Genomic DNA, 264,018 nt, shown 5'->3' on the forward strand with positions numbered 1-264,018 from the left:
AGTAAAAGCAGGAGTAGCAGCCGTTTGGCCATTTACTAAAGAAATACGCTGCTAGTGCAGTGTATTTCCCTAGTTACTAATGTGCTCCGTGCGCCCAGGAGAGGGTGCATTGTGCACCAGTACAGACCTGGCGCACGGCACATTGAAGTGTAAATTGCGGGGGTTTGGGCGGGAGTTTATTAGGGGGGGAGGTGGGGGGATGCAGGGGAAGTGAAGTGACATGTGTTTTAAAGTGTTTGGCGGGCCGAATTGAAAGGGAAAGTGTTTTTTGAAAACAGATCCCCGTACGCTTGCACAGTGCGCCTGAACCTCGGGAGGTTCATTTGCATACTGGGCATGCGCAGAGAGAAAAGTCAGGGATTCCCGTGCGCCTTGTCAGTACGCCGTGAAAATCTTGGTAAATACCAAGCGGCGTACCCGTGATTGCGCTGCGTGACGCGGCGCACGGGAATCTCCGAGCTGTTTTCAGCCCTGAAGGGGAACTCGGCGCCAAATTTCAAACTTGAAATCGGCGCGGGTCCCCCTTCAGGGCTACATTAGGCTCTTAGGCTTGGTCCGGAACGTGAGGGGTTAAACCCGCGCCGATTCGGCGCGGGGGTCCCCCCCAGATCCAAACCAAGCCCTCATCCCAAGCATGCAGTCTGGCCCGGACAGGAATGGGGGAGGGGACGAGCGAGCGCCCCCCCCCCTCCTGAGCCGTACCAGACCGCATGCCCTCAACATGGGGGAGTGTGTGCTGTGGGGGAGGGGGGCACTGCCCCCCCACCCCACAGCACTCTTGCCCCCATGTCGATAGGGACAAGAGCCTCTTCCCGACAACCCTTGCCATTGGTTGTCGGGGTATGCGGGCGGGGCTAATCGGAATCTGCGAGCTCCCTTTAATAAGGGGGCCCCCAGATGCCGGCCCCCCACCCTATGTGAATGAGTATGGGGTACATCGTACCTCTACCCATTCACATGGGGGAAATGTAAAGTAAAATAAACACACCACACAGAATAAAATATTTTATTAATCAGCTCCGGAGCCCCCCCTTTCTTCTTTAGCTCTCTTAGAAGGGGGGGTTTCTTCTCTCCCGATCTTCCGCCGGGACCCTGGGCTTCGGTGATTTCTGCCGGGGGAGGGCGCCATCCCTCGGTCCTCTCCGGAGCCTTCCGCCGGATGCCCCCACCCCATTTAAGCTCTTTTTCATTAGGGAGGGGCATCCGGACTTCGGGGTCTTCTGCCGGGGGATGGCGCCTATCCCCCGGTCTTTCCGGTGCCTTCCGCCAGGGTTCCGGTCTTCCTGGTCTTCTGCCGGGGGTGCGCCAACTCCCCGGTCTTTTCTCTTCTGTCTTCTCTGCTCCCTCTTCTGCCTGGCTCCCCCGCGGAGCCAGGGCTTTCTTCCGTCTTCTTTCTTCTCTCTTCCTTCTTCTGCCTGTCTCCTCCGGGAGCCCAGGGCTTGTCTCCGCTGTCTTCTTCCTTCTCTTCCATTCGATGTTGACACGACGAGGTTCCGCGCTGACATGCCGTGTCAGCGGCGGGCATGGACTTATATAGGGTAATGCCACCATGTGACCTCAACCCATGTGACATCACATTCCCTGGGCATGATGGGAATGTGATGTCACATGGGTTGAGGTCACATGGTGGCATTGCCCTATATAAGTCCATGCCCACTGCTCAGACGGCATTCCAGCGCCGGACCTCGTCGTGTCAACATCCAATGGAAGAGAAGGAAGAAGACAGCGGAGACAAGCCCTGTGCTCCCGGAGGAGACAGGCAGAAGAAGGAAGAGAGAAGAAAGAAGACGGAAGAAAGCCCTGGCTCCGCGGGGGAGCCAGGCAGAAGAGGGAGCAGAGAAGACAGAAGAGAAAAGACCGGGGAGTTGGCGCACCCCCGGCAGAAGACCAGGAAGACCGGAACCCTGGCGGAAGGCACCGGAAAGACCGGGGGATAGGCGCCATCCCCCGGCAGAAGACCCCGAAGTCCGGATGCCCCTCCCTAATGAAAAAGAGCTTAAATGGGGTGGGGGCATCCGGCGGAAGGCTCCGGAGAGGACCGAGGGATGGCGCCCTCCCCCGGCAGAAATCACCGAAGCCCAGGGTCCCGGCGGAAGATCGGGAGAGAAGAAACCCCCCCTTCTAAGAGAGCTAAAGAAGAAAGGGGGGGCTCCGGAGCAGATTAATAAAATATTTTATTCTGTGTGGTGTGTTTTTTTTACTTTACATTTCCCCCATGTGAATGGGTAGAGGTACGATGTACCCCATACTCATTCACATAGGGTGGGGGGCCGGAATCTGGGGACCCCTTTATTAAAGGGGTCTCTCAGATTCTGATAAGCTCTCCGCCCACATACCCCGACAACCAACGGCCAGGGTTGTCGGGAAGAGGCTCTTGTCCCTATCGACATGGGGGCAAGAGTGCTTTGGGGTGGGGGGGCAGTGCCCCCCTCCCCCACAGCACACACTCCCCCATGTTGAGGGCATGTGGTCTGGTATGGCTCAGGAGGGAGGGGGGCGCTCGCTCATCCCCACCCCCATTCCTGTCTGACCAGACTGCGTGCCTGGGATAAGGGCTTGGTTTGGATCTTGGGGGGGACCCCACGCTATTTTTTTGGGCCCCGGTTTAACCCCTTATGTTCCAGACCAAGCCTAAGAGCCTGGTATGCACCTGGAGGGAACCCACCTTATTTTTTTTTGGGGGGGTCTGGAGTTCCCCTTCATGAACAGCGATCTGTCATTTACACATGTCAGTCCCACCCCCCCCCTACAGTTAGAACACACCCAGGGAACATATTTAACCCCTCCCTCGCACCTAGTGTTAACCCCTTCCCTGCCAGTGGCATTTTTTGAGTAAGCAATGCATTTTTTACAGCACTGATCGCTAGAAAAATGCCAATGGTTCCAAAAAAGTGTTCGATGTGTCCACCATAATGTCGCAGTACCGATAAAAATCGCTGATCGCCCCAATAACTAGTTAAAACAACAAAAAAAAAAAATTTGTAGACGCTATAACTTTTGCAAAAACCAAACACTAAACGCTATTTGCGATTTTTTGGAACCAAAAAGATGTAGAATACGTATCGGCCTAAACTGAGGTTTTTTTTAGTTTTTTGAATATATATTTTTGGGGATATTTATTATAGCAAAAAGTAAAAATAATTTTTACATATGTGGGCGGGACTTACGCAAGTCCCGCCCACATATATAAACATCGTTCAAACCACACATGTGAGGTATTGACGCGTGCATTAGAGCGAGAGCAATACTTTTACCACTAGACCTTCTTTGTAACTATAAACTGGTAACCTGGAAAAAAAAGAAAAAGGTCGCCTATGGGGATATTCACGGAATTCATTTTGGCCCCATTGCAGGAGTGTTTCCAATAGTAAAGCGTGACATGTAAGGTATCTATTTACTCAGTGTAACATCATCTTTCACATTATCCCCAAAAATTGGGCTCACTTTTGTGTTTTGTTAATTTTTAACCACTTGAGCCCGGACCATATTTCTGGTCAATGACCGGGCAAGTTTTTGTGATTCGGCGCGGCGTCGCTTTAACTGACAATTGCGCAGTCGTGCGACGTGGCTCCCAAACAAAATTGGCAACCTTTTTTTTCCCACAAATAGATTATTAAATGTGCGTGTTTACTTCTGTCTTTAACACCTCCCCTTCAGGCTGGAAAGCATCAGATCAGGGGAAACCAAAAAAAAAAAGCTCTCATTCCATTGCAGCTTGGTTCCTACATGTGTGATGAACTGAGCATGCTCAAACACTTAGAAAAAAAATATCCTTTCTTTTTAAAAGGTGAAAAACACTCATTGGATGCTCATAGAGCGTGGTTTGGATTAATTGCAGGTGTGCCCAATTACAAGCTCACCCAAACTAGAGACTGCAATTTGTTCATGTGATTTTAATTGCTTCATTACTAGCACTGTTATAAAAAGCTTGGATCGATCAGTCCTCAGCTGCCCTCAGAAGGGGCAGGCTGGCAGAAATGCTGTTGCTAAACACAAATGTGGTTTGTTGCATGGGTTTTGTTTTATTTTGCCAATGGTTTTGGTTTATTTTTAAATGATGTTCACTTTGATGTATTTGTCTATGTGGCCTTATTTTATGAAAAATGTGTAAAGCTATGGTTAATTAGAATTTTGAAATGTATTTTTGTTTGTTTGTCTTTTTTTGCTTTCCTTGTTTTGTTGACCAATAAAAATTACTTTAAAATTGTTAAGTTTGTCTTTTGTTACTTTTTCATGCTACATATGTTGACAGCTGCAGCTGAACTAGGTTTGGGCCTAACAAATTATGTGTGATTTTTGTCTAAGCTTCTTTCCTGGTGTGTAATCATGAAATGTTTGCCATGTTTATTCTCCCTGACTTTAAAGACAAAAACTGGTAAGTATTTTATTTATTCTGCAGTGGTCCTCAGCCCTCAAGTACCCCGACAGGACATGTTTTGGGGATTTCTCTTATCAAGAATTGCTGTCCAGACTATTTTAAAGCACATGTGCAAGATGAAGGAAAACCTGCAAACATGGCCTGTGGGGGGGGGGTTTGCTATTGGTGGACAGGCTTGACGTGCTGATTTACAGCACTGTGCTTAAATCTAGCGCAAGGCAATCCTATTCAAATTGTGGGTGTTTGAGGGAAGCCAAGTGAGTGTTAGAACCCCTGCTTTGTGTTTTTTTATTTTTGTGTTGAGCTTTGTGTCCCTTTTCTTAAAATTGGCTTCACTTCCTGTCACACAGCTGAACAGGAAGTGAGGTTAAAACCCTACCAGTGTCATTTCTTGGGGACACCGGTCAATCTAACTAGTGTCCCCATTAAGCAAATTGCACTCCAGCACTGCTGTGTACACCCCAAATCATGGGTCTTCAAACTACGGCCCTCCAGTTGTTCAGGAACTACAATTCCCGTCATGTCTGTGAATGTCAGTGCATTACAAGGCCTCATGGGATGTGTAGTTCTACAACAGCTGGAGGGCCGTAGTTTGAGGATCCCTGCCCCAAATGATTTAGTTTGGGGTTTAGTAAAGGCAAAGCCACTCTGCAGTACAAGCATAGTTGCTGAAAATCAGAGAGGAAGCACTGATGGTTTTAACATCCAATCCTGTAGAAGCAAAGTTGTTTTGTTTTCTTCCTTGCTTTGCACTTGTAGGAGTGGATTTGCCTTTAGTAAATGGACCCCAAAGTCCAAGATCCCTAATAATTTGGGGTGTACACAGCAAAATGCTAGAGTGCAATTTACATAATGGGAAACTATTTAGATTGATCTCTGTGTCCACAAGAAAATATATTAGTAAGGTTTTACCCTCACTTCCTGTTTGGCTATGTGACAGGAAGTGAATGAATTAGAAAGGGTGAAGACACCTCACAAATGTTGTCACTATCAGGGGTGCAGACATCCCCAAAAAAATGAGCAGATAATACTTATTTGCAAATTAATAATTTTTTAGTTAACATTGGGTGGGGTGCTCTAACACACACGTTCCTACATATTAGCAACGCTCTATCCTGGCCTATTGGCATGGTTATATTTTCTTAGGGCTCTCAATAAAACTCTATGAAATTTGTGCTTAAACTAGAACCAGGGGCGGACTGACAACTCATGGGGCCCCTGGGCAATAGAAGATTATGGGGCCCCTCTGGCTTACAGATGACCACCACGCCAGGAGGTAGTGCAGAGGCGGGCAGCTAAAATCTTGGGATATTCACATTAAAAGCATGTCATTTTCGGACATATCAGGGACAGATCTAAAAAAAACACAGATTTTTACATACTGTCCCTGGTTTTACTGAGCCTGGCAACCCGGATGGGGCCCCCTAGTGGCATGGGGCCCTCGGGCAGTGCCCGAGTGACTCAATGGTCAGTCCGCCCCTGACAAGAACTATAATCAACAAGTTTTATTTTCTTTCATTTTGGATAGAGTGAGGGAGGGTTATAGGCCCTGTCAGTTTATTTTGTATTATCTGTGTCCAATTGGGGAGATTTGCCTTCACTTCCTGCCCCATAGCCAAACAGGAAGTGAGAGAAAAACTATGCAAATTAACCACTTCCCGCCCAGCCTATGGCCGATTTACGTCCGGGAAGTGTCTACACAATCCTGACAGGACGTCCTGCAGGATTTCATGCCGCACGCGCCTGTGGGGGCACGCAGCGCGGCGATCGGTGATGCGGGGTGTCAGTCTGACACCCTGCATCTCCGATCTCGGTAAAGAGTCTCTCACGGAGACGGAGACTCTTTACCACGTGATCAGCCGTGTCCAATCACGGCTGATCACGATGTAAACAGGAAGAGCCATCGATGGCTCTTCCTCACTCGCGTCTTACAGACGCGAGTATAGGAGAGCCGATCGGCGGCTCTCCTGACAGGGGGCGTTCGCGCTGATTGTTTATCAGCGCAGCCCCCCCTCGGATCACCACACTGGACCACCAGGGATGCCCACCCTGGACCACCAGGGTGTGCAAAAACAAAAAAAATATAGAACAAAAAAACAAAAAGCATTAAAAAATAAGAAAAAAGATGCCAATCAGTGCCCACAAATGGGCACTGACTGGGAAAATCAGTGCCACCCCACAGTGCCCATCCATGCACAGTGCCCACCTATCAGTGCCCACCTGTGCCACCCATAAGTATCCATCAGTGCCACCCATAAGTGCCGCCCATAAGTATCCATCAGTGCCACCCATAAGTGCCGCCCATCTGTGCCGCCCATGAGTGCCCATCAGTGCCGCCTATGAGTGCCCATCAGTGCCGCATAGCAGCGCCGCCAATCAATGCCACCTCATCTGTGCCGTCAGTACTACCTCATCGATGTCCATCAGTGCCATCTCATCGGTGCCCATCAGTGCCGCCATATCAGTGCCCGTAATTGAAAGAGAAAAACTTATTTACAAAAAAATTAACCTAAAAAAAGAAAAAGGTTTTTTTGTTTCAAAATTTGCAGTCTTTTTTTAGTTGTTGCGCAAAAAAAAAAACGCAGAGGTGATCAAATAACAACAAAAGAAAGCTCTATTTGTGGGGAAAAAAGGACGCCAATTTTGTTTGGGTACAGTGTTGTATGACCGCGCAATTGCCATTCAAAGTGCGACAGTGTTGAAAGCTGAAAATTGGCTTGGCGGGAAGGTGCGTAAGTGCCTGGTATGGAAGTGGTTAAGGGAATCCAGTGCCCCCCCAGAACTAGTGTGTGGGTCCCCTGAAAATTACTGGGCGGGGTTATACAAAAACAGGGTGTGACCTTGACAGGAAGGGGTGGGTCATTTTTCTATTAGGAGGTGCAGATATGTAGTCAGGCCTAGGGCAGAACCAAACCTTAATATACTACTGCATATTAGGGCTTATTTAGACCGGAACCGATTTACAGCGTGTTTTTATATTGTGGGAGGAAACCCACGCAGGCACAGGGAGAACATGCAAACTCCATGCAGATGCTGTCACGGGCGGGATTCGAACCAACGACTCTTTTGCTGCTAGGTCAAAGTGCTATACACTACACCACTGTGGTGAACGAACATGATTGCAGCTGAAAGCATGAGATCTTTTTTTTTTTTTTTCAATACCATGCTTTCCAGCCTTATTGACCCCGCCTCTCTCCATAAAGAGGACCTGTCACACACTAGTCCTATTACAAGGGATGTTTACATTCCTTGTAATAGGAAGAAAACTGATCATTTTTTTTTTATTTTTTTATTTCAGTGTAAAACATTATAAAACTAAATAAAAATAAATAAGAAAACCCCAAAAAAAATTTTTAAAGCGCCCCGTCGCGACGAGCTCGCGCACAGAAGCAAACGCATACGCGAGTAGCGCCCGCATATGAAAACAGTATTCAAACCACACAAGTGAGGTATCGCCGCGATCGTTAGAGTGAGAGCAATAATTCTAGCCCTAGACCTACTCTGCAACTCAAAAAATGCAACCTGTAGAATTTTTTAAACGTCGCCTATCGAGTTTTTTAAAGGGTAAAAGTTTGACGCCATGCCACGAGCGGGCGCAATTTTTAAGCGTGACATGTTGGGTATCATTTTACTCGGCGTAACATTATCTTTCACAATATAGAAAAAAATTGGGCAAAATGTATTGTTGTCTTATTTTTTAATTAAAAAAAGTGATTTTTATCCAAAAAAAGTGCGCTTGTAAGACCGCTGCGCAAATACGGTGTGACAAAAAGTATTGCAATGACTGCCATTTTATTCCCTAGGATGTCTGCTAAAAAAAAATATATAATGTTTGGGGGTTCTGATTAATTTTCTAGCCAAAAAATTGTGATTTTCACATGAAGGAGAGAAGTGCCAGAATTAACCCGGTGGGCAAGTGGTTAAAGTACTCATGGCTATAAAGAATAGAGTCATTGCTCATTAAAAAAAAAAAAAAAAAAAAGGGGGTCCCTCCAAATTAAATTACCAGGCCCTTCAGGTCTGGAATGGATATTAAGGGGAACCCCGCCGTAAAAACCCAAAAAAAAAAGACGTGCGGTTCCCGGCAAATATCCATTCCAGACCCTTCAGGTCTGGTGTGGATTTTAAGGGGAACTCCACCCCAAATTGAAAAAAAAAATGGCGTGGAGTCCCCCTAAAAATCCACACCAGACCCTTATCCGAGCACGTTGACCTGGCCGGCCGCAGAAAAGAGGGGGGGACAGAGTGCGGCCCCCCCCTCTCCTGAACCGCACCAGGCCACATGCCCTCAACATGGGGAGGATGTCCCCATGTTGATGGGGACAAGGGTCTCATCCCCACAACCCTTGCCCGGTGGTTGTGGGGGTATGCGGGCGGGAGGTTTATCAGAATCTGGAAGACCCCTTTAACAAAGGGGACCCCCAGATCCTGACCCCCCCCTGTGTGAAATGGTAATGGGGTACATTGTACCTCTACCATTTCACCCCAAAAAAAATGTCAAAGTGATAAAAATGACAGTAGCCGGTTTTTGACAAATCTTTTAATAAAATCTTCTTTTCTTCTTTCCTTCGGGTTTCTTCCGCTGCTTCTTTCTTCTCGTCCACATCTTGCCCGACGTCTTCTTCTATCTTCTCCGTCCGTCCTTCCGCCTTCTGGTCCCGCATCTTGCCCGTTGTCTTCTCCGTCCGCCTCCTCGTCCGCATCTTGGGTCTTCTGCGGTCTTCTTCTCGGTCCGCCGCCTTCTCGTCCCCTGCGTTTGAATTTGATTTGGCCGCCGTTTTCCCGCTCCTGGGACCCGCCCCCCTCTGACGCCACAAGTAAACTCCTTAGAAGGTCATGTGCGTCAGAGGGGGGCGGGGTCGCAGAGCGTCACACAGCGGGGGAATTCAATTTCAATCGCGCCGCCCGGAGAAGAAGTTCCCGCCGTGTCACACTCATGTGACCCCGCCCCCCTCTGACGCCACAAGTAAACTCCTTAGAAGGTCATGTGCGTCAGAGGGGGGCGGGGTCACATGAGTGTGACACGGCGGGAACTTCTTCTCCGGGCGGCGCGATTGAAATTGAATTCCCCCGCTGTGTGACGCTCTGCGACCCCGCCCCCCTCTGACGCACATGACCTTCTAAGGAGTTTACTTGTGGCGTCAGAGGGGGGCGGGTCCCAGGAGCGGGAAAACGGCGGCCAAATCAAATTCAAACGCAGGGGACGAGAAGGCGGCGGACCGAGAAGAAGACCGCAGAAGACCCAAGATGCGGACGAGGAGGCGGACGGAGAAGACAATGGGCAAGATGCGGGACCAGAAGGCGGAAGGACGGACGGAGAAGATAGAAGAAGACGTCGGGCAAGATGTGGACTAGAAGAAAGAAGCAGCGGAAGAAACCCGAAGGAAAGAAGAAAAGAAGATTTTATTAAAAGATTTGTCAAAAACCGGCTACTGTCATTTTTATCACTTTGACATTTTTTTTGGGGTGAAATGGTAGAGGTACAGTGTACCCCATTACCATTTCACACAGGGGGGGGGGGTCAGGATCTGGGGGTCCCCTTTGTTAAAGGGGTCTTCCAGATTCTGATAAACCTCCCGCCCGCATACCCCCACAACCACCGGGCAAGGGTTGTGGGGATGAGACCCTTGTCCCCATCAACATGGGGACATCCTCCCCATGTTGAGGGCATGTGGCCTGGTGCGGTTCAGGAGAGGGGGGGGGCCGCACTCTGTCCCCCCCTCTTTTCTGCGGCCGGCCAGGTCAACGTGCTCGGATAAGGGTCTGGTGTGGATTTTTAGGGGGACTCCACGCCATTTTTTTTTTCAATTTGGGGTGGAGTTCCCCTTAAAATCCACACCAGACCTGAAGGGTCTGGAATGGATATTTGCCGGGAACCGCATGTCTTTTTTTTTTTTGGTTTTTACGGCGGGGTTCCCCTTAATATCCATTCCAGACCTGAAGGGCCTGGTAATTTAATTTGGGGGAACCCCTACACATTTTTTTGTTTGTTTTATGAATGAATCCCTTTAGAATTGTCAGAGCCGACAATTCATTATAGCCGCGTGTGAATTTTTAAATGACTTTTTTCCTTCAGAATGTCACTTTGTGCAGGGGGAGTTCTAAGTGCGGGAAAAATGCGCTATTTCACATGCTGACATTACACCCCCCCTAGGTACGAAATTTAAAGGAATATTTCACTTTTATTGTTTCACTTTAAGAATTATTAATTTCACTGCTCCCGAAAAAAACGGCCGTTTTAAAAAATAAAAAAAGCATTGATACATGTTCCCTGGGGCAGGACTGAGGTCCCCAAACACTTTTTAGGACAAAACTTGCAGATTAGCCTTTAAAATGAACACTTTTGATTTCTCCCATAGACTTCTATAGGGAGTTCGGCGCGGCTTTACATATTAGTTTCAATGCGCCGGCTGCTACGCTGGTTCATGCGCCCAATTAAGCCTCCACCCGGAGTACTAATTAACGCATGAACCAGCGCAGCGCACAGAGCATAGTAAATCAGGCCCAGAGAGTTCATCAAAATAATGGACAAAGAATTCTTCAAGGATGAGTCTAATAGCTGGGTTGCACCATTGCCTCTTCGTGCTGCAAGGGTCAAACTGCGAAACAATCGTGAACAGGCTTTATCCAAATTCAACTCACTTCAACGAACACTAAAGAACAGGCCTGAAATGAAGGACCATTTCATTACCTTTATGAAGAGGATCTTTGACAATGAGCACGCTGAGCCAGCCCCACCTCTTCAAATACACGATGAGTGCTGGTACCTACCTTTCTTCGGAGTGTACCATCCACGTCCTGAATTCTTGCTGACTGATCCAGAAGAAACCACGGCTCACGTCTTCAGTCTTCTAGAACCCGACAAAGATCCAGAGGTTCGTCCTGAAGTTAAAACCCTTGTCACCAGAACTGAACATAGACGTGCCTTGGGCTGTCAACGCTTTGAACGTTTCTCCAAGTGGACAAGGCTGGTACGCACCACCGCAAGGTTAGTTCATATTGCACACTGCTTTCACACAAAGCTCACAGATGCTCACTGTCAAGGTTGGCACATGTGCCAAAAGCTTCTTTCTGCAAAAGACATTGCTGAAGCTGAACTGATCATAATACGCAGTGTACAACAGGATGTCTTTGGCTCAGAAATCAGACGTATCCGTGACAAGGGGGACATTCCAAAAAACAGTCCAATTGCTAACCTGAACCCATTCATTGACAATGATGGCGCGTTAAGGGTTGGTGGACGCCTAAACAAGGCTAAGTTCAGTGAGCAAGAACAGAATCCTCTCATTATACCTGCTCGCCATCACATCACCACTTTGCTCATACGGCACTACCATGAAAGGGTGAAACACCAAGGTAGACACAATATGGTTCAAAAGGGGGGAGGGAGAAGGACCAAGAGGAAGAATAGGAAGGAAAAAAGAAGAAAAAGAAAAGGAGAAAAGAGAGGGGGGGGGGAAAGAAAAGGGGGAAGTTTAAAGTGGAAACACGAGGATAGCACTCACATGGGCCACATCTGTAATTATATTAGGGAAGAAACAATATCAAGCAAGTGGACATTGATGGTCAGACTTTCAGGCCAAGGAAGTATGGTTTTGTAAAAAAATATATAATTTAATGGCATATAGATAAATTAAACAAGATATACAGAAGATAAAAATAAATACAAAAAAATAATCATAAATTGATTAACAGCAAGTGACCACTGTACATTCCTCGGAAGTCGCCAACGCACGTTTCGCCGTGGGGCTTCTTCAGGGCGAAGATGAGGAATATAAATTTAGCAGAGAGATAGAGACTTATATGACTGATGGTCCTCTGGCGGATGCATCCATGGGGCATATAAGACACAGGTGGAGACAAACAGGTCGAGAAATAAGCTTCAGTAAAGGCTTTCACATATCGAGAATCTTGGGTAGATCGAAAGGGTCAAAAATAGAAATCCAGGGATTGGAAATTATACACCACAGGGAGAGTTGTAACTCTAACGTAGACTATTTCTATGAGGTCCTGGACAAACTGGGACAGCAGATGGCAGCAAAGCAGCAATGTAGGGGAGCTTTCACAAGGGAACCCTTACTTAACAGCATTTGCAGCAATGCGTCTGTGTCCCAGGGTGTACACACGGTAACACCGTTACACCGTGTTACCGTGTGTACACCCTGGGACACAGACGCATTGCTGCAATCAGTTGTATGGCCTTTACTAATGCCCTCTGCAAATGCTGTTAAGTAGGGGTTCCCTTGTGAAAGCTCCCCTACATTGCTGCTTTGCTGCCATCTGCTGTCCCAGTTTGTCCAGGACCTCATAGAAATAGTCTACGTTAGAGTTACAACTCTCCCTGTGGTGTATAATTTCCAATCCCTGGATTTCTATTTTTGACCCTTTCGATCTACCCAAGATTCTCGATATGTGAAAGCCTTTACTGAAGCTTATTTCTCGACCTGTTTGTCTCCACCTGTGTCTTATATGCCCCATGGATGCATCCGCCAGAGGACCATCAGTCATATAAGTCTCTATCTCTCTGCTAAATTTATATTCCTCATCTTCGCCCTGAAGAAGCCCCACGGCGAAACGTGCGTTGGCGACTTCCGAGGAATGTACAGTGGTCACTTGCTGTTAATCAATTTATGATTATTTTTTTGTATTTATTTTTATCTTCTGTATATCTTGTTTAATTTATCTATATGCCATTAAATTATATATTTTTTTACAAAACCATACTTCCTTGGCCTGAAAGTCTGACCATCAATGTCCACTTGCTTGATATTGTTTCTTCCCTAATACCAAGGTAGACACTTCACAGAGGGAGCCATAAGAGTCGCAGGCCTTTGGATTATAGGGACTGTAAAGACTTTCATCAGACCTATCACAAAACTAATTTTGCTCTTGCCGTTTGGAGGCTGAACTTACTTGGGTATGCTGTTGGATCCTACCTGCAACTTCGAGAAGGAAGTATCTGGAACTTTAGTTGTCACAACTTGAAGCCTTATATTATAGATGTTGTTGCATTATATGCATGTTCTCCATTATGTCTTTCAGGTTTTCAAGACATCAAGCAAATTGCGCTGTTGTTTATTTGCATAACTACCGTTGTATTATGTAAATAGTGGCATTATCATGCCAGACGGGGAGTGTGCTGCCCCAATAGGGGCATAGAATATGAGATGCATAGCCTCAGTTAATATTAGCATTGTTATATAGATTAGAGTTTATATAGTGTGGTTTGCCTACTATTTTCTTATAGCTAAATCTATGTGTTATCCTATGCTGCCATCTAGTGGCCTTTGTTGCAATGCACATGTTTTTATGTGATTCTTTGAGTTACCACATATTTTCACTGTATGTATGCCCCTCCCTGCTTCCTGTGTGGAGTACTTCCTGTGTCATCTCTTCAGCCAGCAAGCCACATGTAGAAGGACACTCATGTACTCTGCTCAGTACGTAGGAAAGGCATCATCTTTTGACCGCACAATACTATCACCATTCATCTGCTGTTCCTGTTATCTGCTGTAACCCCTGAAGTTTAAAGAATAAACACCTCTTTTGAATGAATCGGTATTGACGAGTTCAGCTGTCTGACAAGGATTGTCCGCAGTGAGTATATCTGCTTATACAGGCCAGGCATAGAGGTCTCAGCAAGGGATATATCGCTATCACAACAATCGGAGTCAGAACAGGTTCCACCCTTGGTGTTGTCTCCCCTGAGTCCATAGCTGAGTAATCAGAGAAAGTAAAGGCCGAGGCAACATCAACACTGTTTGCCCATAACAGTTCTTGCGACATAGTCCCAAAATTTATTTTTGGGGTTCTAAGGGACACTTTTATCACGACTGTAGGAATCCTGAGGGGTAATCGGCATGATAACTCCAGATGGCGGTTAAGCCCTTAAGGGGCTGGAGTGATCATACTGATAGATAAAGGAGGATCCTTTAACCACTTGCTTACTGGGCACTTAAACCCCCCTCCTGCCCAGACTTTTAGCACTGACGCACTTTGAATGACAATTGCGTGGTCATACAACACTGTACCCGAATAAAGTTTTTATAATTTTTTCACACAAATAGAGCTTTCTTTTGGTGTATTTAATCACCCCTGGGGTTTTTATTTTTTGCTAAACAGACAAAAAAACTTGGAAAATTTGAAAAAAAAAATCATGTTTCATAGTTTGTTATAAAATTTCATTGATATGCGCTGATGAGGCGACAATGGTTGGCACTGATAGGCTGCACTGGTGGGCACTGAAAGGCACAGATAGGGTGGCACTGATAGGCACAGATAAGGCGGCACTGATGGGGACAGATAAGGTGGCACTGATGGGCCCGGTAAAGGCAGCACTGATGGGGGGCACTGATGGGGACAGATAAGGTGGCACTGATAGGCACAGATAAGGCGGCACTGATGGGCACAGATAAGGCGGCACTGATGGCACAGATAAGGCAGCACTGATGGGGTCACTGATGGGGGTCACTGATGGGCACTGACAGGTGGCACTGATGGGCACTGGTAGGTGACACTGATGAGCACTGGTAGTGGACACTGATGGGCGGCACTGGTAGGTGACACTGATAGGTGGCACTGTGGGCACTGATGGGTGGCACTGTTGGCAGAACTGTGGGCACTAATGGGTGGCACTGTGGGCACTGATGGGTGGCACTGTGGGCAATGATAGGTGGCGCTGGTGGTCACTGGTAGGCAGCACTGTTGTGCACTGGCAGGTGGCACAGATGAGAATTGGTCCCGGTCTCCTTTACCGGGGACCAATGTCCCTCTGACAGCCGCCGCTGATCGGACATTTTTTCTCCTCGCGCTATCAGGGGCCGCGCAGGCCGCTTGAGCATGGGAGGACGTCCAGGGACGCCCTCCCGGCAATTCAGGTCCGTGTTGTAGTCGTCTTTCGGCTATAGCGTGGATCTGAAGTGGTTAAGCCACTAAAAATACATTGGCTTGATAAAAGAGTTTTCATAAAACCAAATCTGGACTTTATATGTTCTGCTTTTGCAACTTTTCCTCCCTGCATACCCAGTTCCAACAGTTACACATAGCATAGCTCTATCTCTTCTCTTATAGACACTAGATATAATTCACTGTTCTTTGCAGGTAAATGTCTGCATACCTTGGGTAAGTTTAGTGATAAATGCACTAAATCTATTGATAGGGGTTAGAATAGAAGGCAGTTTGCAGATAAATAAGCACACAGTACGCTAGACAGAGTGATAACTATACCGAAATAATCAGATTCTTTACTACTAACTGAAATCAATATTGGTAAAACAGCAATAAACAATGTAAATAAATGTTAGATGCAATATGAGTAATACTACAACTACACTGGTTTGGAGTGCACTTTAAGGGATAGGCTGGGTATGGTGCAATAGCTCCTACCTAATTAAAGGGGGCAAAAGGTCTCTGTGTTGCAACTATTAGGGGGCAGTTTTTAGTCTAGAGTCTTCAACCAGCTAAATGTTGGGGCCCAGTAATTGTTGATGCGCTTAAAGACAGTCAACAAGGCCTGCAGGCAATTCCACAGCTATAAGGTAGCTGGCTAGGTAGTTCCTAATGGCTCAGTCTCTACAGATGGTAGCGGGTAATGGAAGCAAAGCCCTCTCACCAGACCCAGTGATACAGCAGCAGTGGTCCCTTTGGTTATAATAGGTGGTTGAGAAAGGATATGTTCAATTTATGCTTGTAGAACGCCTGAAAGTGCTACTTCAATGTTGGGCCTCTGTATGTGGCCACGCTGTGTAAACACAACACCAAATACCTAATTAATCTTTTATTATTCATATATATTACCTATAATGAACCCCTCACTAGAAACAGCAGGAGGGAGGCCTTGAAACTGCCCCTGTCACAATCCCATAAGAAAACAGGCTTTTCCCTCCTTTTCCTTGTATTACCAAAGCAAAAACAGTATGTACATTTATCCTTCCACCCCCCTTTGGCCTTGATGTTAAATAAGGGGTCCTCTACTATTCAGCCAGTCTATGACCTCTGTTGGAGTGGATCAAAACAAACGTTTCCCATCTTGTGTGATTTTGAGTTTGGCAGGGTAGAGCATGGCTTATGCTCTCCTTATCTTTTATTTTTATTTTTTTAACCATGTCAGACTCAACCACAGCAAGAGACTTGCTTTATTTATAAATCTTGTCTCCACTTCAGTTTTGCATCATTTGTGGTTATCTATATTATAAATTTATCTTTTTACTTCATTTTCTTGTTCTCTCTTTTTTTTCCCCGTAAGTGAAATTAAAGGTGAGTTATAGATCCATTTATTCTGTTTGTGTATTAAATCCCATACTTTGAAGACATTCTTTGTGAGTCCGTGCGTGTCTACGTCCAACACTCTATACTTTCGTGGTATCCATACATTTTTGTGAAGTGCTGTTTTACTTATAATATTTTCCATTCAAATCCATTTTTTTTCATTCTCTTTATGTTTATTTCCCCATTCTACCATTCGTGCAATGATCGTAGCCTTGTAATATCTCTTTATATGCGGTGCTGCTAATCCTCCGTGTTTTTTTTCTCTTGTTAATGTTGCAAAGTTTACTCTTGATTTTTTGTTTTTCCATATATATTTTATCAACATTGTTTTAATAGTCTTAAAGAAACTCTGTGGGATATCTATGGGTAACATCTGGATTTTTTATGTTATTTTTGGGAGGGTAGCCATCTTAAAAGCATCTATCCTTCCTAACCATGAAAGTGCTCTTATTGCATTCTTTTTTAAATCTGTTTTTATCTCGTTTAACAGAGGGATAAAGTTAGCAAGATACAGACCCTCTACTGTAGATGTCAATTTAACCCCCAGATAAGTTACAGTAGCTCTCCTCTCACCCACGTGTATGAATATTGTTTTTGCAACGCAAGTTCTTCTTTTTTCTCCACTCCTATATTCAGAATTTCTGTTTTTATGGGATTTATTTTGAAGTTTGAAAGTTTTTTTTTATTTCCTTAGCTATATTTGGTAAGGTCACCCTTGGGTTGGTTATATACATTAAAATATCATCGGCATATGCCGCTATCTTATGTTCTTCTTCGCCTACCCTCGCTCCCTCGGGCACCCTTGTCTTGTCCCGTTATACATTTCAAAGGGAGATGACAGTTTACCATTAACCTTGACCATTGTCGTTGGTCTATTGTACAGATTTTGTATCCAGTGTCTAATTTTAGGTCCCATCCCCAGATGTTGGAGCGTGTCCATCATAAATCCCCAGTTTACCCTGTCAAATGCTTTCTCGGCATCTATTGACAGGAGTAGGACTGGGGATTTTACTCTCTTGTTTTCCCTTGTAATAATATAGTTTTTAGACTGTTATCTCTGCCTTCTCTTCCGGGTATAAACCCGGTCTGGTCTCGGTCAACCCAATCTAGCATTAGGTCCTTTAGTCGAGTGGCTAGAATTTTTGCGAATAGTTTTGTATCAACATTTAGTAATGCTATTGGCCTATAACTATAACATAATGTCGTATCTTTCCCAGGTTTTGGTATTATGGTGATGTGGGCCAATAAAGATTTGTGTCGCATTTCTTCTTCTTCCCCTATTTGGTTAAAATAATCACATAGTCTCGGGGTCAATTGGCGCTGAAATTTTTTATAATATTTGATGGTAAACCCGTCTGGTCCAGGACTTTTTTCAGTGGGTGTTTCTTTTAATGCTCTTATAATTTCTTCCTGTGTAATCCCTGCTTTCAAAGCTGCCAGGCATTCTTTGTGTATTTTTGGCAATTTCACATTTTTTAAGTATTCTTGTGTTTTTTCTTTCCTCTTCTTCTTCCCCTTATATGTATCTTCCTTTCTTTTTTTTTTTTTCTCAAAAAAGGATGTTTATTGAATAGTATAAAAATGCATGGTTACAAATATTACATCAGTTTCTTTTCTCAGTCTCTTTAGTACATCCATGCATAAGCGTAAAATAATAAAATAACAAGAAAAACAAGCCACACATAAACTTCCGGAATGCTACATTCTCCGCCCACTAAACCAGCTCATTTTACATCTAAAGCAGTGTATGAGTATCAGCAAGCTCCCACACTCCTGGACCCACTCCATTGTACATGGGGGTGCTATGCTCTGCCCTCTCCCCCCTCTGTAGAGTGCCTCAGATCCAGTCTTAAGTCCTCGCCCCTGACCCCTTACATTAGTAACCTGTCCAGCACCAGCTCAAGTGGAGCTAAACCCGGGGAATTTAGCCAGGGGGCCCACAACTTTTCAAACCTGCCCCACCTTTTCCTGTGTTGATATATGTATTTCTCTGCCTGGAGAGTGGATCCCATCTGGGCTATCCACTCTCCCAACCTTGGGGGCTCCGCGTCCTTCCAGTGCCTTAGGATTAGTTTGCGGGCCTGGAAAAGGGCCCTGCCAACCGCCTTTTTATGGTTATCCTCCAGTGGGATGTCTTCTATGATACCCAGTATACATACTTTAGGGGTTTGTGGTATTTGAATCATATATACCCCGTTTAGTGTTGTGAGAACCCCCGTCCAGTATAGATGCAGCTTGGGACACCGCCACATCAAATGGATGAGGTCACCATGGTCCCTAGCACATCTAGGACAGTTGTCATCCTCAGTCAGCCCCATCCTATGCAATCTGGCCGGGGTAAAATGTGCCCGCAGAACAATGTACAGTTGTGACAAACGGTGTGCTACGTTGAGCGAGGCCCCCTGTATGGCTAGTAATGCTTCTTCCCACTGTTCCTCCTCAAAAACACCCACATCCCTTTCCCAGGAGTCCACCACCCTAGAGGGAAGGGCCGGCAGTACAGCTGTCAGTAGCATGGCATATGAGCTTGAAATGAAGCCCCTAAAGCTAGCTATCCCAGTCATGAAGTGGAAGATCGGGGCGGGGGACAATATCCAAGGGTTGTTTCCAGCCTGGGCCCTGATGGCATGCCTCAACTGCAAGTAGGAAAAATACATTGTCTGAGGAAGATCAAACTTCTCTCGGAGCTCCGCGAAAGAAAGCAGACGGCCCCCAGAGAAGATATGCAGTGTGTAACCCCATACCTCCTCCACTGCTCACCACAGGTCAGAGACAGAAGTTCCTCGTAGTATCAGTTGTTCCAAATTGGGCTGTGCCCTGTAAACCCCTCTATGTTCTGTAATTGGCGGGTTTTATTCCAGACTTTCTGCATTAATGCATATGTAGGGAAAAGTTTATTGGACTTAGCGCATTGCAACGACTCGAGACCAGTTACCATATTATCCATGTCCGTCATGTGATTTACTATGTCGACCACCGGGTCTCCCCGTCCCTTACTCATAGCCCGGGCTATATGTTGTAGTTGTGATGCCAGGTAGTACACCCAGGGGTTTGGGAGAGCAAGCCCCCCCACCTCCTTTGGTTTTTGTAGTTGTTCTAGCTTAATCCTGGGGGGTTTATTAAGCCAGAGAAACACCCTGAACAGGGAGTTAATAATTCTAAAAATCCTGAGGGGGACAACCATGGGGGTGTTGTGCAAAATATACAACAACTGAGGCATAAATACCATCTTCGTGAGGTTCACTCTACCTGTGCTGCCCCAATAGGGGCATAGAATATGAGATGCATAGCCTCAGTTAATATTAGCATTGTTATATAGATTAGAGTCTATATAGTGTGGTTTGCCTACTATTTTCTCATAGCTAAATCTATGTGTTATCCTATGCTGCCATCTAGTGGCCTTTGTTGCAATGCACATGTTTATGTGATTCTTTGAGTTACCACATATTTTCACTGTATGTATGCCCCTCCCTGCTTCCTGTGTGGAGTACTTCCTGTGTCATCTCTTCAGCCAGCAAGCCACATGTAGAAGGACACTCATGTACTCTGCCCAAGGTAGGAAAGGCATCATCTTTTGACCGCACAATACTATCACCATTCATCTGCTGTTCCTGTTATCTGCTGTAACCTCTGAAGTTAAGGAATAAACACCTCTTTTGAATGAATCGGTATTGACGAGTTCAGCTGTCTGACAAGGATTGTCCGCAGTGAGTATATCTGCTTATACAGGCCAGGCATAGAGGTCTCAGCAAGGGATATATCGCTATCACAACAATCGGAGTCAGAACAGTCAAAAGATGCATAGAATTCTTACAGCCTGCTGGGTATATGTGTGTGCCTAATCTGCAATCAAGCTCAGTGCCAGCCGCCATCTTGTGTAAGCACATGGTCGCACAAGCTTACTGCGCTTCATGCGAATGTTGAAAGCTGTTTTTCTAATTGAACTGTGTTACCCCACCTGTCTAAGCTGCTGTTCGTCTTCTTAAAGAGACAGTACCATTTTTTACAAAACCGTGAGAAATGTCTAGACAAGGCTCTGAACACTCTTTTACGGCTGAACCAACGCAGATTCATCATGCCTCTGAACCCGCAGACGTACAGGGAGCAGACTCTGCAGATATTGCTGAACAGAGTGTAAGACCCAAGCGTACAATAAAACCAATACAGAAACTCAGAGAAAACTACGAATACACTAGAGATAAGTTCTCCAGCAAGCTATCGGACTTCTGGGACAGAACTTCACACTGCATGTCAGTTTTGCCACACTTTAATGATCAACCAGCTGAACTAGGAGATTCTATAGTTCGCCTATCTGCTGCGTATGAACATTACCAACGGCTGTCTGCAAAATACACTGCTTTCTTGCAAGACTGTAATATAGAGGACTCTTCAGCAGAACTGACCAAGACTGATGCATTGAACCAACAAAGGGATCTCTTAGTGCAAAATGCTCAGTGTAAGGCAGAACTCCGCATTGCTCAACTGCAAGAGACCAGATCTCACAGATCAACATCAACCAAGCACACTGCACGTTCTTCTAGATCCTCTCGCTCCAGAAGTTCAACATTAAGCCACAAGCTAATAGAGGCCCGCGCTGATGCTGAATCCAAAAAAGCGCAAAGCTCCCTTGCTAAGAAAGAAGCAGAGATGAAGGCCCAAAGCAAAGCTCTTGAAGCAGAGATGGAAGCCCAAAGCAAAGCTCTTGAAGCAGAGATGGAAGCCCAAAGCAAAGCTCGCCAAGCAGAGATGGAAGCCCAGAGCAAAACTCGCCAAGCAGAAATGGAATCCCAAATAAAGATTCTGCAAATAGAGAAAGAGGAAGCAGGTGCGCTAGCAAGGCTGAAAGTCCTTGAACAAGCAATGGGTCAAAGTACTAATTCAGACTGTCTTATCCCAGCAGAACTGGAAGATCCAATTGATCGCACCAGTGATTATGTGCTAAAGCATAATGTTTACAAAGATACAGAGTCATCTCCTGTACCTCCTACTAACAACACTGTTCTGACTCTCAACTCAGGGACCTCCCAGCTCAAAATGCCTGAGTCTCCTCAAGTCCACAACGCCAGAGCATCTACGCAGCAAACCACATCAACTCCTGCCATCAACAAGGTGACTTCCAGCGACAAGCCGCAGCTCCAGCCACAGCCAGCAAAAGCCTTAAAGACTACACCAAAGTTAAGCGCTCATGCAACATCATTTCATCCTGGTAAACCTCACCCTTCTTCACCAGAGAACTTTCACACCCAAGGGGTTCCACAGATTACTTTGGCACCAAAGAGTGAGAGATCAGACTTGAATGACTTAGCCAGCTATATGGCGCGTCGTGAGCTCATTATCACCAGCCTCTCAAGGTTTGATGACTGTCCAGAGAGCTACAGGGCCTGGAGATCAACCTTCAAGGCTGCTATTGCTAATTTCAACCTTAATAGCAAGGACGAACTTGATTTGCTCATAAGGTGGCTGGGGCCAGAATCTGCAAATCGTGTTAAAAGACTGAGGACAGTACATGTTGACCACCCAGATGCAGGTCTTGTTGCCACATGGGCAAGACTTGAGCAAGCCTATGGTAGCTCAGAAGCCATAGAAAGCGCTCTATTCAAGAGACTGCAAAACTTCCCAAAAATAGGGAACAAAGACTATCGCAAGCTCCAAGATCTAAGTGACCTCCTCATGGAGTTAGAGTTGGCAAAGACAGACCCACGTCTACCTGGTCTAAGCTTCCTGGACACTGCTCATGGTGTCAATCCAGTGGTGTCTAAACTGCCATACGGCCTGCAGGAGAGATGGGCGCAGCAGGGCTCAAGGTACAAAAGAGACTATAACGTATCCTTTCCTCCATTCTCATATTTTTGCAGGTTCATCAGTGAACAAGCCTGGATGAAAAATGATCCCAGCTTCAGCTTCAGTGAACCCAACTTGCCTGCTTCATCACCATCTCCAAGGTATGACAACACAGCAGCTAAACACAGAGACTTTCATAGAGCAATATCTGTTAAAAGGACAGACATCTCACCACCCGTATCCTCTCATGCATACCAGAGTGATTCGGGTGATAAAGATCCTAATCGTCAGTGCCCTATTCACAAGAAGCCTCACCCTCTTAAGAAATGCCGAGAGCTGAGAGCAAAGACTTTACAAGAGCGCAGGGAGATTCTCCAGAAACTTGGAGTATGTTACAGGTGCTGTGCTTCTTATAGTCATTTTGCCAAGGACTGTAAAGTTGTCATCAAGTGCACAGAATGCAGCAGCGAAAGACATGTGACAGCTATGCATCCTACTCCACTTACAGACAGCCCACAGCAGCTACCTACCTCCACCCCTCTCTCAAATCATGGCGGGGAGCAACGAAGCCACGCTCTAGCCCAGGAGAATGTTTCTTCTTCATGCACAGAAGTCTGTGGAGAAGGTTTAGATCACAAGTGCTGTGCCAAGATATGCCTTGTTAAGGTATACCCAGAGGGTCAACCTGAAAAAGCTGCCAGGATGTATGCCATAATAGATGAACAGAGCAACAGATCCCTGGTCAAGCCTAAATTCTTTGAGATCTTTGGCATTGAGGGTCATGCCACACCATATACTCTCAGAACCTGTTCTGGTCGCGTAGAGACTTTCGGCAGAAGGGTCGATGGGTTCATGGTGTCTCATATCGAAGGGAAAGAGGGCATACTCCTACCAACATTAGTCGAGTGTGACCAGATACCAGACGAAAGAGAAGAGATTCCTACTCCAGAGGTTGCATATCACCATCCTCACTTAAGGCACCTTGCTGATGAGATTCCCGCAATGGACATGAATGCTGAAATCTTAGTCTTGCTAGGAAGAGACATTCTTAGAGTACATAAGGTACGTGAGCAGTGTGATGGACCTGAGGATGCCCCTTATGCACAAAGACTTGATCTAGGCTGGGTAATAGTGGGCGATGTATGCTTGGATAGAATGTGTACATCATCTGAGATCCACTCCTTCAAAACTTACATGTTAGGAAATGGACGCGCATCCCACTTCAAAGAGTGCCCTCACCATTATGAAATAAAGGAGAAGCCTCTTGACATCATCCAAGTACCTGATGCCACTCCTATCCTGTGTGATGACAACCTAGGTACCACAGTGTTTTGTACCACAAGTGACGACAACAAAATAGCCTTGTCAGTTGAAGACAGAGAGTTCATCAAAATAATGGACAAAGAATTCTTCAAGGATGAGTCTAACAGCTGGGTTGCACCATTGCCTCTTCGTGCTGCAAAGGTCAAACTGCCAAACAATCGGGAACAGGCTTTATCCAGATTCAACTCACTTCAACGAACATTAAAGAACAGGCCTGAAATGAAGGACCATTTCATTACCTTTATGAAGAGGATCTTTGACAATGAGCATGCTGAGCCAGCTCCACCTCTTCAAATACACGATGAGTGCTGGTACCTACCCTTCTTCGGAGTGTACCATCCACGTAAGCCAAAACAAATTAGGGTAGTGTTCGACTCCAGTGCCAAACATCAGGGCGTATCCCTGAACGATATTCTTCTCACTGGTCCTAACCTTACCAACAACCTTGTAGGTGTACTCATGAGGTTCAGAAGAGAGCCAGTTGCCATAACTGCGGACATTGAACAAATGTTTCATTGCTTTATTGTACGAGAAGACCATAGGAACTTCCTAAGGTTTCTGTGGCACCGTGACAACAACATGAACAATGAGATGATTGAATACCGCATGAAGGTTCATGTTTTCGGAAATAGCCCCTCACCTGCCGTCGCAACATACGGTTTACGAAGGACTGCTCTTGACGGAGAACAGGAGTATGGTGCAGATGCTCGACATTTCGTCGAGAGAGATTTCTATGTGGACGATGGACTTAAATCTTTACCTACAGCGGAAGAAGCCATAGACCTGCTCCAAAGGACACAAGTTATGCATTCTGAGGCTAACCTCAGACTACACAAGATTGCCTCAAACAGTGTTGCTGTTATGAAAGCCTTTCAACCTGGCGATCATGCCACAGGGTTTAAAGACTTAAATCTGGGGATGGACATGCCACCTGTGCAGAGAAGTCTGGGCCTACGGTGGGACTTATTAAAGGACAGCTTCGGCTTTCAAGTCAGCTCTGCAGACAAACCATTTACCAGGCGTGGAGTTCTGTCAGTGGTGAACAGCCTATACGATCCAATGGGATTTGTGGCTCCCATCACCATACAAGGTAAATCCATACTTAGACAGCTCTCAGAGACTATCAAAGATTGGGATGCCCCACTACCAATAGACAAACTTTCAAGGTGGGAGTCCTGGAAACAGTCGTTACATGCCTTAGATGGAATCCGTATACCACGCTGCTACACTCCGACTTCCCTTGCCACCAGTCGGAGGAAAGAGCTGCACATCTTCTCAGATGCATCTACTGAGGCCATAGCGGCTGTTGCCTACCTCAAGGTAAGGGATTCAGCTAATCTAACCCATGTAGGGTTTCTGTTTGGGAAGGCTAAGTTAGCACCCAAGCCTGAACACACAATTCCTAGGCTTGAACTTTGTGGGACTGTGCTAGCTGTAGAGATTGCAGATTTCATACTGCGTGAGCTAGACATTCAGATAGATGACATCAAATTCTACACAGACAGCAAGGTTGTTCTGGGCTACATATACAACCAGACTAAACGTTTCTATGTCTATGTCAGCAACCGTGTAGAAAGAATAAGAAAATCATCTAAACCTGAACAATGGCATTATGTTCCATCTGAAATTAATCCTGCAGATCATGGCACCAGGCCAGTGTCTGCGAGTGCCTTCGTAAATTCTTCTTGGTTAACAGGTCCTGAATTCTTGTTGGCTGATCCAGAAGAAACCACGGCTGACGTCTTCAGTCTTCTAGAACCCGACAAAGATCCAGAGGTTCGTCCTGAAGTTAAAACCCTTGTCACCAGAACTGAACAAAGATGTGCCTTGGGCTGTCAACGCTTTGAACGTTTCTCCAAGTGGACAAGGCTGGTACGCACCACCGCAAGGTTAGTTCATATTGCACACTGCTTTCACACGAAGCTCACAGATGCTCACTGTCAAGGTTGGCACATGTGCCAAAAGCTTCTTTCTGCAAAAGACATTGCTGAAGCTGAACTGATCATAATACGCAGTGTACAACAGGATGTCTTTGGCTCAGAAATCAGACGTATCTGTGACAAGGGGGACATTCCAAAAAACAGTCCAATTGCTAACCTGAACCCATTCATTGACAATGATGGCACGTTAAGGGTTGGTGGACGCCTAAACAAGGCTAAGTTCAGTGAGCAAGAACAGAATCCTCTCATTATACCTGCGCGCCATCACATCACCACTTTGCTCATACGGCACTACCATGAAATGGTGAAACACCAAGGTAGACACTTCACAGAGGGAGCCATAAGAGTCGCAGGCCTTTGGATTATAGGGACTGTAAAGACTTTCATCAGACCTATCACGGAACTCATTTTGCTCTTGCCGTTTGGAGACTGAACTTACTTGGGTATGCTGTTGGATCCTACCTGCAACTTCGAGAAGGAAGTATCTGGAACTTTAGTTGTCACAACTTGAAGCCTTATATTATAGATGTTGTTGCATTATATGCATGTTCTCCATTATGTCTTTCAGGTTTTCAAGACATCAAGCAAATTGCGCTGTTGTTTATTTGCATAACTACCGTTGTATTATGTAAATAGTGGCATTATCATGCCAGACGGGGAGTGTGCTGCCCCAATAGGGGCATAGAATATGAGATGCATAGCCTCAGTTAATATTAGCATTGTTATATAGATTAGAGTCTATATAGTGTGGTTTGCCTACTATTTTCTCATAGCTAAATCTATGTGTTATCCTATGCTGCCATCTAGTGGCCTTTGTTGCAATGCACATGTTTATGTGATTCTTTGAGTTACCACATATTTTCACTGTATGTATGCCCCTCCCTGCTTCCTGTGTGGAGTACTTCCTGTGTCATCTCTTCAGCCAGCAAGCCACATGTAGAAGGACACTCATGTACTCTGCCCAAGGTAGGAAAGGCATCATCTTTTGACCGCACAATACTATCACCATTCATCTGCTGTTCCTGTTATCTGCTGTAACCTCTGAAGTTAAGGAATAAACACCTCTTTTGAATGAATCGGTATTGACGAGTTCAGCTGTCTGACAAGGATTGTCCGCAGTGAGTATATCTGCTTATACAGGCCAGGCATAGAGGTCTCAGCAAGGGATATATCGCTATCACAACAATCGGAGTCAGAACACTACCAACTAGGGACATTTTCAATTTTGACCATATCTTAATTTTGTCTCTAATCCTGCCTATCAAGGGAGTGAGATTTAGGGTGACATAATCGAGCGGTTGAGGGGTGACCCAAACGCCCAGGTATTTGAATTTAGTCGCCACTGGGATGTCAAGCAACGTGCGATCCTGCGGACTCGACGCGTCCAAAAGCATAATTGCGGACTTAGTCCAATTTATCAATAGGCCCGAAAAGGACCCCAAAGTCTGAATTACCGACATTGCCTCCCGGAGAGAGCCCGACGTATCGCCCAGTAGTAGCATGGTATCGTCCGCGTAGAGCATAATTTTTTCATGTATCAATCCGTACTGAAATCCCTTAATTAGGGGGTCAGAGCGCACCAGTGCCGCCAACGGTTCTATGGCAACCGCGAACAGCAAGGGTGACAGAGGGCACCCCTGCCGAGTCCCCCTGTATAGTGGGAAGGGAGAAGACACTCTGCCCTCCTCCCTAATAACCGCCAGAGGGGAGTCATACAGGAGCCGCACCCAGGATTGGAACACAGGCCCGAACCCGAATCTAGATAATGTCGCCCACAGGTACTGCCATTCAATGCTGTCGAATGCCTTGTGGGCATCTAGAGACAGCAATGCTCTATCCCCCCCGCTATCCGCCGTCGATTGCATGTTAACAAATAATCTCCTCAGATTAATAGCTGTAGATCGCTCCGGTATGAACCCTGATTGATCTGTGTGTATTATCGCCGAGATCACCTTATTCAGCCTTGTTGCCAAGACCTTTGCTAGTATTTTTATATCACTTTGTAAAAGTGAAATTGGCCTATAGGAACCAGGGTCCAATGGATCCTTTCCCGGTTTAAGCAGGAGCACTATGCTTGCTTGTCTCATGGAATCTGGAAGTCGTCATGCCTCTCTGGCCGCATTCAAAGTTTGAAGCAGCCTCGGGAGCACAACGCCCGTTTGCTCCCCCTCCTCATAGAACGCCATTTTTGAAAAAAAAAAACGTTTTTTTATCAGCTCTGGAAGCGTCTAGTCTAGCCAATGCGTCCTGAGCCGCTATCCACGCCTCCCCGGGAGCCCTCCCCCGAATTAGCTATGTACTCCGCCTCTAAGCATTTTACCATCAGTGCTACCTGGTCCCTTTGTTTGGTCGTGTTGTGTTTTATGGCGTTCACCTCAGCAATAAAAATTCCTCTCAAGAAGGCCTTAAAAGCATCCCAGGCAGTGTCTGTTCCAGGATGATCTGCATGTCTCTGCCAGTAAGCCACTATGTCCTTTTAAATTTTCTCATGAGAAGGGAAGAGGTTGAGCCAAAAGGCATTAAGCTTCCACGGTGCTCTGGGAAGAGTAGAAGGAGGCCTGACCCTCAGAGAAAGTAAAACGGGGGAATGATCCGAGACGCACCGGGGAAGGTAATGTATATCCTCAACATATTGTGTGGCAGAGGCTGAGCACAAGCACAGGTCTATCCTAGACAAGGACATATGTGTCTTGGAGAAGCAAGAGAATTGCCTCTCGAGGGGATTTTTTAGTCTCCAGGGGTCCACCCAGCCTACCTCCTCCATAAACTTAGCCATGGCTGTCCTAGTCGTCCCGGGGGTCCCCCCGGGGGGGGTGTCTATCCAAGTATGGATTCATAATCCCGTTAAAATCCCCCACTACCTCTAGTGGGGTTCCAGGATTTGATAGCTGAAAAGCAAGGAGGGACCTCAGTATCTGCGGACTAAATGGGGGAGGAACATATACTGCAGCCAGAATAAATGACAGTTGGTATACCCTGCACAGCAGAAACACATATCTTCCCTCCTGATCAATCTTAGAGTCTATACAGTGAAAATCTAGGGATTTATGTATCAATACACTCACACCCCTTGAATATGAGGTGTGAGTGGAATGATAAGTCCAACCTGCCCAAGCAAATCCCAGCCATGACCTAGTGTCCGGAGTTAAATGTGTCTCCTGCAAAACGCAAATAGCTGGAAAGTGCTTCCTAAGGGAGGTGGAAACCATAGTCCGTTTAAGTGGTTCTCCCAAGCCCCTCACATTCCATGAGATTACAGCAATTCCAGGCATCATTCCTTCATTAAAGCATCAATATATGACATATCCATCCTCCACCCGCCATTAAGATCACTGTGTCTCCCCCTCTCGCCTAACGGCGTCACTTCACACAGTGTTTTCCAGGAAGAGCAGGTAAGCTCCCGGGAGCTCAAAATTAAAAAGGCAAAACTTGGAAAAGGTAAAAAAAAGAAAAATGTTACTTGGGTCGGCATCTTCAAACAGTCAGAGGTGGGCCATTGCAGAGTAGTCCATGCCCCTTCGCCCAGCACAGTTCTGTAGTAGGTAGCGCGAGACCGGAGCGGAAGCTCCACTGGGCGTAGGTAGTAGAGAGCGGCTTCCAAAAAAAAGGGGAGCAGAGTCAGTAGCACCAGAAAGAAAAACAAACTCATCAACTTTACGGTCAGGAGCCGCTGGGCATAACCTTTGCCCTCAATATGCCACAGACGCAACAGGCAGTCCGTGGCCCCAACATTGCGCCTCAAGGGGCACTCCTCGCGTGATCCAAATCGCATGTGGAACAGGCAAGATCAGGAAATAAAATACGAAATAACCAGTTCGCTCCGTTCCTGAGCAGAAAATAATTCTGCATATATTGTTCTCCCGGTCCTTAGACCATGCGGGTAATGACAGAGATAAACCCACAGTCTAATGGTAAGTAAATGAAAAAATGAACTGGCTTACCATCAAACTCTGCAGTCCATGAACTTGAAGCACATCAGTCCGCATCCGCACCTGGGTCCTCCGCTTGTCGAATCTGGTGCTCATTCCGGTCCAGCCATGATGAGGCCTCCGCAGCTGATTCAAAGAATTGGGCCCTGCCTCCTGCAATGATCCGGAGCTTAGCAGGGTAGAGCATCGCGTAGTTAGCTCGCAGGCGTTGCAACCTTCTCTTCACCTCTCCAAATTTGGCCCTGCGCCTCTGTACTTCCGCAGAGAAGTCGGGATAGAATGACACCCTCACTCCATTAAATTGGACATTACGGCGTTCTCTGGCCAGCCTCAGAATGATTTCCTTGTCCTTAAAGTTAAGCAGTTTGGCTAGCATGGTGCGTGGCGGGTTACCAGGAGGGAGAGGCCTACTCTGTGCGCCCTCCTCAACTGAGTAAAAGGGCGTGAAGGCGTCCTTGCCAAACACCTCTTGCAGCCAGGCCTCTACAAATGCAGTGGGATCACGGCCTTCCGTCTTCTCTGGCAGGCCCACTATGCAGATATTGCTCCTCCTCAAGCGGTTCTCAATATCTTCATTACGGCTCTCATTAGCTGTCGCGATTCTAGCCGTGACCTGCAGTTCCCTAACGAGAGGAGCCATCCTGTCTTCCATCTCGCTTACACGACTCTCCACCGCAGTAGTGCTGTGATGCATTTGCCTATATGTCTCAGTTGAAATCTCCCTGCTAGCCATGTGTGTATGTTAGAGGTAGAAAGGGATTTCATGTGTGAGTCATCCCTCTCCTAACAGGTTATTGATATGTTAATGACCCTTCCTCAGCCAGCTCCCTATTTCAAAGAGTTAATTGACTCTCTTGTGTGTATTGTTCTAAATGTTAATTGATAAAGGAATGTGTCTGATCAGGTTAAACATAGCGGAGCCGAACCGGCTAGATACTGATTAGTTCAAAGAGATATCCTTATTTCAAAGGATCTGTATTGAAGACCCCCCACTGTGTGAGGGGGGGGGCGGAGATTTCATTGTTCCTAACAGGTTGAAACCACATAAAAGCTGAGTTTTGTGTCATTAAAGTGTCTTGTTCTACCAGTAAGCCTGGACTCACGTGTGGCTTATTGGGGCGATTCCATGGACTCCTACTTGTGGAATATTGGGTGATTTTCGTTATGGGAAGAAGGGACTGTTTGACGGGGATATCATACCAATACCGTCACAAATGGTTGGAAGCAGCGGGATTTTCCCTTCTACTCTCCTTTACACCCGGATTCCAAGCAGACACTGGAAGAACTACTGGAAGTTCGTGGAAGGATTGCTAGCAACAAAACCAAGCGGGTCATCATAGCAGAATTAATGGAGATAGACCAGGAGGACAGGATTGCAGCAACGCCAGCAGTACAAGAGATGGAGACACCAGTGATTCAGGAGGAGGAATCGCCAGCCAACAAAGTAATGAGAGAGAAGCTAGCATGGTTCGGTCCGAACCCAACGGCGGATGTGGTGCTGAAAGTGATGGACCTGTTAGTAAACGCAGAGCTACAGAAGGATAAACAAATAAGAGATGCAGAACTACAGTTAAAACTGGCAGCAGTCCAACAAGCAGCCGCACATTCTTCAAACAGTGAGTACAGCACAGCAGACACAAGGAAGATTCCGTTTAGCGCTTTTAAAGCTTTTGATGAAAAGGACTGTGAAATTGATAACTACCTGGCAGATTTTGAGCGACAATGTAACCTGCACCGAATAGCTAGAGGAGAGTGGGTTGCAATATTGTCAGGCAAACTGTCAGGCAAAGCTTCTGATGCTTTCCGGACCGTACCAGATCAGGATATCCATAGCTACGCCAGGGTTAAAGAAGCGCTCCTGGCTCGTTATGCACTAACCCCAGAGTCCCACCGACAGAAGTTCAGGGACTCACGCAAAACCACGGAAGACTCTTACGCGGAATGGGCATGCCAGTTATCCCTGTCGGCCTCTAACTGGGTTAACAGCAGCCAGGCCACCACCGCAGAGGACATTTTGCAACTAATGCTCCTGGAGCAATTTTACAATCATATCCAGATGGATGTCAAAGATTGGGTGAGAGATCGCAGGCCCATGACTCTACCAGAGGCCGCGAAGTTGGCGGATGAATATGCGGATACTCGCAAGACAAACCAGGTCACACCACGGGTACAACCTCCACGACCAACGGCGCCCTCACACCCACCAGCCGCTAGATACCAACCTCCTAACAGACCGATGACATCTAGCCCTCACTATCCACGCCAGGAGGACAATGAACAACGCTGCTTCCGGTGCAAACAGCTGGGTCACTTCAAGCAGAATTGCCCCATGAAGGACAACACCAGGTCAAATTGGTTTCAACCTGGGTACCGCCCACCAGCAGCAGCCCATTGTGTAGACTCGGCTTGGGATCTCCAGGAGCTGGGTCAGGAAGAACCATTGGACACCCTTTACGAAGTCCTCACGGTACAATCTGTTATTACGGACAACAGGGAACACCATTGTCAGCTGGTCATGGGCGACAGCCATGAGCCGGAGGGGCCCTGGAGGGAGCTGGGCAGAAAGAGGCACCGCCGGCCACCCTCCAAGAAGAAGAGGTCCTGGAAGCCGTATAACAAGCTGACCTGGGAGGAGAAGAAGCGACTGGAGGAGAGGGAGTCGCAGCGGGCGTCCCAGATGCGGGCCGAGATGTTCGCCAGGGGCCCACCGGTGGCCCCTTACACCACCACCCAGTTCCTGATGATGAAGGACCACGTGGAGAGCCTGCAGGACATGAGCAAGCAGGAGCTGATCCGTGAGTACATAGAGCTGGAGGAGTGCATAAGCTGCATGGAGGAGGAGAACAACCACCTGAGGTCACAGCAGGCTGACCCCCCCAGGCTTCATGAACTGGAGATGGAGCTGGAGAAGCTCAAAGAGGAGAACCGGCGGCTTTGGAGGGAACAGAGGGTGGCTGACCCTATGGGGCACTGATCCCCCCCCTGGACTCTGAGCACCAGAGCTACAGCATTTCAACAAATATAACTTTTTCTTTTTATGAATCTCCTGTGATTGTCACTTCAGAGCCATAACCTGCCCCTCCCATAGCGAGACACCTAGATGGCGGCGCACAGACCCATTTGCCGTCTTCACACTGACTTCTGGTGACTCTGCAGATCGCACAAAGACTTGGGGACTGACCGGCGTGTGATCTGACGACCCGGTGGCATACCTGAGTCGGAAGCAGTTGCCAAGGGAGGTCAGTCACGCCAAACGGAGTTAACCTCGGACTAAAAGCTCTGAACCCGTCAACCCTACTGGACCAGGGAAGGTCCAACCGGGTTTGCCGGAGCAGGGAGAAAAAGGGGGGCCATTGTGATGCATTTGCCTATATGTCTCAGTTGAAATCTCCCTGCTAGCCATGTGTGTATGTTAGAGGTAGAAAGGGATTTCATGTGTGAGTCAACCCTCTCCTAACAGGTTATTGATATGTTAATGACCCTTCCTCAGCCAGCTCCCTATTTCAAAGAGTTAATTGACTCTCTTGTGTGTATTGTTCTAAATGTTAATTGATAAAGGAATGTGTCTGATCAGGTTAAACATAGCGGAGCCGAACCGGCTAGATACTGATTAGTTCAAAGAGATATCCTTATTTCAAAGGATCTGTATTGAAGACCCCCCACTGGTTGTAACCACATAAAAGCTGAGTTTTGTGTCATTAAAGTGTCTTGTTCTACCAGTAAGCCTGGACTCACGTGTGGCTTATTGGGGCGATTCCATGGACTCCTACTTGTGGAATATTGGGTGATTTTCGTTATGGGAAGAAGGGACTGTTTGACGGGGATATCATACCAATACCGTCACAAGTGCGCTCTCTGATTTTCTGAAAGTCTTGTCGGATCAGTCCCACCTCCTCCTTCAGCCCCCCAAAGTGTTGCTGCAGTGTCTGCACCGTGGCTGTGCACTTATTTACTGCCTGCAGTATCTGGGCCAGTGTGGGTTGTTCAGCGCCCTCGTCCTCCTCCTCCTCTCCTGCAATCTCTGCAAGCGTTACTTGTGCTGAGGCCTGTGAGGTCCGGGCAGAGCAAGGCCCCGGCACCATTGTATTAAAAATGTCAGGTGTGGCGTCCAGCTCCTCGTCCGAGGGGCGATCAGCTAGGCCGTTCAATTTTTGTGCATAGTACACCATGTCCTTAGGGGCCTCTTTTCCCATAGCTTTAGGTGTCTTGGGGGGGATCTTACCGGGGTCCCGCTTGTCTCCGCGTGTCTTCCAGGCCGCCGCGGCACCATTTTGTAAATCAGGGAGCTCATCTCCTTTGAGCTGTTTACGGGTCATCATACCGGTAATCGGGCAGGAGAGCAGGTCGCTGCGTGCACCGAGTGCTGATGTACTGCTGGGTGGTGTCCGTTGCCGAATACGATCGATATTTCGGCCAGGTGAAGGATCGCTGCACTGTGCTGTTTGGGAGCTCTGTGAGACACGTCCGCTCACATGCCGCTCTTGGCCACGCCCCCCCATGTATCTTCCTTTCTAATTGCGTATAATGCACTATAATATGTTTGGAATGCTGTTGCAATATCATCTGTTTTATTCACCATTTCTCCTCTTCCTTTCTGCATCTTCTCTATATAATTTAGTGACTTATTGCACCTTAACATTTTTGCAAGGTATTTTCCAGGCTTGTTTCCTCCTTTGTATCTGTCCTTTCTAATTCTGTTGAACTCCTTTCTTGTTTCCTGCTCCATTAGATCTTTCAGTGAACCCCTTTTTAGTATTAAGGCCCGGTGGGTTTCCTTTTCAATATTTCTCTTATGTTTTTGTTCCAAGTCATGTATTTCTTTTAAGATTTTTTGCATATTAGTTTCTCTTTCTTTCTTTTTTTCTGGCTCCGATAGCTATCAATTGGCCCCTTATAACGGCCTTGTGCGCTTCCCAAATTATTGCTTTACTCACTTCTGGTGTATCATTGGTCAGGAAATACTGGTCAATTTCTGTTTCTATTATCTTCTCTACTTCTTGATCTTCAATTATATCTTCGTTTATTCTCCAGGCTCCTCTCCCCATCGCTTCCCTTTTTAGTTTTAACTTCATTGTCACTGGGGCGTGATCTGAAATTGTAGCTATTTCTATAGATGTTTCCATTACTACCTCCAATGCTCTATGTTCGATCAGTATGTAGTCCAGTCTGGAGTACATTCCATGTATCGTTGAGTGGTATGTAAAGTCTTTTGTACTGGGATGTTGGATCCTCCAGACGTCTACTAATTGATGTTCAAATAGTTTTCCTTTTATTATTTTTTTTCTTTCTCCTTATCTTAGACATTTTCATCTTCTAGCAAAAAGGTGCTGTGATGTGGTATTTGGAAAGAGAAGTCTGTAAAACTGCAATTTTTTTTAAATAGAAGTAAAAAAAACCCCATAAAAATAACAATAAAACAAGTAATAATACCAGTAAAAAAACTGTAAAAAAGTAACAAAAACCAGTAAAAAAATACCAAAACCAGTTAAAAAAAATAAAACCAGTTAAAAAACAGGATTTTATTAAACAGCAAATTAATAATAAAACCAGTAAAAAAATGAATTTTTTTAAAACAGTAAAATAATAAATCCAGTAGTTTTTTTATTTATTTCTGTTTCAATATTTTATTGAATTTTCAAAAATTGTAACAAGCCATCATTTGCCCACCCAGGGGCAAGATTGAACAGATAAATAAGGAAGTAGCGCATGAACGCGTAATGAATACCAAAAAAGGAAAATTTATTATCAGATACTTACCGTCATTTTTCTTTCCTGATGGACTCCATGGCAGCCTATATGTGGGTTAATCCCGCCTCCTCTCCAATGCTATAGGACCCCATACCCATAAAAGTCAGCTCACCTTCCAGTACTGGTGTTCCATAACTAGCCGACTACTTACTTTCAGGGTGGGAACTCCGCCTGCCATGGAGTCCATCAGGAAAGGAAAATTACGGTAAGTATCTGATAATAAATGTTCCTTTTTCCTGACAGACTCCATAGCAGCCTACGTGTGGAAAATAACCAGCCAGACCACACGGGTGGGTATGTTGAACAAATGTTTTAATTTGTCCCGTCAACCGACAGGATTCTCAAACCAAAATTCACAGAGGAAAGAGATACAGGCTCAATACAATAATGAGACATAAACGTATTTATGGAGGACCAAGAGGCCGCTTTACAGATGACATCCGGGGGCCACATGACGAGCCACCGCCCACGAAGCTGCCATCCCTCTGGTGAAGTGTGCCGTCACCGCCTGCAAGGGAGCCAAGCCCTATAAGCCTGCTGGATGGTCTGGACGATCCAAGATGCGATTGTCCTGGTAGAGGCCTTTTTCCCCTTTATTACTACCTGAGTGCAGGATAAACAGATGGATAAACAGATGATCGGAGCGTCTAAAGGGAGACGTAACTTGGAGATATTCGGTAAGCATCTTGCCTATGTCCAGTGAGTGAGTTTCGCTGGAGACTTAAAGGTAGGAAGAACAATTTCTTGATTCTCGTGGAATACTGACGAGACTTTTGGAATTGAACCCAGCATGGTTATCAAGACTACCCGATCCGGGAAGAACATCAGGAACGGTTCTTTGTGACTGAGAGACCCGATCTCTGAAACCCTCTTGGCCGAGGTGATTGCGACCAAAAATGCCACTTGCAACCAAGGGAAGATCCCACTTGGGGAATCTAGGCTTCCTTTGAGGCTTCATCTTGATGCTCCTCTTAAAAATTGCCTAACTAGTGGGTGCACTGCCCACGAGATTCCAGAGAAGGCTGAGAGGGCCGAGACTTGAACCCTTAGGGAGCTAACGGACAGGGGAAGGTCTAACCCCGTCTGGAGGAAGCTGAGGATGTCTTGTATTTCTGGATTTCTTTAGGACCTGCCCGAAGCGGAGGAGAACTCTACAAACTTGGCCCAGATTCTTCCATAAACTTTGTTAGTACTCGCTCTTCTCGAGCTCATCAGTGTGGTGATCACTCTAGAGGCGCAACCAAGGGATTCCAGCCTCTCCCTCTCAAGAACCAAACCGTCAGTCTCAACAGAGCCGGACAAGGGTGTAGGAGTGACCCCTGAGAGAGAAGGTCCGGTCTGACTGGTAGAGGTACTGGGTCTCGAAAGCTCAGCTGGACCTGGAGAGGGAACCACGGCCTGTTCGGCCAGTAGGGAGCCACCAGCGTCACTTCGACTACCTCTGCTTGAAGTCTCTGCAAGAATTTGAGGATTATTGGAATCGGGGGAAAGGCATAGATCCTAGTTACAACGGAGGAGGACAAAAAAGAAACACCAGTACTGGGAGGTGAGGTGACTTTTATGGGTATGGGGTCCTATAGCATTAGAGAGGAGGCGGGATTAACCCACACGTAGGCTGCCATGGAGTCTGTCAGGAAACAAACTATAACCCAGGCCATAGAATTTTTTATTTTATTTTTAAACAAAAAAAAGTAAAATAATAAAAAACAGTAAAAAAATAAGAACCAGAAAAAAGTAATAAAAGCCAGTAAAAAAATGTTTTTTTGTTTTTTTTAAATACCAGCTAAAAAATACATAACCATTATTTGTTTTACTTTTAAAAAACATAAAATAAACAGTAAAATAATAATAAAAACAGAAAAAAAGTAATAAAAACAGTAATTTTTTAAAACATAGAAAACCTGTAAAATGATAATAAAACGTAAAGTAATAACAAACAGTAAAAAAGTTATAAAAACCAGGGGGCAGATCCACAGAGATCTGCACCCGCGCAGCGTATCAGAGATACGCTACGCCGCCGTACCTTACCTGGCTTTAGTTCGAATCCTTAAAGATTTTGCGCCATAAGTTACGGTGGCGTAGTCTATCTCTGGCAGCGTAAGAACGCGGAATTCAAATCGGCGATTAGGGGGCGTGTTTCATTTAAATGAAGCGCGTCCCCGCGTCGAAATAACTGCGCATGCGCCGTCCCTAAATTTCCTGCCGTGCATTGCGCTAAATAACGTCACAAGGACGTAATTTTTTTAACATAGACGTGAATTACGTCCATCACGATTCACGGACGACTTACGCAAACCAAAAAAAAATTCAAATTAAACGCGGGAACGACGGCCATACTTACTGTAACATAGCAGGTTTAACTATACGCGTATCAGTACCAGCTTTAACTATACGCCGGAAAAAGCCGGCTAGAGACGCCGTAAAAAAATGCGACGGCCGCTCGTACGTTCGTGGATCGTCGGAAATAGCTAATTTGCATACCCGACGTGGAAAACGACGTGAACGCCACCCAGCGGACGCCCAAGAATTGCATCTTAGATCCGAAGGCGTACGAAGAAGTACACCTGTCAGCTCTAACCCAGATGCCGTTGTATCTTGTTTTGAGGATTTAAAACAACGATACGACGCGGGTAATTTGAAAGTACGCCGGCGTATCAGTAGATACGCCGGCGTACTCGCTCTGTGGATCTGCCCCCAGTAAATAAAAAAAAAAAAAAAACGTATAAAAAATGGAAAATAATAAAACCAGTAATAAAATAAAACCATTAAAAAAATACAGTATTTTATTATTTTTTTATAAAAAAATCATAAAAACTGTAAAATAAAAATAAAACCAGTAGAAAACAAATAGCACTAGTAAAATAATAAAGACCAGTAAAAAAAATAAAACCAGTAAAAAAAACATTAAATAAACAGTAAAAAAATAAAACCAGTAAATAAATAATACAACCAGTAAAAAAAACATAAAATATAGTAAAAAAATTTAATAAAATCAGTAAAAAAACTGTATTTTTTTAAACAGTAAAAAATAAAACCAGTAAAAAATTATAAAACCAGTCAAAAAAAAATGTTTTAATTTAAAAAAAGAATAAAACCAGTAAATAAATAAAACCTAGTAAAACAAATATAAAACCAGTAAGGCTTCTTTCACACTATGGATTGTATGTCCGTTTTATAATATCCGTTACTACTGTTATTACACCTATTAACGGACGTTTATTAACGGATACATACGGATAAATATTTTACCATTCTTCCTTTATTGAAAACGGATAATGTTTATCCGTATATATCCGTATACATCCGTTATATCATTCCTTTCTAACGTCCGTTAATAAAAAACATTTCACCCTTTCTTGAAGTCCAGCTCCAGAAGTCTTTACTGAGCATGCTCAGTAAAATTAACGTCCGTTAACATAACGGACATTTACGGAGACATTTACTAACGTCCGTGCGCCATAGACTTCAATGTTAAAATATAACGGACGTTAATATATCCGTTACTTGCAACGGAAAAAAAATTAGTGCAAGACCCGTCACATATTCCGTAATAACTAACGTCCGTACGTTATAACGGACTATTACGGATCTTTACGGAACATAAAACCGATCACAAACAGTTAAATTGGGTTATTTCACGTCGGAAAAGCGCACGGTGTCATGTGGAGTCCCCCAAGGATCCCCCCTGTCACCGGTGCTTTTCAACATCTATCTTCGCCCTCTCTTTGATATTATCAGTAGCCAAGAACTACTCTATCACTCTTATGCAGACGATACGCAACTGTATTTTCGCATCTGCAACAAAAAGGATCATCATCCCAGTTTAGAGAAATGTCTCTCTTTGATAGAAAACTGGATGACAAAGAGTTATCTTAAACTCAACAGTTCAAAAACAGACCTCCTTATGTTTCACGCCAGCCGAAAGAGTCAACTGGCAACAACCTGAACACCCCCGCCCATTCTGGGCCAAATCATCACCCCTAGCTCCAAAGTCAAAAGTCTCGGGGTCATCTTCGACACCTTCATGACAATGGACGCACAAATAGGGTCAGTAGTCAGCGGAGCGCACCATCTGTTGCGCCTACTACGCAGACTTATTCCATTTATCCCCAAAGAAGACGTAGCAGTCGTGGTGGGAACAATCGTGAATTCCACACTGGACTATGCTAACGCCCTGTACCTCGGACTCCCAAAGTACCAAATCTCCCGTCTGCAAGTCGTTCAGAATACGGCCGCCAGACTGGTGACTGGGAAAAAAAAATGGGAATCAATCTCACCTTCGTTGAGAACCCTTCACTGGCTGCCAGTAAAAGACAGAATTGCATTTAAAGCACTCTGCCTGACACATAAGTGCATCCATGGGAAGGCTCCGCAATATCTTTGCGACAAGATAGAACCTCACAATTCGAATCGCGTTCTGGTCAGGGTACCAAAAACAAAATACAAGTCCAAAGGAGAAAGAAGGTTTGCTTTTCAGGGTCCTAGACTATGGAACGCTTTACCAACCAGCATTCGCTTGGAGGAAAACCACCTGACTTTCAGAAGACAGATCAAAACTCTGCTCTTTTGATGTCATGAGACACGAACAACTAGCGCCCAGAAGCGATTCAGTTCGCATGCGCCGCTCTTTATAAGTTTTTCATTCATTCATTCATTCATTCATAAAAAATCCCATAGACTTTAATGATATGTTATAAAGGACGTATAATTTCCGTTTTTTAACATTATCTGACGGATTTTAATACGGATTATTAAAACGGATTTATTTTGTAGTGTGAAAAGGGCCTAAGTATTTTTTTAATTTCTTTAAAAAAAAAACAGTAAAAAATAATAAAAGTATATAAAAGTGTTTTATATGGTTTGTTTTTTACTGTTTTTGTATTAAAAAAGATACATGGAATGTTGTGCAACTATAGAAAGAGAGGGAATTGGGCTTTGGGTAGGGATCTCTGAAGATCCCCCTACAAGAAATAAAGATCCATGAACTCAGAGCGTTAGCACAGCTATCTATGAGCAAGAGTCAGACAAACCATAATCGCTTGGGTGTTATCTAAGGGATAATCTTGAGGAGCAATCCAGTGCAAAGCATGGAAGATATATGTGAGGTAGACCAGAAAATCAACCTCTCCAAGTATGGGATCGTAGACAGTATGACATGGACATAATAAATAAACACAACACCAAATACCTAATTAATCTTTTATTATTCATATATATTACAATTTCTGACCATCCTCAAGTCTCTTAGAGCTTTGTCCTCATCTCTTGATCCCTGCATTGTGCAGTTGGTGAAGGACTCCGCTGTTGCCTTGGCTGTTGCTGTTGCCCTGGCACCATTTATAGCAGACATTATCAATACCGTATTTATCGGCGTATAACACGCATGGGCGTATAACACGCACCCTAACTTTAAGAGGGAAGTTTCAGGGAAAAAACTTTCCAAAGCCCCCTGCGTATAACACGCAGGCACAGTTTACCCTCTATTTTCAGGGTAAAAAAAGTGAGCGTTATACGCCAATAAATACAGTATGTCCTTTGCTATTGGAACAGTGCCAAGTATTCTGAAGCAGGCGGTTATAATCCCCCTCCTGAAGAAGTCCACATTGCCACGGTCCGATTTGAGCAATAATCGAAAATTTCGATCTTATGTTTTTTAGCTAAGATAATGGAGAGGGCCGTTGTGTGACAACTTCAGCCACATTTGGAGTCTAATAACATTTTTGATGAGTACCAGTCTGGATTTTGTCCCGGTGGAGGTACAGAGACTGCCCTGATTAAAGTTCAGGACGATTGCCTCAATGGGCCTTGGACAGCAATGAGGCTTCTGCGTTAGTACTGCTGGATCTGTCGGCTGCATTTGATACCATCGATCATGCCAGACTGTTGGAGAGGCTGGTGTCTGTGGCTGGGCTAGAGGATATGGCATTGACATGGATGGCCTCATTCCTGCGCAACGGGGCTCAGAGGGTAAGACAGGGACGTATTACTCATCTGACAGTTACCTGACTTGCGGGGTTCCCCAGGGTTCGGCTTTATCGCCGATCCTGTTTAATATCTATATACGGCCACTGCTGTATATCATCCGGCGCCATAACCTCCGCTTCCACGTCTATGCAGACGACATGCAGATTTACTTTAAGCTGCCCAAGAATGAGGAAGTCCAGGTGGATCTGGCATTCTGCTTAGAGGAAATACAGTCCTGGATGGGAGACAATTATTTAAAATTAAACGGCTCCAAAACGGAATGTATCATCATCAGCAATCAGAGCAAAACCAGCTTGACTGATTTTCCCTCTTGGCCGGTCTTGTTTATTCCATCTCCGTCTCCGGCCACCCAGGTTCGGGACTTGGGAATCATTTTAGATTCCAAATTGACACTGGGAGTGCAGGTAAATCAGGTGGTAAGTTCGTGTTACTACCAACTGAAACTTCTGCGTTCCACATTCCATTTCATCGATCAAGCGGATAAAGTCCCCATGGTCAATGCTTTTATCGGCAGTCGGCTGGACTATTGTAATGCTTTGTATATGGGGCTTCCAACAACCATCTTGCACAAACTCCAGCTGATTCAAAACGCCGCAGCTAGGTTATTAACGGGCGTGGGTCGCAGGGACCACATTACATTATCTTTGAAAGCCCTGCACTTGCGTTTTTTTTTTTAAAGTGGGTTGTACTGTGCACAAAGCCATCCATTGGAAAGGTCCAGGGTACCTGCAGGAAAAATTCACCTACTACGCTCCTAGCAGATCATTGAGATCTGCTAATCAGGTTAATTTGATCATCCCTAAAGTAAAAAAAACAAAATGCAGAGGGAGGACGTTGGATGTACAAGGATCAACATTTTAGAATTCCTTACCTCTATATATTAGACTTGAGAATGATCTATTAAAGTTTAGGAAGTTTTTAAAAACTTTTTTATGTTTTCAAGCATATGGCCCTATTTAGGGTCAGACATTAGTATTGTTTTTAATTATTTTTAAATTTTGTTATGTGGTTTTATGATTGTTACTGTCTACTAGAATGATAGATCTTTTTCTGTATATGAATATATTGGTTCTATGAGCCCATTGAGGCCTTTGGGTAAAGATTGCGCTCTCAATAAGCATTTTAGTAAATAAATAAATAAATAAATATACCTGAGAAGCTGCCAAATATGTCTTTAACTTCCAAGGCCACCGTCAATGAGATGACAGCATGCCTTAAAGTGGTTGTACCAGGAGAATGTTCAACCTTGGGTGGAGAAGTACCGACGAATGTCAAAGGTGCAGAGCGACAGGCAGTCTCATCCACATGATGTGGAAATGCCCTAAGCTATTTAGATACTGGGAGGAGGTAATAGACACAATAAATAAAACTTTCAAAACGAATCTGGAAGCTGAATCTAAGACATGCTTACTAGGTAGTATCGAGGAGAACAGAGTGCCCGCTGGTGCCCTTGAGGTGGTACTGAGATGCCTCTTCCAGGCCAGGAAGTTAATTGCATGGAGGTGGCAGGCCCAGACTCCACCTACTGTTAAATCTTGGGTTGAAACCATTAACACAATGATCTGGAGCGAGAGAGTGACACTCACTAGACAGGGCAACTATGGAAAATATGTGAGGATGTGGAAACCCTGGCTAGACAGAATGGGATGCCCTATATAATTGATATATACTTTAACTAGCTATCTGACACCCCTATATGGGGAGGATTTATTTAACGAAACAAACTAACTTCAAGAAACTAGTCCACGGTGTGATGGGAGGGTGGAGGGGTGGGAGAGGGGTGGTGGGGGGGAGGGTGGACACAAGGGAAGAGAACTTTGGAGTTTAAATGGGGCTTTTCCCACTCAATCATAATGACACGGAGATGCAGGGGGGGGGAGAAATGTATGCTTGCGTATGTAGTGTGCTAATTCCATGCAAATTGATGTATCACTTTTTGTATTTGTGTATGCAAACAACAATAAAAAATGTTAAGAATTAAAAGTGGTTGTAAAGCCTGTTAGTAAATTACATGCAATCCCCTCTGTTAAAAAGAGTCCTATGCTGCAGGGTATGCGTTTTGTAAAAAAGATTCTACCGAGCGCTGCTCGGCGTTCACGTAACTCCTCGCGGCTCCCTCTTCCTAGAGGGAGGGGCAAGAATCCCCTGCTGACGTCAGTAGGGAGGACGCAAGGAGAGGAGAGGAATAGAGGAGAGAGCCGAGACATCAGCCAGGGAGGACAGGAGCAGTGAGGTGTCACGTGAGCGCCGAGCGGTGCTGTTTATTCAGGTAGAAATGGGCATGTTTTACAAAGCACAGACACTATAGTATAGTACTTTTTCTAACAGATTCAATACTTTGTACTAGGGTTGTCCCGATACCAGTATCGGTATCGGGATCGATACCGAGTATTTGCGGGAGTACTCGTACTCCCGCAAATACCCCCGATACCTAAATAGAATACTTGCAGCCGTCGCCGCCGCCGTATCTCGCAAATCCGCCGCTGCCGCGTTAATCACCGTGCGGCGAACATTACAGGCACCTTTAGTTTGAATAGCTGTTTTGCCCACCGCGCTGTGTATAGACACTCCCCCTTGGACGGATCTGTCCAATCCCGAGCAAGGGGGAGTGTCCTTTACACGTCGTGAAAGCTGCCTGTAATGTTCGCCGCACCATTGCGCCTGTGAAAGCTGAGGGGGAGAGAAGATGAGGGGGGAGAGCCGGGACGAGGAAAGAGCCGGGACGAGGAGCAGCCAGCCGGAAGTGCCACATGATCGGTGCCGGTGGAGGCGGATGATGAGATGGAACAAGCCCTGCATGTACTTTAACTACGACGGGCTTGCCGCTCCCCCCTCCTCCTGGGCGCTCGGGGATCTGGTGTAAAAGGTCAGGCAGGCCAGCGCCACTCTCCTGGAGTAAAGTAATCACCCGCCGCTGACACAGGTACAATGAAAGCACAGGCAGCCTGCACCCAGTCACAATAGATAAAACATTGACTGGCTTTTAATAGTGCATTGCACTGTGTACAGAGGGGGAACTGAAATGTGTGTGTGTGGGGGGGGGGGGACGGACAGAGATACAGGGGGGGTACTAATATGTGTGTGTGTGTGGGGGGGAGACGTGCAGGGGGTACTGATGTGTATATGTGTAGGGGGGACAGACAGACGTGCAGGGGGTACTGATGTGGGGGGGCAGACAGATGTGCAGGGGAGTGCTGGTATGTGTGCGGGGGGGGGCAGATGTGCAGGGGGTGACAGATGTGCAGGGGGTGACAGATGTGTGTGTGTGGGGGGGCAGATGTGCAGGGGGTGACAGATATGTATGTGGGGGGCAGATGTGCAGGGGGGTGACATATATGTGTGTGGGGGGGGCAGATGTGCAGGGGGTGACAGATGTGTGTGTGTGGGGGGGCAGATGTGCAGGGGGTGACAGATATGTGTGTGGGGGGGCAGATGTGCAGGGGGTGACAGATATGTGTGTGGGGGGGCAGACGTGCAGGGGGTACTGATATGTGTTTGTGGGGGGGTTCGGACAGACGTGCAAGGGGGTACTGATATGTGTGTGTGTGGGGCAGCTGTGCATGGGGTACTGATATGTGTGGGGGGGGGGGGGACAGACAGATGTGCGAGGGAGGCGGTGGCATCATCATTAGGTATGGGGGACATGGCTGCATATGTTTGGGGACATGGCTGGATATATGTAGGGGGACATGGCTGCAATATGTGGGGGGACATGGCTGCAATATGTGGGGGGACATTGCTGCATATGTGGAGGGAAATGGCTGCATTTGTGGGGGGGACATGGCTGCATTTGTGGACACATTTAAAAATAGGTATCGGTATTCGTATTGGCGAGTACATAAAAAAAGTATCGGTACTTGTACTCGGTCCTAAAAAAGTGGTATCGGGACAACCCTACTTTGTACTAACGCCTTTCGCTGTAATTACAGCTGCAAGTCTTTTTGGGGATGTCTCTTCCAGCTTTGCACATTTAAAGAGTGATACTTTTGCCCATTCTCTGTCAGATCGCTCAAGCTCTGTCAGATTGGATGGAGAGCATCTGTGAACAGCAATTTTAAAGTCTTGCCACAGATTCTCAATTGGATTTAGGTCTGGACTTTGACTGGGCTATTCTAACACATAAATATGCTTTGATCGAAACTATTCCATTGTAGCTCTGGCTGTATGTTTAGGGTTGTTGTCCTGCAGGATGGTGAACCTCCGCCACAGTCTCAAGTCTTTTGCAGATTCTCAAGCCTCGTACACACGGCCAGTTTTCCCAACGGCTTTTGGCCGGAAATCCCGGACGTGTGTATGCTCCTCGCAGTTTTTCAGACGGGAAAACTGCATAAAAAACACTGGACAAAAAAAGAGAACCAGCTCTCTTTTTTCCCAAGGGAAAACAGACGGACTTTTGCCCGGTGGTTTTTGGCAGTTTTCCTATGGGAAAAACTGCGATGGAGCATACACACGGCCGGGATTCCTGACCAAAGCTCCATCAGCAGTTTTCCTATCGGGAAAGGACTGACCGAGCAGGTTCTCGGCTTTCCCCTCGGGAAAAATAAAGATAAAAGTGAAAAGAAAAAAACATAAAAATAAATGCAGACACATATGCATCTTTTTTTATGATTTACATTTTTTCGATGGATGCATTTGTGTCTGCATTTATTTTTATGTTTTTTTGGCCTAAAAGCCAAACGCTATGTGTGGCAGAAAAATAACACTGCACATCACCCTGAACACACCATCCCCACCGTGAGACATGTTGGTGGCAGCATCATGTTGTAGGGATGCTTTTCTCAGAGTTGATGGGAAGATGGATGGAGCCAAATTCTTAGAAGAAAACCTGTTATGCCTTGTATACACGTGCAGGATTTCCGATATTCACCCAGGTTGCAGCCGGTGACATCACCGACACATGTGCTCTGAAGCACCTTCAGAGAAACGTGCTGTAACCGAGGGCTCCCACACTCATGTGCAGGAGTGACGTCATCGTGGCCCAGGCCTCTCACACAGCCAGAATCCACGAACCCGGAAGGAAGACTGGGAGAAGATGGTAACAGCGCGCCACTGGAGGGCTTCGTTTTTAAGGTAAGTATTTCATAATGCTATTATTTTGCAGGGGAGTGTTTTTTTTATTTTATTGCAGCGGTTTACTACCGCGTTAAGCTTTGTTCAGTAATGATATATTATGTTACTTGTATTAGGATTTCTTGAAAAAAATAAAAACACCTCTACACCCCCCTAAATACACTAAGCTAACCAATCCCCTATCACAGGTGGAGATTTAACGTCTGCAATGGTGACTACCTCTTATGTTGTCTAAAGTCTGACTGATAAAACTCCAGTGCCCATGCTGACACACTACCTGCACTGCAGGAGGACATCCTATTCAAGTTTATGGGATACTAGTATGGAGGCAAAGGTAGCTGGTAATTCGATTTGTATTAGCCAGTAGGGTTGCAACCTTTTCTTGAAGTCAAACCCAAACACTTTAGAAGGGCATAGCAATTGTATTTTTATAGTATAAACTATACATATATTTTGCTATTAAATAACGTTTCTAATCATATGAAGTTAATCACAAGAGACCCCCCTTACATCAGAGTCCCTCTTTTACACCTGAACTTGCAAAGGGGGGGACTATGCAGACTCTGATGTAAGGGGTGCTCTGAGAACACTGATTTACCTGCACTCAGAAAGGAAAGAGAAGAGGGGGGAGGAGACTTCAGTCACAGACAGGGATGGATGGTGTGCTCACTCACCCTTGGCAGTCAGCACCTCTCATCCAGATCTGTAGCTGCTGGGCTTCAAATTTCCTGCCCCCACTTTCCTTTTCTGAGGCACAGCGCTGGGTCGGGAGACACAGAGGAGAAGGGGTGGGAGGAAGAGGAGCAGATCAAGTCCTCTCTCCTCTCCTGTCTGTGTGTGTTTGGGGGGGGGGTTAATGCTGGCTTTGGGCAAGGTGAAAGTGTAACAGACAGTCTCAGCTTAGACAACTGCAGCCAGCAACCCTGCTGGGAAGCCATAGCCTGGTCTAAATAATGTGTCCAGGTTTCATGCAGTGTGAAACCCGGATGCATGATTCAAAACCCAGACTGTCCGGGTAAACCCCCGGACAGGTGGCAACCCTATTGGCCAGGCTGTAGACAATGAGGACGTCCATCTTCATCGGAGGAGGTTAATAAGCACTTGCAGGGAATGGCTCATCTCAGGTTATTATGGGGCACAGAAGGGTGGGGTCTGGGTTTCTTTGACTTTCTGTCCAGTAGAAATCTTTATAAATTCTAATAACTTCTATGTTAGGCAGTTGTCCTTAAAGTGGAGATTCACCCTAAAAACAAGTATTTACCATTCAATCCAGCATACTGCCGACATGTACAGTATGCTGTTTTTTTTTTCCGCTGTACATACCGTAGTATAGGTATTTCTTCCCCCGGCTTCCGGGTAGTGAATCCCGCGGGACTGGGCGTTCCTATTTGAGACTAAGTGATTGATGTGATGACAAAAGCTTTCCCATGGCATATAATGTGCGTCACGAGTTGCTGAAAGAAGCTCTATACGGCGCTATACAGCGCCGGCGCACCGACGTTCGGCTTCTTTCGGCAACTCGTGATACGGCCGTATGCGCCGAGGGGAAGCTTTTGTCATGCGTCAATCACTTAGCCTGTACATAGGAACGCCCACTCCCACGAGATTCACTACCCGGGGAAAATAACGAAAAAAACGGTATGTACGGCAAAGAAAAAAAAAAGATCTGCATACTGTCAAAGTCGATAGTGAGCTCAATGTAATGTTAGAATTTGTTTTTAGGGTGAACCCCCGCTTTAATGAAACCCTTTCCCTCTATTACTGATCAGGTGACAACTCAAACTTTTGTATTTCCCATCTTTTTCTGTACTAGAGACAATGGTTCCCTGGAGAAAAGGAAAAGGTCAAACCGCCCAGCAAGGGGCACAGACATCAATAAAAACCAGCCTATGTTTGATAAATATTTCAGTTTAATATTCTGTTGCAAGTATTACAACACATGACATGAAACATAGTGGAAGTACGGTAGTATTTATAACATAGAAGCAACAATAAATCTTTCTAAACTTTTACAGACATTACACACAAATCATGCAGGGAAAATGTTTCACAGTATGCTGGACATAAGTGCACAAAGTACCATTATTTTACACTTGGCCAGACAAGTTCCACACTAAACGTGTTCTCATAAAATAACTATGTGGTGCCCGCATTCTCCACCAAAAGAAAAAAAACTATATGGGAAAAATAAATACCTTTAAAGCTGAAGGGACAGTACCTACTGTACAGGAATGGTGTTCCACATGCTGGTGGCTGCTGTGTTTCTTGTTCTCTGCTCCCCGGATCCCCCAGCAGCACCTGCAGATCTCATACAGTATGAGCAGCTTCCCCCAGCACAGGCATTCATGAAAAGTGCCAACCATGCACCCCCTTTTTGTCCCCCTCCTCTATTCATTCAAGCAGTACTATCTGTTTCTGCAATTAAAAGATCTTTATGAATGGAGGAAGGGTGGATAAATGAAAGGTTCACCTCCCCATTCATATTTTTATTGTGGTAACCAATATGGCACCTATGAATGGAGGCCGGGAAGAAAGGGCAGGCATGGTCAACACTTTTAACAAATACCTGTGACAGGTACAGCCAGTGGCGGCCTCCCCATACGGGGCGCTGCCCCCCTAATCCGGATCAATGGATTTTTTTTAAGCACATGATTAGAGCCTGAAGCTCTAATTGGCTTCAAAAAAGGGCTGGCTTGGGGCGCAGAGCACTGTGCCCCGAGTCCACCCAGTTGTGTGACAATAGCAAATTAATATTCTCTATTGTCTTCCTGCTTCTCCTCCTGGCCAACCAGCAAGCAGGAGGAGCGCAATTGGCCTAGAGGAGAAGTGATCATATTGACCGGGCAGGGGGAGGATGAACAGAAAGATCCGGGACTCAGGAGATGGCCACCCAGAGCGATCTCTCAGTGCTCTCTATCTAAAGCCTTACTGCGTGAGTACCACGGGGGGAGGGCGTGGATTGTTTGCCACCCCCCGGCTGGATCACCAGCTTCCACTGGGTGCAGCCGTTTATATTATCCCCACAGCACCAGAAGATCACAGCTGAGGCATCCATGAGATGAAGAACTGAAAATTTCAAGGAACATAGCAGCCACCAGCACACAGGAAACACTTTACTCGTGATAAGTACTGTTCAGGGTGCCAAATAAAAAAAATCCCTAAACATTAGCATTAAAACTTGGGTTAAACAGTAAGGGGATCTATTTATAGAGGAACTGCAACTTGCATCAAGCTTGGACAGTTAAGTTAAGGACAAGCTTAGTTTTGAACCTAATTTACATTATGTATTATTATTATTAATATACATGATTTATATCGTGCCGCAGAGCTTTACAATATTAAGGGAGACAATACAGCAACAATACAATTCAATGCAAGAGGGTTAGGAGGGCCTTATATCTTACAATATCATAGCATTGATTTTTAGAGCGGCAAACTAGAAATAGGTACATTTTTAAGAACTAGCAAACAAAATCAGTAAATCAGGATTGTTTTTTTTTTTAAAGTAGTAATACCGACGTACTCTATAATACATATTTATATATGCCAATGTTATTATTAGTATGGTATATTAATGCTAAAATATATTTATGTAAATTGACAATTTGTCGAATTTTAAAAATTGAAACTCAAAATTCCCCCAAAAAAAGCAAACTCATGTCCTGTACACACGACCGTTTTCCCCGTTGGAAAAAGTCAGATGAGAGCTTTTTGTCGGGAATCCCGACCGTGTGTATGCTCCATCAGACTTTTTCCAAACGGAAAAACTGCTGGAAAAAGATAAAGAGCAGGTTCTCTATTTTCCCATCGGGGAAAAAAATCAGATCGGAATTTCCTATCGTGTGTACAAATTCCGACACGCAAAATTCCGCAGAAACAAATCGACGTATGTTCAGAAGCATAGAACTTAAATTTCTCGGCTCGTCGTAGTCTTTTATGTCACTGCGTTCTTGGCAGTCAAAAGTTTACCGAACTTTTGTGTGACCGTGTGTATGCAAGGCAGGCTTGAGTGGAATTCTGTCGAAAAAAACATCCAACTTTTTTCAGACGTGATAACCGATCGTGCATAAGTCTTCAACTGAGCTTCAAAGCAGAACTCCATTTTTTTCGGCCATCACTGAACTCAGAAAACTGATGACATCTGGTGACAGAAAGGAATTACTGCAGGGCCTGTTACAGATTAAATGTAATTACTGTAGCAAAAGTTGTTTTTTACATTTAAAATAGCTGGGAACATGGGCCCAGATTCTCGTACATGGGCGTAAAACTCCGCGGGCGTAACGTATCTCATTTACGTTACGCCGCCGCAAGTTTTACAGGCAAGTGCTTGATTCACAAAGAACTTACCTGTAAAGTTGCGGCAGCGTAGCGTAAATCACCCGGCGCAAGCCCGCCTAATTCAAATTAGCCGGGTAGGGGGCGTGGAGCATTTAAATTAAGCGCGTTCCCGTGCCGATCGTACTGCGCATGCGCCGTCCGGAAAATATCCCAGGGTGCATTGCTCCAAATGACGTCGCAAGGACGTCATTGGTTTCGACGTCAACGTAAAATGGCGTCCAGCCCCATTCACGGACGACTTACGCAAACGACGTAATTTTTTACATTTCGACGCGGGAATGACGGCCATACTTAACATTGGTTGCCCCTCATATAGCAGGGGCAACCTTACGGAAACGTCGTAACTTCACTGCGTCGACCGCGCGTACGTTCGGGAATTCGTGTATCTAGCTAATTTGCATACTCGACGGGGAAAACGACGGAGGCGACACCTAGCGGCGAGAAAAAAAATTGCATTTTAGATCCGACAGCGTAAGAGCCTTACGCCTGTCGGATCTAATGGATATCTATGCGTAACTGATTCTAAGAATCAGTCGCATAGATACGACGGCCCAGATCAGGACTTACAACGGCGTACATGGCGTTGCGCCGTCGTAAGGCCTTTGTGAATCTGGGCCATGGAGTTCTTTGATATTTTATCTGTACGAAAAAATGTATAATGTGCAAACATCTAAAACCCTGCTTTTATGCCTGAATCCTGACCTGTTCTGACAAGAAGTCCTCCAACACTGCTGAATCTTAGCCCTCGTTCACAGCTGTGTGACGTCCCACAAGATTTTTACAGTTTAAAATTGCATTACAAGTCGCACATTGTTTGTATACACCTTATACTTTTTTGGATGTTGAAGATGAATTTACAATTTTTTTTACATTTGTTTAAGTTCATGAATTGGGACTTATTATTTGCTTATAGGATTTTTTTTTTTTTAAAAAGCTAATTTTATTATGTTATTATGTTGGTGATTTTTTATGAAATGTAAATTTTGCATTTATTACACATTTGTGCACTTGAGATTTTTTTCATTAATTTATATTAGAGTTTTATGCACATTAATTATGGTATGTAGTGCATTGAAATTTTCCACATTTTGTCATGTTACAACCAAAAACTTAAATATATTTTATTAGGCGCCATGCAGTCAGCCTCCAGAATGGCTTACTAGTTTCACAGATCTGTTACCTTCTCATGTGATACTATTTACTTGCTTTTATTGTATTGCAAATAATGTTAATTCTTTCTGCTCGTCTTGCTAAACCTCAATAAAAATATTGAACAAGAAATGTTTTTTTTTTTGCAATTTTATGTGATAGAACAACACAAAGTGGAAGTGGAAGGAAAATGATATATATATATATATATATATATATATATATATATATATATATATATATATATATATATATATATATATATAAATAAATATCTGAAAAGTGCGGGATGCATTTGTACTCAGCCCCCTTTATTCCGATACCCCTAACTAAAATCTAGTGCCAATTGCCTTCAGAAGTCACCTAATTAGTAAATAGAGTCCACCTGTGTTTAATCTAATCTCCGTATAAATACAGCTTTTCTGTGAAGCCCCCAGAGGTGTGTTAGAGAACCTTATTGAACAAACAGCATCATGAAGGCCAAGAACACACCAGACAGGTCAGCGATAAAGTTGTGGAGAAGTTTAAAGCAGGGTTAGGTTATAAAAAAATATCCCAAGCTTTGAGCATCTCACAAAGCACTGTTCAACCCATCAGCCGAAAATGGAAAGAGTATGGCACAAATGCAAACCTACCAAGACATGGCCGTCCACCTAAACTGACAGGCCAGGCAAGGAGAGTGATAATTAGAGAAGCAGCCAAGAGGTATCCATGGTAACTCTGGAGGAGCTGCATAGATCCACAGCTCAGGTGGGAGAATCTGTCCACAGGACAACCATTAGTAATGCACTACACATATCTGGACTTTATGGAAGAGTGGCAAGAAGAAGGGGTTAGGGATAGGGCTAGGGTTTAGGGTTAAGATTTTCCCTTGAAGATCAAGGTCAGGACTTAGGGATAGGGTTAGGGACCTCCCCAAAGGTCGGGAGGCATGCCCTCAGAGATCAAAGGTCAGGAGGTGTGGCTTACCTTCATCCAAGATTGTCTACCAAGTGTTCTAAAACAGATAAGTTAGGGTATGAACCATGTCGGGTAATGAACCAATTTGAGGAAATCATTAGCGCATGCTTTTGCGCTTTGCGCAAAATACTTTTATTAGGCTCACGAGCCATTGTTGAAAGAAAGCTATAAGAAGTCCCGTTTGCAGTTTGTGAGAAATCATGTGGGGGACACAGCAAGCATGTGGAAGAAGGTGCTCTGGTCAGATGAGATCAAAATTTAACTTTTTGGCCAAAAAGCAAAATGCTATGTGTGGCAGAAAACTAACATTGCACATTACCCTGAACACACCATCCCCACCGTGAAACATAGTGGTGGCAGCATCATGTTGTGGGGATGCTTTCCTTCAGCAGGGACAGGGACGCTGGTCAGAGTTGATGGGAAGATGGATGGAGCCAAATGCAAGGCAATCTTAGAAGAAAACCTGTTAAAAGACTTGAGACTGGGGCAGAGGTTCACCTTCCAGCAGGACAACAACCCTAAACATACAGCCAGAGATACAATGGAATGGTTTAGATCAAACCATATTCATGTGTTAGAATGGCCCAGTCAAAGTCCAGACCTAAATCCAATTGAGAATCTGTGGCAAGACTTGAAAATTGCTGTTCACAGACGCTCTCCATCCAATCTGACAGAGATTGAGCTATTTTACAAAGAAGAATGGGCAAAAATTTCACTCTCTAGATGTGCAAATCTGGTAGAGACATCCCCAAAAAGACTTGTAGCTGTAATTGCAGTGAAAGGAGGTTCTACAAAGTATTGACTCAGGGGGGCTGAATACAAATGTACCCCACACTTTTCACATATTTATCTATCACATAAAATCCCAATAAAATACATTTACATTTTTGGTTGTGACATGACAAAATGTGGAAAATTTTAAGGGATATAAATACTTTTTCAAATCACTGTATTTTCTATCATGTTGTATTAATTTAGCGCCACTCTATTTGATTTATTTTTGCACCCTATTTGTGCCCATGGAACTGTGCCCATAAAACTGTTCATATCAGTTCGACTCCAACTTGCACCGATTTGAAAAAGTATCCTGCACTATTTTTGGCAATTTCATATGTGACGTGCATAGACATCTGTACATGAAGTCGCACAGATGTGGGCAAGCCGCACATGAAATCACACTGACGGCAGCTTTGAAATTGTGTTGAAGTAGCGCAATTCCAAAGCCGCATTCAGTGTAAAAAGGGGCTTAGTGATGGGCCAATAGAAATGTGTGGGAAAGTGGGAGGTAGTGGAAAACTAGAAACGTCAGAACATTTAGTACATTTTTCAAACGGCAAATAGAATAAAAGCTGCAATTTTAATCAGTTCAAACCTTTTAAACAGGACCCTATGTTTATGTATTTCATTTTTGCTTGCAGTTCTAGAAGTTTAAATGGTTAGTTCACCTTTACTGACTTTTTCCAAAAACATCAAGCATCACAGTGTTCTCAATATATTACCATGCAGTGTCCATTTCTTAAAACAATGCTTTTTTTTTTAAGCTTTTCATTTCATTGCCATCCACTGTCTGTCCTGTAGATGGCAGTACATAATGAGAAATTAATTTGCAGCCCAGGAAACCCACAATGACCACTTGGTTACATATTTTCTACCCATGCATGTGTAGTCCACACTCTCTCTCACAGCCCATTTCTGCATGTTCTCATTATTAAAGTGTAAATGTATAAATAAAATATTTTTAGTTTTGTATAAAGTAGGGAAGAGATTAGAAGCCCTCTCAGGTTTTTATTGCTGTCTGTACCCCTACTAGGTAGATTTGTCCTCTCATGTCCTGGTGTCCTTTAAATTAGAAGTGATAGGTAATCCAACAAAATGTCAAAAAAACTAAAGTTAAGGGGGAATATTTCAAGAGAAGAATTCCCTTCACTTTGTAGAGATTTTCTTTGACTTACCAGAGCATCACTGGCCCTGCCCCTCCCTGCTGGCTGTGAAATAATGGGTATCGTTCTGCACAGCATGGCGCACCGCTGCCAGCCTTCCTCCCCTGTATATCCCTCACTCTCAGTGCCATTATCCAATTTCGGGGCAGCGTGGGTTCAAGGACCAGGTGCTTTGGGGAAAGTGCAGGGGCCCCCATGCAACTGGGGTCCCTGGGCAGTGCCCAGGTGTGCCCTCTCGTTAAGACAGCCCTGAGTGGCCCAGCCAGAGCCCAGACTTAAACCCAACTAAACATCTCTGGAGAGATCTGAAAATGACTATTCACTGACTCTCCCCATCCAACTTGATGGTCTTGCAAAGAAGAATGGAAGAAACTACCCAAAAATAGGTGTGCCAAGCTTGTAGCATCACACTCAAAAAGACTTGAGGCTGTAATTGGTGCCAAAGGAGCTTCACCAAAGTATTGAGTAAAGGCTGTGACAACTTAGGGATTTTTTTCATTTAGAATTTTTAATAAATTAGCAAAAATGTCAAACATACTTCTTTCATGTTGTCATTATGGGGTATTTTTTGTAGAATTTTGAGGAAAATAATTAATTTTAATCCATTTTGGAATAAGGCTGTAACATAACAAAATGTGGAAAAGGTGAAGCGCTGTGACTACTTTCCAGATGCACTGTATATTTTACAGTATATATAAAGTGGTAATTTTGTCAATAGCCCTCAAATAAACTCATTGTTTCACACGAGGCGTAGCATTTTGTGGTGTTACCTCACCCAAAGACACGAGTAGCAGACTATCTTTGTTGTTTTAAACAATCAGGAAAAAATGTGTTCAGTCATCACAAAGCTGAAAACCTCCTTCATTTTATCAAAACCAGTCTTAGAACACAACGTCAGAGGTAGAGATAATCATGCACAGTTTATTCAGTTTTCTTATTTTCCAGGTATGTGAGGTCATGAAAATGTAAAATAGCACAGGAATGGAGTCATCGCAGGCAGATGTTTCCTTTTCCGTAATGATGGACGACGAACATAAGGTTCATTAGGAAAATGATATAAATATATACCAGTGGTATCACGATAGAACATATACTTCAAAAAGGCTGGCGACAGCATGCATTCTGTAGAAGATCCCAAAAGGAAGGCCAATGTTGACAATAGAGGTCCACATTGTGTTCCCATAGAAGTTCAGCTCCCGGTCATTGTCAAACTTAGGACGGGCGCCAAAGGCAGGGATGATCCAGAACTAAGTGAAAAGGAAACATTCATTAGAGACAACTTCTGGTATAGTCCAGAACTTCGAGATAAGGAAACGTAAAAATTCATATTAAATACAAGTTATTGTATGATTCAGAACTAAGCATGCGGTCCAGATCCCGAACTTCAAAGTGCAGTAAAATCCAATCGAATTTATTGACAGGTTAATGCACTTACAAGTATCAGAAAGATTACAGATCCAAGCCCTGCTGCAGGAACCAGCTGCAGGCATACACAATGACATCCAAAGATCTGTTTCGGAGCCGATCTTGTGACGTCATCACGTACGTCAGCATCTGGTTGATCTGTAATACTACTGTTGATCTGTAATACTACTGCATTAACCTATGGGGACCGGATGCGTGCGGCCGGCGGGCGTGATCGCCGCCGGCCCCACGCAACACACAAATCCCTGTGCTGTCAGAGGAGACAGATTGTGTGTTTCTACAAAGTAGAAACAGCCATATGTCATCTCTCCTAGTTAGTCCCTTCCCCACACAGTTAGAACGCAGTGAGGGAACATAGTTAACTCCTCGATCGCCCCCTAGTGTTAACCCCTTCCCTGTCAGTGACATTTATACAGTAATCAGTGCATTTTTATAGCACTGATCGCTCTATAAATGTCAATGGTCCCAAAAAATTGTCAAAAGTGTCCAATCTGTCCGCCGCAATGTCACAGTCACGATAAAAATCACAGAACGCCTCCATTAGTAAAAAGAAAATTAAAAAATCATAATAAAAATGCCATAAATCTATCCCCTATTTTGTAGTTTCTATAACTTTTGCACAAACCAATCAATAAATGCTTATTGCGATTTTTTAACCAAAAATATGTAAGAGAATACATATTGGCCTAAACTGAGGAAGGAATTTTATATTTTTTATATATTTTATGGAGATATTTATTATTGCTTTTTTTGACAAATTTGTCGCTATTTTTTTGTTTATAGCGTAAAAAATAAAACCCTCAGGCCTCGTACACACGACAGAGATTCTCGGCAGAATTCGCCGAGAAACTCGGTCAAAACCCGGATTCTGCCGAGAATCTCTGTCGTCTGTACAGTTTTGGCTCGATGGAGCCGCCGAGGAACTCGACGAGAAAATAGAGAACATGTTCTCTATTTTCTCGTTGTCCTCGTTCTTCTATGGGAGAAGCCGGCCCGCCGAGCTCCTCGGCGGCTTCATCCCAAAACTCGACGAGGAACTCGACGTGCCAAGCACGTCGAGTTCCTCTGTCGTGTGTACGGGGCCTCAGAGGTGATCAAATACCACCAAATGAAAGCTCTGTTTGTGGGAAAAAAGGTACGTCAATTTTGTTTGGGTACAGCATCGCACGCACCGCACCGCGCAATTGTCAGTTAAAGCGACGCAGTGCCGAATCGCAAAAATGGGCTTGGTCAGGAAGGGCTAAATCCTTCCGGGGCTGAAGTGGTTAAGCTTTAACAATGACTTTCCATAGGATGTCTCTTGAGAGGAAGGGAACCATTCCAGGTGGAGTTAAAATACAAGTTCACGAGAAAGAGAGGCCTCTAATGCCTCGTACACACGATCAGGCTTTTGCCCGACCAAACTCACCTCGGAATTTTGTTTTGTTTTCCTTTAACAAAAAGATTTAACTTACAATGATGTTGGAAAACAGCAAGAACAACGAGAGCTCCTTTACAATCCTCCTATTCCAATTCTTGCGGGTCCTCCTTGAACTAGAGTGTGGGTTTGCGTCAACTTCATGCCCATGTTCAGCTCCTAAATGATTGTCCTGAGAATCTGTGGCCACTGTATTGACGTAAATTTCAGGTCTGCCATTATGTTCCACTGCGTTGTCATGATCCTCGTGTTCATCGTGAGCTGCCTGTCTGTGAATTCCCTCAATAATAAAGATGTTTTGAACCGTGAGTTGGACTATCATAAGTATTGAGTACACCAGGTTGAGAACGTCTCTGAGTTCTTTGGCAGCTGTGGCAATAACCGCTATAACTGAGAAATATTGTATTATAAATTTTCCCAGAGCCGCTATTATGAGCAGGCCAACATCAAGGCTACGTGTAGGGTTCTTGTGGCTGTCTGCATCCCTTTCTTCAAACCTAAAGATTATGGAGCCAGCAACACAGGCAAGAGACATGAGAGCGAAAGCCACAATGTGGAAAATGTAAAACATTTTCAGAACTTGCTCCTTGGTCTCAGATGAGATTTCAATTTCATAAATGATAAATATAACCAGACCGGCTATAAAGACCCCAACTCCGAGGATAACGCCTACAAAGAGTCTCGGCAGACGTACAGAATGATGTGAGGAGTGGGAGTCGTTATCCAATGTGCGACCCACATTCTTCCACATCACGTAGGACAGGGCTGAAGCAAACAGGCTGTACTCGATATTGAAGGGGTACAGATACCAATATCCAGTCTCAAAAGATTTACAAACAGCGCTGTCACAGGAACATCCAGAAGGTGCAGCTGTAAGAAATTGGGAAGATTGTGTTAGGTACATGTAGGCATATGGAAAGAGAGAATCATCATTATCCTAAATTGGATAGCTGACAGAATAAAGAGACACAGATATAAATGCAAACTGACACGTTTTAAATCAATGCTAAGTCCCTGGTCACATCTAGGCAGGGATACTGGTAAGGGGTACCACCGGTCCTCCACATCAGTTCAGCAGGGAGGCCCAGGCAACAGGAGGAATCGGATCATGGACAGGAGAGAGTGACCAGTGCGGCATGGGGGGAACTAATCCCCTGTATGTCTCCCCCTGCAGCAGCTGAAGGCTGACTTCATCTCCTCCCCTTCCCACCAGATTTCCGCTGCTGCAGGGGAACTACAAAGGATCCGTTCTAGTAAATGCTCCCTGCCACACTGATCTTCTCTCCTGTAAATAATCTTCCTTCCCTTGGTACCATAAAAGTACACTTGTAATATTAATGTGATACCTTTGTAATCATGTGTATAAAAACTTTCAATTGCGTAAAAATAAAGGAGAATAGTTATTTGGAAAGATGCGGAGTGTATTTTTTTTGTGTCTCTTGCCTACTGCAGTAGCTATTATTAATTTGGAACCACTAATCAATATGAGGATAGGAGTTGCCTATATAAAAAAATCCAGAATAGTAGTTGATACTGTTTTTGGAATCTATAAATCCCCCTTCGCTTCGCACATTCTCCCCTTTAAGGGATATGTGAGGACCCCTTTTCAATATACAGTAAAACCTTGGTTTGAGAGTAACTAGATTTGAGAGCATTTTGCAAGACAAGTTACTTTTTTTAATAATTTTTGACTTGATATACAAGCGATGTCTTGATATAAGAGTAGCGTCATGTCACAACTGAGTATAAAAGAGAAGAGAGGTGCCTCTAAGGCCCCGTACACACGACCAAACATGTATGCTGAAACTGGTCCGCAGGCCAGATTCAGCATACATGTTCGGTCGTGTATAGGCGCGAGCGGGCCGAATTCCAGCAAACATTTGCCCCGCCGGGCCTTTTCCCAGCGGGCAAATATTCCTGGACGTGTTTTAAAACCGTCCGCTGGAATCCTGCCCGCTCGGACATGTACGGTCGTCAGTACAGACCTACCGTACATGTCCGAGCGCCCGCCGACCCTCGCATGCGTCGAATGACTTTGACGCATGCGTGGAAGACTTTAAATGGCAGGCCCGCCCACGTCGCCGCGTCATCGTCGCGGCGACGACGCGGACACGCCCCGCGTAGTGTTTACGCGCGGACTTCTGTACGATGGTTAGTACAACCATCGTACAGAAGCCCTCTGGCAGGCATGTACGGTGAAAACGGTCCGACGGACCGGTTTCACCGTACATGTTTGCTCGTGAGTACCCGGCCTTAGTGTAGCAATATAGTTATATTAAATGAAGGTACAACATTTAGCAACATATTGCTACACTTCGAGGTGCCTCTCTCATCTTTTATACTCTGTAGCTCCTGCTGGACTTTGCTTCCAATCCCCTTGTGGAGACTTCCATTTGTGGATGGACATTTTATGGTTACACAACCTATCACATTACTATAATCTTTTTACATGAACTATAAACTGAAGAACTTATGATTAAATGGTTGTGGACCGAATCATTTGAGTTTCAATTATTTTGTATGGGGAAATTCGCTTTGATATACAAGTGCTTTGGATTACAAGCATGTTTCTGGAACAAATTCTGCCCGCAATCCAAGATTTTACTGTACTCTACCTGTTGTAGGGGATTGTGCCAGTATTCGATGATAGCCTCTCCTCCCACATAATCTTATTGGTTCATTATAATTCACCTGGTGCACTGTCATGCCACGTACACAAGACCGTTTTTCTTGACAAAAAAAATGCCATTTTTTTAATTGGTTGTTAAAAACGGTAGTGTGTAGGCTCCAGAGCATTTTTCTCAACGTGGCCATTAAAAATTTAGAACCTGCTCTATTTTCTCGTTGTTTTTCACGTTGTCGTTTTTCTCGTCATGAAAAACGGTTGTGTGTACGCTTTAACGACGGGGGGGAAAAAAAGCGCATGCTCAGAAGCAAGTTATGAGAAGGAACATTTGCATACTCAGCCTAAAGGGTGGCACCATTTGAATGGAACTTCCCCTTTATAGTGCCATTGTACATCACCGTGCTTTGCTGGAGCATTTTTTTTCACAATCGTGTGTATGCAAGGCATGCTTGACAAGAATCACGTTGATAAAAACGTTGTTTTTTTCCATGACATGAAAAATGGTCGTGTGTATGCAGCTTCAGTGTTCTAATAAGAACAGTTGCAGGGCCTGCATTCATTATTAACCCTTGGGGAGTATCTAAATTCTATATTCTAAACTGAAATTCCTATCACATGGGGTGCCTAAAACTTCACTTGTATCTTACTGCAGACTTTGGAGAAAATCAAGGAGCCAATCACACAAACATGACACCTACAGTTTGCCATATTGTGTTGATTTTTAAAGAAAATTTACAGGGGTTGCTGAATTAAAAGGGAAGATCGTTTTTTAATAACATCAAATAATAATGAGTAGGGCCCTCTGATCTTTCCTGTATTGATCTGTATTGTAACTGTACTGTCTGTCCCGTGTTGTAAAGCACTGCGCAAACTGTTGGCGCTATATAAATCCTGTATAATGATAATAATAATAATATTGTTTTTCTGAAATATCTCAATGAGGAAGCCATACTGAATTTTGGCCACTAGATGGAGCTGATGATACATGGGTCAATCTCTTAGATTTTGTTTAGCTTGCACTGACATTGGTGAAAGAATTATTTTATAAAAAGATGCTTTTTTGTCATGATCCAAACAAACGTGAGGGACCAGAGTCATATTGTTTTATAATCATTTGTAGCATCAAAAGTCATGCGAGACAGGAAAACATTAATTCATATTATGCAAAGCATGTTAACAATGCAGTGCTTGGACTTAGTTTGGAACATGCATAGCTTTCTAACAATGCAGTGTGAAAGGAAGGCCCAATGTTTAATTTGCGTGCCTTCACAGCGACTGTTTTTAAAAATGCCAGCCTATATGTCTGAATCTCAATTAGCACAGATACAATCTAGACAAAGGCCCGAATTCACGTAGAATGACGTATCTTTGTGCGGGCGTAACGTAGCAAATTTACAGGCAAGTGCCGTATTCTCAAACGAAAGTTGCGGCGGAGTAGCGTAAATAGGCTGGCGCGAGCCCGCCTAATTCAAATGTGGTAGATGTGGCGTGTGTTATGTTAATTTTATGTGACCCCACGTAAATGACGCTTTTAACGAACGGCGCATTCGCCGTCCGTGAAAGTATCCCAGTGCGCATGCTCCAAATTAACCAGCAAGAAGCCAATGCTTTCGACGTGAACCTAAATGACGCCCAGCCCTATTCGTGAATGACATACTCAAACAACGTAAAATTTTACTTAACATTGGTACGCCGCATCTACGCCTCATATAGCAGGGGTAACTTTACGCCGGGAAAAGCCTAACGTAAACGGCGTATCTGTACTGCGTCGGCCGGGCGTACGTTCGTGAATTCGCGTATCTAGCTGATTTACATATTTCTAGGCGTAAATCAGCGTACACGCCCCTAGCGGCCAGCGTAAATATGCAGTTAAGATCTGACGGCGTAAGAGACTTACGCCGGTCGGATCTTATACAAATCTATGCGTAACTGATTCTAAGAATCAGGCGCATAGATACGACGGCTCAGACTCAGAGATACTACGGCGTATCTGGAGATACGCCATCATATCTCCTTTGAGAATCTGGGCCCAAGTGTCTACATGCCAAATAGCACAGTTATGCCGCGTACACACGATCGGAATTTCCAACAAGAAAACCGTGGATTTTTTTCCAGTGGAATGTTGGCTCAAACTTGAGTTGCATACACATGGTCACACAAATGTTGTCAGAAATTCTGACCGTCAAGAACACGGTGATGTACAACACTACGACGAGCCGAGAAAAATCAAGTTCAATGATTCCGAGCATGCATAGGATTTTTGCGCATCAGAATTGCATACAGACGATCAGAATTTCCGACAAGAACTTTTGCCGTCGGAAAATTTGAGAACCAGCTCTCGAATTCTGACAGAAAATGTCCAATGGAGCCTACACACGGTCGGAATTTCCAACCAAAAGCTCACATCAAACTTTTCTTGTCAGAAATTCCGATCGTGTGTATGCGGGAAAAAAAAGTAATGTCACCTAGAGATGGGAGCGCTCGTTCTGGTAAAACTAGCGTATGTAATGGAGATAGCACATTCGTCACACTGTAACGGACTGAAAAGCACAAAGAGTGAAAAGCGCAAATCGTCTTGATGTGCCCTTTCAAGACGGTGCATGCGCCGTTGAAGTCGTTGCTCGGGGAATTTGCAAATATCTCGTGTAGGTCTCGGAGATATTGCAAGCACCTACAGGTAAGCCTGTAGGTGTAACTTGTCCCAGAGGGTTTACATCTACTTTAAATTCAGGCTGCGTAGGCACTCTTCTGGCTCTGGAGGGGTGAGTGTGGACCTGGGGGGAATTTGTTTGCCGCCCACCCCCAAAAAAGTTTAGCAACAGCCGCAACTGTCGGGATTAGTGAAAAGGCCCCAAAAACAATGGAATGATGGAACAGGGGTCAGGAGGCCCTTCATGGTTTCTTGCAACAGGGCACTAAAGGTTCTAGTTACTACTCTGGATATTAGCATGCTGGCATAAGGAATGATGAATAGTAACACCTAACGCATCATTCCCCTGTACCTGACGTCCATGACAAACTTGGTGCCAAGTGAATATATTTTTATGATCTACAGCACTCATTACAGCCATAGACCATGAACTCCTGGGTGCTGCAGTGAAGTGATAGATGATGCCTTCAAAACACAAAGTTTTAATAATTAGATATTGTAACAGACCTATGAACTATTCTGCCTACAGAGGACTGCATGACTTGTATTCTGAGCTCAAAGGGTTAATTATACAAGGGACTTTTTCACTGCTGAATGCTAATATTCCCTTTGCATAGCTAATGGACTCTCCTTTGTGTAGTTAATCCCCTCAACATGCGGAGGCTGTTATGTGGGAGTGTATAATTGTTTTAAAGGTTAATTGAATTCTATTGTCTGATCAAGTCATGATAAATATAAGGTTGGAGCCGAACGTCTAGAGACTGATTGGCTCAAGGGAATGTCATTATTTCAAAGTATGTGTGTGAAGGGGGGGGGGGGGGGGGCGGAGAGTGTCATTGTTCATGTAAGTTTGTAACCATATAAAAAGCGAGGTGAAATGTGCAATAAAAGACAGTCTTGTTTGACCCTTCAACGTAGCCTTGTCTCGTTCGGGAAGGGGAATTCTCTCTCTCTTTCTGGATCTATTGGACGGGGATACCGGCGGTACTTGCATATCGTAGCTTGCCAGGGAAAAGGACTTCTCCAACGGCTGAGACCCTCTCCCTAGCTGGGTAGCCGTTACATTGGTTGGCAGCACTGGGATGGTCCTTTTATCCAAAGAGCAAGTGCTGAATGGAGTCGCAGTACGCCAGGCTGAAAAGATCCACACTAAAAGATCTATTGGAGAGTCGTGGTAGGAGCGCCAGCAACAGACCACGGAGGGAGCTGATAGCAGACCTGCTGGAGCTGGACGAAATGGATGGATCCATGGAAGGAACTGAGCCCCTTGTACCGGTCAGCGAGGAAGATGTAATTACTGGGATTGTACAGCGAAGATTATCCTTGTATCCAGAAACGTCTGTGGAACTAATCAACCAGCTGTTCCGGGAAGCAAGGGAGGAGATACAAACGAAGAGGGGACAAGAACTGGAACTGGTAAGAGCGAGACAGCCCATTACACCTGAAGTTCCTACCCCCCCACCCGTGGCTACAGGAAAGAAAATACCGTTCACTGCATTTAAAGCTTTTGTAGAAAGTGAGGAGGAAATCGATGGATATTTGGCGGATTTTGAGAGGCAGTGCTCACTACACCAGGTACCACCAGACCAATGGGTCACTATTTTGTCGGGGAAATTGTCGGGCAAAGCCAATGAAGCCTTTCGGGCTCTCGCTCCAGAGGATATTTTACAATACCAGCAAGTTAAGAAGGCGCTGCTAACCCGATATGCCGTAACGCCAGAAGCCTACCGCCGGCGCTTCCGGGAGTCCAAGAAGAAGGCTGTGGACTCCCACATGGAATGGGCCAACCAGTTACAAAGGGTGGCATTCCTTTGGGTCCAAGGGTGCAAGGCCAACACCGGGGAGGAAGTATTGCAGCTGTTCCTAATGGAACATTTCTTCCAAGACCTGGCCGCAGACATACAAGACTGGGTACGAGATCGCCGTCCCGCTAACTTAAACGAGGCGGCTCGGCTAGCAGATGAGTACGCGGAGACAAGGAAAGTAAGCCAGGGTACTACGCGGCTGGCTCAGAAGGTAGAACCGCGTACTCCAACCGTCACCCCACGCCCAGAGTTTCGGGCTCCAGTCCCACCACGTCCTCAGGGGCCTAGCAACTACCCCCGGGATTCGCCTAGGGTGACGTGCCATCACTGCATCGACACGGGACATATTGCTCGTTATTGCCCTTTGAGAGCTACAGATAACAACTGGAGACGCACAACACCCAACACAGAGGTCACTCCATCACGTCCCTCTGCGGCCCACTGCCTGGAGACCGAGGGGGGCCCTGAGGAATGCCTGGGAATTTGGTATGAGGCAGACCCAATACAGCTACCTCTCCGGATAACCGTCAGCATCACCGTCAGGAGGTACGGGTGAATGGACAAGTAGCACAAGGCCTAAGAGATTCCGGGACTACTATCACTCTGATTCAAAAACATCTGGTAAAGCCAGAGAATGTGTCCACTCGCACAGTTGCCGTCCGGGTCGCAGGGGGTGCTGTATTTCGCGTACCCACCGCCCGGGTGCACTTAGACTGGGGAGCCGGGTCAGGAAAGACCACAGTTGGTATCATGGACAACCTACCTGCTGAGGTGGTGCTGGGCAACGACATTGGCCCTCTGACTTCGGCTTATTTACCTACACCTGCTGCTGCTTGTCCCGTGACCACCCGCGTTGCTGGAATCAACTCGCTTGCTGCTGAGACCCGGGTAAGACTACCTTCCCCGACATGTACTGTAGATCCGGCACAATATCACAGTCTAAAATGGGAATGTGACAAGTTGGCCAGTGAGAAATCAGAGATGCAACGACACTACGTCATGTATTATGAGATGTCCCGTGGCTTGAACATTGAAATGCTCAAACAGGCGGAAATTGTCAAAAGATTAAATGGGATTTGCATCCAGGTGGTGCCGTATCTGTCCCAAGAGCATCAGCAACAGGTTTTGGGAGCCATTGAGAGAGCAAAGCAAGTGACTGTTCCAGAATTGAATTCCATTATTCACCTTCACCATCAGCTACCGACCTGGTAAGCCAATGGGACGGCCGACGGACTGTCCAGGCAAACGGAACTTTTACCTTAACAGCAGACCGAACATCCCCAAGTTGACCCGAAAAGGATCAATCCGGGTCTGCCGGAGTGTTCCGCAAAAGGGGAGTAGTGTAACAGACTTATGAACTATTCTGCCTACAGAGGACTGCATGACTTGTATTCTGAGCTCAACGGGTTAATTATACAAGGGACTTTTTCACTGCTGAATGCTAATATTCCCTTTGCATAGCTAATGGACTCTCCTTTGTGTAGTTAATCCCCTCAACATACATAGGCTGTTATGTGGGAGTGTATAATTGTTTTAAAGGTTAATTGAATTCTATTGTCTGATCAAGTCATGTTAAATATAAGGTTGGAGCCGAACGTCTAGAGACTGATTGGCTCAAGGGAATGTCATTATTTCAAAATATGTGTGTGAAGGGGGGGGGGGGGCGGAGAGTGTCATTGTTCATGTAAGTTTGTAACCATATATAAAAGCGAGGTGAAATGTGCAATAAAAGACAGTCTTGTTTGACCCTTCAACGTAGCCTTGTCTCGTTCGGGAAGGGGAATTCTCTCTCTCTCTCTGGATCTATTGGACGGGGATACCGGCGGTACTTGCATATCGTAGCTTGCCAGGGAAAAGGACTTCTCCAACGGCTGAGACCATCTCCCTAGCTGGGTAGCCGTTACAGATATCACTGGCATACATTAGCATAGGACATCAGCAACCATTTATTGGCTACCAATGCAATGTTTTGGGGTCGCTGAGAAGCCCTCCCTGAGGCAGACAACTTATCTGAATAAGGGGTCCTCAGCATCCCTAAAATTTTGCTTTGCCATGTAGTAGTGAATAACAGGTTTGCTTAAAACCTAAGCTAATGTTGTGCCAATCAAATCTCTATGTGTAGGCTGGGTTCGGAGAACATGTGTTGTCCAGCCTCCCCCGTCACTGTAACTCTTGAAATGGCATGTTGGCACGTTGGCATTTGATTAATTTACAAAAAAATCGAACTTTTAATAAACCTTACTGAATTGTTTGACAGAAATGTTGGTCATACTCTAGACTGCAATGGAGCCTCCCTTTAGGAAAGTTTACCAATTGGCTGGGATGGGCCCTCAAAAACACTCAAGTACTGAATGGGCTTCTTCATCCAATGCTTGTGTATTTGAGTCAGTACCTTAGCTCAAGATATTTCTACTTTCTATTTATCTGAGTAATATTTGCTCATTTTACACAATCTTACCTTTCACCAATCTATGGCCACCTTCACTTGGAGTCTGATGAAGTAATTCATCAGTCACAGCTGCAATCCATATTGAGAGGTTGGTGATTAGAGTCAGCATAAGGCCAAACCTAAAAAACAAGCATTCATTAAAAAAAAACCACTAAGATCCAAAAAAATGCTTTTTGAAAAAATGCTTAAAACCTGACAAATGCCTTGATGATTATTCTTAGTTTCATATAGAGCAGAGATCTCCAAACTTTTCAAACAAAGGGCCAGTTTATGGTCCTTCAGACTTTAGGAGGGCTGGATTGTGGCCTGCAGGGGCAGAAAATGTCGGCATCAGTGAGAATAAATATGGCCTCAGGATTGGTGGACAATAGGAGGAGTAGTGCCCCTATTAGTAGGAGGAATAGTATCCCATAGATGGTATCAGTGGAAGAAAGAGTGCCCCATTGTTGGTGTTAGTGGGAGGAAAAGTGCCCCACATCAGTGGAAGGAATAATGCCCCAAGAGCCGGATAGAAGCAAAGGTCCACATTTGGCCCTCAGGCTGCAGTTTGGAGACCCCTGATATAGAGGATTTGATACTTCTGTCAGGGTTTTTTATTGCTGTCTGTCACCCAGTTGGGAACATTTCACCTGAGACACCAGGACAAACAATGAAGGATAGACGGTGCCACTGGGTTAGTAAGGCACACAAAGCAGTAATAACCTGAATTAAATTCTAGATCTTTCCCATCTTGAAAAAAATAAAAAAAAGATTGTTGTAGTTTGTGTGGTTTGCCACCACGTTCTGATGCAAGAAGAAGTAAGATCATGGAAAATTGTATCAACTACTTAACGTAATTTTCCTTTCCTGACGCCAATACATGGCAGCATACATATAATATAGCTCCACCCCTATATCTACCCACAGGACCTGTTTAGCTCTATAAAAGTCTGACTGAGAGCTACCTCCCCCATTCTCTGTATAAAGCACAAAGATCAGAGGGAGGGTTTGTATGCTGCCATGTATTGGCATTAGGAAAATTTAAATTACGGTAAGAATTTGATAACATTTTCCATTTTCCTGATGCTAACATGGCAGCATACATATGATAAATAATGAGCTTTTGAGAGGGAGGGTTTAATGCTGCAAACGTAGTCTTTATTTGACAATAGACATAGAAGCTTAGATAGTTTTCCTCCCAAACTCTACTCTAGTAAGAGCTGCTGAATCCACCCTGTAGTGTTTTAAGAACGTGTGATGGGATGACCAGCTAGGCACTTTGCATACTGTCTCTAGAGACACTCCTGTCCGTGCCGCCCAAGAATAAGACATTGTCCTGGTTGAGTGAGCTCTAACCACTCCCCACGGATCCTTCCTGGCCGCTCTATATGCCCGGTGAATAGTTTTGACTATCATGGCCGAGATGGTTCTGGTCGAGGCCTCTTGCCTTAAAATTTTCCAGTAAGTATGCCACGTGAAAAGCACAGTAGAAGCGCATTGCATTTGGGGTGCCCTAAAAGGATAACGGCACCTTAATGGGCGTTGTGCAGAGATTTCATATGTATGCTGCCATGTATTGGCGTCAGGAAAAAATCTTATCAATTAGCATTTTTTCAGTACATGAAAAAAAAAAAGCTGTAAGGAGCATTTTAGTAGCATTTAGAAGCAGCTATGAGCTTTTAGGAGCGTTTAGGAGCATTCAGCTTTTTTTTTCTGCTCCCCAAAAACTATTTTTTTTCTGCTCCTAGATGCTGAAGCTCAAAAAATGCTAATAGCCTAAAGTAGTGCATATGGACACATAGGATTACACTATTTAGCTTCTAAGAGCAGAAAGAAAAATGCTTATAAAAGCTTCTAGTGTGCACTGATGTATTAGATAAATAAGATCATATGCCATACATGGAAATGACGATAGGCCCTGTTGGATGCATTCATAAATACACAAAATATAACTGAATACCAACATAGGTAATAACACCAGGGATTGTTGATCCTGGGAATATCTGATTGGCTCCTTGGGGATCTAGAAATAATTTTTCCGATACTGGAGCATGCTTCATAGCGTTTTTTTTTCTTCCTATGAATAAACTGTAGGTATGGGATTGTGCGCATGGAGGATTTCAATTTATTTATTTTCCTGTTGGTTGAACTAGATGGACCTTTTGTCTTTTTTCAACCTGACTACAAATAAATGGCAGACCTGATCTTCTTTGGACATACAAGCTAGGAATGTTCTATACCTGGTATTGTGTTTCTGTATATTTATTGATTGAAACTTTTATAAACACTATTGAAATAAAAAAAGCACAAAATATTCTTGTCCTTATTCTTGTCTCATTTTTGATTTTTTTTTTGGTGTTGTTGTATAGTCGTTATGTTAGGATTTAGGGAAATATGAGTGCAGGAATGTATCTATATGGGTGTGATAAATTACAAGGGGAGTTTTAGCAAATAATTTGTGGTTATGTAATTCGATAAGACCAGATTTATACATGTATAAAATGATAAATGGGTGGGTATGGGTTATGTAAGATATTGTAATATTTGTATTGTTTTGTGTAAAATTAAAACTTATAAATAAAGATTATAAAACGTATCCTTGTCTTACCTGGTGAAATTCATCTGGACCTGAACACAGTCTTTACTGTATACCCAGAGAAAGTATGTCTGTGAGTGGAGATAAAAAGTATACATATTAGCAACAGCTAAGGGTCCATAAGATCATAAAATCTGCAGAGATGTATATTCCTGTTAGCCAAAGCCCGAGGAATCACTGGGCCCGAGAAAATGATTCAAAGCACAGTTACTGAGCCGTCAAAGACAGCTCTCTATCTCTAGTAATGATTGAGAGCAGGACTGGTTGCCAATCATGTGACCACTGTGACAGCAAATCAGAGAAACCCAACGTTTTTTTTTTGCTGTCTCTTCTGGGTAGGTTCTCTCTCTTCTTGTCCTGTGACCACTGTAATAAGAAAATAAATTAGTGAGAAATCCAATATTTCAGAGTTGTCACCAGAACAAGAGGTTAAATCTATGAATAAGGACACGTGTTCTGGTGACAACTGTCAAAATCGGTCAAACTCCTGTTACACATTCAGGACAGGAAGAAAAGAGAAATCTCCAGAAAGGGACTTCAACAGCAAAAAATAAAGAAATTCAATTTAACCACTTAAAGACCGAGCCTCTTTCTGAGATTTGGTGTTTACAAGTTAAAATCTTTTTTTTTTGCTAGAAAATTACTTAGAACCCCCAAACATTATACATTTTTTTCTAACACCCTAGAGAATAAAACGGCGGTCATTGCAGTACTTTGCGCAGCAGTCTTACAAGCACACTTTTTTTTGGAAAAAATACACTTCTTTGAATTAAAAAATAAGACAACCTTAAAGTTAGCCCAATTTTTTTATATTGTGAAAGATAGTGTTATGCAGAGTGAATTGATGCCCAACATGTCATGCTTCAAATTTGCTCCCGCTCGTGGAATGGCGACAATGCTTTTACCCTTAAAAATCTTCATAGGCGATGTTTAAAAAATTCTACAGGTTGCATGTTTTGAGTTACAGAGTAGATCTAGGGCTAGAATTACTTCTCTCGCTATATTCATATGCAGGTGCTACTCATGTATGCCTTCGCTTCTGCACGCGAGCTTGGTGGGACTGGGCGCGTTTACATTTGTTTATTTATTTTACCTTTTATTACATTTTTTTTTACACTGTTCTTTTAGAAAAAAAATTATGTAACTTTTATTCCTATTACAAGGAATGTAAACATCCTTGTAATTGAAAAAAAAACATGACAGGTCCTCTTAAAATATGAGATCTGGGGTCAAAAAGACATCAGATCTCATATTTACATGAAAATGCAATAAAAGAAAAAAAAAATGTCATTTGAAAAAAGAAAAAAAATGTCCCTTTAAGAGCATTGGGTAGAAGTAAAGTTTTGACGTTGCATCCGCCCTGCAATGATATGAAGATGGATAGAAAAGTACGGTATATCATATTTGCCTAACAACTTATGAACCGGCCACCGTCGTTATACATCAGTTTTTTAAATCATTTTGACGTAGAATACCAGGGTAATGGCGGCAGATAGCCTCTTTCTGATAAAAGTGGTTTTTGCCGCAAGATCACTTTTATCAGGGGTGAGAGAGTGCCCCCTCCAGCCGGGCTCCGGTCATCCCAGCCGCCTACTGAAGCTGTCGGTAGTGGCGGACCCAATCACATGAAGGAGTGGCGAGTGAAGGAAAGATGGCCTCCGCTCGGCTCCATACCATTGGATGGTGGAAGTGACGTCAAAGTCACTTCCGCCCAATGGTCTTAAAGGGGATTTTTTTTTTAAAAGACATTTATTTATTTATTGCTTTTAATTGTAAATGTGAGATCTGAGGTCTTTTTGACCCCAGATCTCACATTACAGACGCCCTGTCATGCTTTTTTCTATTACACAGGATGTTTACATTCCTTGTAATAGAAATACAAGTGACCCAAAAAATGTTTTTAACAGGACAGTGTAAAAATAAAAAGTAAAATAAATAAGAAAAAAATAAAATAATTTAAAGCGCCCCGTCCCGCCGAGCTTGCGCACAGAATCAAACGCATATGTCAGTCACACTTGCATATAAAAAACGTTTTTAAACTACACATTTGAGGTATCGATGCGATCGTTAGAGTGAGAGCAATAATTCTAGCCCTCAGTTACTCAAAACTGGCAACCTGCTGAAATTTTTAAATGTCGCCTATTGAGATTTTTAAGGGTCAAAATTTGTCGCCATTCCACGTGCAGGTGTAATTTTGAAGCATGACATGTTGGGTGTCAATTTACTCGGTGTAACAATATCTGTGTTCCTGCTTAGCACAAACACAAGATCTCCATCTTCCCCTCTGACAGAACGGCGATCTGCCTTGTTTACATAGACAGACTGCCGTTCTGTCTACCTTGGGAATGATCGGTGGGTCCCGACTGACATTGGGTCCCTGTGCACAATGACAGCGGGAGAGGGGTTACTGGTGACGTGCATGCACACCCCCGATCAAAAAAAAAAGTACGGGTATGTGATTTTGCCCTGAGGGGCGGCCCTGCCTCATATGTGCGTGAGGCACTCCAGAAGCGGTTACACTGTATGGCACCCTCTGTAAAAAAATTAAGATAACGGAAACTCTATCCCCATGACCACACCCTCCTCACAAAATTAAGATCACTGAAATGCAATCCGAATGTTGTACATGTTAGCGAAAATCACATCGGTTACATAACATAATATCAAATTATATATCAGTTATTAGAAAAGGTTGCAGGATTTAGGGCCTATATCTGACCTGTATGACAAGAAACACTCCCTGGAAGACTGGGTGAACAATTTTGATTGGAGATTCACAGGATATCAAATTGACAGATTTACAAATCTTTAACACAACCATAACGAAAGAGCACGCTCCAAAGGAAGCCAGACCCACTAATGAAAAAAAAAAGATAGTTATTGGACATTTTAGACTTTTTTCTTTTTCGGACAAAATTTGCAACATCTACATTTATTGTGTAGTATTGTGTTTAAAGAGAAAATTTGTGTTTTAAATTTATTTTATGTATTGGACTCTTATTTTTTAAAGCAAAACTTTCATTTTATTCTTACTTATTATATTTATATTTTCTATAATAATTTAAAATGTACCTACTTCAGGGCAACAGATAGAACCCTTGACTTCCTTTCACCAGGCTAATTGTAACTGCATTGCTGAAAAAAACTTTTTGTTAACACAGCCCAATAGTTTAGCCTCAAATGACACATGCACACACAGCTGAATGAGTTAAGAGTGAGGCCTCGTACACACGACCGTTTTCCTTGACAGAATCCATCAAGAAACTTGGTGGCAGAGCTTTTTTGCAGAGGAAAACGGTCGTGTGTATGTTTTTCGTCGATAAAACTGTCGTTGAACTAGATGAGAAAAAAAAGAGAACAAGTTCTCCTTTTCCTCGTCGGGAGTCTCAATTTCCTCGTCGGGATGGTTTACGATGAGAAACACGTTCATGTGTATGCTTAGAAACCCGCTCAGAATAAAGTATGAGATGGGAGCGTGTCTTCGGTAAAAGTAGGGTTTGTAATGGAGATAGCACATTCGTCACGCTGAAAAGCATGAATCGTCTCTCACCAAACTTTTACTTAACACACAGTAACATGAGATTAGCAAAAGCAGCCCCAAGGGTGGCGCCAGTGGAATCAAACTTCCCCTTTATAGTGCCGTTGTACGTGTTGTACGTCACCGCGTTTGAGAACGACGAGATTTTTTCTGTGTGTACGCAAAGAAAGATTCTCGACACACGATCATTTTTCGGCATGAAAGAAAACGTTGTTTTTAAAAACGTCATTTAAAATGATCGTGTGTGGGCTGCACATCGTTTTTCAGTTTCTGAAAAACGTAAAAAAAAAAATCGAATATGCTGCATTTTTTAACGTCGTTTAAAAAAATGTCGTTTTTCGAGTTGTAAAAAATGATCGTGTGTGGGCTAAAATGACGTGCATGCTCAGAAGCAAGTTATGAGATGGGAGCACTCATTCTGGTAAAACTACCGTTCATAATGGAGTAAGCACATTCATCACGATGTAACAGACAAAAAAGCGTGAATCGTCTTTTACTAACAAGGAATCAGCTAAAGCAGCCCAAAGGCGAATAGAACTTCCCCTTTAGAGTGCCGTTGTACGTCACCGCGCTTTGTTCATCATTTTTTAAAAACGATGGTGTGTGGGCAACGTCGTTTTTAATGATGAAGGTGGAAAAACATAGGGCCAGATTCACATACAAATGCGTTACGCTGCGGCGGCGTAACGTATCCCATTTACGTTACACCGCCGCAAGTTTACAGCGTAAGTGCCTGATTCACAAAGCACTTACCTGTAAACTTGCGGCGGCGTAGCATAAATCCGCTCGGCACAAGCCTGCCTAATTCAAATGGGGAGGGGACCATTTAAATTAGGCACGTTCCCGCGCCAAACGTACTGCGCATGCTCCGTCCCTAAAATTTCCCGACGTGCATTGCGCTAAATGACGTCGCAAGGACGTCATTGGTTTTGACGTTAACGTAAATGGCGTCCAGCGCCATTTACGGATGACTTACGCAAACGACGTGAAATTTAAAATTTCGACGCGGGAACGATGGCCATACTTAACATTGGCTAGGCCACCTAGAGGGCACCCTTAGTTTTACGCCGCGTATCTCTACGGAAACAATGTAAATTTAGAGCGACGGGAAAAGCGGACGTTCCTGAATCGGCGTAACTAGTCATTTGCATATTCTACGCCGACCGCAATGGAATCGCCAACTTGCGGCCGGCCTAGAATTGCAGCCTAAGATCTGACGGTGTAAGTCAATCACACCTGTCGGATCTTAGGGCTATCTATGCGTAACTGATTCTATGAATCAGGCGCATAGATACGACAATCGTATCTCAGAGATACGACTGCGTATCAGGAGATATGCCGTCGTATCTTTTTTGTGAATCTGGCCCTTAGTTTTCTTTCATGTCGAAAAATGATCGTGTGTACGCGGCATAAGAGCCGGTTCACACTGGGGCGGCACGACTTCGGGGCGACTCCGCAAGGCTTCCTGAAGACGACTTCAGAGGCGACTTGCAAAATGACTTTTGTATAGAAGTCAATGCAAGTTGCCCCGAGTCGCCCCCAAAGTCGTACAAGAACCTTTTTCTAAGTCGGAGCGACTTGCGGCGCTCCTATTAGAACGGTTCTATTGACTACAATGGGACGCGACTTGTCAGGCGGCTGAGTCGCCCCAGTGTGAACCGTCTCTAACATGGAACTCGTCGAGGAAAACGATGTTTCATTTACGACAAGTTCCTCGGTCATGTGTACGAGGCCTGACTCGTATTGGTGGAATTTGATTTTCAAAAGGCTGGTCTGTTAGTATCTCCTTCTTCACAGTTGCATTTGCGTATACTATAGACAGTTAACTACTACTATGGACATTCAGGGCACAGTGACAATGTAATTTAAACCCCCCCAATCCCTAGGTACTCACCTTGTCCGTTCTTTCCTGCTGCTCCCTTCTCTATTTCAACCAGTGCAAACTAGCCAGTGCTTCCAAATATGGGGGAGTATGTGACCGCTAGACCCATGCGACTATGCATGGGTCTAGCGGCCAAGCACCAAGTCACATGACAAAGCAGGGGAAATCGCTGCACCCTCTTTACTAGATCAATGCACTTCCTTCTCTCTTCTTTTTTGTCTTTAAGCTGTGTCATATCCTGGGAGCGACTGGGGAAGCTGTACAGGATTTGGATGGTTGGCAATACCACTAAGGGCAAGAGGTTTCCAAGGACCTTAAGCTGGATGTATCTATTGGATCTTTTAGCTCAGATTTACAAAGTTTTCTCTTTTACTATATTTAGATAGATCCCTTAGTAATGACCATTGATAACACTATAATGATTGCACATTGCCTAGTACAAGAAAGTTAAATTATGGGATGGTGCATTCCACCACACCATTAACCACTTCCATTCTGGGCCTATTCTGGCACTTCTCTCCTTCATGTAAAAATCATATTTTTTTTGCTAGAAAATTACTCAGAACCCCCAAACATGATAAATATTTTTTTAGCAGACACCCTAGGGAATAAAGTGTCTGTCATTGCAATTTTTTATCTCGCATGGTATTTGGGCAATAATTTTTCAAACGCCTTTTTGTTTTTGAAAAAAACTGTTTCATGAATTAAAAAATAACAAAACAGTGAAGTTAGCCCATTTTTTTTGTATAATGTGAAAGACGATGTTACGCCGAGTAAATAGATACCTAACTTGTCACGCTTTAAAATTGCGCACACTCATGGAATGGCGCCAAACTTCAGTACTTAAAAATCTCCATAGTCGATGCTAGAACGCACGTGGCGATACCTCACCTGTGTGGTTTGAACAACGTTTACATATGTGGGCAGGACTTACGTGCACGTTCGCTTCTGAGTGAGAGCTACAGGGGGCAGGGGCGTTTTACATTTTTTAATTTTAATTTTATTTTTTATTTGACTTAATTTTTTTTATTTTTACACTTAAAAAAAAAAAAAAAAAGTGTAAACATCCCTTGTTATAGGAATAGTGTGTGACAGGTCCTCTTTATGGAGAGATGCGGGGTCAATAAGACCCCACATCTCTCCTCCAGGCTGGAAAGCATAAGATCGGGAAAAAAATCCCGATCTCATGCTTTCACTCGCGATTACGGCTTTGTTCACTTCCGGGTTACCCGGGCGTGACGTCATAACGTCATAACGTCGCGCCAGGGCCTCCGACGGTCATAGAGATGGTCATAGAGACCGTTGACCATCTGGTCACCAGAAATCTCTATCCTCCTCATCTGGCGGTGGCCGATTCGTTCTCCGGGCCTCTGATGGCCCGGGAGAGCCCAGAGAAGCACCGGATGGTGGCGGGAGGGAGATGTCCCCTCCCGCCGCCTATAAGGAACCGCCGCTATGATAATTCTTATGGTGCACAGAATCGCTGCCTGAAAAGAAGGATATCTGAATGATGCCTGTAGCTGCACCCATCATTCAGATATCCCCCTCTAAAGTCCAGGACATCATATGACATCCTACGGTAGGAAAGTGGTTAAAGGGGTTGTAAAGTTTTGAATATAAAAAAAAAAGTCATACTTGCCTCCACTGTGCAGCTCGTTTTGCACAGAGTGGCGCTGATCCTCGTCTTCTGGGGTCCCTTGGCGATTGTCTCGGCTCCTCCCTGCAAGAGCTAACCCCCTTCATGGGAAGCTCTCTCCCAAGGTGATACAGTCAGCGAATATAGCCGCTGACTGTATCACTCGGCCCCGCCCCTGGGCGCGTCATTGGTATGATTGAGATCAGTGCGAGACAATAGCTGCACTGCTATCAATTATCCAATGAATGAATTGCCTGTTCTGGTGCGCTGTGTGTACATGCAAGCTAGTGTGGTTGTTATTTAGCATCGATTCTGCCACCAAATATTCTAAATATTGGATAGCTTTAATATGTTTGGATATACTTTTACATCTGTGACATCTGCCTGATGGCATCCTGGCATTTAGGAACTATCTGTATCTTATAAAAAAAAACAAAAACATATGCATACATTGAAGTGTCCTTACTCTGCCTCATTGTGTTCCAACAACTAAAAACAGACTCTTCATTGTGTCTATATTTCTAAAAATATGGACTTCATGAGTAGACCCCCTACTGATGAAGTCTACACCCCTGGATGTAATGTGTATTGGGACAGAGCCTGGAGCATGAGTCATATAGTGACCATCTCTGTGTGTGATTGGTAACTGACGCATGTAATAGGTAGCGGTGCTTAAGTGCTTTTTATTGTAAGTAGATTTCTTTGTTTTAAGCCTAATAAATATTTAATACAGAGAGCACCAGATTGTCTGTGTTCTTTTCCCATCTCTATATGTACATCTGCTTACTTGGATGCTGACACCGAGTCATAGGAAATTTGGAGAAGTGAGGACGTTATAGTGCCATGGCCAATTCCAGCGTCGGTGCGACCATAGTGGGCACAGGAATCTATGTATTGTTGCCTGCGCCACTGCTGCCCACTATTCAGATGGCCAGCCCCCTGATGAGCGCCGGCCATCTGAATAACAGCAGTTTGTTGGTTTTTGGAAGTGTCTATCAGAGCCAGCGGCTCTGATGGGCTTTCCGATTACAGCCTGTTGGCTATAATCGACTTCCAAATAGTTAACCAGGGGACGCACATGCTGTGTGTTCCCTGGTTAACACTGACACGCATCTCGGCCAATCAGGTTCACCCTGTCTGGTTACCGGTAACCTGATTGGCTGAAGCGACATCGAGGGCGGGACTCGGGAGAAGACATCGAGGGAGCATGGAGGGAGGATGGCTGACCCGAGATAGGCAAGTGCCAGGCGACAGGGGTGGGAGCAATCAGGAGGTTTTTAAAGGGGGCAAACTGGAGGCAATTGATGGGCACAGTGGCGACAATTGATGGGCACAGTGGCGATAATTGATGGCACGGCACAGTGGCTGCGTTTGATGGCATGGCACAGTGGCTGCATTTGATGGCATGGCACAGTGGCTGCATTTGATGGCATGGCACAGTGGCTGCATTTGATGGCACAGTGGCGACAATTGATGGGCACAGTGGCGACAATTGATGGGCACAGTGGCTGCATTTGATGGGCACAGTGGTGGCAATTGATGGTCACAGTGGCTGCATTTGATGGGCACAGTGAGGCTGCAATTGATGTTTTTTTTTGTTTGTTCTTTTGTTTGTTTGCGCCCCCCCAAAAATTTGGAGCACCAATTCCCTTAAAGGGAACCACTGACCTGACTGGCAAAACAGGGGTCATAAAATTAAGGTGAGCGGTTAATGGAGCATGAGAGGTGGCTGACACTGAGGCCTCATACACACGATTGTTTTCCTCGACAGAATCCATCAAGAAACTTGGTGATAGAGCTTTTTTGAAGAGGAAAACGGTCGCGTGTATGTTTTTCCATCGAGAAAACTGTAGAGGAACTCGACGAGAAAAAAAAAGAACAAGTTCTCTTTTTCCTCAACGGGAGTCTCAATCTCCTCGTCGTGTTCCTCGTCTGGCTGGTTTTCGACGAGAAACACGTTTGTGTGTATGCTAAGAAACCCGCGCATGCTCAGAATAAAGTATGAGACGGGAGCGCACCTTCGGTAAAAGTAGCGTTTGTAATGGAGATAGCACATTTGTCACGCTGTAACAGTCTGAAAAGTGCAAATCGTCTCTTACCAAACTTTTACTTAACACGCAGTAACACGAGATTAGTAAAAGCAGCCCCAAGGGTTGTGCCAGTGGAATCGAACTTCCCCTTCCGTTGCATGTGTTGTATGTCACCGCGTTTGAGAACGAGGAGATTTGGTCTTGACAGTGTGTACGCAAAGAAAGCTTGTCAAGTTTCACGACAAGCCTAACAAGGAACTCGTCGAGGAAAACTATGTTTCAATTACGACGAGTTCCTCGGTCGTGTGCACGAGGCCTCAGACTGCAAGCATTTTCCCTTGGCGGTGGATCATCTATTATTATATATAGATTATTATTATCTTCAATTTTTCTGTATCACAATATAATTTAAATTATTATTTTATAGGTATATTGATGCACGTTTATTGATGAAGTAGCACATTGTTTATGTTCACTGTAATGTGAGCTTTGATTTATAGATTTTATTTGAGTTTGCACTAAACGGGATATTTTTATATAATTTTTTTATTTAGGAGCACAGAGGGAGGTTCTGTTGATGGCTTTTGCTTTATTCTCTGCTATTGCAAAATGTGTCTGTCTTAACATCTTGGAGGTATTCACCATGTAGGGAAATATTAATGGTTTTGAGTCAGATGTATTTCATTATTTATTTATTTTTTAATAAAGTTGTGTATCTGTTTTTTTATACATAAATCTCTGTTTTACAAAATAATATATATTACTGAGTGCACCAATTGCTCTAGTGCCACTGAACCCTTTTTTTTTTTTTTCTAACGAGACAGCACAGCAGAAGCTGTTTGCCTTCAGACTTTTGGTACCTGTCTGAGGAGAGTAAGCAGGGGAGGGAAGAAGAGGAAGAGCTAAGTCATCTGACTCTGTCAGTTGTGTATGTAAATTTGACCTTCATCAATAAAGCTTAAACCCAGGCAAAAAACTAATGAAAAAAGATGAAATGTGGAAGCTGTTTTACTTTCCAAAGGATCTGTATTTCATTACATCCAGTCCTGATACTAAAGATAGCCACACACTAGTGAAATTTGATTTGAAAATGTTGTTTTTAAAACATTTGTTTGATTTTCTAATGGTTAGTTGTATCAAATCAAAGTTAATTTGGTGAAAATTAAAAGCATTAAGATGGAATATTTTTCTCAGTTGAATGAATTTCTATTGGTTGATGTCATTGTTTGGAAATTACATTCATACCAAAATCAAATGAAAGCAAACAAAATGTAAAAGTACTTTCTAAGAATAATTGTCAGTTTGGGATTACCGAATTTACAGACAAGATTTTGTTTAATAAACCTACACTGCTTTTATTGGGGCCACCAAATCAGAATGGGGGCCAGGTGCTTTATTAAATAAATATCTAAAAAATTAATGATAGTTCTTTTTAAGCAGCTAAAGATTGCCCAGAAACTGTGTGGAACTCGGTCTGCTAGCTGGATATAAAATACAAATCATTCAAATGGAATATTTATTATACATTAATACATATCTAGATATATATTTTGAAGGTTGAGATATCATATCCACAAAACTTATCAGCGTGTTATCTCAATGATGTAACTCAGCTTATCATTATAAAGACCAAAATGATTAGTGCCCATAAATTACCTCCATAGCAACACAAGGGAATAGTAACAACCATACAAACATTAAACATCTGATAAAGCATTAATGACGTTTTTAATATATTAACAATTTAAAAGCAGGCAAATAGCTGCTGTGATAGGAGATATGATTCAGAATACTTTAGATAAGATCTGCACTGACAAATAGAATAGACTATGACCAAAAACGTGTCACGATTTTATTATCTTAATTTTTCTGAGGCAATTAAACCCGGGAATTGGGTGCCCTATGGGGAGCTGGTGCCACTTAGCATGTGGTGTTTTGTGAAGGTTCACTGCTATAAAAAGGAATACGCATATTATATATAAAGATTATGTCATTTGGACACTTTTTAGTGGTCACTGGGTGTTTTTTAAGTTGGATTACATCTTATTTAATTTTTTCATGAATGGTTTTGAGTTGTTTAATTCTCATGTGATAATTTTTTAGAATGGGTTTTAAATGTTATAGTGTCACCGTACCAGATTATATATATTGGTTGGAGGGGTAAATTTGCTATTATTTTGTTCTTTAACCTCCCTGGCGGTATGATTTTAGGTGCTGAAAGCGGTACCATTATTTTGCAAGGAAATTTGGTGTTTTACATTGTAGGCCTGTAATCCTTATGAATAACTCACTTAAATCTGACCAAAGAAGAGTCTAGTAGGCATCCCGGTTTTGAAAAAGTTTGAAAAACAAAATCATAAATTATAATATAATAAATAATTATAAATAATTTTAACAAATAATAATATAATTAGAATAAAAATTATTCAATAATGTAATCAACTCATAATCAAGCTCAGTTGCAGAATTGTCGCTGTCATTACTTTTATTTTTTTATGATGAATTTCCCCACAAATCGCTCAATTCTGCAAGTGATTATAATTTATTATCGCTGTTTTCTAGCTGCTCTAAAACCACTTTTGACATAAAGGGACAGTTTTTGATTGCTATTGACAATCTACAGTTTGCAGGCAGAAAGAACAGTTTTTATTATATAAAAGTACATGCAGAACACTGGGCAGACCACTAGGGACAAAGGGGGTGTGTATTTTTTACATACAGTACTGTAATCTATAAGATTACAGTATACTGTATGTAATGTGTTTACTTTTTTGAATTTGGCGCCGTTCTCCACCCTCGTGCGTCGTAACGTCGCAGGGAATGGCGGCACACAGGGACACTGTGTGAATCGAGCGAGGACCTGCTCGCTCACACAGCAGGGAGGCATCGCAGGATCCGGGGACAAGGTAAGTAACTTTGTCTGTGGCTGCTGCGAGGTGAGCCCGAGTCTGGCTCGGGGATACCGCTTTTGGTACAAAAATCTTACCCCGAGCCAGACTTGGGAATATCGCCAGGAGGGTTAAGGTGCCAGAAGTGACTTTTGGAATATATACTATTTTGTTCTTGTGACCCAGGGGTAAAATTGTTGAGTATTATTTTTTAGTGCACAATCATTTTGTTTAGGGGATCTATGATATACAATCACTAATCAGCATCTGACACAGCTGACTGGAAATTAGTTATTTTGGCTGCAGGTATCTGGAGTGTCCAGTGGCCTGGCAACTAGTATGAGTATGGTGGAATGGTGCAGTAGAACATAGGAAGGGATACTCACATCTGAAGTTCCTGCCTAAAAGTGTAACCTCCAATCTTCTCTCTTTATCGGGAGTGGCCTGTTGACTACCCTGTTGCCTAAGAACTGGGACTAGCATGGAAGGAGGTTGCAGCTGTGGTAAAGCATAGGCAGGAAACAATGCTATCTATATTTTCAAAGTGGCAACATAGATCCCACTAGTAGGCTTTCAGAAAATGGACTGGAATTTGGAGTACAGACTCGTACAAATGCACACCAGTCACATTTCTTAAGAATCTCCCACAGTTGATGACAGGTGAATGTTGTGTAAACAGATATTAGCTGCAGTATTGTAGGCCAGTGTCTCCTCCTCGGTCCTCAAGTATCCCCCAACAGGCCATGTTTTGAGAATTTCTCTTAGATAAAATAGCTGCCCAAAATACCAAGCCATTGACTCTTTAAAACACCTTTGCAAGATAAAGGAAAACCTGCAAACATGGCCTGTGGGGGGTACTTGAGGACTGAGGTTGAGAACTACTGCTTTAGACAATGCTTGGATTCTGTACACTTTTTCCTCTGTTCAGATGATTGATGTGAATATATTGTTCATACAATTCCTTTGTGGGCACCAAGGCTATGTTTGATTTTTGATCTCATGGGTGGGTTATGTGATGTTACACCTTGTTCACTTATGCTAATATTTGTCAATTGGGATTTATGTGTTGTCTGCCACTTTTTAACTATTACAATTTAAGCTGAATTCCGGCCTTGCCTTCATTCTTGCACAGTTGTACAGGCTCCTTTCCTGTACTGAAATTGCTTATTCTAATTTCACTGCACTCTGAGAGCTTTTGATAGTGTACATTTGCAGCTGCAGCAAGTTGGATAGACTCCACCTCATTTCCTGTCTTTCTTGATCCATAAGAAAATGGCCACATAGTACCTAAATTTGAGCCAATCTGGTACCCATTGGTACGACACTACCTCCCTAAAGACTTTAATTGATTTGAAGTGGATCATCCCTATGACTGGCCCCTATGGTACTACACAATGCCATGGATTCACTCCCTGGCCTCATCCCCCTTATACTTCGCATCCCTACCAATGCCTTTGCTTACCTACATATTTTTCTTTCCTTTTGCTACCTTGGCTACCCATTTAACCTGTTGCTCATTACACCAAGAAATATACCCACCTCAAAAAACACTTTTACTATTGCTAACTGAAAGCTGTAGATTTCGGAAAAGTGTATCTTGGATCAAAAGGTAAGATAAGTTGGCCTCCCAGTACTACAAAACATTGTGGCAGTTTTAATGACACAAATCATTATGGTTTGGTCCTCCAAAAAGAACAAGCATCCAACTCTCGATAAGGGCACCAAATATCACAAACTATCATGACTACAAGGATATATGCCTCTCCTATATTAATTGATACGATTGTACATATTGGTTCTCATAATACACTTTACCTGTCAGATCTTCCTAGGCTTAGCTGACATATATGACAAAACTAAACCTCATGTTCGCTTTATTGTAAAAACCAACCCTGAAATATGCTTTACTTCTTACTTCGTAGCCAGATGGGACCAGCATGTGAGTCCTTCAGGTTTCTGTAGTTCTTCTTCCTCGCTGTCCAAGTAAGATATACAATCATCCAGCAGGCAGTAAGACCCATAAGGACACAAAGCAAAGAGAGCACCTCCCGCTCAATCACTGCTATATCACCGAAGGCAGCGCTACTAACAAGAACACAGGAAAGGAGCATCACGTTCAGCCCTATAATTCCTGAGAAGAGTCGACTCCCTTTCTTCCGCAAAAGTTGGAGATTTGCAGTAGTTGGAATATTATGATCAATACTGCTTTTCTCAAACTTTTCATCTGGTTCTGAAGATGTGGGCTTGACTGTGGAATTGTCATCGACCCCATTGTCACCCATATTCAGGACCTGGAAAAGAATAAAAAAACAAATTGTTGCCCGCTGGCTTCTTAGTGTTATAATTTTTTATCTTTGCATTATATCTTAATTCAAATTTTCAGGTATGGTAATAGTACAGAAGGTGAATTGCATCGCTGATTCTAGATCACTAGATTTGCATCATTGACACAGAAGCAAATTTTTTATTGAACATTCATACGAAAGTTTCATTGGTACATTCTATGACTTGAAAATTTTTATTCAAAAGTATTTTAAACAATGAAGTATTGGATGTGTATGGACTATTTTTGGAGAATAAGGATATAATTTAGCATCACTTTAATAGTAGACCACAGGAATACAGGGAACAATAAAAACATGCATACATACATACTGTACATGTGCTTTTGTTGCTGCCCTGTCCCCAAAAAATAAATATCCCATCACCTCCTGGTACTATGACACCCTGCCTACATGGAAGTGGAGAAATCTTCCCAAAGGGAATTAAATTAGTATGAGACCTTTTTATAACCAAAATGTTACAGGGGGTTATACAGTCACTCTTCATCAGGGCTTAGAATACTTTATGAAAATAAATGGTATATGAACTTCATGGAGATAAGCATCCTGTTTCCTTACTATGCCACTGTAGCCAGTAACATATATTTGACTAGTAAACTATATCAATAAAAACCTTCTACCTCCGTACCAAAAAAAAAAACTTTTTGGACGGAGCTGGGCTTTTATTACCATATTTATCGGCGTATAACACGCACAGGCATATAACACGCACCCCAATTTTAAGAGGGAAGTTTAAGGGGAAAAAAAAATCACAGTCCACTTTATAGTACACAGCTCCTCATCCAGTAAACAGCTCCCCCCAGCCAGTATACAGCCCCCTCCATCCAGTATACAGCTCCATCATCCAGTATACAGCCCCCTCCATCCAGTATACAGCCCCCTCCATCCAGTATACAACCCCCTCCATCCAGTTTACATCTCCCCCATCCAGTATACAGCTCCCCCATCCAGTATACAGCTCCCCCATCCAGTATACAGTTCCCCCCATCCAGTATAGAGCCCCTCCATCCAGTACACAGGCCCCTCCATCCAGTATACAGCTCCCCCATTCAGTATACAGCCCCCTCTATCCAGTATACAGCTCCCCCATCCAGTATACAGCCCCCTCCCAGCACTCCCAGGAGACCCCCAGTCTCCTGGGACAGCGCTGTCAGCATACTCAACAGTTAAGAAAAAAAATCACTGCAGCCCCTTCTACACTGCTCCTCCTGTGTCACTCCTATTGTAAAATGAAGCTTCCATATACCTCAATGGTTCAGTTTTTCCCACTGACCTGGTCACATGACTGCTCTCCTCTGATGTTACACAGATGGTCATGTGACCGCTCTCCTCCAATCTAAAGCTACACCCAGAGGAGAAGGAGTGGGAGGAGGAGAGCAGCCAGAAAAGACAGAGCTGTTTAGATATTTACAAGCTTTGTTTTTCAATGACACTGACACAGAATGAGTGGTGTAGAAGGGGCTGGCAAGTGATTTTTTTTCAACTTTTTATGCAGGGAGCGCTATCCCAGGGCCAGGAGAGGCGGGACGGCCGGCCTGACACCCCCCCCCAATGGGTGGCTCCTGGGGCAGACCGCCCGATCCCCGCCCCCTGTTGGTAAAACATGATATCGGCGTATAACACGCAGGCACTGTTTACCCTCTGTTTTCAGGGGGAAAAAGTGCATGTTATACGCCGATAAATACAGTCTATTCAAATTCCATGTCATGAGGTTTATATAAAGCAAACATTGGCTGCTCACTTTTTAAGGGAATTTCATTCAGAGCTTAGTAAATGAGGGGACTTCTATCATCCAATCATGTGCAAGCAAAAATGCTGTTTATTCTTATTTTCCTTTTTATTATTTATTCTTTATTGAAGGGGAACATATACAGGCTCTGAATATTATAACTTACGTATATTAAATACTTTAAACCTCATTTATAGGTGTAAAGGAAATTTGTACGTTCTGTATATAATTGTATTCCAGGGGAGGACTGACAACTCATATGGCCCCTGGGCAATAGGAGATTATGGGGCCCCCAGGCAATAGATTATGGGGCCACAAAGTATATATACACACACACATACAGTATACATACACAGTATACACACACAGACACACAATATACACACACAGTATACATACACACAGAATACACATGCACACACTGAAAAGGCACTGGAGAGGCAGGGCAGCTATAATCTTGAGATTTAAAAAAAACACAGATTTTTACATGCTGTCCCTGGTTTTTCTGAGGCGGCAAACCTGATGGGGCCCCCTAGTGGCATGGGGCCCGAGTGCCTGAATGGTCAGTCCGCCCCTGATTGCACATTGCACTCACTGTGCACACAGAACTAATAATGTTTTCATTACATGTTTGCATTCTTTCGAACCTTCAATTGCGTCATAATAAGGCAGAACAGTTATTTGGAAATATGTGTATCTTTCAATAAGGCAGAACAGTTATTTGGAAATATGTGTATCTTTTGTTCCCTACTGCAGTAAGTTATTGTTAATTTGGAACCACTAATCAATATGAGGATAGGAGTTGCCTATCTATAAAATGTCCAGGTCATAGGTAATACATTCCCATCCAACAGGTTAAAGATATCAGCATTACAGTATTTCATATCAACATCTTAATCTAAATATCTTTCCCCTCTCGGTTCTTAGCTCGCTACAAACATAGCCTACTCTCAGACTCATAGACCCACAGTAAGACCTCCTTCGGAGTATATCTGTGTAGTAGTAAAAATGTTAAGCCTTCCCGCTTCCCTTTTCCTTCTTTTCCAAAGAAAAAACCCTAATCCCAAACAAAAACAAAACAAAGCAAAAAAATTAAAATAAATAAATAAAAGCATTCTTATTTTCCTTGCACATCATTGGGTATTCTTTGTGGGATTAAAATGTACTACATTTACTAAGATCTGGGGCAAATTGTCTTGTGTGCCATAGGAACAACACAGTAAATCAACCCAATTGTGTTAGGTTACTAAAAGATTAGTGTTATTTTTTAAAGACTTTCATAGGAATTGTGGACCTATACAGTGTCCTTTATGTACCTAATGGTATAAATATATAAATGCATACACAGACAATAGAAAAGTGAATGTGTGGCTGCATATACATTTTTCAGGATATACAATGTTGACTTTTGTGTAAGGTAGCTGTATTTACATACGATATCTGTAGGCCAAGGACTGAATAATCTGAACAGGACTATTGTACTCTTTTTATAAGCAATCAAATTTTGCAGGTTTACAGAAAAAGTTAAAGCAAGTTGTCAAGTCACGCGAAAAAAGCAAAGGTTATGGCTCCTGTATGGCGTAAATGTACTGCTATGTATTGAATGCAATTCAGATACTGTAGATCAGTTCTGTTTAAGTTTATGAGTAAGGTGAAGGTTCTGGGTGTCACTGATATACCAATAACTGAATCTTATCTTATATTATTTATCTTAGATAAGACTGATTTGTAGGTTTTAGAACTAGCTGCAACTTTGATCTAAATCTTATAGCGCATAATGTTCTTGTTTTTCCCCTTTGCTAATGCATGTATAGAACAATAGAACTTTTTCTATTTTGCATTCACCAACTGTTCTTAAAGTTTACCCAAAGCCCATTTTTCTTTTTCTGACATAATGAAAGAGTTAAAGGGCATGTTTGCATTGCATTTTGTGTTCCCACAGTTAGAGATGAGCTTTATTCCATATGTATGGAGTGTTATGGCTTTTCCTTGCATCAGCCACTAAGTAGACGCACCCTCTCTGTTTGTCTTAGGAATCATTGAGATGGGGGCTGAAAGTCATGGGGAAATCCAAAATTCAAAATTTCACTGAAACAGGAATAAAGAGGAAAACTTATTTTGATAACTATTTAGGAAAGGATTTCCCTTACTTTGGAGGGTCTGCTTGTACTATTGAGTCTTGAGACAAGAGAAGAAGAAGAAAACAAGAGAAGTTTGTATTCTTTCTAACCCTATCTAAAATGGAAAAAAAGAGCAGTATACACTTTGACTAAGGCCTGGTTCACACCTTTTTGTGCGTTTTCAGTTTTGCAGAAACACACTACAGTCCATTAAACATGGTTTCCTATGGGTCACGTTCACATCTGTGCATTTTATAGAAAGGGCCTGGGAATTTTTTTCTGTTTTTTGGTTCCATAGACTTCAATGGATGAAAAGCATGTATTGAAAAATGCAAACTGCAACCTGCATAGGTGAGAATAAAGCCTTAAAACATGCTATTGCCTTGTTTAATGGTTTCTCGCCCAGCCATGGTGTCCGCTTAAGTGGGTCTTTATATCTGGGTAAATGGGACATACTTCCTGATTATGTTACCACTGTCCCGTTGGCTCCCAATTATGGCTAGAGACTGTTTTTGATAGGTTGGTCAAGGTGCAGGGAATGTGCAGTGAGCACACTCTCAGCACTCAATCAATCAATCATATGTCAATCAATTGACATATGTGGCATGTGGGCTTTAAGGCCCACCCGCTTTGCTGCACATTTTTTTCTACTCAATAATAGTTATTTGAAGTATTCTGAAATCCATTCTTCAAAAAACAATATCATATAATCTCATATCATGTCACAGTTTATATGGGTACAGTAACAATGCCATTTAAATTACACTTGGGCAATAAAAAAAATCAAGGTGGGAAAGCTCATCTCTCAATGAAGGGACTATGAGAATCTTCAAAGAATTTAGGGCCAGATTCACAAAAGAGATACGACGGAGTATCTCAGATACTCCGTCGTATCTCTCAGAGTATCTATGCGACTGATTCATAGAATCAGTTACGCATAGATAGCCAGAAGATGCAATAGGATGCAATACCGCGGCCGCCGCTGGGGGGAGTTTGCGTCGTAAACCAGCGTTGGGTATGCAAATTAGGACTTACGGCGATCCACGAAGATTTTTCCCGTTGTTACGTCGTCGCAAGTGTTAGATTTCCGTCGCAAAGATAGGGCACCTTTAATATGGTGGAAAAGTACTCCACCATGTTAAAGTATGCCCGTCTTTCCCGCGTCGCTTTTGAATTATTTTTAAAATTTTTATTTTTCCCGGCGTAAGTCATTTGATCACGTCGCGATTCACAAAACGTCGGCGCGTCGTAATTTCACGCAAAGCACGTCAGGAAATTTGCAACGGGAGCATGCGCAGTACGTCCGGTGCGGGAGCGCGCCTAATTTAAATGGTACCCGCCCCATTTGAATTGGGCCGCCTTGCGCCGGACGTGTTTACGATACACCGCCGCAAATTTCCAGGTAAGTGCTTTGTGGATCGGGCACTAAATCGGAAAACTTGCGGCGGTGTAACGTAAACGGGTTACGTTACGCTGCGCCCAAGCTACGTGAATCTGCCTCTTAAATTGTAATTAAATTACAAATTTTGTATGGTCATTACACTCTTGACCCCTAATATCTAGTAATCTCAGCAATATCATATGATCTCATATCATGTCAGAGTTTAACTACTTTAGCCCCGGAAGATTAGGCTGCTCAATGACCAGAGCACTTTTTACAATTTGGCACTGCGCTGTTTTAACAGGTAATTGCGCAGTCATGCAATGTTGTACTCAAACAAAATTTGCGTCCTTTTCCCCCACAAATATAGCTTTATTTTGATGGTATTTTATTGCCTCTGTGATTATTATTTTTTGCGATATAAATGGAAAAAGACCAAACATTAAGAAAAAAAATTATATTTTCTACTTTTGTTATATGTTATAGGAAAAATCCCACAAACTCAATTTTAGTCATACGTTTTGGCCAACATTTATTCAGCCACATGTCTTTGGGAAAAAATGTCAATAAGCATATATTTATTGGTTTGCGCAAAAGTTATAGCGTCTACAAACTAGGGTACATTTTCTTTAATTTACGCAGTTTTTAGTTTGACTGCCTATCTCATTTCTTGAGGTGCTAAATTGGCAGAACAGTAGAAAAAAAAAATGTCCCCATTTTGGAAAGCAGGCACCCCAAGGAAATTGCTGAGAGGCATGTTAAGCCCATTGAATATTTTATTTTTTTGTCTGGCAATTGAGTGATTGAAAAATTACAAAACAAATGAAAAATTACACAAAGTTGTCACTAAATTATATATTGCTCCCACATGCCATTGTTATATGTGGAATTACACCCCAAAATACATTCTGCTGCTCAGCACAAAACCCCCTAAATGACCCCATTTTGGAAAGTAGACAGCCCAAGCTATTTGCTGAGAGGCATGTTGAGTCCATGGAATATTTTATATTTTGCCGCAATTTGTGGGAATTTTTTTTTTTTTTGCACAAATTTGTCACTAAATAATATACTGCTCAAACATGCCATGAGCATATATAAAATGACACCCCAAAATACATTCTGCTGCTTCTCCTGAGTACGGGGATACCACATGTGTGAGACTTTTTGGGAGCCTAGCCGTGTACAGGTACCCCGAAAACCAATCACCGCCTTCGGGCTTTCTAAGGAGGTAAAATTGTGATTTTACTCCTCACTACCTATCACAGTTACTGAGCCCCTGAAATGTCCAGATGGCACAACCCCCCCCAAATGACACAATTTTGGAAAGTAGACACCCCAAGGTATTTACTAAGAGAGGCATGGTGAGTATTTTGCAGCTCTCATTTGTTTTTGAGAATGAACAATAAAAAAAAAATCTTTCTTTTTTAAATTTTCAAAACTTTGTGACAAAAAGTGAGATCTGCAAAATACTCACCATACCTCTCAGCAAATAGCTTGGGGTGTCTACTTTCCAAAATGGAATAATTTGGTGGGGGGAGTTGTGCTATCTTGGCATTCCATGGCCTCTGAAACTGTGATAGGCAGTGAGGAGTGGAATCAAAAATTTACACCCTTAGAAATCCTGAAGGCGGTGATTGGTTTTCGGGGTCCCGTACGCAGTTAGGCTCCCAAAAAGTCTCACACATGTGGTATCCCCATACTCAGGAGAATCAACAGAATGTATTTTGGGGTATAATTGCACATATGCCCATGGCATGTTTGAGCAATACATCATTTAGTGACAACTTTCTGTAATAAAAAATAAAAAAATTCCAGAAACTTGTGGCCTCAGAATTTAGGAGTGTCGAATGGTGGGCCAATAAGAGTAGAAACTTCCCAGATGGAAGTGGGGTAGACAATGGAGGGGGGGATTTACTAAAACCAGAGAGTGCAAAATCTGGTGCAGCTCTGCATAGAAACCAATCAGCTTCCATTATTTAATGTCAAAGCTTAATTAAACAAGCTAAAATGATAAGCTGTTTGGCTTCCATGCACAGCTGTACCAGTTTTCGTAAATCTCCCCCAATGTCTCAGCCCTGGTGGTCAGTGTGAGTAAAAATAATTATATAGTACCTGTGGTCAGTGAGTTGGAGGATTATTGCCATATAACAATATGTGTGTCAGCGGGAGAAATAGTGCCCAATTGTTTATATCAGTGGAAGGAATTATGACCCATGGTTGAAGTCAGTGGAAAAGATATTGCCCCATCATTGGTGTCAGTGGAAGGGAAAATGCCACATTCTCGGTGTCAGTGGGAGGAATAGTTCCCAGCTGTTTTTGTCAGTGGAGAGAATGCAAGCAAAGGGCAGCAGATCGGAAACCACTGTACTGTACTGTACTAGGACAATTAAAAATGAGGGTTGGAGAGTTCATCTCTGATGCCGCGTACACGCCATCACTTTATGTGATTAAAATGACCGTGTGTGGGGGAAAACATGGTTTTATGTCTTGTGAAAAACGACAAAAAAAAATGGAAGCATGCTTCAATTTTTTGTGTAGTTTTTCAAAACGTCGTTTTTTGTGTCAATTAAAATGATAGTGTGTGGGCAAATGACATTTAAAACAACGTTTTTAAACCCGCGCATTCTCAGAAGCAAGTTATGAAGCTAGCTTCAATGGAAAAGAGTGCTGAACGTAACCGCGCTTTGCTAGAGCATTTTGAAAAACCGATGGTGTGTAGGCAACGTCGTATTTGAAAATTAAGTTTCAAAAACGTTGTTTTATTTCATGATTTAAAACGTCGTTTTTTTTCATCACATAAAGTGATGGTGTGTACGCGGCATGAATGAAAGGACTTTGAGTACCTCTGTGATCCAGTGAATTCTGAATTTATATATTAAAAAATACATAAAAGCTCACCTCCAAAAGGATTTGAAATTAATTTTACACTCTCTAATTTATCTGTATTTCGATTTTCAAAATTGAGTACTGTCTGTGATACTTTTTTTATTTGCACTAACATATAATTTTTCATGGACAAGATTTTGAGGTGTGTCCCCTTCTTCAAGGTCCAATGATTCACAAAAGTTTTAGCAGAAGGTAAAATGTTAAAATTTTTGTGAATCAATACTGCTTGGACCTTGAAGAACGGGACACACCCCGAAAACTCGTCCATGAAAAACTATATGTTAGTGCAAATAAAAAAAGTATCAAGGACAGTACTCAATTTTCTCTGTCACAATTGAACTTATACAGCTACAATCACCTTAAGTATGATTATCAAAATGAAAATCTCTTAAATTAGTTGCTTTTAGGAACCAACTTTGAACACTGCAGAAGGCTGGTTAAGAAGTAAATTGGCCAGTTAACACATTTATGTGTTAACTGGCCAGAAATTTGCTTTCAGAAAATCATTTAGTATTCAGATTCTAATCAATATGCAATTGGCAATGAATGAACACAAAGTACCCAGAATTAGTGTAAAAGTAGACCTGCAAGTGTATGACTAGACTCTCCCTTACTAGGGACAATTTTGCAGAGATTAATATTTTTTTATCTTACCTGTTACACTTTGATTGGACTTCCCTTAAATGTCGGTATGGTTTTATAGTCTCTTGTTCTTTTTCAGTTCTTAAGATCAATTCCACAGTCTAATTTTGAGCTGTGATTTCTGGTTGTTGTGTATAATTTGAAAGTCTGGATTCTTCAGGATCTGGATTTCCTTTGTGTATAGGTCTTGTTTAAATTAATCCCACTTCTGGTTAATCTGTGCAATATTTCTAATTGTTCATGGGAAATTTACTTTCTGCTTTCTGGTATCCAAATTCTGAGGTTTACCAGTTATAAAAATTTGAAGACCTTGCAGTCCAAACTTGCTTTACTGATCGGTGGATGAAATCCTCGTTGATGTGGATTTTGAAATTCCAGAGATAACCCTCTGCTTTGTATTGATTATCTACCTGGGACTTATAATGTGAAGGTGTGTATCAGGATACCTATTTATACAGAGTCACTCTGTAATGCTTGTTGTCCGTGGGTCCATTTACAGAGATGAGGTTCCTCTTTTTAAAGATTTATGCTGTGTTTTGTGACTGATTTATACATTGGGATAATATGATATTATAAACTTTTCACTCTGAACTAGATTGAATTTGAAGTGAATTAGATGATTTAGAGTTGCTTATATAACAAGGACTAGATTAAAAAGAGAAAATACTTTGCTGCCTTAAGATAAAAGGATGAGAACATCTGCTCCCACGGTAGGCAGTTAATTATTCACTAAACTTTTTATGTTACTGTTGTATGTATTTGCAGTGTGTTTTATTGTATGCATAACAACCTAAAAATGATGCAGTGTTAAAAACACTTGAAAGTCTATTTTTCACAATGTTTAAGATGGGCATTTAAGGATAACGCTTTTTGCATGTTCAGGCATGCATTTAATAACCACTCCATGTATAATACATAAGCACACCTGTAGACTGTCCGGTAATGGATAAGCATTGGGTCCTCTACTGACAAACCAAAGAGAACTTTACCTTGTATTCTCCAAAAGGGCCCGTTCACACCAATGTATTTAAAAACAAATGAGCTTTTTGTTACATTTGTAACATGTTGCAGTTTAATTTAATGCAAGGCAATATACATTTTAAACACACTTTACCTGCCTTTTCCTCTTTTTTCTAATTTCCTCCCTGCTAAGGCTTCATGTACATGGGACATTGTTCAACCTCTCCTAAACGATTCAACTTGACAGCTAGAAACCGACGTCTAAAAACGGCCGTTTAGCCATGTTTGGTGCATGAAATGCCCCTAAACTCAGCTTCTGAACGATTTTTTTTGGGTTCCAAAAAAAGCTTTTAAACTCAACTGTCTAGAAATTATTATAAACGACCCTGTGTACATGTACTGATAAGATAACATAGAGGAGAGTTCAGGAGCAGTTAAAAAAATGCCCAACTGTTCCTAAACATCTGTTTACCAGCAGCAGTGTACACGAGACCTAACATATGAAATCATAGGCATGTGACTCAAAGCAGAATTGACTGTGTTCTTAACGTATTACCATTGACTATCATGAAATGCACATATTTTAACAACCGCACAAAAGATGTGGCAAGCAGGATTTTTCAAAAACACACTGCGTTGTACGTTTAATCAACACACGTAGGTAAAAAAAGGAGAGGAGTAAAATCACTTTCAAGGTGCTTTAATATTTTCCCCCAGGAATATACACACACGATCAAATAAAATGACAAATGTTATTACAAAAATCATCTTAAAAAGAGGGTAAACAGACCCCTCAAATGATAAAAACAACTACAAATGGATGTCATATAGTACATAATCAGCAAAAACCCATACACCTTCCCCAATATTAGATTTAATTAAAAGAAATATACACTATATTGTCAAAAGTATTGGGACACCTGCCTTTTCATGCACATGAACTTTAATGGCATACCAGTCTTAGGGTTCAATATTGAGTTGGCCCACCCTTTGCAGCTATAACAGCTTCAATTCTTCAGGGAAGACTGTCCACAAGGTTAAGGAGTGTGCCTATGGGAATGTTTGACCATACTTCCAGAAGTGCATTTGTGAGGTCAGGTACTGATGTGGACAAGAAGGCCTGGCTTGAAGTCTCCACTCTAATGCATCTCAAAGGTGTTCTATCGGGTTGAGGTTAGGACTCTGTGCAGGCCAGTCAAATTCCTCCATCCCAAACTCGCTTATCCATGTCTTTATGGACCTTGCTTTGTGCACTGGTCCAAACCATTTGGTGGAGGGGGGATTATGGTGAGGGGTTGTTTTGCAGGGGTTGGGCTTGGCCAAGAGGGAACTGTTAACCTCCCTGGCGGTACGATTACTTCAGAAAAAAGGTAGTATACTGTATGTAAGGTGTTTGTTTACCTTTTTGAATTTGGCGCTGGTTCTCCGCCCCTGTGCGTCGTAACGTCGCAGGGAACGGAGATCGGCGGCACACAGGGACACTGTGTGAATCGAGTGAGGTCCCGCTCGCTCACACAGCGATGCCACCGCTGGATCCAGGGACAAGGTAAGTAAACCATGCCTGTGGATTCAGCGAGGCGAGCCCGAGTCTGACTCGGGGTTACACCTGTGTGTACTGGGCAATGGTCAACGTGACAGAAAGTGAGAGGAAACCCTCAGGGGTTCCTATTATGTTTCTATCATATCCAAAGCTAAAAATAAAATATTTGGCTAGACTTACACTTAAAAAAATGAATAGCCAACTACCAACCAGACTAAAATGGCAATTTGTTTGTTATCTACATGGTCTATATAGAGCATTTTTGGGGGAAAGGGAGAAGGTGGGTTGTTCACAAGGCTATCAGTTGCTCTGTCCCTTAGTTGTCATGCCTTTTGGAAAAACCATGGATGAGCAGTAGACGGCTGGCCAGGACAGTAAGAAACTGTAAGGAGAACATTAGCAGTATACGCTGATCTTTCATTAGTCACACAAATGAGATAAACATATGTCATCATTTGACATTTTTAAGATAATGGTTGCTGACAGGTTCAGTGTGAGCAGCAAATAACTCTTTTCTATAAATTCCATACATTTTCTCTGTTTTACTCTGTTATCTGACATTTTCCTAGCCTGTTCTTTGACACAAAACATCATGGGAGAGAAAAGGAGCAGATAACAGCTATGTGTATCTAGCTATAAATTCTCTGCCCAACAGTTGATTATCATTCCAAGCTATATTTTTTATTTTATTTAATGAATGATGCTACCTTGTGTTTACAGTGCAGCACCTAGACTATCTGCTTCAAAAGTCATAAAACAACCATCTATTATTATTAACGTAACTATCCATGACAAGCAATTGACATAAGTAAACTTAGATAACAACTACATGTTGTACAAACTGTATTGTAATAGTATTAATACTAATAAATAGATATGAATGACTATATCCACATAGTTGATGATTTGACATGCATGGGACTGATTTGCAACCAGCAAAAATTCACTAATAATGTAGGAGTCTGGTAATATTTTAATCTTCCAAGGTAGTTCACTTATTTAACCACTTAAGCCCGGACCATTTGGCTGACCAAAGACCAGGCCACTTTTTGCAATTCGGCACTGCGTCGCTTTAACTGACAAATACGTGGTCGTGCGACGTGGCTCCCTAACAAAATTTACGTATTTTTTTCCCCCACAAATAGAGCTTTCTTTTGGTGGTATTTGATCACCTCTGCGGTTTTTATTTTTTTGCGCTATAAACAAAAATAGAGCGGCAATTTTGAAAAAAATTCAATATTTTTTACTTTTTGCTATAATAAATATCCCCCAAAAATATATATAATTTTTTTTTGTCCTCAGTTTAGCCACATATTCTTCTACATATTTTTGGTAAAAAAAAATTGCAATAAGCGTTTATTGATTGGTTTGGGCAAAAGTTATAGCATCTACAAAATAGGGGATAATTTTATGATATTTTTATAATTTTTTTTTCTAGAAATGGCGGCGATCTGCGATTTTTATTGTGACTGCGACTTTATGGCGGACACATCGGATACTTTTGACACCATTTTGGGACCATTGTAATTTTTACAGTGATCAGTGCTATAAAATTGCACTGATTACTGTAAAAATGACACTGGCATTGAAGGGGTTAACCTGTAGGGGTTGCTGAAGGTGTTAGGTGTGACCTAGGGGAGTGCTTCTAACTGTTAGGGGGTGTGGCTTGCCGTGACACGTCACTGATCACTGTTGATCAGTGACGATCAGCCGATGATAGGGAACAGACGATCGGTGACTTGTCACTAGGAAGAATGGGGAGATGTTGTGTTTACACTGACATCTCCCCACTCTTCAGCTCTGTGACCCGATCACGGGACATCGGCGGACATTGAGTCTGCGGGTGCCGCGGGCACAGTCATGGAGCTTTACGACAGGGTCGCGAGCGCGCCGGCGGCGTTGCACGACTACATGGCTGGCAAATTAAAGGGGACGTATATATACGCCCATATGCCCAGCCGCGCCATTCTGTCAACGTAAATCTGCGTGCTGCGGTCCTTAAGCGGTTAATGTATTCTTCTTTTTCATTTTCCTATAATTAGGAAAAAAGCACATGGCCCTTCAGCCAGAGCCACTGCACAGATAAATGGTATGTTCTTTAGCCCAGCTGATGGGCACCAGGCTGGGTGTATGCAATACAAGGGCATTATTTGTATGTTATTTACGTGTGTTCACCGTAGCACAAGTACAGTGGAAAAAAAAGACCAACCTCTGTTTTTTCTAAAAATATATTTAAATTCAAATGCTTACCAATTTTTTAAAAATAGGGAGTAGATCAACTGGGTCTTCCACTGTCATTTTATGGCTTATGTCTCTTCTGCAAAAAACAAACAAAACCTTTAGGTATTACCTTTTGGAGAGCAACGATTCTTCACAATTGTATTTTATTACTGTATTACTGTAGTAATACCTGTGTCATAGGATTTTGGGAGATTCCCATGTTCCACTTAAATGTAACCACAAGGGTTCCCGATTATTCAAATAAATAAGGATGCACACTAATGACAAGGGCCCCCAGTTGAATTAATCAATAAACTATGATAATGTAAGTACTGGACCTCGCAGAATCCAGTGGGCTGTTTATTAGCACCTGTATCCAAGTAACCAATTCATGTGGGCAGACCAATTCCACAAAAGTGGCTATCCTGATCTGCACCAAGGTGTTCATTTTCAGAGTACCCTTTCGATTTACCTGTCCAAATCATACTATTATACTGGCTGTTAGGTACAGTGCCTTGCGAAAGTATTCGGCCCCCTTGAACTTTGCGACCTTTTGCCACATTTCAGGCTTCAAACATAAAGATATAAAACTGTAATTTTTTTTGAAGAATCAACAAGTGGGACACAATCATGAAGTGGAACGAAATTTATTGGATATTTCAAACTTTTTTTTTTTTTATTCCACTTCAGCTTTAACCGAGCACTAGAGACCAGCTTATAGTATAATGCTTGCCTTCGTCTCCATTTACAGTTTTGCATCATCTGTGGTAATTTACATAATGTTTATTTCTCTCTCTTTTTTTTTTCCCTTCCTGCAAGGTACTTTTTTCTTAGAACTAGTTCACTAATACCTTCTCTTAACTGAAGTTCTACATAATCGAACCCCAAAACAGTATTACCTTCCACCCCTCTCGCCACACCCTCCGCCCCCCCCCCCACGTCGTGACTCCCAGGACTCTATAAACATTCTGATACAATTAATTCCGTATGTATTATTATTGTTATGTTTTGCCGTTATGGTAGCCCTATCCAAAAATATTCTTAGTTCTTAGTTGCATGGGCCTAGGTCGTTAAATTCTCAAAATGTTTCAACAACTTACCCTCAATTTTTCCACATAGCTCCATGTTTTTTTATACTCTTGCCACTTTTTCCATTTTTCTTTAAAGTCTTTATTTATCTCAACAACACTCTCCTTTAACTTTTCCATCCTATGGGTTTCCTCTACTGCATCGATCCATTCCCATATCTGCGGGCTTTCAGCTTCCTACTACTTTTTTGGTATAAGCCTTTTCGCAGCGTTAAGTAAGTGAGGTGTGAGAGACTGCTTGTATTTTTTAATTCCCTCTTGAGTTCCATGGAAGAGGACAACCCAGGGATATTTTTTGATCCCTTTTCCTGTGATCTCTTTTATTTGGCTTAATATGAGATCCCAGAATTTTTGGATTTTCGGGCTATTTCAAACTTTTTTAATAAATAGAAAACTGAAAATTGGGCGTGCAAAATTATTCAGCCCCTTTACTTTCAGTGCAGCAAACTCTCTCCAGAAGTTCAGTGAGGATCTCTGAATGATCCAATGTTGACCTAAATGACTAATGATGATAAATAGAATCCACCTGTGTGTAATCAAGTCTCCGTATAAATGCACCTGCACTGTGATAGAGGTCCGTTTAAAGCGCAGAGAGCATCATGAAGAACAAGGAACACACCAGGCAGGTCCGAGATACTGTCGTGGAGAAGTTTAAAGCTGGATTTGGATACAAAAAGATTTCCCAAGCTTTAACCTGCCTGGCGGTGTTCCCGAGTGTGACTCGGGGTGAGATTTTAAGGCTGCGAATGGTAACCCCGAGTCACACTCAGGCTTGCCTCGCTCAATGCAGAAAAAAGGTTTTCTTACCTTTTCTCCGCGATCCAGCGTTGAATCCTTGCAGTGCACGGCGGGCGGATGTCCGCCCGATGCTGTGTGTTCCCCTGATTCCCTTTCCTGCGAGCGTCGCGACGCAGGGGGCGAAAGGAGGGGGGGCGGCGCGAAATTCAAAACGTATAAGTAGAAACAAAGTATAACACAGTAAAAACACACTGATATCATTGGATAAAATTAAAAAAAAAATACAGTGACCTTTGATTGCCCCCCCCAGTGCTTTCCAGTGCCCTGTCTGCAGAATTACTGTACCATTACTGTACCAGTGTCTGTATATTGCACAGCAATAATGGCAAAGCGCGCCTCTGCATCAAACTCATTATGCGACCTGCTGCCAAACAGCGACAGCGATGCCGAATCCATTGCGGAGGAGCTGAGCGACAGCGACGTGTGGGAAAGTTCATCGTCGGATGCAGAAAGTGATGTGGTTGACGATCCTGCACCTGTGCCCAGCGACGTGCGGACCTGGTGCGCAATTGATTGCGCTACGGAGCACGTAGCGCCCCCTAGGTTTCCGTTCACAGGATCACCTGGAATAGAAGTGGACATAGAGGATGACAATCCCTTAGAATACCTCCGACTATTTTTGACCGATGAGGTGATCGACAAAATTGTTTTGGAGACCAATCGGTATGAAGAACAGCAATCTGCTACCCAGCAGTTATTTTCAAGACGCAGAAAATGGGAGCCTGTGACCAGCGAGGATATATGGAAATTCCTTGGCCTCCTAATTTTGCAGGGAGTGGTGGGAAAACCACTCCAAAAGTGGTACTGGACCACAAATAAATTATTGGCCACACCTTTTTTTGGAACAGTAATGTGCGAATATCGGTTTTCACTTATAATGAAATATTTGCACTTTGCAAATAATGAGGAATTTGACGAACGGTCTCATCCAGCTCCAAAGCTTAAATTTTTTTGGGATATTTACCAAATGGTCCTGCAGAATTTCCAGCGGACCTACATACCTGAGAGGGACATTACAATAGACGAAAGTCTCATGGCCTACAAAGGTCGCCTAAGCTAGATTCAATTCATTGCGTCTAAGCGCGCTCGCTTTGGGATAAAATCCTTTATGTTATGTGAGTCCAGCTCTGGATATATTTGGAACTCAGTACTTTATACTGGCAAAGGGACCAAATTCTCACAGAGATTCAGTGACTATGGAATGGCAACCGCGTCAGTGCTTTCATTGATAGAGCCCTTGCTCAACCAGGGCTACTGTATCACTACGGACAATTTCTATACGTCCCCAGAACTATACGAGTTCCTACTTCTGAATAGGACAGACGCTTATGGGACTGTGAGGCCTAACCGGCGTGACATGCCGTCAAGATTTCCAAACAAAAAGCCCCGGGAAAGGACAAGTAGCTGCATGGCAAAAGGGGAAAATGTTGGCTCTGAAGTGGCGGGACAAAAATGACGTTTCCCTTTTGAGCACGGTCCACAACACCTCGACCGCCATGGTCCATACCAAAGGTGGAAAAGACGTTCTAAAGCCACAGGTGGTGTTGGACTACAACCACACGATGGGAGGTGTGGACAGGACTGACCAGGCCATGACTTTTTACCCTGCAATGAGAAAGCAGCAAAAAAATATTATAAAAAGATTTTCCGACATCTTTTGGAGCAATGTCTTTGGAACTCTTTCATCCTGCTCAAAAAAAAAATGTCAGGTCTATGGTCCATGCGGACTTTATGTGGAAGGTGGCTGAACAAATTTTCCTCAAAAACCAAACACCAACGGCGGTAAACCGTTCTGGACGACGGGCTTCTGGGGTTGTAAATCCAGAGCGACTAACTGGTCGTCATTTTTTGGACCACGTACCACCCACTCCAAAAAAAGCAGCACCCACACGGATGTGTGTGGTTTGCTGCTCCAAGCGCGACGCCAGCGGAAGGAAAATTCGCAAAGAAACGCGCTACTGTTGTCTCGACTGTGATGTTGGACTTTGCGCCATACCGTGCTTTAAGGATTTCCACACCCGAGACATTTATTGAATTATCATTTTGCACCCCTGTTTGACCCCCCAAAAAATCAGAGTATCTGAATATATTATTTGTTAAAATGTATTGAATAAAAACTATTGTTAAATTATTATTTGTTATTATTTATTATATTATAATTTATGATTTTGTGTTTCAAACTTTGTCATAGTCTATTAGAGACTCTGGTTTGGACAGATTTAGGTGAGTTATTCCTAAGAATTGCAGGCCTGCAATCTAAAACGCCAAATTTCCATGCAAAATAATGGTACCGCTTTCAGCACCTTTTTTCAGAAAGAATCATACCGCCAGGGAGGTTAAACATCCCAAGGAGCACTGTGCAAGCGATAATATTGAAATGGAAGGAGTATCAGACCACTGCAAATCTACGAAGACCTGGCCGTCCCTCTAAACTTTCAGCTCATACAAGGAGAAGACTGATCAGAGATGCAGCCAAGAGGCCCATGTATATAGCAAGGGCAAAAATGCTTGCAAAACTTCATCTGTGGGGATACAAATCTGGGCCCTGAACTGGTATCTTAGGGAGAAGACTACATGTCATATTTTCTCCTTTTAAAGTGGGTGTAAACCTACTTTAAAAACAAAACAAAAACTAACACCTGAAAGACAGAGGCATAATGAGCTAGTATGCATAGCATACTAGCTCATTATGTAATACTCACCTGGGATCGAAGCCCTCACTGCAGTGCCCGACACAGCACCCGCTGGCGACATGTCATCCCGGAGTTACTTCTGGGTATTGGAATGCGCGCGGGAGCCTCCAGTCACGGCATGACCTCCTTTAGATACAGCACAATCGCCGTTTCTAAAGTGCGCCTGTGCTGTTGTCTACGATGCATGCCCAGTAGACATTGGCGCAAGTCTCTATCGTAAATATCTCCTAAACCATGTAGGTTTAGGAGATATTTCTAGCACCTACAGGTAAGCCTAAATCTAGGCTTACCTGTAGGTAAAAGTGGTTGTACAACCACTTTAAGGTAAATACTAAAAGAATAATAAACTGAAGAAGCTGGAAATTATGGAGTTTTACAGTTATGACTTTGCTTCCTCATGGATTCCATTGAGATGCGTGGTATGGGGGGTGGGTAAAAGATAGGGGGCGCTATTAATTAATAAAAATAACAATGAAAATCATAGGACTGCACTCCTGAAGTCACTAATCCTTATCAAATAAACAAATATGCACAAAACATTATCAAACAACATATGATTAAAAAATATTGTGAAATATCAATTAGTGCAAATAATATTCAGTCCCAATCTTAAGCACAAAAAAATATTATGATAATAAATCAAAGTCCATAAAACACCAAACGTCCATTCCGTGCTTGCTGTGATATACTGATAGAAAAGTAATCCTTCACCAAACTTGAATAAACACCCAAAGTGACTGGATAAGTAATCTGCTTACCAGAGCACATTGACTCCTTTACTCAAAAAGAGAGTCAATGAGAGCTTATGCAGGGTAATGCCTGCTCACATAGGCTGAAATGGAGATATTAGGCGACTTCCTCCTTAAAGGTCTCGGCCGGATATGAAATAACAATTGAAACATCCATAGCGTAATTTCGTTTAATAAAAAAATGAGCAAAGATAAAACTTAGCCAAATGGCTACTCACATTTAAAAGTGCCTATCCCGGCACTGGGGCTGCTATGGCAGATGCATTTTCCAATTAGTCTTGCCAGTCCAACTTACATTTTAGGACATGGCATCCCACTTTTATTAAACAGAACAGCTCACAGACACAGGGTTGAAGGCTCCATCCCACCCAAAACACTTTGGAACCTTCAAGCTCCAGGCACCAGTCCAAGTTTACAGATTCCAAAGAAAGCCCAAAACACAGCTTTCTCTGCTCAGAAACAAATAGTCTGGGACCATCCATTGCTCTCTATGGAGCCGTGGATGTCAGTGGGCATGTGTCTGCTAACACCTGCCAGCATCTGGTCTGATCCTGTCCGCTAAAAATAGACAGATGGAAATTCATTCCCCATCCATCTGACGATTTGGATCAGGTAACAGTCGGATGGAAAAAGACAGGTGGTCCATTTACATCCAACACCCCCAGAGAGAACAACAGGCTGTGTCTGTGTCCACTCTACATCAGCCGAGAGGACATAGACCTGTCATCTGTCTGCTGAGTGGGGATTAGCAGAGAGATCCCCTGCTGAGTGGCAGGTTCCGCTGGGAGACACCCCTTTCCTCTGGTGTGAAAGAGGCCTTAATGCAAATCCTGTGTTATTTTCCCCTACATTTTCACAGTGGCAAGGCCTTGCACTGTCACAGTTGATTTGTACATTCATCTTTCAGATTGAAATCGTAAGTGATTTGTCAGTAAGTAGTTATAAAATCTAGCTGTATAATTGTGTTGCAGTGTACTTGTTAGAACATCGGCTAACACCTTTAATATCTAAACTTTTAGATATCAACACATACAGACTATTTGAGAAACCCTTGTTATATGTAACCTTTAGCATGCTTTTTTTATGCTCTATTTGATATCCTCATATTAGGTAGATATGTGCATTCGTTTTCGTCCGAATTTCGGGTATTTTCATTATCGTTTTAACAAATGAAAACGAAAACGCAGAATCCGAAATCCAAAAGATCCGACATAAAAAATGCTTTATTTTCGTTTTCGTTGCTACAGTTTGATGTAGATGGGAGATTCGACATGACGCTGACAATAGCAATCTGTGTCTATCGAACCTGTGGTCGAATGTGTCTAACCTTATCTCTATTAGTCCAAGATTATTCTACATAGAGAGGAAAGATTTGACATTATAGAGACAGTGTTGAGGTAGACCATTCGACATGAACAACGAAGATTCGACTAAGCAGCGAAAAACATACTAATGTCGAATCTGTCATTAAAGGCTTATGGTGTCTGTCGAAAGTTCTAAGAAGATTCGACAAGCAGCTAAACTGTACAACGCCACAAATGCTTAGCCCATAGGCTATAGAAAAATTTGAATGTTGGTTGACTGGTAATAATAATTTATAAATATAATTATTACTAGTGTAGCACTACCCCTGAAAGAGCTGTTGATTTGTTTTGGGCGGCATGTTACCTCTATTCCTCCGCTGTCTAGGGTGCTGGATGAGAGCTAAAACAAAGTCAATGTCCACACGTTGCGTTCCTTTTTCTTTGCTTTATTTACCGAACGTGGCAAAAGAACGAACAATAGATTGAAGAGGTGAAATAGGGTATAGGTAGTGGGTTTAGATGTAGAGCTTGATCAGAAGCACTCCTGCTCCCAAACAAACTCTCGTCGCCACTCTAGCCAGAGTGGGTAGTGTGCCCCTGGATAGGCCTCTCTCACTAGTCCTAGCAGCCAGGGCGTCACATGGAACTTTGGCACAGTCTCTGCCACTGACCTTCCCAAAGGTGGAGATATGTTCGGTGCAGAATCCTCTCAGTTTAGGATTAAGGAACCCGGATCTCTTCTTAAAGTAATTACTTGTGAATTCAGGAAACTGACAGGCGACCACTGCTCAGCCTTTCAGTATTAGTGTGTCCTTCAATGTAGTCTAAGGCCTCTCCTGAGATACCAGCCTCATGCTCGGTGCTCACCAGAACAGATACTTCATTCAGTGGCTTCCTCCCTCTAGGACAGACAGCACAGGACCACTTTGTTAATGTAGACCCAGTCTGACTACTGGGCCTACCCGGCAAATCACGATTCCAGACCAACGTGGTCCTGGAGCCAGGAACTCTGAACACACACCCCCGGCCAGGAGGGCCACACACAGGAGTGGTGGGACGACTGCCCAGGGCAGACGACGATGACCCAGAACCTGTGATGTCTGTCCCTTAAAGACTCTCCCGCAGCATGCACAGCGAGGCGACCAACCCCCACTGATTGGCCGCTGACAAAGAATACCCAATACATCGTGATCTGACTGCTGCCACCCTTGGCCTGGGGTGGAACCAACACACCAGACAACAATAGTGGTCACCTGCAGTACAGCCAAACAAAACAAATAGGTCAGAGGTAACTAATACTCTGACTAACCTCTAAATTTAAAGCAGGGCCAGCAGAGAAAACAGCTGCCCGCTACACTAGTGTCATACAACATTAGAATTCTTCTAAAGCTCGTAGGCGGTCTGCATCTCTTCTGGGGAGGTGCATCTATTCTGTATCTTTTGGTGACCATTGTTACCAGCAGAGAGAGTAATGCAAAAATCCCAAATGTTATGGTTGTCCAGATTTTCCTCCTTTCCAGATAAGGAAAGGAGGCAAATCTTCCAATGTGGAAACCTTTAAGTGATAACCGAGTCTCCCTCACTTTCTATTGCCATTAAAAATTACATTGGTTTTACCCCTTCCCTATCCAAAACTAAAACAAACCTTTTGGCTTTACATATACTTTAAAATAAAGCACCAAGTTTAGCATGGCAGACTTGCCATTTATGCTGCTTCAAACAAACATTGTTGGATTTGTTCAAGTTCTACTATATCATAGCTTCTTGACTTTTTTTAATAAAAATATAAAACCTATGATACATTATTTTTTTATTGTATTATAAAGCTTACTATTTATATTATTTATAATGCTTAAAAAAATATGATTCATTTTTTATAATGCTTATTATAAAGCTTAATACTTTATAATGCATATTAAAAAGGGAGTTACATTCATTGCCCTATAATGTGCTACTGTCATAATCATATGACACTGCCAGGTAACCATATGGTAATCTTCCACTGTTAATCCTCTCCAAACATTTTCTGCAAAGTTAATAAAGTACAGTCATTTGTGCTTCTCCTTAATAATTTATATTTCATTTTACGTAATATAAAATTAGCATTCTTCATTACAAACTTTTTAATTATATCTATTTATACCGTTTACAAATTACCACATTGCATAATGACATGAGAGAAAAACACATTGTTAGTGCATGAATATTGACTATACAGAGCAGAAAAAAAAATGTCAACCGACTCTTTTCTAGAGAGGTCATATTTTGGTTATGTCTCAAGTGGTATACCCACTTTAAACTGGAGAGGCTCTATAGTGACAGCAATGTTCCCTTATGAGTGATGTGTGTTATGCAAATGACATAAGTTTGTGGTAAAATTTTCGGCCAGTGTGTCCTGGTTTTGACAACCCATTCATTCATTTCCAATGCACATATATGCAAGTACTTGCAGCATCGATCAAATGACACACCACAGATGTTTCAAAGGATTATCATCATGGTGTAAGTAGAAAACGGAAGGAGAGTCAATTGTGAAAACGGTCAAAGATACTATATTTAGTTACATGTGCCAAGAAGCAATGTGTTGGATCTAACCCAGATGCCGTCGTATCTTGTTTTAAGGATTCAAAACAAAGATACGACGTGGGAAATTTGAAAGTACGCCGGCGTATCAGTAGATACGCCGGCGTCCTCGCTTTGTGGATCTGCCCCAGACTTTTCAGAGTACTGTTTCCAATTAAAATTTCCCTAAAACATGGTTGAATATAAGAATTCAAAATATTCATATGTAATATTTCACATGTATGCAAACATCTCAATACAGTGCACTTCAAAATAAACATATAACAAATGTAAAACGTAACATAGCATGATAGATTAAACTCTAAATAATCTAAAAAAATGTTTACATTCATCACACTATCTTCAGTGATATGCAAATCCCATCCACCTTTAATGAATCCTTCTATTTGTGAAGGATTAATGTGTTGATGTGTTGATTAATGTTTCATTGACAAGCAACACCCAATGTCCAATAATTCCACCACCTTTGTGCAGACATGGTACTCTGAGGGCTTAAAGAGGTTAGCATTCCCTCTCCAGTGTGTTTCTTCCCCAAATATAAATCGCTTTGAAGTAGGGTGGCTTCCACAACGCCTAAACTATATTCCCTACCTGACTCAGAGCTTGTTCCTTTAATTGTCACTATTCATATAACATGCCAAGTAGATGAAAAATGCCACATAGTGTAAAGCCATAATATTTTTACAAAAAACATAAAATAGATAAGCCACTCACATAAGTACTCTTAATTGCACTGATATAAATTGCTTAGACAATATACTGCACTATCAGACTGGATCAATGTAAACAGCCATGGAAACAACCCAAAAAGGACTAACAGTAAGGTGAGTGATGTAACTACACCTCCCAACCTGTTTCATCACAAGTCCTCTGGTGATGCTATACTATGTCTCGTCTGCAATTAAATACCGCTTGCTCACAATTCTTTAAAACGTTATCTTCACAAGTCCCGACATTTGACAGTTAGACTGGGGGGGTTAAGCCCTGGCAAGAATTTGACTTGGATGGAAGTACCTGCACTTCAGCTCTGTTGCTACCATAGGATTCCTTTAATGTTCTTTAGTTTCTTCATTTTCCAAAAAATTACAACTTCAAAAAAACTCACCATGCCTCTTACTAAATACCCCAGATGGTATACTTTCCAAAAAAAATAAGGGTATTTGGGGGGAGTGTTTGTACTGTCTTGTCATTTTAAGGACCTCAAGAAATTAGATCATTATGAGGCCATCAAGTACACCATTATTGATCAATTTTCAAATATATATACCACAGTTTGTAGACTTTATAACTTTCACACAAATCAATTGATATACACTTATTGGGATTTATTTTTTTAACCAACGACATGTTGCAGAATACATATTGGACAAAAATGTATGAAGAAATTAGATTTTATTGGATATGTTGTAAAACAGAAAGTAGAAATGTATTTATTTATTTATTTTCAAAAATGTTGGTCTCTTTTAGTTTACATAGCAAAGAATAAAAAAACCCATTGGTGATCAAATACCATCAAAAGAAAGCTATTTGAACAAAAAAATTATGTGTTGCATGACCGCGCAATTGCCAGTTAAAGTAGCAGTCATTAAGGGATAAAACCTTCTGGAGGACAAGTGGTTAAGCAAATCCAAACTAATCCAATCATGTGAAAGGCAAATTCCTGTTTATGTATTTTATTGGCACATGGTTGTGTATTCAAAATGAACAAGAGTTTGCTTTTTATATGATTAGATAACTGAAGTGAATGTACGTAAACGTTTTGAGTTAAGATTTTAAGCTCCTTAAGTAAATCAGCCTCTACATGTATCACACAATAATATATATTAAAAAGTTAACCCTAACCTTTAAAATAAGAAAACGCTACAGAAATATTGCCCTCATTGGGGTCTGAAATATCTCTCCAGCTCTGTATCAAAATCTAAGGCAACCCTAAAAATTAAGAAACTAAATATAAAACTTGATATCTATATACACAAAAATATATTAAATATACAACTATTTCATGTATAATTTGAAACCATTATAATATAAATCAAAATATGAGTATATATACATATAGATTGTGCACTCGTTTTCCCCGGAGCTCTGCTGATGATTTCCATCATTTAGTCATGTGCAAGCAAAAATGCATTTTTTTTTCTTGCACCTGATTGGATGATGGAAATCAGAGGAGCTTCACCACATTCACTAAGTTCTGGGGGAAATGAATGAATGCAACTACACAGTCTACTTTCCTTTAGTAAATCAACCTAATTGACTCCAAATCAGAGGATATTTCATACTCCAAGAAAAAAAAATGTGTGTGTCTATATATATATATATATATATATATATATATATATACTGTATATAATGTCTAAATTTGACATGTTCTCTTCTGAGCTACAATTTGTATATAAGCTGCTTCCTATTGGGTGAATCCATTAATTTTCTACTAATCTTTTGAATAACCTCCAAGTAAAAGATGATTTGTGAAGAAAATAGTGGTTGTAAACCTCAGACATGAAATCTGAACAAAGCACACATTGCTATAGTGTTTACTTGCCTCTCTCCAAAGCACAGGGTGCAATTTTCCCCAGCTGTCTGGTTCCTCTGCTATCTGCAGATTCATTTCTCACAAGTTTTCTTCACACCAAGAGGTAAAATAGTGATGGGGAGGGACCTCCAGCCTGTGATTGACTGCCTTAGCTTTGTTCCTGTGTGAAGGGGGATGTTTCCCTTCCTTCCAATCAGCTCCCAAGAATCTTGTAAAACTGCAGCTCCCCACCCCCTTGCTTTTGTGAGTCTGTGAAAATCCTTTTTATCTCTGAGATTTTCCAAGGTTGTACAGGACATATGGCTGCAAATAAACAGGCACAACTTATGACGGAGGATATGTTTCATCTCAGTGTATCACCGGAGCTTAGTCACTTCACTGGTTATAGAGTAGCTAAGGGCTTACAGCCACATTAACCTAAATGTTCATTAAAGATGAGTTTCTGGAATGAGTTTCCGGAATGGGAAGGGGAAGAAAGAAACTATTGCATTTTTTTTCTTCAAATGAATTAGTGAATTGGGAAGGTGTAGGGGTGGGGGGCTTTTGATCTAATATAATTAGTTTAAATAATATAAGTTATATTATTGTTATTTAATTATGTTATTAGTAATATATTTCATTATATTAATTATTATACTGTACTATTAACAATATTGTTATAATATATAATAATATTTAAATATATTAGTTTGTGCTTAATATTTAGTTAATAGTTGTGCCTTTAAAATATTACCCATTACTGCTTTACCACTTTCCTTTTCCAAATTTTTGGGGGCTCTAGAAATGTAGAAAAGCACAGATGAGGTTTACATGCATGCTTCAAACAGTAGTTATAAAAGTAAGGTACACAATTTGGCTTTATGTTGCTACTGTTGATGGAAGGAAAGCTCACTTACAAAAAAGCTCACTTACAAAAATAAAGAAGGCAAACAGGGTTAAAAAAAAAAAAAAAAAAAAAATCTGAAAAATATAATGGGTTTGTTAATTAAAATAAAGGATGTTATACTTACTATACTGTAATATAATTCCATATAAGTGTAGTTTCTCATATATGCCTGAAACTTGTCTTAAAAGTAATATTTTCATTTCTTTTTTTTGTTTGTTTTTAATTACTTAGATTTCTCAAATATGATCTATTTCAGAAAAGCAAAGGCCCTACAAAAAAAAATGTTTTATGTCACACAATATTTGTGCAGCAGTTTTTCAAAACGTATTTTTTTGGGGGAAAAAGGTGCAGTTTACTGACATTTAGTGCACACAAACACAATATAATACCTAATTGTTTGGTAATATATAAAAAAAAAAAAAAAAATGATACATAACCCAATTTTTGTGTAAAATATAAAAGATGTTACACAGAGTAAATTGATACCAAATTTTAGTATCCATAGGCAACACTTTAAAAGCTTTTACAGGTTATCAATTTAGATTTACAGAGGAGGTCTGGTGCTAGAATTACTGCCTATGATCTGACATTCACGATGATACCTCACATGTGTGGGATGATCGCTGTTTGCGTGCATGCAGGACCAACCTGACTGCGCATGAGCACGGGAGGACGGGGGCACTATTGATTTATTTATTTTTACACTGTTGCTTTTTTTGATCACTTTTATTGCTGGCACAGGGTGTGATCATATGGGTTTCCTGGTGGGAAGGAGGGGACATTACCTTCTACTTCTTGTAATAGCAATCGAGCAGCTAGTTAGCCTTACCGATTGCTATTACACGAAAGCTGACTGGCGGCTCCAAAAAAAAAATACCGGGGCGATGCCTGCAGCTGCAATTTATACTTATTAAAATTCATGAAGAAGTAGAAAATATATATATATATTTTTTAAATGTGTTTCTTCATTTATATAACAAAAATGAAAAGACAAAGTGGTAATCAAATACAACCAAAAGAAAAATTATATAAATTTCCTTTAGGTACAGCGTTGCATGACCGTGCAATTACCAGCTAAATTAGCGCAGTGCTAAATAGCTAAAAATGGCCTGGTCATGAAGGGGAGGTAAAACCTTCTGAAGCTGAAATAGTTGAACAAAATATACATATCTGTTCAATATTAAATAAAGATTTATTGGGAACTACCATTTTTTTTGTAATGTCAATGGCACAACACCAATCAAAGCTGGCCAGACACAGACTCACACTGTAGAGAGCATACATCGGCAGAGTAATAGAAGTACCCCCCCAATGATCTTTCTTGCAGATGCCAAGGAACAGGGGGAAATCATGTGACCACACAACAGCGCTGCAGGAATGAAGTACTTAAAGTCAGTGGCAGCCATTTATAAGGGTTGCAGGGGCGCAGCCCCCCTAATCCATGCGCCCGTCCCCTAATCTCCATGCAGGGTGCCAGGCGTATGGATTTGAATGTTTTTTTGAAGCCAATTAGGCTCTAATTGGCTTCAAAAAGGGTGGGCTCAGGGCACAGAGCCTTCCTACTTGTGTGACATTAGCAATTGAATGTTCCCAATGTCTTTATGCTTCTCCTTCTGGCCAATCAGGAAGACTAATGCCGCGTACACACGATCGATTTTCGGCATGTAAAAAACAAAGTTTTTCAGCCTCTTCATCATTAAAACGACTTTGCCCACACACGATCATTAAAAAAAAATGCTCTTGCAAAGCGCGGTGACGTACAACACGTACGAAGGCACTATAAAGGGGCAGTTCCATGCGGATGACGCCACCCTTGGGGCTGCTTTTGCTGATTTCGTATTAGTAAAAGACGATTCACGCTTTTTTGTCTGTTACAGCGTGATGAATGTGCTTACTCCATTAGGAATGCTAGTTTTACCAGAACAAGCGCTCCCGTCTCATAACTTGCTTCTGAGCATGCGCGGGTTTTTCATGTCGTTTAAGCCTACACACGATCATTTTTACAACCTGGAAAACTACATAGTTTAAAATGTTGTTAAAAAATGCAGCAAGTTCGAATTTTTTTTTGTCGCTTTTCAGAACCCGAAAAATTATGTGAAGCCCACACACGATCGTTTTAAATAAAAAAAAATTTAAAACGTTGTTTTTTACATGCTGAAAAACGATCATGTGTACGTGGCATTAGACCCGATTGGCCAGGAGGAGAATTGACCGCCGGCACTCGGGAGTAGATGCAGGCGGGAGGCCATCAAAGCTGCAACCTGGTTGGGGTAAGTGCGGGGCTCGCGGGCGGCCTGGCGGCGATGGGAGAATCTGCGTTTGAACAAGTGATGGGGGTGGGGTGGCTGGGGGAAGTAAGGGGGCCAGGTTTGTTTGCCGCCCCCCCCCAAAAAAAAAATTAAGCACCAGCCACCACTGCTTAAAGTATTAAAAAAGAATACAGTGGCATGATATATATGATTTATGTGAATTAATTATGGACATGGACACTTCTCTGTTTAGTGTCAATTTAAGGAGAAATTTCCATTGGTTCCTGTCCAACAGAAAAAAAACAGGAAGTGAAAAAATGGCCACCAAAACAAACGGAAAGAGAGAGAGAATAAAAGCAGTAAAATAAACTCTCAGGCCCCGTACACACGACCAGTTTCCTCGGCAGAATTCAGCTTCCGACCGAGTTTCTGGCTGAATTCTGCCGAGGAAACTGGTCGTGTGTACACTTTCGGCCGAGGAAGCCGACGAGGAGCTCGGCGAGGAAATAGAGAACATGTTCTCTATTTCCTCGTTGTTCTATGGGAGCTCTCGTCCCGCCGAGCTCCTCGGCGGCTTCAGTGCTGAACTGGCCGAGGAACTCGATGTGTTTGGCACGTCGAGTTCCTCGGCCGTGTGTACGAGGCTTAAAACACTTTAATTCTCCTCTAATCAATAAAATAAAATCAATAAAAAAAATAAGCTTTTACTATATATAAATCTATAATAACTTTATTAGCATTACATTTATAGTTAAGTTATTTTGGTTGCATAAAGTATGCAAAATACAATTCAGCAATAATCCACTATTCACTTAAACATTCTAGACAGTGAAGTTGTTGTTAAAGGTTGTAAATATCAGAAATCTAAGCTTCTTTTAGCTATCAAACATTAAACCTATCAATACATTAAAACAAATGTCTTAATTTAGTGGGACAATATTAAACACATTCACAGTGTATATGAGTACAATAATGAATAGTTAAGCAAAACATCATTGTATAGTATAGCTTTTTAAGCATGCCTCTTTAGATCAATCCCACCAAAAGAACTTACCAGTAAGACCCGTTATAAGAACTGCTCGTTGACAGGACCAATGCTTGCAGAAAAAATTGTACAAAGTATTGACTAAAAGAAAACAATGTGCTCTAGACCAGTGACAACTCAACCAGTGGCTCTAAAATACTTCAAACAAGGTCCTTATTTTCACAAGTCCTTTCCATCTGAACAGATTCTTCTCTTTTGAAATTCAAAGTCTTTTGACACGTTAGCTACTTATGCAAGTTTTTGTTGGGACAGAAAAGTCTTGTATTCCAGACAGCGGCAAATATTGTAGACCTTCTACGCCATGCTGTATAGTTCTAGTAGACTGGCAGCAGCGTGCATCCGGTAAAAAATTCCGAAGGGAAGGCAAATATTGGTAATTATAGCCCACATAGAAAATCCATAAAAATTCACTTCCAATCCTGTGTCAAATCTGATCCGAGCTCCAAAGGATGGCATTATCCAGAACTGTAGGAATGTGACAGGCAGGTCAATAAATAACTTAGCTCTATAGGCAATAGCTGCTATAAAAAGTCATATGTAGTAATATTATCATAAGAGTAAGTGAGCTAGTTTGTTCTTTGTTTGAAAAGAACATGTCTTCATTGTAAACTAAATGAATATAAATATAAAGTATTATCTATTAGGAATACATCCTTCTTATCCCAAAAAACATTCCTCTCTTGTTGGGAATTGTCTTCCACCTTTTGTGATGGTGGTGATGACAGTGGGGCAAGTTAGTTGGATTACTTATGAAAACATTTCTTGTATAGTTGTATTATGTTTTTTTAAAGTTTGTTTCTTTACTGTAATGTTGATTTAGTGTTAGTAAACTAGACAACCTTACTAAACTAGACAAAGTTTTACTAAACCCATGACAGTAAAATCAGTCTGTATATGCAGTAAAGTTTGCTTATTATACTCACTGTGGAACCTAAGGGGTTAATCCATTGTGTAAAAGTGCAGTTTCATCTCTGATACTCCCCTTATTTTACTGTCCACAATCCATCTTCTGATAGTATAGTACAGAGCCTTGGGGGCACTTTGAACATGCTCAGTTTGGTGTGTATTGCTAGACAGATTTTTTTTTGGGGGGGGGAATGTTATCACAGGTCCAATCAGTACTGTCCATACATAGGGTCAGGTGTCTTGCAGCTTTATAGGACAGTCATAAGAGAATGAAAACCCCTCCTACAAGCTTTAACATGACACTGATAGAAATCACAAGACTGCTATATACTGCTGATGAGAAAAGGTATTTAGCAGTTTATATTTACTAAAACTATTACATTTCCATGTTCTGTGTACTGTGGGAGACCAGATATAGTGAATGCAGGCTCCTGGGTTTAGTAACAATTTAAAGCCTATAATATGTTTATATATAAAGATGGTAGAATCCCATAATAGCTAGAAATATTCTCTATCTATTTTTTGTCTGAGTGCACTATCCTAAGGAGATTGCAAATGGTAATCAGCCTACACCATTAGTAAAGGACTTTAAAATGGGCCTGCAGACGAATAGAGCACAACTCGTTAACAAATCCTTGATTAAAGATGATAAAACGTATAGATTATAAAAATAAAGCACCATGGAACCCCTGGCCACAACTGTTTAAGGCTTTATTTATATAATAAACTATACATTTTATCATATCCAAGTAAGTATTTGTTAACGAGTTTGATATTCATTAACTGGAGGCAAACTTTAAAGTCCTGTACTCATGTTGTAGGCCCTTTACCCTTTGGATTTAAAACCTCAGACCAAAAAGGAAGCGTTAGAAATTGTAAGGCTTTTTTTCTATGTGTAACCGTATTAAAGTGGAACTGTATCATACTGTTGTAGCATCAGCTGTGTCCCGGCAGCAGTAGAGGAGCCTTCCCGTCTGCTGGCAGAACTTATCAGTCAACCAGGGTGCTTCTCCACCATTCAGCAGAAGGCCTGTATTTTATTTAATCACTGAATACAAGGTCTCTTCTGATTTGCCAAAGTGGAAATCATGATGTCATCTGCCTGTCTTTCTACCTTGGCCAATCACAGAAAGCCTTGTACAGTATTCATTGGTAAAAAAAAAACAATATAAAAGGCTTCTCCTAAATGGCAGAGAAGCATTCATGCCAAATCAATTTTGTTTCGGCAGCACACAGGAAGTCGCCTGTACTGCAGTGCCATTTACTGCTTGTAGCCAATACTACAACAATCTGCTACAGCACATACAGTGGCCACATCATTTTGTAATGGAAATAGTTTGTTTGAGCAAGCTTGGCCCATACAAACTATTAAAACTAAAATGAAAGCTGGAAATTCTACTTTAAGATACTGTACATGCCCACAATAGACATCGTTTTATATAGCAATACCATCAGGTAACAGATTGAATTTGTGAAATGGCAGCACTGCCTTTAAAACAATCCCAACTTTTTGAAAAAGTCAGCAAACATCCATCTATAACAGCAATATTAAAAAAGTCCCAATCAGCTCCACACAAGCCCATGCTAGGGGAGCTGCAACCATGGTCCCTGCGGAACTCTGTATCCCCTGAACTTATTTGGCATGTATGTTTCTCAGGGGGTGGTATATGTGCAGCAGTGGGGGGTGTGAGTCACAACCAGTAGCGCCTTCATTGATTTGTTGTGCCACTGCCATGTGCGATAAATATATCATTGGCACCCGTCCCCTTCAGTGGGTTGGTGCAGACATGGCTGCAGCTCAAGATTTACTGGACCCCAATCAGGTGTGTGCAGTGTGTGAGAGCATAGTGGGCCCCATACCCCTTGGGGCTTGTCTCACCTATTTCCATCTCAAGGGACAATTCCTCAATTAATGCAAAATACTAATTGATTTTACTGCAATAAAATAGGAGGTTCCCAAACTTTACATACGTTAATTTCATTTAAACGTATTTGAGTTTTCCAATTGATACATGAAAAAATCTCTGTATCCAGGCAGTTGGCCCCATTGCAGTTGAATGATCTGTTATGGCCCTAATTGTACCCTTTGTTAAAAATGTTTATTATTCTTTAATCATTTTTATACTTGTCGGTTGTTTGTGCACTCTGTTGTACAATATTGTATTTCTGCAAAGCTAACATAGGCCATAGCCTAGGGCACAAGGGCTGCCTAGGGTAACACAACACCAATCATCACTTTATGGATTAACATAATCCTGTGAATGAGGTTCTGAACTGCAATCATGCCTTCTAGTGTCAGCATGTGTTGTCCACATTACTGCTGTCCGTGCACAATTTGTGTATTGTTGTTGGTGGCTTATTGTACTGTGTGCTTACAGTTTCACTCTGGGTCCACACAGCAAGAGCCATACTGCTTGAAGATTAGGCTGAAATTTGTCCTGCTCTTCCATCGTTCAGTCCAAAATGCAGTGATACAGTATAGTGTGTATAGAGTGGACAACATGCTTTTTTATTGTCTGTTTCCAACCTAAGTCTGGTTTGTGTGGCCATGACATTTTATTTGTGGTTTTAGGGCTACCTAAGAGACTTGGGTAGGAGTGTGGCAGCAAAACATGGTTGGACTGGGGGTGCAGGAAATATACTGTAAATCTGGCATTTCCTATAAGGGTAGAGGATATTCACTTAGTAAAATTTACACTGATTGCCTTGCACGTGATTGAATTAATGAAGCTTCACTTTATGCACCAAGCTTTTCCTTGCAAAGAAATGATCCTATTCCTTTAGTAAATCAGCTTCTGTTGTTTCAGCAGACACTTATTTTAAATCAGATTTCTACTATTTAACAAAACGAGACAGTTTATGGCTAGGATACAAAGACATTAATTACTTACAATAAGGTTACAGAGGAAGAGAAACAAGTAAACGTCCTTCATTGTTTTTCTTTTCTTCAGATGGCTCTTAATGTTATGAGTCAGGGTTTCTCTTCTCGACATTCTTGGAGGGCTTGTTATGGACAATCTGCTTTCTTTCTCTGGCACACTTCTACGTCTTAAAGGATCGTGTTGTTCCACAGCCCTAGGGTGACTTGTTCCCGGATGAGCATTAAGTAAGTTGGAGGGAGGAAGACGGTGCAGGCCTTCTATTATAAAAGCATTTTGAAGAGAGTGTTGAACAATTAGCAGCAGAGAATAGGAAAGGGTTAACCCACACATGAGGACAAAGGGAACTGTGGATACCATGGCTATAATAGAATAGTAAGAAAATCCATATTGGCCTAATGATGCCAACAATAGTAGAACCGTATCTAAGGTCCGACTTGGGTTCTTTTGATTGTCCATGTTTCTCTTATCCAGCCTAAAAATAATAATCCCAACCATATTAGCCAGACACATGAGTGCAAGGCTGAACAATTGAAAGCAGTAGAAAGTAGTCAATGATAGCCAGTTTTTTTGAGGATTGTCCTTTCCCACTTCATACAAGATAAACATTACTAGGCCTGTAATCAGAATGGCCAAACCAGAAAAAAGGCCCAGAAGTGGAATGTGTTGACGAACCCCTGGCCCAAGTCCATGGTGGAATAAAGCATTTTCATCAATCTTGCGTTCTACATTCTTCCACATTATATAGATCATTGCTGCAGCAAAGAGGTTGTACTCAATAGTGAAAGGGTACAAGTAAATAAAAAAGGTTTTGTCAACTGCACATTTGTATGAGCATCCACAGCTGTTCACATTTTCCTCCGCATCTGTTGAGAAAAGTAACACGGGATTGTAAAAAAATGTCTGGTTTCACAGGAAAAAATTTACAGGGAAAATTAGACAAAATACTACGCATAGTGAATTTGCCTCACGTTCTGACCCTGTGATAGCAGAACAGGAAATGAACAGAGTGGTCGTCACTAGAACAGGATGAGAGAGACGGAAGCAATAACCTAATAGAGCAGAGAAAGGCAACCCAAGGCACCTGTGCCAGTGCAGACATGCTCTGTTGGTGGACTGTTCCTTAGCATCCTCACCACCATTGGAGCAACACCACTGTAAGAGAGGACTTTTACTTTTCTCAATGTTCAGCTTTAAAATTAATTCTATTCATGGCTAATAGGCAGGCAATCAAAAACAGAGGGCATGGATTGCTGGACACTGCCAGGGGGTCCATGTACCAATGCAAAAAAAAGGAAAAAAGTTTTAACTGGTTCTAGCCCACCCACAGTACATGGCCTATGGCGGCACAGGGAGGGCGGCACAGGGAGGCTTGATCACTTACATATATGTCATATAAACCATTGAAGAGAGGATGGAGGTGACTGAGCTGTCACCATCACCAAGTTTCAAGATGCAGGGCAACACCACCAGCTCCAGCAGTATGCCCCGACCTGCATCTTTCCTGACCATCATCAAAGTTAACCAGTTGGGTGTGAAGGACATACAGTATTAGTCCCTATCCATACATACTGGAGTGTGGCCTAGCAACATGAAAACATTAGCTTCCATATGATGGTAGAGGGTAGGAATGGCCTTCTGGTGAATAAACAGCAGCAAAGCACCTACCACTGTTGTACAACAGCTATAATGAAAGCAGCTGTAAAGCCATCAGCATTGCCAAGCTGGAATTTAGACATTGGGTATTTTCTTACGATTTAATGGCTGGGGAAGAGACACCTGACTGGTTAGGGATACAGCAGAAGATGGCAGGGTTGAAGCCTATGCTGGCCCCTACTGTGTGCGTGGCCTCACAATGACCCTCTACTCCACTGCCATCCTCTAGTGATATGTATAGACAGACGATTCTTGTGTAGTGGGGAGAGGTGGAAATAGAGGCGCCACAAGGAAGAAGAGGAGTGTACCCACCTCATCTGTGGACTGGTCAGATGCAATATATTACATTCTTATTTTTGGGTTTATATATATTTTTGTTAAGCCCGCACAGAGGTTATCTTCATTGCACACCTTGCTGGGCTCAGTCTCTTTTCCCGGTAGAAGCCATACCATCTTCTTTGTTCTTAAAGTGTATCTATAGCCAAAAACGTATTTTCTTTATCTTACACCACGGGACACAGAGCCTTTAGATAGTGGGTTGTATGCAGGGCCGTCTTTAATATGGTTTGGGCCCAGGGCAAACATTTTTTTGGGGCCCCCCTCCAGCTTATTTTGGGCCTGGCTGGTTCACATGTATGTTTTGGCGGTCCTCATTTGTGAAGGTACAGCAGCCCATTGATTTGAATGGGCTGCCATGCTTTTGTTTCCTGCAGAAGGTACATTCAGCATTTTAAAAATACAGTTGCCTTGAAATCCATTCTGCTTTTGCACCATGCTACTTACCTGCAGTTCTTGCACACTCACAAATGCACTGTGTTTTTAAAAGCGTGACCTAAACGTCTAAAAATGCAGCAAGTTTGACAGTGCGGGAACTGCAGATAAGTCACAGCAGACAGCATAATGGACAGACAGTGCTGTGTTTCAGTGCTTGATGGGCATAGGCATGCCGTGTGCGCAGCCTATTACATGAGGCATGCGCTTTTCTTTGCAGGAAACGCAGGCATGGCGGCCCATTCAAATGAATGGGCTGCTGTGCCTGCGCAAATGTGGGCCGCCAAAACACATACATGTGAACCAGCCAGGCCCAAAATAAGCCCATCAAGCAGTTAAATACAGACAGTAATGCCATGTGCTCTGAGGCCTTACTCAGCCTGGACTGCAGGTCTGGTCTGTTCCTCAATTTTACACATGTCATGGCATGGGGTCCCATGGTGCTAAGGCAGAATGGACAGACGGTGCTGTAACCCCCATGCCATGCCATGTGTAAAATAGAGGAACTTTTTAAAACACTGACCAGACCTGCAGTGAATCATCAAATATTATAAAGACTTTGGGCACACTCTACAGAAAACTTCTATTTACAATATAGATTAGCAAACAGTGACATACCTTGAGGAGCAGGACATGAAGAAGTCAGCCTCAGGAAGAGCAAACTGGGGATGTTATAAAATCACATTCTAAAGGGAAGCCAGGGGTGCTGTACATTTTAAAACACTGGGAAGGTAAGCAGTACTGTCACTGGCTGCGTGCCGCTGATGATTTTCAGCCTGATTTGTGGGCAGCACAGGGGCTTAACGGGCGGCAGGGATCAGGAATTATGGGGCCACTTACACAGCTTCAGGCATGGACCCCCTGGAGCAGAGAGCGGGGGGGGGGGGGGTGCTGCCGCCTAAAATTGAGAAGCAAGGGGGGGCTGCCGCGAATTTAGAAGCGGGGGGCCCTTTACAAAATTTTTCTTAAAAAAAAATAAAGTAAAATATATATAAAAAAAGGGGTGTAGCCATCCGGGGCCCTTGAGGACCTCAGAGCCCTTTAATAAAAAGAAATAAAAAATATATATAATATATATATATATATATATATATATATATATTTTTTTTTTTAAAAGGGGGGTGCCATCTGGGGCCCTGGGGACCTCTGGACCCTTTAATAATTTTTTTTTTATAAAAATAAATTACAAAAAAAGGGGGTTGCCATTCGGGACCTCTGGGCCCTTTAATAAAAAATAAAATATATATATATAAAAAAGAAACATTTATAAAAAAAAGGGGGGGGGGTTGCCATCCAGGGCCTTGGGGACCTCTGGGCCCTTTAATAATAAAAAATATATATATAAACAAAAATAAAAAAATAAACATTTATAAAAAAAAAAAAAAGGGTGTTTGCCACATGGGGCCCTGGGGACCTCTGAGCCCTTTAATAAAAAATATAAAAAAAAAATAAAAAGAAAAAAAATAAATAAAATAATATGAAAAAAAATTATACAAAAAGGGGGGTTGCCATCCGGGGCCCTGGGGACCTCTGAAACCTTTAATAATAATAATAATAATAATAATAATAATATATTATATATATATAATAATATATATATATATATAAAAAATAAAAGAAATAAAGAAATATATAAAAAAAAAAAATTTTTAATAAAAAAAATGGGGTTGTCATCCCAGGGCCCTGGGGAACTACGGGCCCCTGGGGACCCCCAAACCTCAAAAAAAATTGGTTCTTTAATAAAAAATAAAATAAAAATATATTAAAAAAAAATATTTTTTTTATTTAAAAATAAATAAAAAAAGGGGGTTGCCATCTGGGGCCCTGGGGGCCTCTGGGCCCCTGGGAACCCCTAAAAAAATTGTCCCTTTGAAAAGAAAACTCTAAAAAAAATTGGCCCTTTAATAAAAAAATAAAATAAAATATATTAAAAAAATATATTTTTTTTATTTAAAAATAAATAAAAAAAGGGGGGTTGCCATCTGGGGCCCTGAGGGCCTCCAGGCCCCTGGGAACCCCTAAAAAAAATTGTCCCTTTGAAAAAAACCTCTAAAAAAAATTGGCCCTTTAATAAAAAATTAAATAAAATATATTAAAAAAATATATATTTTTTATTTAAAAATAAATAAAAAAATGGGGGTTGCCATCTGGGGCCCTGGGGGCCTCCGGGCCCCTGGGAACCCCTAAAAAAATTATCCCTTTGAAAAAAACCTCTAAAAAAATTGGCCCTTTAATAAAAAATAAAATAAAATATATTAAAAAAATATATTTTTTTTATTTAAAAATAAATAAAAAAAGGGGGGGTTGCCATCTGGGGCCCTGGGGGCCTCCGGCCCCTGGGGACATCCGGACCCCTAAAAAAAAAAAAAAAAAAGTTTTTTTTTTTTTTTTTAAAGGGGGTTGCTTTGGGCCCCCAACAGTGACAGGGCCCTGGGCAGCTGCCCCATTTGCCCTGTGGTAAAGACGGCCCTGGTTGTATGGTCACCAGGGGTGATTGGACACTGGCACAATCTATGAGAACAAGTTTCCCTCCATATAACCCCTCCCATACAGGCAGTACCTCAGTTTTTTCCCCAGTGTCTAAGAAAATTGGATGCGATGAGAATAAGTGCTGAGGAAGCTCTGCCCTTTGGGCAAAAGAGCTACACTTCAGGTCCATCCAAGATGCTTATTTTATTACGCCCCATTGGATGGTTTCCGGGCCTCGTGCATGAGGCATTGCCTGTAATGTCTCTCTTCGGAGGACTGGGCTCTAGGGTCCAGCACTTTCGCTTTTTTCAAACGCTAAAAGTCCTGGCAGGCCCAGGGAAGAGGCATCCTTTAAGTAGGAACCCATATCCCTGAAGGTTGGCACACAATACCCGCGGTGATGGGTGAAGATTGGTTTGTTAGCCAACCTTCAAGGTAAGCAGAAAAAGTATTAAGATTTTACTTTTTAGACTTTTTTTCTTATAAAGTGGGTGTCTTCTCTAATAACGCCACTAGAGGGAGTAAAGAGCCTAGTCTCACTCACCTAAATCTCCATACAGTGTCAGATCCTTTCAGCCAGCACACTCCTCGCTGCAGAGCTTTGCCTTCCGACCCAGTCCCTCCTCCCTGCAGGGAAGGGCTGGCTTCCCCAGCACAGCTCCAAATTGAAAGGCATAAAAAAAGCCCTGAATGGGAGCAGCAGTCCTCCCCCAAGTTAAAAACTATAATGGGCAACATTAAGCATGCACACAGGAGTGCGCTGTATGGGCAGGGAGGACCGGGGGGGTTGCAGACGTGCACGTACCCGTGTGCGCGCCAGTGTGCGTGCACGTCGTCACAGCGTTTTTTGTGACAGGCAGAACATTTTTAAAAAGCCAGGCAGCCCTGCAGCTCTCCCTGGATGGGACACAGCAGCCAAGGACATGTAAGGTCTCTATGTGGATGGTTATCTGGCACCCCCAAGAGAGAACACCCACTTAGAATTAAACTGTGTGATTAGTTGCATACTGTATGTAAAAGGCTCAACTAGCACAGAAGTATATGCAGTTGTTAGTACCTTGGCTTTGTTGTTTGGTATTATGTCTTCCCAAAGGAAAAATACAGGGACTAAAAAAGACAAAAAAACATTGCTGCCTAAGATGAGAGCCTCTACCCGGGCCCGCTTGGTACCCTCCTCTCCGGTGATTTATGATGCACCTGTGCAGGATGAGCCATTGACTCCGGCTGGGGCCATAACCTCTCCTGGGGTGTCGGGGTCTGCATTTGTCACCGAGGATTCTTTGGCGGTAGCCCCCAGCAATTTAGAGGGGAGACTCGCTTCATTAATCGCTAAATCCTCGCAGGGGGCTAATAAGCGTGGTAGAATACCCTCAGTTGCTTCAGATCTCCCGTCAGAGAAGTCTGATTAGGGCGAGGAGGACATGCCTCTATCTGATGATAAAGATGAGGACTCAGAGGCATCAGATATTTCGGAAGAATATTTTTCTGCCTCCCGGGCTGAACAATTGAAGGTGCAATATTATACTGAGATGGTACGCTCTGCGTTTAAGTTGCCTCCCTCTGAGCTAACCGTTTCACCTGTGCCCGCGTTGGGGTCTTTAAAGTCCCTGCAGGTTACTTGTTCCTTTCCGGTTCATCCATTATTGGAGAAACTGGTTTACGCAGACTGGAAGCATCCAGACAAGCATCCTAGGAGATTTGAGATCCTTTACCCAATGGAGGAAAAGTTCACCAAAAAGTGGAGCTTTCCTTCAGTAGATGCAGCAATCTCTTGCGTTAATAAGAGTTTAACCTGTCCGGTTGGGGAGGATTAAGAGAAATATATCCAGAAGATATCAAGCGGCAAGACTACTCTGTTGCCGGAGAAAAAGAAAAACAAGCGTCCTTGTTTTAAGCGTTCTCTCTTCCCAGCTCCTGGGCCATCGTTTAGGCAGTGGCGACAGCGTTCGCAGACAGCCACAAAGCCTAAAGATCAGGGCAAGGCCCAGAAGTTCAGGAAGCAGTGGGGTCAACAATCTAATAAACAGAACCCCAAAGCCTCATCATTAAGGTGCGCCCCCGCTCGGCCGAGTGGGGGGGGCGGCTTTGACAGTTTTCAAGAATTGGGCAGACAGAGGTCCAGGACAGATGGGTAGTCCCTGCTGTATCCCTGGGGTACAAACTAGAGTTTTGAAAGATCCCATCCCATCAGTTCCGAAGTTCTGGGGTCTCCAAAGATCCAATAAAGAGGGATTATTTTTTCCGCGGTTTGGATCATTTGTTGTCTCAGGGGGTAATCAAAGAGGTTCCCCTGAGGGAGCAAGGTGCAGGGTTTCATTCAAACCTTTTTGTAGTTCCAAAACCAAATGGAGACGACAGACCCATTCTGGACCTGAAAGATCTAAACCAGCATCTAGACATTAACCATTTCCGAATGGAAACCATTTGATCCATGGCCGCCACCCTACAAGGTGGAGAATATTTAGCGCCCATAGACATCATTTACATGTGCCTATTTATCCCGCTCACCAAAAATTTCTAAGGTTTGCGGTGGAGCATTACCATTTTTAATTTGTAGCTCTACATTTTGGTTTGGCAACTGCACCCCGGGTGTTTACAAAAATCCTGTGCCCTGTGTTGGCGAACCTGAGAGCACAAGGGGTAATGGTATCAGCCTATCTGGACGATCTACTTGTAATAGATCAGTCAAAGGCAGGGCTAGAACACACCATACTCAATGCGGTGAGACACCTGGAGCGGTTAGGACGGGTGATAAACTGACAGAAATCCTCTCTACAAGCTCAAAGAAGAGCAGAGTATCTAGGCATGATCATAGATACAGCCCTAGGCAGGGTATTCCTGCCAGAACCAAAAGGTCAAGTCCCTAAGGGATTTAATCCACAAGGTCAGGACAAAGAGGAGACCATCTATTCGCCTGTGCATGAGACTATTAGGGAAGATGGTGGCCTTCTTTAAGGCGGTCCCTTACGCCCAGTTTCATTCGAGACATCTACAGAGCGGCATTCTAGCTGCCTGGGACAGGAAGAGCCAAAGTTTGGATTTCCCCATGCACCTGTCTCCACAGGTGCGCCAAAGCCTCAGTTGGTGGTTGAAAAGCAAAAATTTGCAAAAAGGACGGTCCTTCCTTCCAGTGACTTGGAAAGTGGTATCCACAGATGCCAGCCTGTTAGGCTGGGGAGCCCTGTTAGAGGACGCCTCAGCCCAGGATACATGGGTCAAAACAGAAGAGAACCTGCCCATCAACATATTGGAGATTCGGGCAGTTTATTTAGCTCTCAAAACCTGGACACACAGGTTACAGGGTTACCCTGTTCGGATACAATCCGACAATGCTACTACTGTAGCCTACATCAATCATCAAGGAGGCACACAGAGCCGTTATGCCCAGAAAGAGGTGATTCTGATTCTAGTCTGGGCAGAAAGACATGTACCTTGCCTGTCTGCGATTTTCATTCCAGGGGTAGAGAACTGGCAAGCGGACTAAGTCGTCAGCAATTGCTGCGAGGAGAATGGTCGTTCCACCCGGAGGTCTTTCAGGCAATATGCCTGAAATGGGGGACCCGCGGATATAGACCTGCTAGCCTCCAGACTCAACAAAAAGTTGAACAACTTTGTATCCAGGACAAGAGATCAGCAGGCCTTCGGAGCAGATGCATTGGCAATTCCGTGGGATCAGTTTTCACTGATCTATGCATTCCCTCCGATCCCTATCTCTTACAGAGATTGCTTTACAGGACCAGGAAGGAGAAAATACCAGTGCTCCTAGTGGCCCCGAATTGGCCCAGGAGACCCTGGTAAGCCGAAATCATAAAGATGGCAGTAGGAAGACCTTGGGTACTTCCGCTCCGGAACAACTTGCTGTGGCAAGGTCCTGTATTCCATCCTTCCTTACAGAAGCTAAGTTTGACAGTCTGGCTACTGAGACCTACATCTTAAAGAAACGAGGAGTCTCAGGTCCGGCCCTTTCTACACTCATTAGTGCAAGAAAGCCAGCCTCTAGGCTAATCTACTATAGAGTCTGGAAAGCATATGTTCCTCGGTGTGAATCTAAGAAATGTAATCCCTTAAAATATGACATGTAGAATTCTCGCCTTTTGCCAAGTCGGAGTGGATATGAAATTAGCCCTGAGTACTATCAAGGGTCAAATATCAGCTCTATCGGTCTTTTTTCAGAAACCATTGGCATCTCATTCCCTAGTTCGGGTGTTTATTCAAGGAGTACTGAGGATAAATCCACCAGTCAAATCACCCTTGTGCCCTTGGGATTTGAACCTAGTATTGTCAGCTCTGCAAGAACACCCTTTTGAACCTATTCATCAGATTCCTTTGATTCTCTTGAGCAAGAAAGTGGCCTTTTTGATTGCTATCTCTTCCGCTAGAAGGGTATCGGAGTTAGCAGCTCTTTCTTCTAAAGAACCTTATTTAATTTGTCACAAAGACAAAATTGTACTACGCCCTCATCCTACCTTTCTGCCAAAGGTGGTATCGGCGTTTCATTTAAATCAAGACATTGTGCTGCCTTCCTTTTTTCCTGAACCGCAGACAGCGGAAGAATTGCTACACTCTCTGGATGTAGTGAGGGCAGTTAAGGTTTATCTGCAGGCTACGGCTCTGATACGTAAAACAGATGTTTTGTTCAATGCTTCTTTTCCATTGGCAGCCTGATGGATCTGTGTCTCCTACCCTTCATATGGAGCATTGCTCTGGGACATCCCACTATGTAAAGACTAAAGGCTCTGTGTCCTGTGGTGTACGATAAAGAAAGAAAGATTTTTGAACAACAACTTACCTGTAAAATCCTTTTCTTTGAGTACACCACGGGACACAGAGGTCACCCCCTTCTATGGGATACTTACTGCTTTGCTACAAAACCTGAGGTACTTCCTGTATGGGAGAAGTTATATGGATGGAAACTTGTTCTCATAGGTTGTGCCAGTGTCCAATCACCTCTGGTGTCCATACAACCCACTATGTAAAGACTAAAGCCTCTGTGTCCCGTAGTGTACTCAAAAAAAGGATTTTACAGGTAAGCTGTTATTCAAAAATCCTTCTTTCTGCATTGGATAAGTGAGAAAGAATTAGAACCTCTGACAGGTTTTACAGCTATCCAGGACTCTGCAAGAGAGGGCACCACTCCCTCATAAGGTGATGGGATTTTAACGGATATGTTTTGCTGTCACTTACATAAGCACAGCCACAAACATTTATAATTGTTTTACTTTATTATAAAATATTCAAGTTATAATATAAATACAATAATAGCATTTGGTCATAATATAGTTGACCATAATTTGATACTCAATACAAAAGGTTTAGGCAGATGCCTGTATATGCGGAAAGCCGACAAGTTTCACAGACTTCTTATCTGCTTCTTCAAGGCAGCTCAGCATAGGTTACAGGAAAATAACATTGATATTAATAATAGTTTTTTTATTCACAGTCTATTTACAAAATTCTGTACCATTGGTATAACTTCTCACCAAACTTATGGTTTTGATATTAAAACGACTGCAGCACCAAGAAGAGAGCGGAGAAGAACCACCCTACAGTGATTAAGCGGTGAAGCCAGATACATCAGCCTGGTCTGATGGACATTGCACCATATTAAAGGCATGATGTTATGGGGCCAATGGTATTCTAAAAGTACCAAGCACATATATGCAAATATAATAATAAATATTACCATTCATTTTACCAAAAGGGGGTATGGTAATACCATGGCAGTATGTACAGTAGGCATATTGGCTTGTAACAGTTTGTATATAATCAATTAAACCAGATCTCACTGCGGCCATGCGGCTGGCCGCAGTGTTTAAAGTGCTTAACAAATAGAGTTGTCCCATATAAGATGGGAGACCAACATAGCTAGTCCACTAAGGACCAAATGGATCTGGAATACTTTACAGACCTATTCAGGGCTGCTGTTAGAAATTATGGGGGCCCTGTACAGCCTACCTGACAGGGCCCCCTTCGACCAAGCCCTTGACTCCACCCCTGTCCCCGGCTCAAAACAAAAGGCAGGTTTGTTGCCATTTACACATGTGTGTGGGGCAAACATGTGCGTTCACAATTGCGCATAAGAATTTTGTTAAAAAAAAGTGAGCCCGATTTTGCGCTTTCCAGCTTTAGTAAATAAACCCCATTGTGTACTTAAAAGTGGGGTATGCCTATATTGATTTGATCAGATGCTTGTGGCGTCACACAGTGGGAGGAATAACATCCATCCCTCACTGTGTCCCAGGAACCGAGTGCTACTTTTTAGATACATATTAGCCATGACTAAGCACTAATTAGTGTAAGACGTGTCGGCTGTTCCTTTTCCCGATTCTTTGGCTGTATTCTGTGATGCATTTCCATCCATTTTTACCAATAAAGACAACTTTTGAATTTCCTTTGTAGTGCGGCTATCCATCCTTTTTGAAATTTCCTCATTAACCGAATGCTACTGGTTGCCCCCTTCCACTGCAAGTAAAAGTAATCCAGGGGCTTCTTAGGTACTAGGATTACTTTTACTTTGTGCAGAATGACTGGGGCTAAAAAAATATATCCGATCATTGCTGCAGTGATGACAGAGATATCACCCTTCCAATCCAGCGACGTGCTGGTGCGTCGCTGGACAGAAAGTGTTTTTTATTGGGGGGGGTAAAATGCAGCTCTGCTGCACAGGTTTACTGCTCCCCCAAATGAACTGTAAAGTAGCAGCTCATCAGCATTAAAATCATCATCACAGGCAGCACAGTAAGCAGGGGCTCTATCATGGCTGTATGTGACATGGCTGTTTGCTGACTTTGTTAACTTATGGCTGTACTGTATATAACAGACACAAAGCCATGATAGAGTCCCTACTTACTGTGCTGCCTGTGAAGACTATTGTAATGCTAATGATAAAAAAGAAAAAACTGCGCTAGTTCAAAAAAGAAGTGTCTAGCTGCTACATACAAACAAACAAAGCCAGCAAAAATAGTAAACAGAAAATGTAGCGCTAACAAAAACTCCAAAAAATATATAGTACCATGTAAGGTATTTACCATGTGAGGCAAATATATAGTACCATGTGAGGTAGCAACATTCATATATGAGTGCATATACATGAACCACCAAGATAATATAAAATGGAAAAAGGAACTCCAATAGTGCAGGTCAATTAAAACCAGATAGGTTTATTGGTAAAAAGTCATAGACAAAATATGACATGGATAAAAGTGATCACGTACAAAAATGGCAATGTGGGGTGCTCAATAGCAATACCCGACGGGTTTTGGCTAAGTAAGCCTTCAACAGGGCCCTTTTTCCATTTTATATTATCTTGGGAGCTCTAGCAACATTCCTGCCTGCACCTCCTGACTGTTGGTTCAAGGATCGTATCCAGAGCTCGTGGTATTGATCTAATACACCATTCAAGCATTGCTGGTTCCTGCTGTCCATGTCATCCTGGAGTTCCAGTCCCGCTTATGGTCCCATTCCGGTTTCAGTGGTCCCGGTTTCCAAAGACCACAATGTCTGGCTGACTCTTTGCTGTACAGTACTAGAGTCCAACCCGTCTGGTAAGCGTATTTATATGCACTACCTACCTTGATGTGATTGTGATCCTATAGAGTGCTACAGACAACTTGTATACCTGTTGTATCCCAATCATCGGATAGCAGCTCGCCTGTTTTTCTACACCAATCACCTAATTGATGTCCATTCAACTTTGAGATATAGACTTTTTCTTTGCACTCAGCACTGTTTGAGCTACTTGTATTTTTGTTAGTGGTTCATGTATATGCACTCATAGATGAATGTTGCTACCTCACATGGTACTATATATTTGCCTCACATGGTAAATACCCTACATGGCACTATATATATTTTTGGAGTTTTTGTTAGCGCTACATTTTCTGTTTACTATTAATGCTAATGATAACCTGCTGTGTTGTGAGTTCTATTCTAAGGATACAGTGAGGATTCTATGCTTTATTCTTCACTCACTGTGTCCATTGCAGCCACACTCTCCTTCCTGTTCCCTGTCAGCCTCCTCGCATCTCAGCACCTGAGAACGACGGGTGCTGGGAGGAGAATCATAGTATCACAGCCGGCCGGGACTAATTGAGTAGTGATCGAGCTGGATATACATCCGCTGCCGAAAATGAAGAAATAGTCCCTCCTCTGTGCGCACCTGGGCCCCTCTGTTGACCTGATGGGGCCCAGGAAAATGGTATAACCCAAATAGAAGTGGGGGGAGAAGCTTAGCAAGCTCGATTTTTTTATTTTATTTAATGCAGCAATGAGCTGTAATGCTGGCCGGGCCCCTCTATGCAGCTGATAGGGCCGGGCCCCGTACAACAGGGCCGGTTTTACTGCCCTATCAGTGGCCCTGGACCTATTAAATAGGGCATAGAAACCCTACCATAATGTAGTATACATGACTGCTAGGTAAAGAACTATCAATAGCAAAAGCCAGGATCCTAAACACCCAATCAACTAACTTAAATAAATGACTAAAACCTGAGGCAAGGTACACTACCTGAAAATAGCCGCCAAAGAAAGGACACAAAAAAGATGGTAGATAGGTAGGGTGCTATGCAAATCTATATATATATATATATATATATATATATATATATATATATATATATATATATATATATATACAGTATATATTTATATCTTTATGTGAACTACGTTACCCCAGTATAAACAAATATATACCCTCTTACCTGTGTCTATTTATCTTTACTTTCGAGGGGGAGGAGGGATTCTCATCTCTCTATCCCCATTACTATCCCCCTTCAAAATGTGCAAAAAAAGGGAATGGGGGGGGAGTCATATTCCCTTCTCCTTCATGAGGAGGGGGAGGCGCATGGAGGGAGGACATCAGGGGAAAAGCCCCTAGGTACACCCTCAATTCTCCATAATTCCCAGAAAAAAACGGGGACTGTTTAAATTCTAGCCGTTTCTTCCAAGTACCCTGAAATCTTGTTTCTGAATCCCTTTGGAAACATATTAATTCTTCCATTATCCTCGTTCTTTCTATTTCTCTAAACCAATCCTTTATCATTGGTATTTACCATGGCAGTATGTACAGTAGGCATATTGGCTTGTAACAGTTTGTATATAATCAATTTAACCAGATCTCACTGCGGCCATGCGGCTGGCCGCAGTGTTTAAAGTGCTTAACAAATAGAGTTGTCCCATATAAGATGGGAGACCAACATAGCTAGTCCACTAAGGACCAAATGGATCTGGAATACTTTACAGACCTATTCAGGGCTGCTGTTAGAAATTATGGGGGCCCTGTACAGCCTACCTGACAGGGCCCCCTTCGACCAAGCCCTTGACTCCACCCCTGTCCCCGGCTCAAAACAAAAGGCAGGTTTGTTGCCATTTACACATGTGTGTGGGGCAAACATGTGCGTTCACAATTGCGCATAAGAATTTTGTTAAAAAAAAGTGAGCCCGATTTTGCGCTTTCCAGCTTTAGTAAATAAACCCCATTGTGTACTTAAAAGTGGGGTATGCCTATATTGATTTGATCAGATGCTTGTGGCGTCACACAGTGGGAGGAATAACATCCATCCCTCACTGTGTCCCAGGAACCGAGTGCTACTTTTTAGATACATATTAGCCATGACTAAGCACTAATTAGTGTAAGACGTGTCGGCTGTTCCTTTTCCCGATTCTTTGGCTGTATTCTGTGATGCATTTCCATCCATTTTTACCAATAAAGACAACTTTTGAATTTCCTTTGTAGTGCGGCTATCCATCCTTTTTGAAATTTCCTCATTAACCGAATGCTACTGGTTGCCCCCTTCCACTGCAAGTAAAAGTAATCCAGGGGCTTCTTAGGTACTAGGATTACTTTTACTTTGTGCAGAATGACTGGGGCTAAAAAAATATATCCGATCATTGCTGCAGTGATGACAGAGATATCACCCTTCCAATCCAGCGACGTGCTGGTGCGTCGCTGGACAGAAAGTGTTTTTTATTGGGGGGGGTAAAATGCAGCTCTGCTGCACAGGTTTACTGCTCCCCCAAATGAACTGTAAAGTAGCAGCTCATCAGCATTAAAATCATCATCACAGGCAGCACAGTAAGCAGGGGCTCTATCATGGCTGTATGTGACATGGCTGTTTGCTGACTTTGTTAACTTATGGCTGTACTGTATATAACAGACACAAAGCCATGATAGAGTCCCTACTTACTGTGCTGCCTGTGAAGACTATTGTAATGCTAATGATAAAAAAGAAAAAACTGCGCTAGTTCAAAAAAGAAGTGTCTAGCTGCTACATACAAACAAACAAAGCCAGCAAAAATAGTAAACAGAAAATGTAGCGCTAACAAAAACTCCAAAAAATATATAGTACCATGTAAGGTATTTACCATGTGAGGCAAATATATAGTACCATGTGAGGTAGCAACATTCATATATGAGTGCATATACATGAACCACCAAGATAATATAAAATGGAAAAAGGAACTCCAATAGTGCAGGTCAATTAAAACCAGATAGGTTTATTGGTAAAAAGTCATAGACAAAATATGACATGGATAAAAGTGATCACGTACAAAAATGGCAATGTGGGGTGCTCAATAGCAATACCCGACGGGTTTTGGCTAAGTAAGCCTTCAACAGGGCCCTTTTTCCATTTTATATTATCTTGGGAGCTCTAGCAACATTCCTGCCTGCACCTCCTGACTGTTGGTTCAAGGATCGTATCCAGAGCTCGTGGTATTGATCTAATACACCATTCAAGCATTGCTGGTTCCTGCTGTCCATGTCATCCTGGAGTTCCAGTCCCGCTTATGGTCCCATTCCGGTTTCAGTGGTCCCGGTTTCCAAAGACCACAATGTCTGGCTGACTCTTTGCTGTACAGTACTAGAGTCCAACCCGTCTGGTAAGCGTATTTATATGCACTACCTACCTTGATGTGATTGTGATCCTATAGAGTGCTACAGACAACTTGTATACCTGTTGTATCCCAATCATCGGATAGCAGCTCGCCTGTTTTTCTACACCAATCACCTAATTGATGTCCATTCAACTTTGAGATATAGACTTTTTCTTTGCACTCAGCACTGTTTGAGCTACTTGTATTTTTGTTAGTGGTTCATGTATATGCACTCATAGATGAATGTTGCTACCTCACATGGTACTATATATTTGCCTCACATGGTAAATACCCTACATGGCACTATATATATTTTTGGAGTTTTTGTTAGCGCTACATTTTCTGTTTACTATTAATGCTAATGATAACCTGCTGTGTTGTGAGTTCTATTCTAAGGATACAGTGAGGATTCTATGCTTTATTCTTCACTCACTGTGTCCATTGCAGCCACACTCTCCTTCCTGTTCCCTGTCAGCCTCCTCGCATCTCAGCACCTGAGAACGACGGGTGCTGGGAGGAGAATCATAGTATCACAGCCGGCCGGGACTAATTGAGTAGTGATCGAGCTGGATATACATCCGCTGCCGAAAATGAAGAAATAGTCCCTCCTCTGTGCGCACCTGGGCCCCTCTGTTGACCTGATGGGGCCCAGGAAAATGGTATAACCCAAATAGAAGTGGGGGGAGAAGCTTAGCAAGCTCGATTTTTTTATTTTATTTAATGCAGCAATGAGCTGTAATGCTGGCCGGGCCCCTCTATGCAGCTGATAGGGCCGGGCCCCGTACAACAGGGCCGGTTTTACTGCCCTATCAGTGGCCCTGGACCTATTAAATAGGGCATAGAAACCCTACCATAATGTAGTATACATGACTGCTAGGTAAAGAACTATCAATAGCAAAAGCCAGGATCCTAAACACCCAATCAACTAACTTAAATAAATGACTAAAACCTGAGGCAAGGTACACTACCTGAAAATAGCCGCCAAAGAAAGGACACAAAAAAGATGGTAGATAGGTAGGGTGCTATGCAAATCTATATATATATATATATATATATATATATATATATATATATATATATATATATATATATATATATACAGTATATATTTATATCTTTATGTGAACTACGTTACCCCAGTATAAACAAATATATACCCTCTTACCTGTGTCTATTTATCTTTACTTTCGAGGGGGAGGAGGGATTCTCATCTCTCTATCCCCATTACTATCCCCCTTCAAAATGTGCAAAAAAAGGGAATGGGGGGGGAGTCATATTCCCTTCTCCTTCATGAGGAGGGGGAGGCGCATGGAGGGAGGACATCAGGGGAAAAGCCCCTAGGTACACCCTCAATTCTCCATAATTCCCAGAAAAAAACGGGGACTGTTTAAATTCTAGCCGTTTCTTCCAAGTACCCTGAAATCTTGTTTCTGAATCCCTTTGGAAACATATTAATTCTTCCATTATCCTCGTTCTTTCTATTTCTCTAAACCAATCCTTTATCATTGGTATTTTCTTTTCCAATGTTTCGGGATTAATGCTTTTGCTGCATTCAGCAGAAATGGAGTAAGTGCTGCTCTCCTCTTCTTCATAGAACCCTCAATCGCATGGAACATGGTCTAATTCTTTTTCCGTCCTGTTAATCTTTTTAATTAGATCCAATACTTCCACCCAGTATGGCTGGGTCAAGCTACACTGCAACCATATGAGCATGGGTTCCTTCCTTCCCACATTCCCTCCAACATAAAGGTGATAAATCATGGTTCATTTTACGCATTTTGGATGGAACATAGTACCACTTAGTCAATAGTTTATAATTCATTTATTTTATCCTTGTGTCCATTGAAGTGGAGTGGACATAGTCCATAACCTTTCCTTTCAGCATCTCCGGTACTGATTGGTTCAGTTCTATTTTCTACCTCCCCAAGGGACATGTTGACCCATCGTCCATAGAAACTATCAACATCCTATAAATTCTAGATATCCCTTGTCTGTTTTTCCTCCCTTGGTCAACTAATCTTTTCCATGGATTTAACCTACTGGCCGAGCAAAGGGGTTTTGGAAGGGATTCTATAAAATGTTGTAGCTGTCTGTATCTCCAGCCATCCCATGGTGTTGTACCATATGTTTCTCGCAGCTCCGCTAATGAACTAAGGGCGTTTGCTTTTAGGACATCTTTTAATCTCAATCGGTCCGAGTGGGTCCATTTTATGTACAGTTTATTATCTTTCCCTGGGGGAAAATAATAATTATTTCCCATCAAGGGCATCAAGGGCTATTATATTGCCCAGTCATAGCCTTGAGTACCATATCCCATGCTCTTAATGTTTCTGTTGTAATTGGGGCAATTTCTCTAGGGAGACCTCTATATTCCCTTGGGATCCAGATAATCTGGCCTAGGGTGACTTTACTCATATTGTCTTCCAGTGATACCCATTTTTTTATGTGGAACATTATGAACCCAGTCTATAATTCTCCTCAGTACTGCTGCTGCATGGTATTTCTAAAGATCTGGGAGGGGCACCCCTCATTATCTTTACATTTAGTCTTTATTTTATAGTAAATACCTCTTCCTCTTCTATTCCATACAAATTTCTGCAGTAAAGATCTAATAATTTAAAAATAGGCCCCTGGAATATTTATCGGAAGGCTTTGAAAGATATATATAGGGCTTTTGAGAGGATCATCATTTTATTACACTTATCCTACCAAGCCATGACAACCTATGTGCTTCTTTGGTTTGGTATTTTTGAGCCTGGTCCTTATGGTAAGAATTTTTTACATTTCCATATGTATACTTAATCGCATATTGCTAATCGCATCTCATTTAAAGTCCCAACCGTCCATATTTTAACCTATGTGCAGGATATCCTTTTTACCCTGGACTTTTCCCACTCTTAAAGCGGGAGTTCACCCGAATTTTTTTTTTAACATTAGATTGATGCTCATTTTGTCAAGGGGAATCGGGTAGTTTTTTTTAAATCCAAGCAGTACTTACCGTTTTAGAGAGCGATCTTTTTCGCTGCTTCCGGGTATGGTCTTGGGTCTGGGCGTTCCTATTTGATTGACAGGCTTCCGACGGTCGCATACATCGCGTCACGAGTAGCTGAAAGAAGCCGAACGTCGGTGCGGCTCTATACGGCGCCTGCGCACCGACGTTCGGCTACTTTCGGAAAGTCGTGACGCGATGTATGCGACCGTCGGAAGCCTGTCAATCAAATAGTAACGCCCAGTCCCGCAGCCCATACCCGGAAGCGGCGGAGAAGATCGCGCTCTAAAACGGTAAGTACGGCTTCGATTTAAAAAAAACACCCGATTCCCCTTGACAAAATGAGCCTCAATCTAATGTTAAAAATTAACTTTTCGGGTGAACCTCCACTTTAAGCCCCATACACACTATCAGTTTTCCTGCAGGTTTTTCTCTTCAGGTTTACCAAAACCATCTAATATGAGGTCAAACCTTAAGGCCTTGTACTCACGAGCAGACATGTCCGATGAAACCGGTCCGCGGACCGTTTTCAGAGGACATGTCTGCCCGGGGACTTCTGTTCGATGGCTGTACACACCATCGAACAGAAGTCCGCGCGTAAACAATACGCGGGGCATGTCCGCGCCGTCGCCGCGACAATGACGCGGCGATGACGCGGCAACGTGGGCGGGCCTGCCTTTTAAATGCTTCCACGCATGCGTCGAAGTCATTCGACGCATGCGAGGGACGGCGGGCGCTCGGACATGTACGGTAGGTCTGTACAGACGACCGTACATGTCCGGGTGGACAGGTTTCCAGCGGACTGTTTTAAAGCAAGTCCAGGAAACAGTTGTCCGCTGGAAACCTGTCCGATCCGCCCGAAAATGGTCCGCTCGTGCCTACACACGGCCAAACATGTCTGCTGAAACTGGTCCGCGGACCAGTTTCAGCAGACATGTTCGGTCATGTGTACGGGGCCTTAGAGTTTAAATTTGTATGCAATCAGGCAGGCCCTTGCACTACATGGTTTTGGTAAACCCGAAGAGAAAAACCTGCAGGAAAACTGATAGTGTGTATGGGGCTTTACTGTTTTTAATTGCCTGCTCTATCTTTTCCTTAGAGATATCGCTATCAAGCTTGCTTGAATCTTCTTCTGAAGATACTGTTTAATTTTATTTCTTCTACTTTGTTTATCATCACAATCTTGACTGTCACTTACTTTATATAATGATTGATAATACTAAGAAATGTTTTACTGATATCTCTAGTTGAATGTTTCATCACTCCCTTTTTATCTTTTATTTTTGCGATATAATTCAGGTTTCATCTAGGTTTAATAGCCCCCGCCAGCAGTCTCCCAGGTTTGACGAAGAAAAGAGGTTTGGGACTTTAAATGAGGCCAAGACATAGAACATTAGGTGCATCCTCTTAAATAGCTGAGGGTGGGGCCACCCCTCTGACGCAACGGGGGTCTCGCATCATTCATCGGGCATCTCCCGAGGAGGCGGTATCGATCGTGGCGGCGTGATCCGTATCGTCGGGTAGTGGAAGGATTTTTTTTTTTTAATAAAGGACTTGTCCCAAGCTGTGTCTGTGTTTACCATTTTTTTACACTTTTTTTTGCGAAATGGTAGGAATACAATGTACCACGTTACCAATTCACATAGGGGGGCAGGATCTGGGGGTCCCCTTTGTCCCCTTTCCAAAAAGCTCCCCGCCCACAAACGCCCACAACCACCAGGCAAGGGTTGTGGGGATGAGGCACTTGTCCCCATCAACATGGGGACATCCTCCCCCTGTAGAGGGCATGTGGCCTGGTACGTTTCAGGAGGGGGGCGCTCTCTCACGCCCCCTCTTTTCCTGCAGTTTGCCAGGTTGCGTGCTCAGATAAGGGTCTGGTATGGATTTTTTGGGGGACCCCCACGCCATTTTTTTTTATTTTGGCATGGGGTTCAACTCGAACATTGGGCTCATCCCTAATCCCTAATGACCACTGCTCAAAAAGTCCCTGGACGTCCTCCTGTTTACGAGTTCCCTGCATGCTGCCACGGGTGTGCATCCTGAAAAGCTGTGCCCACCACATCACGCGGGTGCCGATACACATGCCTTGCGGCCGCGATGTCTGCCAGGTACCCACGATCGGCATTTACAGAGCCAGGGACATGGAGCTCTGTGTGTAAACGCAGAGCTCCACGTCCTGTCAGGGAGAGGAAACCGATGGTGTGTCCCTTGTACATAGGGACACCGATTGGTCACCTCCCCCCACAGAAAGAATCACTCCCTAGGGAACACATTAACCCCTTGATCGCCCCCTAGTGTTAACCCCTTCCCTGCCAGTCACATTTATACAGTAATCAGTGCATATTTATAGCAAAAAAAAAAAAAATCTATCCCCTATTTTGTAGGCGCTATAACTTTTGCGCAAACCAATCACTATACGCTTATTGCAATTTTTTTACCAAAAATATGAAGAAGAATACGTATCGGCTTAAACCGAGAAAGAAAATTGGGATATTTATTATAGAAAAAACTAAAAAATATTTTGTTTTTTTCAAAATTGTTGCTCTTTTTTTGTTTAAAGAGCAAAAAATAAAAACTGCAGAGATGATGAAATACCACCAAAAGAAAACTATTTGTGGGAAAAAAAAAAAGAACGTCAATTTTATTTGGGAGCCACGTCGCACGACCGCGCAATTGTTATTCAAATCGTGACAGTGCTGAAAGCTGAAAATTGGCCTGGGCAGGAAGGGAGTGAAAATTCCCAGTAGGCAAGTGGTTAACATGCCATCTATGCTATTATGTTATTTTGTGATGTTTATTTAATAAACTAAATTACAATTTTATATAATGTGTTTATGTTATGCCATCATATATGTAAGATGACACAATGTTACTAGGTGTATTTGATATTTGCCAGCCACTCCACATTCAAATTGCCAACTCGGCCACATACTTCATATAAAGTCCCAAATCTTTTCTCCATGCTATTAGTCTCCCAGGTTTATTACCACATTCATATTGCCTTTTATTTCAGAAATACCCATCTTGTATCCTGTTCCAGCAAATCCCTCAGTACCTCCCGCTTTCCTGTTAATTCAGCCATTATTTTACTGTCATTTAACCCTTTGTGCTCCAGTCCCTGGATTTCCTGCAGAATCGGTTGTTTTTTGCGCTGTCCACATTTTCTTTCTCTTAAGCCCTGTACACACGATCGGTTTGTCCATTGGTGAAAAAAAATAGAACCCATTTTAAATTTTCCATCGGTCATTGAACTTCATTTTTCTCAGCACGTCGTAGTGTTTTACGTCACCGCGTTGGACACGATCGGATTTTTAACCGATGATGTGTAGGCAAGACTGATGAAAATCAGCTTCATCGGATATCTGATGAAAAAATCCATCGGATTAGATTCCATCAGATATCCAATCATGTGTACGGGGCTTTAGCCCATTCTGCTATTAATCTCCCTCTCTTAAATACATTATAGGTTTCCCATAATACAGTTGGCGCAATATTCTCTACATTGTTTTCTTTAAAGAACAAGTTCAGATCTATTTCTAAAGCCTCAAAAATAGTGTGATTATATAAAAGAGATTCACCTAACCTCCAGGATCTTTGCCTATCCGATATGCCCTCTAAATCCAAGCTAGCCATGACCGGGCATGAGTTATTAATTTCACTTCTACCTTCAGTAGCCCTTCTAGAAGCTGACGATCTAGGAAAATATAGTAAATTCTCAAATAAGAGGAATGTACCTGAGAGTAATATGTAAAATTCCTCCCCTTAGGGTGTAACATTTTCCATGCTTCCACTAGTTGTGGCTGATGTAGTTTTTGTTTAACTTCCTTAAGATATTTTCCTTCTGAGCGTAGAGAAAGGGGTTGGGTATCCAGGGCGGGATCTCCTGCCATAATCACCCCCCACTTTAAATTTTTCCAATTTATTCAATACTTTTCTAAAAAAAAAAAAAAAAAAAAGACAGGAGTGGGTGTTAGGGCAGTAAATATTAGCTAATGTATGTTTTATTAAACAGGGAGCCCTTAAAAAAAAAAAACTTCCCTTCGGAGTCCGACACTGTAGCTTTTAAAACAAAAGGGGTATTTCTATTGAATCCTTTTGCGATCCCTTTAGATCTCTTATTAGGGAAGTATCCATGGAACCAGGTTGGACATTATTTAGAGTTCAATCCAGCCCTGGATGACCACTTAAAGTGGGTCTCCTGCAAAAAGACTGAGGGCCAGATTCAGAAACGATGTACGCCGGCGTATCTCCAGATACGCCGCCGTAATTTCAAATGTGCGCCGTCGCATCTTTACGCCGATTCACAAAGCGAGATACGTCCAAAAACATGGATTCAGCCGTCCAACGTAACTTGCCTACGCTGGTGTATCGTGGGAGCCTAGTTACGCTGGACGCATTCGGCGTTCTCATTATAAATATGCAAATGAGCTAGATACGCCGATTCACAAACGTACTTGTGCCCGGCGTATTAATATACGCTGTTTACGTAAGGCGTATGACCGGCGTAACTTTACCCCTCATAAAGCAGGGGTAAGTCATGTTAAGGTATGGACGTCGGAAACGTCGGAACAGCGTCGTATTTTACGTCGTTTGCGTAAGTCGTACATGAATGGGGATGGGCGTAGGTTACGTTCACGTCGACAAAGCATTGAGACGCCGTATCTTAGGGAGTATTTGCGACGTGATTCTGTGCGCGCATGCGCCGTTCGTTAGGCGCGTCATTTACGTGGGGTCACGATTCATTTCCATACAACACGCCCCCTACCAGCCTGCTTTGAATTAGGCGGCCTTACTCCGGCCAATTTACGATACGCCGCCGCAACTTACAGAGCAAGTGCTTTGTGAATACTGCACTTGCCTGTCTAAGTTGCGGCGGCGTAGCGTAAATAGGATACGCTACGCCTGCACAAAGATGCGCCCAGATACGTGAATCTGGCCCTATATTTCAGTTCCTGCAATATTTGATATCTCTTGTTGGGACTATTCAACCCTCTAACATTACAGTATATGTAACTATCTTCAGAGGAGCCATTTTTCCAAAGTATTAGATATATGCATCCATGAGCGTTTAGACGTGGTATTAAAAAATAAATATATACTTCTTTCCATTTTCCAAGGATGATCCATTCAGAGTACCACACGATAACCAACATAACAAAACATAACCTTTCTTCTCCCATCCTACACAAGAGGTAGGACTAAATTGGTGTCAACTGGGGATAGTATCAATTGCCAGGCTTGGCGTAGAGACTGAACAAAGTTCAGCTTGCATTTCCCTTATCTGATTAGAGATTGCACAGCAGGGATACAATCTAACAGAGCCTTTGTGAAAAAGGAGAATAGTGCTCAAGAAAGTGAAGCTGGCCATGCATTTTACAATTTCCCTTTAGATTTACTGAAAAACATAATATCATAGTTACATAGTTAGTCAAGTTGAAAAAAAGATCATTCTAGTTCAACCAATAAAAAAAAAAAAAAAAAAAAAAAAAATCATACAATCCCATATATACAATCATATACCCAAAGTTGATCTGGAGGAAGGCAAGAAATCCCAGCAAAGCATGATCCAATTTTGCAGGGGAAAAAATTCCTTCCTGATCCCCTGAGAGGCAAGCACAATTTTACTTATACATGTCAGTACCCGGTTATATTATGTACATTAAGGAAATAATTCAGACTTTTCTTAAAGCAATCTACTGAGCAGGGCAGATCCACCTCTGGAGGGAATCTATTCCACATTTTTACAGCTCTTACTATGAAGAAACATTTCCATATTTGGGGATGAAATCTTTTTTCCACTGGATGTAAAGTGTGCCACATTGTCCTCTGTGATGACCTTAAATTGAATAACTCAACACCAAGTTCACTATATGGACCCCTTATGTATTTGTACATGTTGATCATATCCCCCCTTAACCTGACTGGCGGTATTCCCGAGTCTGGCTCGGGGTGAGATTTTTGTGCTGCGATCGGTAACCCCGAAACCAGACTCGGGCTCGCCTCGCAGCATCCACAGGCACAAGTTACTTACCTTGTCCCTGGATCCTGTGACGCCTCCCCGCTGTGTGAGCGAGCGGGTCCTCGCTCGATTCACACAGTGTCCCTGTGTGCCGCCGATCTCCGTTCCCTGCGACGTTACGACGCACGGGGGTGGAGAACGGCGCCAAATTCAAAAAAGTAAATAAACACATTACATACAGTATACTGTAATCTTATAGATTACAGTACTGTATGTAAAAAATACACACCCCCTTTGTCCCTAGTGGTCTGCCTAGTGTCCTACATGTACTTTTATAAAATAAAAACTGTTCTTTCTGCCTTAAAACTGTAGATTGTCCATAGCAACCAAAAGTGTCCCTTTATGTCAAAAGTGATTTTAGAGCAGCTAGAAGACTGCAATAATAAATTATAATCACTTGCAGAATTGAGCGATAGCGATTTGTGGGGAAATTTGTCATAAAAAAATAAAAGTAATGACAGCGACAATTCTGCAACTGAGCAAATTTCAGTGATTTTGAGTTGATTACATTATTGAATAATTTTTATTATAATTACATTATTATTTGTTATATTTATTTATAGTTAATTAAATTATAATTTACGATTTTGTTTTTCAAACTTTATCATACCCCGGATGTCTACTAGACTGTTTGGACAGATTTAAGCGAGTTATTCCTAAGAATTACAGGCCTACAATTTAAAACGCCAAATTTCCATGCAAAATTGTACCGCTTTCAGCACCTGAAATCTGAAATAATCATACCGCCAGGAAGGTTAATCTCCTCAAGAGAGAATAAATTCAGTTCCTCTAATCTTTCCTCATAGATGAGCTCCTCCATGCCGCTTATCAGTTTGTTTGTCTCTCTGCACTCCTTTTTGAGAACTGGTACCCAAAACTGAACTGCATATTCCAGATGAAGTCTTACTAATGATTTGTACAGGGGCAAAATGATATTTCTCTCTCTCTGGAGTCCATACCTCTCTTAAAGGGGTTGTAAAGGTAAAAGTTGTTTTACCTTAATGCATCCCAGTTTTACTTACCTCACCGTTCGAAAGTCCCGGGCGCGTGCTTGTCATCTTGCTCGGTTCCCAGCCTGGCCGTTGATTGGCTAGGCTGGGTGGATTGATAGCAGTGCAGCCATTGGCTGGCGCTGCTGTCAATCACAGCGGATGACGCGGCGCACCGGGGGGGCGGGCCCGAGTGATACAGTCGGCGGCTATGGACGCTGCTGTATCACAGGAGCGCGCTCGCAAAAGCTTTCCACCATGCGAGGGAGCTCGCATGAACGTGGAAAGCTTTTGCGAGGAGGAGCCGAGACAGCCGCCGAGGGACCCCAGAAGACACAGATCCGGGTCACTCTGTGCAAAACAATCTGCACAGTGGAGGTAAGTATAACATGTATGTTATTTAAAAAAAAAAATTGTGCCTTTAGTGTTCCTTTAATACAAGAAAGGACTTTGCTCGCTTTGGAAACCGCAGCTTGCATTGAGGTCAGCTTGTAAATTGGAGACATCCTATAAGGACGTTATTCCACTGCATAGCTTGGTGTCATCTGCAAACTTTTAATCCCAGACCCTATATTATTTATAAAGGTATTAAATAGTAAGGGTCCCAACACTGAACCTTGGGGTACACCACTGATAACCTTAGACCATTTAGAGTAAGAATCATTGACTACTGAATGACATAAAAACTAATTTAAATAAAATCGTATATAGACAGAGATCTATGCTAGGGAGAATAAATAGTTTCAAAATTCTAACCCTCCCTAAGATTCTATATAAAATACAAATGTTTCCGATTTTACTCCCAGAAGCTTACTTTAAAATATTAAAAAAGTTATTAGGTAGGTTTATATGGCGGATTAAAAAAACGCGTATAAGCATGGCAATATTAACAAGAGACAAGGAACACGGTGGTCTGGGGCTACCGGATATTAACACATACTATATGGCTATTCACATGGCACGGGTGGTTGATTGGGTTAATAAAAACAAAGAGAAAAGGTGGGTTAAATTGGAAAGTAGTTTAAACAAGTCAATATTAGGGAACGAGATTTGGATCCCGGCACAATTTAGACAGCAAAAAGAACACATGCACATGATTACACTGACATCAATGACAATATGGGATAGGGTACACAAAAAAGAAAAATGGGGATATAATTCCCCACTAAAGGATACAAATTATTTTGCACCTGGGAAAGTTAATTTTGTTTGGTAATTGGATAAAAAACAAACAGATGCACAACTAAGGGACATATTAAAAGACAGTAAAATTTGGACTTATCAGGAACTAAGTAAAAAAAAAAAAGAAATGTTTGAGCTAAATAGGTGGCGATTAGAGTTGAGCGGACACCTGGATGTTCGGGTTCGGACCCGAACCCGAACTTTGAAAAAAAAGTTTGGGTTTGGGACCCGAACTTGACCCGAACCCCATTGAAGTCAATGGGGACCCGGACTTTTGACTACTAAAATGTCTCTAAAAAAATAAGGGAAAGGATTGGAGTGCTGCAAATGGCAGCAACATATCGGGAAGAGCATGGCAAGTACTCTGAAAATAAATGTGGATAGGGAAATAACTTAGAAATAACATAAAAAAAATAAAAATAAAAAATAAAATCATTTTGACCTAGGAGGACGAGGTCCATATGGAGTATGAGGTTGAGGTGGCGGTGGATGTGGCGGTGTAGGTGGAAGCGGCGGTGGAGGAGGACGAGGTAGCCAACACAGGAGGTTTTGGTTTTTAATTGATTTATTTTTTAAATTGGGGTAAACCCCAAAAGAGTAAGAAAGATCTAGGGTTGCTACCTCATCCCTTTAAACCTGAACACAGAGTAATTACACAGGTTCTGGGGCTAATTTACTGTCGATAAGGCACCAAGTGAGTTTAATTAGCAGCACCTTAATCAGCCAGAGAACCTGTGTAATTAATATGTTTTTGCTTTTAAAGGGATGAGGTGGCAACCCTAGAAAGATGAAATAGGCAGAGAGTCACCTATATATTGATGTCCCTATAGCAAATAGCAGGAACCTCGCCCTAAACAATGTACTGGACACACACAGTATATCACAGGTGACAGGTGCAGTGCTGGTGAAATAGGCAGAGAGTCACCTATATATTGCTGTCCCTATAGCAAATAGCAGGAACCTCTCCCTAAACAATGTACTGGACACACACAGTATATCACAGGTGACAGGTGCAGTGCTGGTGAAATAGGCAGAGAGTCACCTATATATTGCTGTCCCTATAGCAAATAGCTGAAACCTCTCCCTAAACAATGTACTGGACACACACAGTATATCACAGGTTACAGGTGCAGTGCTGGTGAAATAGGCAGAGAGTCACCTATATATTGCTATCCCTATAGCAAATAGCTGGAACCTCTCCCTAAACAATATACTGGACACACACAGTATATCACAGGTGACAGGTGCAGTGCTGGTGAAATAGGCAGAGAGTCACCTATATATTGCTGTCCCTATAGCAAATAGCAGGAACCTAGCCCTAAACTATAAGATGCAGATCTCACAGAAATAAACAGTGCTGGTGTAGATTTCTCAAGCAGGATAATCCTATCTAACACTCTCCCTCAATCAGCAGCAGCCTGTCCCTACCCTAGCTAAAGCAGACTGACGAGCCCTAAACGATGTAATGCACAGTCCCTAAACGGTAAGATGCAGATCTCACAGAAATAAACAGTGCTGGTGTAGATTTCTGAAGCAGGATAAACCTATCTGACACTGTCCCTCAATCAGCAGCAGCCTCTCCCTACACTAGCTAAAGCAGAGTGACGACTGTGCTGTGTGCCTCTATCTGATATAGAGGCTGGTCACATGCTGGGTCACATGCTGGGTCACATGCTGCACTGGCCAATCACAGCCATGTCATTAGTAGGCATGGCTGTGATGGCTTCCTAGTCACACTAGTAAAACAAATGGCGATTGGCTGCCGTGCAGCGCGCCATAACATACCCGAACTCCGAACCCGAACTTTTTCCAATTATTCGGGTTCGGGTACAAAAAACAAACAAAGTCCGTAACGAACCCGAACTTTATAGTTCGGGTTCGCTCAACCCTAGTGGCGATATTCACAGCTGAAACTTTTTATGGAATCCCTCCTTTACCCGATTAGGCCGGAGGGTAATCTGCTCTAATTAGAACGTTTGTGCTCAGTGCCGAACAGAAGGGGTGGGATTTCCCCGATCTATAAAATATTGACGGGATTAAAAAACGTGGGGCCACCTCCCTATATTAAAAAATGGGAAGAAGAGCTAGAAACAGGTGAAATCGAGATAGATGTTGGGAAAATATTAATCACACATATTACATCAACCAATTGTGGGCTGATAGAAATTAATTTAAAATGCCTAGCACGCTGGTACATAACCCCGGACATAGCACACCGTTATCAAAGGGAAACCCTCAAATTTTGCTGGAGGGGCTGTGAGGAACCCGGAACTATGTCACACCCATGGTGAACGTGTCCAAAAATGAAAACATACTGGAACCAAGTTACAGTATATTAGTAACCAAGGAAATCACAGGAATTTAAATACCTGCCGATCCGTGGGTATGTTTGGTTCATGGAAAAAAATGTCTATCAAACAGTATATGAGAACCTTGCTTCCCCATATCCTAAATGCAGCGAAAAGTCTGAGTACCAGACAGTGGAAGGACCCTATGAGCCCAACGGTGAGGAACTGGCTTGGTAAAATAAACGATATATATTACATCGAACAGCTTAGGTTTATGGGGGAGTAAGAAGAAGGGGGATTTAACCACCTGAGATCCGCGCTATAGACAAAAGACGTCCACAGCGCGGCTCTCAAGTGCCAAGTGGACGTGTTTACACGGGCTTTTATGTGCATTACCCGCGCGCGCCACTGGGGGGCGCACGGCGGGTAAACATGGTCCCGGCGCATCGCCGAAGAGCCGATGCGTGTACCTGGCGGCCGCGATGTCCGCCGGGTACACGCGATCGTCGGTGACATGGCAACTGACAGCAGGGACGTGGAGCTCTGTATGTAAACACAGAGCTCCACGTGCTGTCAGAGGAGAGGAGACCGATCTGTGTCTCTTGTACATAGGGACACAGCATCGGTCACCTCCCCCAGTCACCCCCCTCCCCCCACACAGTTAGAACACACTCAGGCTACACATTTAACCCCTTCCTCACCCCCTAGTGTTAACCCCTTCACTGCCAGTCACATTTATACAGTAATTAGTGCATTTTTATAGCACTAATCGCTGTATAAATGTGAATGGTCCCAAATTTGTGTAAAAAGTGTCCGATACGTCCGCCGCAATATTGCAGTCTCAATAAAAATCGCAGATCGCCGCCATTACTAGTAAAAAAAAAATAATAAAAAAATCATAATTCTGTTCCCCATTTTGTAGGCGCTATAACTTTTGCGCAAACCATTCGCTTATTGCGTCTTTTTTTTTTTTACAAAAATACGTCGAAAACTACGTATCGGCCTTAACTGAGAAAAAATATATATTTTTTTTTTAAAAATTGGGATATTTATTATAGCAACAAGTAAAAAATATATATATTTTTTAAATTGTCGCTCTTTTTTTGTTGATAGCGCAAAAAATAAAAACTGCAGAGGTGTTCAAATACCACCAAAAGAAAGCTCTATTTGTGGGGAAAAAAGGACGTCAATTTTGTTTGGGAGCCACGTCGCACGACCGCGCAAATGTCAGTTAAAGCGATGCAGTGCCGGAAGCTGAAATTTCGCCTGGGCACGAAGGGGGTTTATGTGCCCAGTAAGCAAGTGGTTAAACTGAAATGGCAGGATTGGGTTAAATATAAGTAATCACAGAGATTTGTAGACAGGATGGTATAGAACAGGAAGGGCAACAGGCAAAGGGAGATATGACATGAGATGGTTGGTCGGAGAGAGGAGGGTGGGTTGGGTGGGGGAGACGCTTGGGGTGGATTCTTAATAACTGGTAAATAAAGCATTTATGTATATTTTTTCTGTATATATATATATATATATATATATATATATATATATATATATATATAATGTACGTAATAACAACATTTTGAAGAAATCCACTATGATGTGAACTAGGATTGAGACAGCGAATGAACGCAAAACTGTCTCCTGATAGAAAAGTCTCCTGATAGAGATCTCTGATGTGAAAAAAAAAAAAGAATCATTAACCACTACTCTCTGAATACGTTTTTTTTAGCCAGTTTGCTATACATTTACAAATAGATCTTTCCAAGCCTGTAGACTTTACCTTACACATGAACTGAGTGTATAAGGGACTGTGTCAAACACTTTTGCAAAATCCAAGTTTACCACGTCAACCGCCACCCCTCTGTCCAAGGTTTTATTTTCCTCTTCATAAAAAGAAATCAGGTTTGTCTGACAACTTCTGTCTTTCATGAATCCATGCTTGTCTGTTGCTTAAAATATTTTTTTCCAGCAAGAACTCATCTATGTGGTTTTTTTTTTAGCCACTTAAGGACCGCCTCCTGCACATATACGTCGGCAGAATGGCACGGCTGGGCACATGCACATACAGGTACGTGCTGTGCCATTGTCCAGCCGTGGGTCGCAGGCGCGCGCCCGCGACCCGGTCCGAAGCTTCAGGACCCGCGGACCCAATCGCCGCTGGAGTCCCATGATCGGTCCCAGGAGCTAAAGAAGGGGGAGAACAGTGTGTAAACACGGCTTCCCCGTTCTTCACTGTGACGGCGTCATCGATCGTGTGATCCCTCTTATAGGGATACATAATCGATGATGTCACACCTACAGCCACACCCCCCTACAGTTGTAAACACACATGAGGTCACACATAACCCCATCAGCGCCCCCTGTGGTTAACTCCCAAACTGCAACTGTCATTTTCACAATAAACAATGCATTTTAAATGCATTTTTTTCTGTGAAAATGACAATGGTCCCAAAAATGTGTCAAAATCGTCCGAAGTGTCCGCCATAATTTCGCAGTCACGAAAAAAATCGCTGATCGCCGCCATAAGTAGTAAAAAAAAAATCATGAATAAAAATGCAATAAAACTATCCCCTATTTTGTAAACGCTATAAATTTTGCGCAAACCAACCGATAAACTCTTATTGCGATTTTTTTTACCAAAAATAGGTAGAAGAATACGTATCGGCCTAAACTGAGGGAATTTTTTTTTTATATATATATTTTTGGGGGATATTTATTATAGCAAAAAGTAAAAAATATTGCATTTTTTTCAAAATTGTCGCTCTATTTTTGTTTATAGCGCAACAAATAAAAACCGCAGAGGTGATCAAATACCACCGAAAGAAAGCTCTATTTGTGGGAAAAAAAGGACGCAAATTTTGTTTGGGAGCCACGTCGCACGACCGCGCAATTGTCTGTTAAAGCGATGCAGTGCCAAATCGCGAAACCTTGCCGGGTCCTTTAGCAGCATTTTGGTCCGGGGCTTAAGTGGTTAAACGCTCCAGTATCTTCCCGGTCATTAATGAGTCCCAAAATATTAGATACAATGGCCTTGAAATTACTCAATTCTTTTAGGATCTGTGGGCTTATGCCATCTGGTCCAGGTGCTTTATCCACCCTTACCCACCCTTATTCTGTGTAAATACTTATGGACCATATCTTTTTTGAGCCATTGTGGATCATTTGGGGCTGTGTCACCCCATGCTCCTTTGTATACACAGAGCTGAAGAAAGTATTTAATACATTAGCCTTCTCTTTGTCCCCAGTCACCCACTCTAGATTATTTTGTAAAGCGACCTTTTTACTATTAATATATTTTTGTGGGGTTTGTCCTACTATATTTTGCAATCTGTCGTTCATTTAGATTTTTTTTTGTGTCCTTGATTTCCTTTTTACATATTCTGTTAGTATTCTTTGTAACATTTAAAAGGATGATGGTGTTAATTTTTATATTTTTTAAAAGCTCTTTTTTAATTATTTATACCTTTTTTAAACTTTGGCCCTGAGCCACATAAGTTTTATTCTTAGCCTTTTAAACTTATTGCCCAATATATATAATATAAGGTCAAACCTAAACAACACTTTCAATTCGTATCCAATCAGCCAGTCCCTTGCGCTACATAGTTGAAGGTAAATCTGAAAGATTGTACAAAAAATTGTACAAAAAATTGTACAAGAAAATGGTCAGATTGAATACCACAAAGAGCTAGCTCAGAGCAATCAAAAGCTGCACCAAAATGGAAAACTGTCCTGATTGACTAAGGAGTGCACCATGCGATTATACTCCAGCAACTTTTCACTAGTGCAGTCCTGTAAGATCTTTATCTTCTAATGCCAATTTCACACGACATGTAGCCTCCCCTAGAATAATCGCACAGCAAATACATTTTTCAAAAATAGTCATCCATTGACATCCACCTTTGTAAAGAACCTTTTTTTTTAAAAGGAAGAAAGTCCTATTTTTCTGTTTTTTCTTCTGTTTTTTCATTGATTATTATGAGCCGCCACCCGTTGGGGTTATAACAACCAGTGACTCATCTCTGCTGTCAGTGGGGAATTCCCCACTGACAGCAGAATACAAACAACAAACTGTGTGTACATCAGGAGAGAGGCAGTGTTTACAGAGTGTAAGGATCTGTCACTTGCCGGCAGAAAATTACTCCCAGTTCTCCCTGTCACTGAAGTAAAGGGGCGGGGTCATCCCGTGACATCACTTGGGTCTGTCATTTGCCGGCTACAAATCAGCGCAGGGAGAAGCAGAGCTGTCATTCGGCCCCTCTGCTCCAGTAGAAAAAGTACTCTAAATGTACCCCTAAATGTATCAATAAGGCTGCTTTCACACTGGGTCGCTTTACAGGCGCTATAGCACTAAACATAGCTCCTGCAAAGCGCCCTGAAAGAGCCGCTCCTTTCACTCCAGTGTGAAAGCCTGAGGGCTTTCACACTGGAGTGGTGCGCTGGCAGGAAAAAGTCCTGCCAGCCACATCTTTAAGGCGCCGTGTGTTCACCGCTCCTAAAGCGCCCCTGCCTATTGAAATCAATGTGCAGCGCCTCCGAACCGCCAGCAAAGTGCCGGCAAAGCGCCGCTAAAACGTCAGTAAAGCGCCACTAAAAATAGCAGCGCTTAACCGCCAACGTCGGCGATGCCCCAGAGTGAAAGTAGCCTAACACTAATGCTGATCCTAATCCTGTTGATAATCAAAACCCTAACATCTGCTTATGCACAAAGTCAAATGATCACCATGTCAGCACTGTCATGACAATCAACAAATTTGGATGGGGAAATTAGATGCCAACCCCTGGTGATGGCTTTCTGAGCCGAAACGCGTCAGTTAGTTGTACACATTGTTATTGTGCCCATTTGATTTATTCAATATTGCACAATTTTACATTGTGCGATCATCGCACACAGACTTTTACATTATTGTATTTAGTTGTGGTTTTCGCACATAACACTATTGATCTTATGTCATAAGCATTTTCATTTGATTTATTTAGCGCTGCACTATTTATTTATTATTCATGATTCTAGTATTGAGGTAGAAGAAAGAAAATACTGTAAAGTAAATAAAAAAATGCTTGAAATTAAAATATTAAAATTAAAACCTTGACTTTTTGTTTCTGAATGATTTCTGTACAAGTGCGCCTGTGAATGATTTCTGTACAAGTGCTCCTCTGAATGATTTCTGTACAAGTGCTCCTGTGAATGATTTCTGTACAAGTACTCCTGTAGTTCATTTGTTTGATGTTTGGATTCTTCAGTTACCGTGATAATCCAGATAGTCAGATTTACTGCCAGCAGGACCATAAGAAAACACCTGAGAAGATATATAGCATAATTATATAAAGGAACTTCTCTAAAAGTAACAATGTCAATAAAGATCAGATACATTTTAATACCCAGAACCCCAATAAAATTCTTGTTCACGCTTGGATGAAGTACCTTCACAAAATCTGGAGCCCAAGGTCCCTGTGGTCTCCTTTCCCATCTGGTAGGGCCGGCCCCTGGGAAATATTGTGCACACTCCCTGCCTCTTCCACATGCATCTCCTTTGATAATTAGAAAATTAAGAACTTTTTACTCAGTTGGAGTAGATGCATGAAAGGACTTCAGCATGTGAAAGTCAAGAAGAGGGGTACTGATTTAAAGTTCAAAGTGGTATGGTCGGTAAGATTTTCTTCCAGCAGATGTCTGAAGCCTCGTATACACGCTCGGTTTTCTCTGCAAGAACCAGCAAGAAACCAGCAGAGCTTTCTTGCCGAGCGTGTGTACGAGGCTTTGAGGTTTCTCGTCAGGAAATCTGCCAAGAAAAATAGAGATCCTGCTCTCTATTTTCTCATCGGGATTCTTGTCGGCCTGTTTCTCGATGAGAAACCAGAGCGTCTGTATACTTACCTGTCGCTGTGGAAACCCGCGCATGCTCAAAATGACTTTGACGCATGCGCGGTAGCTTCCTAGGCATAGGAAGGGTGCAACAAGATGGCGGCGAAGGCATCGAATGTGACGAGCGCATGCTCGTCTTACGCGATGACATCACTGCATTCTTGCCTTCCAAAAGAACCGCGGTTCTTTTGAAAGAAGCGTCTGTACACTTGGGTGGCAAGAGATTCTTGCAAGAATCTCGTCAGGAAAAACAAAGTTTTTTTTTCCCCTGACAAGATTTTGGCCTGTGTGTACGAGGCTTGAGTCTCATGTTTGTTCTAAGACTCAGATCCCAGTATATATGTAGTCATCAAAAATTCTCATTGTATAATTTCCATAGTATTTCAATAATATTGCCAATTTTTAGTGTGAACCTTTCCCAATCACTGTGTCTCCATTAGAGTGCTTCAGGTGTCTCCATTAGAGTGCTCCCTGACATCACATATCCCCATGAGAGTTCCGCCTTACATCAGGTGTCGCTATCACAGAACCCTAATACCTTTTAAGGGCAGGCAGGCAGAGGGCATGAAGTGGAGCAGGCTGCAGGTCTGTACAGAGGAAGTTTCACTATTCATCTTTCTTTGATACTAAGGCTGGGGCATGCACCAGGTGTTATTGGTTGAAAGGACCCTGGTAGTCCTTGCAACCATTGACTGCTAAGGAGAGGCAAGGAAGCACTGGGGATGACTGGCTGGCAGTCCGGATAGGACTATCACTCAGCCTGGGTTATGACAGCCATTGAGTGATGGCTGGTTGAGAACTACCAAGTATATTGTTGGCTTTGAGAAGGTATAAGGGTTCTCAGGGAAAGACTGGGAATCTTTGGTTTGAGGGGCAAATATATCAACTAGCGCTTTCATAATAGGGACAGATTCCTGTGGTCTTAAAAAAGCATGTGTGACGAGACCCTTTCTCGCCCAGGTCCTGCTCTCCCGACACTCCTCTGCTTCTATTGGATCAGCTTGCAGATTGCAACGTCTGATGGTCCAGTCATCCAAAGTTCCGGGATCCGAATTACAGCTATGTGCCATTCGGACCCATTAAGAACAAACACCAGGCAGGCTGTATGTAAGTTCAAACAGGACTCTTTATTTTCAAGTACACAGCACACTTTTATACAGAATTTTGGAACATCCCACTCCCAACAACCGCTTTCCTATTGGTCAATTGTAAAGTATATGCCAGGGATCCTCAAACTACGGCCCTCCAGCTGTTGCGGAACTACACATCCCATGAGGCATTGTAAAACTTTGATATTCACGGACATGACTAGGCATGATGGGAATTGTAGTTCCTAAACAACTGGAGGGCCGTAGTTTGAAGACCCATGGTATATGCAGTCTTCACTCAGGTCCTCCTTGACCATGCAAATGAGGACTTGAAATAGTCAACAGGGATTGGTCCAATAGCTTGGATAGAAAGACTTGTGTATTGAGACAGAAGCCCCAGGGGGTAATCAATGTACACAATAACCCGGTCTACTTAATTACTACCTCTGAGAGGTTACATTCCTTTTAGACAATAGAATGCTAATTCAATACAGCTGACAGGCTTCTGACCTTTAGAACAATACAAAGTCCCTTAGCGTAAACACATACATCTTCAAACATACATAATAGATTCAATTAACCTTCAATCCCCAATTCTAGCCAGACGGACTGTCTCCGACACCCGCTCTTAACCTGCAGAACACAATAAAAGGTATTTCACAAGCTGGTTCCACTTAGCATTTCAAAAGCCGGTGTCCTTGCATTGAATGTCCCTCTCCTGTGTAACAGATGTCAAGTATAAACACTTTAATATCTCAAGATCCATGACAGCATGCAATGCAAAGTGTGCCATAATACCACATGATGGGTGGTGAGGGGGTGGGTGCAACTAAAGTACATGTTTTATTGTGGCACATCTTTTTATCTACCAGCATCAGCTTTCTCACTCTTTGGCTCTAACCCAGTGGTTCTCAACCTTTCTAGTGCTGCAACCCCTTGATGAAATTTCCCAAGTTGTGGGGACCCCTAACAGTAAACTTATTTTTGTAGTGTGAGCACCCAAGGCAAGACAAGACAAGTAATTTGTACCCCTAACCCAGGAACATATAGTGCACCCTGAGTCCCTTCCACTCGTACAGTATTAAAACCCATTATGGTACATTTTAGCATGTACCACGCTTTTTGTTCTTCCTTCTTTCCCTTTAATCTCTCTCTATCCTAATTTCTTATTTTTTTTCATCCCCCCTCTCTAGCCGTCTTTCTTGTTCTCTTATTCTTTCTCTCCCTTTTTTCTTTGTTCCTCCCCCTCTTTTCCTCTCCCTTCCATGTATTCTCAATTTTTATTCCTTCTCCTTGGTGGGGGGGGGACTAGTGGCAGTGCTGGTGGCGAGTTAGGATGAGTGGCAATGCTGCGGGGAGTTCTGATCAGCCAACTTAGATGTTCTTGATCAAGGTCATCTGCTGATCTGAGAACTGTGGGGACTTTTAATGGCAACTATAATAACAGGTAGTGGTACTCACAGTGTCTCTGGCTTCACTGTGTCTCTGACTTTTTGGTGTCTCGTAGCAGTGACACCTATGCCAAAATCAGGAAATAGGGTCTCCTCCAGCCCCTCCTACTTCACATTCCTCACCAGTGAGCTCACCTCTAGTCTCTGCTTTCCAGCCAGGTCATGAACTGAATGTGAAGAGGTTGAGTTGATGGCCGTGCTCTCCAGAAGCAGCCAGGCTGGGCGGCCGCAAAAAGGCTAAGCGAGCAGTGCGGCTTCAGGAACAGCCCAGGATTCGTGAACCCTGTAAAATCATTATTCGACCCCAGAGGGGTTCCCAACCCCAGGTTGAGAACCACTGCTCTAACCTGAAGTTCTCAGGACCCAATCACATGACATCTCAAAATTACATACAGAAAGTCAGTGCTGGAAGACTTCCCTTTGCCAGAAACTGACCACAGGCTTGTGGGTACAGAAGCTATATAATGTGTCATGCATCACTGACTGTGGGTCCCTCTTTAATTAATGGTCACCAGCCCAGCACATCTGCAAGCAGCACACTACCAGCTGTAGACTATAGCCGTCAAATTTCTCTACCCCATCTGCTGTAGCGGAAAAAAAACAGTCCCTGCCACCCACATGCCCAGCATCTAAATGCAAGATTGTCAAAGTTGCTGGCTCTACAACTTCTGCCTTTCCATCTGGTAGATTTTGCCCCCTTCTGTGAATTTGCAGAATGTGCTGTACTACAATGGCAGGTTCCCAGACGCTATTTCTTTTCATGTACGGCCATTCCAGCTCTCTACCATAATGTGGAAGGCAATGTTGTGCATCGATGGGCAAGGCAGTCAGCCGCAAAGTCCACGTTACTTCTGACACCTGGTCCAGCAAGTTTGGGCTGGGACAATATATTTTGCTCACAGTACACTGCAACTCGGAAGGATGCAGGACAGGGCTTAGTGCCTCAGCTTGTTGTGCCCCCACCTCTCCATACAGCTGGTGATGATGCAAGATTTGTCAGCTCTACCCCCTCCATGCACTCCTCTGCTGAATTGTCCTATGAACCTCAAGTACCCCATAAGCATTCAAAGGGCTATTCAATGAGTCAGGCTAAAAGGTGCCATGCGGTGCTTCAGCGGGTGTGTCTAGGGGACAGGAATCACACCGGAGAAGACATTCTTGCAGCTCTGCAAGAACAGGTCCAGAGGTGGTTCACGCCACACCAGCTGGAGCCAGGAATGGTGGTGTGTGATAATGGCACAAACCTCCAGTCTGCCCTTAGACAGGGAAAGTTGACACATGTACCATGCCTGGCAAATTTCCTCAATTTGGTGGTGCAGCGTTTTATAAATAGGTACGCAGGGTTGAAGGATCTACTAAAGCAGGCCAGAAGAGTCTGTGGCCATTTCAGGCGATCATACGCAGCCAGTACTTGGTTGGATGAAATTCAGCAGGAATTCCACCTGCCTGTAAACTGCCTGATTTGTGAGTGAGTAACTTATATAGCGCTAACAAATGCGAACTAAATTGCCTCAAGGCGCTTGTGTCCAGAGTCGTCCTTGTACTTCAGAAGAGGTGGGTCTTCAGTTTTTTCCTGAAGGCGCGATGGTTATCTTCCATGCAGATGATGGTTGGTAGCGCATTCCACAGCCGTGGCCCCTGGACTGCAAAACTTTGTTCTCCTTTCGATTTGTCTTGGGGATGCAGAGCAGGTTTTGATTCGTTGACCGTAGGTCCTGCTCAGTGTTGTAGTGTCGTATTTTCTCGCACAGGTATTGCAGGGCTTTACCTTGTGTGCATTTGTGAGTGAGGCAGAGTGTCTTGAATGTCACCCGATCCTTTACAGTTAGTCAATGGAGGTTCTTCAGGGACAGGGTGATGGAATCCCAAGGCTTTTTTCCCCCATTATCAGTCTGGCGGCTGTGTTCTGGACAACTTGTAGATGCGAGATCTGGTATTTGGGTAGTCCTAGGTAGGGGGAGTTAGCGTAATCCAGTCGAGCATTGATGATTGTTCCGACTACTACTGCTTTGTCCTTAAAAGGGATGAAGGAGATGAGTCTACGTAGTAGGCGTAGGAGATGGTGGTCCCATTTATGCGTCCATGGTCATGTCTGAATCAAAGATGACTCAGAGGGGTTTGCTGATAATATTGAGGAGTGGGCGGAGATAGATGTTGAAGAGCACAGGCGACAGGGGTGAACCTTGAGGGACTCTGCATGTAATTGTACGTGCTTCTGAAACAGAGGCTCCTAGCTTCACTGCCTGGGATCGATTCTCTAGAAAGGATGCGAACCAGGGTAGATCTGAGTCTGTGACTCCGGCTACTTCTGTGAGTTGAGTGAGCAGCATTTTGTGGTCTACTGTGTCGAAAGCTGCGCTAAGGTCCAGTAGCACCAGGAGACATGATTCTTCGTCATCTGCTGCTTCGAGGGTGTTGTCCCATATTTTTAGAAGAGCCATTTCTGTCCCATGGCCAGGACGGAAACCCGATTATAGTGGGTCCAAGAGTTTGTAGGTGTCAAAATGGAGTTGTAACTGTTGTACTACCGCTTTTCGAGATGGAGTTAAGGCTTGTTATTAGTCTGCAGTGATTAGGGTCTTTGGGGTTGAGGTTCAGTTTCTTTAGGAGGGGTTTTATAATGCCTTCCTTGAGGGAAATCGGCACAGTACCTTCTTTGAACGATTGATTTATGAGAGGTGTTATGGTCAGTTCCAAGATGTTGGTAAATTCTCTCAGATGATGTTTTTGATGATGACTTTGGTGGCGTCAATGGTGATTGGGACCAGACTGAATTTCGTTGCTTGTAGTGTATTTATCTGTCTTTTTTCTTCTTGCTCCTTTTCAGGACAGCCACTCCAGCGATCCAAATTGCGGCTGTTTACCTTCTCTTAGAGCCGCATGCACCCCAATCAGTCACCCACAATCACCCCGGCCACCCGCCGTGCATAGCAGCGCTTTTTTCTGGCGATCTGCGGCTTTTTTCCGCATCCGCGCCAGACCAGGCCGTAATCGCGGCCGCCGCAATTAGAAAAGACCGCGGCTTCAACCGCGGCCTAGCGGCGCGCCGCAAAAAGGAGCACTGACAGCCTGGAAATTTTCCTAGAACTGTCAGGGATCATCCCCCTATCCCTGGAGGATCCCATCCTCCCCTGGATTAACAACCAGGTCATACCCATTAGTGTTGAGCAGAATTCGCCATATTCGATTTCGCAATATATCTCGAATATATAGTCGAATATTCGAGATATATTCGCTAAATTCGAATATTCGTGATATTTTATCGAAATGAAATGATTGCGATTTTTCGCTATTGCGAATGCGAAAATAATTGCGATTTTTCGCCAACTGCGGTAGGAGCACTCTGATTGGCTCAGAATATTCTTGATATTTTTTCGAAATTTCGCAAAATGCGAATGCGATATTTATTGCGCAATTTCGACAAATGCTGTAGGAGCACTCTGATTGGCTCAGAATATTTGTGATATTTTATCGAAATTTCGCAAAATGCGAATGCGATATTTACTGCGCAATTTCGACAAATGCTGTAGGAGCACTCTGATTGGCTCAGAATATTCGTTATATTTTATCGAAATTTCGCAATATTGCGAATGCGATAATTATTGCGGAATTTCCCCAAATGCTGTAGGAGCGCTCTGATTGGCTCATTCTGAAATCGAATATTCGAGATATTTTAGCGCAATTTCACAAAATGCGAATGCGAAATTGATTGCAGATATTTCGAAAACTGCTGTAGGAGCACTCTGAAATCGAATATTTGTGATATTTTAGCGTAAAAAAATATTGCGATTGCGATTGCGATATATATTGCGAATTTTCGATCGCACATGCGCAATCGCGCGAACAAAACGCGCCCAACACGCGACCATTTCCTGGACCCTTGCCAGTTTCCAACTTTATGATCGCATCGCAATAGCAGATTAGCAGAATGGTTGGAAGCAATTTCACACTCTCTGAGGAAAAGATGCTGATTTGTGTAAGTATTTTGACCACTGTTATTTCATTATCTTTAACTGCATTTTAGTCTAGTTTAAAAGTTAGTATATAAGATCAGATATTAGTATTTCCCAAACAATGTGTCTCCTGTTGTTACAAAACTACAACTCCCAGCATGCCTGGACAGCTGCAGACACCCTGGTTGGTAAATGTGTATTTAGGCACTTTTCCTTGTTATTTAGCATAATGAATTTCACATTTTTTTGGACATAGGACGTATGCGAACGTCCTGACTTCAGGGTCCTCAAGGCCCAAGGACGTTCGAATACATATTGCCCTTTAGATGTTGCAGAACTACAACTTCCAGCATGCCTGGGAATGCTGGCACTTCTAGTATTGTAAGTTCTGCAGGCCCACATTTTTCAGACCTTTATGCACGGGTCTCTAAACTGTGGCACCCTAGATGCAGCAAAAGTAAAATTCTTAGCATGCACTGACAGACCGTGGCTGATGGGAGTAGTAGTTTTGCAACAGCTGGAGGTGGACTGGTCTTGAAACCCTGAGTTAGGTAACAAACCCGTAGTGTTTTGCAACCATTCTGCCTCCAGCTGTTTTTTTTTTCTGTTGAAAAGCCTGTGGCGTGCAAAACACAACCCAAAAACTCCACCCGGTGCAGGGAAAAATGTGCACACACCTAAAGAGTGACATCACAAAAAACTGCGACGGGTGCATACGTCAGTGGTCCTCCGAAAAGGTCCCGTCTCTGATCCCCCGGGGCGTTAGGCTCCTGACAGGGAAAAGAGTTACTGTGGTCCAAGCAGCCAAAGCCACAAGGACCCAACATCCTCGGAGGGACTGCCGAAACAGAACCCTCCTCGGTGAGGCTCCCCCGAAGGGAGACCCCATGAGAGCCGGTGAACCTAACCAGAAGGCCGAGTCTACCAACTCCCAAGACTTTCAGAGACCGGCCCGAGGACCAGCACCCTACTCGCCACACATAAAGTGCAAGCACCAAAACAAAAAGAGTGACAAACAAAACAGAACACGGGGAAAAATAATAAAAGAAAGTGGGGAAAAGGAAGATGGGAGAGTGAGGAAAGTGACCAATGTGAAATAATTCTGCCTCCAGCTGTTGCAAAACTACAACTCCCTGCATGCAACTGGCTGCAATTACCCCCCCCCCTCTTCTCCCCCAATGTGAATGTACAGGGTACATTCACATGGGCTGTGGCTTACAGTGTGCTTCTAGCTGAAGCAAATTTGGCGCTGCAGCTCAAACCCTCAGCGGGAAACTACTGTGAACCCCATGCCCCTCTGACTGTACCTTAAAAACACTACACCACACTAAATATAAATGAAAAAACAAAACATATACACATACCCCTACATAGCCACCCTCACCTCCACATTAAAAGAAAACATCTTGTACGGCACTGTTTCCTAAACGGAGCCTACAGCTGTTGCAAAACAACTCCCCGTTATTACCGGACAGCCATTAACTGTCCAGGCATGCTGGGAGTTAAAGTATAATTGTTGTACAGCTGGTGACGGTGAGCTACATGGTGTATCAGAGCATGCTGGTAGTTGTAGTTGTTAAATAACATCAACTCCATTATTTATTCAAAATTAATTCATCAAAAAGTCAAAAGAAACAAACATATTATTGTTCCTATATAAAGATAGGGATGAAAAAAAATAATCTATTGTACAGGCCCATTATCAGTGTCCAAAAATAACTATAGCGGTCAGATGAATAGCAACGCATATCTCCCCTATACGTGTATCCTGTGTTGTTAATCATATATACATAATTATGCAAATGATAATGGCTGCTATATTTATGCAAAAAAGGTGGCGACCGAAATGGCAGGATATAAAATCTGTCATGTTACCCCTGTCATTGATTAATGAGTCGAGAATGCTTCCAATTGTTGAATACCATACATTTACGTCATATATCCATAAGGCTTTAAACGAAAGTATTACAATATACTTTGTTCTTCATCTTGCAGAGGTTCCTAGAAAAGGGGTATGATCAGCTCCGCAGGCAGCCTGAGAAAAAGGCCGTGGTCAGCGCCCTAATGACCGACTTAGGCGGCCAACACAATCGCCTGGCGATTGTCAAGAAATGGTCTGACCTGAAGAGGCGCCACATGGACCAGGTCAGACGTATTCGGGATAAATATCATCCAGGTAAGTTATTGGTGACAGTTATGTTTTTTTTTTCCAAAGTGTATTTTGTGCGTGCTCTCTCTCTCGAGAGGAGCCGGCCTGCAGGAGTTGGGAGGCCTCCCCCAGAGGCAATCTGCCACCTTTCTCCATGCCCCGGGTGGCAATGGCGGGTGTGAGGGGGTCCTCCCACACAGACGTCCTACCTGCTCCGCTTCGAAGCCCAACAGGGCAGAGGGACTCAACCAGCCCCGTTAGTCCTTCGCCTCTCTTTTTAGAGACCGCGTGGTCAGAGTGCGTGCATGTTAACCCAATTTCGAGTGCGTGTGTAAGTGTGGTGGTTTTTGTGGGAGGGGGGTGGGCGTACTAAGCGCAGGCTTACCTCGCATAGCACACCCACCGGGGGCGGGGCTGAGACCACCAAACTCAATTCACATGTAGCCGAGAGCGGGATCCGAACCCCTAGCTGCAGAGGTGAATCGCTTGTCAGCGCAGTGGCAATCGCGTTGAGCCACCGCAGCTCCTTTGGTGACAGTTATGTAAGGTCATATGTAATTCATGTAAGGTCAGATGTTGTTAACCAAGACGCCATGTTGTGGTAACATATATCACCACCAGCCAAGGTATTCATAGTACTGTTGAAAAAAGACATGGGACAGCAGACAGGAACACAGAAGTTATGTGGGAACATACTTTTCCCATTGCTTTGCATGGGACTTTAAACAAAAACCCTGACCCTCACCAATGTGGGTAGTTAAGGGATAAATTAACGATCCTTTACTTTAAGTGGACATATAGGTAACATGTGACCAAGTGTTATCGAAATATCTACAGCTGTTATGAAGTAACATGTATTTCCCATAGAGTTGAATGAGACTTTAAAGAAAAACCCCGACCATGGCAAATGGGGGTGGGTAAGGGTTAAACCACCTATCCTATGTTTGTGGCTGACATATAAGTAACCTGTGTGCCAAGTTTCATGTAAATATCTTTAGCCGTTTGGACGTGATGCTGGAACATACATACATACATGCACACACACGTTGAGTTTTATATATATATAGATTCCCACTAAATTCCTGTGTTAGGCGTGGGGTTGTTATAGTAATCCCGTGTATTCCATCAGGCCCTTTTTTTAACATGAGATCGTCTGAACAAAACAAAGGAGACAAAAACAGCTCATTTTACCATGGTGGCAGCCCAGCTCACGCTCAGTCCCCTGTAGTGCCCACAAGACCCTTTAATATAACATTGTCCCATTGGTTAACTGTCTATATAAATTAATTTGTATTCATATACAATACAGCAGAGTACACAGAATTTGCATACGTCATTAGAAAACATTTTTATAATATAATATAATAATATAATAATATAATATAATATAATATAATATATGAACATTGTGTTATTATAGGAGCTCCGCTACCAGCTGTACGCGCCAAGCGCAGAAGGCGCCAGGCCGATGAGGAGGAGGATGCGGCAGAGGAGGATGCGGCAGAGGAGGAGAGGGATGAGGAGGAGCAGCCAGGGCCCTCCCACTCGCCACCCCCAGCTCCTGTTGAGGTGGAAGATGAGGAGCTGCACCCCCCCCCCCAACTTCTCCAGGAGACGAGCAGGAGGAAGACAGCGTTCCTATGAGCCTCGCTCAGGAAGGTAAATATGTGCACAATGATTAATAACATTTCAACAATAAAATGTAGATATAAAAATGGACAACATATAAAGCGCACCCGTCAGATTGCAGAACCATAATATGGTATTTATGATAGAAGTATACAGGTAGTGCAGAATTATTAGGCAAGTTGTATTTTTGAGGATTCATTTTATTATTGAACAACAACCATGTTCTCAATGAACCCCAAAAACTCATTAATATCAAAGCTGAATATTTTTGGAAGTAGTTTTTAGTTTGTTTTTAGTGTTAGCTATTTTAGGGGGATATCTGTGTGTGCAGGTGACTACTATTACTGTGCATAATTATTAGGCAACTTAACAAAAAAATAAATATATACCCATTTCAATTATTTATTTTTAACAGTGAAACCAATATAACATCTCAACATTCACAAATATACATTTCTGACATTCAAAAACAAAACAAAAACAAATCAGTGACCAATATAGCCACCTTTCTTTGCAAGGACACTCAAAAGCCTGACATCCATGGATTCTGTCAGTGTTTTGATCTGTTCACCATCAACATTGCGTGCAGCAGCAACCGCAGCCTCACAGACACTGTTCAGAGAGGTGTACTGTTTTCCCTCCTTGTAAATCTCACATTTGATGATGGACCACAGGTTCTCAATGGGGTTCAGATCAGGTGAACAAGGAGGCCATGTCATTAGTTTTTTTTCTTTAATACCCTTTCTTGCCAGCCACGCTGTGGAGTACTTTGACACGTGTGATGGAGCATTGTCCTGCATGAAAATCATGTTTTTCTTGAAGGATGCAGACTTCTTCCTGTACCACTGCTTGAAGAAGGTGTCTTCCATAATCTGGCAGTAGGACTGGGAGTTGAGCTTGACTCCATCCTCAATCCGAAAAGGCCCCACAAGCTCATCTTTGATGATACCAGCACAAACCAGTACTCCACCACGACCTTGCTGGCGTCTGAGTCGGACTGGAGCTCTCTGCCCTTTACCAATCCAGCCACGGGCTCTTCCATCTGGCCCATCAAGACTCACTCTCATTTCAGCAGTCCATAAAACCTTAGAAAAATCTTTCTTGAGATATTTATTGGCACAGTCTTGACGTTGCAGCTTGTGTGTCTTGTTCAGTGGTCGTCGTCTTTCAGCCTTTCTTACCTTGGCCATGTCTCTGGGTATTGCACACCTTGTGCTTTTGGGCACCCCAGTGATGTTGCAGCTCTGAAATATGGCCAATCTGGTGGCAAGTGGCATCTTGGCAGCTGCACGCTTGACTTTTCTCAGTTCATGGGCAGTTATTTTGCACCTTGGTTTTTCCACACGCTTCTTGCGACCCTGTTGACTATTTTGAATGAAACGCTTGATTGTTCGATGATCACGCTTCAGAAGCTTTGCAATTTTAAGAGTGCTGCATCCCTCTGCAAGATATCTCACTATTTTTGACTTTTCAGAGCCCGTCAAGTCCTTCTCTTGACCCATTTTGCAAAAGGAAAGGAAGTTGACTAATAATTATGCACACCTGATATAGAGTGTTGATGTCATTAGACCACACACCTTCTCATTACAGAGATGTACATTACCTAATATGCCTAATTGGTAGTAGGCTTTCGAGCCTATACAGCTTGTAAGACAACATGCATAAAGAGGATGATGTGGTCAAAATACTCATTTGCCTAATAATTCTGCACTCCCTGTATGTGCTAGACACATAACAACTGTATAGACATGATAATGATTGTTTAATAAGCAACATAAATATTTTATTTATTTGGTAACGGTCTTTGAAATCACAATGTTTTTTTCTTATATCCTAAAGGCCCCATACACACGAGAGGATTTATCCGCAGATACGGTCCAGCGGACCGTATCCGCGGATAAATCCTCTCGAGGATTTCAGAAGATTTCTATGCGATGGCGTGTACACACCATCGCATTGAAATCCGCGCTGAAATCCTCTGGCGATGACGTGTCGCGCCGTCGCCGCTATTATGACGCGGCGACGGCGCGACGCTGTCATATAAGGAATTCCACGCATGCGTCAAATCATTACGACGCGTGCGGGGAATCCCTTTGGACGGATGGATCCGGTAAGTCTGTACAGACGAGCGGATCCATCCGTTGGAATGGATTCCAGCAGATGGATTTGTTGTGCATGTCAGCAAATATCCGATCTGCTGGAATCCATCCCAGAGGAGATTTCTCCGTGGAAACGGATCCGCTGGCGTGTACACACCATAGGATCTATCCGCAGAAACCCATTTGCTGGGATTTATCTGCGGATGGATTCTATCGTGTGTATGGGGCCTAACAGTTGCAAAAAAAATGCTGCGGAGGCAGGCTTTGATCCAGAGAACGAATGACAAGATCCTCTCGAATCAGAAAAAAATTCGTTATCTGGACCAGCAGAATCGGCAGCTGGAGCAGCAGCAATTAATAAATTATTCAAAGATGGCAGAGCTTCAGCAGCGCATGCTTAATTACGTTTAATTTTTTTTTATGTTAATAAAATTTTTTATTTTTTTGAAATGTTTCCTTTCTTTTTGAGATAGATTTTTAGGTTTTTTAACACATCTAACTTCACATCTAACACATCAACATCAACATCAACACATCCAACTTCCTAATAAGCAAAAAAAATGTTATACTATTATTTTATGTAACACAAACCTAGGACAAACTAAAGTTCACGGACACAGACACGACGAACACAAACTAAACTGTTGAAAAATGAACATAACAAAAGCAACAATATATATATATATACAGAGAGAGAGCAAGAAAGAGAGAGAGAGTGCAGATTTGCTCTTGCAGACAGGCTAATGGTTGCAGTATAAAGGCCGCAAACCAGGGTTTAACATAAAGTTCATTGTTTTAGTTACACTTGCTGTTACGATCCGGTCTGGTAGCTTGTAGCGGAGGCTGTTGGTGGATCCGCTGTGCCAGAGAGGTCATGAAGCATTACTCAGCATGGAGGCAGCAGCAGTAGTATTAAAATGTAATGTAACTAGAAAAGATACAATTTCAGGGTAAATTGTGCTGCGTGGTCTTGCCTCCACCAATACTACTGACTGGAGAAGGTGCCCCTGGAGATGTAAACGTGATCCAACCGTGTGTGGATCCAGTTCGGTCTATTGCCCCATCAAAAACTGCTCCATCCAAAACTAGCCCATAAAAACTGCACCATCAAAACTAGTGCTGCGCATCTTCACCCGTCTCACGATTCGATGCGATTACGATTATCAAGTCCACGATTCGATTCGATTCCGCGATGCATCACAATGCATCACGATTGCAGCGCAAGTGCGCATGTCTCTCCCCCCAAAATACTAAAGGAGATTATCAGAGACTGCAGACATAGTACAGGAGATGGTCAGAGACTGCAGACATAGTACAGGAGATGGTCAGAGACTGCAGACATAGTACAGGGGATGGTCAGAGACTGCAGACATAGTACAGGAGATGGTCAGAGACTGCAGACATAGTACAGGAGATGGTCAGAGACTGCAGACATAGTACAGGAGATGGTCAGAAACTGCAGACATAGTACAGGGGATGGTCAGAGACTGCAGACATAGTACAGGAGATGGTCAGAGACTGCGGACATAGTACAGGAGATGGTCAGAGACTGGGGACATGCTACACGAGATAAGAGACTGCGTGCATGCTACAGGAGATGGTCAGAGACTGGGGACATGCTACACGAGATAAGAGACTGCGTGCATGCTACACAAGATGATCAGAGAATGCGGACATGCTACAGGAAATGGTCAGAGACTGCGGAAATTATACAGAAGATCAGTAGGTAAGTATGATTTTTATTTTTATTTTAATTTTAAAGAAGAAAATAATACCCTTTAGTATCACTTTAACAAAGCCATTGAGTCTTTTGGCAGCAACTTGCATAGTAAACAGGTCAACATCACTGCACAAATAAAAAAAGGGAGACATTCCAATCATCAAGAAATATACTGCTTGCAGATCAGTAGATGGTTCCAGAGGGGAGAGATGATAGGGAAATCACAGCAAGAAATTAGACAGTAAAAGAGTTTGCCTTACAAATTGGGGGCTGCACAAACAGTACACACACACAGAGGATAGCTGCAGCAGGAAGGGGGGGGGGTGCTGCCACCTCTCTACACTCACCCATATATCAAGCATGACAGGCTTATCTCTCACCTCCGGAACACTTCCATCCCCCCCTCCTCTCAGCTCGTTTGTAGTTTGCAGAAGCCAAATTTATGGCTCATGGCACGGATGTTACAACAGCTCCGTGCAGTCATGATCTGTATGCCTCTGTCTCAGCTCCTCGTGCGGCTCGGCACCGCCCATCGGGGAGATGTTGCAAAACTACAAGTCCAATGAGACATTGCAAGAATGACAGTTACCAGCATGACTCCCACAGGCAGAGGCATGATGGTAACTGTAGTTTTACAACAGCTGGAGGGCCATCAGTTTGAGACCCTTGCTTAACAGAGGAAAGTTCCCTCAGCCTTGTGTGGGAGGAACCAACTCACCTCATAACTTTATGTGAGGTGTTATTAAGCTCCTCAGCTTTTCCTAGGAAACCAATTTTTGGGTTTGCAGGCTCTCTGTAAACACAGCAGAAATTGAGGAATGTTTTTTGAATACTTGTCCTTCAAATTGTTCGATCTTAAAAACTATAAATCTCACAGTGAATATCTTTACAGTTTACGAATCACAAGACCCAGACCTACATTTTGATGTATAGTATGTCTCTGAAATAATAAAATTGAAGGCACAGTCGAAGTTTACAAATTCAACAGCAGATGTTAGTTTTATAAACTTTGACCTCCATTGACTTCCATTGAAATAATGGATGTCGTTGGTTGCAAACAAATTATCATATTGTGAAAACCGTTTGATCATTCGCTTAGCCGTAAACACGTGTGATGGCAGCAGGGAGAGCTGAACTTTTTGATATAAGATTTGTGTAGGTCGGCTTGAAAATGAGGGAGTGGTCGCAGTTTACAAATCATGTGCTGATTTTTCCAGTTTTCACATTCCACACTCTAGCTCTCCTCATTCACTCCTATGGGAAAATTTTGCCGCAAAAAATTACGATATTTCATGAATGATTAAGCGAAACGTTCCACAAAGTAAAAGCACACCATTCTGGAACAATCCACACGTTTCGATATATTACTTGTCTATGTAGTGTAAAAACTGTGGGAGGAGATACCGTTTAAAAGTTGGCTATAATAAGAATAATATATATGTGAGATAACAATAAGTGCTCTTGCTATGCAAGACCACTTAACTCTCACACAGGCATCATTTACAAGGAGTATTGGTAATATTACTAGATAGCATCTAAACACGTGGGCAGGACTTTACAGCATCAGTAATGACCATAGTAGTCAATAGTGTCAAATAACTTGTGACATAGGTGTCGTGAGCAGCAGCAGTATTAGTAACAGTAGACAATATAGTGTCAAATCACTCGGGAAAGAGGTGCCATGAACAGCAGCAGTAGCAGTGCTAATAGTAGTATAGAGTGGCAATTAACTTGTGACCTAGGTGTCTTGACTGAGCAGCAGTAGTAGTAGTAGACAGTGACAATACAGTGTCAAATCACTTGGGCAGGAGGTGCCATGATGAACAGCAGTGAAAATAGTAGTATAGAGTGGTAAATAACTTCTGACATAGGTGTCTTGACTGAGCAGCAGCAGTATTAGTAGTAGTAGTAGATACAGAGTCATATCACTTGGGCAGGAGGTGCCATGATGAACAGCAGTGGTAATAGGAGTATATAGAGTGGGAAATAACTTCTGACATAGGTGTCTTGACTGAGCAGCAGCAGCAGCAGCAGTAGTAGTAGTAGTAGATACAGAGTAATATCACTTGGGCAGGAGGTGCCATGATGAACAACAGTGGTAATAGGAGTATATAGAGTGGGAAATAACTTTTGACATAGGTGTCTTGACTGAGCAGCAGCAGTATTAGTAGTAGTAGTAGTAGATACAGAGTCATATCACTTGGGCAGGAGGTGCCATGCTGAACAGCAGTGGTAATAGTAGTATATAGAGTGGGAAATAACTTTTGACATAGGTGTCTTGACTGAGCAGCAGCAGTATTAGTAGTAGTAGTAGTAGATACAGAGTCATATCACTTGGCCAGGAGGTGCCATGATGAACAGCAGAGGTAATAGGAGTATATAGAGTGGGAAATAAATTCTGACATAGGTGTCTTGACTGAGCAGCAGCCGTAGTAGTAGTAGTAGTAGTAGCAGATACAGAGTCATATCACTTGGGCAGGAGGTGCCATGATGAACAGCAGTGGTAATAGGAGTATATAGAGTGGGAAATAACTTCTGACATAGGTGTCTTGACTGAGCAGCAGCAGCAGCAGTAGTAGTAGTAGTAGATACAGAGTCATATCACTTGGGCAGGAGGTGCCATGATGAACAGCAGTGGTAATAGTAGTATATAGAGTGGGAAATAACTTTTGACATAGGTGTCTTGACTGAGCAGCAGCAGCAGTAGTAGTAGTAGTAGATACAGAGTCATATCACTTGGCCAGGAGGTGCCATGATGAACAGCAGTGGTAATAGGAGTATATAGAGTGGGAAATAACTTTTGACATAGGTGTCTTGACTGAGCAGCAGCAGTATTAGTAGTAGTAGTAGTAGTAGATACAGAGTCATATCACTTGGCCAGGAGGTGCCATGATGAACAGCAGTGGTAATAGGAGTATATAGAGTGGGACATAACTTCTGACATAGGTGTCTTGACTGAGCAGCAGCAGTAGTAGTAGTAGTAGTAGTAGCAGATACAGAGTCATATCACTTGGGCAGGAGGTGCCATGATGAACAGCAGTGGTAATAGGAGTATATAGAGTGGGAAATAACTTCTGACATAGGTGTCTTGACTGAGCAGCAGCAGCAGCAGTAGTAGTAGTAGTAGTAGATACAGAGTCATATCACTTGGCCAGGAGGTGCCATGATGAACAGCAGTGGTAATAGTAGTATATAGAGTGTGAAATTACTTTTGACATAGTTGTCTTGACTGAGCAGCAGCAGCAGCAGCAGTAGTAGTAGTAGATACAGAGTCATATCACTTGGGCAGGAGGTGCCATGATGAACAGCAGTGGTAATAGTAGTATATAGAGTGGGAAATAACTTTTGACATAGGTGTCTTGACTGAGCAGCAGCAGCAGTAGTAGTAGTAGTAGATACAGAGTCATATCACTTGGGCAGGAGGTGCCATGATGAACAGCAGTGGTAATAGGAGTATATAGAGTGTGAAATTACTTCTGACATAGTTGTCTTGACTGATCCAGAGGAGTCATGGGAGAAAGTCATGTGGTCAGATGAGACCATAATATAACTTTTTGGTCATAATTCCACTAACCGTGTTCGGAGGAAGAAGAATGATGAGTACAATGCCAAGAATGCCATCCCTACTGTGAAGCATAGGGGTGGTAGCATCATGCTTTGGGGGTGTTTTTCTGCACATGGGACAGGGTGACTGCACTGTATTAAGGAGAGGATGACCGGGGCCATGTATTGCGAGAACAACCTCCTTCCCTGAGTTAGAGCTTTGAAGATGGGTCGAGGCTGGGTCTTCCAACATGACAATGACCCAAAGCACACAGCCAGGATAACCAAGGAGTGGCTCTGTAAGGAGCATATCAAGGTTCTGGCGTGGCCTAGCTAGTCTCCAGACCTAAACCCAATAGAGAATCTTTGGAGGGAGCTCAAATTCCGTGTTTCTCAGTGAGAGCCCAGAAACCTGACTGATGTAGAGAAGATCTGTGTGGAGGAGTGGGCCAAAATCCATCCTCCATTGTGTGCAAAGCTGGTGAAAAACTACAAGAAAGGTTTGACCGCTGCAATTGCAAACAAAGCCTACTGTACCAAATATTAACATTGATTTTCTCAGATGTTAAAATAGTTATATTCAGCACTGTAAATACATCAGGTCCGGGGCTCCATCAGGGAATGCATGACAAGGGACCCTTCAGCGCCCTGAACCGACGACGGGTGCCAGAAAGTCACCGCCGATCCAGGACTCATTCATCTTTATGAATGTGAGTCTGTCCACGGAGTCTGTGGACAGACGGGTCCTCTTGTCCGTGACCACCCCACCTGCCGCGCTGAATGTCCGCTCAGATAGTACGCTGGAGGGGGGGCAAGACAATAACTCCAGCGCATACTGAGCGAGCTCGCGGCAGGTGTCCAATCTGGCAACCCAGTACTCCAATGTTGTCGTCGGTGCTCATACTGTCAGAAGCACCGACGGACGCCATGTAGTCTGCCACCATGTGGGCCAGCCGCTGGTGGTGACTGCTGCTGCTGGTGCTGGTACTGGGTCGCTCCGATTGGAAGAACATCCTCATCTCATCCATTAGGTCCCCTGCTCGGCTGCTGCTGGGTGCAGCCACCTGCTGGATGAGATGAGGGGGGACAACTGGAGGCCGGGGAGTTGCCTGCTCCAACCGGCTGACAGTGCCTGCCTGCAGTTCCTCCATCCGGCGCTGCCTCCGGCTGGCTGGGATGAACTGCTCCAGTTTCCCCTTGCACCTGGGATCCAAAAGGGTGGCCATCCAAAAGTCATCCCTCGCCTTGATGGTCTTAACCCGGGGGTCCCTCCTGAGGCATCTCAGCATGTGGGCAGCCATGGGGAAGAGCACAGCCTGCTGTGACTCCTCACTGCTGCCCAGGTCAATGAGGTCCGACTCTTCATCCCTGAGGCGCTGCTGGTCACGCTCAGAGATGCCCAACCCCCGGACTATCGGTGCCCCCAACACCGGCTCTCCCTCCTGACCAGGCCCTGACTCCGGGACGACACCAGCAACCTCCTCCTCATCATCATCATCCTCCTCCTCCTCGTCCTGGCCCTGGTCTCGGTGGAGCATTGCTGCCTCCTCCTGCTCCACCAAGGCACTCTCCCCAGCTTCGAGCAGGCGATCTAGTGTCCTCTCCAGCATGAACACTATTGGCAGCACGTTATTGAGGCCGACATGCTCACTGCTGACCATCTTGGTCGCCTGCTCGAAGGAGGACAACACTTGGCAGACCTGTTGTATCTGCCCCCACTCCGCACAGGCGATGAAAGGGAGTTGTAGTGAAGTCCTCTCAGTGCCTAGGTCCAGCAGGTACTCCTTCACCGCCCTTCGCTGCTCCCACAACCTCTTCAGCATGTGGAGGGTGGAGTTCCACCGCGTCACACTGTCCACAATCAGCCTGTGAAGGGGCAGCCTGTTGACCCGCTGAAACTCGGACAGGGACGCGGTAGCGGTTGGGGAGCGCCTGAAGTGGCTGGCAATTCTACGCACCTTTGGCACAATGTCACTCAACCCGGGATAAGTGCGCAGGAACTTCTGCACCACCAGGTTGAGGACATGTGCCAGACAGGGCACGTGTGTCAGACTGCCAGCATTGAGGGCGGAAAGTAGGTTGCTGCCGTTATCGCAGACAACCATACCTGCCTGGAGCCTTCGGGGTGTCAGCCACTTCTGGACCTGAGCCTGAAGTGCTTTCAGCACTTCTTGTCCAGTTTGTCTCCGGTCCCCTAAACTAACAAGCTGGAGCACGGCCTGACAGCGCACGTGCCCCACACACTTGAGTAGCTACGGGGGCGCTTGCTGGGAGGCTCAGCAGCTGCGGAGACAGTGGCTTGAGGGAGACCAGCAGTTCTCCCCTGGACACCCCGGGGCGGCACCACAAGATCTGTTGCCGCCGATCCCTCCCCGGCGCCTCGGAGGGAAACCCAATGGGCCGTGAAGCTGATGTAGCGCCCCTGCCCATGCCTGCTGGTCCAGCCATCCATTGTCAGATGAACCCTGTCGCTGACAGCGTGATCCAGCGACAGGGTTACATTCTGCACAATGTGCTGGTGTAGGGCAGGGACACCAGTCCTGGCAAAGAAATGGCGGCTGGGGACACGCCATTGGGGTTGGGCCTGCTCCAACATCTGCCTGAAGGGGTTGCTGTCAACTATGTTGAAGGGCAGCAGATGTTGGGCAATAACCCTTGCCAGGAGCCCATTGAGGGAACGCACACGTCGGTCTCCAGGGGGGAAGGGAATGGTGCGTTCAAAGGCGTCTGAAATCGACGCCTGGCGCCGGACGGCAGTGCGGGACACAGACGCGGAGGGTGCTGTCAAAGTAGAGGTCTGGCTGCCGGTACCAGTACCTCTACTAGAGGGAGCGGGGGGGCATGACCTGCTGGGAAGAGATGAAGCTGTGGCAGGGGCTGCTGTACCCTGCTCACTTGTGGTGGTGGCGCTGCTACCACCACCACGCTTCATCTCGTCATACACCCTACAGTGGTTGATCCTCAGGTGCTGGTTCAGGGCTGTGGTACCCACCCGAGCCAAACACTTCCCTCTCTTCACCCTCACTTTACAGATCCGGCAGACGGCCACGGTAGGGTTGTCTGCCACCAGGGTGAAGTAGTTCCAGACAGGTGACTTCAGCGCCGCCCTCCTGTCAGATGGGGTGACGCTGACTTGCACCTGCTGGGACTCGGTGCGCACAGGTGGAGCTGCCTGCTGCTGCTGCTGACACCTCCTGCTGCCATCACCAGTGGAGAACCTGACGATGGTCTCCCTGGTGGTGACCTGGCGCACCGTTTCCCCAGGGTGCCTACCTTCCCCGTCGTCACTGACGCAGTGAGCCGACGAGTCAGATGGCAACCATGATGGGTCACCCTCTTCGCCCCCAGAGATGTCAGACCAAGGGCTGAGATGTTGTGGTCTGAGGGAACCAACTGACATGGAGCCTCTAGCCTGGCTCCGCTGTCCCCTCACCCACGCCTGGGTCTGACTAGGTGCTGCTGTTTCCTGCACCAAAACAGCAGCACCAGTTTGAAGGGATATCTCTGGGATACTGCCAGCAGGTATCCCATCCTCCTCATCCATCCCTTCCAAAAGGTCCTGACCATCAGGACAGAGCTGGAGGTCTGCCTGATGCACGGCCTCCCCCAAGAGATCCCTCTCACTGTCGCTGTCGAACAGTAAGATGCTGGACTCTTGGGGGCTGGGGGGGGTACTACAGGCACCGGTGTAATGGTGGTACTACTGGGAGTCGGGACCGACGACTCAGTGGCACTGCTGTGCCCCATGTAGTCCACCACTACTTGAGCCTGAGATGGCAATATCGGGCGGCTGCCCGATGGAAAAAAATCCCGCATGAGGCGGAGTCCCCTTCCACCCGATCCTCTACCACTAGTAGGGGCACGAGAGGTACCCCGTGCTGGCAGCGACCCAGCACTGGGAGTAACTCCCCTACCCCTGCTGCCACGGCCACGGATGCCGCTCATAATTGTAAATGTGTGTGTGGGGGGGGTAAACTTTATTGGGGGGGGGGGGAAATGTGAGGAAAATGCTTTTTTGTGTTTTTTTAAAAGACAGGCACGCAGACAAAGACGTACACAGACAGCTACTAAACTATAATAAAACTAGTACACCAAAGACAAGGACTACAAAAAATAAAAAAAAATGCACTAAACAAACACTAACTAATATTTTTTTTTTTTTAACACAAAACACAGACACTAAACACACACTAAACTAAGCTAGCTGAAATAAATGTACACTAACAGTATGTACACTTACTACACAGAAATCTAACTAACCTGAACAACACAAAACTTAGCTTTTAGAAAAGCTCTTTTAGAAAAGCTCAGGAAAATGTGCACTGAAATTACTAGCAAATATCACTGAAAAGCGAAGCTGCAAGATCAAACAGTAACACAAGCTGAACAACACAGCACAAAACTTAGCTTTGAAAAAAGCTCTTGGGTCTATTGCTTTGAAAAAAGCAGTTGATAAACTGGAAAATATGCACTGAAATCACTAAGTAGCAATGAAGCACAATGCTGATGATGCTAGATCAAACAGGCACACACAACCAGGAACACAGAAACAGTCTCCACACTCTCTAGCCACCTTCTGAATCTGCAATGAAATGGTGCTGGGAGTGACCTTATATAATGTCCGTGCAGGCAGGTTCCTATTGGTTGCAAACCTATGACAACTGTGGTAGGAGAACTCTGATTGGCTCTGATGCAAAAGAAGGGCGGAGAAAATAATCGTGCAATATTCCTATTGCCGAATATTCGCATTGCGAATATTCGGCAATATAAAATGATCGCTTCAGCTACTCGGCCCAAGGTCTCTAATCATACCAGCAATGCTTTTAGACGTCTATGGAGATCACTAGGATGTGATCTGTTTTAAAAATGAAACTGTAAAAATCGCTCTGATGCGGAAGATAGGGGCGAAGAAAATAATCGCGCGATATTGTGATTGCCGAATAATCGCATTGCGATTTTTCGGCAAAATACAATGATCGCTTCAGCTACTCGGCCCAAGGTCTCTAATCAGACCAGCAATGCTTTTAAACGTCCATGGAGATATCTAGGATGTGATCTGTTCTTAAAATAAAATTGGAAAAAATCGAATATTCGGAATTGCGAATATTCACCGCGAAATTCGAAATATAGCGCGATTACTCGAATATGCTATATTCGCGCCGAATATTCGCAATACGAATATTCGTGAGCAACACTAATACCCACCAAGCCAAACAGCCCCCAAACCTGAGGCCTGTGGCCTGGTCGGCGGCCATCTTGGTACTCCTCAGCTACAGTGACACCCTTCTTCCCCCCTTCCCCCCCCATTCCAAACAGTACTTGATCCAGGGTTTCGTCCGATCGCCTTTCAGGGATCAGGAAGGAATTTTTTTCCCTGCAGCAAATTGGCTTAGCACTGCCAGGGTTTTTTTGCCTTCCTCTGGACCAAGGCCCAAGCGAGAGGATTCAGCGAATCTTCCCTCTATTGCAATTAATCCCCCCCCCCACCGGTGACTGGCAACAATGGTTAAACTGCGATACTCTGCAGAAACGATTTGGGGTCTGAGACAATTCGCAACAGTATTACCAGCCGTCACCAAAAAGGCCTTAAAAATAGACCAACTTTTGAGATTCGATCGACGATCGACCATCAAAAATTTCAACCATTTAACCCAGCTCAAGCACATATCATGTGCTTTGATCAACACAAGATCGGCAGTAAAACACCGACCAGAAATCCACGATTTCTTACTACAAAACGATCTAGACTGCCTCTTTATCACAGAAAGCTGGCTTTCAGACGACTGCAACACCATTCTTGGAGAATTGGTGCCAGAAAATTATCGAATTATAACGGAAAACAGAATAGGGCAAAGAGGAGGAGGCCTGGCAGTGATCCATAAGTTTCATATTGCAATCACTAAGCCGGTCCTTCAAAATCCTCTTCCATTTATGGAAACCCTTATGCCGCGTACACACCATCACTTTATGTGATGAAAAAAAATGACGTTTTTAAAAACGTCACTTTAATTGACTGTGTGTGGGGGAAAACGTCGTTTTATGTCTTGTAAAAAACGACCAAAAAAAATTGAAGCATGCTTCAATTTTATGTGTCGTTTTTCAAAAGTGCACTTTTTACTTCACAGAAATTGACCGTGTGTAGCAAAAAACGTTGTTTTCTAAGACGTTTTTTCATCCACGCATGCCCAGAAGCTACTTATGAAGCAAGCTTCAATGGTAAAACGTGGTGGAACGTAACCTCACTTTGCAAGAACATTGTGAGAAAAACGATGGTGTGTAGGCAACTTCGTCTTTGAAAATTGAAGTTTCAAAAACGTCATTTTTTACTTCACAGAAAGTGTCGTTTTTTTTCATCACATAAAGTGATGGTGTGTATGCGGCATTACTCTTCAACTTCAAACTAACCCCCAGGAGACTGTTCACATTCTCCTCTGCTATAGGCCACCTGGGCCAAAATCGCAGCTTCTACCATCATTAACGGAGTTCATATCCACTTATACCCTTAACAGCAAACATCTTTTGCTGCTCGGGGACTTCAATCTGTGGGCCAACTCCTCACAGGATCCCATTGCGGATGCCTGCATCGATCACCTGGAAGGATTAGGACTACAGCAACTTATATGTGGACCCACGCATGCTTCAGGTCACACACTCGACCTAATTTTCAGACAAAATCTGAAAATAAACATTTTGGGAAATTAACCTTTGCCATGGACAGACCACCATGCAATTAGTTTCATAATTTCCAAAATTCCACCAGTTATAAAAGCACCCAAGCCGGTGACAATACACTGGGCTAGATCTCAGAAGAAGCTCCATTCGGAACTCTTCAAATCTACCTTGGGAAACCAAATCGAAACTATTCATCCTCAGTTAGCAGCCTCAGATACACTGGATGCCATAAATGCAGCTCTGCTACAGTCAGCCGACTTAGTAGCACCGAAACGCAAAGTCCGCATCCGGAAAAAAAAGTCCGGCTGGTTCAACAACCAGCTGTCCCTACTGAAGCAAGAGCGCAGAAGGGCGGAAGCCGCCTGGAAAAGAAGCCCTTCAGAAGATCACCTCATCATCTACAAGGCAATAACAACACGATATCATAAAGAAATCTTCAAAGCCAAGAAACATCATTTTTCTATGACGATTAACAGCGCCATGAACCGCCCCCGAGAACTCTTCAAGATGGTCACCCAGACCATGAATCCGGGATGTCTTGAAGTCCCCAATTCAGACACCCAAGAGTTCTGTAATGAACTATCGGATTTCTTCATCGACAAAAAAGTATTCTGCAAAATAATACCCCCCTCAGCCCCCCCTTCAATCAACTACAAAACACCAACAGAAACCTTCTACAATCAACTAAGTTCACTCTGGAACCCATCTCCATCGATACCACCAAAAATATCATTGGTGCGTTGCGGAACAGCACAGCACCCAATGACATCATTCCCACCAAGCTGCTGAAGGAATGTGCCGACATTCTGGCGCCTCCCATCACAGCTTATAAATCAGTCATTTAAGGAAGGCATAATGCCATCCTTGCTGAAAGAGGGCACAATCCAGCCCATCTTGAAAAAACCTAACCTGGATCCCAAGGACCCAACTCACCGCTGCCCCATAACAGGCCTAAATATTCTCTCCAATATAATGGAGAAAATAGTGGTACAACAGCTGCAACAGCATCTGGATACTCACAATCTACTCGATCCATTTCAATCAGGTTTCCGTCCCGGACACGGGACAGAAACGGCCTTACTCAAAATATGGGACGATGCCCTCGAGGCCGCAGACGAGGGAGAATCCTGTCTCCTGGTTCTGCTGGACCTAAGCGCAGCCTTTGACACAGTAGACCACAAAATGTTACTGATGCGACTGGCCGAGGTAGCCAGAATCGCAGAAGGTGATTTACCATGGTTTTCCTCCTTTCTTGAAAACCGATCACAAACAGTGAAACTGGGATCTTTCACGTCGGAAAAACGCACGGTGCCATGTGGAGTCCCCCAAGGATCCCCCCTGTCACCGGTGCTGTTCAACATCTATCTTCGCCCTCTCTTTGATATTATCAGTAGCCAAGAACTACTTTATCACTCTTATGCAGACGATACGCAACTGTATTTTCGCATCTGCAACAAAAAGGATCATCATCTCAGTTTAGAGAAATGTCTCTCTTCGATAGAAAACTGGATGACTCAGGCCCCATACTCACGAGCAAACATGTCTGCTGAAACTGGCCCGCAGGCCAGTTTCAGCAGACATGTTTGGTCGTGTGTGGGCGCGAGCGGGCCGAATTCCAGCAAACATTTGCCCGCCGGGCCTTTTCCCAGCAGACAAATATTCCTGGACTTGTTTTAAAACAGTCCGCTGGAATTCAGCCCGCTCGGACATGTACGGTCGTCAGTACAGACCTACCGTACATGTCCAGGCGCCCGCCGTCCCTCGCATGCGTCGAATGACTTCGACGCATGCGTGGAAGCATTTTAAAGGCGGGCCGCCCACGTCGCCGCGTCATTGTCGCGGCGACACCGCGTCATCGACGCGGCGACACCGCGGACACGCCCCGCGTATTGTTTACGCGCGGACTTCTGTACGATGGTGTGTACAACCATCGTACAGAAGCCCTCTGGCAGACATGTATGGTGGAAACGGTCCGACGGACCGCTTTCACCATACATGTTTGTCCGTGTGTACCCGGCCTAAGAGTTATCTTAAACTCAACAGTTCCAAAACAGAACTTCTTATGTTTCACGCCAGCCGAAAGAGTCAACTGGCAACAACCTGGACACCGCCGCCCATTCTGGGCCAAATCATCACCCCTAGCTCCAAAGTCAAAAGTCTAGGAGTCATTTTTGACACCTTCATGACAATGGACGCACAAATAGGGTCAGTAGTCAGCGGATCGCACCATTTGTTGCACCTACTACGCAGACTTATTCCATTTATCCCCAAAGAAGACGTAGCAGTCGTGGTGGGAACAATCGTGAATTCCAGACTGGACTATGCAAATGCCCTTTACCTCGGGCTCCCAAAGTACCAAATCGCTCGTCTGCAAGTCGTACAGAATACGGCCGCCAGACTGGTGACTGGGAAAAGGACATGGGAATCAATCTCACCTTCGCTGAGAACCCTTCACTGGTTGCCAGTAAAAGACAGAATTGTATTTAAAGCACTCTGCCTGACACATAAGTGCATCCATGGGAAGGCTCCACAATATCTTTGCGACAAGATAGAACCTCACAATTCTAATCGCGTTCTGCGATCCACTGACCAAAATCTGGTCAAGGTTTCTAAAACTAAATACAAGTACAAAGGAGAAAGAAGGTTTGCTTTTCAAGGTCCGAGACTATGGAACGCTTTACCAACCAGCGTTCGGTTGGAGGAAAACCACCTGACTTTCAGAAGGCGGATTAAAACTCTGCTCTTTTGATGTCATGAGACACGAAACATCAAGCGCCCAGAAGTGATTCAGTTCGCATGTGCCGCGCTATATAAGTTTTTCATTCATTCATTCATAAAAGATGCAGGCAATATACTGTCACCATTTGAGGAGGCCACAAGGATAGTGAGCAGTGACAATTGTGTTCCTGCTGGAGCAGACTCTACATGGCATTATGGACAGGGCACTTGAGGTGGAGCAGCGAGATGAAGAGGAGTACTTCCTTTCCTCTAAAGGCCCACTTTATGCAGACACCGTTGTTCCGGAGGAGGAGGAGGAGGATTCTGGCAGTTTCAGAGGCATTGAAGCAGAGGAAGACATACATCAAACAGAAAGAGATAGTTTTCCATCCCCAGAACCCTTGGGAGTAGACCCAAGAATACATGGCATAAAGGAAAAGAATCACAATTGGTTGGTAACCCTTCTTGACCACTGTTATAAGGGGAACGTTTTAAAACTCATCCTATCCCCACAGTGAGTGCAGAAGATGTCTTGAGGACACCGTAAAAGGAGGAGTTTATTGAATGCTTTTCCCAACTCTGGTAGGTTACAGTGTCATGGAAAATGTAGGTTTGAGGCTTCTGTTGGTCAAGAGAGGAGTGGTGGAGAAGGCAGACGTTTAAGTGATGCATTTCTCAATTTTTTTAGTCCTCGCCGCCCAGGGTTGTCAGCTTCCACAACCCCTTGATAAGATCAGTTAGTTAATTTTCAAGAAACTGACTCCACTGAATGTTCAGTGTAGAAAGAGGATGACCATAAGGGGAAGAGACGGGTGAATGTCAGAGAGAGCAAGCGCTCCCCATAGACCAAGGGTCCCCACAATCCTGATCCAAGGCCCTATTTCCTTCTGATTCCAACACTGGTGGAGGCAGTGGCAGTTTTTGGTTACACCATGCCTCTCTTCTTAAAGCTACTGCACAAGAATTTTACCAGACAAAATTGTAGACTAGAAAAATACTGTATAGCACAAGGTAAGGAGCTGGTGAGTGTTCTTGGCTGCATCCTTGCACATCTCTGTAAGCCTTACTGCCACTTGTATGCCTAGGACAGGGGATGCATGTTAAGACCTGCAGTGGTTATGGTACTGCGGCCTTCTTTCCGTCCCTCAATCGCCGAGCATAAGTGATTATCGCTATCATAGGAGGTATAGGGATAGTAGAGATGAATGCAGTTTCCAGGATGATTCTTCCCAATGGTTAGAATATTCCCCCAAACATGAGCCAAGACTTCATGAAGGGTGTACCAGGCATAGAACATATTTATTGAGAAGGCAGGCTCTTATATACACCAAAAAAGAATACTTGCAGTAATCAGATGGACAATGACACACTCCACCCACAACAGCATACAGTGGGTACTAACGAGCCTCCAATACACATTTATCATCAATAGAAATTCACACAATACAGTGTCTTGAGAGCCAGACTAAGGTTCATTTACATGACAGTAGGAGACAACATTACCACAGCAAGCTTTTATAGTACACCTGCCCTCTCTCTGCCTGGGAGATATTGAGATCAGTTAAGGAATAAACCAATTATCTCCAGGCAGAGAACACACAATTTTCCCAAAAGTTTGAACACCCCTTTCCACACAAGGTATCCCTACAATTACATATCCCCTGATAGCCCCGATCTGGGGCACCAATATATCCAAATTTCGCCCAGATCAGTCCAGGGGTTTTTAAAAGAAAACCGAACCTATGAGAAAATACAGAATAAAGACTATTTTCTTCACAATGCATTAAGTCCCAAATTTTACCAGCTGTGATAACTTTATTCTTTATGTTGTTTCCTTCATCTGACCATCTCTGTACATTTGTGGCTGAATTCAGCAAAAGAATTGTAGGAGAGACACAGCAATATTATAATCAGTGCCTCAATTATCTAAATTAAAGGGGTTGTAAAGGTAAATTATTTTTTTTCCTAAATAGCACGACACTCCACACCAGGGATAAAGCCTTGCATTACTGTGTGAAGTTACAGACAGAAGAATAGGAAGTAAGGATGTCTCAGAAGAAATAAGGACATTTAAAAGCAAAATCGAAGGATGAGGTGAAGTGAAAGAGGACTGCACTAAGGTAAAGGAAGCTATTTAGGAAAAAAAATGTTTACCTTTACAACCCCTTTAAGTGACCTGTCAGAACAATTCAAACTATTTTTGCTAATTTTCAAGTTTTCACAGCTCAAACAAGTCATCTCAAACTGTGACTACATGGTTCAGCCATCTTTCCAGGAGTCATCTGCCAACAGAGACAGGGAACCAAACAGCTGTCTGAGTTTGTCATGCAGTATTAATGTACAGCAGCCAGCACATTTTAACTATGCTCCATGTCTGGGCAAGATAAGGAAGGGTGAGGAGCAAAAGAAGCCAACAATTATTGCTTCTGATGAGGCATTTAACGCAGTCTCTGATAGTTGTAGTAAAGGTGATGATGAGTCTGTAGCAGTCATAACTAGAGGACCACATTATGGGATGAGAAGCATTAAGCAAAGTCAAAGAAAATGATTAAGGGTTCTACGAGAGAGACAGAGACAGAGACAGACAGACAGACAGACAGAGAGACAGACAGACAGAGAGATAGAGAGAAAGACACGCAGAGAGAGAGAGAGAGAGAGACAGAGACGTAGTGTGTGTATTGCCTTTGTCCTCTGCAGTTTGCACCTAAAGCTACGTATTGTGTGTACTGCCTTTGTCCTCTGTAGTTTGCACCTAAAGCTTCTTGGTGTGTACTGCTCGTGTCCTCTGTAGTTTGCACCTAAAGCTACTTGGTGTGTACTGCCCGTGTCCACTGCAGTTTGCACCTAAAGATACGTAGTGTGTGTACTGCCAGTGTCCTCTGCAGTTTGCAGCTAAAGCTACATATTGTGTGTACTGCCCGTGTCCTCTGCAGTTTGCACCTAAAGCTACATAGTGTGTGTACTGCCTTTGTCCTCTGTAGTTTGCACCTAAAGCTACTTGGTGTGTACTGCCCGTGTCCTCTGCAGTTTGCACCTAAAGCTACGAGGTGTGTGTACTGCCTTTGCCCTCTGCAGGCCATTAGTATGTCTGGAAGGACAACAAGGAGAGGCAGAGAGTCACAAGGGCAAGCAGGCTCTGCGTCTAGAGGCAACAGTGCTGGTCGTGGACACTGTGCCTCCTCATCAGCATGTGGCCGTTGGACATGCTCGTCCTTGTTTTTGGTAGCTGGCCGTGTTGAGCTGCAACATGCCAAAGACTTGGTAGAGTGGATGGCCAAGCCGTCCTCATCCTCCTCATCCTCTCTCACCCAGGCTCAGGGTACTTTGTCTGGCAAAGCAGCTGCCAAGGTGTCCTCTTCCCTCTGCTCAATGGCATCAGTCACTCCTTCCCTAGCCCCACCATGTCCTCCTGAGGAGTCCCCCGAACTGTTTGACCACAGTGTTGGGTACATGCTGCATGAGGATGCGCAGCATTTTGAAGGCTCCGATGATGGTACAAAGCTAGAGGAAGGCAGTAACGTGAGCCCAGAGGGAGGAGGTGCCCAAGAATCTGTCAGTCATGTTCCCCCAGCTGCAGCATACTGCCAGGTTTTCTACAGTGATGAGGAGGGAGGGAATAATGAGGTCACTGACTCTACGTGGGTGCCTGATAGGAGAGAGGAGGAGGAGAAGGAGGAGGAGGCACAGGCACATCTCCAATGAGGCAGGATGCCCTCCAGGGGCCAGCTTAAGGGCAGCACACCGACTGCATCACAACGCAGAGCTACGCATGTGCAGGGCGCTGCTGTGTCTCAGCGTTATTCCAAAAGCTCTTTGGTGTGGGCCTTTTTTGATCAGGGATGCATGCACTGTCCTGTCACCATTTGAAGAGGCCACGAGGATGGTGAGCAGTGACAGTGCATGCATCAGTGAGACTGTCCCTCTTATTCACATGTTGGAGCACACGCTGCATGGAATAATGGACAGGGCCCTTGAGGCATAACAGAGGGAGGAAGAGGAAGACTTTCTTACCTCTCAAGGCCCCCTTTAACCAGACAGTGTTCCTGCTTGCCCGCCTATCACACAGGAAGAGGACGAGGAGGAGGAGGAGGATTGTGTCAGCATGGAGGTGGAGCCTAGCACTCAGCATCAGCAGCAGTCTTCAAGGGATCAATTACAGTCCTAAGGAATCCATGGACTTGTACGTGGCTGGGATGAGGTGGCTGCGGATCATGTCGTCCTCAGTGACCCAGAGGACTCTGCACCAAATGCCTCAGCAAACCTACGTTGTATGGCCTTCCTGATCCTGCAAAGCCTGCGTAAGGATCTTCATATTCGTGCTATCAAGGAGAGGGATCATTACTGGCTGGCATTTCTCCTTGATCCACGTTACAAGAATAAGGTTGCGGACCTTATCTTGCTGGCGCAGAGGGAGCAGAAGATGAAACATCTTCGGGAGGCCTTGCAGAAAGGTCTGTGCAACGTGTTCCCAGAGACTGGGGGGTTACAAAATCCAGGACCTGGACAACGTGTTGCTGAGTCTTCGGTCAGTCACAGAAGGAGCAGTGGACAAGGTGGCCATCTGACCGATGCGTTAAGACAATTTTTTAGTCCGCAGTCCCAAGGTATGACCGGTTCCAGCAACCATCGCCAGCGTCTGTTTTACATGGTGCGGGAATACCTAGGGGCAAGATCAGACTTGGACACCTTTCCCACCGAAAATCCTCTGGCTTACTGGGTTTTGAGGATGGATCACTGGCCAGAGTTGCACAGTACGTAATTGAGATACTGGCTTGTCCTGCATCCAGCGTTCTTTCAGAACGCACATTCAGTGCTGCTGGAGGCTTTGTGACCGATCACAGGGTGCGCCTCTCCACCGACTCCGTCGATCGACTGACCTTCATAAAAATGAATCAGGCTTGGATCACCGCCAGCTACCAAGCACCTGATGCTGATGTAACTGAGTATTTTTTTTTAAATATCAGATCCCTTCAAGACTGCCTATGCTGAAGCTGAGTGACTATAATGTTATGCTTGCTGAGTGACTATCCGTTTCCTCCTCAATGATCATGCTGATAGCTTGTAAGACATTTTTTGGTTCTGGGCACCGCCACCAGTGGCTAAGGCCCAGTTTTTCTGCCCCTGTTTAACAGGGGTGTGTAATTACAATTTTTGATGCAATACTTTGCAGCGAGCTCATTCCTGCGCTCCAACTAGAGTATCTGTGAGGTGTTGCAGTGTTGTGGCACCAGCACCACCACCAAAGGCCCAATTTTTCATGTAATTACAATTCTTGATCTAATATTTCACAGCAGGGCCCATCCCTGTGCCCACCAAGAGTAACTGAGGGCTTACAGAGTTGTGGAACCAGCGCCAGTGCCAAAGGCCCAATTTTTCTACCACTGTTCAACAATTGCATGTAATTACAATTCCTGATATAATAGTTCACACAGCAGGGCATTCCAGCGCCCACCAAGTCTAACTGAGGGCTTACAGTGTTGTGGCAACACCAACACCTAGGGCCCAAATTTCTGCAGAGTATATACGGCAGGCCCCTACTTTCAAACATCCAATTTACAAACGACTCCTACTTGCAAATGGAAGGAGACAACAGAAAGTGAGAGGAAATCTACCCCTAGGAAGGGAAATTCTCTTCTGTAAGAAGTGTCTCCTGTCCACTGATGCTTTATCACCAATCCTTGTTTCACTAAAAAAAACTAATTTTCAAAACATCATTTGTCATTGGGACAGAAAGTAAATTGCAATCTTCTGAACAGATGCACACAGACAGCAAAACAAATGTTTACAGGGGTGATAACCCTTCTCTATGATTTCAGAAAAGCTTAAAAATAGATTTTATGTCTGGAGCTACAAAAAAGTACCAGTTCAAAATTACAAACAGATTCTGTATAATGCTGTTCAAAGTATATAGGACCAAAGGGGCTTGTAATGACCTGGGGGGAGTGGGGGGAAACCCATGCTATTTTTCTCAATGATTTTCATCCATATTGCAGGGACCAGACATTACATTAAAGCCGCAAGCAGTTTTTAATAACTTTTTTCTTATAGTAATCTAATTTTGTGCAGGGACAGTTCTAAACACGTGCCACCTCACAGGCATACTATAGACACCCAGCAGGTACGATATTTAAAGGAATTTTTCATTTTTCCCCCACTTTAGGCGTCATTAAAATCACTGCTCCAGAAAAAATGGCCGTTTTTAAATCTTTTTTTTCCCATTGATACATGTTCCCTGGGGCAAACCCGGGTTCTCAAACCTGTTTTCCGACAATAACTTGCATATTAGGCTTTAAATGAGCACTTTTGAATTTGAACGTTCGAATCCCATTGACGTCAATGGGGTTCTAAATTTTCGCGGGAACGTTAGGTCCGTTCAAAGGTTCTGGTGCGAACCGAACGGGGAGGGATGTTCAGCTCATCCCTAGTCACCAGGCCGTAGCCACTAACACCACCACTGACTCCTACTAATACACATACCTCAACAAAAGTAAAAAAAGAAAAGCATGGGCTCAACTAGAAATCACAGGGCACCCTAGAAAAAAAATCATACAACCATGCCAGGTGATGAAGGGCTGGTGATATTGAGGCAAGTATGGCTCTGTGCAGAGCAAGGGTGGGTCTTATTCACCCAAGAGGCTAGAGAAAAGTGATAAGTGTACATTTATTTAAAGTACACCTATCTTTCAAAGTGACTGTGTTACTAAATTAACATGATGACACGAAGACCAGCCTGTAGAAAAAATAAATACCTTTCTAGGAACCTAGAACTTCACTGTATTGCATAGCTGCTGGCATATAAAGCTTCTAGAGCTCTTGAGGACAAGCACTTTATATGTGTGTGCTGTGCCAGCCTTGCCCTTCTGTGGGTAAAGGACTAAATTTGGAGCTGTAATATAAAGTATATCTTCTTTCACCAACTAGGTACACTGGATGTTCACCAGTTTTCCTCCATTCCACCCACTGACAATTGCCAGGCCAGTCCCAGGTCTGCAGGTGGGACAGAGGAGCCCAAGGTATATGGCTGGGACAGCTGAAAAGGGGGATCAGTACCTGTGGTGGGCATTACGGCCACCCAAATCCACATGAAAGAACATCTCTTGCTCTACAAATTTAAACACACTCCTGCTAAAATGTAAGATCCCTGTCTGCTAGCCACCATTTATACATGGCGCTGGTAGACATGTCAAGTGGTTAAGGCCCAATTGTAGCATTATGTCAGACTAAATAGGTAGATACAATGAGAATACCAAAAAAAATTGTCTTTCTCAAGTGAAAGCACAATGTCCTCTCCCCCAGGCAGCAATCTGCAGATATGGATGGCCATACACCAGTAGATTTATGAACAAATGTGTATATGAACATTTCTATGAAAATTCTCATCAGAACAGTCAATGACTTGATAAATGTTTGAAAATATGTCAACTCTTTTTGCTTTTAAAATGTGATTTTGGAACGAATGTAATTTCCTGTGTGAAAGCCACATTCCCAGTTAGGAATGGGTTTGTTTGTTTTGCTCCTTCGAACTTTCTCAGTACTGCAGTAGAAAACAAATTTCAAAATGCCTACACCGACCATTAGAAAATTTTGCAAATGTTCCTGAAATTAGTTTTTGAATACAACTCTTCTAGTGTATGGTCAGCTGAAAACAAATGCTCTGTATGTTCCCCATTGCAGTAGTCTCATGGGCGCCCCCACTGAGTAACAGCTAGAGCTGGACAATAAGCAGAGGGTGTAAACTTTACAGATTGCAGAGCTTCAAATGTGACTTAGCTGAAGAGAGAAATGTGACCACACATACTGTAGAGCAGTGGTCTTATCTGCAGAATGATGCCTGGGCAAAAGTATTGTGTTTATTCGCTGGAGATGATCCAAACACGGTTCGCACGACTCGGCAAGGCAATCTGCACACGACATTAGAGGCGACTTGCAAATGACTTTTGTATTGAAGTCAATGCAAGTCGTCTTGAAGTCATCCCAAAGTCGTACAGGAACCATTTTTCTAAGTCGGAGCGACTTGAGTTGGTCCTATTAGAACGGAGCGCAACTTGTCAAGCGGCCAAGTCAAATGACAAGTCGCCCCTGTGTGAACCTGCACACACACACTCTAAAAGAAAATCCAAAAATAATTTGACTGGTGGAAAATCAAGGCAAACCAGTTAGATAGAATTTAAAGGTGTCAAATAACACAGTATTATAAAAAAATATTTCTCTCTTTAGATGCCAAAATCACCTACAATAAATACTGTGGTTCAGTATCATTTGCATAATATATATTTAGCAGAGATTTCATATAATACCTTTAAATCAACCCTGACACAAACTACTGCTCAGCCAAATATGATTATTACTGACTCATATCTACTGTACAGTATATTTCAATCACTGGAATAACAATTAACATGGCTTATTACCATTCCTCAGAGCTGATTCATGTAGTAGGATGAAGATGGCTTAGGTCAGCACATTTCCCAGATCAGAAGATCTGCTTCACACATACACACACACACACATATATATATATATATATATATATATATATATATATATATATATAGGAACACTTTTGAATCAGAACTCCAGGGATATTGATATGGTCAGTTAAGTAGCAGAGGGGGAGGGGTGTATACAGAGGGGGTTGTTAATTTCAATTAACAGCAAAGCAGCTTAAACTGATTAACAGGTGCACTAGATGGGCAACAATGAGACGACCTCCAAAACAGGAATGTTTTTTCAGGTGGAGGTGTCTGACATTTTTTTTCTTTACTCATCTTTTCTGACTGATTTTCACTAGTTTTGCATTTGACTAGGGTCAGTGGGCCATATTCTGAGTAAAGTTACGATGGAGTAACTCAGGATACTCCATCGTAACTCCCTTTTTTGACCCGTGTATCTATGCTCCTGATTCTCAGAATCAGTTTTGCATAGATACACTTAAGATCCGCCATCTGTAAGTCACTTACACTGGCGGATCTTAAATGCAATGACGCCGGCCGCCGCTAGATGGCATTTAAGTGAAGGAGTCATTTGCGTATGCAAATGATCCTTCTACGCCGATTCACGAACGAGTTCGCGTCGCCTAACCGTCGTTAACGTCGTTTGCGTAAGCGGAAACTTACCCCTGCTATATGAGGGGTAAGTTTCCGCAAGTCTCGCGTAGGCCATGTTACGGATGGCGTCGGGTCCCCGTCGTGTTTTTTCGTCGGATACGTCGTTTACGTAAGTCGTTCTTGAATACGACTTTACGTCAATGACGCACACGTCGGCGTCATTGACGTTTTCCGCCGAGAACTGGAGCATGCGCACTGGGCTTTTTGCAGCCCGGCGCATGCCCAGTTCTTTTGTATCGGGGGCGCGCTTCATTTGAATAGAAGCCGCCCCCTTGGAGATCCGCCAGGCTACGCCGGGACACTTACACTCCGCTGTCCCAACTTATGGAGCAAGTGGTTGGGGAATACAACACCTGCTCCAGTAAGTTGGGACAGCGGAGTGTAAGTGCCCTAAGCGAAGCTGGCGGAGATTTACTCAGAATATGGCCCAGTGTCACTACTGGTAGCACGAGGCGATACTTGGACTCTATAAAGGTTGCACAGGCAGTTCAACTCCTCCAGGATGGCACTTCAAATACGTGTCATTGCCAGAAGGTTTGCCGTGTCTGCCAGCACAGTCTCAAGAGCATGGAGGAGATTCCAGGAGACAGGCAGTTACATTAGGAGAGCTGGACTCAAGCCGTAGAAGGTCTTTAACCCACCAGCAAGACCGGTATCTGGTCCTTTGTGCAAGGAGGAACAGGATGAGCACTGCCAGAGCCCTACAAAATGACCTCCAGCAGGCCACTGGTGTGAATGTCTCTGACCAAACAATCAGAAACAGACTTCATGGGGGTGGCCTGAGGGCCCGCCATCCTCTAGTGTGCTCTGTGCTCACTGCCAGACACTGTGGAGCTAGATTGGCATTTTTCATTGGACGCCAGAATTGGCAGGTCCGCCACTGGTGCCCCATGCTTTTCACATATGAGCAGGTTCACCCTGAGCATATGTGACAGATGTGAAAGGGTCTGGAGAAGCCGCGGAGAACTTTATGCTGTCTGTAACATTGCTCAGCATGACCAGTTTGGTGGTGGGTCAGTGATGGTCTGGGTAGGCATATCCATGGAGGGACGCACAGACCTCTACAGGCTACAAAATGACATCCTGACTGCCATTAGGTATCAAGATAAAATCCTTGGACCCATTGTCCGAACCTACCCTGGTGCAGTGGGTCCTGGGTTCCTCCTGGTGCACGACAATGCCCAGCCTCATGTGGTGAGAGCATGCAGCCAGTTCCTGGAGGATGAAGAAATTGATACTATTGAATGGCCCCCATGCTCACCTGAGCTAAATCCAAAAGAACACCTTTGGGACATTATGTTTCGGTCCATCCGGTGCCGCCAGGTTGCACCTCAGTCCGTTCAGAGCTCAGTGATGCTCTGGTCCAGATCAGACACCATTTGCCGTCTCATTAGGAGCATGCCCTGATGTTGTCAGGCATGCATACAAGCACTTGGGGGCCATACAAACTACTGAGGACCATTTTGAGTTGTTGCAATGAAATTTCAGCAAAACAGACTAGCTTGCTGCATAATTTTTTCACTTTGATTTTTGGGGTGTCTTTGAATTCAGCCCTCTGTAGGTGGATAATTTTCATTTCCATCAAATGTGCCATCCTTTCATTCCTAACACATTACCCAGTCCATATCAGTATAGGTATCCAGCATGAGATTTTTGACCTTTGAGATCTGATATATTTTCAAAGTGTTCCCTAAATTTTTTTGAGCAGTGTATAATATATTTGAGATTTTATATATATATATATATATATATATATATATATATATATATATATATAATCTATCAAACACAGAAAAATAGTGAAGTCCCTGGCCTATTATGGCTCAGGGGGTTTAGTACACGCCCCAAACTATAAAAGGCCGCTTGCAGGTCGGCCTTGTGTAGTGTGTTGCGGAGGGGGAGAGACAGAGAGACAGAGTCATTTTTTGTAGGTAGATAGAGCAGGCAGGCTAGTCAGTTAAAGTTACAGTGTGTAGAGAATATATATATGCATCCCAGGTGTTGTATATACATTTATACACTGTATAGTATAGCTAGATCCGCTCTTCCTAATTTACTGTCAGGCAGGCGATTGTGCTAGCTGCAGTATTCTCACGTGGTGTACTGCCTGTGTCCTCTGCAGTGTGCACCTAAAGCTACGTGGTCCTCTGCAGTGTGCAGGCCATTAGTATGTCTGGAAGGACAACAAGGAGAGGCAGAGAGTCACGAGCCGATAAAAAAGGGCAAGCAGGCTCTGTGTCTAGAGGCAGCAGTGCTGGTCGTGGACACAGTGCATCCTTATCAGCACGTGGCTGTGGGACATGCTCGTCCTTTTTTCGCCAGCTGGTCGCGTTGAGACCCAACATGCCGAGAACTTAGTAGAGTGGATGACCAAGCCGTCCTCATCCTCCTCATCCTCTCTCACCCAGGCTCAGGCTACTTTGGCAAAGCAGCTGCCAATGTGGCCTCTTCCCTCTGCTCAATGGCATCAGTCACTCCTTCCCTAGCCCCACCATGTCCTCCTGAGGAGTCCCCCGAACTGTTTGACCACAGTGTTGGGTACATGCTGCATGAGGATGCCCAGAGTTTTGAAGGCTCCGATGATGGTACACAGCTAGAGGAAGGCAGCAATGTGAGCCCAGAGAGAGGGGGTGCCCAAGAAGGACAGCAATCTGGCAGTCATGTTCCCCCAGCTGCAGCATACTGCCAGGTTTTCTACAGTAATGGGGAGGGAGGGGATGATGAGGTCACTAACTCTACGTGGGTGCCTGAGAGGAGGAGGAGGAGGAGCTACAGGCACATCTCCAACGAGGCAGGATGGCCTCCAGGGGCTAGCTTAAGGGCAGCACACCGACTGCATCACAACACAGAGCTACGCATGTGCAGGACGCTGCTGTCTCTCAGCGTTATTCCAAAAGTTCTTTGGTGTGGGCCTTTGAGACGAGTGCATCAGGTCGTACCGCTGCTATTTGCAACATATGTCTCAAGCGTATCTCGCGTGGCCAAAACATCACCCGCTTGGGCACCACATGCTTGACCAGACATATGTCGACCTTCCATGCAGTTCGTTGGCAAGCGTACCTCAAAGACCCACACCAAGAACAAAGCGGACCTCCCCTTGCTCCTCATCAGCTGGGATCTCCAACCCCACTATACCCTCAGTCCTCTCTGAAGCCTGCACTGATAGGACTGAAGTTGTAGAATTAGGTGTGTCACAGCCAAGTACTTGCGGTACACCGATGGCAGATTGTACCAGGCACATTTCCCTGCTCCAGCTGCTGCAGCGCAGAAAGAAGTTCTCTCCCAGCCATCCACATGCCCAGCGGTTGAATGCTAGCTTAGCTAAATTGCTAGCACTTCAACTGCTGCCTTTTCAGTTGGTAGATTCTGCCCCTTTCTGTGAGTTTGTGGAATGTGCGGTACCTCAGTGGCAAGTTCCCAAACGCCACTTTTTCTCACAGAAGGCGATTCCGGCTCTCTACCGGCATGTGGAAGGCAATGTCCATGCCTCGCTGGACAGGGCAGTCAGTGGCAAGGTGCATATTACCGCTGACGCATGGTCCAGCAGGCATGGACAGGGACGTTACCTCTCTTTCACGGCGCATTGGATGACTCTGCTGGCAGCTGGGAAGGACGCAGGACAAGGTACAGTAGTGTTGGAGGTTGTTCTGCCTCCACGTCTCCAAAATGCTACTACTGGTTGTGACACACCTCTCTCTTCCATCCCCTCTTCCTCCTCTGTGGCCTCTTCCTGTGCTGATGTGTCTTCGGAACCAGCGGTGCTCTGTAGGCGTTCAAGGGGCTACGCAGGAATGCAGGCAAATAGATTCCATGCAGTGCTTGAGCTGGTGTGCTTGGGGGACAGGAGCCACACTGGGCCAGAGGTTCTGTCAGCTCTGCAGGGGAAGGCTCAGAGGTGGTTGACGCCAAGTCAGTTTAAGCCAGGAATGGTGGTTTGCACCAATGGCACCAACCTCCTCTCCGCCCTGCGACAGGGACAACTGTCCCATGTGCCCTGTTTTGCTCATGTCCTTAACTTGGTGGTGCAGCGGTTCTTGGGCAAGTACCCAGGCTGACAGGATGTCCTGAAGCAGGCCAGGAAAGTCTGTGTGCATTTCCGACGGTCATATAATGCCAGTGCTCGGCTGGCAGACCTACAAAAGGAATACAACCTGCCCAAGAACCGCCTAATCTGTGACATGCCCACCAGGTGGAACTCTACGTTGGCCATGCTGCAGCAGCTGCACACACAGCAGAGGGCCATCAATGAGTATCTGTGCCAATATGGCAGCAGGACAGGATCAGGGGAGCTTGGTTTTTTTTTTTCCCCATGCCAGTGGGCCATGATCAGGGATGCATGCACTGTCCTGTCACCATTTGGAGGAGGCCACGAGGATGGTGAGCAGTGACAATGCATGCATCAGTGAGACTGTCCCTCTTATTCACATGTTGGAGCACATGCTGCGTGGAATAATGGACAGGGCCCTTGAGGCAGAACAGAGGGAGGAAGAGGAGGACTTTCTTACCTCTCAAGGCTCCCTTTATCCAGACCGTGTTCCTGCTTGCCTGCCTATCACACAGGAGGAGGAGGAGGAGGAATGTGTCAGCATGGAGGTGGAGCCTAGCACTCAACATCAGTAGCAGCAGTCTTCAAGGGATCAATTACAGTCCCAAGGAAGCCATGGACTTGTACATGGCTGGGACGAGGTGGCTGCGGATCATGTCGTCCTCAGTGACCCAGAGGACTCCACACCGAATGCCTCAGCAAACCTACGTTGTATGACCTCCCTGATCCTGCAAAGCCTGCGGAAGGATCCTCGTATTCGTGCCATCAAGGTGATTGATCATTACTGGCTGGCAACCCTCCTTGATCTATGTTACAAGAGTAAGGTTGCGGATCTTATCTTGCCGGCACAGAGGGAGCAGAAGATGAAACATCTTCGGGAGGCCTTACAGAAAGGTCTGTGCAACGCGTTCCCAGATACTGGGAGGTTACAAAATCCTGGTCCTGGACAACGTGTTGCTGAGTCTTCGGTCAGTCACAGAAGGAGCGGTGGAGAAGTTGGCCGTCTGACCGATGCGTTAAGACAATTTTTTAGTCCGCAGTCCCAAGGTATGACCGGTTCCAGCAACCATCGCCAGTGTCTGTTTTACATGGTGCGGGAATACCTAGGGACAAGATCAGACTTGGACACCTTTCCGACCGAAAATCCTCTGGCTTACTGGGTCTTGAGGATGGATCACTGGCCAGAGCTTGCACAGTACGCAATTGAGCTACTGGCTTGTCCTGCATCCAGCGTTCTTTAAAATAAAAAAGAAGAAGACGTGGAGTTCCCCCCAAAAATCCACACCAGACCCTTTATCCGAGCAGGCAACCTGGCAGGCAGCAGGAAAAGAGGGGGCCCCCCCTCCTGAACCGTACCAGGTCACATGCCCTTAACATTGGGAGGGCGCTTTGGGGGTCTGTTGTCCCCTCAATGCACCATGTCCCCATATTGATGGAGACAAGGGCCTCATCCCCACAACCCTTGCCCGGTGGTTGTGGGGGTCTGCGGGCGGGGGGCTTATCGGAATCTGGAAGACCCCTTTAACAAAGGGGACCCCCGGATCCCGCCCCCCCATGTGAATTGGTAATTGGGTACATTGTACATCCATTTAGCAAAGAAAGTGTAACAATTGTAAAAAAAAAAAAAGGATTCCAGAGGTGGTAATCCACTCTCGGTCTCCGCTCCAACGCTGTCGGTATCCTGCGATGGGTGATCTCCTCTCCAGGGTCCAGCGATGGGAAGATCTTCTCTTCATCTAGGTCCAGGATCCAGCGAAGACATGTCCATCCAGCGCAGCACCTGTCTCCACCGGAGACAGCCCAGGAATGACGCGGCTTCAGCCAGTGACAGCTCTTATGTACCTGCGTTACATCAGAGGGGGGCGGGGTCACTTGCACATCACTGGGAAAGCCTGGGCTTTCCCTTGCATCAGAGGGGGTCATGTGACGGGTGGCCCCACCCTCACCTACATAAGAGCATAAAAGCCGCGTCATTCCCAGGCTGTCTCCGGTGGAGACAGGTGATGCGTGCGCTGGATGGACATCTCATCGATGGATCCTGGACTTGGATGAAGAGGAGATCTTCTCATTGCTGGACCCCGGAGAGGAGATCACCCATCGCAGGATACCGACAGCGTAAGAGCGGAGACCCAAAGTGGATTACCACCGCTGGAATTATTTTTATTTTTTTTAATAAAGGACTTTCCCAACGGTATCTGTTTTTTTTTACAATTGTTACACTTTCTTTGTGAAATGGTAGAGGTACAATGTACCCCATTACCAATTCACATAGGGGGGGGGGGCTGGGATCTGGGGATCCCCTTTGTTAAACAGGTCTTCCAGATTCCGATAAGCCCCCCTGCCCACAGACCCCCACAACCACCGGGCAAGGATTGTGGGGATGAGGCCCTTGTCCCTATCAACATGGGGACATGGTGATTTGAGGTGTCACAGACCCCCAAAGCATCCTCCCAATGTTGAGGGCATGTGGCCTGGTATGGTTCAGGAGGGGGGGGTGCTCTCTTGTCCCCCCTCTTTTCCTGCAGCCTGCCAGGTTGCGTGCATGGATAAAGAAAAGGGTATGGTGTGGAGTTTTGGGGGGAACTTCACACCATTTATTTTTAAATTTGGGGTGGAGCTCCCCTTAAAATCCATCCAGGGCCCTCTGAATTTCAAGTTTCACCTACATGGGGTGACAGGGCAAGCCCTTTCCCTGAGCGGCACACTATCTGTTCAGCCCCCACCCCTTAGCTTAGTATAGCCCCTCTCTCTACACTAGGGTTGCCACTTTTTGTTCAAGCCAAACACGTTAGCGGCACACATTTTTTTGATTTGTCAGCACCCCCCATTAGAGACCCTCATTAGCTCTGAGTTCCCTTATATCAGTGCCTCCTCCCCCATAGAGACCTCTATTAGAGAAAGACTCCCCCATAGCATCCCATTCTGTTGTATTGTCTATGCCTTACCAGCAGGAGGGACAGTCACTGGAGCTGCTGTGTGAGTGGGAACTGGCCGGAGTTAGGGATGGAGCCGGCCAAGTGTGTCTTCTGTGGAGTTGCCTCAGAGATGGAGCGGCTCTAAGAAAACTCCACATGTGCGTGCACAGTGGCAAACATGTCATTGGTTGCTAGGACACTGGCAGTCCTAGCAACCAATGCTGCAAAGCAAAGCATTTGTAGGTGGCAGACACCCCGCAGGGAAGAAGGCAGAGGGAAAGAGTACACAGCAGAGGAAGTTGCAGCCAGCAGGACTAATTACCGAATTCAAGGATAATCCCCACTGAGTTCCCACACTGGCTCCATCCCCAGGACAGTTACCTGATGACAGTGCTTAGTGGTTAGGCTCAGCACAATGTTTTATTGCCCCCAACCGCAAGTGTAAACGACCCAAGGCTAGGTTTACACTGCTGAGGGTGGTTGCATGTGTGGGACAGCATGTAAATGGCACCTATTTCTACAACAACCTGTAGGCAAAATTCCCTTTTTTTTTACAGACACGCAAGGCTGCCATTTATTCTTATTGGCACCATCACAAATCTGAAGATGCAGCACATTTTCAGATGTGGGAAATCGCATGGTGCAAAAGCAGATTTTCCCTGCGGATGTGTTTTCATGAAGGTGCAGGGACCTTTTTTTCTGTGTTTCCTGCAGGTACAGCAGCCCATTTAAATGAATGGGTTACTGTGTCCACACAAATGTGAGTCATAGCAAACACATTGGTGTGAACCTGACAGAATAGTAAGCTAAAAGGAAAATACATATAGAACAATGCCTCCAAACATCATTCACCTAATAGCACAAAGTCACTACAAAATATTTCCACTGAGTACTCTCATATTTAGCAATCATATCCACCGTGCTTAGCTGAAAAGAGCAGAACATAGTTGCATTGTACCTGTAATTCTTCTGTGTTTTTGGGTTTAGTCTCTGCATTTTTTGTTTGTTTCTGTCCCAATCTGTCAGCCAACCACATGCATTGCTTTAGTATTCCTAGCTCTGTCGGGGATGCAGTCCCGACATTTTGTGCATCTTCTGCCGGCTTCTATCCCAGCTCACTGGCCTGCCCACCACTTGTAGCACTTCGATAGACTATGTTCTACAGGTCTAATAGGAGGTGGGGACAGAAGATACAGAAAATGCTGGGACTCAACCTGGACACAGCTAAGAATATTAAAGCACTGCAGGTGGTGGGCATGATGGGCGGACTGACAGGTGGGGACAAAGCAGACAGAAAATGCCGAGACTAAAACCCAGCAGTTTAAAGCATACTAAAGCCTTGCAGGTGGTGGGCGGGGACAGAAGTCGACAACTTTGATCATGTCACTAAAATGCAGGAGGAACTGCGGCCATGCAGGAGGAACTGCGGCCACTGTGCCCCCCCTCAACACGGGGGGGGGGGGCAGGGTGACCCTTTGGCTCCCCCTTGTACTAGCCCTGCCTGATAGGTTGGCACTGTGTCCGGGTTTCAGGAGGACAGAAACCTGGGCACAAGTGTCAAAACCCAGAATGTCCGGGTCATTCCCGTACAGGTGGCAACCCTACTGCACACCCTGCTCAACTGTGCACAGAAGGTGGGGGCAGGCAGACCACACTCTGAGCTGCTGGGCAAAAGTAGTGGGCTTGTATGTGAATCTGTAGGTCAGGAGGCCTGCCCACCACAGGCAGGGCCCAGGCTGGGCTCTCTGAGTTTCCTCTTTTACATACAAGCCTATTGGGAGTATCTTGGAGTGTGTTGGAAGCAGCGGGTTTGTGGTGATCAACTTTTGCATTGGGGCCAACAAGTTTCAAGCTAGGCCTTTGCTGTGGTTACAAATTGACATCACAAATTTAATTCTTCAAATAAAAGTTTTGGAATTGCTTACCTGGTAACATTTGAATAGATCTGGACACAATGTTTGCAGGACAGCCAAAGAAAACATGTCTACAAGAAAAGCACAAACTTGCTTAAAGAACATTTCATCATTTACATTGCATCATTCATTTAAAAAGTTTTACAATGTAAAAAATATATATATTTTCAATTACTTTTAGATAAAATATACTACCACTGCCCATTCGGAAAGCATGCTGGATGCAAGCCAGTCCAGCAGCTCAATAGCACACTGAGCAAGTTCTATTCTCATGATGACACAGTAAGCCAGTGGATTGTCGACTGGAAAGCTATCCATCTCTGTTTTCGCCCCTAGAAAATCATCCACCATGTGTTGCAGACACTGCCTATGGAATGTGGAAGCTGGCAGTCCTGGGCAGTGAGGACTAAATAAATTAAAAAATGCATCACATAGGCGGCCGCCTTCTCCACCGCTCCTTTCTTGACCAACAGAAGCCTCAAAACAACGTTTTCTACAACACTGTAACCTACGGGAAAGTCGTGAAAAGCATTCAATAAACTCATCTTTAAGGTGTCCTCAAGAGATTTCATCTTCTACACTCTCTGTGGGCACTAGATGAGTTCTGAGACTTTCCCCTTATAACGGTGGTCAAGGAGGTTTGCCAACCGATAGTGATTCTTTCCCTTTATACGACATATTCTTGTGTCCTTTCACAGGCTTTGAAACATGAGGGAGCCCATGCACCGCAAGTTTGCGGAGGCATGAGAAGCAGACTCCTCTGAGTCACTGAGGATTACAGTATCTGGAACTACCTCCTCCCAGCCACGTACTACTCGCGTCTCATAACTTGCTTCTGAGCATGCGCAGATTTTTCATGTCATTAAAGCCCAACCTTAAAAAGGACAATGTTAAAAACGTGAAAAAATAGAGCATGTTCAAAAAAAAAATTGCCCATTTTTTAGAACCCAAAAAATGCTCTGAAGCCCACACACGATGATTTTTAATGACATTAAAAAAAAAACGTCATTTTTTAGAACCCGAAAAACGGTTGTGTGTACGCGGCATTACTGTTTGACGTATGTCTTCCTCCGATTCAATGCTTCCGAAACTGCCAGAATCCTACTCCTCCTCCTCTCTCTCCTCTTGTGTGTTCTGTGGCATAGGAACAATGCTGTCTGCATAAAGTGGGCCTTTGAGAGGAAAGGAAGTCCTCCTCTTTGTCTCACTGCTCTGCCTTGAGTACCCTGTACATAATGGCACACAGAGTCTGCTCCAGCAGGAACACAATGGGGATTGTGTCACTGATGTATGCATTGTCACGACTCAACATCCTTGCGGCCTCTTTAAATAGTGACGGTACAGTGCATGCATCCTTTATGAGCAGCCATTGGCGTGGTGAAAAAAATGTGAGCTGGCCTGAGCCTGTCGTTGTGCCATACTCACACAGGTACTCGTTGATGGGCCTGTGCCGCATGTGCTGCATGTGCAGCCGCTGCAGTATTACCAAAGTCGAGTTGCACCTGGTGGGCATGTCACAAATCAGGCGGTTTATGGGCAGGTGGAATTCCTGCTGAATTTCAGCCAACCGAGCACTGGCTGTGTATGACCGCCTAAAATGGCTACAGACTCTTCTGGCCTGCTTTAGTAGATCTTCCAACCCTTGGTATCTACTTAGGAAATGCTGCATCACCAAATTGAGGACATGTGCCAGGCATGGCACATGTGTCAACTTTCCCTGTCTAAGGGTGGACAGGAGGTCTGTGCCATTATTACACACCACCATTCCTGGCTCCAGCTGCCATGGCGTGAACCACCTCTGGGCCTGTCCTTGCAGAGCTGCAAGAATTTATGCTCTGGTGTGGTTCCTGTCCTCTAGACACACCAGCTGAAGCACTGCATGGCACCTTTTAGCCTGACTCATTGAATAGCCCTTTGAACACTTAGGGGGTACTTGAGGTTCATAGGATAATTCAGCAGACAACGGCATGGAGGAGGAGGTAGAGCTGAAAAAGCTTGCATCATAACCAGCTGTATGGAGACATGAGGGCACAACAAGCTGCAGAACTGAGCCCTGTCATGCATCCTTCCAAGTTGCAAGCAGAGTTACCCAGTGGGCTGTGAACTAAATATATTGTTCCTGCCCATGCTTACAGGACCACGATTCAGCAGTAACATGGATTTTGAGGCTGACTGCCTTGCCTAATGATACCACAACATTGCCTATAACGTGATGGTAGAGAGTTGGAATGGCCGTACGTGAAAAGAAATAGTGACTGGGAACCTGTCATTGTGGTATAGCACATTCTGCAAATTCACAGAAGGAGGCAGAAAACACCAGGCGCAAAGGCAGAAGTTGTAGAGCCAACAGCTTTGACAAGCTGGCATGTAGACGTTGGGCATGTAGTGTCAAAACAATTCTTCCGCACCTGTGTTTGACAGGTGCATATCATTGCAATTTTTGACAGCAAGTCCAATTCTTGCTTTCATCAAGAGTACCTCTATAGGGTTATGATGTGAAGGCATTTGATTTTTTGGTTGCGGAGATGGGCAGGTAACTGATTTCTCACAGCAGTGTTTGAGACCTTACAATAGCTTGGAGCAGTGTGTACCCTTTCTCTCTTTTCAACAGACTTCTGCTTACGCCAGCTCAGCTTTTTCCAACATTTATCTACATCACTGGGGAATTTCTTTTAAAAGTGAGTTATTTATGCATATTATACATGTTCTTTGTATGGTGACTACATGGACTGCTTTTATATGTTCTACAAGAATCCTGTGATTTTTATTATTGACTTTATTTTGGATACATTGTATGCTATATTGCTACAAGGGTCTCTGGCCACACAGCATTTATATTTAAAGCTTTGTCCATTTTTAAGGACCCATTTTAAAGCATGACTACACTACACTTCTCAACAACAAACCAGCCGCACCTTCCGCACAGAGATGAGATTGGCGGCCGAAGAGGAAAGGCGCATGATCGGGAAAAGTAGTCTGGTGAGCCGCGCACAGGCAGAGCAGTACACAGGTGCTATACTTACAATTCTCATTAAGCCATGGGACCCAACAGAATGACCTCTCTGAGCCTGCCCCCCTCCCCCGGGCCCCGACCAATGTAGCTGGAGAGCAGAAAGTAATGAGTGAGGTGGAGGATTGCAAAAATTACCACTCCGGTGCAGTGCTCACTGAAAGTTGCCCTGACATGAGAGCGGAAGCCTTCTAGTTTGTGCAGTTTTCTTCTCCTTGTGCTCTATGTAAGTGTCCAACAGTTTAGCCTGAGCACTGTGAACAGACTGGTCTCAATGTGTGCTGTGCGCTGTCAGTGTGCGCTGTGCTATGGTGTCAATGGCTGTGCAGTTGTGTGGATCTCAGCGCTGGATTGTACTCCCTCTGCCAGCCTGAATAAAAGGGGGAAGTGGGGACATGCAAGCGTGGTGCCGCACACACAGGCTTCTGATGATGAGATGAATGGGAGAGAGAGAGAGGATGGATGGGAGTTGCGGAGGAGACAGGAAGAGAATGGGGAAGAGACCCAGTTCTAGTGCCCTGTCCCTCTGGTCTGCCCCCAGTGCCCTGTCCCTCTGGTCTGCCCCCAGTGCCATGTCCCTCTGGTCTGCCCCCAGTGCCCTGTCCCTTTGGTCTGCCCCCAGTGCCCTGTCACTCTGGTCTTCCCACAGTGCCCTGTCCCATTTTGTTAAAGTTGTTGTTGGTAATATTTAATTTTGTAACTTGATTCTGCATAAAACATTGTCATTCCATGAGATAATCTACGAGGGCATAGGGCAGTGTATGAATTAGGTGCAGGGCAGTGTATGAATTAGGTGGGGCAACTGGTGGCGAGAAACTCTTGAGGCCTGGCTAGTAGCTCAGGACTTGAAATTTTGAGCCCTGACAAGAGCTATTACCTTTGAAAGAGTTAACACAGTTTGCTGATTTAGATAAGAGATTAGATGATAAGATTAATCAGCTGGAGAAAGATATCATTGCAGAAAAGAAGGAAATAATGATCGGTGATAAATGTGACTAATGCCTCGTACAAACGACCAGTTTTCCCGTCGGGAAAACTGCCATGAGCGCTTTTGGCCAGGAAAACTGGCCGGGTGTATGTTCCATGGCAGTTTTCCAAACAGGAAAACCACCGGGAATCGCAGCAGGAAAAATTAGAACATGTTCTCTTTTTTCCTGCCGCGATTCCCGGCGGTCTTTTTCCTGGCAGTTTCCCTATGGGAAACACTGCGGTGGAGCATACACACGGCCAAAGCTCTCACCACAGTTTTCCCGATGGGAAAACCTCTGGTGTGTACAGGGGGAAAGTGACCAAGCAGGTTCTTTGTTTTCCCCCGGGATTCTGGGCAGACTTTTTACCGCCGGGAATCCCGATCATGTGTACGGGGCATATGAATCAGATAATGTCTATACCTGGAGGAACAAAAAAAAGTGTTTGTTTTTCGGACACAGAAATCGAATATTTTTATAACACCATGGCGATTGAATCGGATAATTCTGTGGAATAGGTGGATCATTCGGAGATTGGTCAAGGAACAAGTACTCCCAAAAAACTGGAAATACAAGGCCAAGTCCAAATGGGGTCGGAAGAGAGGGGGGAAAAAGACCAGGAGAGGAGGCAAGAAAAGAAGGAGCAGGGGGGGGGGGTTCCCTCCTACCCCAGTCACAAAAGAACTGAACAACGTTTTAAATGTGTCAGGTAGGGTTCCCGCTCCCCCTGAATTGTCACTTTTGTCTAAGGGATAACATTTTTGTCCATCACAACATCTTGACATTTTTGGGACTTTGCTGGACATAAACAGGTTTATTAGGATTATCACCATTGGGATACAACATTATTTAGCCTCGGATGTGGATATTCAGGATTGTGTTAATAACAATATGTAGCAGGTACTTCTCCAGACTTATCTAATCTATGATGGGAGAACTGTGGGCAGTGTGTGCTATTTCACCCACCCCTTCTCTCTTCACACAGACATTCAGAACTGCTTGTTTGTAAACTTCCTATTGGAGGTTGTCTGTAAACTCCATATTGGAGGAGCATGAGTCAATCATCAGACAGCAGAAAAGGACTGTGGGGGAGGAGATAAAAAGCCAGAGGAACTAGGCCAGAGCCTCATTTGCCTGCACCCCATCAGGAGAGCATCTCCTGCACTCTATGTGTGTGTGGAATCGCGGCCTACCAAGGGGCACACAGCCTGCAACTCCAGCCCAGAGGAACAGATTGTTCCTCTGGGCTGGAGCTGCATGAACAGATTGTCCATGCTAAAGAAGGACACCCTGCAGCAGCTCAAGGACTGAATGCCACTGCGACACACCTGCATCTGAGATCGATCGATCGCTCAGGGGAGGATCATTGACTGTGTACAGGATTTGGTGAGGGGGCTTTGCCCAGGAACCTTAAATGCTTTTCATAGAATATCACATCCAAATATTGTCGAAAGGGAAACCACCGCTCCATGTGAGTGCAATGAGCAATCAATGTCCTCCTCAGAGACTGTGGGTGCTGGCAATGCACAAGGCAAAAATCAATGGAAAAAATTCATGGACAGCCGCACACCAAATTAAACCTTAAAAGGTAGCCTTTATTGGTGTAAAAAGGATGAAAGCACTACAAAACACAGCACAGCAAGCAGGTCATTCCTGGGGTTCTGCTCCTACTACAAAAGATTTGTTGAGGGATTCGCTAAGATAGCTCACCCACTCGATGAGCTACTGAAAAGTGAGGAGGAAGATGATGACCCGAGAAGGCCTGTCAGACCAGCTGGAGGGCCCAGAATACCCAGAGAGTCCATTCAGGAACAGTGGACTGCCCATTGCGAAGAGGCCTTTAGGCAGCTAAAGTGGAGTCTAACAACTGCCCCAGTTCTGGTCTATGCAGATACAACCAAGCCATATGAACTACACGTTGACGCTAGTCGAGATAGGTTAGGCGGGGTGCTGTATCAAAAACACAGTGGCCACCTACAGCCTGTTGCCTATGTGAGTCGGAGCTTGGCACCCGCCGAGAAGAACTACCCCACACATAAACTCGAGTTCCTGGCCTTGAAGTGGGCAGTAGTGGATAAACTGAGGGATCATCTATATGGAGCAGAGTTTGTGATTAAGACTGACAATAATCCTCTCACTTACATCCTCACCACTGCCAAGTTGGATGCCACAGGTCACAGATGGCTGGCTGCCCTATCCGAGTTTACTTTCAGCCTGAAGTATCGACCAGGGGTCGGGAATAAGGATGCAGACGCTCTGTCAAGAAGGCCCCATTGCTCCAGTGACCCCCCAGAAGAGTGGACCGGCTGACACCTGAAGGAGTACAAGCTTTGTGTCAGGGAGCAGAACACTAAGCTAGAGGAGGATCCAGGGCCAAAGACATTAGAGTTTCAGCTGCTGGTGTCCACAAATGTTATTGCAATGTCACCCAAGTCGGGGATGAAGGTCTGCCAAAGCTTTCTAAGAAGAATTTGAGGAGGGACCAGTTGGAAGATCCCCTCTGTAACTTGGCATTGAAGGCCTTGGAGAACCAATGCCCCAACATGCTCCTCACCGACTCCCTGAAGGAGGCCTGCCTACTGCACCGAGAGTGGGACCAGTTTCAACTGCATTAAGGGGTGGTCTACCGAAGGGGCCCCTCTGATGATCACGATGAGAAATGGCAGCTATTTCTACCGAAAAAACACAGGGAGACAATATTGACTTCTCTTCACCACAACCATGGCCACCTAGGGCCCGAGAGGACTTTCCACCTGATGAGGGACCGATTATACAGGCCCTGCATGTGGGCTGAAGTCGAGGGCTACTGCCACTCCTGTATCAGATGCATCCAAAGTAAAACTTTGCCTCACCGAGCCGCCCCAATGGGCCATCTTCAGAGTCAGTGACCCATGGAACTGGTGTGCATTGACTTTCTGTGCTTGGAGCCGGATTTGAGTGGACATGGAAATATCCTGGTAGTGACTGACCACTTCACTAGGTATGCCCAGGCCTTTCCCACAAAGGATCAACAAGCATCCATGGTGGCCAAGGTCTTGGTGGAGAAGTTCTTTGTACACTATGGCCTGCCCCAACGCATCCATTCTGATCAAGTAAGAGATTTCGAAAGCAGCCCCATCAAGAGACCTTTAAACTTGTTAGGCATTAAGAAGTCCAGAACTACCCCATACCATCCTCAAGGAGATCCTCAGCCAGAAAGGTTCAACCGAACCCTCTTGGATATGCTTGGGACTTTGAGTTCGGGGATGAAGCAGCACTGGAGCAAGCATGTAGCCACCATTGTGCATGCTTACAACAACACCGCAAATGATGCCACAGGATACTCCCCTTACCAACTAATGTTAGGTCGGAAGGCCTGGTTGCCAGTAAACTTGGCTTTCGGCATATCCTTAGATCATACTTCAGCAACATCCCACAGAGTGTATGTAGACCGCCTGCGGAAAAGTCTGGAGACTGCCTATGACAAGGCCCAAGCTACCCAAGATGCCCGAGGGCTAAGAAATAAAAGGAACTTTGATCTCAGAGTCCGAGTGCAGGATTTGCAACCAGGTGACAGGGTGCTGCTAAGGAAACTGGGTGTCCCCGGAAAGCACAAGTTGGCTGACCGCTGGAAGTCACAGCTTTATGTCATTTGCAAGTAACTGCCAGGACTCCCAGTGTACCAAATCCGACCAGAGGGAAGCACAGGCCAACTGAAGACTTGGCATCACAACCACCTATTGCCCCTATCAGAAGCAGTTTGTTTGTCACCACTGCCAGATCCACAGTCCACCCCCACGACCTCTCAGAGATCCCGACCGGTCACTAGATCTCAGTCTGTACCCCCTCGCTGTAGAAGATGAAGACAGTGAAGATGAAGAGATGGGGATAGACTGGCTGTAGCCACTTCAAATACCAGGGTTTGCCACCCCCCTTTGTGAGTGAGTGAGTGAAAAACGCATATAGCGCAACACATGCGAACTGAATCGCCTCTAGGCGCTGTGTCCATTCCCTGGGTAAAAACCCTTTGACCTCAGAAGAGATGGGTTTTAATCTTTCTCCTGAAGGCCAAGTGGTCCAACTCCAATCGGATGGTGGTTGTCTCCTCCTAAAGTGACAGACGTTGCAACTCTCAGACCAGAGGCTCCTGCGTTTGTGCCCCAAAGTCCACCTTCTGAAGAGTTGGAAGACACTCAATCTTCCCTGCCAACAGCAGACCCCGAAGATGTCCAATCATTTACAGAAGGGGGAATTGAGACTAATATGCAGGAAGAAGCTGTGGATGAAGCCAAGTCCAGTGTGCCTGTAACACCAGAGCCAAAAGAACAGAGAGAGCAAAGGGCTATTCACCCACCCCAGACTGACTTATGACATGTTGGGTGAAAGCTCTGAGGAAACTGTGCATCCTTTCAGTGCCCAGTGTCGCCCATCAGTGCCCATCAGTGCAGCCCATCAATGCCACCCATCAGTGCCCATCGTCAGCGCCCATCAGTGCAACCTCATTGATGACACCTCATCAGTGCCACCTTATCAGTGCCCATCAGTTAAGGAGAAAACTTAACTGAAATACTTATTTACAACATTTTCTAACAGAAACAAAAGAAAAACTTTTTTTTTCCAAAATTTTCAGATTTTTTTATTTGTTTAGCAGAAAATAAAAACCGCAGATGTAATCAAATACCCACCAAAAGAAAGCTCTATTTGTGGGAAGAAAATTAAAATTTTTTGTTTGGGTACAGTGTAGCATGACCGCGCAATTGTCATTTAAACAGCACTGAAAGCTGAAAATTGGTTTGGGCAGGAAGGGGGGTAAGTGCCTGGTATGAAAGTGGGTAAATGAAAAGTTGGGGCAATGGATGGATAGTCGGTTAAAATCGTTGGTAGGCCATTTGCCTAGTTTTTTAACCACTTGCTTACTGGGCACTTAAACCCCCCTCCTGCCCACACCCCTTACTCCGATCTGTGATCCAGCGAGTCTCATAGACTCGCTGATCACAGAGCGCGCCAGACGCGTGCCCATCAGGGGGCGCGCAGGCCACTCGAGCACGGGAGGACATCTATTGATGCCCTCTCGGTAAAGTAGGTCCGTGATGTACCCGTTATTCGGCTATAGTGCGGATCTGAAGAAGTTAAAGGACACTAACCATCTTTTGAACACCATGGAGGAGGTGGTGTGAAGACATGACTATATCTGGGTGACATGTGATGTTGCCAGTCTGTTCTCTAGCATTCCGCACCACCTGGCCAAACATGCTGTATCGTTCTATTTAGAACATCATAAAGAGTTATCTTTCCCCTAACATCTTTTCATTTTGGATGTTCTTGAATATCTTTTAACTTAGAACACCCCATCAAAAATGAAAACATTATATCTCCAGAGGAGTGGGGGCCGCGATGGAGGTGAAATTTTCACCCTCACTTGCCAACCTATTCATGGGTTGGTGGGAGCGGTCCCACATCTATGGAGATGGAAACCCCTTTAGACCCCACATTCATACCTTTTTTTCGCTATATAGATGACCTGTTGTTCATGTGTGATGGACAAATGGGTGATCTTGATTCCTTCTTATCATATGTAAATTCGAACAATAGTAACATGGACATACTTTTGGTTGCTTCTCAGGATCATGTGAACACTCGTCTATACAGGAAACATTTGGCTGGCAATAGCCTCCTTATGGCACAGTCAAATCACCCCAAACATACAGTTAACCACTTAAGGACCCCTTCACGCCGATATACGTCGGCAGAATGGCACAGCTGGGCACAAGCACGTACCTGTACGTCCTCTAAATGCCCAGCCGTGGTGTCGCGGGCACGCAGCCGGTGGCGCACTCGCGACCCGGTATGAAGCTCCGTGACCGCGGGACCCGATCACCGCCGGTGTCATGCGATCGGTCACCGAAGCTGAAGAACGGGGAGAGGTGTGTGTAAACACACCTTCCCCGTTCTTCATTGTGGCAATGTCAGCGATCGTCTGTTCCCTGATATAGGGAAAGATGATCACTGACGACACACGTCCAGCCCCGCCCGCCTACAGTAAGAAACACATGAGGTCACACTTAACCCCTACAGTGCCCCCTAGTGGTTAACTCCTAAACTGCAAGTGACATTTTCACAGTAAACAGTGCATTTTTATAGCACTTTTCGCTGTGAAAATTACAATGGTCCCAAAAATGTGTAAAAATTGTCTGATGTGTCCGCCATAATGTCGCAGTCATGTGAAAATAAATAAATAAATAAATAAATAAATAATAATTTAAAAAAAAGCTGGTCGCCGCCATTAGTGGTAAAAAAAAAAATTATTAATAAATTAATTAACTAATAAAAAATGCAATAAAACTATCCCCTATTTTGTAAACGCTATAAATATTGCGATTTTTTTTATATATTTTTGGGGGATATTTATTATAGAATAAAAATTAAAAAATATAGCATTCTTTTCAAAATTGGCTCTATTCTTGTTTATAGCGCAAACAATTTGGTGATCAAATACCACCAAAACAAAGCTCTATTTGTGGGAAAAAAAGGACGCCAATTTTGTTTGGAAGCCACGTCGCACGACCGCGCAAGTGTCAGTTAAAGCGACGCAGTGCCGAATCGCATAAAGGGGCAAGGTCCTTAACCTGCAGAATGGTCCAGGTCTTAAGTGGTTAAAGGGATCCCAGTGGAACAATTTATTAATTTACGACAGATCTGAAGTGAGGTTGGTGATTTTAAAAGAAAGGCTTGGGCTTTGTATAGTAAATTTAGACAACAGGGCTATCCTAATTGGATTTTGGAACGCGCATATAGGATTGCCAAAAGTAAGAATAGGGAGGAACTCCTCAATAACCATCAAATATTGCAGCATAAATACACTAGCAAACCTGCTTTGGTCACCCCTTTTAGTCAGGAATTTTATCAAGTTAGGGGTGTGGTTAATAAATATTTGCCACTTCTATTTGAAGAGGAGTCACTGATGGGGACTTTACAGGAGGGTGTTAATTTTATACCCAGTAAAGCTCAGTCTTTAGGCACTACCCTTTCCCCTAGTTTCTTTTGTCCCACATCTAAACAATCCACAACATGGTTACACTTTAAGGGTAACTTTAGATGTGGGTCAAGAGACTGTCCCTGCTGTCTGCATATTCTGGGTGGTCAGGATGTGACATTGTAGTAACAATAAGATTATTCATTTGAAAGGTTTCTCTAATTGCAATACCACTTATGCTGTATATGTCATTACATGTAGGTTCTGTAACATCCTGTATGTGGGACGTACTACCCGGAGATTACAAGATTGTTTCCGAGAGCATTTGAGCGACATTAGAATAGGGAAGTCTACTAAAGTAGCGAGACACTTTAACAATCACTACAATTGGGGACATGAACCTGATTAATGTGCAAGTAGTGGAGCGAGTTAAACTTTCAGCCAGGTCTGGAGATCTATTTAAATGTTTATGTAAGTGAGAAGTTTGTTGGATTTTGTATTTAAGTACACATATCCCCTTGGGTTTAAATGATGAATGGGATGTTTATCATTACTTTGAATAGTTTAACCAGTTCCCGACGGCTGTACGACTTTGTACGGCCGTCGGGTGGCTCTGAATCCCTGGGAGGCCGTGTTTTTACGGCCGCCCCTTTCCTCGTTCCCCGCGCGCGCTCCCGAGCGCGCATCGGGGAACTCCTGTACTGGCCGTGTCCCTTGGACACAGCCAATTACAGATCGCGGTAAATAGCCAATCACAGCGGCTATTTACAGCGCGATTCTGTGGCCAATGAGAGATGATCTCAAATGTAAACATATGAGATCATCTCTCATTGCCGGCTCTCCCTCCTCACACACACAGCGCGTGTGAGGAGAGAGAGATACTGTGATTGTAAGTAAAAAAAGAGAATCGAATGTGAAAAAAAAAAACGTGCCCAATCAGTGCCCAGTGTCCACCTGTGCCACCAGTGTCCACCTGTGCCACCAGCCAGTGCCCCAGTGCCCACCTGTGCCAAGTGCCCACCTCTGCCAAGTGCCCACCTCTGCCAAGTGCCCACCTCTGCCAAGTGCCCACCTGCCACCTCAGTACCCAATCAGTGCCCAGTGATACCTGTGCCACCAGTGTCCACCTGTGCCACCAGTGTCCACCTGTGCCACCAGTGCCCACCTGTGCCAAGTGCCCATCTGTGCCAAGTGCCCACCTGTGCCAAGTGCCCACCTCTGCCAAGTGCCCACCTCTGCCAAGTGCCCACCTGCCACCTCAGTACTTTTCAGTGCCCACCTGTGCCACCTCATCAGTGCCTACCTGTGCCACCTCATCAGTGCCTACCTGTGCCACCTCATCAGTGCCTACCTGTGCCACCTCATCAGTGCCTACCTGTGCCACCTCATCAGTGCCTACCTGTGCCACCTCATCGGTGCACATCAGTACCCATCTCAGTGCCCACCTGTTTCGCCACATTAGTGCCATCTGAGCCGCCTCATCAGTGCCCATCTGTGCCGCCTCATCAGTGCACATCTGTGCAATCAATCATCGCACATCTGTGCCGTCTCATCAGTGCACATCTGTGCAATCAATCAGTGCACATCTGTGCCGCCTCATCAGTGCACATCTATTCCACCCCATCTCTGCCACCTCAGTACCCATCTCTGCCACCTCAGTACCCATCTCTGCCACCTCAGTACCCATCTCTGCCCATCTGTGTCGCCTCAGTGCACATCTGTGCCACACATCTGTGTGAAGTCGCCAGCAACAATGTCTAAGCGTCTCTATTCCACCGAGCAGGCATTTGCAATTATTGCCGCAAGTGACGAGAGCAACGGGGAGCTCTCGTCTTCCGATTCACAGCTGGATTCGGATGTGGATGTAGACTACGAGCCAGTCTACAGCAGTGGAACCGATACAGGCTCAGAGGGGGAAGATAATCAGCCCGCCAAAAGAAGGCGCTCTGGTGAGGCAGTGCCATCCACCAGCACCGTCATGCCATCCACCAGCCCCGTCATGCCATCCACAAGCCCCGTCATGCCATCCACCAGCCCCGTCATGCCATCCACCAGCCCCGTCATGCCATCCACCAGCCCCGTCGTGCCATCCACCAGCACTGCAGTACCTCGGCAGCAAAGGCCAAGGACCCATGCAAGCCTTCCCTATGCCCTTCAGTACCCCTTGTGGCTTCCTCCAAATTCCGGAGAAGCCAACATTCCCCCTTTTACTGCCCAGCCAGGAGTCCAGGTAAACACGGACAATTTTTCCCCAATACATTTTTTCAATTTATTTTTTACTGAGGAACTGCTTTCTAGCGTTGTGGCCCAGTGCAACCTATATGCCCAACAGTTTATCACCAACAACCCCACATCGTCCTATGCCCGTCCCTACAATTGGAGAGATCTAACAGTGGAGGAGTTCAGAATTTTTTTAGGCCTCACCTTTTGTATGGGACTCAACCCAAAAAACGAAAAACATTCATTTTGGTCCAAACGCCCCATTTATCATATGCCCGTCTTTTCTGCATCAATGCCCCGAAACCGATATTTCACGATCCTGAGGTTCCTCCACTTCAACGACAACACCCAGTGCCTTCCCCGAAATGACCCAAATTTTGATAGGCTTTTCAAAATTCGCCCCTTATTAGATTATTTTTCAGAATTATTCCCCCAAATATATACCCCGGAACAACACATTTGTGTCGACGAGTCCCTAGTAAAATTTTGTGGCCGACTTAAGATCAAACAGTTCATGCCAAGCAAAAGAGCCCGCTATGGGGTGAAGATGTACAAGTTATGTGAACGAGCCACAGGGTACTTGTATTCCTTTTTGGTGTACGAAGGGAAGGACACCCAGCTGAATCCCCCCGATTGCCCAGACTACTTGGTAACAAGTGCAAAAGTTGTCTGGCAACTTATCACCCCCCTCCTGGATAAAGGATACCACCTGTACGTGGACAACTTCTACACGTCTCTTCCTCTGTTCCACAACCTGCACCGAAAGAAGACGCCAGCATGTGGCACCGCCAGAAAGAACCGGAAAGGCTTTCCGCAAAGCCTTGTAAATACAAAGCTGAAGAAAGGGGAATCGGCGAGTCTGCGGAACAAGGAGGTTCTGGCAGTGAAGTGGAGGGACAGAAGAGACGTGTATATGTTGTCGTCCATCCACAACGATTCCTTTGTAGAAACCCGCAGAAGGCGTGGCACCACCATCCAAAAACCCACCTGCATTCAGGACTACAATTTGTTCATGGGGGGAGTCGACCTAAATGATCAAATGATGGAACCATATCTACCCACAAGACGCACGTACCATTGGTACAAGAAAGTAGCAATTTATTTTTTTCATTTGGCCGTCTACAACTCCCATATTATTTACCGCAAATCCACCCAAAACCCCCTACCCTTCCTTGGCTACCTGGAGGAAATTACCACTACCCTGATATTCCCGGACGACCTGCCCCAACACATCCGATCAGATGTCCTAAGTCGGCTCTCCGAACGGCACTTCCCGGATAAGGTCCCTCCCACAGCATCAGGCAGACGAGCTCAAAAAAAATGTAGAGTGTGTGCCAGTGTAGGAGTCAGACGGGACACAGTTTATTATTGTGCAGAGTGTCCTTCACAACCAGGCCTCTGTATAATTGACTGTTTCAAACGTTTCCATACTAAACTAAAGTATTAGTTTAGTATGGTAAACGTAATCCTCCGTTCCTGCCTTCTCACCCCTTATGCCACTGCCTGCTTTGTAACTGACCCCGGCTTGTTATTGGACCACCCTTCTGCCTAATGATTTTGTAATACCGCTGCCCGATTTGGAATTGACCCTGGACTGTTTTTCGACCATTCTTCTGCCTAACGATTCTGTACTGCCTCTGCCTGATCTGGAACTGACCTCGGACTGTTTGACCATGCCTTTTGCCTGCCTCTTGGACTGATCTTGTACCCTGCTACTGGACTAGTGGGATTCAACACAGGGGTCTCACATATGTGAGGGGCGCCAGAAAAGTTTTTCTGGATGAAGAAAACTTTTTTGTTTTCTCATGCTAGATTAGGGTCTGGTTGCCCGGAGGCTTCAAAGAGATTTGGGTGGGAGAAGCCTCTACCCCTGTCCCCATTCTGTCCTGAACGAGGCCCTCCTGCTGCCTGTAGGACCTATGCCATCATGCCTCTGCCTGTTGCATGAACTGACCACCTGCAGTATCCCTGCCTGGACGTTGCTGACCAGTCCCTGCCTGCTGCCTGGACCAGTGCTATCCTGCTGTGTAGAACTGCGCTACTATTACCAAGGTAATCTTTTGTTTACGCTTTGCTCAGCATAATGTATTTTGGGGTGTAATTCTTGGTATGTGCATGCTATGTGTCTCTGGAACACCTGACGGTGTTCCTTGCATGTTGGATCTCTATATGTGGTCAGGCTGTGTAGAAGTCTCACACATGGGGTATCGTTTTACTCAGGAGGAGCAGCAGAAAAAAAATGAACTGTTCAAAAGACTCATTATGCCTCATAGATTATACGTTGGGGTGTTAGCTTTCCAAAATGGGGTCATTTTGTGGGTAATTCCATTGTCCTGGTGTTCCAGGGCCTTCAAACGTGTAATAGGTTGTCAACTAGTTAGATGTGCAATTTATGCTCCTAAAACCCCTGATGGCGCTCCCTGCATGTTGGGCATCTGTATGTGGCCAGGCAGTGAAAAAGTCTCACACATGGGGTATCGTTTTACTCAGGAGGAATAGCAGAATGTATTTTGGGGTGTCATTTTTGCTATGTACATGCTATGTGTTGGAAATATCTTATCAATGGACAACTTTGTGTAAAAAAAATGCGTTTTCATTTTTTTTCCACATATTCCAAAAACTTCTGGAAAAAAATGAACCGTTCAAAAGACTCATTATGCCTCATAGATTATACGTTGGGGTGTTAGCTTTCCAAAATGGGGTCACTTTGTGGGTAATTCCATTGTCCTGGTGTTCCAGGGCCTTCAAACGTGTAATAGGTTGTCAACTAGTTTGATGTGCAATTTATGCTCCTAAAACCCCTGATGGCGCTCCCTGCATGTTGGGCATCTGTATGTGGCCAGGCAGTGAAAAAGTCTCACACATGGGGTATCGTTTTACTCAGGAGGAATAGCAGAATGTATTTTGGGGTGTCATTTTTGCTATGTACATGCTATGTGTTGGAAATATCTTATCAATGGACAACTTTGTGTAAAAAAAATGCGTTTTCATTTTTTTTCCACATATTCCAAAAACTTCTGGAAAAAAATGAACCGTTCAAAAGACTCATTATGCCTCATAGATTATACGTTGGGGTGTTAGCTTTCCAAAATGGGGTCACTTTGTGGGTAATTCCATTGTCCTGGTGTTCCAGGGCCTTCAAACGTGTAATAGGTTGTCAACTAGTTTGATGTGCAATTTATGCTCCTAAAACCCCTGATGGCGCTCCCTGCATGTTGGGCATCTGTATGTGGCCAGGCAGTGAAAAAGTCTCACACATGGGGTATCGTTTTACTCAGGAGGAATAGCAGAATGTATTTTGGGGTGTCATTTTTGCTATGTACATGCTATGTGTTGGAAATATCTTATCAATGGACAACTTTGTGTAAAAAAAATGCGTTTTCATTTTTTTTCCACATATTCCAAAAACTTCTGGAAAAAAATGAACCGTTCAAAAGACTCATTATGCCTCATAGATTATACGTTAGGGTGTTAGCTTTCCAAAATGGGGTCATTTTGTGGGTAATTCCATTGTCCTGGTGTTCCAGGGCCTTCTAAATTGTAATAGGTTGTCAACTAGTTAGATGTGCAATTTATGCTCCTAAAACCCCTGATGGCGCTCCATGCATGTTGGGCATCTGTATGTGGCCAGGCAGTGAAAAAGTCTCACACATGGGGTATCGTTTTACTCAGGAGGAGTAGCAGAATGTATTTCGGGGTGTCATTTGTGGTATGCACATGCCATGTGAGAGAAATAAGCTATTACAATGACACTTTTGAGAAATTTTTTAAATAAAAAATAAAAATCTTAATTTTGCAAAGTGTTTTGGGAAAAAAATTACAACTTCAAATAACTCACCATGCCTCTTACTAAATACCTTGGGATGTCTACTTTCCAAAAAGGGGTTATTTGGGAGGCATTTGTACTTTCCTGGCTTGTTAGGGTCTCAAGAAATGAGATAGGCCTTCAAAACATCAGGTGTGATCAGATGTGATAATTTATTATGATTTGCACTATAGCTTGTAGACTCTAAAACTTTCACACAGACCAAATAATTTCCAAAAAAATTGGGTTATTTTTATCAAAGACATGTAGCAGTATAAATTGTGGCCAAAATTTATGAAGAAAAATTAATATTTTGCAAAATTTTATCACAGAAACTAAGAAAAAAACATTTTTTTTCTAAATTTTCGGTCTTTTTTCATTAATAGCGCAAAAAATAAAAAACACAGAGGTGATCAAATACCACCAAAAGAAAGCTCTATTTGTGGGAAAAAAAGGACAAAAAAATCATTTGGGTACAGTGTTGCATGACTGAGTAATTGTCATTCAAAGTGTGAGAGCCCTGAAAGCTGAAAATTGGTCTGGTCAGGAGAGTGTTTAAGTGCCCAGTATGGAAGTGGTTAACTTAGTCTAATATTAATTTGTATACAAATGATATTATTTATAATGTAATTGTTTATATATTTATGTGTGTGTTGAGTATTATCTATATACATTATTCCTCTTTCATAATTTTTCCATTCCTTGATCTATTTTGCTGCCAGTCTATTCATTTATTAATGTATGGTTCTAACATATTTAACCACTTAAGCCCCGGACCATATTGCTGGTCAAAGACCAGGCCACTTTTTGCGATTCGGCACTGCGTCGTTTTACTGGCAATTGCGCGGTCGTGCGACGTGGCTCCCAAACAAAATTGGCGTCCTTTTTTTCCCACAAATAGAGATTATTTTTTGGTGGTATTTGATTACCTCTGCAGTTTTTAGTTTTTGCGCTATAAACAAAAATAGAGCAACAATTTTGAAAAAAAATATTATATTTTTTACTTTTTGCTACAATACATATCCCCCAAAAATATATATAAAAAAAATTTCCTCAGTTTAGGCCGATACGTATTCTTCTACAAAAAAAAAAAAAATCGCAATAAGCGTTTATCGGTTGGTTTGCACAAAATTTATAGCGTTTACAAAATAGGGGATAGTTTTATTGCATTTTTATAAAAAAAAATGTAACTACTAATGGCGACTGTGATGCAATTGCCTATATGCTTCAGTCTAATGCTCTCCCTGCTAACTTAATGCTGTTGGTTACAGGTAACAGGTGTTTTATGTGTGATTCATCTCTCTCTGTAAGGACTGTTCATATGTTAAATAAGGCTAGCTTTTGAAAGGCCTTTAATTGTGTGACAACACTGTCTACAACCTAGTGATTCTCAGAGGTGTTAATAGGTGTCAAACTGGAAGCAGACGAAACGTCTGCTTAGGAAACTCAAGTGTGTGAAGGTGGTTTGTTGTGTAAGGAATGTGCAGTGATTAGACATGATAATTGTCGGTCGGTGCCGACCTGTCTGGAATGTTTTAGTAATTAGCCTTAGTGTGTGATTGGGTTGGGTGGAGATTTCATTGTTGCTTCAATGTCTTGGACTGTATAAAAAGCTGAGAAGAAAAACCATTAAAGGCTGTGTTGTTCAAGCAGTAAGCTGGTCTCATGTGTGGCTTTCTGGGCGATTCCAGGGATATCCCTCCTCGTGGAAGATTGGGGTGATTTTCGTTATGGGAAGAAGGGAACGTTGACGGGGATATCATACCGATACCGTCACAATTGGTTGGTAGCAGTGGGATTTTTCCCTTCTATTCCCCTTCACACCCGGATTCCAAGCAGACACTGGAAGAACTACTGGAAGTTCGTGGAAGGATTGCTAGCAACAAAACCAAGCGGGTCATCATAGCAGAATCAATGGAGCTAGACCAGGAGGACGGGATTGCAGCAATGCCAGCAGTACAAGAGATGGAGACACCAGTGATTCAGGAGGAGGAATCGCCAGCCAACAAGCTAATGAGAGAGAAGCTAGCGTGGTTCGGCCCGAACCCAACGCCAGATGTGGTACTGAAAGTGATGGACATGTTAGTAAACGCAGAGCTACAGAAGGATAAACAAATAAGGGACGCAGAGCTACAGTTAAAACTGGCAGCAGTCCAACAAGCAGCCGCACCTTCTACGAACAGTGAGTACAGCACAGCAGACGCAAGGAAGATTCCGTTTAGCGCTTTTAAAGCTTTTGATGAAAAGGACTGTGAGATTGATAACTTCCTGGCGGATTTTGAGCGACAATGTAACCTGCACCGAATAGCTAGAGGAGACTGGGTTGCAATATTGTCAGGCAAACTGTCAGGCAAAGCTTCTGATGCTTTCCGGACCGTGCCAGATCAGGATATTCATAGCTACGCCCGGGTTAAAGAAGTGCTCCTGGCTCATTATGCAGTAACCCCAGAGTCCCACCGACAGAAGTTCAGGGACTCACGCAAAACCACGAAAGACTCTTATGCGGAATGGGCATGCCAATTGTCCCGGTCGGCCTCTAACTGGGCTAACAGCAGCCAGGCCACCACCGCAGAGGACATTTTGCAACTAATGCTCCTGGAGCAATTTTACAATCACATCCAGACGGACGTCAAGGATTGGGTGAGAGATCGCAGGCCCATGACTCTACCAGAGGCCGCGAAGTTGGCGGATGAATATGCGGATACTCGCAAGACAAACCAGGTCACACCACGGGTACAACCCCCACAACCAATGGCGCCCTCACACCCACCAGCCGCTAGATACCAACCGCCTAACAGACCGATGACATATAGCCCTCGCTACCCACGCCAGGAGGACAACGAACAACGCTGCTTCCGGTGCAAACAGTTGGGTCACTTCAAGCAGAATTGCCCCATGAATGACAACACCAGGTCAAATTGGTCTCAACCTGGGTACCGCCCACCAGCAGCAGCCCATTGTGTAGACTCGGCTTGGGATCCCCAGGAGCTGGGTCAGGAAGAACCATTGGGCACCCCTTACGAAGCCCTCATGGTACAATCTGTTATTACGGACAACAGGGAACACCATTGTCAGCTGGTCATGGGCGACAGCCATGAGCCGGAGGGGCCTTGGAGGGAGCTGGGCAGAAAGAGGCACCGCCAGCTACCCTCCAAGAAGAAGAGGTCCTGGAAGTCATATAACCAGCGGACCTGGGAGGAGAAGAAGCGACTGGAGGAGATGGAATCGCAGCGGGCGCCCCAGATGCGGGCCGAGATGTTCGCCAAGGGCCCACCGGTGGCCCCTTACACCACCACCCAGTTCCTGATGATGAAGGACCACGTTGAAAGCCTGCAGGACATGAGCAAGCAGGATCTGATCCGTGAGTACATAGAGCTGGAGGAGTGCATAAGCCGCATGGAGGAGGAGAACAACCACCTGAGGTCACAGCGGGCTGACCCCCCCAGGCTCCATGAACTGGAGATGGAGCTGGAAAAGCTCAAAGAGGAGAACCGGCGGCTGCGGAGGGAGCAGGGGGTGGCTGACCTTATGGGGCTCTGAGTCCCCTCTCTCCCCCCCCCCCCCCCCGGACTCTGAGCACCAGTGCTACAGCACTTCAACAAATATAACTTTTTCTTTTTATGAATCTCCTGTGATTGTCACTTCAGAGCCATAACCTGCCCCTCCCATAGCGGGACACCTAGATGGCGGCGCACAGACCCATTCGCCATCTTCACACTGACTTCTGGTGACTTTGCAGATCGCACAAAGACTTGGGGACTGACCGACATGTGATCTGAAGACCCGGTGGCATACCTGAGTCTGAAGCAGTTGCCAAGGGAGGTCAGTCACGCCAAACGGAGTTAACCTCGGACTAAAAGCTCTGAACCCGTCAACCCTACTGGACCAGGGAAGGTCCAACCGGGTTTGCCGGAGCAGGGAGAAAAGGGGGGGCCATTGTGATGCAATTGCCTATATGCTTCAGTCTAATGCTCTCCCTGCTAACTTAATGCTGTTGGTTACAGGTAACAGGTGTTTTATGTGTGATTCATCTCTCTCTGTAAGGACTGTTCATATGTTAAATAAGGCTAGCTTTTGAAAGGCCTTTAATTGTGTGACAACACTGTCTACAACCTAGTGATTCTCAGAGGTGTTAATAGGTGTCAAACTGGAAGCAGACGAAACGTCTGCTTAGGAAACTCAAGTGTGTGAAGGTGGTTTGTTGTGTAAGGAATGTGCAGTGATTAGACATGATAATTGTCGGTCGGTGCCGACCTGTCTGGAATGTTTTAGTAATTAGCCTTAGTGTGTGATTGGGTTGGGTGGAGATTTCATTGTTGCTTCAATGTCTTGGACTGTATAAAAAGCTGAGAAGAAAAACCATTAAAGGCTGTGTTGTTCAAGCAGTAAGCTGGTCTCATGTGTGGCTTTCTGGGCGATTCCAGGGATATCCCTCCTCGTGGAAGATTGGGGTGATTTTCGTTATGGGAAGAAGGGAACGTTGACGGGGATATCATACCGATACCGTCACAGCGACGATCAGCGATTTTTTTCGTGACTGCGACATTATGGCGGACACTTCAGACAATGTTGACACATTTTTGGGACCATTGTCATTTTCACAGCAAAAAATGCATTAAAAATGCATTGTTTACTGTGAAAATGACAATTGAAGTTTGGGAGTTAACCACAAGGGGGCGCTAAAGGGGTTAAGTGTGACCTCATTTGTGTTTCTAACTGTAGGGGGGTGTGGCTGTAGGTGTGACGTCATTGATTGTGTTTCCCTATAAAAGGGAACACACGATCAATGATGGCGTCACAGTGAAGAACGGGGAAGCTGTGACCGATCGCGGGACTCCAGCGGCAATCGGGTCCCACGGTCACAGAGCTTCAGACCAGGTCGCGGGCACTGGCCCGCGACCCATGGCTGGGCACTTAGGGCCAGATTCACATATAATTACGTTGCTCCTGGGCAGCGTAACGTATGTGATTTACGTTACACCGCCGCAGGTTTACAGCGTAAGTGCCTGATTCTCAGAACACTTACCTGTAAACTTGCGGCGGTGTATCGTAAATGCGCTCGGCGCAAGCCCGCCCAATTCAAATGGGGCGGGCACCATTTAAATTAGGTGCGTTCCCGCGCCGAGCGTACTGCGCATGCTCCGTCGGGTAAATTACCCGACGTGCATTGCGCTAAATGACGTCGCACCGACGTCATTTGCTTAGACGTTAGCGTAAATGGCGTCCAGCGCCATTCACGGACGTCTTACGCAAACGACGTTGATTTTTAAATTTCGACGCGGGAACGACGGCCATACTTAACATGGCTTAGGACAACTAGGGCTCAGCCCTAATTTATGCGACGTAACTCGACGGAAACGACGTACAGTTAGATCGACGGGCCGTTCGGACGTTCGGGGATTGCCGTAAGTATTCATTTGCATATTCTACGCCGGCCGCAATGGCCTCGCCACCTAGCGGCCGGCCTAGAATTGCATCCTTAAAAACCGACAGTGTAATTCAATTACACCTGTCGGATCTTAGGGCTAGCTATGCGTAACTGATTCTATGAATCAGTCGCATAGTTAGGATGGCCCTAACACAGAGATACGACGGCGTATCAGGAGATACGATGTCGTATGTCTTTGGTGAATCTGGCCCTTAAAGAGGACGTACCTGTACGTGCTTGTGCCCAGCCGTGCCATTCTGCCGACGTATATGTGCAGGAGGCGGTCCTTAAGTGGTTAAGTGTCACGGTCAGGCGTCGGGCTTGAATGCCAATTGCAATAGCAGTTGAAGACAAGTGTACAGACAGTCACTTCTGGCAGATGACACAGGCTCATCTGAGGTGCGGAGTCTAAGCGCTAACGGGTGTTCACCAGAGCTCCTGATGGTGGAGATAGATTTTGCTGCATGTTAGCACCAGGTGGCGGTCCTCAGGATCGCCCCACCAGGAGGTGAGCAAGCCGGGGTCTAGTAGCAGATAAGCAGACAAGGATGAAACAGCAGCGTGGTCAGTAAACAAGCCAAGGGAACAATCACGAGTGGCTGCAGGTTAGGATCAAACAGAAGAGTAGTCAAAGAACAGGCCGGGGGTTAAACACGGGGGGTTGCAGATTGGGATCAGGCAGATGAGTAGTCCAGGGACAGGCCGAGGGTCAAACACGGGTGGTTGCAGGTACAAATCGCAGCAGAGCAGACAAATAGCAAGACACTGGCTGGGAAGGCACAATAACCTGGCAATGGGGTAGTACTGAGACAAGGCTTTTATAGAAAGTTCATTGGAGGAGCAAGGGGTTCAAGGTTCAACAACAATCAAGACACAAGGCAGAGTATTCCAATGGATCATGTAGGCTTGTCCAGCAGATCAGACAAGGCGCTGTCCAGCATCCTAGATAGCTCAATGGCAAGAGTTAATGCCAGACACAGAAGAGGTCCCAGGTTCAAGCCCAGGTCCTGACATTAAGTTTTATACAGTGACAATAATTAATTCTTGTCTCCCGTAATGTGCCTGTAAATCCTCTCTACATGCTCTACAACTATAAGCTGATATTCTATGTAATCCACTGTTTTCACAATTTAAAATATGCAGTGTTAGAAAAAACAATTGCAGCCAGCATAATTTAGGAAATATGTCCTGTGAAAAAACACATGTGCATGTTATCACCGTAGTGCATTTGGACAGGGACAGGCTGTAAATTGGCTGCAGGATATCAGCAGCATTGAGGTGTAACAAGCGTTAAAAAACATAACCCCCCCCAGTTCTCTGTTACACAAAATGTTGTTACCTACATGACATTCAGTAAGGGTTTATATCTGTTTTAACAGCCCTGCCATAAACCCATGCCAGCGGCGAACCTGAACCTCATCCCTATCTACATAATTGCAGTGAAATGCACTGCAGTCAATGATAGGGGGCACATTTTGGCAAAATGTAACCTTTCCTTATCCACATTTTTGGGTTATTACTAAAACAGAAGGTAAGAGCAAATCTTCTATTGGCGACACTTATCCAATGACATGACCTGTTGTGCCTTCAAGGTAAATATTTTAGGAAAATGGAATACAAACAGCAAAAAAAAAGGATTGTAACTATTACTTAATATATTAAATATGATTTAACCTTTTATCTTTAAGACCATACAATATAATAGGGGGTGTACCATCATCCTAGTTTAATGATATAAATTGAGGAGAAAAAACCCCTGACATAAATAACAACGTGCTGTTTTTTAATGTCTGATGTTTGTTTATGTTATGTTTTTAGACCGTCTCCTGACGAAGCGAAAGCGAAACTAGTCGAGACTAGAGACTGTTGGTCTCATGATACCAATTTGTTCACCGATACCCTACCCCGTCTGTATAAAATGGGGGATTGCACATCCGGTGACCTGATTGTGGTCAAGTTTGTATTTCTGTATATGTTTTAATGTAATGTAATTTTTATTTATTTTTGTCTTAATGTTTATATGTAAATAAATATTTTCTTAAACTTACCCAATATGAAGTATTCAGGTTTCTGAACCTATACACCAAGTACCGGTATAGTCCTCCCTGCCCACATGTTTTCACTGGAGTTTCAGGGTTAATATATTAAATGCAAAAAAAAAAAAAGACGTTTGGGCTATTGTTATCCTCTAATGCTTTATGTATTCATTTTAGATTTTTTTTAAATATAAATATTGCTATATTGCATCGCAATTAAATTGCTGCATGTTTTATATTTTTGTGAATTTAACCTACGAAGTAAAAACAAACGATTTATGCATTTCACATACCTGAACAATGATGAAGAGACCCTGCATGACGGGTTGTATAATTTTTAAGGGTGTTACACAGTCCTTGTACTCAGCTGTGTATGCAATCTTTAAAGAAGTCATAATAAGTGCACCAACACCAAAGAAAATGATTCCCGCTGCAAGGATAAATAATAAGGATTAGTTAAAAGCCGAATTTCATGTGGTAGCATTACCTTTTATCATATACAGTGCTTTGCAAAAGTATTCACCCCCTTGGCATTTTTCGTGTTTTGTTGCCTCACAACCTGGAATTAACATGAATTGTTTAATGATTTCCATCAGAACATGCCTATAACGTTGAAGTTTTTTTTTTTATTGTGAAGAAAACAACAAATAGGACAAAATAACAGAAAAAGTCATTGTGCATAACTATTAACCCCACTAAAGTCAATACTTTGTAGAGCCACCTTTTGCGGCTATCACAGCTTCAAGTTGCTTTTGATAAGTCTCTATGAGCTTGCCACATCTTACCACTGGAGTTTTTGACCATTCCTCCTTACAAAACTGCTCCAGCTCCTTCAAGTTGGATGGTTTGTGCTTGCGAACAGCAGTCTTTAAGTCTGACCACAGATTTTCTATTGGATTGAGGTCAGGGCTTTGTCTAGGCCATTCCAACACATTGACATGTTTCCCCTTAAACCACTCAAGTGTTGCATTAGCAGTGTGTTTGGGGTCACTGTCCTGCTGGAAGGTGAACCTCCGTCCTAGCCTCAAATCACACAGAGTTGTACAGGTTTTGCTCAAGAATATCCCTGTATTTAGCACCATCCATCTTTCCCTCAACTCTAACCAGTTTCCCCAGTCCTGACTGCTGAAAAACAGGGGATGGTGTTCTTCGGGTGATGTGATGTGCTGGGATTGCGCCAGACATAGCGTTTTCTTTGATTGCCAAAAAGTAAAATTTTTGTCTCATCAGACCAGAACACCTTCCTCCATACATTTTGAGAGTCTCCCACATGCCTTTTAGCAAAACTCAAAACGCGGCATTTTGTTTTTTGCTGAAAGTAATGGTTTTCTTCAGGCCACTCTGCCATAAAGCCTAACACTATAGAGCGTATGGCTTATTGTTGTCCTATGTACAGATACTCCAGTCTCTGTTGTGGAACTCTGCAGCTCCTCCAGGGTTACCTTAGGTCTCTGTGCTGCCTCTCTGATTAATGCCCTCGTTGTCCGGTCTGTGAGTTTTGGTGTGCGGCCATCTATTGGCAGGTTTGCTGTTGTGCCATGTTCTTTCCGTTTGGTTATGATAGATTTGATGGTGCTCCTAGGGATCATCAAAGATTTGGATACTTTTTAATAACCTAACCCTGACTTGTACTTCTCAACAACATTGTCCCTTACTTGTTTGGAGAGTTCCTTGGTCTTCATGGCAGTGTTTGGTTAGTGGTGCCTTTGCTTAGGTGTTGCAGCCTCTGGGGCCTTTCAAAAAGGTGTGTATATGTAATGACAGATCATGTGACACCTAAATTGCACACAGGTGTACATAATTTCACCAATTAAGGGGGTGAATACACACGCACAGTTTTTTTTCTGAAAAATAGTATCTCCGAGTGCATCCGAGCGGCTCAGAGTGTTTCCGAGTGTCTCCAGCTCCCCCCCCCCTCACCTCTGGCTACATGTAATACTGCATACAATAGAAGTCACTGTGGAACAAATTATCTGAGTTTCTATTGACTCCTATGGGGAAACTTGCTTTGATATACAAGTGTTTGGATTACAAGCATTCTTCTGAAACAAATTGTGCTCGTAATCTAAGGTACCACTGTATTTTTGTTTATATAGCAAAAACAAGACAGCCAGAAAAAAAAAAAACTGGTGATTAAACATCAACAAAAGAAAGCTGTATTTGTCTCAAAAAAAATATAACATTTTCATATGAGTACAGTGTTGCATGTCTGAGTAATTATCACTCAAAGTGGTTGCCTTAGTATTTTCAGGACATGGTGTCATTATCCATCTGTAAATCCCATATATGAATGTTTATTTTAGAATAAGTACCGGTAAATTTATTTAATGAATATGAATGAAGTGGTGTTTGAATATTACATTTCTAAACTTCTATGAATTATACCTCTACATCAATAAGATCTGTTAACCTTAGTACATAGGATGAAATACATACATTAAAATCAAGGGAATTTTAATTTATAGATACAGTATTTAAACACACAAGGGAACATTTTGAAGTGCTAGGCATGAATAACAAGGAAGGCAAAGAAAAAGATGACTAGCAACTAACCTCTCATCCATATTGGACCTGCCTGGCAATCTTTATACAGAACTGCATTTTTATTCCTCCAGGTGAAGTACATTTGGAAAAGCATCCACAAAATACAGATGGCCATCATGGTAGTTAGAAATATGAAAAAGCCTTTTTCAAAGATATCAATGTCCTCAACGAACACACAGGTTAGCAAAGCACCGCTAAAGAGCAAGACATTGCAGCCCACCAATCCAGAAAGTAGCCTACTTCCCTTTTTCCAGTCATTCAGATTTTTCTCTTGTTTGATTGGTGTATTGTTCTCTAGTGGATCACCAATAGTGTTCAAATCTAAATGATCCTCCATTATAGCTTCAAAAAGGAGTCAATCTTCATGTGTAAGTACAATTTGATTCAGCACAAATGACCATGGTGTATCTCGTACAACATTTAAAGTACAGGCTGAATGAGTTTAATTCCTGCAAAGCCGGAATATCAAGTCCTTTTCTTGGATTGCTGTTCAGTGGGTGGATAAAGCTCTCCTCCCCTATCCTAGCGTGCTGATATTTCCTTATATTAAATTACCAAAAAAATGTGGATGAGAATCCCTAGATCAGGGATATTAAACTCTGCATTTGATTATTACTGGTTTTAGAAATAACTTAACCATGCGATTAAGACCAGGAGCAATAGATAAACAGTCCATAGACACTGTTGGAACCCCTATATTTATAACCGCAAACCGGCAATCAAATAAGGTGGATATAGCAGTACCAAACTAACCAAAGCCCCACCAGGGGCAAAAAGAAAAGGAGGGGTTTAGGGGAAAGAAGGAGAATAGACAGGAAAGAAATAGCATAGCCCAAGGAGGTGATACCATCGCAAGGCCGCGTACACACAATCAGAATCGCCAGAGGAGAACGGTCTGAAGGACGGTTTTCATAAGTCCAAACTGATTGTGTGTAGGCCCCATAGGTTCTTTAACCTTCGGTCCAAAAAATGAGAACTTGCTTTAAAATTGAACCGATGGACGCCTAACCGATAGGTCAAAACCGATCGTTAGTATGCAAAAGCATCGGTTTAAAACCCGCGCATGCTCAGAATCAAGTCGACACATGCTTGGAAGCATTAAACTTCATTTTTTTCAGCACGTCGTTGTGTTTTACGTCACCGCGTTCTGACACAATCGTTTTTTAACCAATGGTGTGTAGGCGTGACGGACCATCAGTCAGGTTCATCGGTTAACCGATGACAACGGTCCTTCGAACCGTTGTCATTGGATGGACCGATCGTGTGTACGCGGCCTTAGATATGCATGGGGTGAGCTAAGAGAATATTTTCAGCAATTGAGCATAGGTAGAGCATAAGTATGTCGTAAGTGGACAGAAACAGAAAATAACAGGAAACTTGACGGGTGGCCGCTTCACCTATATAAGAAATGTCACAGCTCCAGCGCGTCATTCCGCTGGGCTGTGTCCAGCGGAGAGAGGAGCTCGCCTGCTGCGCTCTGGACGGATGAATCTTCTCATCGCTGGACCGGACCGCTGATCACCCGTCGCTGGAGAGATCATCCATCGCTGGAAAGAAGACAACGTTGGAGCGGGGGGCCGGGCCAAGAGTGGATTACCATTGCTGGATTTTTTGTTAATTTTTTTTATTAATAAAGGATTTTTTTTCTACGGTGTCTGTGTGTTTTTTTTTTAACTATTTACACTTCCTTCGTGAAATGGTAGAGGTACAGTGTACCCCATTACCAATACACATAGGGGGGGGCCAGGATGTGGGGGTCCCCTTTGTTAAAGGGGTCTTCCAGATTCTGATAAGCCTCCCGCCCGCAGACCCCCACAACCACCGGGCAAGGGTTGTGGGGATGAGGCCCTTGTCCCCATCAACATAGGGACATCCTCCCCATGTTGAGGGCATGTGGCCTGGTGCGGTTCAGGAGAGGGGGGGGGCACTCTGTCCCCCCCTCTTTTCTGCGGCCGGCCAGGTTAACGTGCTTGGATAAGGGTCTGGTGTGGATTTTTGGGGGAACTCCACGCCATTTTTTTTTTAAATTTGGGGTGGAGTTCCCCTTAAAATCCACACCAGACCTGAAGGGTCTGGTATGGATATTTGGGGGGAACCCCACGTCATTTTTTTTTAAATTGACGGCGGGGTTCCCCTTAATATCCATATCAGACCTGAAGGGCCTGTTAATGGAATTTGGGGGGACCCCCAGCTTTTTTATTTTTATTTTTTATGAATGAATCATCTCCGACAATTCATTAGAGCCGCAAAGCCGGTTTTAAATGCCTTTTTTTCTTTCAGAAATGACACTTTGTGCAGGGACAGTTCTATGTACGGGAACAATGCGCTTTTTCACATGCTGACTTTACACCCCCCCCTAGGTACGAAATTTAAAGTCATTTTACACTTTTATTGTTTCACTTTTAGCATTATTAAATTCACTGCTCCTGAAAAAACGGCCGTTTTTAAAACTTTTTTTGCATTGATACATGTTTCTTGGGACAGGACCCAGGTCCCCAAACACTTTTTAGGACAATAAATTGCATGTTAGCCTTTAAAATTAACACTTTAGATTTCTCCCATAGACTTTAACAGGGTGTTCCGCGGCTTTTCGAATTTGCCGCGAACACCCCTAATTGTTCGTTGTTCGCCGAACAGGCAATGTTCGAATCGAACATGAGTTTGACTCGAACTCAAAGCTCATCCCTAGTCAGAGCATAAAACATTACTGCAGATTCATCACAGGTAATAGTAGCAGTTAGGGAAAGGTGGCAGGAGCTGGTAATGGTGACAGGCCAGCAGCAGTCGCAGGAGCTGGTAACATGGTGGAAGGTGCAGTGTTAAATTAGATAAATAATTCAAATGTAATCAGTACCATCAGTTGCAAATGTTTTGTAATCCTGTAATCTAGGATTGGTTGATTTTCACCAAAGTGAGGCAATCCACCGTGGATTTGTCTTTTTGTCTCAAAATCATCTGCTGCTATGAAGGCCATAGCCATATTTGGTCACATCATCCACCATCCCCGTCCTTTTGGAGGAAATGGTCAAACACTTTGAGTTCCTCTGTACTTTTACCATGTTTATAAGTATTGGCTTATTTATTGACGCACAATTGGTTTCGAATTGCAATCTGCAGAGATCGGAAACCTCAATGGGGGCTGGATTTTCACCTTCAGTTGCCAATCCCTATATGAGGGAATAGAAGAGAATCTATCCAGATAGCAATCTGTTCAAAGCACATAAACTTTTTTTTACTAGATTTTATACTTTTTAAGGTATTTTAATGACAATGATTTAAATTTAAACCTCTGAAATGTTAAAGAATGGTTTAAAAGTGGTAGCAAAAAGATCTCCTTGTATGTTCTGTAGAAAAAGGAGAATGGCATCTAATTGGTAAAGAATGTATGTCTGCATTACTAAATAGGTAATTCCTGAATAAATATTTTACGAATTGTAGTGCACATTATATTGTATATCTGATAATGCGTATTGAATGCAATATTCGGAATATAGGTTGCACTACCAGGAGATTAAGAGATGTTGAATGACCATTTTGGCAATATAATGACTAGTAAAAGAACTTAGCATTTTATTGATATACGCAATTTGTATTTAATCTCCTTAACCACTTCAAGCCCCGACACTCTCACACCCTCCCAGTCTAGGCCAAGTTTCAGCTTTTAACACGGTCTCATTTTAAATGGCAATTACTCAGATATGCAAAACTGTACCCAAATGAAAAGTCTATGGGACACGAACGTGAAAAATCAAAAGTGCTAATTTTAAAGGCTTATATGCATGTTATTGCCTTAAAAAGTGTTTGGGGGTCTGGGTCCTGCCCCAGGGGACATGTATTAATGCAAAGAGCAGTGATTTTAATAATGCTTAAAGTGTTAAAATAAAAATGAAATATTCCTTTAAATATCTTGCCTAGCACATCTTTCCCATGTTTAGAACAGTACCACAGCAAAATGACATTTCTAAAGGAAAAAATCTAATTTAAAACTGCTCGCAGCTGTAATGTATTAAGGGTCTGGTATGGATTTTGGGGGGGGACCCCATGCCATTTTTTATTAAATTTTGTCTCGGTGTTCCACTTAAAATCCATACCAGACCTAAAAGGCCTGGTATGGATTTTGGGGAGGGACCCCTACGTTGTTTTTTTTATGCATTTTGGCACAGAGTTCCCCTTAATTTCCATACCAGAAACAAAGGGCCTGGTAATGGACTAGGGGGGACCCATGCAGTTTTTTTCAATGATTTTTATCTATATTGCTGGGACCCGACAATACATTACAGCCGCGAAAGCTGTCAAAGCTTATCGGGATGTGGCACTTTTTTACGTGTCTTTGTATCCACAGTACCACTCTGTGGTTATACAAACAAAACTTTTTTAAATATGTCTGGACTTTGACTGGACCATTCGAACATATGAATATGCTTTGATCTAAACCAGTGGTCTCCAAACTGCGGCCCGGGGGCCAGATGCGGCCCTTTGCTTGATTTTATCCGGCCCTTGGGACACTATTTCATCAACTGATACTAACATTGGGACATAATTTGTCCAAATTTGTCCCAAAGATGGGACACAATTCCTCTCAATTATACCAATGATGGGGGAAAATTCCTTGCAATGGCAGCAACGATGGAGCACAATTCCTTGCAACGACACCAACAATGGGGCTCAATTCCTCCCAACGACACCAATGATGGGGGGACAATTCCTCACAATGACACCAACAATAGGGCATTGTTTCTCTCAATGACACCAACAATGGAGCCCAATGACATCAGTGATGGGGCACAATTCATTTAAATTATACCAACAATGGGGCACAATTCCTCCCAATGACACCAATGATGGAGCACGATTTCTCTCAATGACACCAACAATGGGGCCCAATGACACCAATGATGAGGCACAGTTACTCCCATTGATACAAACAGCGGGGCATTATTTTTTCCCAATGTTGGGACCTTTTCACTGACAACTGTCTGGCCCTCGTAAAGTCTGAAGGACAGTAAACTGGCCCTTTGTTTAGAAAGTTTGGAGACCCCTGATCTAAACCATTCCATTGTAGCTCTGGCTGTATGTTTAGGGTCGTTTCCTACTGGAAAGTGGACCTACGCCCCAGTCTCAAGTCTTTTGCAGACTCTAAAGCCCCATACACACTATGGGGCAAATCCAGGTACATCTGCGCCGGGCGCAGCGTATCTAAGATACGCTACGCCACCGTAACTTATCTTTTTTAAATCGAATCCTCAAAGAATTTGCGCCGTAAGTTATGGCGGCGTAGTGTATCTCTGGCGGCGTAAGGGCACGGAATTCAAATGGATGTAATGGGGGCGTGTTTTATGTAAATACGTTGTGACCCAACGTAAACAACTGCGCATGCGCTGTCCGGGGGGGGGGGGATCCCAGTGCGCATGCTCGAAATTAAACCGGAACCAGCCAAAGCTAACGACGGTGACGTCATTCTACGCAAATTCCTATTCGCGAACGACTTACGCAAACGATGTAAAAAATTAAAAATTGTACGCGGGAACGACGGCCATACTTATGCCTCAGTATAGCAGCTTTAACTATACGCCGGAAAAAGCCGAACGCAAACGACGGAAAAAAATGCGCCGGCCGGATGTACGTTCGTGGATCGCCGTAACTAGCTAATTTGCATACTCGACGCGGAATTAGACGGAAATGCCACCTAGCGGCCGCCGAAATGTTGCACCTAGGATCCGACGGCGTACTAAGACGTACGCCTGTCGGATCCATCCGAGATGCCGTCGTATCTTGTTTTGTGGAAACAAAACAAAGATACGACGTGGGAATTTTGAAATTACGCCGGCGTATCAGTAGATACGCCGGCGTAATTTCTTTGTGGATCTGCCCCTATCAGTTTTCCTGCAGGTTTTTCTCTTCAGTTTTACAAAACCATCTAATATGAGGTCAAACCTTAATGCCCCGTACACACCATCACTTTAAGTGATGAAAAAAAACATTTTTTGCTACACACGGTCAATTTCTGTGAAGTAAAAGTTGACGTTTTGAAAAACGACACATAAAATTGAAGCATGCTTCAATTTTTTTTGGTCGTTTTTTAGAAGACATAAAACAACGTTTTCTCCCACACACGGTCAATTAAAGTGACGTTTTTAAAAACGTAATTTTTTTTCATCACACAAAGTGATGGTGTGTACGCGGCATAAGAGTTTCAATTCGTATGCAATCAGGCGGGCCCTTGTACTACATGGTTTTGGTAAACCTGAAGAGAAAAACCTGCAGGAAAACTAATAATGTACCGTATTTATCAGCGTATACCGCGCACTTTTTTGCCCTGAGGGCAAAATCGTGGGTGCGCGGTATACGCTGATACCCGCTTTCCCACGCCGAGTTTGAATACTGCGCCGACATATACCGAGCGCAGTACACTAGTGTATTGTCGGGCAGTCTCGGCTCCTCCCGCGCTGACGTCCTGGACGTACAGGATGTCAGCTCGGGTAGCCGAGCATTGCCGACAATACACGAGTGTACTGCGCTCTGTATATGTCGGCGCAGTATTCAAACTCGGCGCGGGAAACGAGCGGGGAGGACGCTGCAGAAGGACGCCAGACCCGACGAAGAGGACACCCGAAGCCGCAGACGGACGCCGACGAGGCCGCCGATGGACGCCGCGCAAGACACCAAAACTGTAAGTACAAAAAAAACTTTTTTTCCACAGGATTCAAGGCAACTTTAGGGGTGCGCGGTATACGCGGGAGCGCGTTATACCGCAATAAATACGGTATATGGGGCTTAACAGGTTTTCTTAAAAGATTGCCCTGTATTTGGCTACACCCATCTTCCCATCAACTCTGACCAGCTTTCCTTTACCTGCTGAAGAAAAGCATCCCCACAACATGATGCTGCCACCACCATGTTTCACGTTGGGGATGGTGTGTTCAGGGTGATGTGCAGTGTTTGTTTTCCACCACACATAGCGTTTTTGCTTTTGGGCCAAAAAGTTCAATTTTGGTCTCATCTGACCAGAGCACCTTCTTCCACATGTTTGCTGTGTCCCCCACATGGCTTTACAAAAACTGCAAACAGGACTTCTTATGGCTTTCTTTGAACAATGGCTTTCTTCTTGCCACTCTTCAATAAAGGGCAGATTTGTGGAGTGCATGACTATTAGTTGTCCTGTGGACAGATTCTGGACAGAGCTGTGGATCTCTGCAGCTCAGTGGCGGTGCGTCCATAGAGGGCGCAGGAGCGCCACCCCCCCTAGCTCCTGCACGGCCACTGAATACAATACACAGATTCATGCATTGCATGAATCTATGTATTGTTGCTGCCGCCCACTATTTAGATGGCCGGCCCCCTGGTGAGCGCCGGCCATCTGAATAACGGCAGATGGTTGGCTTTGGAAGTGCCTATCAGAGCCAGCGGCTCTGATAGGCTTTCCGATTACAGCTCGAGGGCTGTAATCGGCTTCCAAATAGTTAAAGCGGGGTTCCAACCACAATTAGCATTTTTTAAATGTATGTCCTTTCATCATGCGTTTTTATAATATAAATCCGGTCACTTACTATTTTACAATCCGCCGCCGCTCCGCATAGTTATTAAAAAAAATATAGTTCATAAAACTATGTCCACACCGTTGTCATTTTGCTTGTGGGCATTGTGAAGCTCACAAGCACTTACTTCCTGGAAGTCTTGGATGGGAAGTGATAATTGGGTAGCGCACTGCATCCTGGGAAATGATGACACACATTTCCCAGGAGCATTAGAGGGAGATGATGTCAGAATCCTAGGTGGATCCAAAGGTAGATTTCGTGGGACCGCATAGCAACAGGCATTTCCAGCTGAGTAAAAAATTGTCTTTTTTTCTTTTTTAGGTCTAATGAGCACAATAATGAAAAAATATTTTTGGGATGGAAACTCCACTTTAACCAGGGGATGCACGGGGGGTGCGTTCCCTGGCTAACACTGACAGGCGTCTTAGCCAATCAGGTTCACCGGTTCTGGTTACCGGTAACCTTATTGGCTGAAGCGTCATCGAGGGCGGGAGAAGAAGTCGAGGGACTGTGGAAGGAGGATGGCTGACCCCAGAAAGGTAAGTACTGGGCGGGGGGGGCAATCTGGCAGCATTTACAGGGCACAGTGGCTACAATTGATGGGCACAGTGGTGACAATTGATGGGCACAGTGGTGACAATTGATGGACACAGTGGCGACAATTGATGGGCACAGTGGTGACAATTGATGGGCACAGTGGCGACAATTGATGGCACAGTGGTAAAGGCACGGTGGCTGCGTTTGATGACATGGCACGGTTGGCTGCGTTTGATGGCACAGTGGCTACGTTTGGCATGGCACAGTGGTGACAATTGATGGGCACAGTGCCGACAATTGATGGCACAGTGGTAAAAATTGATGGCACAGTGGCTGCGTTTGATGGCATGGCACAGTGGTAACAATTGATGGGCACAGTGGCGATAAATGACGGCACAGTGGCTGCGTTTGATGGCATGGCACAGTGGCGACAATTGATGGCACAGTGGTGACAATTGATGGCATGGCACAGTGGTGACAATTGATGGCACAGTGGCGACAATTGATGGCATGGCACAGTGGCTGTGTTTGATGGGCACAGTGGCTGTGTTTGATGGGCACAGTGAGGCTGCAATTGTTTTTTTATTTATTTTTTCGTTTGTTTGCGCCCCCCCCAAAAAAATTTAAGCACCAGCCGCCACTGCTGCAGCTCCTCCAGAGTTACCATGGGCCTCTTGACTTATTTTCTGATTAATGCTCCCTCCATCCGACAGCCTCATAGTGGACAGCCATGTCTTGGCAGGAGTGGATACAGAGTCTAATCTCGGAAGGGGCACTGCCAACATTTATGCGGGCAATTTGTCGGGCAATGGCTGGTGTTGGCACTTCAATCATCTCGGCACCATGGTTAATATGGTGTCAGGATGATTGAAGCGCATGACTAGTGTAGCCCAGATGTGACCCAATACCTGGACCGTTGAGACCCCATGATACTCCACCCCTTAATTGTCCCCCACTTAACTATATAGTAAAGAGACCACACCTTTGCTTTGGAGTAAACTGGCCACAACAGCCTATTTTATTAAAACATAATCGATATCCAAAACTCCAAAATTAAATGAAACATAAATATCCAACATAAATATCCAACACATCAATCACATACAATAACCCCACTCTGTTGGTCTTTTCTGGCAGCCCCCCGGTCTCCACATTTTACACTATATAACAGTATGAACAATGCACTGCGAGCAAACATTAAACTTAGGCCTCCAGTCCGTGTAGTGCGCTCGGAGACAACCCCAGCCCGCAGTGCAAACATTACCATATTCCAACTAACCTTTCGCTGGAATACCTAAGGGGCCCATATACTGATGAGCCCCACACCCCCGTTTTCACACGTTTTCTACTGCCACCATAAAGACCAACAGAAATAACCGCCAACCCAGCTGTCGTGACGACCGTCCAACCGTACCTGCAAAAGAAAAAGACACCGACAACAACTGGTAATGCAATAAGGGAGGGTGGGTGGGAAAGCTGATTCCTCTGTGCTCTCCAAGCTGCAACTGACCTCGCTGGCCCCGCCCCGCACTTTTATATTGCCACTCCCCTGCCTCTTGTGCCCAATCCTGCTCTCCTAGCTCCCCCACTCAACTCTTAGCCAATCCTGCTCCACCTAGCACCACACCCCTCTCCCAACCAATCCTGCTCCTCACACCTCCCCCATCCACGATGCCTGAACCTGCCTGTGTCACTAGACACACTGTCATGCCCGGCCCTCTGCTATTCTTGCTGTCTTTTTGCTCCGGGCCTCCCTTGACTAGTGTAGCCCAGATGTGACCCAATACCTGGACCGTTGAGACCCCATGATACTCCACCCCTTAATTGTCCCCCACTTAACTATATAGTAAAGAGACCACACCTTTGCTTTGGAGTAAACTGGCCACAACAGCCTATTTTATTAAAACATAATCGATATCCAAAACTCCAAAATTAAATGAAACATAAATATCCAACATAAATATCCAACACATCAATCACATACAATAACCCCACTCTGTTGGTCTTTTCTGGCAGCCCCCCGGTCTCCACATTTTACACTATATAACAGTATGAACAATGCACTGCGAGCAAACATTAAACTTAGGCCTCCAGTCCGTGTAGTGCGCTCGGAGACAACCCCAGCCCGCAGTGCAAACATTACCATATTCCAACTAACCTTTCGCTGGAATACCTAAGGGGCCCATATACTGATGAGCCCCACACCCCCGTTTTCACACGTTTTCTACTGCCACCATAAAAGACCAACAGAAATAACCGCCACAGCCCGAAAGGATGACACCTCCACCTTTAAGGGCCCCCACACACCCTCAGCGCTCTCTGAATCCCTTCTTGTATCCCCATAGACCAAAGAGCGATCCCCACATCCGTCAGATGAACCCCGTCCCTCCTCAGATACATGCCCACGTTGGTCTCCAGTTCCTGATGGCGTACCACCAGCCCCCCAAGGCGTGCCACAAATTTTCCTACCACCCGATTAACCCACGTCCTGGCTCTATTGAGCTTGGTCACGGACCGAGCCTTGCGCCATTGTGTGCGGGCAACAATGTCCGACCACACCAGCACTGTCCCCGGAAAGGCCGCTCGCAGCCGCTCCATGTCTGCTTTGATGTCCGTGATCAGAGCCCTGATTTTACGGACCCCAAAATCATTCCCCCCTGCGTGTATCACCAGCACATCAGGGGGCCTGTCTAGTCGGGCGTACCTCTCGACCTCCGGGAGCACCCTACCCCACATCATCCCCGGTATCCCCAGCCACCGCAACACTGCCTCCCTCCTGGAAATACCCAGCTGCCTGCCGTCCGGCTTCTCATCCGCCCTCCTTGCCCCCCAGCAAACATACGAATGTCCAACAATCCAGACGAGGCGTGCAGTCCCTCCATCTGAAATGAAACAAACAAGCCACACTGCTCACCAATGAAACAAAAACACCTGATAAGGCGAAACCCCCCCCCCCCCTGTTAGCTCACCCCCTCCCATTAACCGACCACTAACTGTGGCCGAACGTACAAACGGAACCTCCGAGACTCCCACCTCCCGATCTTCCGCACTGCCGCCTCGTTCATCCCGCACCTGGCAGCTTCGGTAGCCGCCCCGATTCGGAAAGAGTGAGACGAAAACCCGGAACCGTCCAAGCCTAGTCTTTGCAAGCACCTGCGAAAAACCGCCACAAATTGGAACTTGGACAAAAAGGACCCATCCTCGTGCTTAAGAAACGGCCCGCCCCCTTCTGGCCTGACTTCCAAAAAGGCCTTGACCGCTGCCACTGGGCACACTCTGGCCCCCGGCAAGGAAAAGAGAACCACGTCCACCCCTCTGCCCCTCTGATCGGTTTTTGATCGGCGCAGCCGAATACCCACCTTGTCTTCCGCTATCCACACATCTTCCTTCATCAGCCCCCCGGCCCTCAGGCGAGAGGGGCTAACCAATTCACTGATGCGGAACGCCCCGTAGAACGCCAGCGAAAAAGCCGCCGCGAACAGTAGGCATTCATAGCGCCCCGTACAAACCCCGTCCAGGACCTCCCTGATACCTACCAAATTGGAAAAAGAGACCGGCCTCCTGTTATCCTGCACCTTGCGCCCTTTCCTGTAGCCTTTCAAAGCCTGTTTCACCCAGAAGTCCTTAGTCCAATCCACCCCCCCCACCAGCTTGAAAAAGAACGCCAAACCCGCCAATTTTTTCTCAATGGCGGACACGGACACCCTTCGTTCCATGTTCCTGGCTACCAAGTAAATTACCTGTAAACGATCATCCGCCCCCCCGCTAGAGACCCCAGCTTCGGCACCCAACTCCAACCATTCCTTCCATACCTTGACGTATGCCGACCATGTGGCAGAGCTAACTGACTGCTTTATCCACGAGGCGGCTATTCCAGCGCCAGCTCCCAAATCCAGCCCGGGCACGGAACCCCGACAGCCTCCGCGGCCGGGGCCAGCTCTCTGAACTTGTCCCACTGAAAACGAGACAAGGAGTCAGCCAGCGTGTTCTCCACGCCCGGGATATGCACGGCATAAATGAAAATGTTCAGTTGTAAACACCTCAACACTAACTGCCGCATGAGCCGAATGACCGGTTGTGATGACGCGGACATGCGGTTCACCACCTGGACCACTCCCATGTTGTCACAATTTAGCCTCAGTTTAAGGTTGCTGCAGGCCTCCCCCCAAAGCTCAATAGCCAACACAACTGGAAAAAGTTCCAGCAGCACTAGGTTCCGGAGAAAGCCTGCCTCCACCCAAGACTGAGGCCAAGGTTCCGCGCTCCACTGCCCCTTGAAGAAAGCCCCATAGCCTGTAGACCCTGCTGCATCCGTTACCAGTTCCACGTCAAAATTACTCACCGGACCGGACTGCCACATCGACCTGCCGTTGTAGGACGTCAGGAACTCATACCATACCTTCAAGTCCTCCCGGTGATCCTTAGACAAGCGAATGAAATGAGTGGGGGCCTTTGCCCCTGCCGTAGCCGCCGACAGCCGTCGGCAAAATATTCTGCCCATGGGAATAATCCTACAGGCGAAATTTAGTTTGCCCAGCAGAGACTGCAAGGCCCTAAGCTGCACCTTACGCAAGCCCTGAAACGCCCTGACTTCCGTTTTCATGGCCTCGAGCTTATCCCCGGGAAGGCGACACTCCATTGCCTCCGAATCGATCACTATACCCAGGAAACTAATCTCCGTCGTGGGGCCTTCCGTCTTGTCGGCCGCCAATGGCACGCCAAAACGTCCCGCAATGTGCTGCAACGTTGACAGTAGAGTCGCACACACACCAGAGGAAGGCGGCCCCACGCAAAGATAGTCATCCAGATAGTGAATGATCGAGTCCAGGCCCGATACATCCCTGACCACCCATTCCAAAAAGGAACTGAAGGTCTCAAACAGCGCACAGGAGATGGAGCAGCCCATGGGTAGACACTGGTCAACATAATACTGGCCCTGCCAGCAACATCCCAACAGCCTAAAACAGTCGGGATGCACCGGCAACAACCGAAATGCGGATTCGATGTCCGCCTTGGCCATGAGAGCCCCACGTCCGTACCGCCGCACCCACCGGACCGCCGCATCAAATGACGTGTAGGACACCGTGCAGGCTTCCGGATCGATAAAGTCATTGACCGAGCCCCCTTTCGGGAATGACAGGTGGTGAATAAGACGGAATTTGTTCGGTTCCTTCTTAGGCACCACCCCCAACGGAGATACCACCAGCTCCGGCAAGGGTGGGGCCGCAAACGGCCCGCCCATCCGGCCTAGTGCCACTTCCTTGCCCAACTTTTCCCCCACCACCCCCGGATGAAGGAGAGCCGATTTCAAATTCTGCGCCACCGGCGGCACCACCGCCAGTGAACACGGTATCTTGAAACCGTCCCTGAACCCCGAGGACAATAGTTCCGCCGCCGCCCTATCCGGGTACCTATTTAGAAAAGGACGCATCCTTTCCTCCCTCACCGGAGTCGTCCCTTTTTTGAGCAGCGTCACCGGCCCGCTTACCTTTTTTAAAACACTTGGCTGCGGGGTGGGATCCCCCACACCCTGAGCACTCGTGTTTGAATTTGCACGATCCTCCGAATTTGCAGGCGTTCTCATTGAACTGCCAGCAAACTCCCCACTTTTTTCCGGCCGACGGTCCTGAGGAGGTCGCACCCCCGGCCCCCCCGTGAAAAGACTGCGCCGGGGCCTTAGCCGCCGCCATGAGCCGCATCCAGAGGCTGATATCCTTCTGATCCCAGCGAAGAGAGGGCCTAACCGCCCGCCGCTGACGGAACTGCTCATCGTACCTGAGCCAAGCCGACCCCCCGTACACCCGGTGCGCCTCCCCGATGGAATCCATGTACCCGAACAACGCCGAGCAATGCTCGGGGTTTTTCTCGCCGACGACGCTAGCCATAATGGCGAACGCCTGAAGCCAGTTAACGAAAGTGCGTGGAATCAGCCTATAACGCCTCTTCTCCTCGTCCTCTTTTTTAGAATCATCCGGCTTCACCCTGTCGAGGTTGAATTTCTCCAACGGCAACAGGGAGAAGATCTCTACATATTCGCTCTTGTAAATTTTGTCCTTGACCTCTTGTTTCAAATGGGCCCCCAACGGACACTCATAGCAGATATAAACCTCGCCCCTCGCCGCGTCCGCAATACGTACCAGATCGGAACGAGTCACCACCTCCGGGGCCCCCCTGCCTTTGTCTTCTCCGTTACCACCTGACCCGCTGCAGGGGCCACCGGGGGGGGCTGCGGAGATGCAACCCCCCCCCCCGGCCAGAGCATCCCCCCCAGTCACGCCCGCAGCCACAGGTGCCCACGGGGCCACCTGCGGCGAAGGGCCCTGTACCGCAGCCACCCGGCCCAAAAGCTCCCTGAGGCCCCCCACCAGCTCATTCAACAAGGCGTCGGACCCGGAGGCGGCAGGCGCGACGCCCGCCACCACCGGTGCAGCCACCGCCACCGGCGGCGGAGGTGCAGACACCCCCCCCTTCCCACCCCCAACAGATCAAATAATGCGTCAGTTAAAGAAGATACCTGTAAGGTAGTGGACTTACCAGGCCTGCCGGGAGATGCTCCCGCTGCCGTAGACCGGACCTCCACCGCTGGCTCACGCTCCGGCTCATCTCCTTCCTCCTCGTCATCCGATACCTCGCCCCCCGACCTGTCCTCCCCGACTGGGATCGGTGCGGCCGACAGACCCCCAGGCGAAGGTGACCTGGAGGCCCCGGAGTCTTCCCTCCGTTCCAGCCGGCCCTTCACTGCTCCTCTGCCCCGCGTTGTTGCAGCAGGCAGACCACCCGACGCCGTCTCTGTGACCCCCCTCCGATCTCCACCGCCCGATTTTTTCTGCGCCGCGCCCCGCCCACCAGCGGAACCGCCGACCCCACGTGAAGAGGGCCCCGCGGCCGTGCCTGGTGGATCTGAGGCCTTCTGTTTGCCCTTTGCAGCCCCCGTTCCCGCCGTGGAGTTAGAAGGCGTCCCCCCCCCCACCGCCCGCAGACGAGGAAGCGGCACCAAAACGGCCCGTGGCCCCGCCCACCGACGGAGGTCGGCGGCGTGTGTCCTGCTCGGTCCCCTCCGCTTCGCTCCGAGTCACCCGCTTCGGCGGGGGGGCCGACCGCCCCCCCGGTGGGCTCCGCGCCCCCTTCCCAGCCCTTGTTGAAGGCCCCGGCGAATAGCGGGCCGGAGGCCGCGACCTCCGCCCGCGTGGGGTCAACTCACCGCCGCCCGAACCGCTCGCCTGCTCAGAGACCCACTCCGCTGCCCTCCTCTCCAACCAATCTGCACCCCGAGTCGCAGCTTCCGCACGCAAACGCGCCAGCACGAGGTCCACGACCGCCATCTTGGATTCCGGGAGCAGGAGGAAAAGCTGATTCCTCTGTGCTCTCCAAGCTGCAACTGACCTCGCTGGCCCCGCCCCGCACTTTTATATTGCCACTCCCCTGCCTCTTGTGCCCAATCCTGCTCTCCTAGCTCCCCCACTCAACTCTTAGCCAATCCTGCTCCACCTAGCACCACACCCCTCTCCCAACCAATCCTGCTCCTCACACCTCCCCCATCCACGATGCCTGAACCTGCCTGTGTCACTAGACACACTGTCATGCCCGGCCCTCTGCTATTCTTGCTGTCTTTTTGCTCCGGGCCTCCCTTTATTGCTATTATTACATTATAATATAGAATGAAATAGTTCAACTCACTATAATGCAGAATAAGTGGGAGCCCCGAGTGTGTCACTTGCCACAGTTGCCTGTCACCAGATGCAGATTGTCACTGCCTGTGGCCAGTGACGGTGTCCCTGTTGTCCCAGAGTGAGGGCGGGCAGTGAGAGGTGATGTCATCTCTCCCTGCACAGTAATGGCAGTCTTCTTTTAGATGCAAAAATGCAGTGATGCAGGGACAGTGGTGTCTCCAGCATTCCTATTTAGGGGGGCACATGGGGGGACAGGGACAAAAGCAGGAGGGCAACTATAAAATGCAATTATATATATATATATACACACACACACAAATAAATACACAGGGCCAGATCCACGTACAGCGGGCGCAACTGAAATATTCGGATTTAAGTTACACCGCCGCAACCTAAGTGCCCGATCCACAAAGCACTTACCTAGAAATTTGCAGCGGTGTAACTTAAATCCGTCCGGCGCAAGGCGGGCCCAATCTAATGGGGCGAGTCCCATTTAAATTAGGCGCGCTCCCGCGCTGGACGTACTGCGCATGCTCCCGACGCGATTTTCCCAACGTGCTTTGCGCGAAGTTACGTTGCGCCGAGTTTTGAGAATCGCGACAGGTGTAAAAGAAAAAAAAAGAGTTGCGGCGGGAAAAAAAAATTTTTTTTAAAAAAATTTGACAGCGACGCGGGAAAGAAGGGTATACTTTTACATGGTGTACTAAGTTTACACTTTGTAAAAGCAGCCCTAATTTTGCGACGGCAAACTAACACTTACGGAAAAAAAAAAAAGGGAAAAAGCTTTGTGGATCTCCGTAAGTGCTAATTTGCATACCCGACGCGGAATTTCGACGAGAAATGCCCCCAGCGGTGGCCGCGATACTGCATCCTAAGATACGACAGTGTAAAACTATTATGCCCCGTACACACCATCACTTTATGTGATGAAAAAAAAGACATTTTCTGTGAAGTAAAAAATGACGTTTTTGAAACTTCAATTTTCAAAGACGAAGTTGCATACACACCATCGTTTTTCTCACAATGTTCTAGCAAAGCGAGGTTACGTTCTCACCACTTTTTCCATTGAAGCTTGCTTCATAAGTAGCTTATGGAAGAGCCCTGGGGCCATCATAAAAAAAAAAAAAAATACAAAATTCTGAGTTTCAAAGTCAGAATTCTGAGATTAAAAAGACAGAATTCTGTGTTTCAAAGTCAGAATTCTGAGATTAAATGTCAGAATTCTGAGATTAAATGTCAGAATTCTGAGATTAAATGTCAGAATTCCGAGATTAAATGTCAGAATTCTGTGTTTCAAAGTCAGAATTCTGAGATTAAAAGTCAGAATTCTGAGATTAAAAAGACAGAATTCTGTGTTTCAAAGTCAGAATTCTGAGATTAAATGTCAGAATTCTGAGATTCTAAATCTAGTAGTCTCTATTAGGAGGATTTTAGGAGCAATTAGCAATAATGTAGTAACACCCATAGACCATCATTCTGCAGACATACAAGTCTGGTGCTCTAGATATAGATCTGTAAATCTATCTTAGTTACAGCATACAGTATGGGGAAGCAGGCAATGCTGGGCTCTCTGGTTCCTCTACAGTCCCACAGTTTACTGTCATTTGCTCTAACATAAAGAGGGATGCTGAAAACGAGTGTATTGTGTGTGTGAGTGGGGGGGGGGGGGATGACACAGCTTCCATAGATAACAGAACACAATGCACCCCAACTTTTAGGAAACATTGCACTGTTGCCCCAACAAGAGGGAATTGTGAGCACAATGTGTGTCTTTGTTCAGAACGGCTTGATTATAGCAATTACATGTCTGGACTAATTCTTACAGAGAATGAACCCCATATTACACATAAAAATCGATGCAGGTATATAGCTTGAGAAATAGCTCAATGCATAGGGTGACAGACTTGTGTTTTATATTTTGTGGGTTCGAATCCAGGAGACAGCACAATTTGTTTTTAAGTTATATGTATATATACATATTATTTTATACATTGCTCTTAGATTAAAATAGAGATGTCCCAATACCAATATTAGTAAATCAATATATTGAAAATGTATATGTCTTCAAAAAATTAAGCTCTGAGCTGGATTCGAACCCAAAACTTAAAAACACAGAAGTCTATTACTCTAACCATTGAGCTATAACCCAAATCATAAAACTCTACTCTTTTTTTAGGTTTAATATGGGGTTCATTCTCTGTAAGAATTAGTCCAGACATGTAATTGCTATGATCAAGCCGTTCTGACCATAGACACACATTGTCCTTCTGCCTTCTAGCCATTCACAATTCCCTCATGTTGGGGCAACAGTGCAATGTTTCCTTAAAGTTGGGGTGCATTGTGTTCTGTTATCTATGGAAGCTGTGTCACCCCCCCCCCCCACTCACACACACAATACACTCGTTTTCAGCATCCCTCTTTATGTTAGAGCAGATGACAGCAAATGGAGGAACCAGAGAGCCCAGCACTGCCTGCTTCCCCATACTGTATGCTGTAACTAAAATAGATTTACAGATCTATATGTAGAGCACCAGACTTGTATGTCTGCAGAATCATGGTCTATGGGTGTTACTACATTATTGCTAATTGCTCCTAAAATCCTCCTAATAGAGACTACTAGATTTAGAAACTCAGAATTCTGAGATTTAATCTCAGAATTCTGACTTTTAATCTCAGAATTCTGAGATTTAATCTCAGAATTCTGACTTTGAAACTCAGAATTCTGACTTTTAATCTCAGAATTCTGAGATTTAATCTCAGAATTCTGACTTTTAATCTCAGAATTCTGACTTTTAATCTCAGAATTCTGACATTTAATCTCAGAATTCTGACTTTTAATCTCAGAATTCTGACTTTTAATCTCAGAATTCTGACATTTAATCTCAGAATTCTGACTTTTAATCTCAGAATTCTGACTTTTAATCTCAGAATTCTGACATTTAATCTCAGAATTCTGACTTTTAATCTCAGAATTCTGACTTTTAATCTCAGAATTCTGACTTTTAATCTCAGAATTCTGACTTTGAAACTCAGAATTCTGACTTTGGAAACTCAGAATTCTGACTTTTAATCTCAGAATTCTGACTTTTAATCTCAGAATTCTGAGATTTAATCTCAGAATTCTGACTTTGAAACTCAGAATTCTGACTTTGAAACTCAGAATTCTGACTTTTAATCTCAGAATTCTGACTTTTAATCTCAGAATTCTGACTTTGAAACTCAAAATTCGGAGTTTCTAAATATAGTAGTCTCTATTAGGAGGATTTTAGGAGCATTTAGCAATAATGTAGTAACACCCATAGACCATGATTCTGCAGACATACAAGTTTTGTGCTCTATATGTAGATCTTTAAATCTATTTTAGTTACAGCATACAGTATGGGGAAGCAGGCAGTGCTGGGCTCTCTGGTTCCTCCATTTGCTGTCATCTGCTCTAACATAAAGAGGGATGCTGAAAACGAGTGTATTGTGTGTGTGAGTGGGGGGGGGGGGTGACACAGCTTCCATAGATAACAGAACACAATGCACCCCAACTTTAAGGAAACATTGCACTGTTGCCCCAACATGAGGGAATTGTGAATGGCTAGAAGGCAATGTGTGTCTATGGTCAGAACGGCTTGATCATAGCAATTACATGTCTGGACTAATTCTTACAGAGAATGAACCCCATATTAAACCTAAAAAAAGAGTAGAGTTTTATGATTTGGGTTATAGCTCAATGGTTAGAGTAATAGACTTCTGTGTTTTTAAGTTTTGGGTTCGAATCCAGCTCAGAGCTTAATTTTTTGAAGACATATACATTTTCAATATATTGATTTACTAATATTGGTATTGGGACATCTCTATTTTAATCTAAGAGCAATGTATAAAATAATATGTATATATACATATAACTTAAAAACAAATTGTGCTGTCTCCTGGATTCGAACCCACAAAATATGAAACACAAGTCTGTCACCCTATGCATTGAGCTATTTCTCAAGCTATATACCTGTCTCGATTTTTATGTGTAATATGGGGTTCATTCTCTGTAAGAATTAGTCCAGACATGTAATTGCTATAATCAAGCCGTTCTGAACAAAGACACACATTGTGCTCACAATTCCCTCTTGTTGGGGCAACAGTGCAATGTTTCCTAAAAGTTGGGGTGCATTGTGTTCTGTTATCTATGGAAGCTGTGTCATCCCCCCCCCCCCCCCACTCACACACACAATACACTCGTTTTCAGCATCCCTCTTTATGTTAGAGCAAATGACAGTAAACTGTGGGACTGTAGAGGAACCAGAGAGCCCAGCATTGCCTGCTTCCCCATACTGTATGCTGTAACTAAGATAGATTTACAGATCTATATCTAGAGCACCAGACTTGTATGTCTGCAGAATGATGGTCTATGGGTGTTACTACATTATTGCTAATTGCTCCTAAAATCCTCCTAATAGAGACTACTAGATTTAGAATCTCAGAATTCTGACATTTAATCTCAGAATTCTGACTTTGAAACTCAGAATTCTGTCTTTTTAATCTCAGAATTCTGACATTTAATCTCAGAATTCTGACTTTGAAACACAGAATTCTGACATTTAATCTCAGAATTCTGACATTTAATCTCAGAATTCTGACTTTGAAACACAGAATTCTGTCTTTTTAATCTCAGAATTCTGACTTTGAAACTCAGAATTTAGTATTTTTTTTTTTATGATGGCCCCAGGGCTCTTCCATAGTAGCTTCTGGGCATGCGCGGGTGAAAAAACTTCGTTTTAAACAACGTTTTTTGCTACACACGGTCAATTTCTGTGAAGTAAAAGTTGACGTTTTGAAAAACGACACATAAAATTGAAGCATGCTTCAATTTTTTTTGGTCGTTTTTTAGAAGACATAAAACAACGTTTTCCCCCACACACGGTCAATTAAAGTGACGTTTTTAAAAACGTCATTTTTTTTCATCACATAAAGTGATGGTGTGTACGGGGCATTACACCTGCCGGATCTTAGGAATATCTATGCGTAACTGATTCTATGAATCAGCCGCATAGATAGAAACAGGGATACGACGGCGTATCAGTAGATACGCCTGCGTATCCCTTTTGTGGATCTGGCCCACAGTGTCTTGAAAAAGTATTGGTGGTTGCAGCCAGGTGGAGGGGAGGACAGGATGGGTGCAGCCAGGTGGAGGGGAGGACAGGGTGGATGCAGCCAGGTGGAGGGGAGGACAGGGTGGGAGCATCCAGAGATAAGGTCCTGTACCTCTATGGAAGCCTGCCCCCCTCATCCCCATCGATCCTCCCACCTGGAGGTAAGTTCTTACCTTGGAGGATAATAATAGAATCACTGGCACCCAACAGCCTCATGGACCCTCTTCTCCTCTCTTCCTCTTCCCCCTCCCTCTCGGCATGTTGGGGGCTGCAGTCCCTAGGGAATCATCCTGGGCCTGCTGATATCTGGGGCTACATATGCCATAATGCTCTAGCTGCTAGTTTCTCAGCCATGTGAATGCTCATCTCAAGGAGGAGAAGGAGGGGTGGAAATCTCCCGTATCCGCGGCTCTGCCTGTGTCCCTTCACAGAGCCTGTCAGTTTCGGTGCTGTGTCCTGTGGCAGCAAGGGCTGATGGGGGGTCGGCATCAGCACAGCCTGCTCAGTATTTTCTTGGGGGGAAGTAATTGCCCCCCCCCCCCAGGATCCGCCCCTGTGTCTTGGTAGGTTTGCAGTTGTGCCATACTCTTTCCATTTTCAGGTGATGGATTGAAAAGTGCTCTATGAGATGTTCAAAGCTTGGGATATTTTTTTATAACCTAACCCTGCTATAAACTTTTATCCCTGACCTGTCTGGTGTGTTCCTTGGCCTTCATGATGCTGTTTGTTCAATATGGTTCTCTAACAAACCTTTGAGGGCTTCACAGAACAGCTGTATTTATACTAAGATTAAATTACACACAGTGACTTCTAAAAATTGATCCACTAGATTTTAGTTAGGGGTATCAGAGTAAAGGGGTGTCATGATCCGTGTTGTGGCTTTGGTCACCTGATGGTGGCACTATTACCTTCAGCAACTAAGGGTGCAATTCTGGTGGCCACCAGCGGGTATTTCCCAGTAGATGGACTCTTCACTAATCAAGCTGCACTTGATGTGAGCCTGCTGGGAGTATATAAGCTTGCCCTTCACTGAGGTTCAGTGCTTCAGTATCCTCTCTGCTAACCTTGTTCCTGCCTGACCTGATCTGTTTCCTGTATATGTTCCTGATCTTCTTCCTGCCCTGTCCTGGACTCTGTTTCCTGTACCTTGTACCCAGTCCCTGAGTCTCGTCCCCTGATTCCAGCTTTCCCTTGCCACTGCTCCCTCCATCTGGCTGCCTGTTCCCCCTTGTCTCTCATCCCTGCTTGTTTATGTATATATGCTCTTGTTTTTGTATATATTAGTTAGTCAGATTTGGTGTTTTGGGGTTTGCTGTTGTTTGGTTTGCACGTGTGCCTTATCCTTAATAAATATAAATATTTCTCACCTACCTTTGTGCCTGTTTCCTTAAGTGCAGCCCACTGATCTGTTTAAACCTGTGTTGGATGCCTGTGTTAGACATCCCTGACAAGGGGGCTGAATACAAATGCACGCCACACTTTTCAAATATTTATTTGTAAAAAAAAATCAAAACCACTTATCATTTTCCTTCCACTTCACAACCATGTGCCACTTTGGTCTGTCACATAAAATCCCAACAAAATCCATTTACGTTTTTGGGTGTAACGTGACAAAATGTGGAAAATTTCAAGGGGTATGAATACTTTTTCAAGGCACTGTAAATGAAGACACAAAAAAAAAAAATGTTTTGATTAGCTTTGTTTAAAAAATTGTGCCTTTCTTCATAAATTTATTCCAAAATGTATTCTGCTACAATTCTTTGGTAAAAATAACCCAAATCAATGTATATTATTTAGTGTGTGTGAAAGTTATAGATGGTAAATATATATATATATATATATATATATTTGAAAATTGAATTGATCACCTTTTTTGAGTGTTTAATAAGAGACATTGTGAGGTTTTTTTTATGTTTTTATTTACACTTTTTTGAAAATGAAGAAATTAAATAAATTTTTTATTCAAAGTTGTCATTTTAACAAGTTGAGCTCAGATCCACACAGCTTATTAGTTTATTTTTTACCATAAAACATACCAGATAAAAGATATACTGTAAACATCCCATAGTAAAGTACTGTCAGTGGATTAATTACAAGCATACGTTCAATTCAAACGTGGAAGCTATACAAACTTATCCCAGATTTCTGTCTTTCGCATTTGGATTCTTGTAAAGGACAGTCGGCTAAGTTTCATACACTGAGCAGGAGGCGCCCTCTGGTGGTTGCTGAGTCGGTGTTCTATAAAGATATGCTGTTTCGTTCAACGCTACTATGATGTCCCAAAAGAAGTTTGGTTGAACGAAACGTACGTTGGGCAGAGAATATCGGGCACTACGCCCCTCCAGAGTGCTGGTGGTGCGGTTTTAATGCTCTGAATTTCTATGTTTGTGAGTACCTTTAATGTTTGCTTTTAATAAATTGGTGGTATAAATCACACCGATCTGCGGCTTTGAAATCGCACTGAAGTAGCATGATTTCAAAGCCACACTGGTGTGGACCAGGGCTTACTGAATGTGAGGTCTAGGCTTCTGGTAAGCAGCTTTGTTTTTACACCTAGTGGCTAGTACACGTTGGATATACTGTATCAAAATTGATTCACGTTGGATTCCTTATAGTTTATACCTGGGACTTTCACTGATTTCATTCACATGTGTGTTGTGATTTATGAGTTATCTATTATTATGTGACAGTGCAACATTTATTTTATTTTGTAAGATAAAAAAGGTGAACTATACCTTTAAAGTAGAAGTACAGCCAAAGCTTGAGGTGCCTTAGGTGCCTTTGCGCTACTGAAAATTACATCACAGAGATTGGAATTTACTATATTTGCAATATGCTATACTTTAGCTGTGCTTGTTTTTATAATTTTTGTATAATAAAGTATAATAAAGTAATTATTTTAATTTGAATTAGTATATATGTATCCTCCAGTAGCCCTTATAGTCCCCCTTGATGCTTAGAGAGTATCTACTCTAAAGCCTCGTACACACGATCCGATTGTTGGCCAACCGAGCGTCTGATTTTTTTCTTCAGGGCGTGTGCCTGGATCTTGTCTTGCATACTTAAGGCCCGTACACACGATCGGATTTTCCAACAACAATTGTGTGATGGCAAGGTTTTTGTACGCTCCAGCAGACAATTTTTGTCGGAATTTCCGACAACAAATGTGGGACAGCATGCTCTCGAATTTTCAGAAAACAAATGTGTGCCGTTGGATTATCCGATTGTGTGTACACAAGTCTGTCGGACTAAAATCCAAATTACAAACACGCATGCTCTGAAACAATGCTAGCCATAAGACAACATTAGCAGAAGTTGCCCAAAGGGTGGCGCTAAAGAGCAGAAAAAACACGTCGTTTTGTGTATGTTGGTTGAAAAAGTTCTGCCGTCTGTATCCAGAACAAGTTCACAGCCAACGCCCTTCGCACAAAGCTCGTATTTTTCCAATGGAAATCCAATCTTGTGTACGAGGCTTGACAGTACACAATTGCTGGCCAACAAACATGAACGTAGTGACATACTACGAGGAATTTAAGCTCTTGAGCACCATCCTGTGTACTGACCATCAGAAAATCTGACAACCAACTGTTGTGCTCACAAAGTAGGACAACAATTGTCAAAAGGTGCGTACTAACAGTCAGGCCGCGTACAGACAAGCGGACCTGTCCGATGAAAGCGGTCCGTGGACCGTTTTCATCGGACATGTCCGCTTGGAGATTTTGGTCTGATGGTTGTACACACCATCAAACCAAAATCCCCGCGGACAGAATACGCGGTGACGTGATGGCGACGTGACGGCGACGATGACGCGGCGACGTGCGCAAACTCGGAAGTTCAATGCTTCCACGCATGCGTCAAATCCATTCGACGTCATGCGCGGGTTCTCGGGCCAGCGGACATGTCCGATGAGTCATACTGACCATCAGACATGTCCGGCGGACATGGTTCCAGTGGACATGTTTCTTAGCATGCTAAGAAACATTTTTCTGCTGGAAACCTGTCCGGTCGGCCGGAAAATTGTCCGGTCGGCCCTACACACGACCAAACATGTCCGCGGGAACTGGTCCGACGGACCAGTTTCAGCGGACATGTTCGGTCGTGTGTACGAGGCCTCAGAATTTAGGACAACAGTCTGTCAACAGACAATCCCCTGCCAACAATCGGATCATGTGTACCAGGCTTTAGACTTAAGCCTTGTACACATGATCAGATTGTTTTCCAACTGAGCGTCTGATTTTTGTCTTCAGGGCATGTGCCTGGATCTTGGCTTGCATACTAACGGCACACAATTGTCGGCCAACAAACACGAATGTAGTGACGTACTACAAGGGATTTCAGCTCTTGATCATCACCCTTTGGGCCCTTTCTGCTAATTTTGTGTTTGGTGATCATTGATTTTGAGCATGTGTGTTTGTACTTTCGACTTTTGTGTGACTGATTTGTGTACTGAGCATCAGAAAATCTGACAACCAACCGTTGTCATGTCATCCAACATTTGTTGGCCGAAAGTTGGGCAATTGGCAGAAGGAGCGTACTAATGGTCAGATTTTAGGACAACAGTCTGTCAACAGACAATCCCCTGCCAACAATCGGATTGTGTGTACCAGGCTTTAGACTAATGCCGCGTACACACCATCACTTTATGTGATGAAAAAAAACGTAATTTTCTGTGAAGTAAAAAACGACGTTTTTGAAACTTCAATTTTCAAAAACCACGTTGCCTACACACCATCGTTTTTTCACAATGCTCTAGCAAAGCGGGGTTACGTTCACCACTTTTTTCCATTGAAGCTCGCTTCACAACTTGCTTCTGGGCATGCGCGGGTTCAAAAATGTCGTTTTAAACGTCGTTTTTTGCTACACACGGTCAATTTCTGTGAAACAGAAAACGACGTTTTGAAAAACGACACAAAAAATTGAAGCATGCTTCAATTTTTTTTTGTCGTTTTTCACAAGACATAAAACGACGTTTTCCCCCACACACGGTCATTTAAATTGACGTTTTTAAAAAAGTTGTTTTTTTCCATCACATAAAGTGATGGTGTGTACGCGGCATAAGAACAGAGCGATCAAAGACCAGTGCTCCATGAGCAGAGAGCTGGGACATGCTCACTGGAGTGCTGGGCTGTGGAGGGGGCGGAAGTGGCTGGCTAAAGCTCTCTGGGGCTCCAGGCATATAAGTGGATCCTGACCATATGGTCATGATCTTTCCTCAGCCTGGACCAGCTCTGTGATGCTAGCTGACAGCAGGCTCCTAAGGATTTAGAACCCAGCTAATCCATAAGGGGAGCAGTACACAGGCTGCTTTAGAGCAGTGATAGGGTTTTTTTTTCCTTTAACTGTAGCGTCAAATGGGATGCGGCTCATTACTATGGATGAAATTACAGCTGGTAGTTAGGTAAAAAATAAAAAGTTTTATGCAATATTCAAATAGTGTTTTTTTCAGGTCTTGCTTAAAGGGGTTGTAAAGGTTCATTTTTTTATTTTCTAAATAGGTTCCTTTAAGCTAGTGCATTGTTGGTTCACTTACCTTTTCCTTCGAATTTCCCTTCTAAATGTTTATTTTCTTTGTCTGAATTTCTCACGTCTTGTTTCTCCTCAGTAAACTTCAAACCATAATCTGAGCGGTGGTTATTCAGCCAGAACAGTTTATTGAACAGCTTACTGAGAAGGAACAGGAAGTGAGAAATTCAGACAAAGAAAACAAAGGGAAAAAAAACATTTAGAAAGGAAATTGAAGGAAAAGGTAAGTGAACCAAGAATGCACTAGCTTAAAGGAACCTATTTTGAAAATAAAAAAAATAATCTTAACAACCCCTTTAAAGCCCAGGTGTGGGGGCATGGTCTCTAAAGCTAAGACACAGACCTGAGGGGTAAGCAGATAACCAGAGCATAAAACATTACTGCAGATTCATCATAGGTAATAGTAGCAGTTAGGGAAAGGTGGCAGGAGCTGGTAATTGTGACAGGCCAACAGCAGTCTCAGGAACTGGTAACATGGTGGAATGTGCAGTGTTAAATTTGATAAAAAAATTTAATGTAATCAGTACCATTAGTTGCAAATGTTTTGTAATCCTGTAATCTAGGATTGGTTAATTTTCACCAAAGTGAGGCATTCCACACTGGATTTGTCTTTTTGTCTCAAAATCATCTGCTGCTATGAAGGCCATAACCATATTTGGTCACATCATCCACCATCCCCGTCCTTTTGGAGGAAATGGCCAAACACTTTTGAGTTCCTCTGCACTTTTACCATGTTTATAAGCATTGGCTTATTTATTGACGCACAATTGGTTTCGATTCAAATTGCTATCTGCAGAGATCGGAAACCTCGATGGGGGCTGGATTTTCTCCTTCAGTTGCCAATTCCTATGTGAGGGAATAGAAGAGAACCCACATCTATCCAGATAGCAATCTGTTCAAAGCACATACATTTTTTTTACTAGATTTACACTTTTTAAGGTATTTTAATGACAATGATTTAAATTGAAACCTCTGAAATGTTAAAGAATGGTTTAAAAGTGGTAGCAAAAAGATCTCCTTGTATGTTCTGTAGAAAAAGGAGAATGGCATCTAATTGGTAAAGAATATATGTCTGCATTACTAAATAGGTCATTCCTGAATAAATATTTTACTAATTGTAGCGCACATTATATTGTATATCTGATAATGCGTAATGAATGCAATATTCAGAATATAGGTTGCACTACCAGAAGATTAAGAGATGTTGAATGACCATTTGGCAATATAATGACTAGTAAAAGAACTTAGCATTTTATTGATATACGCAATCTGTATTTAATCTCCTTAACCACTTCAAGCCCCGACACTCTCACACCCTCCCAGTCTAGGCCAAGTTTCAGCTTTTAACACGGTCTAATTTTAATAGCAATTACTCAGACATGCAAAACTGTACCCAAATGAAAAGTCTATGGGACACGAACGTGAAAAATCAGTGCTAATTTTAAAGGCTTATATGCATGTTATTGCCTTAAAAAGTGTTTGAGGATCCGGGTCCTTCCCCAGGGGACATGTACAGTATTAATGCAAAGAGCAGTGATTTTAATAATGCTTAAAGTGAAACAATAAAAATGAAATATTCCTCTAAATATCTTGCCTAGCACATCTTTCCCATGTTTAGAACAGTACCACAGCAAAATTACATTTCTTAAGGAAAAAATCAAATTTAAAGCTGCTCGCAGCTGTAATGTATTAAGGGTCTGGTATGGATTTTGGTGGGGACCCCCATGCCATTTTTTATTACATTTTGGCTCGGGGTTGCACTTAAAATCCATACCAGACCTAAAAGGCCTGGTATGGATTTTGGGAGGTGACCCCTACGTCGTTTTATATGCGTTTTGTCACAGAGTTCCCCTTAATTTCCATACCAGAATCAAGAGCCTGGTAATGGACTAGGGGGGGACCCATGCCGTTTTTTTCAATGATTTTTATCTATATTGCTGTGACCCGACAATACATTACAGCTGTTTTCCTACTGGAAAGTGGATTTCCGCCCCAGTCTCAAGTCTTTTGCAGACTCTAACAGGTTTTCTTTTGAGATTGCCCTGTATTTGGCTTCCCATCAACTCTGACCAGCTTTCCTTTACCTGCTGAAGAAAAACATCCCCACAACATGATGCTGCCATCACCACGTTTCACGGTGGGGATGGTGTGTTCAGGGTGATGTGCAGTGTTTATTTTCCACCACACATAGCGTTTTTGCTTTTAGGCCAAAAAGTTCAATTTTGGTCTCATCTGACTATACACAAACTGAAAATAGGACTTCTTATGGCTTTCTTTCAACAATGGCTTTCCTCTTCCATAAAGGGTAGATTTGTGGAGTGCATGACTAATAGTTGTCCTGTGGACAGATTATCCCACCTGAGCTAGGGATCTCTGCAGCTCAGTGGCGGTGCGTCCATAGAGGACGCAGGAGCACCGCCCCCTCTAGCTCCTGCACCGCCACTGAATACAATACATAGACTCATGCATTGCATGAATCCATGTATTGTTGCTGCCGCCCAATATTCAGATGGCCGACCCCCTGGTGAGCGCCGGCCATCTGAATAACGGCAGCTGATTGGCTTTGGAAGTGCCTATCAGAGCCAGGGGTGTAATCGGCTTCCAAATAGTTTACCAGGGTATGCACGGGGGGTGCGTTCCCTGGCTAACACTGACAGGCATAATAATATATAATAATATAGAATGAAATAGTTCAACTCACTATAATGCAGAATCAGTGGGAGCCCCGAGTGTGTCACTTGCCACAGTTGCCTGTCACCAGATGCAGATTGTCACTGCCAGTGGCCAGTGACGGTGTCCCTATTGTCCCAGAGTGAGGGCGGGCAGTGAGAGGTGATGTCATCTCTCTGCTGCCCACACCTGCACAGTAATGGTAGTCTTCTTTTAGATGCAAAAATGCAGTGATGCAGGGGGGGCGATGAGAGACAGTGGTGTCTCCAGCGTTCCTATTTAGGGGGGAACATGGGGGGACAGGGACAAAAGTAGGGGGGCAATTATAAAATGCAATTATAAATAAACACACACACAGAAATAAATACACAGCGTCTTGAAAAAGTATTGGTGGTTACAGCCATGTGGAGGGGAGGACAGGATGGGTGCAGCCAGGTGGAGGGGAGGACAGGGTGGATGCAGCCAGGTGGAGGGGAGGACAGGGTGGGAGCAGCCAGAGATAAGGTCCTGTACCTCTATGGAAGCCTGCCCCCCTCATCCCCATCACTCCTCCCACCTGGAGGTAAGTTCTTACCTTGGAGGATAATAATAGAATCACTGGCACTCGACAGCCTCCTGGACCCTCTTCTCCTCTATTCCACTTCCCCCTCCCTCTCGACATGTTGGGGGCTGCAGTCCCTAGGGAATCATCCTGGGTCTGCTGATATCTGGGACTACATATGCCATAATGCTCTAGCTGCTAGTTTCTCAGCCATGTGAATGCTCATCTCAAGGAGGAGAAGGAGGGGTGGAAATCCCCCGTATCTGTGGCTCTGCCTGTGTCCCTTCACAGAGCCTGTCAGTTTCGGTGCTGTGTCCTGTGGCAGCAAGGGCTGATGGGGGGTCGGCATCAGCACAGCCTTCTCAGTATTTTCTCGGGGGAAGCAATTGCCCCCCCCAGGAACCCGCCCCTGTGTCTTGGTAGGTTTGCAGTGTGCCATACTCTTTCCATTTTCGGATGATGGATTGAAAAGTGCTCTATGAGATGTTCAAAGCTTGGGATATTTTTTTATAACCTAACCCTGCTATAAACTTTTATCCCGGACAACTTTATCCCTGACCTGTCTGGTGTGTTCCTTGGCCTTCATGATGCTGTTTGTTCAATATGGTTCTCTAAAAAATTGAGGGCTTCACAGAACAGCTGTATAGTCGTCTGTGAATGGCGCTGGACGCCATTTACGTTAACGTCGAAACCAATGACGTATTTGCAACGTCATTTAGCGCAATGCACGTCGGATAATTTTAGGGACGGAGCATGCACAGTACGTTCGGCGCGGGAACGCGCCTAATTTAAATGGTCCCCGCCCCATTTGAATTAGGCGGGCTTGCGCCGGGCGGATTTACGCTACGCCGCCGCAAGTTTACAGGCAAGTGCTTTGTGAATCTGACCCTTTGTTTTTACACCTAGTGGCTAGTACAGGTTGGATATACTGTATCAAAATTTACTCATGTTGGATTCCTAATAGTTTATACCTGGGACTTTCACTGATTTCATTCACATGTGTGTTGTGATTTATGAGTTATCTATTATTTTGTGACAGTGCAACATTTATTTTATTTTGTAAGATAAAAAAAGGTGAACTATACCTTGAGGTAGAAGTACAGCCAAAGCTTGAAGTGCCTTAGGTGCCTTTGCGCTACTGAGTAATACATCGCCGAGATTGGAATTTACTATATTTGCAATCTGCTATACTTTAGCTGTGCTTGTTTTTATAATTTTGGTATAATAAAGTATAATAAAGTATTTTTTGTAATTTGAATTAGTATATATGTATCATCCAGTAGCCCTTATAGCCCCTCATGATGGTTAGAGAATATCTACTGTAAAGTCTCGTACACACGATCCAATTGTTGGCCAACCGAGCGTCAGATTTTTTTCTTCAGGGCGTATGCCTGGATCTTGTCTTGCATACTAAAGGCCCGTACACACGATCGGATTTTCCGACAACAATTCTGTGATGGCAGGGTTTTTGTACGCTCCATCGGACAATTGTTGTCAGAATTTCCGACAAAAAACATGCTCTCAAATTTTCTGAAAACAAATGTGTGCCGTCGGATTATCCGATCATGTGTACAAAAGTCTGTTGGACTAAAATCCAAAGTACAAACACGCATGCTCTGAAACAATGCTAACCATAAGACAACATTAGCAGAAGTTGCCCAAAGAGTGGCGCTAAAAAGCAGAAAAAACACATAGTTTTGTGTATGTTGGTTGAAAAAGTTCTGCCGTCTGTATCCAGAACAAGTTCACGGCCAACGCCCTTCGCACAAAATTCCACAGATTTGTCCGATGGAAATCCAATCGTGTGTACGAGGCTTGACAGTACACAATTGTTGGCCAAACACAAACGTAGTGACGTACTACAAGGAATTTAAGCTCTTGAGCACCATCCTGTGTACTGACCATCAGAAAATCTGGCAACCAACTGTTGTGCTCAGAAAGTAGGACAACAATTGTCAAAAGAAGTGTACTAACAGTCAGATTTTAGGACAACAGTCTGTCAACAGACAATCCCCTGCCAACAATCGGATCATTTGTAACAGGCTTTAGACAAGCATCGTACACATGATCAGATTGTTGGCCAACTGAGCATCTGATTTTTGTCTTCAGGGCGTGTGCCTGGATCTTGGCTTGCATACTAATGGTACACAATTGTCGGCCAACAAACACGAACGTAGTGAAGTATTACGAGGGATTTCAGCTCTTGAGCGCAACCCTTTGGGCCCTTTCTGCTAATTTTTGGTGAGCATTGATTCTGAGCATATGTATTTGTACTTTCGACTTTTGTGTGACTGATTTGTGTACTGGCCATCAGAAAATCTGACAGCCAACCATTGTTGACAGAAAATTTACTAGCATGTCATCTAACATTTGTTGGCCGAAAGTTGGACAATTGGCAGAAGGAGCGTACTAATGGTCAGATGGCTTTCTGCTCTGCTCCCTCCTATGCTCACTGGAGTGCTGGCCTGTGGAGGGGGCGGAAGTGGCTGGCTAAAGCTCTCAGGGGCTCCAGGCATATAAGTGGATCCCAACCATATGGTTGTGATATTTCCTCAGCCTGGGCCGGCTCTGTGATGCCAGCCGACAGCAGGCTCCTAAGGCCTTGTACACACGATAGGATAGCCAGAGGACAATGGTCTGAAGGAACGTTTTCATCAGTCCAAACCGATCGTGTGTAGGCCCCATAGGTTAGTTAACCTTAGGTTAAAAAAATTAGAACTTGCTTTAAAATTTAACCGATGGACTGGTAACCGATAGGTCAAAACCGATCATTAGTATGCAAAAGCATCGGTTAAAAACCTGCGCATGCTCAGAATCAAGTCGACGCATTTGTTGGAAGCATTGAACTTCATTTTTTTCAGCACGTCGTTGTGTTTTACGTCACCATGTTCTGACACGATCGGTTTTTTAACTGATGGTGTGTACGCACGACGGACCATCAGTCAGCTTCGTAGGTTAAACATTGTGGAATTATACTGCGCAGGTCTCAACGTGTATGTGGAATTAATAAGATAGTGAAAAGTGCAAATTAATTCAAATAAAATGGGGTAATGCTGCTGCAGCAAAATATGTCAGATATAAACATAAGAATCAGATAAGTAAAAATAAGCTGCGCTGCATAAATAGTACTATTCAAATAAAACAATAATACTTTGCTATATAAAACTCGTGCACACAAAATCACCTGTGCAAACACAAATTTGTGATAATGATAAATTAATATTGGATCAGTGTATTATAACAATAGTCCATAAGAATCCGATTCCCATGTTATCCAAGGTTTATCATAAGAAAAAGTGCCAAACAAGTCCAAGGAAACCGTGTCTGATAGCAGAATAGATGAGACCCTCCACCTCTTATCTCCTATCTGCTTACCGACTCCAGTTGATCTCTATTGAATGAGATCTCATGCGCGTGTGGCTTAACAGTCCTGCTTTAAACTGCCTGGAGTTTCCTGGAGCTTCTTGTACATATGTTCCGCCTTAGTATTCTCCAGCAAGACTCTCCACGTTAGATGGGCCAAAAGGAAAAAAGATGTGTTTGAAAGAAAGGCAGTCGGGATGCGATGTTTTGTGGAGAGCTGATGGCCCGCCCATGCGACCTGAGGAATTAATACACCTGCAAAATGACTCAGTGCTGCATATCAGTGACACCTATCAGTGCCCATCAATTCTTCATATCAGTGCCTCCTCATCAGTGCTCATCAGTGCCACCTTATCAGTGCCAACTCTTTCGTTCCCCTATCAGTGCCCGTTAGTGAAGGAGAAAACAAACTTTTATAACCGAAACAAAGAAAACTTTTTTTTTTTAAATGTTTGTTTAGCAAAAAATAAAAACCATAGAGGAGAGGTGATCAAATACCACCAAAAGAAAGCTCTATTTGTGGGAAGAAAATGATAAAAAATTGGTTTGTGTACAGTGTTGCATGGCCGCGCATGGATGTGGGTGGGAGCCCTGGAGAGCAATAGGAGATCACAAGATGGCCAACGGTGGAGAGCACGTGGCTAGGGTTGCCACCTGTCCAGGATTCACCCGTATAGTTCGGGTTTGGAATCATGCATCCGGGTTTCAGACTGCCTGAAACCTGGACACATTATTCAGATTGGACTATGGCTTCCCAGCAGGGTTTCTGTCTGCAGTTGTCTAAGCTGAGAGTGTCATTTAAACTCTTTCACACTGCAAATTCCAGCAGTAACAACCCCCCCCCCCCCCAAACACCCCTACACCTCCCTCTGTGTCTGTCCACGCTCAAATCCCCGGCGCTGTGCCTCAGAAAAGGAAAGTCCAGCAGCCTCAGATACATCTGGATGAGAGGTGCTGACTGCCAAGGGATGAGTGAGCTCCCCATCCATCCCTGTCTGTGACTGAAGTCTCCCCCTTCTCTCTCCTGCCTCTGAGTAAGTACACTAAGGAAATAAGGGTTCTCAGAGCCCACCTTACATCAAAGTTCCGCTTTACAGCAGAAGCCATAGTGTTCCCCCTTACATCAGAGTCCTCTCTGTACATTAAAATTCTCAGTGTTCCCCCTAAATCAGGGTTCCCAGAACATCCCTTATGTTAGAGGCCCCAGAGTTCTCCCTTACGTTAGAGTCTGCAGAGTCCCCTTAACCACTTGCTTACTGGGCACTTAAACCCCCCTCCTGCCCAGACCATTTTTCAGCTTTCAGCGCTGACTCATTTTGAATGACAATTGCACAGTCATACAACACTGTATCCAAATTAAATTTTTATCATTTTTCCCCCCACAAATAGAGCTTTCTTTTGGTGGTATTTGATCACCTCTGCGTTTTTTTTATTTTTTTTATATTTCGTTATAAATTTGAGCAAATGGGTAATTTTTCTTCTTCATTGATGTACGCTGGTGGGCACTGAGAGGTGGCACTGAAGGGCATTGATAGGTGGCACTAGTGGGCACTGAGAAGTGGCACTAAAAGGTGGCATTGATAGGTGGCACTGATAGCTGGCAGTGATGGGCACTGATGGGTGGCAGTGATGGGCACTGATGGGTGGCAGTAATGGGCACTGATGTGTGGCAGTAATGGGAACTGATAGACAGCACTGCTAGGTGGCACTGGGTAGGCATTTATAGGTGGCACTGAGGAGGCATTCATAGGTGGCACTGGTGGGCATTAATAGGTGGCACTTGTGGGCATTGATAGGTGACACTTGTGGGCATTGATAGGTTGCACTCTTGGGCATTGATAGGTGGCACTGGTGGGCACTGTGGGCAATTGCAGGTGGCACTAGCAGGGGTTACTGGTGGCACACAAGGCAAATGTGCCTCCTTCCTCTTGGGACCAATGTCCCTTTCACATAAGCTGGTGATTGGCTTTTTTTTCTCCTCACGCTGAAAGCGCGAGGAGAAGAATAAAAGGATTACCGGCTTTTGTTTACATCACGTGATCAGCTGTCATTGGCTGACAGCTGATCACGTGGTAAGGGGCCGAAACCAGGAAAAGGGGCGCGCGGGGAGCACACAAAGGGGAGGATGTCTATTGATGTCCTACCGGCATTTGGGGTCCGCGCTGTAGCTGTCATTCGGCTATAGCGCGGGCGCCAAATGGTTAACTTCATGATTAGAAATGTTATTTAATAGCAAAATATATGTATAGTTTATACTATAAAAACAATTGCAGTGTGCCGCTAAAGTGTTTGACTTGAAGAAAATGTGGCAATCCTAAACGTGGCCCAGGAAGTGATGTCACCTGGTTATGCGTTTCGAGGTAGGCCTGCCTCTTTCTTAAACCAATAGCTGTGACTTATATAGTCCCCCTTTTTGTTAATTTTTTTTTTTTTGCTCTGCAAAATTGACCTTTAGGTCACTTATTTTTTAACAGCAGGTGGTGACAGCTTTTAAAATGTAAGTAGGAGTTGTCTCCAGCAGGCTCAAAATGATTTTTGGTGATGCTCTGATTATCTAGAAACATTCATGCTTGTGGAGCTACAGTATTACACGCAAGTATGTCAGACCAAAGGATTTGTTTTACAATGTTCTAAAGAGGGGACCAGGGCTGGACTGGGACAGAAATGTGGCCCTGGACTTCATCCAGACTCGCCCACTTTGACAGGTCTCTCCCACAGCGGCTGGACAACTCCCGCACCCCCCCTCGGCCACCCAAGCCCCCTCTCCCCCTTCACTAGCCACTAGCCATTTTACTTTATTAGAGTAGAACGGCTGGTACTCTTAGGCCCCGTACACACGACCAAACATGTATGCTGAAACTGGTCCGCGGGCCAGTTTCAGCATACATGTTCGGTCGTGTGTGGGCGCGAGCGGGCCGAATTCCAGCAAACATTTGCCCGCCGGGCCTTTTCCCAGCGGGCAAATATTCCTGGACGTGTTTTAAAACCGACATGTACGGTCGTCAGTACAGACCTACCGTACATGTCCAGGCGCCCGCCGTCCCTCGCATGCGTCGAATGACTTTGACGCATGCGTGGAAGCCTTTAAATGGCAGGCCCGCCCACGTCTCTGCGTCATCGCCGCGTCATCGTCGCGGCGACGACAGGGACACGCCCCGCGTATTGTTTACGCGCGGACTTCTGTACGATGGTGTGTACAACCATCGTACAGAAGCCCTCTGGCAGACATGTACGGTGAAAACAGTCTGACGGACCGCTTTCACCGTACATGTTTGTTCGTGTGTACCCGGCCTTAAAGGCAGTACCAGTGGGGAAGCTAGACATTATTTCTCCTGGGGCAAAGAATCAGTTTGGTGCCCCCCCTTATGGGACAAGATTAGGCAGAAGTGAGAAACTCCCAGGCCGCTGTCACTGAAGCCGGCCCACTGAGCCATCGGCCCACCGGGAAACTCCCTGTAGTCCCAATGGCCAGTCCATCCCTGGAGGGGACTATGGTCTTACTTGGACCCTCCCGTATGAGAATTATATAATTAATATAGTGCCCATAATATATTAGATGTGAAGCATAGGGGTTGTTATTCCAAATATTATACTCATTCCAGTATCCTATTGAGAGGTTGGCATAGCTTGGTAGTGCTTGGAGGCCTGGGGTAACGGCACTTGGATTTCATGTTCTGATTCTTGTAGAACAGAAATACATCTCTATGTGAGTTACTTGTATGTATATGAAAACGTTCTAGATTTATACACAGATATACATTGGTACAAGTGTATATTGTGATATTTGTATATTGACACAATATTTATGGTTCATTTCATTTTCATTGTGATATTTTATATATAGACACAATACTCATGGTTTATTTTGTTTTTTAAGGTATTGTCCACGATACAGAGTTGGAGTACACATTTTCTGACACATATTGGTGGTATATATTGTATTTGAAGACATTAGTTGGCGCAGCAGTGTCTTATTGAATAAATATATATTTGTATACAGCTTGTGGGAACACAATGTATTGTTTGCAGACACCTGTATTTAATAAAGAACTTTGATAATGCATAAGTATTTATAGGCAGCACAGGATTGACAATGAACATCATTTTAAGAAATGTGCTAATGTCTATCTAATAACATCCAATTTCCTGTCATTTATACTTTATTGCAGGGGTCTCCAAACATTCTAAACAAAGGGCCAGTTTATTGTCCTTCAGACTCTTGGAGGGCCGGACTTTGGCCAGCGGGAGTAACATTTTTCCTGGCATCATTGTTGGTGAACATCTGGTATTAGGTGGAGGAATAGTGCCCCATTGCTGGTATCATAGGGAGTAATAGTGCTCTATTAGTTGTGTCAGTGGGAGAAATGGTACTCCATTGTCGGTGTCAGATGGCAGAATAGTGTTTCGTATCAGTGGGAGGGATAAAGCTCCAAGGTCCGGATAAGGGCAAGCAAAGGGCCGCATCTGGCCCTCGGGTCGCAGTTTGGAGACCACTGCTTTATTGCAATGCACTACCACCATATAAAGGAGTTTTTATATATATGCTTAAAATGTTTCTTAAAATTGATCTTATTATTTCTTGTTTCCACTTCAAATGGCTTTATGAAGTTTGATGGGGATTTATATTGATAGCAGATAAACATGAATGTATTTTTGTGTCATAATAAACACTCACTGGCCACTTTATTAGGTACACCTTGCATGGTGGCATAGATTGAACAAGTTGTTGGAAACATTCCTCAGAGATTTTGGTCCATAGTGACATGATAGCATCACATAGTTGCTGCAGATTTGTCGGCTGCACATTTATGATGCCAGTCTCCACCACATGCCAAAGGTGCTCTATTGGATGAGATCTGGTGACTGTGGAGACCATTGGAGTACAGTGACCTCATTGTCCAGTGGTGAGATGATTTGATCTTTGTGACATGGGGCAATATCTTGCTGGAAGGAGCCATCAGAAGATGGGTACACTGTAGTCATAAAGGGATGGACATGGTCAGCAACAATACTCAGGTAGGCCGTGGTGTTTGAACAATGCTCAGTTGGTACTAAGGGCCCAAAGTGTGCCAAAAAAATATCCCCCACAACATTACACCGCCACCAGCCTGAACCGTTGAGACAAGGCAGGATGGATCCATGCTTTCATGTTGTTTACACCAAATTCTGACCCTACCATCTGAATGTCCCAGCTGAAATCCAGACTCATCAGACCAGGCAATGTTTTTCCAACCTTCTATTGTTCAATTTTGGTGAGCCTGTGCAAATTATAGCCTCATTTCCTGTTCTTAGCTGAGTGGCACCTGGTGTGGTCTTCTGCTTCTGTAGCCCATCTGCTTCAAGGTTTGATGTGTTGTGCATTCAGAGATGGTATTCTGCATACTTTGGGTGTAACGAGTTACTGTTTCCTTTCTATCATCTCAAACCAGTCTGTCCATTCTCCTCTGACCTCAAGACATTTTAATCCATGTATAGCACCAACAACCATGCCATGTTCAAAGTCACTTAAATCCCCTTTTTTCCCCATTCTGATGCTCAGTTTGAACTTCAGCAAGTCGTCTTCACCACATCTAGATGTCTAAATGCATTGAGTTGCTGCCATGTGATTGGCTGATTAGCAATTTGTGTTAACAAGCAATTGAACAGGTGTGCCTAATAAAGTGGCCGGGGAGTGTGTGTAAACCTTAAGGCCCCTTTCACACTGGGGCAGGATGTGCGGTGGCGGTATAGCACTGCTATTTTTAGCGGCACTTTAACCGTCAGAATTGCAGCTGAATTGCGGCGGTATTTGGCCGCTAGCGGTGCGGTATTATCCCCCACTAGCGGCCAAAAAAGGGTTAATACCGCCCTCAATGCGCCTCTGCAGAGGCACCTTGCGGGCGGTATTACCGCGATGTCCCATTGTTTTCAATTGGAAGGAGCAGTGAAGGAGCGGTATACACACCGCTCCTCTCACCGCTCCAAAGATTTTTTTCCTCCCGCCAGCGCATCGCCTCAGTGTGAAAGTCCTCAAGCCTCGTACACACGACCGAGAAACTCGACGGGCGAAACACAACGTTTTGCTCGTCGAGTTCCTTGTGAAGCCGTCGAGAAACTCGACAAGCCAATTTTCTCCATTCCCATCAAGGAAATAGAGAACATGCTCTATTTTTGGCTCGTCGAGTTTCCCGACAGTTTCCCTGACGGAAATGTACACACGACCGGTTTCCTTGGCAAAAAAATATCTCCCAGCAAGTTTCTTGCTGGTTTTTGTCGAGAAACTCAGTCGTGTGTACGAGGCCTGAGGCTTTTACATTGAGAATGCTGGGGCAGGAGTATATCAGGTGTGATTTCTGCGCTTTTTTAGCACTAAAACGCCTGAAATACGCCTCAGTGAGAAAGGGGCCTTACTGAATGACATTTAGTTTTCTAAAATGTGCGTATCATAAACAAGTGTTCTGTTATTTTTTTCTTAAAACTGCTTTACTTTTTTAATAGCTGCTAATCTCCTGCAGCTTCTTCCTTCCTCAAATTCATGTGCTCATCAGAGGTTCTAACTAGACATGTGAAAAATGTGTTTGTTTTCGTTTTCATCCGTTTTTTTTATTTATTTTTTTTCGTTTTCCGATCATTGGTTATGATTGAAATTCGGAAATCTGAAAATTCTGAATTTCGGAAATCCGGAAAAAAAGAAAGAAGATCCGAAAATTAGAAAGAACGAAAATCTGAAAATTCTAAAT

At 44.1% G+C, this 264,018-nt stretch overlaps 2 protein-coding genes across 3 annotated transcripts; both read right to left on the bottom strand.

Annotated features, from left to right (window-relative positions):
• Window positions 1–55,709: 55,709 nt before the first annotated feature.
• LOC120919311 (proton channel OTOP2-like) lies at window positions 55,710–113,578 on the bottom strand. 2 transcript variants are annotated; one of them, XM_040331405.1, is made up of 8 exons: window positions 113,490–113,578; window positions 97,580–97,646; window positions 83,645–84,020; window positions 72,475–72,611; window positions 69,768–69,826; window positions 67,190–67,299; window positions 57,688–58,520; window positions 55,710–56,055 (listed from the first exon to the last, which is right to left on the bottom strand). In XM_040331405.1, the coding sequence occupies exons 2-8, from the start codon at window positions 97,625–97,627 to the stop codon at window positions 55,885–55,887; spliced, it is 1,734 nt and encodes a 577-aa protein (XP_040187339.1). In that variant the 5' UTR covers window positions 97,628–97,646; window positions 113,490–113,578; the 3' UTR covers window positions 55,710–55,884. The 2 variants fall into 2 exon arrangements, with proteins under 2 accessions (XP_040187339.1, XP_040187340.1); XM_040331406.1 differs by lacking the exons at window positions 97,580–97,646; window positions 113,490–113,578 and adding an exon at window positions 92,842–93,344.
• On the bottom strand, window positions 113,150–224,792 carry LOC120919310 (proton channel OTOP2-like). The gene is made up of 6 exons (XM_040331404.1): window positions 224,338–224,792; window positions 222,078–222,214; window positions 197,378–197,436; window positions 151,586–151,797; window positions 117,278–118,131; window positions 113,150–113,945 (listed from the first exon to the last, which is right to left on the bottom strand). The coding sequence occupies exons 1-6, from the start codon at window positions 224,663–224,665 to the stop codon at window positions 113,775–113,777; spliced, it is 1,761 nt and encodes a 586-aa protein (XP_040187338.1). The 5' UTR covers window positions 224,666–224,792; the 3' UTR covers window positions 113,150–113,774.
• Between the last annotated feature and the right edge of the window lie 39,226 nt (window positions 224,793–264,018).

The sequence above is a fragment of the Rana temporaria genome, chromosome 12, assembly GCF_905171775.1.
Source record: "Rana temporaria chromosome 12, aRanTem1.1, whole genome shotgun sequence".
NCBI lineage: Eukaryota > Metazoa > Chordata > Amphibia > Anura > Ranidae > Rana > Rana temporaria.

What these genes read in the sequence shown, in the direction of transcription:
- LOC120919311 (XM_040331405.1), bottom strand. Translation starts at nt 97,627, where the DNA reads ATGACAGTGGAAGACCCAGTTGATCTACTCCCTATTTTTAAAAAATTG. An exon ending in TGGTCCCATCTGGCTACGAA is followed by an intron (nt 72,612 to 83,644) that starts GTAAGAAGTAAA and finishes TTTTTTCATTAG; the next exon opens with TGGGTCTGGCTTCCTTTGGA. An exon ending in TGCTGTTTTCCAACATCATT is followed by an intron (nt 56,056 to 57,687) that starts GTAAGTTAAATC and finishes CTTTTCACTTAG; the next exon opens with TTCTGGATCATCCCTGCCTT.
- LOC120919310 (XM_040331404.1), bottom strand. Translation starts at nt 224,665, where the DNA reads ATGGAGGATCATTTAGATTTGAACACTATTGGTGATCCACTAGAGAAC. An exon ending in AGGTCCAATATGGATGAGAG is followed by an intron (nt 222,215 to 224,337) that starts GTTAGTTGCTAG and finishes TTATCCTTGCAG; the next exon opens with CGGGAATCATTTTCTTTGGT. An exon ending in ATCTATTCAAATGTTACCAG is followed by an intron (nt 151,798 to 197,377) that starts GTAAGCAATTCC and finishes ATATCTTCTCAG; the next exon opens with GTGTTTTCTTATGGTCCTGC.